The 282,009-nt window shown below is 45.2% G+C and overlaps 13 protein-coding genes, 1 long non-coding RNA gene and 1 pseudogene across 28 annotated transcripts; 4 read left to right on the top strand and 11 right to left on the bottom strand.

Moving 5' to 3' along the window:
* Positions 1 to 14,760, bottom strand: part of LOC110534541 — a 16,238-nt pseudogene extending 1,478 nt beyond the window's left edge.
* A 3,794-nt stretch (positions 14,761 to 18,554) lies between these two features.
* LOC110538978 (protein lin-28 homolog A-like) lies at positions 18,555 to 35,547 on the top strand. Of its 2 annotated transcripts, XM_036943349.1 has the most exons (5): positions 18,555 to 18,786; positions 19,062 to 19,098; positions 25,534 to 25,718; positions 29,536 to 29,729; positions 34,840 to 35,547. In XM_036943349.1, exons 2-5 carry the CDS (start codon positions 19,074 to 19,076, stop codon positions 35,195 to 35,197), a joined length of 762 nt encoding a protein of 253 aa, XP_036799244.1. In that variant the 5' UTR covers positions 18,555 to 18,786; positions 19,062 to 19,073; the 3' UTR covers positions 35,198 to 35,547. The 2 variants fall into 2 exon arrangements, with proteins under 2 accessions (XP_036799244.1, XP_036799248.1); XM_036943353.1 differs by lacking the exons at positions 18,555 to 18,786; positions 19,062 to 19,098 and adding an exon at positions 24,555 to 24,949.
* Positions 35,548 to 41,823: 6,276 nt separating this feature from the next.
* On the bottom strand, positions 41,824 to 48,856 carry LOC110538967 (blood vessel epicardial substance). Its single transcript, XM_021625937.2, has 8 exons — positions 48,642 to 48,856; positions 47,648 to 47,924; positions 46,526 to 46,650; positions 45,683 to 45,870; positions 45,387 to 45,495; positions 45,047 to 45,214; positions 44,153 to 44,294; positions 41,824 to 42,932 (listed from the first exon to the last, which is right to left on the bottom strand). The coding sequence occupies exons 2-8, from the start codon at positions 47,910 to 47,912 to the stop codon at positions 42,796 to 42,798; spliced, it is 1,134 nt and encodes a 377-aa protein (XP_021481612.1). The 5' UTR covers positions 47,913 to 47,924; positions 48,642 to 48,856; the 3' UTR covers positions 41,824 to 42,795.
* Positions 48,857 to 49,198: 342 nt separating this feature from the next.
* On the bottom strand, positions 49,199 to 51,453 carry LOC110538956 (popeye domain-containing protein 3). Its single transcript, XM_021625928.2, has 3 exons — positions 50,794 to 51,453; positions 50,592 to 50,700; positions 49,199 to 50,037 (listed from the first exon to the last, which is right to left on the bottom strand). The coding sequence occupies exons 1-3, from the start codon at positions 51,294 to 51,296 to the stop codon at positions 49,711 to 49,713; spliced, it is 939 nt and encodes a 312-aa protein (XP_021481603.2). The 5' UTR covers positions 51,297 to 51,453; the 3' UTR covers positions 49,199 to 49,710.
* An 11,523-nt stretch (positions 51,454 to 62,976) lies between these two features.
* Positions 62,977 to 71,545, bottom strand: LOC110538932 (syntaxin-12). 3 transcript variants are annotated; one of them, XM_021625904.2, is made up of 10 exons: positions 71,438 to 71,545; positions 70,297 to 70,451; positions 69,762 to 69,831; positions 67,764 to 67,857; positions 67,197 to 67,334; positions 66,971 to 67,017; positions 66,724 to 66,835; positions 66,218 to 66,290; positions 65,974 to 66,056; positions 62,977 to 63,759 (listed from the first exon to the last, which is right to left on the bottom strand). In XM_021625904.2, the coding sequence occupies exons 2-10, from the start codon at positions 70,394 to 70,396 to the stop codon at positions 63,667 to 63,669; spliced, it is 810 nt and encodes a 269-aa protein (XP_021481579.2). In that variant the 5' UTR covers positions 70,397 to 70,451; positions 71,438 to 71,545; the 3' UTR covers positions 62,977 to 63,666. The 3 variants fall into 3 exon arrangements, with proteins under 3 accessions (XP_021481579.2, XP_021481592.2, XP_021481586.2); XM_021625917.2 differs by having other exon boundaries at positions 66,971 to 67,014; XM_021625911.2 differs by having other exon boundaries at positions 70,297 to 70,433; positions 71,438 to 71,542.
* Positions 71,546 to 75,692: 4,147 nt separating this feature from the next.
* LOC110538915 (tRNA selenocysteine 1-associated protein 1) lies at positions 75,693 to 78,977 on the bottom strand. Of its 2 annotated transcripts, none has more exons than XM_021625890.2 (7): positions 78,818 to 78,977; positions 78,343 to 78,440; positions 78,067 to 78,166; positions 77,798 to 77,850; positions 77,376 to 77,535; positions 77,185 to 77,218; positions 75,693 to 76,959 (listed from the first exon to the last, which is right to left on the bottom strand). In XM_021625890.2, the coding sequence occupies exons 1-7, from the start codon at positions 78,839 to 78,841 to the stop codon at positions 76,814 to 76,816; spliced, it is 615 nt and encodes a 204-aa protein (XP_021481565.1). In that variant the 5' UTR covers positions 78,842 to 78,977; the 3' UTR covers positions 75,693 to 76,813. The 2 variants fall into 2 exon arrangements, with proteins under 2 accessions (XP_021481565.1, XP_021481571.1); XM_021625896.2 differs by lacking the exon at positions 78,818 to 78,977 and adding an exon at positions 78,606 to 78,788.
* A 64-nt stretch (positions 78,978 to 79,041) lies between these two features.
* LOC110538887 (mitochondrial folate transporter/carrier) lies at positions 79,042 to 88,516 on the top strand. 2 transcript variants are annotated; one of them, XR_005035978.1, is made up of 8 exons: positions 79,042 to 79,932; positions 80,180 to 80,330; positions 83,077 to 83,162; positions 83,851 to 84,005; positions 86,459 to 86,572; positions 86,802 to 86,947; positions 87,235 to 87,683; positions 87,958 to 88,516. XR_005035978.1 is itself a non-coding variant. In XM_021625867.2 (7 exons), exons 1-7 carry the CDS (start codon positions 79,743 to 79,745, stop codon positions 87,356 to 87,358), a joined length of 966 nt encoding a protein of 321 aa, XP_021481542.1. In that variant the 5' UTR covers positions 79,042 to 79,742; the 3' UTR covers positions 87,359 to 88,516. The 2 variants fall into 2 exon arrangements, 1 of the variants encoding a protein (XP_021481542.1); XM_021625867.2 differs by having other exon boundaries at positions 87,235 to 88,516.
* LOC110538900 (collagen triple helix repeat-containing protein 1) lies at positions 87,827 to 94,194 on the bottom strand. 2 transcript variants are annotated; one of them, XM_021625878.2, is made up of 5 exons: positions 93,881 to 94,194; positions 92,998 to 93,081; positions 89,948 to 90,166; positions 89,435 to 89,651; positions 87,827 to 88,870 (listed from the first exon to the last, which is right to left on the bottom strand). In XM_021625878.2, exons 1-5 carry the CDS (start codon positions 93,989 to 93,991, stop codon positions 88,728 to 88,730), a joined length of 774 nt encoding a protein of 257 aa, XP_021481553.2. In that variant the 5' UTR covers positions 93,992 to 94,194; the 3' UTR covers positions 87,827 to 88,727. The 2 variants fall into 2 exon arrangements, with proteins under 2 accessions (XP_021481553.2, XP_021481558.2); XM_021625883.2 differs by lacking the exon at positions 92,998 to 93,081 and having other exon boundaries at positions 93,881 to 94,187.
* A 1,110-nt stretch (positions 94,195 to 95,304) lies between these two features.
* On the bottom strand, positions 95,305 to 111,530 carry LOC110538870 (frizzled-6). Of its 3 annotated transcripts, XM_036943276.1 has the most exons (9): positions 111,363 to 111,530; positions 110,729 to 110,851; positions 108,747 to 109,135; positions 104,117 to 104,313; positions 103,409 to 103,817; positions 100,920 to 101,522; positions 98,114 to 98,262; positions 97,461 to 97,898; positions 95,305 to 97,364 (listed from the first exon to the last, which is right to left on the bottom strand). In XM_036943276.1, the coding sequence occupies exons 3-9, from the start codon at positions 108,927 to 108,929 to the stop codon at positions 97,208 to 97,210; spliced, it is 2,136 nt and encodes a 711-aa protein (XP_036799171.1). In that variant the 5' UTR covers positions 108,930 to 109,135; positions 110,729 to 110,851; positions 111,363 to 111,530; the 3' UTR covers positions 95,305 to 97,207. The 3 variants fall into 3 exon arrangements, with proteins under 3 accessions (XP_036799171.1, XP_021481532.1, XP_021481526.1); XM_021625857.2 differs by lacking the exon at positions 111,363 to 111,530 and having other exon boundaries at positions 108,747 to 109,058; positions 110,729 to 111,011; XM_021625851.2 differs by lacking the exon at positions 111,363 to 111,530 and having other exon boundaries at positions 110,729 to 110,996.
* A 3,816-nt stretch (positions 111,531 to 115,346) lies between these two features.
* LOC100301652 (titin-cap) lies at positions 115,347 to 116,134 on the top strand. The gene is given in 2 exon segments (NM_001160485.1): positions 115,347 to 115,498; positions 115,732 to 116,134. Coding segments are annotated over 2 exon segments (555 nt in total).
* An 11,323-nt stretch (positions 116,135 to 127,457) lies between these two features.
* On the top strand, positions 127,458 to 139,675 carry LOC110538859 (aldehyde dehydrogenase, mitochondrial-like). Of its 2 annotated transcripts, XR_005035966.1 has the most exons (14): positions 127,458 to 127,685; positions 127,996 to 128,100; positions 128,605 to 128,745; positions 131,347 to 131,426; positions 132,375 to 132,486; positions 132,797 to 132,925; positions 133,035 to 133,148; positions 133,289 to 133,391; positions 135,823 to 136,007; positions 136,211 to 136,375; positions 138,624 to 138,781; positions 138,922 to 139,036; positions 139,213 to 139,360; positions 139,569 to 139,675. XR_005035966.1 is itself a non-coding variant. In XM_036943239.1 (13 exons), the coding sequence occupies exons 1-13, from the start codon at positions 127,569 to 127,571 to the stop codon at positions 139,243 to 139,245; spliced, it is 1,557 nt and encodes a 518-aa protein (XP_036799134.1). In that variant the 5' UTR covers positions 127,458 to 127,568; the 3' UTR covers positions 139,246 to 139,675. The 2 variants fall into 2 exon arrangements, 1 of the variants encoding a protein (XP_036799134.1); XM_036943239.1 differs by having other exon boundaries at positions 139,213 to 139,675.
* A 101-nt stretch (positions 139,676 to 139,776) lies between these two features.
* On the bottom strand, positions 139,777 to 143,650 carry LOC110538847 (taste receptor type 1 member 1-like). Of its 2 annotated transcripts, XR_002475836.2 has the most exons (5): positions 142,886 to 143,650; positions 142,476 to 142,776; positions 141,536 to 142,282; positions 140,955 to 141,422; positions 139,777 to 140,802 (listed from the first exon to the last, which is right to left on the bottom strand). XR_002475836.2 is itself a non-coding variant. In XM_021625831.2 (4 exons), exons 1-4 carry the CDS (start codon positions 143,074 to 143,076, stop codon positions 141,132 to 141,134), a joined length of 1,530 nt encoding a protein of 509 aa, XP_021481506.2. In that variant the 5' UTR covers positions 143,077 to 143,650; the 3' UTR covers positions 139,777 to 141,131. The 2 variants fall into 2 exon arrangements, 1 of the variants encoding a protein (XP_021481506.2); XM_021625831.2 differs by having other exon boundaries at positions 139,777 to 141,422.
* A 3,921-nt stretch (positions 143,651 to 147,571) lies between these two features.
* Positions 147,572 to 150,480, bottom strand: LOC118938711. Its single transcript, XR_005035965.1, has 3 exons — positions 148,937 to 150,480; positions 148,107 to 148,818; positions 147,572 to 147,976 (listed from the first exon to the last, which is right to left on the bottom strand). It is a non-coding gene; the product is annotated as an uncharacterized LOC118938711 (long non-coding RNA).
* Positions 150,481 to 152,453: 1,973 nt separating this feature from the next.
* LOC110538803 (dual specificity tyrosine-phosphorylation-regulated kinase 1B) lies at positions 152,454 to 276,059 on the bottom strand. Of its 5 annotated transcripts, none has more exons than XM_036943224.1 (11): positions 275,304 to 276,059; positions 165,085 to 165,230; positions 162,866 to 162,985; positions 161,946 to 162,134; positions 160,661 to 160,808; positions 159,850 to 160,136; positions 158,473 to 158,619; positions 158,230 to 158,391; positions 156,679 to 156,997; positions 155,434 to 155,537; positions 152,454 to 155,292 (listed from the first exon to the last, which is right to left on the bottom strand). In XM_036943224.1, the coding sequence occupies exons 2-11, from the start codon at positions 165,145 to 165,147 to the stop codon at positions 154,531 to 154,533; spliced, it is 2,301 nt and encodes a 766-aa protein (XP_036799119.1). In that variant the 5' UTR covers positions 165,148 to 165,230; positions 275,304 to 276,059; the 3' UTR covers positions 152,454 to 154,530. The 5 variants fall into 5 exon arrangements, with proteins under 5 accessions (XP_036799119.1, XP_036799105.1, XP_036799108.1 ...); XM_036943210.1 differs by lacking the exon at positions 275,304 to 276,059 and adding an exon at positions 236,328 to 238,809; XM_036943213.1 differs by lacking the exon at positions 275,304 to 276,059 and adding an exon at positions 236,328 to 238,808 and having other exon boundaries at positions 156,694 to 156,997.
* A 1,299-nt stretch (positions 276,060 to 277,358) lies between these two features.
* Positions 277,359 to 281,215, bottom strand: LOC110538837 (rRNA 2'-O-methyltransferase fibrillarin). Its single transcript, XM_021625819.2, has 8 exons — positions 281,062 to 281,215; positions 279,998 to 280,132; positions 279,745 to 279,882; positions 279,309 to 279,574; positions 279,023 to 279,155; positions 278,822 to 278,934; positions 278,455 to 278,600; positions 277,359 to 277,821 (listed from the first exon to the last, which is right to left on the bottom strand). Exons 1-8 carry the CDS (start codon positions 281,069 to 281,071, stop codon positions 277,797 to 277,799), a joined length of 966 nt encoding a protein of 321 aa, XP_021481494.1. The 5' UTR covers positions 281,072 to 281,215; the 3' UTR covers positions 277,359 to 277,796.
* Positions 281,216 to 282,009: the final 794 nt, after the last annotated feature.

Genomic DNA, 282,009 nt, shown 5'->3' with positions numbered 1-282,009 from the left:
GCATCCCAGAAAGCAGCAGCAAGCAAGAGACAGGACAGGACAAGACAAGACAGGACAAGACAAGACAAGACCAGACAAGACCAGACCAGACCAGATCAGACCAGAGGTTAAATGGAGTAGTAGTCAGGACACATGTACAGTTGAAGTCAGAAGTTTACATACACTTAGGTTTGAGTCATTAAAACTTGTTTTTCAACCACTCCACAAATTTCTTAGTTTTGGCAAGTTGGTAAGGACATCTACTTTGTGTATGCCACAAGTAATTTTTCCAAGAATTGTTTACAGATAGATTATTTCACTTAAAATTCACGGTATCACAATTGCAGTGGGTCAGAAGTTTACATACACTAAGTTGACTGTGCCTTTAAACAGCTTGGAAAATTCCAGAAAATGATGTCATGGCTTTAGAAGCCTCTGATGACATCAGAATGGCATCAAACTTCTCAAATTACACTATTTGAGTCAATTGGAGGTGTACCTGTGGATGTATTTCAAGGCCTACCTTCAAACTCAGTGCTCTTTTTCTTGACATCATGGGAAAAAAAAAAAAAAATCAGCCAAGACCTCAGAAAAAGAAATGTACACCTCCACAAGTCTAGTTCATCCTTGGGAGCAATTTCCAAATGCCTGAAGGAACCACGTTCATCTGTACAAACAATAGTACGCAAGTATTAACACCATGGGACCACGCAGCCGTCATACCGCTCAGGAAGGAGACGCGTTTTGTCTCCAAGAGATTAACATGTGAAATGTGCAAATCAATCCCAGAACAACAGCAAAGGACCTTGTGAAGATGCTGGAGGAAACAGGTACAAAAGTATCTATATCCACAGCAAAACGAGTCCTATGTCGACATGACCTGAAAAGCCGCTCAGAAAGGAAGAAGCCACTGCTCCAAAACCGCCATAAAAAAGACAGACTACGGTTTGCAACTGCACATGGGGGCAAAGATTGTACTTTTTGGAGAAATGTCCTCTGGTCTGATGAAACAAAAAATGGAACTGTTTGGCCATAATGACCATCGTTATGTTTGGAGGAAAAGGGGGAGGCTTGCAAGCCGAAGAACACCATCTCAACCGTGAAGCACGGGGGTGGCAGCATCATGTTGTGGGGGTGCTTTGCTGCAGGAGGGACTGGTGCACTTCACAAAATAAATGGGATCATGAGGAAGGAAGATAATGTGGAAATATTGAAGCAACATTTCAAGACATCAGTCAGGAAGTTAAAGCATGTGCGAGCAAGGAGGCCTACAAACCTGACTGTGTTACACCAGCTCTGTCAGAGGAGGAATGGGCCAAAATTCACCCAACTTATTTTGGGAAGCTTGTGGAAGGCTACACAAAATGCTTGACCCAAGTTAAACAATTTAAAGGCGATGCTACCATATACTAATTGAGTGGATGTAAACTTCTGACCCACTGGGAATGTGATGAAAGAAATAAAACTTGAAATAAATCACTCTACACTATTATTCTGACATTTCACATTATTAAAATAAAGTGATGATCCTAACTGACCTAAGACAGGGAATTTTTACTAGGGATTAAATGTCAGGAATTGTGAAAAACTGAGTTGAAATGTATTTGACTAAGGTGTATGTAAACTTCCGACTTCAACTGTATCATATACAACAGACATGTACAACAGACATAACTTAATGCTTCTTCTGTTCAAAATCATGTTGACAAAGACACAAGGGTGTTTTTCTAACGCAACTGAACACAGGTGGTCCAGTGGTAAGCAGAGCTAAACTCTCCTCCCCACTGAGTCTGAGTGTTGTCAGCAGGCGAGCTGTGACCGTGTGACTGCACACACATGTCCAATAACACACGGTGGGCCAGATAATCACCATGGTACCCTATCGATCCAGGGACTAGTGAGGACATGGATTTTGCCGACACACACAGAAACAAATCTGATCTGAGCCGGGCGATGGCGAGAGGCCTCAAGGTAACCCCAACATCCCATTGACACCCCTGAGCCAGACAAGGCCAATCAATCCCTACATCAGACATCAGATCCCGCTAGGCAAGCAAGCGAGAGCAGAGAGCAGGGAAGGAGAATAAAAGATCATGTGTAAGAGGGGGTGAGAGCAGAGAAAGAGGTAAGGGGAAGAGAGTTGGGGACAGTGGACAGGAGGAGAGGAGAGGAAAAGAGAGAGAGGAGAGGTAAAGGAGAAGGGAGTTGAACACAGGCAAAAGGAGAAGAGAAGAAAAGGACACTAACCAATTCATATTCATCAAAGAGCTGGATGAGGGAGGGGGGAATGAAGGTGTGGAACCCGTGCAGGAAAGTATTTATCTGGGGTTGGATGGCTCGAGTCACCCTCAACTCTGTCAGCAACTGGACATACTCTGCCTGAGAGAGAGAGAAGAGAGCAGAGAGCAGAGAGAGAGAGAGGTTTATATAGGGAACATTCACTATGTAGAATATGATTGATCTTTGGGCAGCCATCTAAAGCGTCTCGTTTCACAGGCTTCTTCCTTACAGAATTTTACCACCTGCAGGCCACATGTGGTACTACACACTCAAATTCCAAATGAACTTTCTCAAACACAGGCAAGCACGCACATCATATACACATTACATATTAATCATATAAGGTCATAAGTGTTAGAGAATACAGGGAGCGCAGTCTACATCACAACTTCCTTCTGTTTGACCTGTCAATCATCTGCTATTCTCACCTAGTTGATGTTGAGAGCAACAAAACAAATGTTAGGAATTAAGAGTTTCAGATCCTCCTTCTGTGATCGGCTGGCTCACCTTGTTGTCCTGGGTGACTATGAAGCTAGTCCTGCCAGGTTTGAGTGACACCTCCTCCATGGCGCCAAACACGTCTGTTTCCACAGAGCAGGTTAGGTCCAGTCCCAGGATCCACTGCAGATTCTTGGCATACTCTGGATCGATGGACAACACATCCTGGTAGTTCACTGGGATGCCTGGACACACAGACAGCACCCATACTGTTACAACTCTGTAGCGTCACTGTAATATCCCCGTAAAAACACTAACAACTGTATTATAACCCAGTTACAAATGTAACAACCTGCTAAAGCAGAGGATACACCCTGGTAGTTCACACACACATGTCCGCACATTACATCATGTTAACAACCCATGGGAGAACGTGGGTGTGAGGTGTGTGTGTGTTACCGGGTATGTGTTTGTAGAAGGAGCGGGTGAAGTAGATGTTGACCAGCTGACGGTGGTAAAGAGCCAACCCCAGGATCTGACCCGCAAACCGGAAGTAGTTCAGATGATCAGGGTTCACTGACGAGTTACTGTTGGGCTGGAACGTGGTGCCTGTGACACACACACACATCATCTCATCAGCCAATCGAAAGGTGTCTCACCGTCCGCTGACTGGGTGAAGAGGCCATAGTCTGCATTGATGATCTCATTGGACAGGACGTCAAACCACTCCCTCACCACACCCTGGCCCTGGACACAAAGGTCACAGGTCAACTAAAGGTCTACTGATAAATGAGCATGGGCTGAAATGGGACCCTGTTTCCTGTATAGTGCACTAATAAAGTGTTGCTAGGACTAAGCACGGGTCATTTGAGATGGTACCCTATTCCCTTTCCATTTTGGGAACTATTCCATTGCGCTAGGCAAGTTCAATCAAGAGTTTCTAAACTAAAGTATTTTAAAAGAAAATAAATACTATTTGAACCTAGGTCAGATAGACACTGATAATACCCACCATTCCTTCCTCTCCATGGAATCGTACGCCGATGCCCTGTTTGAACTCCTCATTGGTCGATTTGGAGAACATCGCACGGCTACTGCTGAATATGGACTCTGAGAGAAAAGAGAAACATTGAGAAAGAGACACAAACTGATACATTGCTGGGTGGAGTGTAAGACATTTGGGGATGTAGGATGGTCAGTCTGGATTAGCAGGATGCCGTTCTCGTTGACAGGTTGATGGACCATGTCTGAGTCTGGCTGTCCTGCCAATAGGTGCTCATAGAACCACTCACAGCGCTCCTTGAAGGGCTGCGAGGGGAACAAACAATAACACTTCACTTACAGCCTGCAGGTATTGTGCATTATGATGCAGATATAATGTATTACAAGACTTCAAAGGCCTTATTATGTCTTATAATTATCCTAACTAAATACCAGCCACAGTACTTCCCAAAACTCATTATCTCTCTCTTCACTTTCAAATCTACGACGGTATCTAAACCAATGGTTCCAAAGCCTCAAGTGTTGAAATACAGTGTCTAAAGAATGCTTAGGGGGAAGAATGGCATTTATATTTGCATAATGTTTGAATGTCTTTGTTCTCTATGAGAGATGAGCTGGGGAGAGAGAGCGCAAGAGAGAGATAGAAATGAGAGAGAGAGAGATTTTCCCCTGGGGCTCCTGTGCATACTGAGAGGGAGATGTGGAGACGGAATAGTCTTCTTCAGGTTAAAATCTGTAATTAAAACGAGGGGCTCTTGTTCCCAGGTGGGATATAATCCAGAGGTAACGAGGCTTGGCACGCCATCCGCCGCTCAAATATGAATAGTGAGGAGTGAGAGTGGAACACCACACACAACTTAGAACAGGCACTTAAAATTTATCACGCTGTATAAAAGGAACTTACGAAAAGTGTTATCGCCATGGCAATAACGTTGTTAAATGATCCTGCCTGGAAGACACGGGTGTTTCAAAGTCACTCGCAACATAGTCCCCTGAGGGAGAACTACAGGGGGACATAAAGAGAGGCAGAGAGAGGGGAATATATAGAAAGAGAAAGGGAGGGGGAGAGAAAGCTGCTGTCATAGCATGCAAATAAGAGGCCATGGGAACGTTGTCTTGGCCCTTGTATGTCCTAGCTACAGCAGATACACAACCAGGAAGTTGACTGATAGACCAGCCAATCACAGGTCTCACCTGGCCTTTGATTATGTGCATGAAGCGGGACATTAGCTCCGGACATTCCAACAGGAAGTGGAAAAGATGATCTTTGGATTCCTGAGAGTGAGAGCGATAGGGATGGAGAAAGAGAGAGGAGAGAGAGAAATGGAGAGAGCGAGAGAAATGGAGAGAGAAAAACGCCAGGTTAAGTTAGAGAGATTGACAAGAAGTGTCTGGGTAAGATCCTGTCAAAGGACTCACCTGGTTATGAAACATTTGAGAACCTCGTCATGCTTGCAGACAAACTCTATGAAGCGAGGAGACGTCATTCTGGATGAGGAAAGACAAGGAAACACAGAGGGAGCAAGATAAAGAGGGAGGAGGGAGACAAAAAGAGAAGGTGAAGCAAGATAATAAGATGAACACACTCACTACATAACCAGGAGCTGTGTTTCAGAAGAACACAACACAGAGATAAGTCGTGCAGCATCTGTCTATTATAATGAGTGGATCTGATCCCTCTCCAAAACACAATAACCTGCATTATTGAAACAGTGTTTCCCTGACAGGGGAACAGCCAGCTATCAGCTAATGAAGAGCAGGCCTGGGAAGGAGAAACACAAAGACAAACACAGCCATCTTCTTCTACTACAGCAGCATAGGGCCAATAACAGTGGATCCTATTCAGCGTTCAATTAGGCGGAGTTTAATGATCTAATTAAAATGTAATTATCTAGCCAGGGGGCCAGGAAAGGTGTGTGTGTGTGTGGAGAGGAGACATTAAAGCTATATTATTTCCCAGGCCTACTCACACAGAGGGGATCTGAAGGAGGAAGTTACAAAGTATCTCTGTGAAACTAGGAGATTATGAGAGGAACACTGACTGTCATTTAGAGGCCAATATAGATCTGTAAAATCAGTGTTTCCATATCAACCTTTGGGTCCAGAAAGGGGGGTAGGGGCATGGAGGGTGGCAGCGACGGTGCAGACGGCAAGAGGGAGGCGGAGGCGACATCGTCAAGTTGTTTGAGGAGAAGAGAGGCGATCTCGCTCCGAGGATGAGGAGTTGGAAGGGCCCTTCCCCTTCTCTTCTCCAGCTCTGTGGAGATCAACACCAACCACTCATCTAGAGAGTGCCACAGCAACTCCAACGGGCTGGAGGAAATCAGAGAGAGAGAGGAAAGGGGGAGGCAAGGAAAGAGACTGAGTGAGTGAAGGAGAGGGAGCAAGTGAAGGGGAGAGAGGAGAGAGAGAGGGAAAAGAGGGATAGAGCGAGTGAGAGAGAGACAAACAGATGTTAAAAGAGAGAGAGAGAGAAATTGGGGAGAGAAAGAGAAAGAGGAAGAAAAAGAAAGAGGGGTAGATGCTGACAAACAAAAACACACACATACACACACACTCAAAGTCATGCACCAGGACAAGTCATGGATCAGGGGATCAATAGATGGTGAACAATCTCTCAATGCCTTCTTCTGATTCACACCATGTACTACATCTTTGTGTGTATCTGATTTCAGGTTCAGTACTAACCCCATACTGACCTTAAAGACCTGGCGGCGCTGCGTCTTGATCCCATTGTATCCCATGTCATTCCCATTGTTGGGAGAGGAAGGGCCCAGGCCGAAGACATGGCAGAAGATCCGGATGATTCTCAGCAGACTCTTCATCTGAGCGTCGTAGCTACTGGAGAGGAGACTGACGGTGAGTACGGAAGAGAAGAAACATTTACCCCTAAATGACTAGCTTTAAGGTAGTGGTGTTGCTGTTACACACGTATTTGCGTTGTAATGCCTGAATACACTTCCTTCAGAGAAATTAGTTAGAAACTAAAAAAAAGTGCACTTTCATATGCATTTGCCTCAGGTGTGGCTAGGAGCCTAGTCTAGCAGAGGGTTTATTACCTGAGGAGTTTGTGTCCATTAGTAATGGCCACCTCTTCTAGACTGGTCAGGATTATCTGGTAGTGACTGTCACACTGCTGGGAGACACGCTCTAGAATCTGCCTGAGCTCTCATATATACAGTGGGGCAAAAAAGTATTTAGTCAGCCACCAATTGTGCAAGTTCTCCCACTTAAAAAGATGAGAGGCGCCTGTAATTTTCATCATAGGTACACTTCAACTATGACTGACAAAATGGGGGGAAAAAATCCAGAAAATCACATTGTAGGATTTTTTATGAATTTATTTGCAAATTATGGTGGGAAATAAGTATTTGGTCACCTAAAAACAAGCAAGATTTCTGGCTCTCACAGACCTGTAACTTCTTCTTTAAGAGGCTCCTCTGTCCTCTACTCGTTACCTGTATTAATGGCACCTGTTTGAACTTGTTATCAGTATAAAAGACACCTGTCCACAACCTCAAACAGTCACACTCCAAACTCCACTATGGCCAAGACCAAAGAGCTTTCAAAGGACACCAGAAACAAAATTGTAGATCTGCACCAGGCTGGGAAGACTGAATCTGCAATAGGTAAGCAGCTTGGTTTGAAGAAATCAACTGTGGGAGCAATTATTAGGAAATGGAAGACATACAAGACCACTGATAATCTCCCTCGATCTGGGGCTCCACGCAAGATCTCACCCCGTGGGGTCAAAATGATCACAAGAACGGTGAGCAAAAATCCCAGAACCACACGGGGGGACCTAGTGAATGACCTGCAGAGAGCTGGGACCAAAGTAACAAAGCCTACCATCAGTAACACTCTACTCCGCCAGGGACTCCGCCAAATCCTGCAGTGCCAGACGTGTCCCCCTGCTTAAGCCAGTACATGTCCAGGCCCGTCTGAAGTTGGCTAGAGAGCATTTGGATGATCCAGAAGAAGATTGGGAGAATGTCATATGGTCAGATGAAACCAAAATATAACTTTTTGGTAAAAACTCAACTCGTCGTGTTTGGAGGACAAAGAATGCTGAGTTGCAACCAAAGAACACCATACCTACTGTGAAGCATGGAGGTGGAAACATCATGCTTTGGGGCTGTTTTTCTGCAAAGGGACCAGGACGACTGATCCGTGTAAAGGAAAGAATGAATGGGGCCATGTATCGTGAGATTTTGAGTGAAAACCTCCTTCCATCAGCAAGGACATTGAAGATGAAACGTGGCTGGGTCTTTCAGCATGACAATGATCCCAAACACACCGCCCGGGCAACGAAGGAGTGGCTTCGTAAGAAGCATTTCAAGGTCCTGGAGTGGCCTAACCAGTCTCCAGATCTCAACCCCATAGAAAATCTTTGGAGGGAGTTGAAAGTCTGTGTTGCCCAACAACAGCTCCAAAACATCACTGCTCTAGAGGAGATCTGCATGGAGGAATGGGCCAAAATACCATTGACAGTGTGTGAAAACCTTGTGAAGACTTACAGAAAACGTTTGACCTCTGTCATTGCCAACAAAGGGTATATAACAAAGTATTGAGATTAACTTTTGTTATTGACCAAATACTTATTTTCCACCAAAATTTGCAAATAAATTCATTAAAAATCCTACAATGTGATTTTCTGGATTTATTTTTGTCATTTTGTCTGTCATAGTTGAAGTGTACCTATGATGAAAATCACAGGCTTCTCTCATCTTTTTAAGTGGGAGAACTGCACAATTGGTGGCTGACTAAATACTTTTTTGCCCCACTGTATATATATATATATATATATTTGATACACTGCTCAAAAAAATAAAGGGAACACTAAAATAACACATCATAGATCTGAATGAATTAAATATTCTTATTAAATACTTTTTTCTTTACATAGTTGAATGTGCTTACAACAAAATCACAAAAAAATTATCAATGTAAATCAAATGTATCAACCCATGGAGGTCTGGATTTGGAGTCACACTCAAAATTAAAGTGGAAAACCACACTACAGGCTGATTCAACTTTGATGTAATGTCCTTAAAACAAGTCAAAATGAGGCTCAGTGGTGTGTGTGGCCTCCACGTGCCTGTATGACCTCCCTACAATGCCTGGGCATGCTCCTGATGAGGTGGCGGATGGTCTCCTGAGGGATCTCCTCCCAGACCTGGGCTAAAGCATCCGCCAACTCCTGGACAGTCTGTGGTGCAATGTGGCGTTGGTGGATGGAGCGAGACATGATGTCCCAGATGTGCTCAATTGGATTCAGGTCTGGGGAACGGGCGGGCCAGTCCATAGCATCAATGCCTTCCTCTTGCAGGAACTGCTGACACACTCCAGTCACATGAGGTCTAGCATTGTCTTGCATTAGGAGGAACCCAGGGCCAACCGCACCAGCATGCATATGGTCTCACAAGGGGTCTGAGGATCTCATCTCGGTACCTAATGGCAGTTAGGCTACCTCTGGCGAGCACATGGAGGGCTGTGCGGCCCCCCAAAGAAATGCCACCCCACTCCATGACTGACCCACCGCCAAACCGGTCATGCTGGAGGATGTTGCAGGCAGCAGAACGTTCTCCACTGCGTCTCCAGACTCTGTCACGTCTGTCACGTGCTCAGTGTGAACTTTCATCTGTGAAGAGCACAGGGCGCCAGTGGCGAATTTGCCAATCTTGGTGTTCTCTGGCAAATGCCAAACGTCCTGCACGGTGTTGGGCTGTAAGCACAACCCCCACCTGTGGACGCCGGGCCCTCATACCACCCTCATGGAGTCTGTTTCTGACCGTTTGAGCAGACACATGCACATTTGTGGCCTGTTGGAGGTCATTTTGCAGGGCTCTGGCAGTGCTCCTCCTTGCACAAAGGCGGAGGTAGCGGTCCTGCTGCTGGGTTGTTGCCCTCCTACGGCCTCCTCCACGTCTCCTGATGTACTGGCCTGTCTCCTGGTAGCGCCTCCATGCTCTGGACATTACGCTGACAGACACAGCAAACCTTCTTGCCACAGCTCGCATTGATGTGCCATCCTGGATGAGCTGCACTACCTGAGCCACCTCCGTCTCATGCTACCACTAGAGTGAAAGCACCGCCAGCATTCAAAAGTGACCAAAACATCAGCCAGGAAGCATAGGAACTGAGAAGTGGTCTGTGGTCCACACCTGCAGAACCACTCCTTTATTGGGGGTGTCTTGCTAATTGCCTATAATTTCCACCTGTTGTCTATTCCATTTGCACAACAGCATGTGAAATTTATTGTCAATCAGTGTTGCTTCCTAAGTGGACAGTTTGATTTCACAGAAGTGTGATTTACTTGGAGTTACATTGTGTTGTTTAAGTGTTCCCTTTATTTTTTTGAGCAGTGTATATATATATATATATATATATATATATAAAAATATAAATACACAGTTGAAGTCGGAAGTTTACATGGTTGGAGTCATTAAAACTTGTTTTTCAACCACTCCACACATTTCTTGTTAACAAACTATAGTTTTGGCAAGTTGGTAAGGACATCTACTTTGTGCATGACACAAGTCATTTTTCCAACAATTGTTTACAGACAGATTATTTCACTTATAATTCACTGTATCACAATTCTAGTGGGTCAGAAGTTTACATACACTAAGTTGACTGTGCCTTTAAACAGCTTGGAAAATTCCAGAAAATGATGTCATGGCTTTAGAGGCTTCTGATAAGCTACTTTACATCATTTGAGTCAATTGGGGGTGTACCTGTGGATGTATTTCAAGGCCTACCTTCACGCAGCCACACAGCCGTCATACCGCTCAGGAAGGTAATGCGTTCTGTCTCCTAGAGATGAATGTACTTTGGTGCAAAAAGTGCAAATCAATCCCAGAACAACAGCAAAGGACTTTGTGAAGATTCTGGAGGAAATAGGTACAAAAGTATCTGTATGCAACTGCACATGGGGACAAAGATCGTACTTTTTGGAGAAATGTCCTCTGGTCTGATGAAACAATAATAGAATTCTTTGGCCATAATGACCATCGTTATGTTTGGAGGAAAAGGGGGAGACTTGCAAGCCGAAGAACACCATCCCAACCGTGAAGCACGGGTGGCAGCATCATGTTGTGGGGGTGCTTTGCTGCAGGAGGAACTGATGCCCTTCACAAAATAGATGGCCTCATGAGAAAGGAACATTATGTGAATATATTGAAGCAACATCTCAAGACATCAGTCAGGAAGTTAAAGCTTGGTCGCAAATGGGTCTTCCAAATGGACAATGACCCCAAGCATACTTCCAAAGTTGTGGCAAAATGGCTTAAGGACAACAAAGTCAAGGTATTGGAGTGGCCATCATAAAGCCCTGATCTCAATCATATAGAAAATTTGTGGGCAGAACTGAAGAAGCGTGTGTGAGCAAGGAGGCCTACAAACCTGACTCAGTTACACCAGCTCTGTCAGGAGGAATGGGCCAAAATTCACCCAACTTATTGTGGGAAGCTTGTGGAAGGCTACATGAAACGTTTGACCCAAGTTAAACAATTTAAAGGCAATGCTACCAAATACTCATTGAGTGTATGTAAACTTCTGATCCACTGGGAATGTGATGAAAGAAATAAAAAGCTGAAATAAATCATTCTCTCTACTGTTATTCTGACATTTCACATTCTTAAAATAAAGTGGTGATCCTAACTGACCTAAGACATAGAATTTTTACTAGTATTAAATGTCAGGAATTGTGAAAAACTGAGTTAAATGTATTTGGCTAAGGTGTATGTAAACTTCCGACTTCAACTGTATCATCGTACCTACAAATGGTAAACTTAACTGTAACACTCTAGCCACTATGACTAAGGCTTACACACACAGAGTTCTAAAAAAATATATAACAAGGTTTAAACTCTATATAACAATACATAATGACATTTCAGAAGACAAGGGTTAACGTTAAGAGGTGGTGGTCAATAGACGACTGAAGTCAGGGTTGGAGATCTGAGAAGGGCTTGTACCAAATCAAGATGTCCAGTGTATTATTTCATTCACTAGACAGGTACATTAGCTGGTGAGCCAGGCACCAAATTTCAACTGATTTACATGCAGTCAGTTGACAGTAAAACAACATTTCATTTATCCACAGTTCTTTACAGACTAATTGTTCTAATCACAGTGCTTTTCAGATTGAGCCTCCTTAATGGGAACTGACTAATGTACAAGTGAAACATAATCAAAACAAAAGATCAGAGGATTATACGATCACTGCAGTCTCCAACCCTGCTCATCCTCTGTGTATGTGTGTCTCTCTGCATGTGTGTTTGTGTGTCTCTGCATGTGTGTGTGCCCCTGCATGTGCGTGCGTGTGTTTGAGTGTGGAGCTTAATACATAGCACTCAAAGGAAGGCTGGGGTGTCACTGTCATGTCCTGAATTAATAGGAACCTCATCATTCTCCATCTCTCTGAAGCTGAGGGATGAGTTTCCTCATGCCTATTCTTATCATCTGAATGAGACAGGCTGCATAGAGACCATCAGAGGACTGACAGGGATAGGAGTGTGCTACTGAAGTTTGGGACATAACTCTGGACAGCTGTCTGGCTGTGATCACTGTTCTTTGGTCTCTTCATATTCCATCCCCCAGCTTCCTCCTCTTCCAATACCTCCTCCTCCCATTAATAGCCTTGTACAATGCTGTGAAATATATGTTTACAGCCACACTGAATCAAAACAACACCTTTGCATTTCAATTGACGAACCAATGTGTTACAAAGAATAGTTCATACTCCATCTACAATTCTAAGTGGACAATAGGAAGAAGGATGAGAGGAAGTATTGCATCAGCATTCCTGTACTAGTGTACGTAGTGACCTGCAGGCGAAGTAGAGGGGTGTGGCCCCAGAGCAGTTTGGTCTGGTGATGTCCGCTCCACTGTCCAGCAGGCACTGCACCGTCTGATGATGTCATCGACCACACACATGCAAATGAGGAAGAGGGAGAGTGAGAAGAGAAACAAACCCATCATCAACACTACTGTCTGGTATTCATCATGTTATTCACCATGGAACTTATCATGAAGTTATGATTAATAAACTTTGAAACTTGATTATATAATAACACTGGCAAAGGTTCCAAATTAACACAATCCTTTTACGACTTCTGAGATATCAAAAGTGACACCTGTTCTGTACACTCACAGCCTTGTGTCTATGATGAACACTGAACATTTTATGGAAATGTTGGTACTTCCATACAGGTCTTGGTTGATATATGCGTGTTATCTACTCACAGTCTTGTGTCCATTCTGGCAGGCTACATGAAGGGTGGTCTGTCCCATGGCATTCTCTACATCCACGTTAGTCACATGCTGCACCAGGTCATGAAGCAGCTCAGTCCGCCCGTTCAGTCAACCAGTGGATCTAGAGGAGGAGAAGGAGGGGAGGAAGAGGATGAGGAAGAGGGATGTAGTAAAGCATAAACATAAGTAAACTGTATACACACCTTTTTATTGCGTTAATGGCATTTACTGTACGCAGTCTTGACCTGCGTTCACCATTTTTAATAGAACTACATCCCTGAGATATGACAGAATTTAACAGCAGTACTGGTCTGTCTATACACATGACTTCACAGTGATACTCACAGCTGTCAGTCCCTCATTGTTGCAAATGTTCACGTCTGCATTGTATTCTAGTAGTCTTCCCATACACCTTTTCTGTCTATAGGGAGGAAAGATGAGGAGGGGGATTCATTAAGCATCAGATATAATACGGTAAACATTATCACTGTCATCAACATCACTAAACCATGTTCACTGGGCTGGCAGGGATCTGTGATTGCAATGTAAAGGTGTATTCTGCCTCCCTACCAAAGGGGCAGCAGAGTACAATAGTGAACATGCAGTAATGTCTATGTCCAGTATCCTACCGGTTTCTGGCAGACAGGTGCAGATGTCCTGGTAGTTAGGGTTCGCTCCTCTCTTTAGCAGTAGGACCAGGCACTCCACTGATCCACAGCTACAACACAATAACCAACAAGTTCACAAGAACTGCAATACACAAATAGATGTAGCGTACACACAGACACAGAAAGACACACAACCACACAGAAAGACACACACCCACAGAGACCCACCAAGACACACAGAGACCCATCACACCAGATACCGAGTTTCATCAGAGACACCACTGTGATAAAAATATATGCTGGAGAGATTATGCTGTCTGGTTGGTTTCTAACAAAACCATGGAACAATTAGAACAATCAGTGATAAAAAATTAAACATTCCTTACTTGGTAGCAATGTGAAGTAGACTTCTCTTGACTCGTCCGAAAGTGTAGTTCACATCAAACTTGGAGTTGAGGAGTAATTCAGAAACCGACCTTCAAGTACAAGACAGACATGTCAGATAATTATCTACAGGGAACCAATGTCGACAACTTCCTCACCCACACACACACACGCTGGTCAGCCATAACCATTGGCATTAGTGTGTAGACTGCGGTTTCATTGTCTGTGAGGGGAGCAACAGGGAGAGGGTGTGTCATTGATAATTGTGGAATTAAAGAACAAAGATCTTCCTCTGCTAAAATCAGTACTCTTAGAGCGCTCTATGTAGAAGCTACTGACTCATACTTAGGGCCATCATAACTACTGATGTACAACCACTATCAGTGACAAAGTATGTATCAGTTGGTCTCACTAGATTCATATCATATTATTACTATTACATGGTTAGCATAATACGCTATCCAGCATACAGCCTGTAGACAGGGAAATGTCTAGTGCCCTCAAGGGTTGCTGGCTTCCGCCTTGTTGACAAACTGTAAAATGATACTGTAATTCCAACATTTAATGACTATATGTATTAGCATTAATATACAGTGTGCTATAGATATAGCTAAAGCCTCCTATTATGCTCTGTCGATTATTTGCGTCCTTTGGTCGATAGGCTATACCTTCCGGGAGATCGACGGTCCTGGCGCGACGCAGAAAGCGGGTCAGCCTGTTCAGCTGTACGTTTAGTTGCTCCATCACCCGTTCCATCATAGGTGTACCAACAACCGGGAACAAAACCGAGGGTACAAAGCCTCGAGCAAGATTATTTTGCCGCTAAAATGGTGCTTCTGGCTTCGATGTAATCCATCGAGCCGCCGAGAAACGTACATTAGGCTGCCCCTTTTTCTATCGCTACCCTCTTCATTCGTGAACATTGCATGTGTCAAGTCTCATTCTTCCTGTTTTCATTACGTCCGATGGCAATGCGGTCTGGGTACTGTAGTTTTCGGTGTTCAATATGTGTAGTTCATAGTATTGTATGACGGTTCATTGATTGATTGATTCATCGTCAAATGTGTATATCTCTTTATTGTTTAGTGACCTATGCTGTTAAAATGTTTGTTTTTTTGTCAGAATGTGTATTGTGTTTCAGAAAAAGAGAACTGACTAATGTGTAAAAAATCTAATTTGACAAAAAAGGCAAATAATTCATGTGTATAAGATATTATTATTGTAATGTTTTTAATTGTTCATTTTTTTTCATTTCATTAATTGGTATTGAATGGATGCAATGACACCTCTGCGTCACGCTACTTATGGTCATGTTCTCTTAAATTGTTTTGACTTGGATAAAACTTTCAGGTTTGATATGTCTTCAGAAAAAACATACGTTTCAAACGACCAACATGTAGTAAACCTCTCTAGCCTTCACACCTTTCTACCCCATATGATTCTGGTGACTTTTAATGTGTCTTTTTGCATTAAAAAAATATTTTTAGACTAGAATTGAAAACTTGAAGACATGAATAATGTGTGTGTCACGGGAGGTTGGTGGCACCTTAATTGGGGAGGACGGGCTCGTGGTAATGGCTGGAGTGGTTGAGTGGAATGGTATCAAATACGTCAAACACATGGTTTCCATGTGTTAGATGCCATTCCATTAGCTCAGTTCCAGACATTATTATGAGCCGTCTTCCCCTCAGCAGCCTTCACTGTGTGGGGAGCTAGAAACAGAACCTAAAGTTGAGGCATGCCTGAACAAAATGGCGACCATGCTTCAGCCTCCAGTGACTCTCAATAAAGGGCTTCCAAGCTATGGTGCCAGTCATGTGTAGCCCAACCACCTCATCAGCGAAAACACTAAGAATATCATGCATTTCATACCACCACACTTTGTTTGCATTGGAAATTCTGATTTGCATGCTTTTTCAATGTGTAAGCATAAGGACTGAGGCCAGAAATGTCTCAATGTAAATTATATGACAAGTGAAGTGTGGGAAACTTGAGAAAAAAAACATTGATTAATTGAAATATTTATTCATCATCATTACATTTTATATTTACCTTTGTGAGTTTTAAAAAAATGCACCAAGAGAAAGACATTATGAGTAGTATAATAAATCCAAAGATTAACCAAGTAGATTATACTAAAAGTTACAATAAATTATGAAAATCAACATTTGGATTGGACATAAAATTGACTCTGTTACTATTAATTTTAATTAGAGTAATACATTTTGAGCTAAAATGCCAGATATTATCAATTAGCAATAGTCAGCCATTAATTCATTTGTGTATTGATAACAACCTGTTGTTCAATTCCCATCACTGGAAATATTTTATTATAAAATAAAACAATAACAAAATCCTAAAAATTATAGGACCAAGTAAACAATTAAGGAATTAATTAATACAGGAAAGGATAGAAATTGTACATTTATTTCAGGCTGATCAAAATGAGCCCTGTATCTGAAAGAGAGAACATGTGTTGTATTTAGAAAGGCCTACATGTCCATTTTATGTCCAGGAGTTGAATTAAATTCCTTCTAGAAATTCTGAAATATTAATATTTTGTTAATATAATTGTTGACAACCAAAAAGGCACCAGAACTTGTTCTTGTTCTTTCTCTCTTTTACACCTTTGGCACTTACAACATCTTCACATGGAAATGTACCTTTTTTTCATGCAGAATTTCATGAATTTAGTCTTCAATAAATATTTGCAGTTAATTTGTGCATTTACTTTTTTTTTTTACATTTGTTTTATAAAAAGGGCTGTTCAAACGTGTAACATTCTTAGATGCTCTACATCATATTAGGCAAACATTTGAATACATTGTTGTCGTTTTTTATTGTCCGATTTTGTGATTCAGATGAATGAAATTAAGTTTTGTCTGCTTTAAATTGAGATGTGAAGCTTCTGTACGAACAATATATCTGTGAGGAGGATCAAAAAGGTCCGTTCCAATCGAAATACTTAGACTTTGTCCTAAAACTCTTAGTCTTGTAGGCTATCACTAATTGGAAATTTAAGTTTCATAAAAATAACGTGCGTGTTTAATTATTTTTTTAAATCTACTTTTAGATTCTTCTTCATCGATGCACGTTGCTTGATAGCTACCCAAACACTATAGGATAATCAAACAACTTTGATCTTAATCGAATCTCTTCTACAACAGGACTATCTATTTTAAAACATGTAGACTGTTCGATTGTGAATTGTATTGTAGTTATTGTATGGTTTACTATTCACATGATATATTTCACTACATTTATTACGGCTGCATCCTAGAGAGCCAATCCACAGCAACCACCAGATGACACAAGAGAGCAAAACCTTTCATGTAAATTCCACATTCGGAAATTAAATAGATACCCAGGCCTAACTATTGCTGTGAAGGTCTAAAATAGAAACTACACATCGAAAGAAACAATTACAGTCAACACACAGTTGAACAATATTGAAGTATCTAATTATGACAAAGGCTTTTTGGGGGGGAGAAAATAATATAAAATATATTGCTGCCTATTTCCAATAGGCTACACACTACACTACTGTACTAGGCTTTCTTTCAATGTAATGAAATTAACACTAGATGGTGCTACGCTGTTACCCATATCAACATAATTGAACTGAGTTCCTAGGGGCAACACTCACTGTTCCAATTTGGCGCTATTTGTACAGGCATCCAATCAGCCACGAAAGTAGCAGAACGTGAGGCTGCGCAGAGGCGCTTTGGCTGGACAGCGCAGCTGGTAGCTGCAAACAGTTTACCAATATCGATACAAACTACCCTCTCCATCTTTCCTCAGGAAGTATAGCCTATCCATCAGTTGCTATATTCTCGGCAATGGTGAACAATCGGTAAGCTAAATTGTTGCATATGTGTTCCCCACTTCTTCCTATAGCCTAATGTTCTGCAATTAATTAACCATAAACGTTAGGCAAGTATGCTTTGATTTTGGACCAGGCAACGCAGAGACTGGAGAGGGGGGGTCAAATGAGCCAAAGCCGAGATTATGTTACTATAATTAAAAATATTAGATTTGTTTCAAATTCTTCCGGGTTCTTATAGGCTTTTTAAAAAATGCCATTGGTTAGCACCAAACAGTTTGTTACCATGTGGACATTCTTGCCTAAATTCTATTGACATTCATTAGGCTATACTTTCTAAAAGGCTATATTCCGAAAATGGAGCTGGAGAGGCAATTGGAAAAACAGCTGCGAAACCAAAATTAGGCTATACTTTCTAAAAGGCTATATTCTGAAGATGGAGATGGAGAGGCAATAGGAAAAACAGCTGCGAAACCAAAGGCAGCACAGTATGAAGATAGGCTAAAATTGCTTCTCCAATAGAAATCCCCGATCACACTTGTAGGCGATGTCATGGCGACGTCTGCTTGCTAAGCGCATGCGTAGAAAGACGTCTAACGTTCGTCTCGCGCCAAACTGCGCATGTGCAAGTGCAACGGCACTTTTTCGATATAGGTTGTTTTTTATGAAAAATTAAAACCTGTCAGTTTCACGAGGTTGGAGTAATAACATATTCGTTTACTTAAAACGTTGGCTCGAATCTAGGTTGTATCTTTAGATTTCAGGAAAATTAACAACTAAGGAATAATTTTTTACTTCGTTCATTGACTCATTGGCCTGGTCTGTTTGATCTGTTTCGCAAGCGCTCCCGGTAGTCTCGCGATGTTGCACCTCTGGGTTTAGAAACTCTGTGGCGAAACTCTTCTGTCTCCAGTCGCTACGCTGAGATGTTAACCTTTGCCAGACCGCTACCTCCATAACTTGATTGAGGGTTTCAGACTCCGGGGACGAGATGGCGTCCATCCCTATTGAATTGTACAATATATATTTTTAAATAATGCATGGTTAATTTCCAAAGTTTACCCTTGGTGGAGTAATTTATTATATGCTATAGTTGATATGAATGGGAAACGGTGGAATCTGTATATTTACACATTTCATACATTTACTTTCAATTATCTTGGGCATTCAACAACTGGTTATGAAGATACACCCTCTTCAATGATGTCCTAAATGCATGTGTAGTCTAGACGCAAGACATTCGATGCATTCTGGGCCTATTTAATAAACATCCCTGCTCTTCTTCACAGATATCCAGGGGTATGACCTCGCAGGGGACAACCTCAAGTAAGTGCATCATGGTCACCATGCCTCAGATTATTCTGAAATAGGAAACTATTAAAATCATTATGCATGCGATACATTTTTATATGGGGAGTGTAACTCAATCCAGTCCAATAAAAGCTGCTTTGTGTGAGTGTGTTTGAGAGTAGTGTGTGTGTGTGTGTGTGTGTGTGTGTGTGTGTGTACGTGGGGACATTTTGTTGGTCCCCACAAGGTCAAATGCTATTTCTAGGGGGTTTAGGGTTAAGGTTAGAGTTAGTGTTAGGGTCATAATTAGGGTTAGGAGCTAGGGTTAGTTTTAGGGTTAGGAGCTAGGGTTAAGGTTAGGTTTTTGGGTTAGGGTTAAGGTTAGGGTTAGGGGTTAGAGAAAATAGGATTTTGAATGGGTCTGAATTGTATGTCCCCACAAGGTTAGCTGTGCAATAATATTTGTGTGTGTGTGTGCGACACATCTTTTGTAGAGTTCATCAGGCTGTTGATTGTGGCCTGTTGAATGTTGTCCCACTCCTCTTCAATGACAGTACGAAGTTGCTGGATTTTAGTGGGAGCTGGAACACACTGTCGTACATGTCGATCCAGAGCATTCCAAACATGCTCAATGGCTAACATGTCTGGTGAGTATGCAGGCCTTGGAAGAACTGGAGATTTTCAGCTTCCAGGAATTGTGTACATATCCTTGTGACATGGGGCCATGCAATATCATACTGAAACATGAGGTAATGGCGGCGGATTAATGGCACGTCAATGGGCCTCAGGATCTCGTCCCGCTATTTCTGTGCATTCAAATTGCCGTCGATAAAATGCAATAGTGTTTATTGTCCGCAGCTTGCCCATACCATAACCCCATCGCTCTGTTCACAACGCTGATATCAGCAAAACGCTCGCCCACACAGCGCCATACACTGTCTGCCATCTCCCCGGTACATTTGAAACTGGGATTCATCTGTGAAGAGCACACTTGTCCAGTGTGCTCAGTGAGCTTCCCTGAGGTTTCTGACAGTTTGTGCAGAAATGATTTGGTTGTGCAAACCCACAGTTTCATCAGCTGTCCAGGTGGCTGGTCTCATACTATCCCGCTGGTGAAGAAGCCAGATGTGGAGGTCCTGGGCTGGGGTGGTTAGACGTGGTCTGCGGTTGTGAGGCCAGTTGGATGTACTGCCTAATTCTCGAAAACAACATTAAATTCTATAGAAACAGCTCTGGTGGACATTCAACATTCCAATTGCACACTCACTCAAAGCTTGAGATAGAGGCATTGTGTTGTGTGAAAAAACTGCTCATTTTAGAGTGGCCTTTTATTGGCCTCAGTACAAGGTGCATCTATGTAATGACCATGCTGTTTAATCAGCTTCTTGATATGCAACACCTGTCAGGTGGATTAATTGTCTTTATTTTTTATTAGAGAAATGCTCACTAACAGGGCAGTAAACAAATTTGTGCCAAGAAATGGAGATAAATAAGCTGTTTGTGCCTATGGAACATTTCTGTGATATTTTATTTTAGCTCATAAAACATGGGACCAACATTTCACATGTTGGGTTTATATTTTTGTTCAGTATGTTTGAGACTTAGTTATTCAACCGTATGGCTTAAATAGATTCATTGTCCAATATTTAATTTCCCTTTAATGTGTTTCAACATAACGTTTTAAACTCCATAATCTGATATATTGGGCACAATTGTGTATATAAAAATGTGATGGACTAAGATATAACCTCATTGAGCTCAACAGTTTAGCAAAGCGGTAGCCTCAGAACGAACAATAGTTTACACATGCACCTAAATAAAAGTTCCACAATCTTAATTTGATTCCAATTGCGCATTTCTTGCGTTTATTTTAAATCGAATCGTTCATTCCCCAGTTTCACTATCTCGATCTGCTAAGGCATTGGAAGAGAACAACCCCTTAACGTCACCCTTGCCTCCCTTCCATCAATGCCCGGGCCCCTCCCAGCCACTTACTTTGCATGGGAAAAAAAATCCTGATTATCACCAAACATCATAAGTACCCCAATATCACTCCGAAAGGATCTCAGATTCTCGAAAGGGGTTGCAAGATTAGGTAATACAATCGACATTTGCGCAAAGACTATATGGATGTAGAGCCCATTTTACGAATGGTTTTTCCACAAAACTGTTCAAAAAAGAGACATTCGATCTAAATATATTGTGTACAATCCGATTCTGATATATTTACACTTTACATTGTAGTTTAAACAGTTCAATTGTAGTTTTCTACATGTCTTAGAGTTGTTAATATTAGTAGCAGCCTAATGATTTTTTGAACAATATGAACCTTGTTGGCACTCAAACGCTAGACTGCAAAAAAGTGCTCAATGGTAGAAAATGGAATGAAACCCAATGAACTCGATAAAATGAGAGAACGAGAGAGAGAGGTGACCGGTGACCTCGGCATTTCTGGTTGAAAATAACTGATAACTACCAATCACATTACCAATTATGCATGGATACTTTCACCTCATAACTGTGACTATACATGGTCTGATGATGTTTTACTCTCTGTCCTCACCTTTTATATCATACACACAACACATAACTCTGTTTCCAAATCCTCCCCAATCTTCCAAATAGGCGCTGATTCAGTTTGACGCATTTGTCCCCTCATTTATAATACCTGGGGAAATGCCTGCTTCGGTAACATCTGATACGGGTGTTGCCTGGTCATTCTGGCCCAATGTTCCACGCTGCGTTTGTGCTGAGCTCCAATTTCTCTCGTATTATGCATCTTCACAAACACAGTTTGAAGGCGGATTGAAGTGTGAGGTGGGGTCCATCAGAGGATTCCTGCAGTAGTGTGGGCGTGTTTACAATGTATTGGGAGTATTTCTCCCCCAATCCCCTTCATAAAGAATTCCCCTAACATTCGCCCTAGTCAATCTCTGTGTCTTGAACCCTCTGTCATGTTATTTATCCCATAGTCTAATTATCTATCGGGGAATCGTTTTTATTTCGGCAATTCGATGATAGTATTGACGAAAACCAGGTGTTAATACGCACGAATAGCCTTTATGTGGCCTGTTAAATGTGTACCATGCAAGGAACACAAACGCCTATCTGTGAGATATTTCTGCTAACCTGATCTTGATTGGTTTTGCTAAAATGATAACCTACGGTCGAGAACAGCACAGGAATGTCAGGTCATGCCTGTAAGATCTATGCGTTCATGTTTTGTTCTTAGTTTATTTTTACGCGGTAGATATATATTTAGGCATATCTGTTGTTGCCTCATACATGTCAACACAGATTAGCTTTTAAGTATTACGAATTTCCATATTTTGTGATAAATAGCCTAAACTCACTTTACCTGGTGAATTTCAAGTTTCAAAGTTTATTCGCCACGCGCACAGGATACAACAGGTGTAAAACAGTAGAGTGGTATTCTTACCTTGAGAACTCTTTCCCAACAACGCAGTGATAATAATAATAATAATAATAATAATATAGATAATAATACAAATTAAAAGTCAGTTGAGGGTAATTTTGGCTTGTCTTTGTGAGACAACTGTGATACCTGTGAAAATAGGTTTATTTTAATGCCCCAAGCATTGTGGCTGTGATGCTCGTAGATATATATTTTAGGAGTCTGACAAAGTAGTTAGGCTAATGACTTGTCCATCTCCGGAAAGACTGGACCCACCAGATTGATTAATGTCAGCCACCATGTTTCAAACCTAGATACAGAAACCCTATCTTAACTAGTTATTATTCTATCACATAAATCAACCCTGTGACTAGTCTACTCCCATAAACATATATGTGTGATATATCACAGTTGCAGAGACATTAATTTTGAAGAAGAAGCCTAATTCGGTGCAATAGTTACCTTGGAGTTAAATGTGATCACAGTTTTTATTGATAAATACAGTACCAGTCAAAAGTTTGGACACACCTAATCATTCAAGGGTTTTTCTTTATTTCTACTATTTTCTACATTTTAGAATAATAATGAAGACATCAAAATTATGAAATAACACATATGGACTCATGTAAACCCAAAAAGTGTTAAACAAATCAAAACATATTTTATATTTGACCATCACACCTCCTCCTCCATGCTTCATGGCGGGAACCACAAATGCAGAGATCATCTGTTCATTTACTCTGCGTCTCACAAAGACACAGCGGTTGGAACCAAAAATCTCAAATTTGGACTCATCAGACCAAAGGACAGATTTACACCCATCTAATTATTTGATTTATTTTTTCACCTTTATTTAACCATGTAGGCCAGTTGAGAACAAGTTCTCATTCACAACTGCGACCTGGCCAAGATAAAGCAAAGCAGTGCGATAAAAACAACAACTCAGAGTTACACATAAACAAACGTACAGTCAATAACACAATAGAAAAATCTATGTACAGTATGTGTTTCTTGGCCCAAGCAAGTCTCTTATTGTTATTGGTGTCCTTTAGTAGTGGTTTCTTTGCAGCAATTCGACCACGAAGGCCTGATTCACACAGTCTCCTCTGAACAGTTGATGTTGAGATGTGTCTGTTACTTGAACTCTGTGAAGCATTTATTTGGCCTGCAATTTCTGAGACTGGTACCTCTAATGAACGCATCCTCTGCAGCAGAGGTAACTCTGGGTCTTCCTTTCCTATGGCGGTACTCATGAGAGACAGTTTCATCATAGCACTTGATGGTTTTTGTGACTGCACTTGATTGACTGACCTTCATATCTTATAGTAATGATGGACTGTCGTTTCTCTTAGCTCATTTGAGCTGTTCTTGCCATAATATGGACTTGGTATTTTACCAAATAGGGTGATCTTCTGTATTCCACCCTTACCATGTCACAACACAACTTATTGGCTCAAATGCATTAAGAAGGAAAGAAATTCCACAAATTAATCAATTAGTTAATTGGAATGCATTCCAGGTGACTACCTCATGAAGCTGGTTGAGAGAATGCCATGACTGTGCAAAGCTGTCATCAAGGCAAAGGGTGGCTGCTTTGAAGAATATAAAATATTTTTTATTTGTCTAACACTTTTTGGGTTACTACATAATTCCATGTGTGTTATTTCATAGTTTTTATGTTTTCACTGTTATTCTACAAAGTAGAAAATAGTAAAAAAAAATTAAGAAAAACCCTTGAATGAGTAGGTGTGTCCAAACTTTTGACTGGTACTGTATATATCATGACTTGAGGATATGCCTATCTATGTATGTAACATAACCACGTTTACACACATACATGAGGGTAATCATTCAGTTTATTCTTGGCATGAAATGACAACTCAAGCATTTGCGTGCCAAATACTTATGTTTTGAAACTTCTAATGAATAAATAAACGTGGAATAGGCCTACACAAATATGTTGATGTTCGGTTTGTGGAACGACGATTGGTTATCTCTGTGCTCCGAATGAACTCTTTTGCCTGGATTCGAGGAAAAAAATGGCACTGCTATCTGGTATCCTTGGGACGTCCATACTCTAAACCCTACCCTAATCTTAACATCTACCTTTACTTTAACCCTAATCTTAACCATAACCCATACTAAACCCTATCCTTAACCACTACCGTAACCATTTTACATTTCAACTTCAAATGGTTAGGAACATCCTAAGGATCCCTGATTGCACGGACCGAACAAAATAGTCGCTAGAAAGCATGTAAATTGACAGAGTCACGTGAACAGAGCAAGAGAAATCCATAGAAGAATATGCTGAAAATCTATGGGGGAACGCACGTTGGATCATGCACGCAAAAGTATGGTCGCTCGAATCAGAATATTCGACTGACGCAGAGGAATAAACAATATCAAGACCAGCAGGGCTTATATCACCGAAGTTTGGAGCGGAAACTTGGCAGGGAAACATGGCCGAAGGTTATTCTATATTCTATGTATCTCTGCTTAGATTGTCTCTCTGGCGTCCCTCTTTCCTGGGAAAGGAGAGGGGACTGACTGTAGCCTCCGAGATGTTGTTGGGTATCTATTTCCAAGATGTTGTGTTATGTAGCCTACCGCCCACAGCGTTTGCTATATACTTCGAGTTTTTTTGTGCGCTTTTTGCTGAGGTTTATGGGTGAGGTTTACACCTGTCCTTTGCTTCAAATACAAAGTTATTTCACATTTGTTGTTAGAAAATTACAAGTGATGCAAGTGCAGATGAAAGTTCATAGTTGATATTTAAACACTTCAATATCCAAGTTGGAATAGCCTATGATGGCTATTTATCAGATAGCCAGCAAAGCAAATTCCATCTGTTGGCAAATCATGTAAATAAAGTTTTTTTTATGTTCTTTATGAGTTGGTTACCTGCTCTGGAAAATAAGTACTTTGCATATGAATTGTGTACAAGACAGAATACATTTTTAGAATTGGAATAATTTGCCCAAATAAGGTTTACTGAAACGAATGGGAAGTGATTTCATTGATGTTTTAACATTGTATTCTCAACTTGCTTTCAGGAGGGGTGGGCAAAGGTGGTGATAGAGGAGAGGAGCCAGGATCCTTGCAGGGTGGGCAGCAACAGTCCATGCACGGCGCAGGCCACTGCAAGTGGTTCAATGTGCGGATGGGCTTCGGATTTATATCCATGACTAGTCGTGGGGGAACTCCCGTAGATCCTCCTATGGATGTATTTGTTCACCAAGTAAGTTAAGTTGAACCATCTATGGATACAAATAATCAGCTGAGAGTCAAGCCGAACCCTCATGTCTACACGAGTTGGATACAAGTTCTCCCACTCCTATACGAGGTGAACACACAGTGCAGGCTATTGGATAGTTTGTATCTCTACCACATATCTCTGAGACACATGCACATTGTTGAGGGGCAGTGGTAACATTGTAACACCTAAGTTGTAGCATCCTCATGAATGAGCTTCTGTGTAGGATGTCTGTAGGACTACAGGAAATAATTAACATTCGGAAAATGATTGTTATAGTGAAATAGTTTTGCAATGCAAAAATGTGTGATTGATAGATGTTACTTGTCATGTTTTATAGACCCAGAAGACAGGGGGAAGGGCCTCTGTATAAGAGGGGGTTTTCTGAAGCCAAAGAAAAGACAGGGGGTGCATGGTAGTGGTCAGGTTAAACATGTGCTTAGAGGCCAACCTCAACCAGGTTTAGATGTTGGACATTATTTCACTCCTGTGTGGGCTTTGGCCTGTGTATGTTATAGCACTGCTTTCCTTCACCATCTCGTGCCATGTTGTTAGATTCTATTGACACTTTGCAGCCCAATTAGAGACAGAATTCCATCAAATCCACCCCAAAATTGCCACATTTTAGGTGTGCTCGATTTAGCTTGCCAAGTCCCCATCCTGTGTGGCTCAGTTGGTAGAGAATTTCACTTGCAATGCCAGAGTTGTGGGTTAGAGTCCCACAGGGGACAAGTGCGAAAACGTATGTAAGTTGCTCAGGATAAGAGCATGTGCTAAATGACTCAAATGTAAATGTGGTAGGATTTTCTTGGGCAGCATAGGTTTGGGGAGTGGTATGGTGGAAGATATAGTGTATGATGCGATGGGAGACCGGCTGGAGTGGATCCTTGATTATGACTGCCCATCAGTCCATCTCATCTCACTGTGTGTTTGGCAGGCTCCTCCTTCCTTCCAGGGCTAGGCTAATACCAGTCTTTGTTTGTTCCTCTTCCTGGTGTTTTTTTCCCCTCAAAGGGGAGAAAGAGAAAAAAAGCTACCTTCTTCTTACAGTGAGTCATCTATTGATAGAGGGACTGATTGTAGAGAAGACTGGTTTCTATGGCCAGCTGATGAAATGCCTATGACGACAGTGCAGCTAACTGCTAACCGACACTGTTGGAGCAATGCAGTTGCAGTATGTTATCTGTCTGTGCTTTTGACCACTGCTTCTGTTTGATGTTGAGTCACTGTCTCCACAGGCTTTTGAGACCACTGCAATGTATGATTTACTCACTCTTCAATTACAATTCAGATTCATTTTAACTGGGAAATATTTGGTGCATGAATCTGAGACTGATTTCTGGAAATGTTTTGCAAAGTTGCGTGGATTGATATACTGTAGGTTTCCTTGCATAGCTTGAATGTGACTAACAAATGACTAACAGGAAGCCTGTAGACAGGACTGTGGAGAGACCGCATATGGCTTTGTAGAATGACCTGAATAACTGCTTCAAGTGGGGGAACTTCTCTCTTTAAACTGGGAATTAGTTGTGATATGTTGACAATGAAACAGTTGAAGCTCAACAAACGCCTGTGGTATATTCAGGAGTTAAACTTGCTGAAGCCTGACCCAGCCTGAACTCTAGGGCTTTGTCATTTTTTTTCAACATGTATGTCCTCTCCAACCCTGTCATTCATATCACATTTCTCTCAATCAAGCCGTCCAGTGACAAAAGCTCCCTCCACTATTGGAAGAGCTAGTAAACAGACCATGTGCTGAAAAGAAAAGAAAAGCACTGTATATACCCGCACCCCTTCCTCTTTGTCATGTCCCTCCTTTCTCCTTGCTCACTTTTTCTGTCTTTCCCTTCTCTTCTATTCCCTTTTTCATTCCCACATCCCCCAACCGAAAACAGGCAAAATGGCTGCTGTGCTGGGTTGGTCTGTGGTAGCCCAGAGTTTAGGAGGCTCCAGCAGGGCTAACAGAGAGCTGGTCTGGGCTAACAGAGAGCTGGCCTGGGCTGAGGGCTGATGGCTCAAATATGTCGGGGGGGGGGGACGAGGTGTCTGGATCAGAGAATCCTGAACCTATGCTTTGACTTCTGTTGAAACACAAATCAGTGACTTAGAGTGACTCGTAGAAATATGGGCTAGATTAGTTTTGTTGGCCTCTGTAAAGACGAACTAGGGTTAAGTTTAGTTGCATGTTGTTTCATTAGGATTCATGGGTTATTTAGTTTTTATTTTATTCGTTGCTAGATTGAGTTATTAATTTTTAGGGGAGGGGGGTTTGTCGCTGCAGTCGTTCAGACATGCAATAATTTACATTACTGTAAACAACTTTCACAGAAATCAAATCATTTGTTTTAATCAGTGGTATTCCTTTTGTGTATTAGAAAAAGTTATTATGTATTGTGAACTGGGGGTAAATTGGCTTAATTAATGCTGTTGTTGAGGTAATAGTTACTGTAAATGTATTAATTAATTTAGTAAACATTTATTTTGGACAAGATCCATGAAAATGTAATTAGATGTAAAAGTTCATAAGAAACGTTGTTTAAGAAAAGGAATAAAGCTCTAATTGAGAGATTATTAGGATATTCTTGATATTTTCAAAATCTAAATTATCTGTGTTTAATTTGATAAAATATGAATAGTATTACCATTTATATACTATATATGCCTATTATTTACATGTTTATAATAAAATAATTGTAAAATTGTATTTGGTAATTGTGTTTTTCTTTGGATTAAATGTATTTAAAGAACTCATGAACCTTAATCAAGCAATTATTATTATTTGATACATTAATAGATCATACATACAATTATATTTCTAACAAATATGGAAAGGGAAGCAACTGTTTTAAAGTTTCACAAACAGTAAGATATGATTTTTTTTAATACATATTTTAAATACTGTAAAAAATATTTTTTTTGTATTTTATAATGGGACAATAGTGATGATAATAGCAGTAATTATAATAGATTTGTTATTACAAGATTATATACAACAAATGCATTTTTTTTACACCAAAATCATTTTTCACTTGCCATTAAATTGTTTTAGAAATATTTTGTGATCTATATTAGCAACTGAATGCCTAAGATTCCGATGATTGAGCTCATAGATCATCATGTAAGACTGAAACTGGACTTTTCTTACTAGCACTGGCTTTGCTGATAGCTGCTTTACTGAGGACAGTTTTACTCACTACGACTGTGACATGTGGTTGTCTCACCCAGCTATGTTAATATGAATGCATTAAGTGTAAGTTGCTCTGGATAAGAGCGTGTGCTAAAATGTAAAGAATGTAAATGTTACACCAACCATGCCTCGTTTTCTACTTGTTATTAACAATATCCTGCTCAAAGTACAGCTATTTGCTTTCCTGTGGCTCGGTGGGTCTGTGGCTCTGTGTAAAGATCTAAAATTCCCTCAAAGAAGTGGAGAGATTGTGCGTCTATTCTGAAAGTCTAGTGTTCTACTGTAGTGTGCTAAGGTCCATCTGAATCCTCTAGTATAGGAAGTGAACCAATGTGCTCAGTCCACAGCGACAGACCCAGGGAATGGCAGGGAGCAAGTGATTGTAGGGATCAGCCATTATGATGGAGTAGTCCTCAAGCACGTATTTGGATACTTAGTAGCAAATTATCAAATGTGATGTAGATGGATGAATCAAATTAATCTATCTGCTTGATTGAGACCTAGATGGAGAGGTGGGTTGATTTAGATTTACTGTGTGTGACTAGACCAGGAGATCCCTGTGTAACCTGTGTCTTCTTCTCCCTAACATGTCCTATCCTCCTCCTTCTGTCCCAGAGCAAGCTGCACATGGAGGGCTTTCGCAGCCTGCGGGAGGGAGAGCCACTAGAGTTTACTTTCCAGATGTCCCCCAGGGGCCTGGAGTCTGTACAAGTCACGGGCCTCGGGGGAGGCCCCTGCTTGGGCAGTGAGAGGAGACAGAAACCCAAGCCCCCAGCCCCGCAGCAGAGATGGAAGCCAAAAGGAGACCGGTGAGTGAACCATAGAAATAGAATTACTAGAACAGACTTTCCTTTCATGTTCTGTTATGAGTGAATATAGAGTGGGTAAGACTTGCTGCTGCAGGGAGGGAATTGAGACTAGCAACAGAACAGACAATGATGTTGGAAGGAACAGGGTAGTGCTGCGGTGATCATTAGTGGTGTGTGTGTTTGAATGTGCATACGTGTGTGTGCCTGTGTATGTGTGCATTGATGTAATCTATTTAGCAGTAGCTGCATATTCGTATTTACCTGTGTATGATTCAGAGGTTCTGTGTGGACTATACCTGCTGCATTATTTACATTATGTCAAAGGTCCACATTTGTAGAGGTTCTGTTACATGGTGTTCCTTTAGAGGTCAAATGTACGATGCGTTTAGTATAAATAATGAATGTGATTGTGCTGTACCTTTTCCTGTGTGGTGCTGCATTTCCACCCAAACTGTTATTCTATAGGGCTCCAGTTGCCATGGTTTTACGGCAATATTGTATGACGGAGGTCTAGTCGGTCTAAGTGCTGCTATTTCCGTGATGGTTGGTTTTGAGGCTCTGCTGCTGGCTGCTATTTGCTTTGAATACAGATTTGTCCTTAACCCCACTGACATAGATTGGTGATAGGAACGGCTGTTTCCCAACCAGATGCAATGTTGTAATGTAGAGCAAATATCACTTTAGACTGAAGAGGAATTGTCAGAAACAGGCTTTTTATTTTATACATACAGGATTGCCCTTTTATTCATCGTGTTAGGTGATGTTATATTGCATCATGTTGCGTTATGGTGGATACTAATTTTATGACCCGAGTTAGGCCTATGCTACATCAATGATCACATTTATTTAACAATATATACTTATTTTTTGTGTAGACATTTCATCCTAATTTCCCTCCCCAGTGTTATAATGTAAGAGGGATCTTTCTTCAAAGGCAGGAATAGAAATATGTTGAGGTCAGTGTGTTGACCAGAGCTGTAACAGAGCTGCTTGCTGGTTGGATCCAAATAGGCAGGTTAAAAACATTTGATAAACACTACATTCCCTTTAATAACATCCACCAGCTTTTATTTTTTATATTGGCTTATTACATTTTTCTATTTCATGGGTTGATGTATTACAGTGTTACACAGTTAAACTCTTGGCTCCCCGATCTTATAAACATTGACAATATTTGAACATTTTGGAATTTACAAATAAATTGTGCCAACACCTTTCTCTTCACTTGAGTTATTGGTTTACTTGAAAGTCAAACCTCAGCTGATTTGTTCTGTGCAAATATTAGAAATGATGCAAACATAAATGTTGTGGAAACTATGTAACCATGTGCCTATGTGGTTGATATGTTATAAAAACATTTACGACCAGCATGGCAGCTTGTCTTGTGAAAACTGGTTATTCACTCTTACCAGCTAGAATGGGAGTCTGTGGTGGTTGGGGAGTGGAGGAGGGGGTATTGGTAGGTAACCTCCCAAGCAAGCGAACTAGCCTGGATGTAACCTAAATTCCAATGCCCTTCCCCCTCTCCTCTCCTTCCCTCTCCCCCCTTGCATGTTCTAATTGAAGATGCCACCGTGAGGGACCCCCTGCAAGCCTCCAGCTCAGTCATGCGAAACTTCCATCTGAAAGAGTTAAAGCTGCAATATGTAACTTTTTGGGTGACCGGCCTGAAATGTAGCCGTATAACATCTGACTGGGTGACCGGCCTGAAAGGTAGCCTTATAACATCTGACTGGGTGACCGGCCTGAAATGTAGCCTTATAACATCTGACTGGGTGACCGGCCTGAAATGTAGCCGTATAACATCTGACTGGGTGACCGGCCTGAAATGTAGCCGTATAACATCTGACTGGGTGACCGGCCTGAAATGTAGCCTTATAACATCTGACTGGGTGACCGGCCTGAAATGTAGCCGTATAACATCTGACTGGGTGACCGGCCTGAAATGTAGCCGTATAACATCTGACTGGGTGACCGGCCTGAAATGTAGCCTTATAACATCTGACTGGGTGACCGGCCTGAAATGTAGCCTTATAACATCTGACTGGGTGACCGGCCTGAAATGTAGCCTTATAACATCTGACTGGGTGACCGGCCTGAAATGTAGCCGTATAACATCTGACTGGGTGACCGGCCTGAAATGTAGCCTTATAACATCTGACTGGGTGACCGGCCTGAAATGTAGCCGTATAACATCTGACTGGGTGACCGGCCTGAAATGTAGCCGTATAACATCTGACTGGGTGACCGGCCTGAAATGTAGCCGTATAACATCTGACTGGGTGACCGGCCTGAAATGTAGCCTTATAACATCTGACTGGGTGACCGGCCTGAAATGTAGCCGTATAACATCTGACTGGGTGACCGGCCTGAAATGTAGCCTTATAACATCTGACTGGGTGACCGGCCTGAAATGTAGCCGTATAACATCTGACTGGGTGACCGGCCTGAAATGTAGCCTTATAACATCTGACTGGGTGACCGGCCTGAAATGTAGCCGTATAACATCTGACTGGGTGACCGGCCTGAAATGTAGCCGTATAACATCTGACTGGGTGACCGGCCTGAAATGTAGCCTTATAACATCTGACTGGGTGACCGGCCTGAAATGTAGCCTTATAACATCTGACTGGGTGACCGGCCTGAAATGTAGCCTTATAACATCTGACTGGGTGACCGGCCTGAAATGTAGCCGTATAACATCTGACTGGGTGACCGGCCTGAAATGTAGCCTTATAACATCTGACTGGGTGACCGGCCTGAAATGTAGCCTTATAACATCTGACTGGGTGACCGGCCTGAAATGTAGCCGTATAACATCTGACTGGGTGACCGGCCTGAAATGTAGCCTTATAACATCTGACTGGGTGACCGGCCTGAAATGTAGCCTTATAACATCTGACTGGGTGACCGGCCTGAAATGTAGCCTTATAACATCTGACTGCAAGTTAATAATGTCTATTGCAAAGTAATTGGTATGATTTGCTCTTATATTAACCAGTTAATTGAATAGCTTCCTATTTGATTCAGTAAAAGAGACCATGTGACAGGCTGGAGTGACACGACTTAGTTCCCTGAATGGAACCCTGCTTTGTTTCGCCTTGTCATCAATGTTTCGCCTTGTCATTGTTTCCGCCCGTGAGCAGCTTGGTTATTTATTGCAGGCCTTAGGCCTGTTGTTGACATACTGCATTTCTATAGACATTTGTCAGTAAGCTATAAATATCAGCAAGTGTGCAAATGTGTTATTAAAGCGCATTTTAGCAGGGAAAATAATAAGCTGTTTATCTATTTATTTGGTTTGTCATCTCTTGATGAGAACACATATGAGAAGTATTGTATTTGTATTGGTCACTTTAACTGTTTTCTCTTAAAGGTTCAGTATTGGTGTTATTCTATGGTGTATTCTATGGTGCGTTCTATAGTGTATTCTATGGTGTATTCTATGCATATTCTATGGTGTATTCTATACATATTCTATGGTGTATTCTATGGTGTATTCTATACATATTCTATGGTGTATTCTATACATATTCTATGGTGTATTCTATGGTGTAATCTATACATATTCTATGGTGTATTCTATGGTGTATTCTATACATATTCTATGGTGTATTCTATGGTGTATTCTATACATATTCTATGGTGTATTCTATACATATTCTATACATATTCTATGGTGTATTCTATACATATTCTATGGTGTATTCTATGCATATTCTATGGTGTATTCTATGCGTATTCTATGGTGTATTCTATGCGTATTCTATAGTGTATTCTATGCATATTCTATGGTGTATTCTATACATATTCTATGGTGTAGTCTATGGTGTATTCTATGCATATTCTATGGTGTATTCTATACATATTCTATGGTGTATTCTATACATATTCTATGGTGTATTCTATGCACATTCTATGGTGTATTCTATGCACATTCTATGGTGTATTCTATACATATTCTATGGTGTATTCTATGCACATTCTATGGTGTATTCTATACATATTCTATGGTGTATTCTATGCATATTCTATGGTGTATTCTATGCATATTCTATGGTGTATTCTATACATATTCTATGGTGTATTCTATGCACATTCTATGGTGTATTCTATACATATTCTATGGTGTATTCTATGCACATTCTATGGTGTATTCTATGCACATTCTATGGTGTATTCTATACATATTCTATGGTGTATTCTATACATATTCTATGGTGTATTCTATACATATTCTATGGTGTATTCTATACATATTCTATGGTGTATTCTATGCACATTCTATGGTGTATTCTATACATATTCTATGGTGTATTCTATGCACATTCTATGGTGTATTCTATGCACATTCTATGGTGTATTCTATACATATTCTATGGTGTATTCTATACATATTCTATGGTGTATTCTATGCACATTCTATGGTGTATTCTATACATATTCTATGGTGTATTCTATGCATATTCTATGGTGTATTCTATACATATTCTATGGTGTATTCTATGCACATTCTATGGTGTATTCTATACATATTCTATGGTGTATTCTATGCACATTCTATGGTGTATTCTATGCACATTCTATGGTGTATTCTATACATATTCTATGGTGTATTCTATGGTGTATTCTATACATATTCTATGGTGTATTCTATACATATTCTATGGTGTATTCTATGCATATTCTATGGTGTATTCTATACATATTCTATGGTGTATTCTATACATATTCTATGGTGTATTCTATGCACATTCTATGGTGTATTCTATACATATTCTATGGTGTATTCTATGCACATTCTATGGTGTATTCTATGCACATTCTATGGTGTATTCTATGTGAAATGCTGCCATCTAAAGGATACATTTGGACCAACAGATTTTAGGTAAATATAATTAAACCAATCTAGTAAGCATGTTATAATTGTATTTGTACCATATTACATTCTAGAGAAAATGTAATGATATCCCATATAAGAAGTTCTAGGTTGTATTCTTTGAATACAGAATAAATACGCACTTTAAGCCCTGAAGTTGCTTGTTAAGCCCAAGAAATTGCTTGTTTGTGAATTGGAATGTGACAAGGATCTCATCTCTCTGTGTCTCAGATGCTATAACTGTGGAGGACTAGACCACCATGCCAAAGAGTGTAGCCTGCCGCCCCAGCCAAAGAAGTGCCACTACTGCCAGAGCGCGACGCACATGGTGGCCCACTGTCCTCACCGCCCCCCCGGCCCCTTGTCTCCCGGCCCTGCCACAGCCACTCAGGGAAGACGCACTACTGTGGACCAGTACCCCTCTACCTTCACCACCACCTCCTACAGCCCCAGTCCCAGGCAGGGAAACAGGCACTCCCAGCCCTCTCAGGACAGTTCCTCCCCCCTCAGCAAGTCTTCCAGCTCTCCGGAAGACCCGGCACAGATTCAGAGGAGATCTGGAGGACACCACAGGTTGAAACAATCCTGAAGCACATCCACCTTGGACGGATGCCACCTGTTAGTATTACCTCTGGTCCAATAAAACCACCTTCCTTCAGTCTGATCAGTCTCCTCCTCACACAGACTCATCCTGAGCTACATCCTGAGCAACCTCAAGCAGATCCACATGTCTAACCAAATGGACAGTAAAGTATCTATTTTACTTCCCCAATCCCTCCCAGACTCTCCCTCTACTAAACTGTGTACATCTTAGCTACCTCCTGGGCCAACTCAAACCATCTCCACATAGATAGACCTATACTCTTAGCTACCTCCTGGGCCAACTCAAACCATCTCCACATAGATAGACCTATACTCTTAGCTACCTCCTGGGCCAACTCAAACCATCTCCACATAGATAGACCTATACTCTTAGCTACGTCCTGGGCCAACTCAAACCATCTCCACATAGATAGACCTATACTCTCAGCTACCTCCTGGGCCAACTCAAACCATCTCCACATAGATAGACCTATACTCTCAGCTACCTCCTGGGCCAACTCAAACCATCTCCACATAGATAGACCTATACTCTTAGCTACCTCCTGGGCCAACTCAAACCATCTCCACATAGATAGACCTATACTCTTAGCTACCTCCTGGGCCAACTCAAACCATCTCCACATAGATAGACCTATACTCTTAGCTACCTCCTGGGCCAACTCAAACCATCTCCACATAGATAGACCTATACTCTCAGCTACCTCCTGGGCCAACTCAAACCATCTCCACATAGATAGACCTATACTCTTAGCTACCTCCTGGGCCAACTCAAACCATCTCCACATAGATAGACCTATACTCTTAGCTACCTCCTGGGCCAACTCAAACCATCTCCACATAGATAGACCTATACTCTCAGCTACCTCCTGGGCCAACTCAAACCATCTCCACATAGATAGACCTATACTCTCAGCTACCTCCTGGGCCAACTCAAACCATCTCCACATAGATAGACCTATACTCTTAGCTACCTCCTGGGCCAACTCAAACCATCTCCACATAGATAGACCTATACTCTCAGCTACCTCCTGGGCCAACTCAAACCATCTCCACATAGATAGACCTATACTCTCAGCTACCTCCTGGGCCAACTCAAACCATCTCCACATAGATAGACCTATACTCTCAGCTACCTCCTGGGCCAACTCAAACCATCTCCACATAGATAGACCTATACTCTCAGCTACCTCCTGGGCCAACTCAAACCATCTCCACATAGATAGACCTATACTCTCAGCTACCTCCTGGGCCAACTCAAACCATCTCCACATAGATAGACCTATACTCTCAGCTACCTCCTGGGCCAACTCAAACCATCTCCACATAGATAGACCTATACTCTCAGCTACCTCCTGGGCCAACTCAAACCATCTCCACATAGATAGACCTATACTCTCAGCTACCTCCTGGGCCAACTCAAACCATCTCCACATAGATAGACCTATACTCTTAGCTACCTCCTGGGCCAACTCAAACCATCTCCACATAGATAGACCTATACTCTCAGCTACCTCCTGGGCCAACTCAAACCATCTCCACATAGATAGACCTATACTCTTAGCTACCTCCTGGGCCAACTCAAACCATCTCCACATAGATAGACCTATACTCTTAGCTACCTCCTGGGCCAACTCAAACCATCTCCACATAGATAGACCTATACTCTCAGCTACCTCCTGGGCCAACTCAAACCATCTCCACATAGATAGACCTATACTCTCAGCTACCTCCTGGGCCAACTCAAACCATCTCCACATAGATAGACCTATACTCTCAGCTACCTCCTGGGCCAACTCAAACCATCTCCACATAGATAGACCTATACTCTTAGCTACCTCCTGGGCCAACTCAAACCATCTCCACATAGATAGACCTATACTCTCAGCTACCTCCTGGGCCAACTCAAACCATCTCCACATAGATAGACCTATACTCTCAGCTACCTCCTGGGCCAACTCAAACCATCTCCACATAGATAGACCTATACTCTCAGCTACCTCCTGGGCCAACTCAAACCATCTCCACATAGATAGACCTATACTCTCAGCTACCTCCTGGGCCAACTCAAACCATCTCCACATAGATAGACCTATACTCTTAGCTACCTCCTGGGCCAACTCAAACCATCTCCACATAGATAGACCTATACTCTTAGCTACCTCCTGGGCCAACTCAAACCATCTCCACATAGATAGACCTATACTCTTAGCTACCTCCTGGGCCAACTCAAACCATCTCCACATAGATAGACCTATACTCTCAGCTACCTCCTGGGCCAACTCAAACCATCTCCACATAGATAGACCTATACTCTCAGCTACCTCCTGGGCCAACTCAAACCATCTCCACATAGATAGACCTATACTCTTAGCTACCTCCTGGGCCAACTCAAACCATCTCCACATAGATAGACCTATACTCTCAGCTACCTCCTGGGCCAACTCAAACCATCTCCACATAGATAGACCTATACTCTTAGCTACCTCCTGGGCCAACTCAAACCATCTCCACATAGATAGACCTATACTCTTAGCTACCTCCTGGGCCAACTCAAACCATCTCCACATAGATAGACCTATACTCTTAGCTACCTCCTGGGCCAACTCAAACCATCTCCACATAGATAGACCTATACTCTTAGCTACCTCCTGGGCCAACTCAAACCATCTCCACATAGATAGACCTATACTCTCAGCTACCTCCTGGGCCAACTCAAACCATCTCCACATAGATAGACCTATACTCTCAGCTACCTCCTGGGCCAACTCAAACCATCTCCACATAGAGTGCCTTGCGAAAGTATTCGGCCCCCTTGAACTTTGCGACCTTTTGCCACATTTCAGGCTTCAAACATAAAGATATAAAACTGTATTTTTTTGTGAAGAATCAACAACAAGTGAAAATGTCAGTCTCTCGATGTGCAAAACTGATAGAGACATACCCCAAGCGACTTACAGCTGTAATCGCAGCAAAAGTTGGCGCTACAAAGTATTAACTTAAGGGGGCTGAATAATTTTGCACGCCCAATTTTTCAGTTTTTGATTTGTTAAAAAAGTTTGAAATATCCAATAAATGTCGTTCCACTTCATGATTGTGTCCCACTTGTTGTTGATTCTTCACAAAAAAATACATATCTTTATATATATTATTATTATAATTATTCAGCCCCCTTAAGTTAATACTTTGTAGCGCCACCTTTTGCTGCGATTACAGCTGTAAGTCGCTTGGGGTATGTCTCTATCAGTTTTGCACATCGAGAGACTGACATTTTCACTTGTTGTTGATTCTTCACAAAAAAATACAGTTTTATATCTTTATGTTTGAAGCCTGAAATGTGGCAAAAGGTCGCAAAGTTCAAGGGGGCCGAATACTTTCGCAAGGCACTGTAGATAGACCTATACTCTTAGCTACCTCCGGGGCCAGATTCAGCCTCATCTACCTCAGACTGGTAGGGATGGTCAGTCACCCTTGTGTATCCATCACTCAGTCAGGTTCATTGACATCTGCTCTACTATCAATTGCAATAAGAAGACAACTAGGAATGGGACTGACACACAAACAGCCAAAGCAATCTTGTTCTTTCTTTTTTGATAATTTACCTCATCTGAACCCTGGTGTCCCAAAGCTCAGTCTGTTCAAATTCACCTGGATTCGCAATTCACCTGGATTCGCCATTCACCTGGATTCACCATTCACCTGGATTCACCATTCACCTGGATTCACCTGGATTCAACATTCACCTGGATTCAACATTCACCTGGATTCACCATTCACCTGGATTCACCATTCACCTGGATTCACCATTCACCTGGATTCACCTGGATTCACCATTCACCTGGATTCACCATTCACCTGGATTCACCTGGATTCACCTGGATTCACCTGGATTCACCATTCACCTGGATTCACCATTCACCTGGATTCACCTGCATTCACCTGGATTCACCATTCACCTGGATTCACCATTCACCTGGATTCACCTGGATTCACCTGGATTCACCTGGATTCACCTGGATTCACCATTCACCTGGATTCACCATTCACCTGTTCCAACGGGAAGTATTTCTTAGATTTTCTTTCTTTATTTTGGAGAACTACACAGGGCGGTTCGAAGCCTTTGTTTTCTCTGTGCGTTTTTCATCAGACGGTAGCCAAAGACACTCAAACCCAATCATACCTCTTAGGCCCGGTTTGCCGGACAAAGATTAAACCTAGACTTAGACTAGTACGCCCTTTCAATGGAGCATCGTGATTGTCATTGAACGTGCTTTTTAGTCCATGACTAAACTAGATCTGTGCCTGGAAAACTGTTTCTAACTAAACCAATGCTAATATGATCATTTGTCTGTTCAGGGCAGTGAAGAAGTAGTATGCCTCCTCATGGTCTCATTCATCCTCATCAATAAGAATACTCAATGTAAATATTAAGATGTATGTTCAATACATTTATAAGGAGACATGGTTTATGTTTCTTTTAACTTTACCCACACCATATATCATGACCATACAGTACTCACTCTCTCCCACAGGGTACAGCTGCACTGACTGACTGTGAAAGGGAATTCTCAGTGTGTCAGCGGAGCAGTCACTTCTTAATGTGTGTTGACAAATCAAACTTAATCTAATCGAATGACCTTAGTAGGAAGTGTAAGATGACAAATAATCAATGGGGTGAAATGTTTGCCTTCAATCCTTTGACTGCGTGACTGAAGGGCATGATACTGCATGAAACAAAGCCCAGATATGTTCTGTAATGCAGCTATGAATTGAACGTCTAGGCTCTGCTATGTTTACTGACAGTGAATACGTGTTATACTCATAGATCGTATATATAATCAAACATTAGCACAAACCAAACTAGATCCCTGGAGGACTCAAATTGTATATTTTCTCACAGGAGAAAGAATGTTCTCAGGGAACTTACCAAAAAGTTTACTTTTCATTTTGAGTTGAATCATCATCATAGAAGTAAATGTGTTTTTGTTTTAAGCAAACCATGTGATATTGAGTTAGTGTTCGACTCTATAGCCTTATGTACTGATCTTAGTAACTACCTCTGAGTTCCAGGTATACATACTGTTATTATGTCCATGTTACATTGTAAATGGACATGGCCACATCTGTGTGAACCTGTGTGTTATTGTAAGTGCATACCACCATCTAGTGGTCAGTTCTGATATTCTGTTTACATTATGGTTTCTGTTTGTCTTAGCATTCGTTGGTCACACCACTTAGACAAAGGACCAAACTGAAATCCTACACACAGGCCTTATTCACAGAGTGTACAAAACATTAAGAACACCTTCCTAATATTGAGTTGCACCACCCTTTTATCCTCAGAACAGCCTCAGTTCAACGGGGCATGGACTGGTGTCGAAAGCCTTCCACAGGGATGCTGGCCCATGTTGACTCCAATGCTTCCCACAGTTTTGTCAAGTTGGCTGGATGTCCTTTGGGTGGTGGACCATTCTTGATACACATGGGAAACTGTTGAGCGGGAAAAACTCAACAGCGTTGTAGTTCTTGACACAGATGCACCTGGCACATACTACCATACTCCATTCAAAGGCACTTCAATCTGTTGTCTTGCCCATTCACCCTCTGAATGCCACACATACACCATCCATGTCTCATTTGTCTCAAGGCTTAAAAATCCTAATTTAAAATGGTCTCCCCCCCTTCATCTACACTGATTGAAGTGGATTTAACAAGTTAGATCAATACGGGATCATAGCTTTCATCTGGATTCACCTGGTCAGTCTGTCATGGAAAGAGCAGGGGTTCCTAATGTTTTGCACACTCAGTGTAATTGTGATTTGGTCATTATCCTTCTAAGTTATGAATTTCTCCTTGGATTGAAATAACGATGATTGTTTAAGAAATGTTCTGTACAGTCAGTGTATATCAACTCACTGCTGGACATATGGAACTGGGGTTTCTGCCAAAAAAAGGTATTATTTAGTCATATGTTTTGTTTATATGGCAACTCTTAACACCTCAGTGAAGTATGTGTTTTATCCTCTGTTATGTGTGATCCTCAGAGATTGATGGAACTACTGATATTGTTTTAACCTTTTATGGATCATATCATCTAATTGTGTGTATTCATTATCAATTCATAACAGATAAGCAACAGTGAATCGCTATCTCATGTTTCTGTAACGGGGTAGGGGTCCATTTCAATTCAGTCAGTTCAGGTTGGAAACTAAAATTCCAATTCCATTTGGAGAGCAATTAGGTAAAAATGGAATTTAAATTTCAGTTGACATCCTGAACTGCCTGAATGGAAATGGAATTGACCCCAACTATTCTGCAACATTTCTGTAATAGTTGAGACAGCCCTGTGGATGCTGACTGAACCAAAGCATTTATTGTGGAGATATATGCCCCAAAGACAACCCAGAAAGCTAAAAGCTTGTGTGTGTATGTATGTATGTATGTATGTATGTATTTTCAGTGTTGTGCTTGTATAAAACAATCAAGTGTTTGTCCATAGCAGAAGATTGTCTTAACATCTCGAAAGAGCACTGATATCTGTTGGATTGTTTTCCTGTTGGCCTGTCATTCATTAATTGTATTCAACGTCATTTTTGTTTGTTACACCAATCATGGTTTGTCTGGATATTCAAAAGGTTTATTTGACTGAAATAATAAAACCTGTTGCTTACATCTTCTTTTGGTCTGGTTGATCTTTCAGGGATGTGACAGTTTAAACCACGTGTCAAACTCATTCCACGAAGGGCCGAGTTTCTGTTTGGCTCCTCGTACTTGATTGATGAATTACGGTCACTAATTAGTAAAGAACTTCCCTCACCTGGTTGTCTAGATCTCATTTGAAAGGAAAAACCAAAACATGCCCTCCATGGAATGAGTTTGAACATTGACCTGGTTTAAACAGTGACAGGAGTTCAGAATGAGAAAAGAAACCGGTAGTACTCATGATAGCTCCTAGAGGGCGCTAGAGGATAAAAAGCAGAGGTCTACTGTTAATTTCTTTTTCAAGTGTTCCCTCTGAGTAATTAATATAAGGTAACGATCATGGCATAAAAGAGTGATCCCAAGCTTGTGTGCTTATAGCCGTGAAAAAAACAGCATAACAGCCTCAAATGGTTAGCAATGACCAGAAGATTTAACTTGTTAGATCTCTACATTCATCAACACACAACCGTGCAGAAGCTCAGTGCATAAATAAGAGAATTTATCACACAATGAGTCAAAGGTTTAAAAGAAACCTTCCTCAGAGGTTGTGCTTACACTAAAATGTTTTGGTTGTGACACGTAATACTTTTGTGAACTCTCACTGTGTAGGAATGAACTGCAAAGGCATTGTACAACATCCAATCAAACAGGATTTCAGAAGTACAACAGCGACAAACTCACAATAATACCAAACACTACAAGACAAAGTGAGATGCCAAAATGTGCAGTTCTGTTTTCTAGATACACGTAGATAGATATTTTGATCATGTAAAAGCCTTTTTCAAGCTATTGTTGTAAGTTATTCTACCATAACTAACCAGGGTCTGTATCAGATTACAATATAGGTGGGTGGTCAGCACTGTTGTTGTAGGATAATGTCACATCTTACACCTCTATGGCTGTCGAGTGGGTGTGGCGTTTCTTAACAGGAGAGTCTGGCTCAGACTCTGTAAAGACGTCATTTTCCAGTTGTTCTTCAATGGGCTTCATCGTTTTGGATGTGTTGGAGCCAGGGGATTTTTCTGGAAAGAAGGACACAACGATTAGGGTGGGAAAAGAGGTGTGTGTGTGTTTTTTTTAGGTAACCGTGTGTGTTTCCATATGGTGACAGACGAACACACCATAAAGGTGGCACAAACGAGGTTGTCATAGGTCACAAATTCCACAAGCCTTCATTCTGACTCATATGATAATGCTTTAACAACAAAACAGAATCACAACCACACATTTGACAGAATACACAGATAGGCCCTAATTTCACATAGTGTATGTTTGTGTTGGAGACAGGGGGAAGACAGTGTGAAGTTAAATCAACATGGTAAGAAAACAAAAGCACTCAATCCTTTTCCAGACATATCCCTCACATTTGCTATTCAATCCCTACATTTGAGATAGAAATAGCAACAGGATAATGTAGAAGCTGTTGGGGTTAAAGTGTGTCTTGTATGTCTAAATACTGACCATGTTCCAGTAGGAGCTGTACCACAGCACTATTACTACAGGATGGATGATATGAATGAATGATGTCCTACTCTTAAACACTGAACTTTGAAGATGTTAAAACGACAAACCAGGTTACCCGGGATCACTCGTTTTAGAACAGGCAACATAGTGCAGAGCTGTAGGGTTAAATATTTAGGGTTGGGTTTGAGGGAATGAACTAGCCTGAGTCCCAGATCTGTTTCAACTGTCTTGCCAACTCCTATGTCATTGTCACGTCAAATGATAGTTGACAAGACAGCACAAACAGATCTGGGACTCAGGCATTAGGAAGGTGAATTTGAGGGCTGTGGGGGGAGGTGTGATCTGAGAGAGTGGGTTGATTCACAGCTAGAGGAGGAGGAGGAGGGGGAGGAGGAGGGGACAGGAGAAACAATGTCAGAGAACAACTCTAACTAGAACACAACACTTAGTAAACAATGTTGTCAGATTGGAGCTAAACCCCTAATAAACAAGGATTTAGTGACTGTTAACATCACACTTCAGAGCGGATATGAGGGGTAAACGATGAAGACGGACTCAACCCAGAATACCTCATGGTTTGAGCAAATTAAGTGACTGTATAACAGCTACTATTGACCTGGCAAAGATTCACTGTGAGTCGAAACTTTGCCACTATTAAAAGGTGGCATTACAAGAATGATACTGTCAGTCTTTTTCAGACTCAATAGCTAATCAGGTTGTTAGACACTGACAGATGGGCCAATAGTATCACAGCTTGATGGGAGGTGGTGAGACTTACGATGTGAGGATTCACTGGAGCCTCCACGGTGGATCTGGTTCAGGATGTCACCGGTGTCACTGGTGCTGCCCATGCTGTTCCTCATCTGCATCATAGAGACCTGGGAGCACAGGCTGGGCTGACGCTCCATCTTCTTCGCTGCCTGTTCATGTAAACATAGCCATCGTTATTGTTATCGTCATCATTGTTATCATCGGTGTCACCACCACCATCATCATAATAACTTCTTACATAATCATTGTTATTTCAATCTAAGGAGACAATTCATCATTTAGGAAGGTTAATGACCAAATCACAATTACACTGTGTGTACAAAACATTAGGAACACCTGCTCTTTCCATGACATAGACTGACCATGTGAATCCAGATGAAAGTTATGATCCCTTATTGATGTCACTTGTTAACTCCACTTCAATCATTGTAGATGAAAGGGACATAGGTTAAAGAAGGACTTTTAAGACTTGAGACAGTTGAGACGTGGATTGTGTGTGTGTGCCAGTCAGAGGGTGAATGGATAAGACAAAATATTTAAGTGCCTTTGAACAGGGTATGGTGCCAGGTGCACCGGTTTGAGTGTGTCAAGAACTGCAATACTGCTGGGTTTTTCACACTCACAGTTGCCCATGTGTATCAAAAATGGTCCACCACCCAAAGGACATTCAGCCAACTTGACACAACTGTGGGAAGCATTGGAGTCAACATGGGCCAACATCCCTGTGGAACACTTTCGACACCTTGTAGAGTCCATGCCCTGATGAATTGAGGCTGTTCTGAAGGCAAAAGGGGGTGCAACTCAATATTAGGAAGGTGTTCCTAATGTTTGTACACTCAGTGTATGTTTTTAGACAATGCAAACTACAGTGTCTCAATTTCTGAACAGTGACTAAACCCACCTTGTCAGTGAGAGTGGGGTCGTTGAGCGAGTACAGCTTGTTGGTGATGTCTTTGCCAATGAGGTACCTGAACACCTCGTTCAGGAAGGAGTCAGACTCCAGGAAGTAGGTGAGCCTCTCTCTGGACCAACATAGGAACTTACAGTTCTCCTCCGCCATGATGGTCACCTGTAAATGAATCAACAAGTCACAGGTTGTCACGGTAACAAACCTGCCCTATCATGACCGAATCATGCCAACAGTACTTGTGTTGTTTGGTTTTACCCAGTATGGATACACTATGAACTGGAATATGGGTTAAATGATAAATTGGGTTATATAGGAACACCTATATATATACCTGGAATTTTTCTCCTCTGTTCATCTGGGTTGATCTGAACTCAGGGGAGTCGATGAAGGCATTGGTGTAGATGTTATGGAGGAAATGACCACGATATGACACCTTCATTCTGTCACACAAAAACGTATAGTCAACATGGATGACCATGGACGGATCAAATGCACACAGATGCACACAGATAGTGCTAAACCTTATTGATCATTATTATTATCATTAGTGATCATCATTCAGGGAAAACCTGGGGTGGAATGACATGGTAGATAGGTGACAGGGAGATGTCTCAGAGTGATACCTACTTTCCTTTAAGGAGGATACTGAGGCGCTCATCCACAGAGGTCTTGTCCTCGGCAGCATACACCTGTCCCTTCTTCAGGCTCTGGATGGTGCAGAATTGGCCCGTCAGTCTCTGGAACAGGGCCTCGCGCACGTGAAGAGGCTCAAACATCCGCTTGTACACTGACTTCAGCTCCCTGTCAATCTTAATCTGACAGAAGACACAGCACGGTTACAGCTCATTGTCTGTAGCTGGCAGAGGGGAATATAAAGCGTTATGATGGATGATTGACGTGACTTGAGCTAGGCTCCTGATTCAGGGTGGATAACCACAGGGCGTATCATAAAGGACCAGGCATGAAGTATATTTTAGAGTCTTTAATACAATGTCACCACAGCAGCCAACATAAAGCGAGGGCCACCTAGTTCCACTCATCCTTGATATTGAATTGATAGGACATAATTCACTCATGTATGTCATTCAGTGTTAGTAGGTGGAGGGAGGAGAGTAGGCATGGGAGTGAAGAGGACAGCAGTATAGATGTGTAGATAACTTCCTTCCTCGTTATGAGGAGAGGTGGTCAGGTATGTGAAGGCCCCCTACACACTGAAAGTCCCCTGGTGGCAGCAGTGCATTTGAAAGACCTGCATCTCATTTAGGTAGAGAGAGACAGAGTGGCCCCAACGCCAGGGGGATGTGACTGGCTGTCTCACCGCTGAGAGACACAATGGAAAACTCATCTCCAAAATTCCTCATCAAAATAACTGTTCCAGGCAACTTGTACCTACTCTAAGCTGTATGTATGTACGGTATATAAATGGACCACAGTCTGCCTCTAACTGGACTGTGTTGGGGCAGAACTCACAGGTCTGCGTTTGTAGACCAGGTAGAAGAAGTGCATGAAGTTGACCAGCAGGAAGACCACGTTCCACACCATGACATCCAGATTACACCGGTACAGCGTTGCCCAAGTGATGAACAGACAGCTTCCTGTCAGGGACAGGAACAGGAAGTAATAAAGCACACTTGAGTTGTTATTGGTTGAGTTTTATCCTCATATTGCCCTATAGCGGTACATTATTAAATTAGCTTGAGAAAACTCCAGTAGGCAGCTGTACTACCACCAACATAGTGGTCACATGATGTGATATCATTCCACTCTGCTCAGTCCCTTTCCCAGCTGTACTACCACCAACATAGTGGTCACATGATGTGATATCATTCCACTCTGCTCAGTCCCTTTCCCCAGCTGTACTACCACCAACATAGTGGTCACATGATGTGATATCATTCCACTCTGCTCAGTCCCTTTCCCCAGCTGTACTACCACCAACATAGTGGTCACATGATGTGATATCATTCCACTCTGCTCAGTCCCTTTCCCCAGCTGTACTACCACCAACATAGTGGTCACATGATGTGATATCATTCCACTCTGCTCAGTCCCTTTCCCCAGCTGTACTACCACCAACATAGTGGTCACATGATGTGATATCATTCCACTCTGCTCAGTCCCTTTCCCCAGCTGTACTACCACCAACATAGTGGTCACATGATGTGATATCATTCCACTCTGCTCAGTCCCTTTCCCCAGCTGTACTACCACCAACATAGTGGTCACATGATGTGATATCATTCCACTCTGCTCAGTCCCTTTCCCCAGCTGTACTACCACCAACATAGTGGTCATATGATGTGATATCCTTCCACTCTGCTCAGTCCCTTTCCCAGCTGTACTACCACAGCCACTCCCCCTTCTCCAGGAAGTGTGGACTCATTCACTCACTATAGTGTTTAGCATATTTCTAAAAGCAATTCAATGCATATGAATCCTTGAGGAGGAGTGAACGAGTGGATACTTTGGAGAGAAGGGAGAGATACTGTGGTGGTAGAGCTGGAAATTAAACTGAAAAGTGTGTAACGAAATCGTATCATAACCACCAAGTTGGACTGTAATCTGGGCCAGCAGAGGCCAGTATGGACCCACCTGTCATCAGCATGAGGCGCAGCAGGATCATGTGCAGGGTCAGGGTGGTGGGGATGACCAGGCCCAGGAGGAGAGACAGGTTCCCCAGGTGGAAGAGCAGGTGGTGGGCCTCCTCCCACTCCTCACAGGAGGTTATGTTGGGCTCCATGGTGGGCATCACCAGACCTCCACCTCCAGCCCCGGGTACAGACCCAGGGACTGCCGACCGCAGGGGGGCCAGGGTGGTGTAGAACAGGCTACTGGTCATCTCCGGAGAGGAAGACATCCTGATCCTCACCTAGAGAGAGGTGGGGAGGGTGTTGTGGTTGTTTATGTACTGTTTATGAATGGGGTATGTACATGTTATGAATATATTATGTTGGTACCTTTCAAGTTAAGTGTTACAGGATTGGTGGTAGAAACAGCAGATTTTTGCAGTTGAAATGTCAATTCACGCTGCTGCTGTTCTCATTGTACATCAATTTGTCACTATCACAATCGCAATATCCTCAGGTTTCAATAGATTGTCATAACAGATTACTGTATTTCCAAATGTTTTCTTTTATGTAGTAATGCATTAGAATAACTGTTTAGATGATTATAGGCCTACTGACACTGTCAAGTTCATATTTGATTCAGCAACTAACTGATGTAATAATGTAAATAGCCTGGGAATTCATCATACGGATCATACAGCACTGGAGTGATATTGAAAGGTTTCACGTTAACGTTGCAGCCACGCAAACAAATGTGTGGGAAAATACCAACCTCAACTGGGTTTTGAGCGGATCTGCCGACCAACGCGCAACAATATTTGACTGCCAGTCCCTCAGACATAGATTATGAAATGACATGGAAAATGTGCGAAATTAGTCGGCTACAATACGCTGCTTGTAGAAAATGAACGGGACCTATCGGCTGACGTTTTAAGAAATAGCGTAATTTGTTTGAACGTTAACTTTCCTTTCACCCCTCAGTCAGAGTAAAATAACAGAGAATGGGAGATGTAACTTACCAATCTGACAACAATCGATCAGGAATAGAATACAATGGACAAGTATTGAGGAGCTATAAATGTAAGGTCCTCGCGAGCTGGGGGACTGCACAATGTGATTCGCACATTCCAGCGTGCTGACAGGCATTGACTAAAATGGGCAAGAGGCGAGGGGACAGCAGTCAACACAACCCGCCGCTGCGCACCTGCAAAGTCCAGGCACGCCAACAGGGGGAGGTAAAACTTCCCTTTTTGAAAACTGAAAATATAGCCTAGCAGCCAGCAACTCCTTGGAAATATTATGAAGCCAGTCGAGTGAATCGTGTTATGTATTTCGAGGTGTTGGTAAACCTAATTGAACAGTGCTCCTTCACACTCCAGAGGTGACATGAGCTGCGTGATGAGGTTGACAAGAGCAGATATTAATGAGATCAGCACCAAGGTCAGCGCCATGATCAGCGCGAGAAAGTGATTGACACTCACCTGTTGACTGCTCCACAGAAATTCACGCTCTCCGAAGAAAATGTTGCAGGCCTAATGAAAGTTATTCGAGATACAAAACGTATAGGACCACATTGCATTGTTAATACTTTTTTATGATTAAACACAAATATTGACAAAAAAAACTCAGTAAGGCAATTGAATATACAGTCTCAATTTAAGACAGACAGGTAGTAAAGTACACTATAAAACATAAACAGGAATTCTGGGGGTAACATTTCACTGGTATTTTGATAACTGTTTAGTTACTTTGGAGAGAAGGGAGAGATACTGTGGTGGTAGAGCTGGAAATTAAACTGAAAAGTGTGTAATGAAATCGTATCATAACTACGGAGTTGGACTGTAATCTGGGCCAGCAACGCCCCCCCCCCCCCCCCCCCCCCACACACACACACACACACACACGCCTATTGCATGATGCCTGGCAAACCAAGTGGATGGTTACTTGATGTGCTACAATGTATTCTATGCTGATGCGTAAACTACATAGTTTATGCCATATCCATAGCCTAAGGACTTGAGGATAACAAACAGACAAAAATAACATCCATTAATGAAAAACAAACATTTAAAAGTTCCGTTCCAGTCACTAGTCAGTCTCTTCGGGTGCTGTTATAGTTATAGGGACACGGCCACGGTGGCCACGGTCATATTGCGCTGGGACTCGTAGGAACCCATCTGTCCGGTCTAATTCTGGCAACGGGGACACGTGACAGTAGGTGGGTAACCGGAGATCATATCGGAACCCGCGGCTGTCGAACGCCTTGTCGTTGAGGGAGTACAGCTTGTCCGCGATGTCATTCCGCACCACGAGCGCAAAGACCTTGGCGATGTAGCGGTGTTTGGCGAAGAGTAGGTACAGTTTCTTACGTCTCCAAGAAACGTATCTACAGCAATTATCTGCACGCAGGGTCACCTGGGAAAGAAAACACGAATGCTTATACACTGAGTATACCAAACATTAGGAACACCTTCTTAGTACTGAGTTGCACTCCCTACAGGGATGTTGGCCAATGTGGACTCCAATGCTTCCCACAGTTGTGTCAAGTTGGCTGGATGTCCTTTGAGTGGTGGACCATTATTGATACACACGGGAAACTGTTGCGCGTGAAAAACGCAGCAGCTTTCAGTTCTTGACACAACCCGGTGCGCCGGGCACCTACTACCATACCACCATTTCCAAGGCACTTCAATCTTCTATCTTTCCCATTCACCCGCTGAATACACCATTCATGTCTCAATTGTCTCAAGGCTTAAACATCATTCTTTAACCTGTCTCCTCCCCTTCATCTACACTGATTGAAGTGGATTTAACAAGTGACATCAATAAGGGATCATACAGTAGCTTTCACCTGGATTAATCTGGTCAGTCTATGTCATGGAAAGAGCGGTGTTCCTAATGTTTTGTATACTCAGTGTATATGCCAGACACAGCCACATTTTGCTTTATTCGATCAGTTTACTATTTACCTGGAAAACTCCCTCCTCTGACGGCCGGAGAGAGTCCCATTCAGGTGAATCGAGAAACTGGAAAGGATATATGTCATGTAAAAACTCTCCATTTACTGTCACACGAATTCTGTAAGAAAAAAAAGGTGGGACATTAGGCTATTTTATATGACATAACACCAAATACAATTGGATAAAATGTCAAAGTGAAGTTGAAATGCACCTGCCGGACAGAAGAACGGACAGCTTATCAATAGCAGTCTTGCCCTCCATGGCAAAACAGTGGTCTTTCTCTATAGTGTGGATGTCCCCTTCACAACAGGCGACTATCTTGCCGAAGTGGGTGAGCGACACCCCCAGCTTTTTGAACAGGTAGCTGTACAGATCTTGAAACTCCTTTTCGAAAGTAACGTTCCTCAGCCGGTAGGCGACGTGCACAACTTGAACCGCACATACCCCAAAGAGAGCGAAATTCCACAAAAAGGTGTCGGTGGTGCACGCGTCCGACCATGACCAAATGGTTGTGCAGAAGAAACCGAGCGTCAGAAAGGTAAACAAGTAGAGGAGCCCATAGAACCCGCTCCCTCCCATGAACCCCAAAACAAGGAAGATACTGGCGAGGTGGAAGATGGCACCCTCGGATCCCCCCTTCCATTCTTCGCATAGCGGGTGCACGACAGCCGCCGTCAAGTTTTCAGAAGGTGGGAAAAATTCTGGCGCTTCCATTGTCGCGCGTGTGGAGCACGTCACTTTTCAGAAAACTGAGAGGTGGTAGGAGAAAACGAATAAGTGAAACGTCACGGAGACTTCCACCCTAACATTTAATCGCCCTAAGTTTTGATTATATCACCTCTTAAAATATGACCTGGGTATCGGGACGGGGGTGGCTAAGTAACTCCTCCCCTTGGTCCTGACGTCCTACTGTTTAAAGCTCTATCCGGCTCATCCAAACCATATTTTCTATGCACATGACGTCTAGGATATATCCAATAATTGAAATGCGATATTGAGATGTACGGATATCAAATGACGTATTCATCAACTTACAGCCTAAGCAAATTACATTACACAACACCACCAAGTAGGCCTAACATGTTTACCTTTCAATGCAAATCTCTGATAATTCTCAAACTCACTAAACATATACTGTGATGATGGTGTTATGAAGTTGCCTGATCAAGAGAAGATTGTGATGATGAATCCAAGGTCTCTGACAGAAGGTGGTCTCCAATAACTCAGTAGGGCTGTAATCATTTTCCTCTACCTGTTTCTTGTTCTGCTATAGGTTTAAATGTGAGTAGGATGGACCCTGAGGGATGAAACAGCTCAATTCTAATGAGAGGTTGTGTGTGTGTTTGTGTGTATGTGTGTGTGTGTCTTTCCCACTCCTTGATCTCTGTCTTCAGACCAGTACATCATAAATCACAGTGGTAGACTAGCAGTGGGGAGGCAGCAGTGATCTATCTGGGCTAAAAGAACCCACTGCAGTTTCCCCTGGTGAGCTGCTGCCTACCTGACCAGACAGTCAAGGTGACATTGCGAATCACAGAGCTGCAGAGGACTGAAAACTCAGGAAGTGTGAAATATTTAGGACATGCTGCAATCACATGCAGAGACCCCCTGGGTCCAAATCCTTCAGTATGTCAGACAGACAGAGCTAGATACATCCTCTGTTTGTGTGAGTGCTCTTTCTCTCTCTCTCTCTCTCTCTCTCTCTCTCTCTCTCTCGCTCTCTCGCTCTCTCTCGCTCTCTCTTTCGCTCTCTCTCAGCCCTCCACCTCTGTCTCACTCAACCCCCCCCTCCCCCCCTCTCTCTCAAATTCGCTCTCTCTCAGCCCTCCACCTCTGTCTCACTCAGTCCCCCTCTCTCTCTCGCTCTCTGAGGAATTCTTGCCCTCTTTTCAAACTGAAGGTTACCACAGCTGTCTATGGGAGATGGGAAACATTAAGGGGCAGTCTGAAGGTATGTAGTGGTGGGAACGGACCCTGGCTTCAGCTGTTGTGCTAACTTGATGCTAGAAGTGGTTATCTCCCTTCCCACACTCCAGTCTAAGGTCAACATTGTGGTTGCACCATGGGCTGCTCAAAACACTAAACATACACACTCACCAACACACTACCCTGGTTATCAAACTCAATCTCATTATAAAAGAGGTGCAACTCACTTTAGGCGTTGGTACTTTTACAGTACCAATGTTCATATTGTAGAGCAAATATTGGAGCAGTGTTGATCCCCCAGGACACACTCCAGTCTGAAATTAACATAACTCGTACTTAAGCAGTACAACATTAGAGGTGTTGCTGTGCACCGGACCAATTCAAGCACTGTGTGTACGTGAGTGTGCAACTACATTTACACACAGGGAGAATGTGATGTAGATTGTGCCAGCTACCAGCAGCTATACAAAGACTATCAGAAACCCAACCCATCTATAAATAGGACTACACCCTTCACACACTAGTGTGTGTGTGTGTGTGTGTGTGTATATGTTCAGGTTTGACAAATGGTGGACCTTCTCCCTCATTAATTTAGAGAGAGATGGTGTTAATTGGGACATGGCATTAAACAACCTTGGCAGAGAGAGTGGAGAGAAGTATCTGTCCCTTAGGTCTTCATCTGTCCGAGAGAGAGAGAGAGAGAGAGAGAGAGAGAGAGAGAGAGAAAGAGAGAGGGAAGAGAGAGAAAGAGAGAGAGAGAGAGAGAGAGAGAGGTAGAGAGAGAAGAGAGAGAGAGCAGGTGGGTATGAAAAATGCCAATTAGTATGAGCATGTAGGGATATCTGGATGTCTGGTACTAGCTTTGGTTAGGAGAAAGTATGTCAGACAAATACACCCACCTCTACACACACTCCACACACACAGACACACACAAACAACACCGGTGAACTCAAACCGAGGCGTAATGAATCTCTTTCAGAGAATTCTCAGCACTGTCATTAGTGTTATTTTTAGAGACTCCCCAGATATAGGCCCTGGACCTTGGATTGACTGAGGAAACCACACACACTGTAGGCCGACTCTAATGACTCTACTCATGCAAAGATACACTGATGTATTTTGTCATGCGCGCACACACACACACACACACACACACACACACACACACACACACACACACACACACTCTATGATAGATAAGTCCGACAAGGGACAAGCTTGTGATAGTGTCCCATTACTCTCCATTAGATGCAGCCATTAACTACAAGCCCATAACTATTAGCCACAAACTCTCATACATATCACATACTCTGCTGTGTTCCTTCCTTCATCTGGGAGACTGGATGATGAACTAATTGATTTCCTCATTAACTGACAGGCGACATGGAGATTTGCTATGATAAACCCCTGTTTCCACGGAACTGATAGTTTCCCATTCCTGCAGACAAATGAGTCAGACTGTCCTGGGAGGCGCGCACACACACACACACACACACACACACACACACACACACACACACACACACACACACACACACACACACACACACACACAGTCCCAGGAGGCAGTCCAGCTCTACAAATGTAGTGTGACAGGCCTGCTGCACCGTGTTAGGGGAACACAGAGCTACAGGAAGGGGACAGAACTGGGGATATGTAAGGAGGGGTGGGGGGCAGGTAGATTTCAGGGGTAAGTAGAGAGGACAGACAGAAAGATGGACTGAGCTGAGCTGGGGTGTATGGTGAGAGGTGAGGGGTGGGGGTGAGTGGCAGATCAGAGAATGAAAGTGGTGTGGGTTTGTTTGTCTCTGAAAGCCTTATATTGCAACGAGGCTATAACAGTACTGGTTTACAATTATATTATGACACGTATTCTATGAAGGAAGAGAATATTGTGTTTAATTTAAATCATGAACACACGCTAGCATACACACTCTACACACACGTACATTGTAATATTGTTTTACGGTGGTATCATACATTTTGTATTGTAGATATGTAGTGGTGTAATAATGTTATATGATGTACTGTTTTATCTTTTGTTTAATGTGTGATGTAAGTGCATGAATGTGTTTGGAACCCAGGAAGAGTAGCTGCTGCCTTAGCAGGAACTAATGGGGATCCCTAATAAATACAAACACAAATGAAGTAATGTAACTACAGGTACCAGCAAAATATTGATAGGCTACCAGAGCCCAGATTTGACAGGAGGACTGACATTGTCCTGGGAGTGGAACTAAAGACATTTTAAATTGTCATTACCTCAAAAAGAGCCATGTATTAGCCTACTTTGATTTCCTGTTGCAGAGAGAATCTGTTGCATCTCGTATTGGAGAAGAGAAAACAGGCCATCCTCCTCCTCCTCGTTGTCTTCATCCTGTACGTGTCCATCAATGCAGAAGATCAGCCTCACCGATATGTGTCTGGGCCTATACAACACACACACACACACACACACAAACACACACACACACACACACACACACACACACACACACACACACACACACACACACACACACACACACACACACACACACACACACACACACGACAGGGAAAGGGAAAGGGAAAAAAAGGCCTCTGATAAAAGAGACCATGGAAAACGAGGTGCCTCTTTTCATTCCTCTCGTATAATGATAGAGACTCAGACGGGGGATTCTTATCTGGCCTTTTCTCTCTCTGTGCTCCAAAGACGTTCATTTATTCATTCTTTCTGATGAACAAGAGACTCTTCTATTTTTTGTGACTTAAAGAAAAGAGAAAAGGTGAGCGGTGTCTTCCAGTATGGCTCCTACACTCTTCGGGAAAAAAGGAGCTATCTAGAACCTAAAAGGGTTATTCCGCTGTCCCCATAGTAGAACCCATTGAATAACCCTTTTGGGTTCCATGTAGGATCCCATCCACAGAGGGTTCTACAAAATAGTTCTACGTGGAACCAAAAGGGTTCTCCCTGGATCGTAATAGTTATCCTATGGGGACAGCCAAAGAACCCTTTTGGAACCTTTTTTAAGTGTATATAAACACATAAACACATAAACACACACACACACACACACACACACACACACACTTTCCAGAGTTCAAGCTCCAGTCACACACATCACTCTGAATATGTCCCCAACATAAAGTACTGGCATTAAAAACATCCGAACTAGCTTCACAGAGTTGGTAGCTAGCTAGAGCCATTGGTTCTGCTTTGCTTCAAGTCAAACTCAGTAAACTCTCCATCTCTCCCACACACACACTCATGTGAACACATGTCCAGGAGCAGAGGAGAGAGTCTTCATTTCCTTGTCTTCTTCATTAGTCAGTGTACCTGTAGGCCCCACTCCAGTAATCAGGAAGCTGCTTGCATAGTCACAGCTAGGAGGACCAGGGAGGTGTGTGTGTCTAACACAAGAGGACTGACTCACTGCCTCTCTCTCCATTGTCTAAAAGTCTGTCCTCTCCTTGCCTCCTCTCCTTCATTGCACTGATTTGAAAGACCTGACCACGTGAAAGCCAGCCTAATGATGAGCGTCCACCATATTGTTTCCACCTAGCAAGTAATTCCCAATCAGTGTACTGTAGATGAAGGGGAGGAGGGGAGGGTGGTTTGATTGGGTTGGCGCCCCCCCTTGGGGTGTGCCGTGGCGGAGATCTTTGTGGGCTATACTCGGCCTTGTCTCAGGATGGTAAGTTGGTGGTTGAAGATATCCCTCTAATGTTGTGGCGGCTGTGCTTTGGCAAAGTGGATGGGGTTATATCCTTCCTGTTTGGCCCTGTTCGGGGGTATCATCGGATGGGGCCACAGTGTGTCCTGACCTCTCCAGTCTCAGCCTCCAGTATTTATGCTGCAGTAGTTTATGTGTCGGGGGGCTAGAGTCAGTTTTTTATATCTGGAGTACTTCTCCTGTCTTATCCGGTGTCCTGTGTGAATTTAAGTATGCTCTCTCTGATTCTCTCTTTCTCTCTTTCTTTCTCTCTCTCGGAGGACCTGAGCCCTAGGACCATGCCTCAGGACTACCTGGCCTGATGACTCCTTGCTGTCCCCAGTCCACCTGGCCGTGCTGCTGCTCCAGTTTCAACTGTTCTGCCTGCGGCTATGGAATCCTGACCTGTTCACCGGACGTGCTACCTGTCCCAGACCTATTATTTGACCATGCTGGTCATTTATGAACATTTGAACATCTTGGCCATGTTCTGTTATAATCTCCACCCGGCACAGCCAGAAGAGGACTGGCCACCCCTCATAGCCTGGTTCCTCTCTAGGTTTCTTCCTAGGTTTTGGCCTTTCTAGGGAGTTTTTCCTAGCCAAAGTGCTTCAACACCTGCATTGCTTGCTGTTTGGGGTTTTAGGCTGGGTTTCTGTACAGCACTTCGAGATATCAGCTGATGTACGAAGGGCTATATAAATACATTTAATTTCATTTGATTTGATTTGATTTGATAAGCCTTTGAGCCATTGTGCAAAAGTGGCCGGTAACAGAGACAGAGAGCGGGGGAGGAATGACAAATAATCTCTCAGTGATGAGGACCACTCATGGCACCTCAACAGCAGCACAGCTATCTCCTCCACTGTCTCCACGACAACCACTAGCTACAGTTGTCTTGACCTATGGGATGGATGTAACCGGGAGGATCTGGCTGTTTTGCTAAAGGGTTGGAAAATAACCACTGGAGTGGAGCTGTGCCAAAGGGGCCTCAAGAGGGCTGGTGGGGACCGAACCACACGCTCCGGGCCAGGTGGCTATATAGCACCAGGGAATGGAGGAGACCTTAGGGAAGGAGGTCCCCCTAAGTTGGTCAAGTCTGAACCTAGGAGTTTGGGCACTCGGAAAACATTCAGGGAGCAGATGGAGGAGAGGAGAAGGGCTATCTGAGATATGTCGAAAGTTTCATGGTTTGACGCAAGACCGGATTCCGAGGTGCTCCGTGATGAACCTGAAATAATTGAACAAGAGCAGTTAGTAAACAGGTTCATAATAGTCTTGGTGGAAGAGAGCATAGCTGGGAGTGGCTCGCCATCCCATCAGATACTGAAACAGGTCTCCCGCGTGTAGGAAGGGGCTCAGTTTTAGGTGAGTGTAAGAATTTCTGACAGAATGGGCTAAAATAGCCCCCACTCCAAGTGTTGTAGGTGAGGGATGCACTTGAGAGGATAGGAGCCAAGGGGTGAGATGTCAGCTAACCTCACCAGCATCAATGAGGGCAATTTCATCAAGAACGATATGGTTGGGAGCGCCCTGGAGGTACTAATGCAGTTGGTTTATGGTTTACCTATTGAGGAGATGCCCTATGGAACAAGACAAGGACCAGTGCTGTAAATGGGGAGTCTTTATGGTGTGACAAGCTGTGGACGTAGGATTAGAATGGGGAGTCTTTATGGTGTGACAAGCTGTGGACGTAGGATTAGAATGGGGAGTCTTTATGGTGTGACAAGCTGTGGACGTAGGATTAGAATGGGGAGTCTTTATGGTGTGACAAGCTGTGGACGTAGGATTAGAATGGGGAGTCTTTATGATGTGACAAGCTGTGGACGTAGGATTAGAATGGGGAGTCTTTATGGTGTGACAAGCTGTGGACGTAGGATTAGAATGGGGAGTCTTTATGGTGTGACAAGCTGTGGACGTAGGATTAGAATGGGGAGTCTTTATGGTGTGACAAGCTGTGGACGTAGGATTAGAATGGGGAGTCTTTATGGTGTGACAAGCTGTGGACGTAGGATTAGAATGGGGAGTCTTTATGGTGTGACAAGCTGTGGACGTAGGATTAGAATGGGGAGTCTTTATGGTGTGACAAGCTGTGGACGTAGGATTAGAATGGGGAGTCTTTATGGTGTGACAAGCTGTGGACGTAGGATTAGAATGGGGAGTCTTTATGGTGTGACAAGCTGTGGACGTAGGATTAGAATGGGGAGTCTTTATGGTGTGACAAGCTGTGGACGTAGGATTAGAATGGGGAGTCTTTATGGTGTGACAAGCTGTGGACGTAGGATTAGAATGGGGAGTCTTTATGGTGTGACAAGCTGTGGACGTAGGATTAGAATGGGGAGTCTTTATGGTGTGACAAGCTGTGGACGTAGGATTAGAATGGGGAGTCTTTATGGTGTGACAAGCTGTGGATGTAGGATTAGAATGGGGAGTCTTCATGGTGTGACAAGCTGTGGACGTAGGATTAGAATGGGGAGTCTTTATGGCATAAAGACTCCCCATTCTAATCCTACGTCCACAGCTTGTCACACCATAAAGACTCCCCATTCTAATCCTACGTCCACAGCTTGTCACACCATGAAGACTCCCCATTCTAATCCTACATCCACAGCTTGTCACACCATAAAGACTCCCCATTCTAATCCTACGTCCACAGCTTGTCACACCATAAAGACTCCCCATTCTAATCCTACGTCCACAGCTTGTCACACCATAAAGTTTAGGATTAGAATGGGGAGTCTTTATGGTGTGACAAACTGTGGACGTAGGATTAGAATGGTATGGAACCCTGAGGCCACTGTTGTGGGTGATAGAAGCACTGATAGTGGTGTATTTAGGAATACATCTGGTGGTGTGTGTGAACATGGGCAGCAAGAATGTGCATCAACAAGGCAGGTTGGGAACAGCTCGTAACAATGGGGTGTACCGCAGACAGGTGTGTATCTGTGGTGACAGATACTACTGGGCTGTGTGTAAGATCGCAGGGTGGCTGCTGGTGTTGGGATTGTTCACAGCATTAGACTGGATTATATTACAAATAAATGGACTGATTATGTTTAATAATGTACGGTATCCTCTATACAGAGCGAACAAGTCGGAGCTCCAACTTCGATGGGGGTGGAGGACACAAACATTCTGAACTCATGAGGGGTCGCTGTCGCTCGTGGGTTTATTTACATGCTAACAATGGCCGTTTTCTTCTGTAGGCCCACTGTGGAATATGCGGGATTGCCCATGGATGGATTACCTATGGTTGACCCCGGGGGAACCGCTATGTACCGACTGTGTGGAGAGGAGAGGTCTACAGTGTGGGGAGGTCTACAGTGTGGAGAGGAGAGGTCTACAGTGTGGAGAGGTCTACAGTGTGGAGAGGTCTACAGTGTGGAGAGGTCTACAGTGTGGAGAGGAGAGGTCTACAGTGTGGAGAGGTCTACAGTGTGGAGGGGTCTACAGTGTGGAGGGGTCTACAGTGTGGAGAGGTATACAGTGTGGAGAGGAGAGGTCTACAGTGTGGAGGGGTCTACAGTGTGTAGAGGTCTACAGTGTGGAGAGGTCTACAGTGTGGAGAGGAGAGGTCTACAGTGTGGAGAGGAGAGGTCTACAGTGTATATGTATATACTGTACCCTATATCAGCTACTGCATCTTTATGTAATACATGTATCACTAGCCACTTTAAACTATGCCACTTTTGTTTACATACTGTACCCTACATTACTCATCTCATATGTATATACTGTACTCGATACCATATACTGCATCTTGCCTATGCCGTTCTGTACCATCACTCATTCATACAGTACATCTTTATGTACATATTCTTTATCCCTTTACACTTGTGTGTATAAGGTAGTAGTTTTGGAATTGTTAGTTAGATTACTCGTTGGTTATTACTGCATTGTCGGAACTAGAAGCACAAGCATTTCGCTACACTCGCATTAACATCTGCTAACCAAGTGTATTTGACAAATACATTTGTTTTGATTTGATTTTGAACCCGGACCATTCACCTGGCCAATGGAAAGGTTATCTACCAGGAGAGAGAGTTAATCCATGGAGGGGGTGTCATGACCAGTGGGATGGATGTAACTCTCCCCCCTGCTGAGCTACAGTTAATTCTAGGACGGAGGGAGCATGAGGCCAGAAAAATAGAGATTCATCGTGGGGGAGGAAAAACAGTAAGGGGAAAGCTGGGCAGCGTCTCAGTCAGCCAAGGACTGCAGAGTAAGCATGGTCATTGCCAACATCAGCACCTTCGCTGCCGACACCAGCATCCAAGGGTGGAGCTTGGGGAAGAACCAGAAAGGGCAATGGAACATGAACTTCCTCCAACCCCTCCTTTGACGTCCTTCTGGAGATCGACAAGTGCAACAAAAAATGGGGCTTGGGGGTGGGTGAGTCCAATATGGACCAGACATAACCAGTTTTGAAGTAGGAGTTAAAGGGTATGTCAGTATATAAATCATTGTTTGAGGGATAGAATCTCTTTCCTTTTGGGGTATTTTGCTTAGAGGGGATTTGGATTATTTTGCTATTTTACTGCTGTTTTTAGATTTAGATCAACTTTTTGGAACAAGGCTAACTGACACAGCAACCAGGGTTGGGGAGTAACGGATTACATGTAATCCATTGCATGTAAGGGATTATAAATGTAGCTATTTGCGCCTAACAGATTGTAGGTGTTGTGGATTGCTGTTCACCAATCTAAATGTGTATTTGAACCCAATAATGGTTGAATTCAAGAAGTTTAAGCTGCCTATCAATCATTGTTTTTGAAGCCAGTGAACAGCCAGTGAAAAATGTGCTCTTGCAACAGCTGCATAGTGCAGATCCAAGCATATAGAATAAAAGTGTTTTTTTTATTGCTCAATCTAATTCATGGTGATAAAAAAAGGAATCCATAGGCCTAATGGACACATGCTCAAATTTGCACACTTTTTAGACTTAAAGGGGCAATCTGTAGTTGCTACATCCATTTTTGGATTTATCATGGATGGTCAGTCTTTGCATCCATAGGTATGTCTATTAATCTGAGAGTGGTTACATTTCTCCAGGCCCACCCCTCAGCTTTTTACCAAAACAGAGGCGGGGTGGCCGTTTAGTTATTTTTTCATCGCTGGATTTACCCTTTAAACAGCTGCATATTATCAAGATATCAAAGTGTCACCAACAAAAAGGTAAACAGTCCTATAGCAAATGCAGCATATGGCATTCATTTTTCACATGTAAACAGCACTTTTCAGTAGTGCTCAAAGCATGCCATTCCATGACTGCAGCATTTATTTTCAACTCGAATCAATGAGCCCAATCAGTCCTCCATGACAACAAAATCATAAACAACAGAGTAGGGCTGGCTCCTTAGTTTTGGGGTCATGCTCCGGTAAAACAATTTGGCTAATCTATATTTCCATTTTTTAATGTCATTTTCTAGAAGATCAAGAGGTTTAACATTTATTGGAATGACTGGAATTCGGATAGACATTGGTTTTTAATGTAAGCTATAATTTAATCATATGTAGTAGAAAGCGATGGGTTAGAGGAAGCCTACATAACCAACCCATAAAGTCAAATTTAAAATCCATATATGACCAGCTATGTAAACTTTAACATTGATTTATCCTGCAATAAAATGTTATTTAATTGGTAACATACATTTTTGTCTTCTTCTAAGGCCTCTTAAGAGGAAAGTAATCTAAAAGTAACCGGATGTAATCAGATTACGTCACTGAGTTTGGGTAATCCAAAAGTTAAGTTACTGATAATAATTTTGGACAGGTAACTAGTAACTGTAACGGATTACATTTAGAAAGTAACCTAACCAACCCTGACGGTAACTATACCTCTCATGGAACAGTAACTCCAGGTCCTCAGGTGAAGGGTTTGTTGCGTGCACCTGTAGGTGTAAAAAATATTTTCATAATGACAGTTGCCGAGTGGAGAAAGTATCTTAGGAGAGTCTGGGAAACTATTGGTCGTACAAGGGCACAAGGCGAGACCCAGATGCAGACACAGAGTCTTTGTTGTTTTTTATAACCCGAAAGGAGTAGGCAAGAGAATGGTCGTGGACAGGCAAAAGGTCAAAACCAGTTCTGAGTCCAAGGCAGAAGGGTCAGGCAGGCGGGTACCGAGTGCAGAAAAACAGGCAAGGGTCAAAACTGGGAAGACTAGAAAAAGAGAATAGAAAACAGGAGCACTGGAAGAACACGATGGTTGACTTGAAAACATACAAGACGAACTGGCACAGAGAGACAGGAAACACAGGGATAAATACGCTGGGGAAAATAAGTGACACCTGGACGGGGTGGAGACAATCACACCAACAGGTGAAATAGATCAGGGCGTGACAGGTCGCCCTATCTCCTGAGTTAGTTGTCTTGCTGAGTGGTTTTTAATACAGGTTTCTCCCACTCTGGCGATCATTGACTGTAAGGCTGGTGCCGCAGCTGGAATCAGCAGGGCACTTACATCGGGACAAGGCCTGTCAAGGCAACACCTGTAGGTAATAAACCTGAAGCAGGGGTAAACTAGGCTAGCTCACTAATCACAAGGGAGAGGTGTGAGTCGAGCATGACACAGTCTCCACAATAACCGCCATCACCGCTGCAAATCCCCATGACAGTACCATGGACAATGCTCCCTAATCTTGTGCATAGTTAGCAGGACAGTGTCTTATAAACATATAGTAAACATGTTTTTATTAAGGTACGTTAAGGTATGTTAACCAACCTACCACACATCATAAACACTACTGCAAAATTGCAAGACTACTACACGCTTTGGTATATCTTGACTTGTTTAATAGCTAAATAAAAGCATGGTAGACTACATGATGCTTGTGCACCTTACAACAGGCATAACAGCGCCATCTTGTGGAAAGTACATAGCCCTGCGTGACACAGTCAGGACTCGTTGCACAGTTGATTTTATTAATGAAAGTGAGCATAATAATAATAATCATCATCATCATCATCATTTTGTTTGTTGTTTGTGTGCTATCAAAGGAATCCTCCTTATCTCAACTACATCATGTCCTTGTGGTAATACTATAAGACATCTGGAAGAGAATCAGACATTTACAACATGAAGAGAATAGGGAGGCAGAAAATAAACCATATCAAACCGTACACATGGCATTTATATACATACAAACTTGTGCAGCATTGCATTAGATAAGACATATTCTAACACAGTAATGTATGTAATGATGACAGAGATGATTTGCATGGCTGACATGGAAGTAAGTGCAGGGCTGTGTTAGATCAGTTAGTATATCATATATACAGATAGGGAAGAGAATTTATACAATCTATTCCTTACGCCTCTATATCTTGCTTGAAAGCATGCACGCACACCGGCACGCACACCCGCACACACATTCACTCACTCAGACGCTCCATTGGAAGCCATTCTAGGCTGTCATTGCGATGTGCCATTAAAATCCTTCCCCGGTGCTCTTCCTGTCCTCTCATTTGATGGCCTGCCAGATGATGATAGCCAGGACGGTGACCACCAGAGACACCACCATGGCCAGCATACACATCCTCTTACGGGACTTCTTCTACAGGGGGAGGGAGCACAAACAGGCCGTGATTGGTGATTGGAAATAATCATTTGTTCTTAACTGATTCGCCTGGTTAAATGAAGGACGCTGATCATCGACAGATCATTCGGTCTTATCTACATATCAAACACGGCCCATGTTGTGATGGTGTTGTGTTGATACCTGGTAGTAGGGCTGACACAATAATCGTATAATTGTGTAACCGACAATTATGGACAATAACCAAAAATATTATCATAGTCGTCTTAAAACATTCATTTTAGGAGGGGGGATGAAACTGTATTTTCATTTACAAATAGTTCACCCAATAGCAGTTTTTCATTATTATATGAAGAGGGTAAAGTTATTTTACGAGCAGAACGGCACGCTTGGGAGGAAAAACTTCCTTTCCAAAAGCTCCAAATGGTCATTAGTTTTTGAGACCAAAGCTATTCATTAGGTATAAAAACCACATTAGGTATATTCTCCATTAGTCAGCACCTCTACAGTCGTGGACAAAAGTTTTGAGAATGACACAAATATTAATTTCCACAAAGTTTGCTGCTTCAGTGTCTTTAGATATTTTTGTCAGATGTTACTATGGAAAACTGAAGTATAATTACAAGCATTTCATAAGTGTCAAAGGCTTTTATTGACAATTACATGAAGTTGATGCAAAGACTCAATATTTGCAGTGTTGACCCTTCTTTTTCAAGACCTCTGCAATCCGCCCAGGCATGCTGTCAATTAACTTCTGGGCCACATCCTGACTGATGGCAGCCCATTCTTGCATAATCAATGCTTGTCAGAATTTGTGGGTTTGTGTTTCTCCACCCACCTCTTGAGGATTGACCACAAGTTCTCAATGGGATTAAGGTCTGGGGAGTTTCCTGGCCATGGACCCAAACTATCAATGTTTTGTTCCCTGAGCCACTTAGTTATCACTTTTGCCTTATGGCAAGGTGCTCCATCATGCTGGAAAAGGCGTTGTTCGTCACCAAACTGTTTCTGGATGGTTGGGAGAAGTTGCTCTCGGAGGATGTGTTGGTACCATTCTTTATTCATGGCTGTGTTCTTAGGAAAAATTGTGAGTGAGCCCACTCCCTTGGCTGAGAAGCAACCCCACACATGAATAGTCTCAGGATGATTTACTGTTGGCATGTCACAGGACTGATGGTAGCGTGCACCTTCTCCGAACAAGCTTCTCCGGATGCCCCAAACAATCGGAAAGGGGATTCATCAGAGATAATGACTTTACCCCAGTCCTCAGCAGTCCAATCCCTGTACCTTTTGCAGAATATCAGTCTGTCCCTGATGTTTTTCCTGGAGAGAAGTGGCTTCTTTGCTTCCCTTCACCAGGCTATACTACAAGAGTTTTCACCTCACTGTGCGTGCAGATGCACTCACTCCTGCCTGCTGCCATTCTTTGAGCAAGCTCTGTACTGGTGGTGCCCCACAGTACAAGCTCTGTACTGGTGGTGCAGCTGAATCAACTTTACGAGACGATCCTGGCACTTGCTGGACTTTCTTGGGCGCACTGAAGCCTTTTTCACAATAATTGAACCACTCACTCTCCTTGAAGTTCTTGATGATCCGATTATTGGTTGATTTAGGTGCAATCTTACTGGCAGCAATATCCTTGCCTGTGAAGTCCTTTTTGTGCAAAGCAATGATGACGGCACGTGTTTCCTTGCAGGTAACCATGGTTGACAGAGGAATAACAATGATTCCCAGCACCACCCTCCTTTTGAAGCTTCCAGTCTGTTATTCGAACTCAATCAGCATAACAGAGTGATCTCCAGCCTTCTCCTCGTCAACACTCACACCTGTGTTAACGAGAGAATCACTGACATGATGCCAGCTGGTCCTTTTGTGGCAGGGCTGAAATGCAGTGGAAATGTTTTGGGGGATTCAGTTCATTTGCATGACAAAGAGGGACTTTGCAATTCAATGCAATTCATCTGATCACACTCTTCATAACATTCTGGAGTATAAGCAAATTGCCATTATACAAACTGAGGCAGCAGACTTTGTGAAAATGAATATTTGTGTCATTCTCAAAACATTTGGCCACGACTGTACACTAAATCATTTTCTCTGGGTGTGTGCTAGCTCATGTTTTTTTATTAGACTAGTATTCATTAGGTATGCCATAGCTAGTTTTCAAAGATGCATTATAAGCTCAAACATTTTTCAATAATAGTGGTCATTCCATAATTGTCACAGCCCTACCTGGTAGTAGGCGGCCCTTTGGAGCTGTCCGGTCCCTCTGTCTACATGGACCTCTGCACTCTCCACGTTAGCCTCAATGCTGTCTGTGAAACAGAGAGGAGAGGAGACACAGTGAAGGACAGGGTCACAGGAGCCAGGACTGATACAGTATCAGATGGAGTTCTAAACCTTCACAGACAGCAACCTTCTGAACCAGCATGTTATAAAACCAGAGAGGGAGAAAATCCATGTCAAGTCTACTAACCGATCATCTCTCCCTGGTCGTGGATCATCACTGCCAGGTCCTTAAAGATCTGGTTTACATCCATGATGTCAGACTGGAGGGAGAGGAGAAAGGGAGAAAGTCACCACGAGGGTTAGTTAGGCTGAAGTCCAAATCGAACCCTACTCCCTAGCCCCTACCCCAGTCCTGTCAGATCTACAGGAGTGGCTATACTCGGGAATAGGGGCTAAAGGTCAGGCTATACTGGAGACAGTGGAGGCTGGTGGGAGGGGCTATAGGAGGACGGGCTCTGTGTAATGCATTAATTGCATATATTTGATGTGTTTGATATCGTTCCATTCATTCCATTCCAGCCATTACACAGAGCCCATCCTCCTATAGCCCCTCCCACCAGCCTCCACTGTCTAGAGAGTTTGGGCAAAGGGTTGATTTGGAGTTCAACAGTATGCTAAATGACTCAAATGTAAATGTAATATGGCTCTGTGATTCCTGTATGGAATGTGAGTGGAGCTGGTAGCTGTGAGTACCTCTAGCTGCCTGATGTTGGTCTCTCTCTCCTTGATGACCTCCAGGTCCTCCTCTGTGACCTCTGGCTCCTCCAGCTGCTGGGTCTGACTCTGACTCCAGTCATCATCATCTCTACACACTCACATCAAACATACACACGCACAAACCCACGGACACAGACACACACAAACACACAACTTTGTTACAACTTAACATTTTTATTCTAACAGTATATTTGATAGGATTCTACCTCCACTGTGTACCTACTTTTCAAATGTCACAAGTTGTTCATCGACGTTCCCCTCGTCTTCCTGCTGAAATAAAAACAAACCCATCATTGAAGCACTCTCATTCACATTGCATTATACTAATCAGTCATCATACTGTAATATGACAATGAAACTGTGTTTTATTTTGCATTTTTAATAATACTATTGGTGAGTGACTATGACAGGCGGCTAATTCTAGGCCTATGAGAAAGCAGGGTGTTTACCGTGAGGCGGGACCCGGCCCGGGCCCTGGCCACTGATTCCCTCTCCTTCTCGGCCGCCCGTCGCTGGACTGCCTGGAAGTTGTTGAGCGCTGCAGAGAAGTCATTCATCAGTCGGTCTTTCTGGATCTTCTGCTGTCTCTGGAAGGATCAATCACACAATACAGTAAAGTTGATTAGAGCAGAGTACAGCAAAGTAGAGAGGAGAATAGTACAGTAGAATGGAGCAGAGTAGAGTACAGTACAGTAGAATAGAGTAGAGCAGAGCAGAGTAGTGCAGAGCAGAATAGAATAGATTCAGTAGAATATACTGTATGGTGAGATGTCCTCACCAGAGTTAGATATGATTTACACATTTGGGTTGTTAGATAAGATGATATACTGTATCAGGAAATAGAACACAAGATTATCGACATACAGTTAGTTAAAATGTTAGCATTACTAGGACTTTGATGTAGCCTGGTCCCAGATATGCTTACACAAACAGATCTGGGACCAGTCCATAGATGCGGAATTCTTCCAAAGAACTATACAAAATATACAGTATCTATGCATATAACTTCCACTCACCTGTTCCGAGGGAGGGAGAGGCAGGGAGCCCAGATCTTTCAGGTGTCTGTTGGTCTCTTTGGCCAGCTGGTTGGTGTAGTGCTGTACCTGTTGGCTGTGAGTAGCACACACACACACACACACACACACACATTCATATATTTCATTAGTGATGTTCTTGTTGTCCCCATCAGTGGTGGAAAAGGCTAAGTGTTGAAGTAGTCAGTTAGTGTTAGTAGTTACTTAGTTACTGAATAGCAGTCAGTAGTAATAGTCAGCAGTAGTGTCAGTAGTACTGATTAGCAGTCAGTAGTAATAGTCAGCAGTAGTGTCAGTAGTACTGATTAGCAGTCAGTAGTAATAGTCAGCAGTAGTGTCAGTAGTACTGAACAGCAGTCAGTAGTAATAGTCAGCAGTAGTGTCAGTAGTACTGATTAGCAGTCAGTAGTAATAGTCAGCAGTAGTGTCAGTAGTACTGAACAGCAGTCAGTAGTAATAGTCAGCAGTAGTGTCAGTAGTACTGATTAGCAGTCAGTAGTAATAGTTAGCAGTAGTGTCAGTAGTACTGATTAGCAGTCAGTAGTAATAGTCAGCAGTAGTGTCAGTAGTACTGAATAGCAGTCAGTAGTAATAGTCAGCAGTAGTGTCAGTAGTACTGAATAGCAGTAGTACTGAATAGCAGTCAGTAGTAATAGTCAGCAGTAGTGTCAGTAGTACTGATTAGCAGTCAGTAGTAATAGTCAGCAGTAGTGTCAGTAGTACTGAATAGCAGTCAGTAGTAATAGTCAGCAGTAGTGTCAGTAGTACTGATTAGCAGTCAGTAGTAATAGTCAGCAGTAGTGTCAGTAGTACTGAATAGCAGTCAGTAGTAATAGTCAGCAGTAGTGTCAGTAGTACTGAATAGCAGTAGTACTGAATAGCAGTCAGTAGTAATAGTCAGCAGTAGTGTCAGTAGTACTGATTAGCAGTCAGTAGTAATAGTCAGCAGTAGTGTCAGTAGTACTGATTAGCAGTCAGTAGTAATAGTCAGCAGTAGTGTCAGTAGTACTGAATAGCAGTCAGTAGTAATAGTCAGCAGTAGTGTCAGTAGTACTGAACAGCAGTCAGTAGGAGTAGTCAGCAGTAGTGTCAGTAGTACTGAATAGCAGTCAGTAGTAATAGTCAGCAGTAGTGTCAGTAGTACTGAATAGCAGTCAGTAGGAGTAGTCAGCAGTAGTGTCAGTAGTACTGAATAGCAGTCAGTAGGAGTAGTCAGCAGTAGCGTCAGTAGTACTGAATAGCAGTCAGTAGTAATAGTCAGCAGTAGTGTCAGTAGTACTGAATAGTAGTCAATAGGAGTAGTCAGCAGTAGTGTCAGTAGTACTGAATAGCAGTAGTACTGAATAGCAGTCAGTAGTAATAGTCAGCAGTAGTGTCAGTAGTACTGAATAGCAGTCAGTAGTAATAGTCAGCAGTAGTGTCAGTAGTACTGAATAGCAGTAGTACTGAATAGCAGTCAGTAGTAATAGTCAGCAGTAGTGTCAGTAGTACTGAATAGCAGTCAGTAGTAATAGTCAGCAGTAGTGTCAGTAGTACTGAATAGCAGTCAGTAGTAATAGTCAGCAGTAGTGTCAGTAGTACTGAATAGCAGTCAGTAGTAATAGTCAGCAGTAGTGTCAGTAGTACTGAATAGCAGTCAGTAGTAATAGTCAGCAGTAGTGTCAGTAGTACTGAATAGCAGTAGTCCTGAATAGCAGTCAGTAGTAATAGTCAGCAGTAGTGTCAGTAGTACTGAATAGCAGTAGTACTGAATAGCAGTCAGTAGTAATAGTCAGCAGTAGTGTCAGTAGTACTGAATAGCAGTAGTACTGAATAGCAGTCAGTAGTAATAGTCAGCAGTAGTGTCAGTAGTACTGAATAGCAGTAGTACTGAATAGCAGTCAGTAGTAATAGTCAGCAGTAGTGTCAGTAGTACTGAATAGCAGTAGTACTGAATAGCAGTCAGTAGTAATAGTCAGCAGTAGTGTCAGTAGTACTCACAGTCTGTCCTGCAGCTCTGGGGTCTCTTGCCTCGTCCCCATCTGGTACAGCATGTTTTTGATCTGCCCAGCTGTATAGCAAAACAAACACTGTGAAGTGAGCTGAACTAAGAGAAGGGGGAACTGAGAAAGCAGGATAGAATAACTCTTCTCTCTCTTTATCTCTTTATCTCTTTATCTCTCTCTAAATAGAGCACTATATACTGTAGGCATACTCAGGCTATTCTTGTCTCAGAAGTTCATTTTTTTTAAACTTCAGACACCTCTGCCTAATATTAGTTAAATCAAGAGAGGAGATCAGAAGTAGGTGGAAGACACAAATAGACCCAAAACATCAAGCCTCCTAGACTTATTTGTGATAGTCAATTGTCCAAAGTGTGGGTGTCTGGTGTTAGGGTAGGTTATAGAATAGAATAGGCCTACTTTCTGGTGTTAGGGTAGGTGATATACCATATAGGGAAATGTGCATTGCAACATGTCACTCGCAGCAGTAGAACACTGGGTTCTGTCACTGTCTTGTTCATTTCACCACTCACTATTCTGTGTGATTTTCTGGATGTTGACACTGCATGTCTGGGTGAGGTTGCTGAAGTCTGGTGGCTGCGAGTGGTAGCTGTCTGCTCTCCCATATGACATCCTTGCTCCTGGCGTCTGTCACACTCCGTAGTGGGGACTGAATTGTTGGACACACCTGTCATACAGTCACATATAGCAGCCTTCATATATTCAAACAATCACCATTGTCAGAGTGCATATAATATCATCACTTGACGCTACATAAGACTAAGTAAGGATAGAAAGACAGAGATAGTTGTGGTTTATCCTCCATCCGACCACATTGGTGGGCTATAATATATCGACTACTTACAGTGCACATTGCCGCATAGGCTAGGCCACATTTCGTCATGAGCGCAGGTTGTTTACAATCGGAGCGAAGGTTCGGCAAGCACCCGAGCCGACTGTAGGCTGGCTATCCATGTGCACATGACAAAAATGCCATTCTATTCGGCGCTCTACTTCATTGTAATGGCCCAAATAACAGTAGCCTACTGTTGCAAAAAAATATCCCAGAAACGTTATTTAGCGGGTCAACCATGACCAAGATATGAGGTCACGTTATAATTTGAACTGATTATTAATTACACAATTCTGTGAGCTGCTCATTTCATGATTGTAGGCTATAGTATAGCCCAATTGAACATGAATTACTATTTAAGAATAGCCTCGGTCTAACGCTATTATTCAGCCATAACATCTGAAATATCAGCTAAAAACTATAAAGTGACAGCGACAAGCCTGCATTACATTAAAAAAAATATATGGAGAGCCCTCAGTCAGTCTGACATGCTCATATAGGCTATTGGTTTCAATGGGTTGTGTAGCATATAGGCCACTAGGCTAATTAAAATCGAAAGGCAGAAGACAAGTATTCAACTTAATTAAGAAAACAGCTACAGCTACACAGAAACAACTGTAACCAGTTCCATACTATGTGTTGAACGCTGTAGATACAACGTAGCCTACCTATCCAGTTGAATCACTGACAGTTATAGGCACTGGCAGTCGCAACGTAGCCTACTTTCTGGGTGGTTTTACCAGTGTAGACAATCAACATAAATCTGTTTTCTACTTACATATGTAAAATGGTTGATAAAATATTCTGATAAAAACCCTTACTTTTCAATGCGATTGCAGTATAATGCGTCGTTTCCCGTTTATGTCTCCGTATTATGAGATTTCATCTAAGACCGAGCCCATAATGTGACGTCACACGTTGGTTGTCGGTCACAGTAATTCAGTGTGCGATTGTGATGTGATTGTGTCTGATCATATTCTGAGGCAGCAGACAAAAACTCATACGCCGAAACAACATACTAGATCTGTACTAAATAAGTAAAATAGTAACCTCGGGTCAAGTGTATCCCTATTGAAAAGTAACTCATTTTATGAATTCAGATTTGTTTATGTTAGGTTATGGGCTACTTTCTCTGTTGATGACAGATTCGTATCTCTGATATGAGGGTTGGGAGATGATTGGAGTGCAGCTCAGTCTGCAGGTTCATTATTATCAGACCACTATGAGCAACATCCATCACTCAGTCCTAAAATCTAGGTCAACATAACTAACGATAGAATAACTAAGCCTTTTGGTTTAATAGAGACCAGCAGTAGTAGGCTGCCCTGTGCCTGTCCCATGACTTTCACACTGCTTCTTATAATGGATCCCAAAGGCTGCTGCACTGAGCTGCACTCACATGACCAGCCGGTGTCAGGCTCATTAGTAGGACATGAACAGATTGAGTGGGTAGGATTTTGGAACATGGTCTCAGAGCATTTTGTATTATTCTGTACGTAAATCGGTGACACTCCATTCAGTCAAAATGCAAGCGGAGATCTACCGCTGACTTTTTAAATCATGACTTAAAAAACATAAGCCTATGCAACATTAACCAATTAAAACAGTACTGTAGCAATGAGGTTTGTGCAGTAGGCTATAGGCCCAATACATCATCACTGCGTATTTTGCAATGCTGGAATTCAATCAATCAAATTTATTTTATATAGCCCTTCGTACATCAGCTGATATCTCAAAGTGCTGTACAGAAATCCAGCCTAAAACCCCAAACAGCAAGCAATGCAGGTGAAGAAGCACGGTGGCTAGGAAAAACTCCCTAGAAAGGCCAAAACCTAGGAAGAAACCTAGAGAGGAACCAGGCTATGTGGGGTGGCCAGTCCTCTTCTGGCTGTGCCGGGTGGAGATTATAACAAAACATGGTCAAGATGTTCAAATGTTCATAAATGACCAGCATGGTCGAATAATAATAAGGCAGAATAGTTGAAACTGGAGCAGCAGCACAGTCAGGTGGACTGGGGACAGCAAGGAGTCATCATGTCAGGTATTCCTGGGGCATGGTCCTAGGGCTCAGGTCCTCCGAGAGAGAGAAAGAAAGAGAGAATTAGAGAGAGCATATGTGGGATGGCCAGTCCTCTTCTGGCTGTGCCGGGTGGAGATTATAACAGAACATGGCCAAGATGTTCAAATGTTCATAAATGATCAGCATGGTCGAATAATAATAAGGCAGAACAGTTGAAACTGGAGCAGCAGCACAGCCAGGTGGACTGGGGACAGCAAGGAGTCATCATGTCAGGTAGTCCTGGGGCATGGTCCTAGGGCTCAGGTCCTCCGAGAGAGAGAAAGAGAGAAGGAGAGAATTAGAGAACGCACACTTAGATTCACACAGGACACCGAATAGGACAGGAGAAGTACTCCAGATAAACAAACTGACCCTAGCCCCCCGACACATAAACTACTGCAGCATAAATACTGGAGGCTGAGACAGGAGGGGTCAGGAGACACTGTGGCCCACTCCGAGGACACCCCCGGACAGGGCCAAACAGGAAGGATATAACCCCACCCACTTTGCCAAAGCACAGCCCCCACACCACTAGAGGGATATCTTCAACCACCAACTTACCATCCTGAGACAAGGCTGAGTATAGCCCACAAAGACCTCCGCCACGGCACAACTTAAGGGGGGGGGGGGGGGGGGGGGGGGGGGGGGGGGGGGCGCCAACCCAGACAGGATGACCACATCAGTGACTCAACCCACTCAGGTGACGCACCTCCTCCAGGGACGGCATGAGAGAGCCCCAGTAAAGCCAGTGACTCAGCCCCTGTAATAGGGTTAGAGGCAGAGAATCCCAGTGGAAAGAGGGGAACCGGCCAGGCAGAGACAGCAAGGGTGGTTCGTTGCTCCAGAGCCTTTCCGTTCACCCTCCCACTCCTGGGCCAGACTACACTCAATCATATGACCCACTGAAGAGATGAGTCTTCAGTAGAGACTTAAAGGTTGAGACCGAGTTTGCGTCTCTGACATGGGTAGGCAGACCGTTCCATAAAAATGGAGCTCTATAGGAGAAAGCCCTGCCTCCAGCTGTTTGCTTAAAAATTCTAGGGACAATTAGGAGGCCTGCGTCTTGTGACCGTAGCGTACGTGTAGGTATGTACGGCAGGACCAATTGGACCAATGTACGGAATTGCCCTGCCAATGTTGTTCTTCTCAGACCATTTTGGTGGGGGAAAAACAGGTAGATGATCAATTTGTTGTATTACTCGTGAAGCACCGCTAAGTGAGCATAATATACATTTATTTAACATTTTTATTGGACTGATGGCCTACATCTGACAGTCAGTCTGAGGGGAAGGACCAGCGGTGAGACTGCCTCTCATCCGACTCATTGTCCCTCTGTCCTCTGTCCTCCTTCCCCTCAGACTGACCATCAGATGAGAAAAGAGGACACAGTCTTCCAGCTGATGGCAAAACTCAAGTCACACTGCATTATTTCTGCCTCATGCACCAATTCATGGTGTTAATCCTTTGACCAGAGAAAGTGAAATATTCCTCGATATTAAAAAAGATAAGACGCTAATAATAACAACCCAAGTTTATCGGAACACTTTGCAAAACTCATTCATTGCAGCTGCAGTACTGTTTGTAGCGTTTGGAAGTAGGGCGAACGCACATTTAATGGCTTATAACGGTTTTGAACAAAGTGTTGACAGTGCTGAATAACAATTTAAACATGAACTTACACATAAAAACAGCAGCTCTTTGCTGTATTCGTCGTCTCTCTCTAGTCATGGTTGTAAAAGTTTTTAAATGTCAGTATCAACTTTGCTCTGCGTTCAATGCTTATTTTTTTCCAGTCTATGGCTCGATAAACTGTGCAGACACAGTAATTTGAGACATTTGATTGGCAAACTGTAGGCCTATAGATGCACTTGATTCGCTCTCTGGGCCTGCCGGGTAGGTAGAGTTCTGCCTTCAGACACATGAAATGGTTCAAAATGGGAACACTTTGCCTTCCCGGTGCTAGGGCTGTTGAATCAAGTGCACCTACCGCCAACAGCGTGAAACAAATACAAAAAATAGGAACACAAGGCTTTATCGTTGGCATTTTTACAGAAATGTTTGGTGATCGACTAGGAATGCCTTGTAGATTGACCGGTTGGTGACCACTGATTTAGTATATGTTACGTTTCATATGGTATGTATTAATTTGTTAATGTTCATCATCCATTTCGTATGTTACCAATTGAAAAACGTACAATGTGCTGCGAATTTGCAAAACATATGATATGTTACAAATTCCAATTTGTTGTGGCTAATGCTAATGTTAGCTAGCTCTAGGTGTTAAGGATAGGAGAAGGGTTAGCTAAAAGGATTAAGGATAGGAGAAGGGTTAGCTAAAAGGATTAAGGTTAGGGGAAGGGTTAGCTAACAAGCTAAGTAGTTGCTAATTTGCTAAAATGCTAAAGTTGTCCATGATGACATTTGAACATGCAACCTTTAGGTTGCTAGACGTTCACATTATCCACCCACCCATCCCGACCAACCTACTTTCATTTTTGCCATAAGAACCCTTCTATGTGAGCATACCAAACTAAACATAATATACTCATTTGAGTGTCCCGGATGTACGTATACTATGCTACATCTAGTCTATGAGAACAGTCTGCAACGATAGACACTCTCTGGGGCTGGGTGTGTGGAATGATTGAGGTAGCTGGATGCAACCTGAATGGCTCTGTTTCACTTCAGGATTCTGATTCCAGCCTATAATTGAGGAGGATTCTAGGATGGAATACCCCTCCCCCCCAATTAATTACTAGGCATCTGGTGAATTGAAACTAGTAAAAGATGGATTTTCATGTGCATGGAGCAAAAACATATATCATATTTTTTTGTGCTTCTCTACTCTGTTATTACAGGAGCAGGTTTTTAGTTAATCTTTTCATATAGAGTAACAGATTATTTTAGGGCCCTAAAGTTTGTTTCGGAATTAGGTTGTTCCACATTGTCAAACATAGCTACACTCCTGAAAAATAACAAATTAAAAGACAAAAAAATTCAATAAATTCACAACCAAATATGTTATATAATTAATTAAATGTATCAAAATTAGCTTTTAATACATGTCGGTCTCAGAGCATCAATGTCACATGTATTTATCTTCAAAAGCAAGACATATGAACACTGGTGATGTGAGCTTGTAGATACGGATATTCTTTGCTGTAGTCAGCATGTGGTCTCGGAGCTAATTAACACTGAACAAGCTGATCTGATACTGTATTTCTACTACAGTAATATGAGGTGATCCGTAGACTAGCCTTAAAGAATACCATCATATCCTGCTAAACAGGACATTCCATTTGACATTGATGAAACAGTTCCACTTTATAATAACTCTAATGAATAAGCATTCATAACCTACTTAAAGTATTTCATTATATGAAAACACGAAAAAGCATATATATTAATTTATGAAGCATTTGTAACGTATTATTCATGTAAGTTATTATAAAGTGCTACTGATGAATTGAGAATGAATACACGCACTTCCACATTGTCTTCTGTTGAAGAATATTTACACAAAGCAGAATCAACAATCCTGTCTGTACCACAGCTTTCAAATTATAACATGGAGGAGAAAGGTTTAAAACACCCACTACACAGTCTTCCACTCCACAATAAAAAGCAAGTGACCCTAGATAGATAATCAATAGGTTGAATGGGGTGTCGAATAGGGATTATATTTCAATCTTATTCTATTTTCCAGTGTGGACAATAAATATGACAAGGTAGCTATGTGAGGGAGGGAAAAGACATAGGCTAATACTCGCACTGCGGTCCTTTAAGATGATTACAAAGACATCAAGTACCGAAACAAGCCTGTTCATTGGGCAATCAATTAGAACAAAACCAGTGCCCAATAACCCAAAATAAATGAGTGGGGGTGAGCAATAAAAATTCAAACATGAGGGGAGCATCCTTTCAGTCACTGGAGCTGGGTTCACACAAATCATACACTGTGGTCTGTTCGCTTAGCCCATTGCAAGAGTACCATACACTGAAGACCAGCTACTCTTGGCAGGCAGGACGAGATGCCTTTACCCTTTGAACCTTCACACTGGGCTGTTCCAAACAATCCACATCGAGAGGTTGAGAGAGTCTGACTGTTGCTGTCTGTCGACCAGGGGGTCTGCTAGCTCTACTGTGCCATGGATGGTGCAACAGCAGTAGGACCAGGAGGCTCCAGGGCAGGCCAGTGGCAGTCTGTGAGGGCATCATACAGCTCCTCACTCTCCTCCATGTACTGCCTGTTGGCAGCCACCACATCCAATGCCACCATGGGGTCTGCAGGAGGCACACACACAAGGCACACAGTAAGAACACAGTCAAGCACACAGACAAAGGGGCACAGCCCGAGAGCCTTAAAGATCAGACAGACTGGACAGTTTGAAGGCTATACTCCAGGCCTGGGTTCAATACATTATGTCAAATAGTGTCAAATACTTAAGTTGCTTTTTTGAGAGAGAAATGAGAAAGAAAGAGAGAAATGAAAGAAAACAGAGCACTCACACTCCAGTCCATCATCTTCAGTCTCCCCATAACCCTAAAACAAAAAGAAAGGTCTTTACTCACAACAGCCATACCCTAACCCTAAGAACCACAGTTATTAACCTCTAACATCACATATTCAGTGGTCATTAGAATGGTACAGCTTATTTATATGTAAAGAGCAGTAGAGTAGAGGGGGTGGGAGAACACACCTGGTTACTATAGTCATAGTGGTTGTAGTTGTAACCTCCGTAGCTGCCCGTGTTCTGGTCATAGCCCCAGTTGGAGTAGTAGTCAGGGTACTGTTGGTAGTACTGGTTGTTGTTGTTGTACGAGTATGGCTGACTGTACCTGTTGTCTGAGTAACCACCTCTGTTTTTTACAGGAAAGAAAAATATCACGTTTATTCATAAAGGTTAATAAAAATCAATATGCTATTAATAATGAGTAATGAATTAAAAGTGTGGATTATTTGGGATATGTCCTACATCTGTGATGGGAGACAACAACTTGAACATACCAAACAAATGGAGTAAAAGCGTCTTCTTTCATCTACACACAACTACCTTTACTGTATGAAGGGAGGCTCTGTTAGTCCCTGGACAAAGTCAGTTCAGAGGCATGCAGTACATACCTGTTCTCTCCTTGTCTTCCGTACGTGGCACGGTTTAGTTTGAACCTCTTCGGCTGTAGAGAAGAGAGTGTTTTGTTCAGAATGGATTATTCCAGACGTTATTTATCTCTAATAAAGTTAATGGGTATATCAATAGTTCACCATATGCCCTATACTTATCCAATCCTCTCAGAGTGCCTGAAATAGGTGTAGTAGGTAGGGGCTATGGGTTGATTCGGGATTGGAAATCAATGTGGAATCATTAAGTGCTGTGTGTGGTGGCCCTGTACCGGTGTGGCTCCAGGGAGAGGCTTCCCGTTAACTTTCCTGAGACACCTCTCAGCAGTGGCCTCGTCCGCCAGCTCAACAAAGCAATAGCCTGCCGCACCCCTAGACAAGGTGGAGAAGGACCAAAACACATAGGTGTCGTGTTTGATGGTTGTGCAATTTATTGTTATTGAATAGTGATAGTAATACAGTAGCTACAAGACATCCCCAAAGACAAAAAAAAGTCTGCATCAGTCATAACCCTCCTATTGTAGTAGCCTAATGTTCTCCCGTCTTACCAGTTCATTTTGTTCCGGATGATTCTCACCCCCACCACAAGCTCTCCCATGGTGGCGAATGCACGAGAGATGAACTTCTCGTCCATATAAGGCTCTAACTACAGGGGATGAGAGAAAACACTAAGTTTAACAGAAAACCTATACTCTAGCTAGCTACTGTAAATTGCCTACACTCTGTACTCTACACTCTAGCTAGCTAGCTACATTCAACTGAACATAATCTCAAACATTCAGGGTCACTGACTTGGTGTGGTCTTTATCACCTGGAAATGACAGTCTTCACTGGACTGGAGGCTCTTTGGGGCTTGTCAGTGAGGGTGCATCTATTAGCTAACGAGCTAGTTGTTATCACGGTGGTAGCACTGAGGGGAGGTAACACTAGCTATCCTAAAGTGGGAGTCACACAAGAGCTAGGATATGCTAATGCTAGTTTTCTATGCATGCAAAGTTGTTATAATAACATATCAGGACTTACGTTACCCATCCATAAGCAACTCATTTTGTTTACAATTTTAGTTCACCAACGTAAACACAGCTTCATAACACAAGCTGCGATTGTTGCAAATCTGCAGAGTGCCATCTAGAGGATTTGTGGATGGTGGTTGGGGGTGTTCCTTTTACTGTTGCATTGTGGGATAGTAAAGTCCTCCACATTGCGTCACATTTCCTAAAACGTATTGGCGCTTTTGGTGCGTTCAAGACAACTGGGAATTCGAGAAAAAAAAACGTCAGTGATCTTAAGGTCGGAATGACCGAGTTCGAGAAGGAGGCCCGAGTTCCCGGAATGGAATTCCGAGTTGGATGACCGTTTTCTCAGGCGGAGTTCGTTTTTCCGAGTTCCCAGTTGTCATGAACGCACTGAAGTCGGAAGTCTGAGATTTCTGGGTTGGCTGTTGTTTGAACACTGCATCGTAAGAAAACTGGAAACGCGGGTAAATACGAGGTCAAATCATGAAGTCAGTGATATTCTGGTAGGAAATTTGGAGCCCTAGAAAGATGTCCGAGTTTCAGATTTGGAATTCCGAGTTGGATGACGTTAAAAACGATTTTCACAGTTGGAGCTATTTTTTTCCGAGTTCCCAATTATCTTGAACCCACGGAAGTCGGAGGTTTCCGAGGTCTGAGTACCAGTTGTTTTGAACTGGGCATATCTGCTGCGAACTAGTCATTGGGAAGGTCGTGCCAAACATAAATGTAGCTTTTACCACATGACAAAAACGTGGGTCACTAAAACGCCTTAAAATATGATGTGGTTACTTCAAGTATGTGCCTTTTGGATTCCGGGATTAGATTTTACAGTAGCGCGATAGCGTGCGCGTTCAGTTGAATAAAATCGGAAGCATCAAGTAACATTAGCTGACGTTAACTTCTAGCTAAATTCACAGAATAACTAGGTAAACATGAGTCCTGCTACAGGACTTCCTGCTTCTTCGGGATCCCCTGGAAGTAGCACACCTTTCTCCATAACAGGACATATCCAGCAAGTCTATAGCCATGTCAAAATAGAGAATTTGGTTGCAGGACTCAGTGGAGGAGTCGTGTCAACACTGGTGCTTCACCCTCTTGACCTAGTCAAAATCAGGTTTGCAGGTAACTTATGTCAATGTGTGGCTCTAAAACTCTTAGCTACAAGGTGTTTATTTGTCCTGACTAAAAAGTATTTTCAGCAGCTAGCTAACTTCTACCTTTGACAGGTGTAAGAACCTGAAAATTATGCAATCGGCACATGGTAATAACATAGAAGTAGCTTGCTACCTGGCTATAACTTGAATGGACAGTTGATGTTCTGTTGACTCTGACAGTGCATGTTTTCCCCTGCCTTGTCTTTTTCCTGCAGTGAGTGATGGACTGGACCTGAGACCTAAATATAATGGCATTATTCATTGTTTGAGAAATGTGTGGCAGCAGGAGGGGGTCCGAGGACTCTACCAAGGAGTCACCCCCAACATCTGGGGTGCTGGGGCATCATGGGGCCTCTACTTCTTCTTGTATGTATAACCAGAAGAAGTAAAACCGGTCTACTTTCTCAGGGATAATAACTTTACAATATGACGCTGGATGACATGACAGTCCATCAGCTGACATATATTTTAATTTCAATAGTCTATCCCAGTTTAATTTTTATTTTATTTGTACTTTTCTTCACCAGGTAAACTGCAGACATTTTTATTTAATTTTTTACAAAATCAAATTTTCTGCAATTCTACAAATATTTCCATTGAGCTGTCATAAAATGTTGAAGATTTGAAGCTAGTTTACAGCAATTCTACACAGTTTGGCATGGAGCTAAGAGACAATTCTGCAGTTTTAAAGCTAATTTCCAGCAATTCTATGCATTTTGCAATGCTTAATGCTGTGTTCTGCTGCTCAGACATTATAACAAAATCCCTGACTGTCTAGCTATTATTGGATTGTTAGTGCTCAAATATGGTATTATTTAAAATATATACAGTACCAGTCAAAAGCTTGGACACATCTACTTATCTTTACTTTTTACTATTTTCTACATTGTAGAATAATAGTGAAGACAATAACACATAACACAATAACACATATGGAATCATGTAGTAACCAAAAAAGTGTTAAACAAATATATTTTATATTTGAGATTCTTCAAAGTAGCCACATTTTGCCTTGATGACAGCTTTGCACACTCTTGGCATTCTCTCAACCAGCTTCATGAGGTAGTCACCTGGGATGCATTTAAATTAACAGGTGTGCCTTGTTAAAAGTTCCTTTGTGGAATCAAAAAATAAAAAATTGTCTTTCCTTACTGCATTTGAGCCAATCAGTTGTGTTGTGACAGGGGTGGTATACAGAGGATAGCCCTATTTGGTAAAAGACCAAGTCCATATTATGGCAAGAACAGCTCAAATAAGCAAAGAGAAATGACAGTCCATCATTACTTTAAGTCATGAAGGTCAGTCAATCTGGAAAATGTAAAGAACTTTGAAAGTTTCTTCAAGTGCAGTCGCAAAAACCATCAAGCGCTATGATGAAACTGGCTCTCGTGAGGACCGCCATAGAAAACCCAGAGTTACCTCTGCTGCAGAGGATAAGTTCATTAGAGTTAACTGCACCTCAAATTGCAGCCCAAATAAATGCTTCAGAGTTCAAGTAACAAACACATCTCAACATCAACTGTTCAGAGGAGACTGCGTGAATTAGGCCTTCGTGGTTGAATTGCTGCAAAGAAACCACTATTAAAGGACACCAATAAGAAGAAGAGACTTGCTTGAGCCAAGAAACACAAGCAATGGACATTAGACGGGTGGAAATCTGTCCTTTGGTCTGATGAGTCCAAATTTGAGATTTTTGGTTCCAACAGCGGTGTATTGGTGAGACGTAGAGTAGGTGAACGGATTATCTCTGCATGTGTGGCTGAAGCATGGAGGAGGAGGTGTGGGGGTGCTTCGCTGGTATTTAACATTCAAGGCGCACTTAAGCAGCATGGCTACCCAGCATTCTGTAGCGATATGCCATCCCATCTGGTTTTGGCTTAGTGGGACTATCATTTGTTTTTCGCTAGGACAATGACCAAAAACACACATCCAGGCTGTGTAAGGGCTGTTTGACCAAGAAGGAGAGTTGCATCAGACGACCTGGCCTTCACGATCACCCGACCTCAACCCAATTGAGATTGTTTGGGATGAGTTGGACCGCACAGTGAAGGAAACGCAGCCAACAAGTGCTCAGCATATGTGGGAACTCCTTCAAGACTGTTGGAAAAGCATTCCTCATGAAGCTGGTGGAGAGAGAATTTTAAAAAGTATTTTATTTAACTAGGCAAGTCAGTTAAGAACAAATTCTTATTTACAATGACGGCCTAGGAACAGTGGGTTAACTGCCTTGTTCAGGGGCAGAGCAACACATTTTTACCTTGTCAGCTCGGGGATTCGATCTAGCAACCTTTCGGTTACTGGCCCAACCACTAGGCTACCTGCCGCCCCAGAATGCCAAGAGTGTGCAAAGCTGTCATCAAGGCAAAGGGTGCCTACTTTGAAGAATCTCAAAATAAAATGAATGTTGATTTCCTTAACACTTTGTTGGTTATTACATTATTCCATATGTGTTATTTCATAGTTTTGATATATTCACTATTATTCTACAATGTAGAAAATAGTAAAAATAAAGAAAAACCCATGAATGAGTAGGTGTGTCCAAACTTTTGACTGGTACTGTATATATAGTTCAATATATTTTCTGCATGTTTTCTATCTGGTTTTGGTTGTTTATGTTGACACTGAAACAGTTTTCCTGTCCTGAAAATGACCACAGCCCGCCTAAGAATTTTCTATACAGAAAAAAACGAATTAGCTCCAATTACTGTTATTTCTTCAATTTTAAAGGGGTAGTTTGAGATTTTGGCAATGAAGCCATTTATCTACTTCCCCAGAGCGGGTTGAACAAAACAGCTAGCATGCTAACTGTTAGTGTAATCTTCAAGTCATTACGCTAACTCTAGTTGGCATTGGCTGGTGAAACTACCTCTAACTTCCATCATGCTGGACACGGAGACGTAAAAAATTGTATCCACGATGGTATTCTGTTGCAGCTAGGGCGTATGCCCTGCAGCCCAGTTTGAAATCCCCTGATCTATCCAATCAAATACGAACTCATAACTTAACAAGACTGTTGATAATAGCACTTTTAAATAGCAATGGTAGCTTAGGGATTTGTCTATTGAAGTGTCCAATTAATTTTCTGTACTGTCTGTGTTACCTTCCCCCACAGTTACAATGCCATCAAGGAGTACACTAAGGAAGGGCGTCAGTCTGAACTGAGTGCCACAGAACACCTGCTGTCAGCCGCCCAAGCAGGTTAGTACTGCTTTTGTCTAGACCCCAGGGACACACACACTGATGGTGGCGTGAGGTCAATACAATGTCTATAACCACAACTTGGAAGGTCAACACTGTTTGATCTATCTGCATAGGTCCAGTGTGGATCGGTCCATGCTTTCATTCCAATCAAACAGTTACACAGCTAAATAAACATAATATAGTCTGCTCCTCTAGTCCAGACTTTGATTAGTTGAATCAGGCGTGTGACTGACTGGTTGGAACAAAATATTTGACTCTTCTGACTCAGGAAAAAGTTCATATGTATACAGTTACTGGTCAATTTTCTGACCTTTTATTATTTTTTGGGCTATATACAGTCATGTGATTTGATTTACCCTAGCCTAATGATGTTAGAGAGCTCCGTGGAATAAACTAATGCACTGCACTCACTGCCAGACAATGGTAAAGGGAAGAAAGACACTGACTGCTCTGTGTCGTGTTCTACCAACCTCAAGTGACTTTACTTCAACTTAATGAGATAGGGATGTCTTCACCAGCTCCATGCTTCACAGGCTCCATGTAGTGTAGCGTAGAGCTTGTAGTTTGGTTTAATTCATGTTGTACACTTATGCAGCTGTGTGTGTGTGCGTGCGCGCGTGTGTGTGTGTGCGTGCGTGTGTGTGTGTGTGATAGCTCAGAAACTCACCTCTTCCTCTGTCTCCAGGTGTATTGACTCTCACCCTAACCAACCCTATCTGGGTGACTAAGACTCGCCTGGTGCTGCAGTATAACGCTGATCCCACCAGGAAACAGTATAAAGGGATGATGGATGCACTGGTGAAGATCTACCGGCATGAGGGGATACCTGGACTGTACAGGGTGAGGCTCAGTATAACCCAGGTTTTGTCATCTGTATGTATGATGGCTGTATCCTGAATAGAGCTTATTAGGACTCTTGTCTGCTTAGAAGTCAAGTCCAGGTCCAGTGAATGTGCAGGACATGTGAATGGTGTCATATGTAAACATGTTTTCTCCTAATGATCCCTCACAGTCTAAAATTAGGTAATGTACCATAAAACTTCAATTTAACGCTGTCTCAAATAGCCACCTGTCCTTTTTAATAGCCGGGCATCGGCAAACACTTCAGCAAATAAACGCCTGTTTCAAATCAACGCTGGGTCTAAATGAATTGTTTACGAGGTCACCATGGACAAAGCTCTGATCTTCCCACAGTCAACATTTTTTAAATGTATTCTGTCATTGTTGCCAGCCATGGTGCCACCAAAAAGAAAACACGAGATCAAATGGAGCTCTCTATGGAGCTGATGCGTGAAATTAGGGTGTATGATAGGCACGCTAGTCTTTGCAAGTCTGATCTACAATGAATTTGTTATTATAATGTTTATACTGGTCATACTGGTCACAATAAACAGTGTGGTAGTCCTTTCAACTTTTGATTGAGCAAAAGCTGTGTGGATTAAGGACATAGTCGCCTGGCTCAGATAGAAACCTGTCTCTAATAAGCACAGATTGTGTTCAGTGATTGAAGCTAATAGACACCACGGCTATTAAAGATGCAGAAATCTCTCTGACATTTATTGGTTGCTCAAATTCTAATAGTTCTAATAAGACTCCTGAACAGGTAATCAAATGGCTACCCGGACTGTTTGCATTGTGTTCCCCCCCAACCCCTCTTTTACGCTGCTGCTACTCTCTGTTTATCATATATGCATAGTCACTTTAACTATACAATCATGTACATACTACCTCAATTAGCCCGACCAACCAGAGCTCCCGCACATTGGCTACACGGACTATCTGCATTGTGTCCCGCCACCCGCCAACTCCTCTTTTACTCTACTGCTACTCTCTGTTCATCATATATGCATAGTCACTTTACCCATATCTACATGTACATACTACCTCAATCAGCCCAACTAACCGATGCCTGTATATAGCCTCGCTACTTTTATAGCCTCGCTCCTGTTATTTATCACTGTCTTTTTATGGTTGTTTGTATTTCTTTACTTACCTATTGTTCACCTAATACCTTTTCTGTTGTTGTTGAAATTACACTGTTGGTTAAAGCTTGTAAGTAAGCATTTCACTGTACGGTTGTATTTGGCCCACGTGACAAATAAACTTTGATTTGAGTTAGCCTGATTTAATTTAGTGTAGTGTAGAGAATCATTGTACCATCTAAGCCGCTGTGAAATAGCTTTTTCATACCCCAAAATATTGTATTTCTAGATGTTTGAAGCTGGTGTACAAAACCGAAAGTAGAAGACACAAAACAAAACTTAAGAACAAGAAGCATAGAAATAGCCACATAGAACAGATGTACCACTTCTTAGACTTGCTTTCAATGATTGACATACCTATAACTCAAATTTCTATGTGAATCTGGTCATTTGCTTTTATTGAAGTTTTACAGTATGTACTGTAGTTGCATACAATTTGATTGTATGTCTTATAGACTACCACTAGGGGGCAGTAGATCTATTTTACATTTGAGCAATTTAGCACACTCTTATCCAGAGGGACATACATTTAGTGCATTCATCTTAAGATAGCTAGGTGAGACAACAACATTTCAGTCAGTGGTGGAAAAAGTACCAAATTGTCATACTTCAGTAAAAGTAAAGATACATTAATAGGGAACAACTCAAGTGAAAGTCGCCCATTAAAATACTACTTGAGTAAAAGTTTAAGTATCTGGTTTTAAATATACTTAAGTATCAAAAGTAAATGTAATTGCTAAAATATACTTAAGTATAAAAAGCAAAAGTATCAGTCATTTCAAATTCCTTATATTAGGCAATCCAGACTGCACCAAACCAGTACAGCTACCCCAAAAACTACTGAAGTAGTATGTTAAAGTATTTTTACTTAACTACTTTACACAGCTGTTCACAGTCATAGTAATAAGTACATTTTTTTCTCAATAAAGTAGTTAGTAGTGTTAGTAGGAGTAGATTGTGCACAGGGCTGATCAATGTCAGTCCTCTAAGGCCAAAACACTTCTGGTTGTCATCCTCTACTTCTAATAAGGGACTAATTCAGACCTGGGACACCAGTTGAGTGCAATTAACTACCAGGTAGAAACAAAAACAGAGGCGTTTCGGACCTCCAGGACTGGAATTGAACAGCCTGGGTAGTCGATTGGATAAATTGTCTTTCAAGATATTAGTGTCTTTAAATCAGCTATAAGTATTTTTCAATATTATAAATACCATGATCATATCAATTGGATTTGGAAGATAATATATAACATTTCATTTCAAAGTGTATTTGTCAGGTACAGATAATGACCCCTGTGTTTAATCCTCCAGGGGTATGTTCCTGGTTTATTTGGCACGTCACACGGGGCATTGCAGTTCATGGCCTATGAGGAGTTGAAGAGAGACTACAACAAATACAAGAAAATGCCTTCAGAAGCTAAACTGGTGAGTGCAGACTGCAGAGTGAGGAAACATTAAGACTTCTATAACCACACCTAGTTTTAATGACTCAACCATATGGGGAATAAACCTTTTAAAGTACTTATAAAGAAAACCCACATCTAAGTGTTGCAGGATTTCTGGAAGAATTACCGTAATGCTTATGAAAGAAGTGACTCACAGGCATCGTTCCTCCAACCTCTCTGTCTTTCCCACTCTCTCTCCGTCTGACCAGAATGCATTGGAATACATCACAATGGCAGCTCTATCCAAAATATTTGCTGTGGCTACCACATACCCTTACCAGGTGGTGCGGGCTCGCCTGCAGGACCAGCATAATAAGTACAATGGAGTCCTGGATGTGGTCAGGAGGACATGGAGGTAGGCCAAGACCACACTGTTGGTTAACTGTACATACAGGGAAAACAGCTAGTTTTAGGTTAACTTGCCAAAACTTGGTATAATTGACTGTTAACTGGACATATAACCATGTTCATGGGTTAGGTAACATAACAGTGTGAAGCAACAAAGATCTGCAGCTTCAAACTCTAACCCTACAGAGAGCCATGAGAAAGCTTGCTAACGCCCATTCCAATGCTGCCATTTCAGTCTGTTTTTTTTTCTCCCACATAGTGACTACTGTGTTTCTTTTGGCCCCTCCTCCACAGGAATGAGGGAGCTGTAGGGTTCTATAAAGGCATGGTGCCCAACCTGATCCGTGTCACCCCAGCCTGCTGTATCACCTTCGTGGTCTATGAGAACGTGTCTCGCTTCCTGATGGGCCAGAAGTGAGGAGGACTAAAAAGACAGCCATGGAAGGACCACAAATAGGAAGGGACTCAGACAGTGTATGTGGTGCTAGATAAGATAAGCCATGAACTGAAGTCTCCAGAACTGTCACAGCAGGTAACTGGACAACTGGAGCAGACATGTCACCTGGATACACCTCTGGCAGCCGAGTCAAAACATGATGTTGACAATGCTGATAATTAAAGACTGGTCTCTGTCTCTTCCTTGGATGCATCAGAGAAGAACAGACCTCACTGGAGGTACTATACAGGACGTGGGTGTGAAACATCAAAGCAAAATGAACCATTTCAATGCTGCTGGCTGTGATGTGAGTACTGTGTGTGTGTGTTAAACGAGCATACCTGCTATTTTCAGGGTACAAATGTACGCCCAATGTGTTTTTATTTAATGTATTGGTGTCATACTGTAGTGCATATAATTATGTCATAGGAAATTATCACAGATGACTGATTGCACCGTTTTGAAATAATGTTAATTTCAGAAGTCTTAATCTGAAATATCAGTGTTGAATTGGCATTAGTTCATTTTCAGATAAAATGTTCTACTAAAGTTTAATGCTTTATGTTGCTTTTTCATTTCAGATCATTTTACATTTTGCTGTGTTCACTTGTCATTTCAAAACGATATGAACACATTCATTTTTTAATGAATTCACCTGGTCATGCATAAACCAATGTTCAACAAAACTTCTCTGATAGTAAAACATTTGTTAGCTTTTTGTAGCTTCAGATTACATTTAACAGCTGTCCTGTGTTCACTTTTCACTTGGAAAAAGAGATTAACACCTGCATTTCTTTATTCATTTACCTGGTAATGCATAAACCAATGTTCAAATGATGTTCTTCTCTGATAGGAAAACATTTGTTAGCTTTTTTTGCTTCAGATAAAATTTTAAAGCTGTGTCGTGTTAACTTGTCACTTGAAAAATATATCTACCCATGCATTTCTTTATGAATTCACCAATTTTCAAAAAACATATATCCGATAGGAAAACATGTTATAGTGTAATGAGTAACACAATGCATGATTCATATAATATATGACTTAATTGACAGTAATTCAAAATCTTGCCTTATTAAACAGGAATGGGACTAATGAGGAATACATCTAATTTCAGGTGGCCAATAAACTAGACCCTACCCAGGTGCTGTAGTACAAAACATTCAAGTGAACATCAGTGATATTGTAGTAGGATTTAGCCACAACTGAAGTTGTCTGATTGGCCAGAGGACATTGTCAAAGACTAGGAACCCATCCAGAAACTAAACTGATATGTAGTCAAAGGCTTCAGAAGGATTGTTAGGGGTTCTTTCTCTATGGGACCTGGTCCCATCACTTAATAAAGATGTCCTCATTTGGGCAGCTCCTCTATGAAGACCCTGGATACAGAGTTCCACCCTGTAGATGCGTCTCCTCTGGGGTAGTCAGCACAGGTCCCCACCCAGATAGCCACGTCCACCAGGCCTGCCCGGATCCCCTCACACAACCCTTCAACTGGGACAAGACAAGAAGAGGAGTTACTCTAACGACTGTTAACAAAGTGTTGTTTCTACAGTCATTAATGCATAGTTAAAAGGGTATAAGGGCAACTTAAGGCAAAGTGTCACTGAGAAAAGTACTAAGGTCATTGAGGTATATTTACAAAACAAGTTCCTGAGTTACATTGAACACACACACTGCCGTATGTGTGCCAATACGAGGGCTGTTAATGGCTTTGTTTTGGCTACACTGGTGAACTTGGCAGCTACAGAAAACTATGAAGTGGGCATGCATATGCAAAATGTCTTGCTTCACAGTAGAATTTAAACAGTAATAATAGAGATATTATTCATATTTTAAGGCTACAATAGATTTCACATTTGAGATATATAAGCAAAATAACACCACAAACAAATGGCTACCACTAGCTACAATAGCTCAGTTTAGCTCCGTTCCACTTACCGGATGAGCTATACATGTTGGTGGTATAATCTGTAACCAGATGAGGTTCTGTATATAGTGAGTGTTAGGTTGATTACCAGATGAGGTTCTGTATATAGTGAGTGTTAGGTTGATTACCTGATGAGGTTCTGTGTATGTTGATGGTAGAGTTGAGCTCAGGGCTGCCTTGGTCGAGGTAGATGATGAACTCAATGGGCAGAGGTCCTGTACACTCAGCTCCGTTGAAGGTGAAGTACCAACGCTGGCAGCAGGCTGTCTTACACTTCAGCCTCAGGGAGCCGCTGAAGAGCACACGCAGAGCACTGTCTGAACGCAGCTTGGTGAATGTACAGTCCTACAGGGGAGACATGAGAGGTGGAGACACTAGCATCCAATGATAGCATCTTCAATGTTTTATGTTTTGTATTCATGTCTCGTTTCAATTCAGTGTGAATAATACAATGTTGTTAACAGTAATTATACTGTTAGTACAGAGGCTTAAGAGCCAATTAAAATAACACGTTAACGAATGCTTTTCTCTAAACGAACACAATCAACCTTATTATGGATGATCAACATAGTAATAATGCTGATGTAACTGTATTACTCTGTGCCCCAGATCCTGTCTAATGAGCATTGCCTGTCACTTACAGCTATCTTGCCCAAGTCGATCCCATAGTTGAGTGAGTTCCAGGCACACTGCTTGTAGTTGGGTTTCCAGGGCTCCTCAAACACCTCACTCACACACTCTCCTTTCTCCCCCTTGATGCCATCGCGCCCCGGGATGCCAGGGGTCCCAGGGATGCCATTGGTGCCAGGGTTACCCTCCCTGCCAGGGGTGCCAGCCGGACCCTGGGGGCAGCTGTTGTACTGGAGAATGAGAGAGGGAGGGAGAGAGGAAGAGATGGAGGGAGAGAGAGAGAGACTGTTATAATGGGGAACAAGAAGGAGAAACGGACTGTTCTAATAACCACACTAATAACATACCACCTAGAGATAAGAAATACCAGGTTGTCATCTAAGCATCATATGAACTACATCAAATGTATGTGCCCACATTCATGACAATGAACATCTAGACCTGTAATGGATAATGGTGGACACAGATGTCAGTTTAATGTCTAGTTTTGATTTACAGTTGATTGAGTTGTCTAATGTGAATTCAATCTGAAATCAACAGAAATGTGAACCTTGTCATGAATTTAGGCTAAAAGTTGTGTGAAAAAAAGACAAACATTTATGAAATTCCTTTACGTTGGTGACTTTTTGCAAATCCAATCACATTGATTTTTGTTTGTTTAAATGATGTGGAAACAACACTGATTCAACCAGTTTGTGTCCAGGGGGACTTGACTCCCAATCACAAAAGTGCAAAAGAAGATGTCAAATGTCTGGGCCTTTTGTGACCTAAATACGTGAGTGATAGAGTGAATGAATCAGGAATTCAGAGTGTAAATATATGTTCCTGTGTTTGTGGTCAGTCAGTGACTTGAGACAGACAGACCAGCATGATTCAATGTCCAGTTCTGTTTTGTTTAAACAGATGCTCCCTCTTACTCACAGTGACTCAAACACATACAGACAGGCTGGCTGGCCAGAGTAACTATACCACACACAGAGAGAGAAACCATGCTTCTCTAACATGACTGCTTATCGTAACTCTCATACTTAGATATACTTGGTGAATCTGCAACTGAGTAAATGTAAATTGGGGGAAATCAGGAAGTATTTTTCTGTGCTGTTGTCTGATGTACTAGGCCTAGAGTCCAGTATTTAACATACAAACTTGTGATCCTCTTGTAATGTAGCCATGTTCTCAGATCAAGAACATTCACTCAAAGGATATAAACAAACATAGGAAAAAATTAGCCAGTGCTCAATGAAGTCATAAGTAACCGTTGAGAATCGTCTAGGAAAATGTCCGCGTTTTATTAGTCATGCAGCTGTGCTGTGCTAGGCTGTGCTGTGCTGTGCAAAGCCTGAGTCTTCTATAACAAAAAAGAAACCAAAGACAACTTCAGCTTATATTACAGTGAACTGGTTATGGTTAAGTTCATTGTTAGAACCTTCGTAGGAGCATCGTTATATCTCTGAGCTGTTTCCCAAAACCATCGTTATTAACGTTGCACTTGAAAACCCTGGAAATCTAACGCCTGCCTCAGACCGCTCATAGAACAGCTAAGCGTGCTGTAAAATGCTGTTTTGCCCTCACACGTCACTTTATACACAGAAGATCTCCGCTAAACATAGAATCAATGACATCTGTTTCTGTGAGCGTGATAACTTCAGAATAAAAATTCAAAGTTACCACTGTCTTTGCAAAGTAGCGATCTATAAAAATATGTTTCAAATGAGAGATGACCGCATTAAAATATAAACAGTAAGCTATAGGCCTATTTCAATCATATTGAAATACATTTCAAGTTTAATAAAAACGTGTTATATTTTGCTGTCTTTAATTCGTCTCAACATATTTTATGATGTGTAGCCTAACATGTGCACAATGATCTGCCAAATCAGTGATTTTGTGCAAATTTATCATTAGAATAATACCCCTCAAAATTTCCAGCCATAAGTAGTAATATCTCTCTAGGTCTAGGAACTGTTCCGTCGTCGGTATTGTGAAATCATTATAACTTTAATGGATTTTGATGGAGAAAGCTGATCCGAGAGCAGCGAGAGCAGCACTCGCTTTCTTTCGATCCTAACAGTATCAACATGTGCTCCAACGATACACTTAGCGACGATTCCCTCTGTATGGTGTTTAGGGAAACGCCTGGTATATCTTCGGCCGTTGTAGGAAAGATGCATCGTTAAAACACTCGCCTACATTCCATCGCTATTTGAAAACGAGACCCCGGTCTATTTTTGCCATTAAGTGGCAATGATAGAGTCACCTGGGGGTCTGCTCTGACTGGGGGAGTGATGTGTCTGGGTCCCACAGCTCACCAAACAAAGTACCAGGGTCATGCTGTTGAAATGACAGATTGTGACTAAGATAAACCAAGTATTCTCCTATAAAAGCACTTGAGCACAGGCATGGGATTTGAGATACATAATACAGTAGCCTATAAGTGACAATATGTAAATGCATCTGTGATTATACAAATATTTGAATGTGGTTATTATCCTTTATTAACATATGCCATTTAGCAGACACTTTTATCCATGCATTGTTACATATGGGTGGTCCAGGGACTCCAACCCACAATCCTGGCATTGCAAGCGCCGTGCTCTATCAACTGAGCCATACAAGACTGGATCCAATATCATTATAAGACAACAGTTGAGGGAATGAATGTCTCAGATGTTTATTAGGGTTTGATTTATTTCTGGAGAGAATTCAAAAGCCATGAAAGGAACCTCTGTTTCTGAAACGTGCTGAACAGACTGCAGTAGCCCGCTGTATGATATACAGCGTTTATACTTTACACAGACAAACATACTACTGCTGTGATAACGGAGAAAGTGACTGTTATTGCAACTATGGACTAACATTGGGAAATCCCCAACACACCACACACAGATCCAAACTTTTCAAACGAGCAGGACAAGAAGAAGACCTAAAATAGCGAAAAAAGTGATGTGTGCAGACTTCAAGCCAATGTGAGAGCATGCTGCTAAAGACACACAGAATACACAGTAACGTTACATTGGCAAGATAAAAAAGCTATATGCTCCTGAAAGGATGAGATTATTACCATGTTGTTCAAATAAGAGGTTCTTGAATCGGATTCAGCAGCGATTCTGGTGCAGTTTGGTTTGTCTGCATCGTTTCCAGTACACTAGACAGATAATAACAAGATGCTGTTCATCAAATCACATTACTCAGTTATTACCATCCAGTCCTTTACTGCTCGTCAGATGTTTAAACTAGGAGTACACCAAGGGACCCACCCACTATTTTACAGTAGGCTAAACCTACTGGGCAAAAACTGGTTGAAAATGTCGTTTCCATGTAGTTCCAACCCCAACTAAATCAACGTGAGGAGTTGAATCAACGTGGAAAACTCATTGGATTTGCAAAAAGTAATCAACATAATGGAATTTCGTATTTTTTTCCCCAAAAAAGTTTAACCGAAATCCAATGGTGACATTTTTGTGGATTTCACGTTGAATTCACGATAGTTGACAACTGAACCAAATGTAAATTCAAACTCGACGTTGAAATTACGTCTGTGCCCAGTGAACAATGAACCAGTCAGACCACTCATGACTTCTGTCTGGGTCTTTGTTATTCTTCTGCATGCTGGACCTTTGTCAACTTATTGTTTGCATCAGTTATGCCCAACATGCCATATAATATTGAAAGAACATTAGCGAGTGGCCACTGGTCAACGTGGCACCAATCATCCATAGCACATTCAAAATTATGATGGTAGGTATAGAACTGAAAATCACTAAAAAGCAAACATCTTTGAAAAAAACTTTTGATATTCTAAATGATGAAATAATGAAAGGAAATTGCAACAATTAAAGGCTTAAACATTGGTTAAATTAATCGGGATGAGATTCGGTAGTTGCGGCACTTTGAGGGATGTGTAGCTTTAACACACAATAGTTGATTTGAGATGTTTTTTTTACCTTTTCGTATTCAACATCCTTCCTGTCAAGTGCCTTTCTCAATTTCTCTGCTCCATTGAAAGGTAGAATCACGCAGGTGATGAGCAGCAGACGAGTTAGAGCTGATACCATCTTTTATTTTCCCAAAAGATCGAGAGACCACAGCACTTCCCTGCTGCTCTGCTGCGCGGTACTTCAAGTGAGTGTGGATGAGCGAAGTTTAGAGCGCGCCTATGCTCTGCCTATAAATGTGTTCTCACATAGCGTATGATTCATGAGTTTTTGTCACTAAACTTTGTCAAATGTCTGGACCTTCTCATATGTTGTCATGGGCGGGAAATAACATTTTATTTGAAAATATAAATTATCTTAATGTGAGCCTACTGCGTGTCAATTGGTCTGGAACTGGAACGTGTGTTAACCACGTGGTCACTTGTTCAAGACCCGTTTTAGGCTATTTGTTCCCCCTCAATTGCTTCACTATAACAAAGGGCTCCAGCGAATTTGGAACTTTTACTGTTGAAAAGCGATATCTCAAGTATAAATAACGTAAAGTGCACACACTAAAGGGAAGAAGAAAAACACTTTTGAGCAAAATAGTGTTTTTTTTAGACACAACTGCAAACTTCAAGGAGTTGGTGTGATGGGAATCGGTGATGTCATCGGCCTCCCACCTTGCTTGAGGAATAATACAGGAGCAATAAAGAACAAAAGAAGAAACGTCTTCAGCGTTATAGATTGAATAGAACCCAACATTTTGATTATGCTTCAGCTTGTTTACAGTTGTTGTGGGCTGCCCTGTGCCCCACCACTAATAACAGATTGGGGAAATGGAACTATGTACTTTCTCATCTATTGTAGACCCATATCATGGTATGGAATCAGTTATATGTGGGTATCCTAGTCTGTTATTTCATGAAATTGGGAATAATATAGCATACTCCTTGTGTCCTCTCGCCTCATCTCCTTCTCAAAACCCATTGGAGGAGAAGATCAGACGGGCGGGACCTCTTCTCGGTTTTGAGAAGGAGGCATATTTAATTGAGATGTTCCCTATGTATTTTTCCTGTGGGCTAGTTGATGATGATTATGTTGATGACTACAAACAAGTATAGCTTATGTCTATTGGTGCTTTCAAGACAACTAGGAACCCAGAAAAGAACAAGGTCAAATCATGACCTTGTTCAGCTATTTTCAGGTCAAAAAATCTGAGCTCTAGAAAGACAGAGTTTCTCGACTTGTAATTCCAAGTTGGATGAACGTTCAAAAATATTTTTCCCAGTCAGAGCTAGTTTTTTCCCATCTTGAACACACTGAAGTCAGAAGTCTGAGATTTCCAAGTTCCCAGTTGTTTTGAACGCGACAAATAACACAGACATGACAACATGGTTCAACGTCTGTATGGGCGATACAAAACCAGGCATCCATTCATGAGACAAATTACATTTCAGTTTATTCTATTCAATAATCTTTTATTAAAAGGAAATCAAATTGATACAAAATATATATCAAATAGTACATACAACATAACACTACAAAAGTTCACAAAAATGTATAGGGAATTTAAAATAAAAATGTTCTACAGCCTAACAAGTCTATATGCAATCAAGGATGAGTAGTGGTTATATTATTAATGTGTGAAGGAGTGGAAGCACGATAACACATTCCCTTTAGCTGGAACCTTTGTCTTCTGATAGCCACATACAATAGATTTGGACGAAGATCAAGGACAGGGTCAGATTAAAGAAAATAAAACAATACAGCATGGAGGGATTCAAATACTTATCAAATGATTGTGAGTATGTATGGATGGATAAATGGTTTTTATTAATAGTGTGCAAGACTTATTCCCAACAGGCCTTTCGGGAAAATGCTTGCAAGAAACATGTGTAGTCAAACACAGTTCATGGATTACCGGTAAGTATCATGCCAATTGAAATACTGAACAAAACACACACATTTGTCAAAAAATATCAACTCAACTAGGTACATGCATTGGATTGGATTTCGTCTCTGATTTTTCTACTGGTGTTTTCATATTGTATCATCAGTTATGTTAGGTATATATACTACTATATTTGGTTTAAAGATAATTGCGTAGCAGAAATATAAACTTCAAAAAAAATACATTCTATCACAGTACAAATTGTACAGTATCAATCCGTCTTTGCACTGGGTTCATCTTTAAGTGGTAACTCCTCTAGTGTAGTGAGATGTCCAACCACAACAACTTGTTGGTCAAGAGCCAGAAATATGCCTGGTTACTTTGTCCACATATTTCACTGGAGATGAATGCACACATGGAATGACTATGTCACACATGTAAAGCATCTGTAGGTAGACAGACAAAAAGTAGGTTATCTGAAGACCATGATTCAGTTCATGGGGCACATTCTTCAAGGAACTGTAGTATAAAAAAACACATGCTCCACTCAGATTTACAGGAAATGAAGTTTACGAGGAGAGTCAGCAAAATTGAAAAATGCTTATGTAACTATTTATAAAAATACTGAAAAACACTATAATGGAAATGGAATGAAAGCAGAGTAGCATACTGAGTGTATTGGTAGTGAGAACCTCCTGTCTACTGCAATTACTTTAATTACAGAACTGCTATGCTTGCTACTCATTGTTTCATGATGGAATTGTCTACATTCACATGACTTTGACCATTTGAATACAAAAATAAAATAGATTTAACCACCACAGCTAGATATCGTTGAAGTTCTGATTGTTTGGTGAAACCTTCACGATTTTCAGATTTTCAAGCGCTTAAACTCAGTGTAAAGACTAGTCCAGTGATAGAAAATAAAATAGTTTACATAAATATTGCCAGTGTATATTCTACACACTTTACATATCAATCTACCCTCAGAAAAGTACAGCTTTCATAAGTAAATAAACAATACGTAAAGTGACTGTTTTCCAGCAGGGAAATGCAACCATTGGTCTGAAGAGCTGCATGATTCTCTAACCTCATTCACCTTGATGTGGCCAGTGATCCAGTCAAGCTGACTGATGTACAGTAGCTACACCTGTTGGGTCGGTCACTGAAGGGAACTCTCTAAGGACCCTGGTGGCCCACCTAGTCTCTTCCTTCCTGTCTCTGTGGTCCTCTGAATTTTCTCGACTTCCTGCTGGTTTTCTCTTCTCCCTCTGGTACTTAATCGATCCACTAATATCACTGATTGTTCTGAGAGTGTACACATCTGGTATGGTATGACAGGCTAAATCAGTTGCTCATTTGAAAGGAAGAACAAAAACCAGCAGACACTCAGTCCAGCCCCTGAGGACCAGAGCTGCCTGTCTCTGTTGGTGTTAAGTATCATAGGACCCTGTTGATTGGGCTCAGCAGCTGCTGTCCTTCTCCTTTTTCTCCTCTGGTAACTGGCGAACCAGGTGAGGGACGGAGCCTTTCACACTGCCGCTGTGGGAGTTGCTTAAAGCCAGGTGCTGTCCACTGGGCATCTGTCTCGTCTCTGATAGTTCACTCCGGGGAGTCATCCTACAAGACAAATTTGTAAAAAACAACCTGTAAACAGTGGAGCGGACAAAACCTTTTGAAGTACGTATGTGTAGGTCAGAAAGTATCTGTCTTTACCTTCCCTCTGGGACTCTGTGGAAGCTCTCTGAGCGGCTGCTAACCTTGCTGGAGCTGCCCTTTTTACTACGTCTCTCTGCCCCCTCTCTCCCCCCAGACAGGGCCTGTCCACTGGGCTGCCTCTCCCTGTCCCTCTCCCCCAGCCTGGAGCCACGGGTGGAGCTGCCCCTCTCCAGCTTCTCCCTGGCAGAGGCATCAGATGAGCCCCTGGCCTCAGAGAAAGAAGCCTGGCCCCGGATGGCCTCATGGTTGCCCACTGCTGAGGTGCAGTGGTTGCCTGTGGCTGAGGCACCGGTGCTGGTGCCCATGGACTTGGAGATGACCTTGAGTTTGTGGGAGCCGGGGTTGTAGTGGTTCTTCTTGTGCTGGACACGGCTGTTGTGTTTGAGGAAGAACTCACAGGACTCCTGGAGAACTCTTCGACTCTCACTAATGGGGCTGGATAGAGAAATAGAATTAGAACACAGTAGAATTATATCGATCTGCAATCTGGGAATGTTGCATACTGTAAAAAAACAAGTTGCTTCCCAAATGGCACCCTATTCCTTATACAATGCACTACTTTTGCCTTAGGGTGCCATTTGGGATACAATCCATGGAATAATATGATTGTTTCAGCAGTTGAGAGACAGGGATTAGTGAAGTGTCCTTACTCTTTCTTCCTGGTCCTGTTGAAGAAGAAGGCCCATTCTGAGCAGGTCTTCTTGCTGCTGACCCAGAACACAGCTGAGATCCCAACCACCAGGGTCATCAGGTATTTAATTAGGAATAGGGACAGGTCTGGACGACCAGACTCTGTAGTCTGAAACAGACATTACAGTGTTATAAACCGGATGGCTTGAGCCCTGAATGCGGATTGGCTGAAAGCCGTAGTACATCACGGGTATGACATAAAAATACTTTTTACTGTTCTAATTACGTTGGTAACCAGTTTATAATAGCAATAAGGCACCTCTGCGGTTTGTGGTATATGGCCAACCCCTTAGCGGTGGAATATTAGACATATACTACCAGTCAAAAGATTTAGAACACCTATTCATTCAAGGGTTTTTCTTTATTTTTACTATTTTCTACATTGTAGAATAATAGTGAAGTCATCAAAACTATGAAATAACACATATGGAATAATGTAGTAACCAAAAAAAGTGTTAAACAAATCAAAATATATTTTAAATTTGAGATTCTTCAAATAGCCACCCTTTGCCTGGATAACTGCTTTGCACACTCTTGGAATTTTCTCAACCAGCTTCATGAGGTAGTCACCTGGAATGCATTTCAATTAACAGGTGTGCCTTGTTAAAAGTACATTTGTGGAATTTATTTCCTTCTTAATGCGTTTGAGCCAATCAGTTGTGTTGTGACAAGGTAGGGGTGGTATACAGAAGATAGACCTATTTCGTAAAATACCAAGTCCATATTATGGCAAGAACAGCTCAAATAAGCAAAATGAAACGACAGTCCATCAATACTTTAAGACATGAAGGTCAGTCAATACGGAAAATTGCAAGAACTTTGAAAGTTTCTTCAAGTGCAGTCGCAAAAAAACATCAAGCACTATGATGAAACTGGCTCTAATGAGGACCGCCACAGGAATGGAAGACCCAGAGTTACCTCTGCTTCAGAGGATAAGTACATTAGTTCCAGCCTCAGAAATTGCAGCCCAAATAAATGCTTCACAGAGTTCAAGTAACAGACAAATCTCAACATCAACTGTTCAGAGGAGACTGCGTGAATCAGGCCTTCATGTTTGAATTGTTGCAAAGAAACCACTACTAAAGGACACCAATAATAAGAAGAGACTTGTTTGGGCCAAGAAACACGAGCAATGGACATTAGACCGGTGGAAATATGTCCTTTGGTCTGGAGTCCAAATTGGAGATTTTTGGTTCCAACCTGCCATCTCTTTGTGAGACGCGGTGTGGGTGAACGGATGATCTCCGCATGTGTATTTCCCCACTGTAAAGCATGGAGGAGAAGGTGTTATGGTGTGGGGGTGCTTTGCTGGTGACACTGTCTGTGATTTATTTAGAATTCAAGGCACACTTAACCAGCATGGCTACCACAGCATTCTGCAGCGAATATGCCATCCCATCTGGTTTTGGCTTAATGGGACTATCATTTGTTTTTCAACAGGACAATGACCCAAAAACACTTCCAGGCTGTGTAAGGGCTATTTTACCAAGAAGGAGAGTGATGGAGTGCTGCATCAGATGACCTGGCCTCCACAATCCCCCAAATTCACCCAAATTGAGATGGTTTGGGATGAGTCGGACCGCAGAGTTAAGGAAAAGCAGCTAACTGTGGGAACTCCTTCAAGACTGTTGGAAAAGCATTCCAGGTGAAACTGGTTAAGAGAATGCCAAGAGTGTGCAAAGCTGTCATCAAAGCAAAGAATCTCAAATATAAAATATATTTTGATTTGTTTAACACTTTTTTGGTTACTACATGATTCCATACGTGTTATTTCATAGTTTTGATGTCTTTTTGATGTCGAAAATAGTAAAAATGAAGAAAAACCCTTGAATGAGTAGGTGTTCTAAAACTTTGGACTGGTAGTGTACATTTACATTTGAGTCATTTAGAAGATGCTCTTATCCAGAGAGACTTCCATTTATCTTAAGATAGCTAGGTGGAACAACCACATATCACAGTAAGTACACCTTTTCTCAATAAAGTAGCTATCAGCAAAGCTAGAAAGAAGGTGGGGGGGGTTCAAGAACAATTGTGTTCTTTCAGGATTATTTTATTATTATCCCTTTTGGGAGGGGGATTGTTTAAGATACTCTATGAAGAGGTAGGGTTTCAGGTGCTTTCGGAAGATGGGAAGGGACTCTGCTGTCAGGGGGAAGCTGGTTCCACCATTGGGGTGCCAGAACAAAGAAGAGCTTGGACTGGGCTGAGCAGGAGCTGACCAAGAGACCAGAGTTGGCAGAACAGAGTGCTCAGGTTGGGGTGTAGGGCTTGAGCATAGGTAGGGAGAGGCAGTGTTCCGAAGGCAAGCCCCATGGTCTTGTAGTGGATGCGAGCTTTGACTGGAAGCCAGTGGAGTGTGCTGAGGAGTGGAGTGACATGGGAGAACTTGGGAAAGTTGTAAAACCAGGTGGGCCGCAGCGTTCTCAATAAGTTGCAGGGGGTTGATGGCACAACAGTGAGTTGCAGTAGTCCAGACGGGAGAGGACAAGTGCCTGGATTAGGACCTGCGCCGCTTCCTGTGTGAGGTAGGGTCGTCCTCTACGGATGTTGTAGAGCACCACACCCCCTCGTGCCTTATTGCTTAATGACACCATTTCCATTTAAACGTCTGCCAAATATATTCATACATTTTACTGTGGCTGAAAGAAGGCATAAGAACAGCAATGATTTTTAACAACTATTAATTTTAGATTAATTTTGCAGTGGCATATCTTCATAGAGATATCAAATTATTATGAAAATGTTCTAGTGCTGAGCGTGTGTTACCTTGTGTGAGCAGGGAATGCTGTACTCCTGGCAACGGTCATTGATCCAGGTGTTTTCCCAGGTGGAGCGCTGGCTCTGTTCATAGATATAACACCCCTGCAGAGTGACCAGGGGCACCAGGTACAGACCACTGAACACTCCGATACGGATCATAAACTTCTTCAGCTTCTCCTGGTTCCTCTCATCGTGCTGGATCACCTGACGCACGTTGTTGAGCGACACGATCCCAGCCAGGAGCAGAGACAGCCCAACCACAACCCCGATACACAGTGGCGCCAGCACAAAGTACCGCAGCGCATCCAGATCATAGAGCCCCACAAAGCACACCCCGCTGATGTTATCTCCCTCCACCTTGTTGAGAGCCAGTAGCATGACAGTTAGTGCTCCAGGGACCCCCCAGGCGGCAGAGTGGAACCACACCGCCTTCTTCTCGATGGCCTCGCAGCTCCACTTGGGCCCGGCGGCCAGGAACCAGGTGATGGTGAGGATGACCCACCAGACGATGCCGGCCAGGGAGAAGAAGTAGAGTAGCATGAAGAGTAACGTACAGCCTTTACTCTGGGAGCCCAGCACCACCGTGTCCATGGCAGCCGGGTGCACCGCCTGGGATGAATTAATTAATAAATAGATTAACGAATGAATGATAACTTTTATGTCCCGTAGAGAAGTTTTCTAGGAAAAGAAGAAGTATACCTGGCATACATATAAACATCACAATATATGACTTCAGATATCGTCACAGGACATACATCACCAGACGTGGGCTGTGTCCCAAATGGCACCCTATTCCTTACATACAGTGCATTCGGAAAGTATTCATACACCTTCACCTTTTCCACTTTTTTTTTTACATTACAGCCTTATTCTAAAATGTATTCAAATTAATGTTTTTCCTCATCAATCTACACACAATACCCCATAATGACAAAGAGAAAACAGGTTGACATTTTTGCACATTTATTAAAAATTAAAAACAGAAATATGTTATTTACATAAATATTCAGACCCTTTGCTATGAGACTCGAAATTGAGGTCATGTGCATCCTGCTTCCATTGATCATCCTTGAGATGTTTCTACAACTTGATTGGAGTCCACCTGTGGTAGATTCAATTGATTGGACAGCCTTTCAAAAGGCACAGAACTGTCTAGATAAGGTCTCACAGTTGACAGTTCATGTCAGAGCAAAAACCAGGCCATGAGGTCAAAGGTATTGTCCATTGAGCTCCGAAACAGGAGGATTGTGTCGAGGCACAGATCTGGGGAAGGGTACCAAAACATTTACGCAGCATTGAAGGTCCCCAAGAACACTGTGGCCTCCATCATTCTTAAATGGAAGAAGTTTGGAACCACCCAGACTTTTCCTAGAGCTGGCCGCCCGGCCAAACTGAGCAATCAGGGGAGAAGGGCCTTGGTCAGAGAGTTGATCAAGAACCCGATAGTCACTCTGACAGAGCTTTAGAGTGCCTCTGTGGAGATGGGAGAACCTTCCAGAAGGACAAACATCTCTGCAGCCCTCCACCAATCAGGTCTTTATGATAGAGTGGCCAGACGGATGCCACTCCTCAGTAAAAGGCACATGGCAGCCCGCTTGGAATTTGCCAGAAGGGACCTAAAGGACTCTCACGACCATGACAAACAAGATTCTCTGGTTGGGTGAAACCAAGATTGACCTCTTTGACCTGAATGTCAAGCATCATGTCTGGAGGAAACCTGGCACCATCCCTACGGTGAAGCATGATGCTTTTCAGTGGTAGGGACTGTGAGACTAGTCAGGATCGAGGAAAGGATGAACGGAACAAAGTACAGAGAGATCCTTGATGAAAATCTGCTCCAGAGCGCTCAGGACCTCAGACTGGGGCAAAGGTTCACCTTCCAACGGGGCAAAGATTAACCTTCCAAGAGGACAATGACCCTAAGCACACAGTCAAGACAATGCAGGAGTGGCTTCGGGACAAGTCTCTGAATGTCTGTGAGTGGCCTAGCCCGATCGAAAATCTCTGGAGAGACCTGAAAATAGCTGTGCAGCGACACTCCCCATCCAACTTGACAGAGCTTGAGAGGTTCTGCAGAGAACAATGGGAGAAACTCCCCAAATATAGATGTGCCAAGCTTGTAGCGTCATACCCTAGTAGATTCAAGGCTGTAATCGCTGCCAAAGGTGCTTCAACAAAGTACTGAATCAAGGGTCTGAATACTTATGTAAATGTGATATTTATATTTTTTTAATACATTTGCAATTTTTTTTTACAAAAATTGTTTTTCTTCGTCATTATGGGGTACTGTGTGTAGATTGATGAGGGAAAAAAAACAATTAAATCAATTTTAGAATAAGGCTAAATGTGGAAAAAGTCAAGGGGTCTGAATACTTTCCGAATGCACTGTATTACAATAGTTTAGACCAGGGTCCATAGGGCTCTGGGTGAACTGGTCAAAAGTAGTGCACAATACAGGGGATTGGTTGCCATTTCAGACACAGACATAAACAGACCTTGTTGCAGGATGCATTGTTCCCCAGCAGGAAGCCGATGAAGTAGATGAGCGACACGAAGCTGTAGCACACGGCGTAGAAGATGATTGGCCGTTCGGGGTAGCGGAAGCGTTTGACATCGATGAGGAAGGTGAGGAAGGTGAAGAGCGTGGCGCAGAGGCAGACGATGGAGCACACCCCGATGAAGGTCTTGGCGAACTCGATCTCATGGGGCTTGAAGTACATGTTGGAGCAAGGGGGAGCGCAGTCCCTGGCACCCAGGAACGTGGATCCCTGGCCGGGACGAGTCTTCAGCTGAAGGGGGCACCAGAAGCCCATGTCCCTCTTGGCAGACAGAGAGGTCTTGGGTGTGGTCAGTCTGGTTGGTGGCAGGGCTGAGCCATCAGGAGAGTAGAGGCAATACTCCAACCTAGAGGAGAAAAAGTAGGGTAAAGAGTCAAAACCATAACTAAATGAATACCATTTCAAAACGTAGTGCTGATAAATGTAATAACTGGTCAACTGTCTGTTTTCAAGCAGTTTATAAACGTTTTCTATTTGGTCACCTGAAAAAGGTCAGGCATGTGCCTTTTCATCTATACAACTTGGCACAGTACAACACGCCTATGTATGTAACTGATGTTGTGGTTCAGTGAACCTCGCCCACGTTGATGAGTAACCTGGCCTGAGACCTGGAGAATTGAGTTCAACTCGGTCAGTCACATTTACCTGTCGCACTGCAGCTCCGGAGGCCAGGTGATGCCGAAGGTGCCGATGTCCTTCCTGCAGTCTGACCTCACTTTCTCACACAGGTCACGACATGGCTGGATCACTTTGGTGTCCTCAGTGCATGCTGGGATAAAGGCCTGACACAGGAAGTGATGTACGTCTGGAGAGCAGCGCAGATTGACCAACGGCATGAAGGGCTAAGGAGACAGGAGGGAGGGAAGGGGAGAGGGGGAGCGAGAGAGAAAGAGAGAGGGAGAAAGGGAGAGAAAGAGGAAGAAAGAGGGAGAATGAGGGAGCGAAAGGGAGATCAACAGCGAGAGCGAAATATAAAAATCTGAATGTATCTATGTCTATGGTTCAAGAACATACAGTAAATGCTAGGGTTACAAAATTCCAGTATATTTTCCTCAATTCAAAGGTTTTCCAGAAGTCCTGGTTGTAGTTTCTGGATTTCTGTCTTTCTGTCCTAATTCTAGGAATCTTCCAACCAGGATTTTGGGAAAACCTGTGAAAGTGACCTGAATTTTGCTACCCTAGTAAATACTAGCACTGTAGCTGTACCTATAAGAATGGAGCTGAACAAATGGTCAGACATGTTTTTAATCCAACAACCAATATTGATTTCAACTAGATTCATCTAGACATCACAACAGTTTGTAATTAAAAGTCAGTCAACGTGAGGTTAATACTGTCACCCACGGCCACAATACAGTCCATGCAGTTCCCTTGCAATGGGCAGATCCAGAAATAGAATAGTTTTATTTTCCTGTACACGTGACTTGGTTGCAAAAGATTAAAAGGCTACAGTACATAAGAGGCTGTAATGTGGATGGTGCCACACAAAGGATTCCTTTCACAGGCTGACTCATTTTCTTTCGTTTCAACAGATTTGAGTAGGGGGGGGCATCAGGAAATGACTCTGGGACTATTTGGAAATAAGGAGAGGGATGTTGACTGGAATGGACAGAACTGTTGGGCTTCTGCTCAGTATCCATTCCATCACACTAAAGCTGCAGCTCTGATCTAACAACAGTTCGAGTTCACAGTGATTTCTACCAAAGCATGAATGGTTATATGTGGCATTGTTGAGTCACGCTAAACAGAGTTTATCCAAATAAACAGATCTTGTCGAAGTAACGACCATATCACAAAATCTTAAGATACCATCTGTAACGAATGCCACAAATAATTCAACAAAACAAGTATAACTGGATCATTCAAAGACTACAGACTGTATCATGTGGCCATCTTAATCTAAGGGCCACTTGGTTTGGATCAGATACACCATATTATCAAACAGTCCTGTTCAGTTTACAAATGCAGTTATGCAGAAAGAACTATGACTGTTGGAGGCAGTGAATCCAGCCGATGTTTACACTGTATAAGCAACATTTCCCCATCAGCACAGGACCAATCTAACAACCACACTATTCAACGTTCTCTCCCTGACGGTTTCCCCAGCTCCAGGCTGGCTGCAGCCCAGATCTAGACGGGGGCTGGGGAACTGGCTCTCCGACTGTATGAGTCCTTGTTTCACTTCTTTGGAGGTCCCAAACTCCATCTCAAAGAGCTCTTCTTAGTCCACAATCTGCCGTTTCTTGTATTTTTCTGTGGAACCACTGTAAATAGTTAGACATTTATTATGTATTGGAATTGGGGCCTCTGTATGTCCTCATTCAAAAATAATGATCCCTCTACTGTGGATTTCCACTCAAGGTCCCTCAACTATGGATAACAATGACTCAATGAACCTTTTACTGCAGTGGGCTAAATCAGGGTCACACAGAATGTTTCTTGGTAAGGCCTTAAACAAATCTACTTTGAAACAAAAGTATACACCTCACACACATGGTTATGGGCTTTAAAAAACGAAAACACCTGTACCATGTCAGATATAGAGTTGAAATGTATTCAATTTAAATGTTGCATCCCAATATGACACTTTATATACATCACAGAAAACTGAAATATAACAAAAACTTTGACATAGAAACACCGGATTTCCTTCAGTTAAAAAAATATATGTTTATTAATTATTAAATTATGAAAATATGAACAACATTTCACCCATAAGGCTACTAGACGGCGATTTGGTCATTTGACTGCAGGAAAGGGCTACCTACGCAATATGGCATCCTAACTTCAAAATGCAATGGTTGAGTTTGTAATGTATACTAAAAACATATACTAGTTTTCACTCTATTTAGGTCTATTTCCTTACAGGTGCTGAAAGTGTTACCACTAAGCTGCCAAATACTAGAGGAATATTGGCACATTGATATCGTAACAGGAACAATGCCCCTAAAGGAAAGGGATAGTCCTCAACCCGGAAAATCCTATCAAATAATACTGAACAGAAGAGCAACAGGAGAGTCAACTTCATAACAATACCTAGATCCCATTATGGCACACTTTCCAACAGGCCATTTGGTCAGATTGTCTGTCAGCAGTAGGTACTGCATGCATCTATTACTTTAGATACCAAACACTGACATTTTTAAGTGAAGTGAAGGAGTGAAAGACAAAGAAAGGAAGAGAGGGGGGGTAGAAATAGAGAGAGTACAGTGTAGAAGGAATGCTGGCTAGTCTTTGTGTGAGGTAGGTGTGTCTCCCTCCCCTTCCTCTCCTAAATCAAAGGACGCCCCACACGACAAAGTACCCAGAGTTCCCTGTGGCTCCCTGAGGTTGTCCTGAAATAAGAGGAGCACCTCAGCTCAGCCTGATAGACATCACACAAAGAGTCCTCCAGCATATCACTGTCTGCCCCACACTGATTTAAATAGAGTACAGGCTTAACTGAATTAACCATAAAGATGGAATGCAATATGACATTTTATGAAATAGTTTGAGGAATGGCCTTGTCTCTGAGAGAAGATCATCAAAGCCAGATGATGTGATGGCAGCTTGCCAAAGGATACTGACCATACCGTTACGCTTGTTTACAATGAGGTTGGAACTCAATCATGGTCACATGAAAACACTGTGGAGCCGGCGTGAGATACGGGTCGGAAAACGTACCTCAATGCAGGGATAGGATATACAATTGTAGTCAAAATTGGACCTTTATCCACACTGTTCCATCAAGAAGATTGAAATACTGCTACTTTTCCTGGAAAACTGCCATTTTTTGTCTTCATGCTAGCTACCAGTAGCCACAGCAGCTATTATAGAATGAACAACAAAAGGAGCTGTTTGGCTGACACTGCCATTCCAAAATGGCTGCGGTGACTACTGCTAGCTAGCATGAGGTCGAAAAGGAAAGTTTTTTGGGAAAACTAGCAGTATTTCAATCTTCTTGATGCATCAGTGTGGATAAAGGTAACATTTGGAGTACAATTTCAAAGCAAAAGAGAACATTCACACGGTAGTGACTCCTCTATTGAAGTTGAGGTATATCCCATCCCTGCATTGAGGTATCTTTTCCAACCCATATCTCACGCCGACACCATGATGTCTTAATGTAACCATGATTGCGTTCTGACCTATGTGCTGCTCTTTGTAAAAAAAAACATAACAGTAGGGTCTCTTTTGGCAATGATGGCAGGTAGCCGGGACTGCTGACATCGGAACCCCCCCACTGGGGGAAAAGAGTTCCAATGACGGTCCTTAAGGATATTATAGCTGGTGGTGGTGGGGAGGTGGATGGCTGTCGAAAACTGTTGCTGAAAAACAGCAAGTGAGAGAACGAGGGTAAGTTGACATATAAATACCTCCCTAGATTTACACCCATTGGTTGAGAGAGAGGAAGGTGATAATTGCAAAAGTGAGTCCATAGGTTAAACAGCAAGCATGAGGAATGTGCATTATTGTGCTGTGTTTATAGGCTATTAGGTAAATGACATTCCACACATGGCTAATAGGAAAGAGAAGAAACAAGATGCTATGCTGACGATGATACGTTTGTACTCACTCCCAATATGCCTGTGGAATAGGAAACAAAAGCGAATTATGTTATGCTTACTGGATGAAGTTAAACAAGCATTCAGTCTTCTGATTGAACTTTCGTAATCTGCATTACATTTAACTGAACCCTGCAGCTACAGTGAGAGAGGATGGAAGACCTTTGAGAATGCTAATACACACAAGCTTCAATACTCAGCTATCAAATCAAACTTTATTTGTCACATGCATCAAATACAACAAGTGTAGACCTTACCGTGAAACGCTTACTTACAAGCCCTTAACCAACAGTGCAGTTCAAGAAGTTAAGAAAATATTTATCCATTAAAAGACTGCATTTCCTCTACATCTTAGCAAGTTCATAGAGAATGGTTTGAAAATAGTTATTTTAATACACAATTATCCTTTTGCACCTGTTGGATTCATGGCACACATTTAGAGGTTTAAAAAGGCTTTTGTAGGTTGTAATTTCCATTTTGACATTTTAGACTTGATTTTCCCTTACGAAAAATGTATCAAACCCTACAAATTTGTCCATTAATTATTATCGACATAATAAATAATTCACATTTCCTGTTGCTGCAGGATTATTTTGGGATATTTTTCCTGCTGTAGCAAATTGGCTCAAATGAAGATCCTACATCTGTAACAAACTGCAAAGTCATTTTTCCCTCTATGCTCCAAGTCTGATGGGAAATCTAAGGGTTTTATCACAGTGAGAAACACTCACCTCCATCCTGCTGGCTGCTATGTCCTGGTCATAGTGCTCCATCATGTTGGGGAAGAAGGTCATGTTGTAGAGCATCCCCAGGCAGCGATGCACCTTGATGGGTTCACAGGTAAACAGACTGTGGGCGTGGCAGCTCCTCGCCCCTATCAGTGCCAGGCACACCCAGACCAGCCTAGGTATCATTATGGTGGCAGCCAGTTGCTAGGCAAAATGATTTGTGTATAAACAGCTCTATTTGGTTCAGTGGAGGGATAACTTTATGTTGGAGGCCGGATCACTCTTCATCCACATTCCTCTAGGCTTGCTGGGGTCCTATCCATGGAGACAAAAGGAGTAACGACAGGTAAAACATTCCCCATCAGCACGGTGGCACGTTCGGAAATCCCAAGCTTTAAAAAAGAACAGAGTATAATTTATCTGGTGTGTTTTGAAGGGCTAGTATGAAGTTTGGTTCCAAAGCATTAAAGGTCCAATGCAGCAGTTTATCTCAATATCAAAATGTTTCTGGTTAACAATGAAGTACCTTATTGTGATTGTTTTCAAATAAAGTGGTCCCCCAAAAATTATTAGCTTCTTAGCGAAGATATTTGCTAGGACTGTCTGGGAGTGGTCTCAGTGGGGAGGGGAAAACTGAAAACTAGCTGTTATTGGCAGAGAGGTTTGGAACTATCTTTCTTATTGGTCTATTAACTGGTGATATCACCAGGCAGGCCAAAACTCCATCCCATGAAAACAGGCTGAAATTTCAGTCGGTGTTTTCAAACAGCCCTTACACTAAAAGGGCATTATCATAATTTTCACAATCTCACAGTATTATTCCAACCTCATTATGTGGAAATATGTATGAAACACAGGAAAATCACGTTATCTCACTGCATTTGGCCTTTAACGTCAATATTTTTAAAATTACTGATAAACTTGTAAATAAGAATAAGAGAATAAATAAGAATTTGTTCTTAACTGACTTGCCTAGTTAAATAAAGGGTACACACAGATAATTCATATTGATCTGAGTGGATTATTGCTAGTGAGAAATACATCTGTCCAGTCTCTTCTGCAGTGGGGAAAAGATTATGTGGTGGAATTGCACACTGAATTGCAGACTAATTTAATAACAACATCAGCTTGTTGATACATGCTTGAAGCTTGGTATGTAACAATGTCTGATTGGAGCATGCCATGCCATCTAATCTCACACAGGTAATCATTCACAGAAAGCACTGTCTGGAATGCATGCAGTTTGCATTCAATAAGTGTATAATTTGCTGTACCTCAGAACATAAATCACTTATTTCACTTTTTAATCTGCTGCAATAGCCATTTGCACTTTGTATGGTTGTTTATTTGTTGTTTTATTTAGTTTACATGTGTTTGAGCTGTGGAGAGAATTGCTTTAGAAATAAACAAATCAATCAAAACTGATGTAATGATTATTATTATGACTTCACCAAACAATCGAATGTTATGCTACTGTGTCGATTGGCATATAGCGAACCATACGAACCCCTTCATGAGGGTTCGTATGGTTTCCATTATGTTCAGTAGCTTAGAATAGTTAATTCAGCAAAAAAACATATTCGATTCCCAAATTAGGCTACTAACAAAAATAGTACTGAGAAAGGGCTATTGAATAGTAAAATGTTTTGACTTGGTCACAAATCACTTACACTCCGGTCAACTTTTTTTTTTTTTAAACACAGATTTTTCATTTTTAATGTAAAAAACAACTACTTCAGAATAAAACATATTATCAAAGGTTTAAGAAAATTACTCTGCAGTTACATGGAATACTTAGAATAGGTATATTTCCTTCCTATGTGTTTACCCCAAATGGGAATTCGGAAACTCCATTTGTCCCCCATACCTTCGGGAAGTGCGACTAGTAAATATCCCTGTCTCAATGCCTTGGAAAGGGCCTCGATAAGTTTAAAATGTAACATTTGTTTAGACGAGGACAGAAAAGTTACATCAATTACACTTACCCTTTCGTTGTTCGTTTTTCCTAAATAAAGGACATCATTCCATTGCAATCCTTTCGGATTTTGCGACGTTTCCAACGACTTTCAACTATTCTCCGCCTTCTTTCTTTCAGCTCCACATCCTGTCTGTCTCCGTATTCGATACAACACCCATATACAGTAATTATCCGGGGAAATATTGGCCGTTGTTATATGCAGGTGCTGTTATCAAGCGTAGACAGTGTAGCCAAAAACATTATGTATTTTATAATGGTACTATTCCTAGATGGATAGTCCTCGATCTCAGATAATACATGCATCATAACGCTGTATCAACTTTGTACAATTAAATGATGACTTTTCTTACATTATTATATTTTTCACTGTAAGGGGAGAATTCAAGTTGTACATTAAAGACACAAAATTCACGTAAAAAGGCTACAGATGAAATGTCACAAAGAAATGCTGATCATGGCTGTATTATGTGATTGATTGGGTTCACCAGCAGATGGCAGGAATGGTTCTACGAAGCATAGGCCTACAGTGTATCATATTGTAGCCAATTTTGGGGGAAAAAATCGGTTACAAAAATCTAAATGTCGTTGGAGGGTCACATGTTATCACAATAATTGCGTACAATCTCGGCTGCATTCTATACCTCCTAATTTTGGTCAAAGGTGCTGCCCATTCACTTTTTCCTGAAATGGGGGGGATTGGGTCTTGCAGCATAGCACTAGACTTGCCTTCAGCAAATAAATATTTACTAGAAAACCTTTTACTTGAAAAACACTTATATTCACGCTGTCCCATCAGCAGCTGTTTCTTTCATCCAAGCAGCCTCCATCATGTATCCCTAAGTGGACAACATTAAAGACGCCTGGCTACCGGAAGTCCTTACTCCGTCGAAACGCTACGCCACGCCCACTGACGTTGGTTTGTAGGAACAATGGAGCTGAATAATTCAGTTTGTCATCAGGCAAACATTAAAGTGATGCTCCAGAACTTTTGGATCATTTCAGCCAGTAGTTTTGAATGCGGTGCTCACAAGACAAAAATGGTCTACGTGTTTTTGTTATACTATGGAATCCAATGGTGTACTTTCTCATTCGTTTCATAAGATATGTTACATTTTTGCAATTCGTATAAAATGTTATGAATCCAATTCGTACAATGTTACAAATGTGTTGTGCATAAGATCCCGAACTGCATCGTTAACTTAATCACACATGTATTTCACTCTTCTGATTATCCCACTGGATCTTGTCTTGGAGTATGTCCTGTTTTCTCCATCTATGTCCACCAACCCTATCAAGTTTCTTCACCATTGAGACCTAATTGAAATGTCTTAATGAGCGATATCATAAAATTAAAGATATAGTAAGTCAAGGCAGAAGCTAGCAGATTCATTACTTACCAACAACAGCTGCAAATTCCAATAAAACATCATCAAGTTTTGAAGTTTACTTTCCTTGCTTTGTCTAACAACACTATCATGAATCTAGCAAATAATGTTTGTGGGTCAGCGTGCTGTATTTCTTTTTGTTTCATAGCACAAATGTTTAATGGCACGTTTCTCACATTGGCTTTCGCCACGAAGGGAGCAGTCCACCTGCCCCCCAAGTGCAGGGGGTTGCCTAGCAACACCGGCCTCTGGGAGTCAGTCTGGAAAGCACCATACATTCCCATGATTTGTGAATCAGTTTGAATCAGTTCAGACCGAACAGCCAATGCCACAGCCGACAGCTAAAATGACTTTCTGCTAATAGGGTGAAGTATCTAACAAAATAGCTACATTATTGCTTTCACTAATCATAAACTATTTACATATAATAGACATTTCAGTACATTTGTGGACAAAATTCTTACTTAGCCTATTCAACCTTGAATTAGTCTTGATACCATACCTGGAGGGTGATGCATCATATTTTATATGTTATAAAGTTATTTAAAAAAATATTATCTGAGGAAAGGAAACAGATAACCAATATTTTAGATTCAATCAGAAGTAACATTTTGCTCTCTTGTTGTTTGAAATTAACCTTTGCTCATTTACTTTCAGTGCCATGATAACTCTGCATCATACATATTTTCCTTGGGAACTGATGGATTCAACAGAACAGGCTGTTCTCATTGGGATGAATCCAAGTTAACTGTCATTGCCCAATACCAGCTTACTAAGTTTCAGTCTCACGGCTAGAGGGTAATGCCAAAGAACCCACGCCATAGCCTGTGACAGCTTGTTCATTTAATTTTCCATGTGAAGTTGGGCTGAAGAATTGCTGATGTATTTGAAGTACTAAGCTTTATGACACCAATGTAGCTTCCTGGAGCAATGCATGATAACAGCTGCAGCACCTGTTGCTGACAATGGCATGTGGCACTGAATTATGACATAATCAACTTTGGCTGTGCTGTTCCTGAATCATCGACAGTACATTTTCAAAGCTGGAAAGAGGGAAAGTTGGTATGAGGTATGCAGAGAATGTCAGTTCAGGGAGGCATCGTCAATCTTCCATCACTGCATCAATCATTGCTCACATGCCTACCCGCTGAACTCATGGCATGAAGCTGTTTCATCATAGTGCCCTTTTCAGTGGGACAGAAAGTGAATAGCGCAGAGGCTTGCTGGGACATAGCTTCAGAAAGTGGCTGGGGCTGGGGAATAGCTGCCGAGGTTGACAGCCAAGGTGTCTGTTTCTGAGGCTGTGTTGATCTGGCAATGACTCTGAAACCTGACCATGCACCTTACAGAATGACCCCAAATAATTTCCCCAGCGGGAACTTGATGTTCCTCAATCTTAAAGAGGCCGTTATACTGTCTCATAGACTCATCAGCCATGATTTATCAATGTATACTCAAAAATATATATATGCAACATGTAAAGTGTTGGTCCCATGTTTCATGAGCTGAAATAAAAAATATGCACAAAAAGCATATTTTTCTCAAAATCTGTGCACAAATTTGTTTACATCCCTGTATTTCTCCTTTGTCAATATAATCCATCCACCTGACATGTGTGGCATGTCAAGAAGCTGATTAAAAAGTATGATCATTACATAGGTGCACCTTGTCGTGGGGACAATAAAAGGCCACAAAATATGTGCAGTTTTGTCACACAACACAATGCCACAGATATCTCAAGTTTTGAGGGGCAATTGGCATGCTGACTGCAGGAATATCTACCAAAGCGGTTTCCAGAAAATGTCATGTTAATTTCTCTACCATAAGCCACCTCCAACGTCGGTTTAGAGAATTTGGCAGTACGTCCAACCGGCCTCACAACCACAGACCACCCCTGCCCAGTTATGTGAAATCCATAGACTAGGGCCTAATTTATTTATTTAAATTGACTGATTTCCCCATATGAGCTGTACCTGTATATTTTTGTTCATTGTAGTTTGATTGGTGTTTGTATTCCTCCCTAAAACTATGATTAGAAGAAAATGATCACATCTAAATAGTCAGTTCTTAGTTTCGATGATTAATCTACCATGTTGTTATTAAAATGGTGTAAAGTAAAGATCACATTTAACAGAAAGGCACTGTATACACAACAACTTGCTTGTGAGACCCACAGTTGGTCTATGACAAATGTAGCATAATGTTTGTAACATATTGTTTGTCTAAAGTGATGATTGGTGATCAATAAAGATACATAAACTTGTACAATTCTGTTTTCTTTAGAAAAGGATCTAGATGGCATGTATGGCATCGCTAAAAAGGCCTTGATGTTGAAAATATCTTAAATATATTTTTTACTACTCAAATCTGGTCAAATCTGTTCAGTGACAAAATCAGTATTGTTAAAGGACAATGTAAAGAGAGGTCCATCTATTGCAAAACTTCCAGATAGCATGCTAGCATTTCCAGGATCTATACCTCTACATCATCACATGGAATTATTGTACCGATATAACTACAGGGCAACCCTTACTGAGGAATACCTGGGTAATCTGTCCACTAATACATGCACTGATGATGAAAACTTTGACGCATGATACAAGAACAATGGACTCCGAACATTACTCTAAGTCTCCACCTAGGTTTATTTATACAACTGTACAATTCTTTGGGGGAAAAAATAGATGATGAATGAATGTTAAATACATTCAGATGAAGGTGAAAATGTTCCCTGTACTTTGGTTCTGACATTTGGGTGAAAGATGAAATACAATGTATACTATGTGCGCAATTCTGCCACCAGAGGTCATATTACATTGAGCAATATCCTGAAGCATTTACCCTATGAGGTATCTGAGAAGTCTGAGGAGCATGACTGACCTTTAACCTCTTTGTGTGGTTTGGACTGGCTAATACAACGCTAATACAACTCTGAATGAAATTAAAGTGGTGTTCGTCACTCTTTCCACTGGTCGCCTTCCTCACAGGACAGCTGTAAACCAACCTGAAACGCCAACCAACCTGAGCCAACCATGGTGACAGCATTGGCAATGGTATGATGTAGTAGGGTAAAAATAGAACCTTAACATTATAAGAGGCTCTGGAGAACCACAGTACAACACACAACCTCACACACAGACCAACTGTCCTTCATCTCCATCCAAAATCAAGTCCCAGAGAAGCCTATAGATTAGCACATCTAACAGGTAGTCAGTCAACTCTCTCATCTCTGTCTCCACTATGCTCTACACACACAAGATTAACAGTCTAAACAGTGGGGATGTGTATCTGGTAAATGCCCACTGCGATGTAAAGGAGAAGGACCAGGAGAAGAAGGAGTCCTACCAGGCCACTTGGTTGGACTTGGTGATGGAAACAAGACCAGAACAACAGTATGTATATTAGCATGATAGAGAGTTTCATCAAATTTTGCTTTTAATCACTGTTCCAGCCGAGTGCTGGTGGTCATGTTCAATGTGTGCCACAAATTCATTATCATCATTCACTAAATGAACACATTTTCACAAATATTATATTGGTCTTACAAATAATGTGTCTAAGAACAGCAACAACAGCAGGACACTTTCAAACTGCTCTTTAAAAAAATGCTATTGCTTGATTCCAGGACCACATTGTTTGAAAACGACTCCTCGAGAAAGGAGACCTACAAGCAGAAACAGGTGGCTCATTTCTTGGTCCAGAGAAACCCCAGTCAGAGGATCAAGATGGGCACAAGGGGTGGAATGCTGAAGGAGTACCAGCTGCCATACAAGAACGCCATCCGTGTGCCCATCTTCACTCCCAGCACAGCCGTCCCACCCAAAGACCTGTACAGATCACCTTCTCCATCAGAGTACAAGTCTATCATGGAATTTGAGACGATCGCCAAAGGAGTATGTTCAGATAAACAGGAGATTTTCGAAATCACTAAGGACTTACCTAAGGTCTCCCAACCTATCCGTGTTAACTTCAGGGCATCTAGTCTTATATCCCCAACACGTGAGTTTTCACACTCCTTCAGGGGTTGAAAGGGAAGAATGAATGTAGGACGTTGAAGGTAAAATGTAAAATCAGAGGAAATGATATCAGCAATGTGTAAATGGAAAAAGGGAAAGTTGAAGGGAATTATTAATTTATTTATAAACTAGACTTTTAATTTTAACATACTTCTCGCTGTGAAAATTATGTTGAGGGAGCTGTTAACGTGTGGAAAGGATAAAGTGAATTTGAATGGAACAGTGCATGACACCATTTTCTGGGTCAGTATCATAGACATCATGGTCAGTATATTCAACCTAGGAAAGTTTTTTATTGGCAAACCTCTTAAGGTATTTTCATGGACATTAGCTGGTGCTGCTATACAAGGAAACAGAAGGTAATGTCGCCATCTAGGGGTGAAGCATCAGCATGGAGATGTATATGCCTTTCTTATACTATATGTAACTTTTTGACTGGTGTATTGTGATGTGATCTGTAATGTAATAAATAAATCAAATAATAAAAATGAATCCAAACAAAGGATTTATTTATGGGATCTCATCCCCCACCCATTCAGTATGTATTTTCACAGGTGTGTTTATTTTATTTCATTCACATACAGACTTGCTCATGGTGGACATCAGTAATACAATTCTAAAGGTTCTGTATAATAGAGCCCCACAGTGGAGGTGTTGTAACACCCATAAAACCTAGCGGTCAAACAGGGAAATGGTTCTAATCGTTTTTCCACCATTTTTCCCATAGGGAAATAAGGGCTGTGTTTCATGTAGGCTTATCCTGCCTGGCAAGACGTTTTGAAAACAATGTAAATATCCCTCGGACAAGTTAACTTTTATCAATATATTCGGCATTATTTACTCTCAGTTTCGAAAATGCTAATTATCATCAAAGTAGACATCATGCAAGACTGTAAATCCCTGCAAGCTTCTGCATATCTAGCTGACACCTTTTCTAACAGGTATTGTGCCAATTTAAAACTTGCACAAGACAGTTCACAGGATTGTCAATTTAAAGAAATGTAGCCAATTTATTATTTACTACATTTAGCTAACATTAGATAGTTAATCTAGAGATTACTACCTCAGGGTATGCCTACACAATACACAGCCCTTATTTTAAGTGTTTCAAAAATCCCTATGGGAAAAATGAACGGTGGAAAAACGATTGGAACCATTTCCCTGTTTGACCGCTAGGTTTTATTGGTATTATGACTCATACTGTGGTACTCTATACTAATTCATTTCTGTGGTAATGATGTATTTGATGATGCAGTTAAACATCTACGCCACCAGGTGGCATAGTGAACATACAGTTACTACAGCAAAACAACTTGGTGTCACACAGTATACACTGAGTGTACAAAACATTATGAACATCTGCTCTTTCCATGACAGACTGACCAGGTGAATCGAGGTGACAGCTATGATCCCTTATTGATGTCAGTTGAAAAATCCACTTCAATAGATGAAAGGGAGGAAACAAGTTAAATAAGGATTTTTAAGCCTTGATACAATTGAGACATGGATTGTGTGTGTCATTCAGAGGGTGAAAGGGCAAGAAAAAATATTTAAGTGCCTTTGAACTGGGTATGGTAGTACACTGCTGGATTTTTCACGCTCAACAGTTTCCTGTGTGTATCAAGAATGGTCCACCACCCAAAGGACATCCAGCCAACTTGACACAACTGTGGGAAGCATTGGAGTCAACATGGGCCAGCATCCCCGTGGAACGCTTTCAACACCTTGTAGAGTCCATGCCTTGACGAATTGAGGCTGTTCTGAGGGCAAAAGGGGGTGTAACTCAATATTAGAAAGGTGTTCCTAATGTTTGTACACTCAGTCCACTCTGCAGAATACTGCTGACCAAATCCAATCAAATCAATCAAATATCATTTTATATGTCACAAGAAGAATAAAATGCAAAAGAATGAAGCTATAGACAGGGAGTACCAGAAACATAACACTGTGCATGGGTACGAGGTATTTGCATGTATGTACATAAAGGCAGGGTAAAGTGACTAGGCATCACAGTAGCAGAAGCTGAATGATCTCTAGAGGTCCCGTCCACGGTCCTCCAAGTTCAAGTTCAGTTCCAGTTCCACACCTCTGTCCCACCTTCCCACATTGGAACATTGGGCACCCCGGGCTACTGCTTCAGCCTAGAACCAGCACCCTTGTCTGAGGTGGGGGGAAATGACTTGTTCCTGGCGGTAGATACAGCAGATAGAGGATTACCATGCCTCAAGGATTACCATACCTACCCGAATGTAGTGCTAAGGTTTATTAAATATTGGCAGGGGGGCTGTTTTGAAGCCACCACGCAGCCATTTCGATGCTATAAAATGTATTTATTCATGTCTGTATTTGTTTTTGACAAGTATATTCTATTACAGACACCATAATGCATACTTTTATATTATATTAAGTGAATTGAACCTGAAAATTAAAAATAAAAATATAAACAAATATTCCTGATAGCATTTTTGTTTTACAAATGTTACTGTCCCCACTAGAACAAAGAAATACTTAAATACATGTCATTTTGTCCGTGAAACATTTAAACAAAACATAGTACAATTCCATTAATTCCTATGGAGGACTGCTCCTTCTGGGGAGTACCAATATGGCAGCCAGTAGCTTCAAAGCCTCTCATTGGCCATGACATGGAATTAGCATTCCAGGGTTTATACACATCGTTGTCTATCTCACAGCCACACAATGACTCTCAACAGAACTTTGCAAGTTTTTTTCAGGAAGCTGATAAAGCATGGGCAGACACACCTGTCTTATCTATCCTTATCTAACTCACTTTATTGGGCTGGCAGGCCAGATCCTGTTTCTTGGGTAAATATTTGTCTCTTTTGAACAGTCTGACATTATACACCACTATTATAAAGGCACTGCCTCTGAAATATGGGTGCACAGTTCTCTAGTCATGGTTCATATTCACTAATCACTAATTGTCACTATTGTGAAGGGTTGCGCTGATCGAATCTGGTATCAGGATAAATATGACACTGAGTCACCGATTTTATGCTATGTATTTTTTATTAGCTAAGTAATAGGTGGTAAATGCAATTTTCGTATATACGGGCTCTCTGTCACACCTCGCAGGGCAAACAGAGAACTGGCCAACACCCTAAATATATCTTCTTTAAATACTCTGACAGTAGTAGTTCCTGCTTCCGAGCTGGCCTGTCAGAATAGAGATCAAGTGTGGTTTAAACTTACTCAACCTATGTTGATTGTTGGCGCGCTAACTGGTCCCAGCCCCCGGGCGCTCCCATTGGTTCCCATAGTTGTTGCTGGGCAGAATATCTATGCGCTCATACCCTAAATACCGTTATCTCACATCTGGTTCTTGTTACTGCTAAGTTTGAGTTCTAAAAAAAGACAGTCTGTTTGACTGCCTACATGCTGTACGTGTCTCCCACAACTCATGATAGCTGCGTATACCTCAAGGCCAGCCACAGCCTTTCTGCTAGTCACATCATATGTTGCAAAATGTTGCTTTTAACATACACAGACACCCTCATGATAGGCAAAGCATATTTTCAATCCTCACACTATTCACTAATTGTCTCAAACGTTTATTGAAAACAAATAGGCATACATTTGCACAATGAGCACTATTTGTCTCTCAAATACATACACTACCATTCAAAAGTTTGTGGTCACTTAGAAATGTTCTTGTTTTTTAAAGAAAAGCTATTTTTTTGTCCATGAAAATAGCATCAAATTGATCACAAATACAGTGTAGACATTGTTAGTGTTGTAAATGACTATTGTAGGTGGAAACAGCAGATTTTTAATGGAATATCTACAAAGGCATACAGAGGCCCATTATCAGCAACCATCACTCCTGTGTTCCAATGGCACGTTGTGTTAGCTAATCCAAATAATACCCGCAAAACACCAGTCTCAACGTCAACAGTGAAGAGGTGACTCCGGGATGCTGCTCTTCTGGGCAGAGTTGTAAAGAAAAAGACATATCTCAGGCTGGCCAATAAAAATAAAAGATTAATATGGGCAAAAGAACACAGACACTGGACAGAGGAACTCTGCTGAGAAGACCAGCATCCTGGAGTTACCTCTTCACTGTTGACGTTGAGACTGGTATTTTGCAGGTACTATTTAATCAAGCTGCCAGTTGAGGACTTGTGAGGCGTCTGATTCTTTAAACTCGACACTAATGTACTTGTCCTCTTGCTCAGTTGTGCATCAGGGCCTCCCACACCTCTTTCTATTCTGGTTAGAGACAGTTTGCGCTGTTCTGTGAAGGGAGTAGTACACAGCTTAGTACACAAGATCTTCAGTTTCTTGTCAATTTCTCTCATGGAATAGCCTTCCTTTCTCAGAACAAGAATAGAATGATGAGTTTCAGAAGAAAGTTCTTTGTTTCTAGCCATTTTGAGCCTGTAATCGAACCCACAAATGCTGATGAGAGTTGCTCATCAAGTTTGCGGACGACACAACAGTGGTAGGCTTGATTACCAACAACGACGAGACGGCCTACAGGGAGGAGGTGAGGGCCCTCGGAGTGTGGTGTCAGGAAAATAACCTCACACTCAACGTCAACAAAACTAAGGAGATGATTGTGGACTTCAGGAAACAGCAGAGGGAACACCCCCCTATCCACATCGATGGAACAGTAGTGGAGAGGGTAGCAAGTTTGAAGTTCCTCGGCATACACATCACAGACAAACTGAATTGGTCCACTCACACAGACAGCATTGTGAAGAAGGCGCAGCAGCGCCTCTTCAACCTCAGGAGGCTGAAGAAATTCGGCTTGTCACCAAAAGCACTCACAAACTTCTACAGATGCACAATCAAGAGCATCCTGTCAGGCTGTATCACCGCCTGGTACGGCAACTGCTCAACCGTAAGGCTCTCCAGAGGGTAGTGAGGTCTGCACAACGTATCACCGGGGGCAAACTACCTGCCCTCCAGGACACCTACACCACCCGATGTCACAGGAAGGCCATAAAGATCATCAAGGACATCAACCACCCGAGCCACTGCCTGTTTACCCCACTATCATCCAGAAGGCGAGGTCAGTACAGGTGCATCAAAGCTGGGACCGAGAGACTGAAAAACAGCTTCTATCTCAAGGCCATCAGACTGTTAAACAGCCACCACTAACACTGAGTGGCTGCTGCCAACACACTGACACTGACTCAACTCCAGACACTTTAATAATGGGAATTGATGGGAAATTATGTAAATATATCACTAGCCACTTTAAACAATGCTACCTTATATAATGTTACTTACCCTACATTATTCATCTCATATGCATACGGATATACTTTACTCTATATCATCGACTGTATCCTTATGTAATACATGTATCACTAGCCACTTTAACTATGCCACTTTGTTTACATACTCATCTCATATGTACATAATGTACTCGATACCATCTACTGTATCTTGCCTATGCTGCTCTGTACCATCACTCATTCATATATCCTTATGTACATATTCTTTATCCCCTTACACTGTGTACAAGACAGTAGTTTTGGAATTGTTAGTTAGATTACTTGTTATTACTGCATTGTCGGAACTAGAAGCACAAGCATTTCGCTACACTCGCATTAACATCTGCTAACCATGTGTATGTGACAAATAACATTTGATTGATTGATTGATTGATTTGATGCTCCAGATACTCAACTAGTCTAAAGACGGACAGTTTTATTTCTTCTTTAATCAGAACTACAGTTTTCAGCTGTGCTAACATACTTGCAAAAGGGTTTTCTAATGATCAATTAGCCTTTTAAAATGATAAACTTGGATTAGCTAACACAACGTGCCTGTCATGCCCTGACCTTGGTTATCTTTGTTTTCTTTATTATTTTCATTAGGTCAGGGTGTGAGGAGGGTGGTATGTGTGTTTTTGTCATGTCTAGGGTTTTTGTATTCTATGGGGTTTTGGTATGTCTAGGTATATGTAGGTCTATGGTGGCCTGAATTGGTTCCCAATCAGAGACGGCTGTTTATCGTTGTCTCTGCGGGCTAGAATGGGCATCCAGCCAGGACGTATTGAGCCAGCTCTATGTTCTGGATCTCCAATGCGTCTCCACGGTCCAGTGTATCCTGTGCCTCCTCTCCGCACTCGCCCTAAGGTGCATGTCACCAGCCCAGTACCGCCAGCACCAGGCTTCCAGTGAGCCTCCAGGGTCCAGTACGGCGTGTTCCTGCTCCTCGCACTCGCCCTGAGGTGCGTGTCCCCAGCCCGGTACCACGAATGCCGGCACCACGCACCAGGCCTACAGTGCGCCTCAGCAGTCCGGAGCGTCCAGCGACGGGCCACAGTCCGGAGCGTCCGGCGACGGGCCACAGTCCGGAGCGACGGGCCACAGTCCGGAGCGACGGGCCACAGTCCGGAGCGACGGGCCACAGTCCGGAGCGTCCGGCGACGGTACCCAGTCCGGAGCGACGGGCCACAGTCCGGAGCGTCCGGCGACGGTACCCAGTCCGGAGCGTCCGGCGACGGGCCATTCAGCGAGGGTCCCCAGCCCGGGGCCTACGGCGACGGGCCATTCAGCGAGGGTCCAAAGCCCGAGGCCTGGATGGTGGTAGGTTGTGTGTGTGACATTTAAAAAATACTAAACCCTCCCCTTGACTGAAATTGAAAAAGCATGACCCTCTCCCATTTTCCTCCAATGAACTATTCTGTAAATTCTGATCCATCCCCAACCTGCCCATTGTTCTCGTGACAGCTAAGCCAGGTGTAACCCAAAGGCCAGCAGATGGCGATATTGAGTTGTTTCATTTTACCATCCAAAGGGAATGCATGCAGCCGGCTACACATGTATCCCCTGTGGATCGCTTCATACATTAAACATTCATCATTCAGGCTGCAAAGTTGTCGATTTCCTCCTTAACTCGATTTAATGGAAAGAAAGGGAGAAAAAAAACTGGGAAAATAAGCATACTTTCTTTATGAAACATAATTTTCCACTACCATGCTAGAGCGGCTAATGCTTCTTCAAGATGTTGCGCCAGCCTTCAGCCAGGGGTAAACAACAGACCGCTGCAACCTGATTGGCTAAACGCCATTTGCAACATCTGGGACTAACAGTCCTAGGAATTATAGCCACTCTAGTATGGTGGAGGAACAACTCAATATCACCATTTTCCGGCCTTTGGACTATGGACGATGTAGGTGATCGGCTACTTTTCTGTAGAATGAGCAGTGGTGGGAAAAAGTACCCAATTGTCATACTTTAGTCAAAGTAAAGATGCATGCATAGAAAATGACTCAATTAAAAGTGAAAGTCACCCAGTAAAGGGTGATTCTGCATCTTCAGGCACCTTGGCCCAGCAATTTTTAACAAATTAAAATGTTTTGAAACACCATTTTACCTGTATTATAATCGTCTTTGATTTGTCTAGAAATAATATCTGATCATGGCTGCGCTCGTACTATTCAGGAATGTATATATTTTCGTAATTTTTCTCAGACAGCCATAGACAAATGTCCTTTCCATCACATCATTAAACATCCATTTTAGTTGAAAATGCAATATCATACAAACACATTTCTTATACATTTGTACATTAACTTGCATTGAATATTATTTTTATTTTGTTATATTTTTAAGTTTTTCCTAAAGTAAATAATTCAACACAATGCCTGAATGTATAAAGTTGCCTTTGTGACAGCTGAAAATATTTATTTCTCATAAAATAAGATATTTCCACCCAACCTTTTTGTGAGATGATAACAACCATATGATGATAACAACCATATGATTTCCCTATCTAAAACAAATCAATAAATGTAAATTATACACAATATACTAATTTACCTAAACAATATGGGTGTGGTGGAAATGACATTATGTAAAAAATAAACTTGTGAAAATAATATTTTATTGCAAACATTTTGAACAACAACCATTGTAGAACATGGTTGAAAAAGTAAGATTCCAAAAGTGGGCAGCTTAAGGAAGTAGGTCAGTGGTTTTGAGAGATAAGCCCAGATTGCAGAGGGGTCATCTGCACAGAAGAGTTCAGTGAGCAAAATGAAACGGTATCATTTGTGGTATGTCCAACACAGGTGTGGAGGGTCACCTGCATGTGAGAATAACTAAAGTGAACTGCTTGGATTTCACGGGTGTATTTATGCAGGTAGTTCTCTCAGTGGCAAACTTTGGTTTTAGAAGTGGGGGGGGGGGGGATAATTATTATAATTTGTTTTATCCAGTTGGATAAACAATCCAAAAAGCATACCCGACCTCTCAGAGGAGTCTGCATGGTCCTAAAGCACACCATTGCCTCATTTTGTATCACATTCAAATGATAAAACGGGAGGGGACAAAAATGCTATTTCAGAACCCCCCCCCCGTCCCCGTCCCCCTTCCCCAGTGATAGTTGTGCCCCTGAGTTCTCTGCAAAATCAATATGCACGATGATCTCCTCTTTCCGCAGATTATCTTTTAATTCTCTCAGTTTGGAGTATTGGTGTCGAAAGTTGTACATGTGTTTCCCCAACTTCTCTTTCAATCATTTGGAGAAGTCCTCCAGTAGAATATGTAGTGTGCCTCACACCTTTTCTTAAACTGTCAAATGTACAGTGAACTTTCCCATGTTTCCCTCTTTGTTTTTCCTTCTCTCTCTCTCCAGCTCTTCAGATATTTAAGCTCTTTGGCTTGGCAAAGGGAGAACTGTGTACATGCAGTCTTTCTTCAGGTTCTCACAGCAGAAAGACTCATTAGGGTTCTCATTGTTGTTGCAGCTTATCACTTTGTGATACTGTAGTTTGTCCGCCATGAACTGGAGGTTGGCGTGGGTTTTGCAGAGGCATGTGTCCCTATCTTGGACTGTTGGCTTGACAACCCAAAAAGGACGTCTTTTGCAGAATTCACAGTAGGAAATTGGAATTTCTGAATATTCCCTCAAACTTCTGATAAAGGTTCTGAATTGTGCCATTCAAGAAGCGCTTCTGCTTTTTCTTCTTGTTCCTCGTTAGTGTGTCCTTTTTCCCTGTTGTTGCTCTGCTGTTGTCATCACGTTCATAGAATCTAGTGATTTTTCTCTTCTGTGGCTGTGCTAATTCTGTTACACAGATTTTTCCTGGAGTATTGAAGACTTGATGGCCTGTTTTCATTTGCCCTCATTGCTTTTGCTGAAAAGCAAAAATCTCTGTTTGCGGCTTTGACCAGGCCATACTTTCTCAGGATGTTGCCCATGAGCATTGTTGAAGCCACTTGTTTGACCTTGGCACTGCACTTTTTTTTAATACTTTTGTGTTAACTCTACAAGGATGGTATTTTGAAACAAAAAAATCATTCTCAAGTTCTTCTGAGTTCCCTTCATTTTCTGTTTTATCTTTGGGAAATCGTGTCTCTCCATTTTGTTCATCAGTCGATCATACTTTTTTTGCATTTCTCAGCTTTCCGTAAAGCATTATCAAGTTTGACATTTGTCATACTAAGATCTCTGTATGCTTTTGAGCGACCTCTTCCAACCTTTTTCCTTCCAGCAAGTATTCAACTTCTCATTCCTGTTGCAGACCATGAGGAAGGGGTATCAGGGCAGGTGAGTTAGGGGCAGGTATGTTAGCCTCATGTTCTGGCTGCAAGTCATCTGGTGACTGAGGTGGTGTGTTGCCTGATAGGTAGGTATCCATTGCAACTGTTCTCTTTAAAGTCTGTCTTCTATTCCATTGGTTACATTTCCATTGCCTTCTCTTGTTTCTTTGTTCTCGCTTTGTAAACTCAGAGATAGATTTCACTTCTCCCTTCTCTTTTTTTTCTCCAGTATCTCCCTGTCTTTTTGCAGATGTCCCTGGTATCTTATAGGATCATTTTTTTTTTCTTTCTATGTCTGTGACCTCTGTGCTGTTTTATGTGGCATCTTCTAAAAATAAAGACAAATACTACTTCATTTTCAACTTGTGCACCCCTTGGAGCATTTTCTAGATTAAAATAATTTCAAACATGATTAAATAAGCCTAAAGTAAAAAATGTAAAAGTAAAGTAAAAACGAATAAGATAATGGATTTGTCTCATTTCCACCACTTTCTGTAATTTTCACCACACTTAAGTTTGGAAATGACTGTGATGGAAATTACACTTCTACAGTTTCTGGGGGAAATTAACAGACTGCTTAGCATGCTTTGGTTAGTATTACAGCTAGCATGTCATTTACACTAAATACATAAAATATCAAATTAAAGAATAACAAATTAAAGAAATTAAAGCCTGTTTGGAAATGACTGACAATTAAAATATTCTCTGCACAAGCAATATTTACCTCGATTTTTCTTCAACTTCTGGACATCACATCTGGAACAACTGTCCACTGCAGCCATGTGGTTCAGTGTCACAATATGTTTCCATGGTAACTAAATTAACATTCTCTTGAAAAAACGTTATTAATGAGGAATTTGTCCTCAGTGGTGGAAATGACACCACTCCTAAAGGACAGGTCTATTTTGTGTAAAAACAAACAATATAAAGGGCATACTCACAAATATTAATATAGATTTTATTTAATTTACTCTTTCTGTAGTACATAACATTATATAATGTGTAATTATTAATGTTTTCTCATAGAAAGACATAGTAGAAGCTTAAAAGTCTGGGTCAGGGACAAGGGCAAAATAGTGAAATTGAAGCATAAAATGCATCTGAAAAGTAGCTAGAATACTTGATAGAGAGATGTTTAAAAAATGATGGGGTGATTCCAGTGTGAACTTAACATACAAGTATTTGTTTTATTTTGATAAAATCCCTAAAATTGACCAGAGGACATGGTAGTGCCCATAGTTGCATGATCACCCTAAAATTCTACCTGAGTAAAATCATAAAGGTATTTGGTTTTAAATATACAGTACTTAAGTATACACAAGGAAATGTAATTTCTAAAATATACTTAAGTATCAAAAGTTAAAGAAAAAGTATAAATAATTACAAATTCCTTATATTAAGCAAACCAGACAGCACAATATTTTTTACATTTATGGATAGCCATGGGCACACTCCTAGACTACTTAAGTACTTTACACCACTGGGAATGAGGGTGTGCATATAACCTGTCTGCTTGTTTTTGCTCATGGTTTCTTGTGTTGAAAATGTGCCCTCATTTACAATATTGCTTTGTTAATGTTTCCCTTAATAGTTTACTCTCCATTATGTTGGATGTTGGGGAGGCTGTTGCAAAGATGAAGTGAAATATTGTAACAAAATGTGTTTTTGACGTCTGATTTGCTATTTTTATTTCATTTATGTTATGTTTTACCCCACTGTTTCCCTCTTTATGAACTTGAACGGTATTGATGCAGGCGCTATAGCCTACATTTCACTTTGAAAAAGTAATCTAAGGAAGGCTCTACTGCGCATGCTCTTGGGGGCGGGTGACAGATGACGATCGACTTCACTGTACAATACTTTGTGAAAGCCCGCTCTCCGCTCTCCCTGGTTGACAAACACATTTGTGTTGAAGAAGAACCATGCTTCGAGTTGTGTTATCCCGAACTTTTCCTCGGATCTCTGGCATTTCCAATTGTCAGTATTCGGCGGCCGCCATCCCGGTTCCAAGCGCACAGCCCGAAGTCCATTATAACAAGGTAAGCGATAAGCATTGACCTGTTGAATGACCTGTTGAGTAGCTATTATCATTTTTGCACATGCATGTGTTTCTGTTGAATTGTTTTGTAGAAATGTATAAAGAGACTTCTAAACCATTGTAATATTAGGTCAGAGACAGTGTCTTACAGTACTGCACAAATAAAAACTGAAGGGACGTAATGGGATGCAACTGGACAATAGTGTTTATACTGGCTCCCAATTTATTTTCAGTCTATTGGATCAAAGAGTTGTGATAACATATGTAATCTAAACATAGAGCCTAATCAAAGCTCCTCTGTCTCATTACAGCTGTTCATCAATAACGAGTGGCAGGATGCCATCAGCAAGAGGTCCTTCCCCACCATCAACCCAGCCACAGGAGAGGTCATCTGTCAGGTGGCTGAGGCAGACAAGGTCAGTGGCTGGAACTGCCTTGAAACCTGGCCCTGTTCTGTCTAATTACAAGACTTACATTCTCGATTCCTTGGAGTAATCACTGATCTAATATAATTGGATAGGTGAAAGCAGGTGTTCCACTAGCCTACATAGCTTGGACCTATTCAGTCATAATGACTATCTCAATGGAGGAAGGAAGATGGCATTTTTCAAAGCATTTGAACAGGCATTTGTTTCTGTATTCAACAACACTACATCCTTGGCATGCTAAGACAACAACAAGTTGCCTGAAGCAGAAACATGACAATTAGGTGTGGTAGGAGGACGAGAGGGTAAAATAAACATGGAAAAAGTTAACTGTAACAACAGGTGTAATTAGAGCACAATCTTGCAGCAGTGTGCATTGTTTTCCTTTCTGTTTTCCATTTTTTTAATTATATAATCTAATATTTCTGATTTGGTTTGCTTGTCTTTTCATCTCCCTCTGTTTTCCATCGGTGGCCTCCTTCTCCCTCTTTCTAGGCAGATGTGGACAAGGCTGTGAAGGCTGCCAGGGAGGCCTTCCGGTTTGGGTCACCATGGCGACGCATGGACGCGTCGGACCGCGGGCTGCTCCTGAGCCGGCTGGCAGACGCAATCGAGAGGGACACAGCCTACCTAGCGGTCAGTGACGCCGTCCCATTACTGCTGGTCAATGGAAATGATTAACCTGAAGTGGTGTTATGAGCGGCTAATTAGATGCACAACATTCCTGGTCTGGCACCCATGCCAAAGAAAGCAGTTGTTTGGGTTGTATTAGAGTTTACTTGTGTGGCACAGTGCTTTGTCTGATGACAAATGTTACCTTCCAGTGTTGGAAACGTTTTACTCAGAAATATTATCTTCAAAAAAAGTATGTTCAGATAGATTTATTTGGCTTGTAAAACAGCAGTGCCATATTTTGCAGAGTCACTGTTAGTCCTGTATTCCACAGGTTGCTGACCTGAGCAGCTCCCACGCTGAAGTCACATGGCAGAGATAGAGACGCAGGGTCACGGCTAGGTCACATGATCAACACTGAGAAACCGCTGAGGAAGTGGAGTAAAATAATTCCTTAGTGCTGCTCTTACTAGACATACACAAAACATATTTGTTGGTGTTGTTTGGTGAAAGTAATAGTGGCTATAGTCGTGAAAGGGTTTTCTCTGGGCTTGTTTTGATAGAAGAATGAACAGCTTCAGCATAGGAAGCTGCCCTACTTTGCCTGGTAAATGAGGCCCTGCTAAAATCAGATTTCCTTTTGTTTACGCAAGGGATTGGTTCTTGGAGAGAGAAACAAGCTTCTTAGTGTGTGTGTGGTGTATTACAAGAGAGTAGGATTGTTAGTACAGTATTTAGATTGGACTTGATTAACTACTGTCAGATTGGCTTATCAGGGGTGCAAGGTCCATCAGGACTGGAAATAGCAATGATTCTGTCCACTGAACCGGCTCTACCTACATGTTAAATATGGATATGGTGTGTATTTGAGAGGGATTATGTCCAGAGCCAAGCCAGTGACTCATCAGTACTTGTAAGACTGGCCAATCTGTTTAAGTAAGTTCAGTCCGATGTCTTCAACATGAACTGTATGTGGCTGTAAATGTTGTATCTAGATACGTTTTGTCGTGTGTGTGTTACGTTGACCACATATACCCTTTTGTTCCCATTTGCCAAGACAAATAAATGGTGCGTGGACGACCATAATCTTTGATTCACTCTGTTGGCGATGAGCCAATGAATTCCCCGGGTTTTGTCTTGCTTTGGATTCTAATGTGACCTAACTAAAGTGAGGGTTACTGGTGTAACTGGACTCTGAACTGATTAACACCCTGTAGCAGTAAATAGTCCCTGTAATTTGATATGACAATGTTATAGTAAAACATCTGTTTAGCCCATTAGCAGCATGTTACAGAGCCTACCTCTAAATACATACTGTATGCTTCTGTGTACAACACTGGATATCTATTAGCTCTTTCTAGGAAGGTATTGCCATTTTTTAAATTAACATTTCTTAGGGGGTAGATCAGCTTTATTATTGCAGATGGCTTCCAGCAATGTAATTGTCTGCATTGTATCCAATCCCCCATATATTTTTTTGTAAAAAACAACATATATATATATATATATACACACACACACACTAACGTTCAAAAGTTTGGGGTCACTTAGAAATGTTTTTGTTTTTGTCCATTAAAATAACATCAAATTGATCAGAAATACAGTGTAGACATTGCTAATGTTGTAAATGACTATTGTAGCTGGAAACGGCTGATTTTTTTTTAAATGGATGATCTACTTAGGCATACAGAGGCCCATTATCAGCAACCATCACTCCTGTGTTCTAATGGCACGTTGTGTTAGCTAATCCAAGTTTATCATTTTAAAAGGCTAAATGTCATTTGAAAACCCTCTTGTAATTATGTTAGCACAGCTGAAAACTGCTGTGCTGATTTAAAGGAGAAATGAAACTGGCCTTCTTTAGACTAGTTGAGTATCTGGAGCATCAGCATTTGTGGGTTCGATTACAGGCTCAAAATGGTCAGAAACAAAGAACTTTCTTCTGAAACTTGTCAGTCTATTCTTGTTCTTAGAAATGAAGGCTATTCTATGCTAGAAATTGCCAAGAAATTGAAGATCTCGTACAACGCTGTGTACTACTCCTTTCACAGAACAGCACAAACTAGCACTAACCAGAATAGAAAGAGGAGTGGGAGGCCCCGGTGCACAACTGAGCAAGATGACAAGTACATTAGAGTGTCTAGTTTGAGAAACAGACGCCTCACAAGTCCTCAACTGGCAGCTTCATTAAATAGTACCCGCAAAACACCAGTCTCAACGTCAACAGTTAAGAGGTGACTCCAGAATGCTGTTCCTCTGTCCAGTGTCTGTGTTCTTTTGCCCATCTTAATATTTTATTTTTAATGGCCAGTCTGAGATATGGCTTTTTCTTTGCAACTCTGCCTAGAAGGCCAGCATCCCGGAGTCGCCTCTTCACTGTTGATGTTGAGACTGGTGTTTTGCGGCTACTATTTAATGATGCTGCTATCTAGATCCTCTGAGGCTGTGGAGGGATCCAAATTGTGGACTTAAAAGAAAACATGAATCATCCGTGTACAATGACACCTTTGTTTGACAATGTTACGTAATACAGAATACAGCCTTGGTACTATCTGTCCTCAATCAAACTTCATCAGTTAGGCCATGGCGGAACTCTGTTGACACTTTGACCTTATTTTGCCATAGGAACTGGAGACCCTGGACAATGGGAAGCCCTATGCCGTATCCTACAGTGTGGACGTGCCCATGGTGGTCAAGTGCCTCAGGTCAGTCACAGTAATATACATTGCAGTGTGTATGTGTGAGAGCAGTGAAATGCACGCATGCATTTTATCCTTGGGGGATCAGGCTTTCAGCTTGACTGCCCCCAGCCTCTGGAAGGCCCCTTCCGGATCAGCTGAAGGCACCACAGACTCTGGGCTCCTTTAAAACAGGCCTAAAAACCTTTCTCTTTAGGAAGGCCTTCTGTTGATAGCTGTGCTCCTTGGTGACCTTGTCCCTTGTAGTGTCAGCTGTGTTCTTTGTGTCAGTTGCCTTCTAACATTCTATTTTTATTTTATGCACTTTGATATTATTCTGTATATTGAAAAGGGCTTTACAAATGTAATACATTATTATTATTATTACTTTCTGCAATCCAAAATGTATGAGTTGTCATGAATCTTAAGTGCCAAATGTGGCGTTATGCTATATGGCTGAATGTTTATGTTACATTTCAAGTATGTGTGAAGTTGTAGGGCGAAGCAGAGACAGAATGGTGGGAAAGAGAGGGGGAGAAAGAGGGTGAGACTGACTGTGAATTAGTTCTTAAAAGAATGTGACTGCAGACTGCCAAACCTCCCTTATTTGATTGGCTGGCACACAGCACCCTGACCTAGACTGCTTACTGTATACTCACTGTGGATCCAATCACTATCTCAATCTACTGTCTGCTTGTTTACCTTTTAATGGATTGGAAATAGACTCATTTACAGTTTCCTTCTTAGAAAAAATACACATTTCCTTCTACTCTTGATATCTAAAACTATAGTTGCTGCAGATCTATTTCATAATAAACATTGATACTTGGTAGCCCTACTGAGTCTAGTGTCCTGGTACTTACTGAATATGGAATGTAGTGAGTACACCTCCCAAATCCCTTTTGATGTATCTGAAAGGTGTAATATTTTTTGAGGATTCTTGAGTCCAAGTGTTTACTGTCTGTGTGTGCACAGGTACTGTGCGGGCTGGGCAGATAAGTGGGAGGGGAAGACCATTCCCATCGATGGAGACTTCTTCTGCTACACCCGTCATGAGCCCATCGGTGTGTGTGGCCAGATCATCCCGGTGAGTGAAGGAACTGTTCAGGGGTTAGCGATGGACCTTGATGAATCTTAAGCTGTTCAGGGGTTAGAGATGGACCTCCCTTGATGAATCTTAAGCAACATTCTCAATATACTTTCTCCAATATGTAATTTAAGGCGACACCCTGCCTCCAAACCTGGTAGAGCTGCAAGGCTGTGTTGTATAAATATAGTGGCAGCCTGGACTTTAATGTGTTGAGTGCCTGCATGGATTTATGTCTGTGTACTTTGCACACGTTTGACATGGTCTGTCTTCACTCTACCGTTCACTGTCTTCCTCTATCTTCCCTCAGTGGAACTTCCCTCTGCTGATGCAGGCATGGAAGCTGGGGCCAGCTCTGGCTACAGGCAACACTGTGGTGATGAAGGTGGCTGAGCAGACCCCCCTCACTGCCCTGTATGTGGCCAGTCTCATCAAGGAGGTTGGTACACTAATACACACACACACACACACACACACACACACACACACCCTCCTTACCACATTCCTTAAGCTCTCTCTCTCTATCTCCTCTCTCCCTCTCCTCTCAGGTTGGTTTCCCTCCAGGTGTGGTGAACATCCTGCCTGGTATGGGTCCATCTGCTGGTTCTGCCATCGCCTCCCACATGGATGTGGATAAGGTGGCTTTCACAGGATCTACTGAGGTAAGACAGACCGCCCATACCTCAGGCATCTCAAAGAACTGAGTCACTGCTTTCAAAGGGCCAATGTGTTTTGGTGTATTAGTGTGTGTATGAGAATGAATCCTGTACTGTCTAAGCAGCTCCATGCTCTATGTGTCCAGGTAGGTCACCTGATCCAGCAGGCATCTGGCTCCAGCAACCTGAAGAAGGTCACTCTGGAGCTGGGAGGAAAGAGCCCCAACATAATCATGTCTGATGCCAACAGTGAGTACGGCTCAAGGCGACTTTACTTTTGGGATGGGCATCCAGTTAGAAATATGTCAAAAATGGGAACACTTCATTTGGATAGGCTGCTACAAATTATTTAGCAATATCTTAAGCAAAGTGTGGTGTCCGTTTTATTTATGAAGTACCAATTGCAGCAGGCAGCTGCTACTTTTACAACAAAGGACATCTACCACAGGAGGCTGGGGGGATGAGTTATAGGAGTACAGGCTCATTGTAATGACTGTAATGGAATCAATGGAACGGAGTCAAACGTGGTTTCCATATGTTTGACGTGTTTGATACCGTTCTGTTTATTCCATTCCAGCATTACAATGAGCCCGTCCTCCTATAGTACCTCCCACCAGCCTCCTTCATTCCAGCATTACAATGAGCCTGTCCTCCTATAGTACCTCCCACCAGCCTCCTTCATTCCAGCATTACAATGAGCCCGTCCTCCTATAGTACCTCCCACCAGCCTCCTTCATTCCAGCATTACAATGAGCCTGTCCTCCTATAGTACCTCCCACCAGCCTTCTTCATTCCAGCATTACAATGAGCCTGTCCTCCTATAGTACCTCCCACCAGCCTTCTTCATTCCAGCATTACAATGAGCCTGTCTTCCTATAGTACCTCCCACCAGCCTTCTTCATTCCAGCATTACAATGAGCCTGTCCTCCTATAGTACCTCCCACCAGCCTCCTTCATTCCAGCATTACAATGAGCCCGTCCTCCTATAGTACCTCCCACCAGCCTCCTTCATTCCAGCATTACAATGAGCCCGTCCTCCTATAGTACCTCCCACCAGCCTCCTTCATTCCAGCATTACAATGAGCCTGTCCTCCTATAGTACCTCCCACCAGCCTTCTTCATTCCAACATTACAATGAGCCTGTCCTCCTATAGTACCTCCCACCAGCCTTCTTCATTCCAGCATTACAATGAGCCTGTCCTCCTATAGTACCTCCCACCAGCCTTCTTCATTCCAACATTACAATGAGCCTGTCCTCCTATAGTACCTCCCACCAGCCTTCTTCATTCCAACATTACAATGAGCCTGTCTTCCTATAGTACCTCCCACCAGCCTTCTTCATTCCAGCATTACAATGAGCCTGTCCTCCTATAGTACCTCCCACCAGCCTCCTTCATTCCAGCATTACAATGAGCCCGTCCTCCTATAGTACCTCCCACCAGCCTCCTTCATTCCAGCATTACAATGAGCCCGTCCTCCTATAGTACCTCCCACCAGCCTCCTTCATTCCAGCATTACAATGAGCCTGTCCTCCTATAGTACCTCCCACCAGCCTCCTTCATTCCAGCATTACAATGAGCCCGTCCTCCTATAGTACCTCCCACCAGCCTCCTTCATTCCAGCATTACAATGAGCCTGTCCTCCTATAGTACCTCCCACCAGCCTCCTTCATTCCAGCATTACAATGAGCCCGTCTTCCTATAGTACCTCCCACCAGCCTCCTTCATTCCAGCATTACAATGAGCCCGTCCTCCTATAGTACCTCCCACCAGCCTCCTTCATTCCAGCATTACAATGAGCCTGTCCTCCTATAGTACCTCCCACCAGCCTCCTTCATTCCAGCATTACAATGAGCCCGTCCTCCTATAGTACCTCCCACCAGCCTCCTTCATTCCAGCATTACAATGAGCCCGTCCTCCTATAGTACCTCCCACCAGCCTTCTTCATTCCAGCATTACAATGAGCCTGTCCTCCTATAGTACCTCCCACCAGCCTCCTTCATTCCAGCATTACAATGAGCCCGTCCTCCTATAGTACCTCCCACCAGCCTTCTTCATTCCAGCATTACAATGAGCCTGTCCTCCTATAGTACCTCCCACCAGCCTCCTTCATTCCAGCATTACAATGAGCCCGTCTTCCTATAGTACCTCCCACCAGCCTCCTTCATTCCAGCATTACAATGAGCCCGTCCTCCTATAGTACCTCCCACCAGCCTCCTCTGAAATCTACTAAGGCGTGTGCATGTTTGCCTGTGTGTCTTTATTTGTTTGATTGCGATTGCTGTGTCTGACTTAGCTGATATGTTTTGACTTGAGGTTATACACCTTCCGCTTCAAGTCGAAACTTTGCTCAGCTATAATTTTTGCACCGCAGTGACAAATGCAGGATAGGGCTAGAAAACATACCTCAGTCCAGGGATGGAAGATGTCACAGTACTCCTAATTATCCCATTATCCGACATGGAAAACCGAGAAGATTGAAATACTGCTAGTTTTTTAAACTGCCTTTTTCGTCAGCATGCTAGGCTAGCTAATGCTAAAGCAGCCCATTGGATTCCACAACACTTCTGGCAGCTACTCACCCCAAGGCCAGGTGTCAATTTCATGGAGGCCAATGCTGCAAAACGTCAAGTGGAAACATATTGGCTATGTATGACTGTGTTCTCTCTCTCTTTCTGCAGTGGCGGAGGCGGTGGAACAGTCCCACTTTGCCCTGTTCTTTAACCAGGGCCAGTGCTGCTGTGCCGGCTCCCGTACATACGTGCAGGACACCATCTATGATGAGTTTATGGAGCGCAGTGTGGAGCGGGCCAAGAGCAGGGTGGTGGGAGACCCCTTCAACATGAAGACTGAGCAGGGACCGCAGGTTAGAAATACTGCATGGTGCACACGCCCAGACGAGTAGAGTAGGAGTTGAAGACACGCCCAGACGAGTAGAGTATGCATACATTCTTGCATGCATGCATACATATACACAAGCACATGTAGTCTGGTTTGGTTTATAGCTCTCTCAATAACACATTAATAAGGCACCCACTTACGAGCACTGTAAAACGGTTCCCTATCTAGGTGGATGAGGAACAGTTCAAGAAGATTCTGGGCTACATCAGCAGTGGGAAGCGTGAGGGGGCCAAGCTGATGTGCGGGGGAGGAGTGGCTGCAGACCGTGGCTACTTCATCCAACCAACCATCTTTGGAGATGTCCAGGACGGCATGACCATCGCCCGTGAGGAGGTACAGCATGGCATTGTCATTATTAACAACTCACTCTGTCAAGATTCACCATTTTGGCTCCTGGGGCTGCCTTGGCATGAAAATGGAAAGAAAAGCCTGTATATTTTGGTTGTCTAAAGTATATTTGTGTGGCTATTCTGAAGCTAGAATCCTTAGTTGCTACATTCATTTTAGAACTTGTAAATTAATGATATACAGTTGAAGTCGGAAGTTTACATACACCTTAGCCAAATACATTTAAACTCAGTTCTTCACAATTCCTGATATTTAATACTAGTTAAAAATCCCTGTCTTTGGTCAGTTAGGATCACCAATTTATTTTAAGAATGTGAAATGTCAGAATAATAGTAGAGAATTATTTCAGCTTTTATTTTCTTTCATCACATTCCCAGTGGGTCAGAAGTTTACATACACTCAATTAGTATTTGGTAGCATTGTCTTTAAATGGTTTAACTTGGGTCAAACGTTTCGGGTAGTCTTCCACAAGCTTCCCACAATAAATTGGGTGACTTTTGGCCCCTACTTCATGACAGAGCTGGTGTAACTGAGTCAGGTTTGTAGGCCTCCTTGCTCGCACTCGCTTTTTCAGTTCTGCCCACAAATGTTCTATGGGATTGAGGTCAGGGCTTTGTGATGGCCATTCCAATACCTTGACTTTGTTGTCCTTAAGCCATTTTGCCACAACTTTGGAAGTATGCTTGGGGTCATTGTCCATTTGGAAGACCCATTTGCGACCAAGCTTTAACTTCCTGACTGATGTCTTGAGATGTTGCTTGAATATATCCACATAATTTTCCTCCCTCATGCTGCCATCTCTATTTTGTGAAGTGCACCAGTCCCTCCTGCAGCAAAGCACCACCACAACATGACGCTGCCACCCCCGTGCTTCACGGTTTGGATGGTGTTCTTCTTCGGCTTGCAAGCCTCCCCCTTTTTCCTCCAAACATAATGATGGTCACTTTGGCCAAACATAACGATGGTCATTATGACCAGTTCTATTTTTGTTTCATCAGACCGGAGGACATTTTTCCAAAAAGTACGATCTTTGTCCCCATGTGCAGTTACAAACCGGAGTCTGGCTTTTTTTATGGCGGTTTTGGAGCAGTGGCTTCTTCCTTGCTGAGTGGCCTTTCAGGTTTATGTTGATATAGAACTCGTTTTACTGTGGATATAGATACTTTTGTACCTGTTTCCTCCAGCATCTTCACAAGGTCCTTTGCTGTTGTTCTGGGATTGATTTTCACTTTTCACACAAAAGTACAGTCATCTCTAGGACACAGAACGCATCTCCTTCCTGAGCAGTATGACAGCTGCATAGTCCCATGTTGTTTATACTCGCATACTATTGTTTGTACAGATGAACGTGGTTCCTTCAGGCATTTGGAAATTGCTCCCAAGGATGAACCAAACTTGTGGAGGTCTACAATTGTTTTTCTGATTTCTTTTGATTTTCCCATGATGTCAAGCGAAGAGGCACTGAGTTTGAAGGTAGGCCTTGAAATACATCCACAGGTACACCTCCAATTGACTCAAATGATGTCAATTAGCTTATCAGAAGCCTCTAAAGCCATCATTTTCTGGAATTTTCCAAGCTGTTTAAAGGCACAGTCAACTTAGTGTATGTAAACTTCTGACCCACTGGAATTGTGATACAGTGAATTATAAATTAAATAATATGAAGAAACAATTGTTGGGAAAATTACTTGTGTCATGCACAAAGTAGATGTCCTTACCAACTTGCCAAAACTATAGTTTGTTAACAAGAAATGTGTTGAGTGGTTGAAAAATTTGTTTTAATGTCTCCAACCTAAGTGTATGTAAACTTCCCGAATTGAACTGTATACCCATTAATTAAACGTATAAATGCCTCATGAGCTTAGTCCATACCCCAACAGAACCTACAATATAAGCTTGTTTTACTCCAGTTTTTGTAAACAACAAATGTAAACAAACAATGTATAGCCTCAAAACATGGTTAAAACTATACATGGGATATCATGGATGGTCAGTTCTTGCATCCATAGCACTGTCTATGAATTTGAGTGGTTACATTTTTTTCCATCCCTTAGCTTTTTAGCTAAACTGTGGCGAGGGAACACTTTTGTTTCAATGAAGTATTCTAGCTCTAAGGAAAGTAGCCAGACAAGCTCGTACATGTGTAACATGTTCTCTTCAGAGAACAGATCTCTTTTGATTAGATTCTTTAAATTAATTTATCCTCTATAACACTGCCTTTGTCTGTGTTCAGATCTTTGGGCCGGTGATGCAGATCCTGAAGTTTAAGACTCTGGAGGAGGTGGTTGAGAGAGCCAACGACACAAAGTACGGCCTGGCAGCTGCTGTCTTCACCAAAGACATCGACAAGGCCCACTACATCTCTAGCGGAATTCGCGCTGGCACTGTCTGGTACGCTGATTTTCTAGCTTACTTTATTTTACATTATGTCTATCAAATTATCAATTTCTTTCCGTTGTATAAAGGTCCAGAAGTTGGCCCATTATAATACGATAATTGTGTATGTGGTTTGTCCATTTCTTTCTCCTAAGGATTAACTGCTATAATGTGTTTGGAGCACAAGCCCCCTTCGGTGGCTACAAATATTCTGGTAACGGTCGTGAGCTGGGAGAGTATGGCCTGGACAACTACACTGAAGTGAAAACGGTAAGGACCCCATCACTACCACAATACTGTAGGAGAAAATGTTCAGGCCACATACGTAAATGTATAGACGCTGTTGCCACACGTAATAAACAGCAACATCTCACAAGCAGCTGTATCTATGTTCACAAAATGTGTTCATGTCAAAGCTTCAAAACATATTTTATTCTTTACCTCAGGTAACAATCAAGGTCCCTCAGAAAAACTCGTAAAGACGTCAGAACTCTGCCTCCAATCAAGGAAACTAACTGACCATAGGGAAGGCTCTATGGAACTAAATCAGCCTTTATTGTGTTTATCACAGAGTCCTCAGTTATTCAGTTGGACTTTAGTGTTACTTAGCCTCTGTACTCATCTCTAACTTCATGTAAAGAATTTCCAAACAAGATGAGAAAACAATTACAGGCATGGTGCTGTTAGTTTACACCCAGCTTGTTGTACAGCCTTGTCAAACTTCAACAGCTTATTTTAAGCACTTCATAGAGCATGCCATAATATTTCATAATACTTATTTCAGTCATTATGTTCATCCTGTTTTAATATGGTGAATCCCTGCTACAATGCAGAGTAGTTTTGTACTCTTGTAGAGTGAAAGTGTGAACTTTGAAAGGATTTTGGATAATAAATGCACTTGATACTCGCTATTACTTGTTTTTAACATAGTCTCATCTGATTGGACACAAACAATCATTTAGAAAGTGTTTTATTAATCGGAAAACAATTCAAATGCTTTTATGGAGGAAAACAGTATGGGATTAAAAAATATAGATATTGACTGAAAAGAAACATCACAGAACTAACTGGCAGTTCTAGTGCCACACAACAATATGTCTCAACATATGTACATTATCTAGGTTGAAGTGTGTAACTCTGGATTGCAGTTTGAAAATAGGCTGCTGTATTACGCTCAGGTGTAATGATAATGATATAGCATTTAGGGAAGAAGTAACCAAAGAGTATACCATACAGACTGCACAGCACAGAGAAAGGATTGACGGAGAGTGTGTGCTTTCCTTTGGTAGACAGGTGCACCGTCAGAGAGATGACCCAAGAGATGAAGAAGATAAGCAAGCTGAAAGTGATAGATTTACCCTCGTTGTAGTTTTTGGGCAGGTCAGTTCCCATGTAGGCAAAACTAAAGCATGCAATACCCAGCAAAACGGCAAACAGTACTATCACATAAAAGATGGGGATGACTCCATATGTGCAATCCAAAATTACCTCGCTATACAATGTTATCTGATTGGGCTTGGGTCCTTCAATGGCTATCCACAAAATGCACAGAAACAGCATTATGACAGTGGTTGTGATAATAGTGATCCACTGACCACCATGCTTGACCCAGAAATCATACGCTTTGGGCAGTTTGGCGGCCATTTTGAAGATACAGACAATCTGGAAGGAGCGAACAGCGAGACAGGACAGGCAGGCCACATAGAAGACTACAAACACAGAATTGCGTAAGGTGCAGATGGCCTCTGTGGGTTTGCCGATGTAGAGGAAGACGCTGATGGAGGACATGGACAAGCAACACAACATGAAGAAGCAGAGCCTCCCACCGGCTGACTTTACCACAGGGGTGTCATTCTTACAAAGGAACAGAACCAAGATGGCCATTGAGATGAGGATGATGGAGCTGGCCTGGAACATCAGAAAAATGGCCAACGAAGCATCAGAATGCAGATACTCTATAGAGCGCTTAGTGCATGAGGTACTGCCATTCCTGGCCCACTCATCCTTTTGGCATGCTATGCAGCTGTAGGGATCGGCTGTTTGGGAGAGGAAGGGAAGAGAACGTCTGGGTGACAGATTGTAATATGTGTACAGATAACAATCATTCTTATCATAGGTGTTCTTTCTGACCTCTTGACCTGTCCAGGAAAAACTCCAGGCAAAAACAGAAAGTCATGTTGCTCAGTACCTGTGTGGTTGATGTACTTTCCATCAGAGCAGATCTCACACTCAAAACAGCAGGTGTGGAAGCCAGTTTGAACTCTTCTGGAGCCAGATTTACACTCACTAGAACACTGCAGAACTGGAGCCTGCAAGAAGTAGGAACAGCTTAAAATATCACTGTGGAAAAGACCAGCATCAGTTATCAATCCTTTGAATACCACGCAGTGTTTTGATGGTGTATAATGTATACTTGCATGTTTTTGAACAATGTAGTACAAACCTCTGTGCCCTCAAACCAATGTATGAGAGTTTCATTAATATGGAAGCTTGGTGTGGGGTTGGTAAGGTATGAGCCAATGTCCACATTAGAACATGTTTTATTTTTGCAGTCCCAGTGTACAATGTCGTAATGAGCCGGTGGGTCCCCGTTCTCATCAAACTCTATACTTTGATTGTCCAATTTGAATTTGACCTGTTTTAGTGCCTCAGTGACCTGGGAATGCAACACAAAATGGTCAAATAAAAGATAATGTCAATTAATAATCATATTTTTGGTGATGTGGTTGACCATAAGGCTTCATGTTATAGGAGATGCAGCTCACTTACCATGTAAGGATAAGCAATGATTTCTGAGTTGGCACAGTTCCCCGTCCCACACCGCAAAACATTGTGGAGTGCATGAGCCACAGCATACACTGCAGAGTAGATGACAAAGCTGTATGTCGGGTCCTCCCCAATAATTGTCTGGGCACTGGTGGAGTTGCAGTCAGAGCAAATCTGACCACATCTTTCCTTCAAGTCCATGTCAGTGCATGCATTCTCATGTCTGGATTTTACTGTGTTGTTAATGAACTCATCAAATCCTCTCAGGTCCTTGTGCCTCTGTACAGTGACACCTAAGACCGTCCCTATCCTCTCAATCTGACTCTTCTTGATCAACTCTTGGTTCATGGACCATGTCTCACTAGCGATCCATATCTTCTCCTTCACTCTGAGATCTATGGCCTTTTGGATGAAAGGAATGACAAACTCCACATTGGCAAAGACTACAATAACCTGGACATTGAACATGGCTATGTTGTTGAATAGACGCCCTATTAAGGATTGGTTTTGGGGAATGGTGTCTTGGTACGCCAAACAGATGTTAGCTGGTCTAATCTTATCCTGAAAAACTGTCAAGGCATCTCTGCTGTAGTCATTGTCACCACCGATGAAAGCCACCCAGTTCCAGTTAAATTGTTGGAGTATACGGACTATAGACTCCACCTGATATTTGTCGCTGGGAATAGTTCGGAAAAAGGAGGGAAATCTGTTTTTTGAGCTCAGTTGGACACTTGTTGCCCCATGAGTCACCTGTTGAAGTAAAACACAAAACGATAATGCTTTGGTGAGAACAAGGATTGTCTTATTTGAACAAGCATTACAGTGTAGGTACATTTATTTTGCAGTGTTCTACAGAACCATTCCTGAAGAGTACAAACACAAGGCAGCTACTGTATAAATAGCACCATCATGAGGTTATATTGTGCCATAAAATACTACTTACCATTGGAATCATCTCAGACATGTACAGAGGGGCGACACTGATGGTTTGGCTGCTTCCAAACGGGCCAGTGACTGAGATGACTTTAGGTCTGTAGTTTGTACCGTTCCACACGGGGATGGCTCCTCTTCCCTTTTGGGTCAGAAATTCCAGAGCAGCCCCATAACTGAGCAAGTCAGAGCAGTAGTCAAAAATCTCATAGCCCAGGCTGACACCAGGCAACAGCAATGTGGAGTTGTTGATCTCTTCAATAGCAAACCTCATGACTTGAATCTGCTGGTAGCTTGCTGAGGAAAATTTAAACCTGGGATGTAGAAGGTTGCATAGTTTTACTGTCCATGTGGGCAACAAAAAAGGTTTGACATTTACAGTATTTTTTTTTCCCCCAGTGGTGAAAGCAGACTTGGCCTTACCTATGACATTGAAGCACCTCAGGTTTTCTGTTTTCAGTGTCAGTCGCTGGACCAGTCCCTCCATACTTCTCATGCAGCTGGAATAGTCCCCCCACAATGTAGTCTCCATCCAGGCTCAGTCGTGGTAAAGAGGAGCATGTGTCACTTTGTTTCACCAGGTGAAATGACACCATCACCACAAGAAACAACATTGTAGGTTTCTAAGTAAGAGAGAGTTGTTAGAGCCGAGGCTGAAATGCTCTCCATCTACTGAGGTGACTGATACCAATCATCTCACTCTGTTTTACATGTTGCGTTACTTCCTTGTTCGTGTTCCATGCCCCAGATACCTGATAACCACATCCACCTATCCATGGTTAGGCTATTATGGAAAAATGTCTTGAGGTTTATGAAAATATCTTTCACATATCCCTTTATACAAAATAATTAGACATTTCCACCAGAGGAGGCTGGTGGGGGAGCTATAGGAGGACGGGCACATTAATGGATGGAATGGAATAAACAGTAGCGGTGCGTGGGTAAAATCACTGGGGAAGCCAAGACAGAATAAAAAGCCATATTACAACCTGTTTCGTGATAATTGCATTGTGCTCTATAATCTGTGCTCTATAACCTGTTAGTTCATATGCCTTGCGACTGTGATATATATGCCTAAGGCCGAGACAATAAGAAGACACAGTGGCAAAATAAATTCAACCACACCTTTGTTTCATCACAAAACCAGAAAGCAACCTCTGTCTCAACCTCTGTCTGGTGCAGTCCACAAAGCATATTGCATGTAACAATCCGTTACATGACCTACAGCATGGTCAAGCAAGTTACTGATTCTGACATTTTAGGACCACTAAACAACTATTGATTTAGAACCATGGTGAGTTACCGCAAGTCGCATAGGAAACATGAGCTGCCTCCACTATACCTGCACCTTTTCACCTTCAACATTATCAAATCACCTCTGCTTTGTCTAATACAGTGACAGCTAAAAGATACCAAAAACAATTTAGTCCAATCAACATAAGCTGCGCGTTCGTGCAAATAGAAGAAACATGTTGACTCACCCTACTTGTAGAGAAACGCCAATGCCATCCTCCTCTCATGTTGATGAAACGGTTTTTCACTCTGTCATACAGTACACACTTTCATGTTTTGATGTCCTAGGCTACCCTGGCTAAAATGCTTGCTCGCTAGCCTAATTTCCTTTTATGGGCAATGTTAGCTAGTTAACATTAGCCTTCTACAACTAGCTACACATTGAACTTCCATCCTCTCTGGCCAGGGGCACAATGTATGAATTTATGGTTGGATCAGAATCGCCATTATAATCATTGGCCAGTACGGAGAATGAATTAAAACCACAAGTCCAAATCCCTATCATCCATGGCTAATTTAGGAAAGGGACAATTTTATATAGCTAGCTAGCCACCAGAGGACAACAATACAATGAGATGCACAATGAGTTTTGATCAATGTTTGCTCTCGATGCAATGTGACTGGAGTGAAGCCAAATCCAAACGGGCTTCCCTTGACACTTTTTATGTGTGCGCCAGGACCACTCACAGTTGAGCTCTATACTGATTGGCTATTATTTTATTCAAAAGGCTTGCCTTGCATTCAATGCTACTGGCACCATCAATTGCATACTCTTTTGGACCAGACAGCATCAGATAGATGGCCTACCCATACAGAGACAGACAGTGCTGTTTAGCTCGCTCGGATGCGTTCTCCGGTGAGATTTGGGGAATTTTGGGGGGGAACCTGGCTTTCCTTTGCATCCATGAATACACACCACTGGGAATACATGGAATGGTTTCGAACATGGAAACAACCTTTGACTTTGTTCAATGTACTGTATTTCACAATGAGCCCGTCCCTCTATAGGTCCTCCCACCAGCCTCCTGATTTTCAATCAGTTTTTAAACCCAGAGGCACATCATTGTGAGACTTACGGGAATGCTTGCGAAACAGACAAAGCAGAACAGGATGGGGTTTGGTGTTTGAGAAGTCAATGAGAAGTGAACAATTCTTCCTTAGTTCATTTTCTCAAAATCTAAAGACACAATCTAGATCTGAACCAATGTCTTAAGTAGTTGAACATGTTATTACGCCAACCTCATGAAAGTGACAAGATTTCCTTTTTTGTCAAAAACAACATATCTAATGAGTGCATTTGACGTGACGGCCTGCACATGTGCAGTTCAGCGCAAGACGACAGTTACACCTCGATCACACCGACTGCGTCATTGCATTTTGGTCCACCAGAATTATATCCATTTCCAATGGAACGCTGCGTTTGCCTTGCAGCATTGCATTGTAGAGGCATTTGCAGGGCGTTCTGTGTGGTGCATATGTTGGATTTATCGAACGTATGAGTCAAACTGTATGCTTAGACGGTTTGACAGAAATGGTAGAAGGTGAATGTTGAACTTTTGTTGCACAAATATCCAGATGATGCTGCGTACCATTTTAAGCTGTCGGCGTGATCGAATAAGACCTGATGACGAGTTTCTGTACATGAGCTTAGCTAGCACACTTCGCCATAACATTGCCTACAAGCGTCATCTCGGATTTCTATAGGAGAAGTAGGCCAACTATGCTGAAAGAGTAAAGTGTGTGTGTGTGTGTGTGAGAGAGAGCAAGTTCTCCCACACTGTACTATGCAATTTACATATGCTCATCATCATTTGCATCTGAAAGGCACTGTTCATTCACCACTTTTTGCCATCCCCACATTATAGCTTGAAACAGAGTTTTACATCAGTCCTGCCTAGGGTTGCATGTAGTGACCAAGGTGGCTCCGATAGACATGGCAGCTCTGTTTCTAGCTCCAAATGTTAGATGGGACCAATACAATTTCAATGGGAGGGTATATTACTGGTAACCTTCAAAGTTTACCAGTAAACTACCAGAATTTGGGTAATTTCAAGTTTCTTTGGAATTTTAATCACAGGACTTCTAGTGGCCTTTTTGGGTACTTCTGATTATCACAGGTCTCTCTGGCCCTCTGTGTGGCCTTATCACATGTAAATAGATAAGATAACATGATTTAAAAATTAAAATAGAATGACAAGCTGTAAAACATTTTCCTCAATATAAACGTTCATGTTTTTGCACCCAATTGGTGGCAGTTGTGAAAGACAATCAAGTTGGAAGAGTTGCAGAATTTATTGAAAATAATAATAATACTATGAAAGCATTTAAAAAAGTTATTCAAGTATAAAATGACCAATGTTACCATAGATTACATGTTAATTACCAAAATTACAGAATGTTCCAGGAACTTTGGTAAATTACCAGTGGCTTTGCAACCCTAGTTCTGCAGTCTTGTGTGTAAAATAGTTATGGCATTCTGTTTAAATCTTCAATATACAGTGCCTCGCAAAAGTATTCATCCCCCTTAGCATTTTTCCTATTTTGTTGCAGTACAACCTGTAATTTAAATGAATTTTTATTTGGATTTCATGTAATGGACATACACAAAATAGTCCAAATTGGTAAAGTGAAATGAAAAAAAAAATTGCTTGTTTCAAAAAAATTCTACAACAAAAAATACAGAAAACTGGTGGTGCATATGTATTCACACCTTTGCTATGAAGCCCCTAAATAAGATCTGGTGCAAACAATTACCTTCAGAAGTCACATAATTATTTAATGAAGTCCACCTGTGTGCAATCAAAGTGTCACATGACCAGTCACGTGATCTCTATACATACACACCTGTTCTGAAAGGCCCCAGAGTCTGCAACACCACCAAGTGGCACCATGAAGACCAAGGAGCTCTCCGAACAGGTCAGGGACAAAGTTGTGGAGAAGTACAGATCAGGGTTGGGTTATAAAAAAAAAATCTGAAACTTTGAACATCCTACAGAGCACCATTAAATCCATTATAAACAAATGGAAAGAATATGGTACCACAACAAATCTGCCAAAACTCACAGACCAGGTAAAGGAGGGCATTAATCTGAGGCAACAAAGAGACCAAAGATTACCCTGAAGGAGCTGCAGAGCTCCACAGCGGAGATTGGAGTATCTGTCCATAGGACCGTTTTAAGACGTACACTCCACAGAGCTGGGCTTCACAGAAGAGTGGCCAAAAAAAAGCCATTGCTTAAAGAAAAAAATAAGCACACACATTTGGTGTTCACAAAAAGGCATGTGGGAGACTCCCCAAACATATGGAAGAAGGTACTCTGATGAGAATAAAATTGAGGTTTTTACCATCAAGGAAAACGCTGTATGGCGCAAACACAACACCTCTCATCACCCAGAGAACATCATCCCCATCACACTGTGGGGATGTTTTTCCATTGGCAGGGACTGGGAAACTGGTCAGAATTTAAGGAATGATGGATGGTGCTAAATAGAGAGAAATTCTTGAGGGATACCTGTTTCAGTCTTCCAGAGATTTGAGACTAACGGGGGTTCACCTTCCAGCTGGACAAGGACCTTAAGCATACTGCTAAAGCAACACTTGAGTGGTTTAAGGGGAAACATTTAAATGCCTCAGAATGGCCTAGTCACAGCCCAGACCTCAATCCAATTGAGAATCTGTGGTATGACTTAAAAATTGCTGTACACCAGCAGAACCCCATCCAACTTGAAGGAGCTGGAGCAGTTTTGCCATGAAGAATAGGCAAAAAGCCCAGTGGCTAGGTGTGCCAAGCCTATGGGGGGGTGGGGGGGGGGGGGGGGGGTGGGGGGGATAGATAATAGTTATGGAACCTCAAGTTTCCTGTTTTGTCTAATTTCTTGTTTGTTTCACAAATATTTTGCATCTTCAAAGTGGTAGGCATGTTGTGTAAATCAAATGATACAATAACCCCCCCCAAAGAAAATCAATTTTAATTCCAGGTTGTAAGGCAACAAAATAGAAAAAATGCCAAGGGGGTGAATACTTTCACAAGCCACTGTACACCCACACAAAAATAAATCCCTCAAATGTCCAGCTTCCATAAAAACATTCAGAGCTTATAACAAGAGTAATTTAATATTCAATCCTACAAGGACACTTAGGTGTAATTCTTATCAAATATTTAAGTTAATTTATGTCAATGTTCCAATAGGGACAGAAGTTTCCAGCACAGCAAGCTTGTCCTGAAAAGAAGAAATAGGTCAATTTTAAAATGGCTGGTATGACAAACACTTGAAATGATTGCAACTGAAACTGACATTGAAACTCAAGTAGGCGGCATTGAAACATTGACTAGACTATATGAAAACTAACCTTTGTGGATGGTTTCCAAAACCTCCCCAGCTCCTCTAGGGCTGGTCCTTGGTAATCTTCTCTCCACTCGGCAGGCTTCATTTACCCCTGCAGAAACGCTGCTGCTTCGTCCACCAAAGCCATCTGTCCAACCGCCACTCTCTCAACCTTTGATCCTTCTATGCCAGCAACCTGCTCCTTAACTTTCTTTGACACCTTAGCATTTGAGGTGACAACACGCAACATGTTCCACTGAGCTACCTCCTTAACCACAGTATTCTCCTCAGGAATATTGCCAATCTTTACCTCCACCTCTGTACCCTCAGGTATCTCCTCCTCGGGTACATGTTCCAAAGTTACACTTGCTGTCACTTGGCCTGTGCCATTCTCTTCAGCCTCCACCTCCTTCTCAGCCCTGTTTGTCCCCAATCGGCTCCTCCACACCCCCTTCTTTTCTGGCTACCACCCCCTCTCTCACTTCTATCCCTTACTGCACCCCTCTACCTTATTCATAACAGCAACTGATATGTTTTTCTCCTCCTCCCAAGGAGTGACTGCCAAACTTCACCTTCTCCTCCTCTTTATAAGTGACTACCAAGGTCTCCTCCACCCTTTCCTCGCTGTTTGGCTGTCTCTCCTCAGCCTGAATGGGTAAACTCTTCTCCCTGTCCTCCAACTCTCCAGGGTTGACTGGTGATCAGGCTTTTCACTGAAGGATACTTCAAGGCTGGCCCTGGTTACATCAGGGAGAACCACAGGTTACAGATCAGCATACATTGTATTGACTAATTCATCTAAGATGAATTAAAGAGAAAAAAGGTGGTCCAACATTAACTGTGTTGTATACTTACAAAACTCTGGCAAGTCACAGACAGAATCACAGTTGGAGCACACAGAGTGAGGGCCATACAGCTCCTCCCACCTAACAAGACATAACTACCAGGGGTGTAATCATTCGTCCAAAACGTTTTGCAACGGAGATTTCAGTTTGGAGTAAACGAGTTTCTATTGGACAAATTCAGGTAGGTCTCTCCCTGTTTCGTTAGCTTCCGTTTGGTTTCGAGTGAATAAACCTCTACTTAACCAGTGCAAAAAACAATGCATGACAACTAAATGACTTAATGATTTTATTATTATCAGCGTCCTACACACTGATCATGACCACCGTCTATGTAACTTGTGACGTAATTATTGAGCGAATGATTGATTGACAGTGGCGTAAAGTAAAAAATACTTTTAAGTACAACTTTTTGGGGATACCTGTACTTTACTATTTATATTGACAACTTTTTATTTTACTACAGATATTCCGGAGAAAAAAAACCGCTTTACTCCCATACATGTTCCCGGACACCCAAAAGTACTCGTTACATTTAGAGAGCTTAACAGGACAGAAAATGTTCCAATTCACAGACTTATCAAGAGATTACGCGGTCATCACCACTGTCTCTGATTTTCCAGGCTTACTAAACAAAAATGCTTTGTTTGTAAATTATGTCAGTGTGCCCCTGGCTATCCAGAAATAAAATAGTGCCGTCTGGTTGGCATAATACAAGGAATTTGAAAAGGTTTATCATTTACTTTTGATACTTAAGTATATTAAAAATAAAATACTTACTCAAGTAGTATTTTACTGGGTGACTTACTTTTACTTGAGTATTAAGGTATCTTTACATTTAATCAAGTATGACAATTGGGTACTTTTCCCAGCACTGGATATAGAAATAGATCAGATTGGTCGAGGTTACTGTTGAGACTCTAAAAAGACAGTTAACCTTCCCACTGTGCTATTGTACGTGATTTGGCGCTGCGCTCTCAAGTGGATTTCATGACAGTCATAGTACAGTGCAGGTAGAGGCGCTGTGGAACAGAGTACGGATTATATAAATCACTATTCACTACCGTTGTGGAAACATTTGTTTACCATAAAATCACATATCACTGCCATGGTTAGGCTTTGGGGGAACAGGAACGCATCCAGTGAAACGCAGGACATTTGACTCTCGGGAGAAGAACAGAGACTGACTGCCTTTCCGCTTGCTGTCCACCATACATCTAAAACACATACACGCGGATATACCCACCACTAGAATAGATACAAATGCTATAGCTACATCAGTGTGTGAGAACTTAAGTGTCTGATTACCCAAAGTTGTGAATTACTTCATGGCGGGGTGTGGTATGTGGGTCCTTGGATGTCGTAACAAAGCAGGAATCAACAAACACACCCATCTCTGGGGACAAAAGCTGCATAAGCTTTGAAGTACATTGGCTCCCCAAGCATGTAGCTCTCTTCTGACGACAATTGTTCCCATCTCTCTAGATGTTGAGAACAATATTTTCCCCTCATTCTCTGCACCTTAAAATCAACTTGCCAACTCTTGTAATGGGTCATGTTTACTTACCATTGCATGCAGTGAGCCTAAAGATGCGTTTGCCATTCATACTCTTCAAGAGAGTGCGGTCATGCACCTCGGGTACATAACCAACTTTGTAGGAGTAGTGGAATCTTAAGGAAATAGATGGTAAACGGCAACAAAAAAAAAACTAATTCACACAGTAGTAAGACTGAAGTATAAATGTCTACTGTAGGCTAATCTATTGGGCACTATACCGGTTATATATGCACTGAATGGGGAGGTTGAGAGGTATGGCTCTTATCAATGGCCCTTGTGATTCTGGAGAAAAATTAAGTGAGCTGGAGTACACCAGCTGGCCATTCATGGTCTGGAAGTCATTAACAGAATAAAGAGTACATATTTTAGGGTCAGTTTAAGAGTGTGCTCCAAATGGATAGTGAGGGCAAAATGTATCCCAACACATCTTACCGTTTGAGTACTGCCACCGTCATTCAGGTCATAATGGAAGTAAAAGAAAAGTGGGGTGCCCAGGAAGAGCATAGAGGCCAGACACCTAAACCTGAGCTGACCTCTGTTGATGCGCCCGGAAATCCCGCACCACATCTCCACTCCACGCGGATTACGCACGGGAGAGAAGTGGTTGCGCTCTGGACTATTTTGTGGCGGAAGCAATAGGTTGGTCAAGATACTGGGGAAACGTATTTTCCCGGTGACTGGTCTGAACAAGTCCCTATCGACGACGGGAACCGCCGAGTGCTGGAACATGGGAAGGAAGTAGTATGGTGGTTCTGACCGAGGGGCACCGATGGCATCGTCTTCCCCTATCCGAGGCCTGATCACCTCACGCACTGGTACATTGCCCGGGAGGTGCCACTCCGCAAATTGGTAGTCTTGATGCTCTTGACCACCCCATCTGTCAACGTTAAAATCAGCTTCCGCTGATACTTGTGTGAATGGAAAGGCAGAAAAAAATCCATACAAATAGACAAAACATCCACGCAACTTGTGCAATGTTCAACGTGACCAAAGCCGCAGAAGAAAACAAATCCGTTGTCCAGAGTGCCACGTGGACACACTATTGTTAGCAAACTAGTGACCATTCAAATATTGTTGTAGGCGCTTGATAATTGCGCTCACCTGGTTTTGGCGCAACAATTACGCACTTGGCACACACGGCGACGTTCGTGCATGTAGGCTACTGGGCGTAGGTGATCAATTAATGATTCACTTCATATTTGCGATGATATATGAAAACGTATTATGCATAGCCTACAATGTTGTTACAATGTAAACTTTTGAGTATGTAATTCACTTATCTTTCCACCAGATGCCAGTATAAACTGTGCTCTCAATTTTACTCAGTGACTTGTGTGAATACAACACTCGGCCTTCACCTTGTTATATTCATATTCAATAACTATCAACTAGGAAGAGCGCAATTGTGTTGATGAACATGAGTCAAACGGTCCTAAATTGGTTCTAATTGCATGTCGTTTTATGGTATAGGTGACCCCACAGACAACCTTTTGAACTAAACAGCTTTTACCATTGACAATAGAATAGATAAATGGAGGATTGTGCTAATGTAAGCTGCGACCAAAGATACAGCTAGGGGCATAGAGTAGGCCTTCAGGGTAACAATAACCTGTCTTTAACACTTCCAGTAGCACGTGTTCATCAATCGTCACCTCTAGGAAGACACTGGTTCAAATACAGTGGAGACACTGTTCTCAGTGTACCCATTTGATTGTAAACCACCAATCAATGTATCTAGCTATAATGCTATGTTTACACTTACACTTTACTCAGAGCTGCCTGCTACTGTATATTGGCAACAAAATATTGTCACAAGAGTGCAAGACTATCCAATTGACAAGACTGATTCCTAATAAGTTAATTAGTAGCAACACCAACTTTGTGGTTCTTCATAGACATCATCCCCACCACACCCAACCAACACCAGTTACTCAGGTACAGAAAGAAAAGAATGAAATAACTTGAGGTCAAACGCAAATCTCAGATTTATTATGCCATGTCAGTGATCACTTAGCTTGCCACATCAACAGTTTGTCTTTGTGGTAGGCCTGCTACTGTATGCACATTGCTCAGATGAGGGTCTGTCGACAAAGCTGAAAAAAGCAGAAAGCTGTGATTTGCATTTGACCTTTGTGTGCAAAAGTATACTCTTTATTCTTATATATCCAACTTTATTCTTACCCAGTTTCCCCCATTCAGGCCCCGCCCAGTGGCTGACTTAAACTAAGTCAGTGTTTTAATACCACCTTTAACTGTTACATTTAGTCAATGCCCAACTTTCACCAGCAGGAAGAAGGCAACCAAACAAAAAACAGAAGAAAACAGGTTCATTTTTACCTTTTCTTTTTCTTGTTAAATAGTAATAAATACATGAGATGCAGTGGTTTATTTTTTCCATTTTTTTCTGAAGCAGGAGGGTTAAAAAGTTTCATTTTTATTTATTTATCTGTCTGTCTGTTTGTTTTCTTTAGCAGCAATCCGAACATGGTTGAAAGTGGAGATAGCAGCCGAGAGAGAAGTAGTTCACTTTTTTTTGACTTGATGGCAAACAGCACTCACAGAGTGTCGTGAAGGAGGGAGGGAAGGGGAGAACAAAAGACAGGAGTAAGAAAAGAGGCCAGAGAAGTCAGTCACGGGGGCTGTAGGGGTAAGGAGGGCATGAAAGTGTCCCCTCATAAGTATGTACTCCTCCCTCCTGCTATATATTGCCCCCCTCCCCCCTCCCTTCCAACAGAAAAATGGGGCAGAGGAGAAGAGAGCGAGACAGAGAGAGCAAGCAAGATTTGGCTTAGCATATCCAGTTACTCCAACCCAAAATGTGTTACGTTTCTGTAGTTTATGGTCCAAAACAAAATTGAGTAAGAAAAGACAGAGAGAAAGACAGAGAAAGAGGGTGAAAGAGTCTGGTTAGATGTTGAAGTAGAAGGCAGACATTTTTTTTTTTTAAACAACAGGGAAGCATTTTGGTTTTCCTTGTGGCAAAATGTTTTGTTGTTTTTCATTCTTGAATCACTTCCTCCTTTTGTGTAGAAGTTCTGTTCCCCCTCTCCTCTTGAAAGCGTCTCACTTCGTCAAATGTTTCAGCCTCCTCATCGTATAGTTTCTCACTGTGTGGTGACTACGGTTTTTGTCATTTGCTTCATTTCATTTCTATGATCTGTTTCGTAGTTTCAGATATATAAGCCAGTGTCAAGCGAGAGAAGATTGGAAACATAAAACAAATAAATGTAACAAAAGTGTGTGTGTGTGTGTTTCGGGGGTGAGATATACTGAACTGAAAAACAAACTAAAAAAGACCCTAGTTTGTTTGTTTCTCCGTGTATGCACAAGTGTTTACTGTCCGTCAGCGGGAAAAAAAACCTGTATAAATTAAAATGAATAAATAAACCACCTCTCAATTTAGCGCTCTTCCGATCTCCCCGCTTACCCTCCTCCTCATGTAGTGATGTTTAATAAATAAAACATGTACAATTAAACCTAGACTTCAGAAAAACTAAACAAAAACAAAGAAAATAAAAAAGATTGAAAAAAAATAGCATAAGGGTACTCTCTCGTGCCTCCCTCTTCTAAACCAACAATTACCACTTTTCAAACCATTCATTTACCTTTGCGGTCTTCATTCCAAAAAACAACCCAAACAACAAAAATCTCGCTGCAAATCTTTCCTTAAATCACATAAAATCAAATAATATAATATTAATAACAATAAAAACAAACTTATCTGAAACTTTCCATTCCAACTACTGAGCCCCGTTTCTTTCCTTCAACAAAATAAAAACAAAGAAACTGAAAAAAGGATAAAAATGGTTTCAAAGCCTTCCCTCTCTTACTCTCCCTCTCTTACTCTCCCTCTCTTACTCTCCCTCAACCTTCTCCCATGCAAAAACAAAACAAAACTCCTTTGATATTTCACAAGGTTGTCTCTGTAACTGTATGTGTGGCCGTATTTGTTCCAAACTCAAGAGTGTATACTGTGTATGTATGCGTGTTGAAATTGTAATGTTGTCGTTGTTAAAATTGTATGGCTTTTGGAATTTGTTCAAGATTTATCAAGAGTTGGCCGTGTTCTGACCACCGCCTCCTCCACTGCCGCACACACCCATCATGGTGGACTCCTCAGAGTCCGGCCTCCCCCCACCGCCCCCTACTCCCCTGGGTGGGGGCCCCCCGGTGAGCATCCCGCCCCCGACCACGCTACCCTGGGGAGGGTTGTTATTGTTGTTACTTCCCGGGTAGCATGGGGGGATGTATCCAAGCCCGGAGGCAGCGACCAAGCTGTCCTGAGAGGCTGGGGGCTGGGCCAACTGTTGCTGAGAGCCGGCGGGGGGCGGCTGGGGGGCCATGACCGTCCTAGTCCGAAAGGCAGAGAGGCCCAGGTGGAGGTTGGAGGAGCCGTACTGGCTGGAGTCCAAGCTGGATGGGGGCGGCATGATGGAAGACTGACCCAGATGGTGGTGGTGTGTGAGGCTGAGCTCGATGCTGTCCGGCATCTGTGGGGAGGAGATGGGCATCAGGGGCTGGCCCTGCTGGCCCTGTGAAGCCTGGCCCTGGGGCTGGTTCCCCTGCCCAGTCTGCCGCAGGCCCCGCCCGTTGCCGTGGTGACTGCCGTAGATGGGGTGCGGGTGGTGTGGTTCCATCATGCCCCCGACGCCACCGCCTCCCAGGAAGTGGCGCGAGTGCTGGGTGGCCGCCGGCTTGTGCAGCAGCAGCTGGGGGTATGGGGGATCGCCAACGCTACTGCCGCTGTTGGACAGGGGACCCATGCCCCCCTCTCCCCCCGGCCAGAGGCGCAGCTGCTGCTGAGATGGAGCCTTGGCAGTGGGGGGAGAGAGAGGTCATCGTTAGAAACAGAAAACGCAGCATCTACAGTACATCATGTATAGAGGAAGAACATGTTGTTCCATGTGATGAGATCTGAGACATCAGAGTGAGGTCAGATTTAAACCGCTCACCTGTGGACTCTGCATCTCATAGTCTGAGTGAGTAACTGCACTGTTGTAGTACCGGTTACTGTACCGGTAATTCCGGTTGTCATTGGAAGAACCGCTAGATCCACCTGGACAGAGGGAGTAGGGGAGGAGAGACGGAGTAGGGGAGGAGAGACGGAGTAGGGGAGGAGAGACGGAATAGGGGAGGAGAGACGGAATAGGGGAGGAGAGACGGAATAGGGGAGGAGAGACGGAGTAGGGGAGGAGAGACGGAATAGGGGAGGAGAGACGGAGTAGGGGAGGAGAGACGGAGTAGGGGAGGAGAGACGGAGTAGGGGAGGAGAGACGGAATAGGGGAGGAGAGACGGAATAGGGGAGGAGAGACGGAATAGGGGAGGAGAGACGGAGTAGGGGAGGAGAGACGGAATAGGGGAGGAGAGACGGAGTAGGGGAGGAGAGACGGAGTAGGGGAGGAGAGACGGAGTAGGGGAGGAGAGACGGAATAGGGGAGGAGAGACGGAGTAGGGGAGGAGAGACAGAGTAGGGGAGGAGAGACAGAGTAGGGGAGGAGAGACGGAGTAGGGGAGGAGAGATGGAGTAGGGGAGGAGAAGGGGAAAAGACACTCGGTCAGTCAGAATACACAATAGTTGTGTTACGTCATCATACTGACAGTCCATCACTGCTGGGACCATAACCTGTTGCTGAGCTGCTGAACATGGTGCTGTAGCTAAGATGACTAGCTGTTGCCATGGTGAATGGGAGCTGTAGCTGTGGCAGAGGAGAGGCCGCTGAGGCTGAGCTGTTGCTATGGTGACGGTGTGCTGCAGGCTGTAGGGACTGAGCTGCGGCTGAAGTGACTAGGAGCTTGTTTCTATGGAGACTGTGTAGCTGTTGCAGAGAGTGAGGGGCTGTAGGGGCTGGCTGAGATGTAACATTGAACCACCATCACTATGACGCAGTAGACTGCAGTGTTCCCCCGAAGACTATGTAGGTGGGAGGGATCTCCCAGACAAGATCCTTTACAGTACTGTACTAACCAACATGGCTTCAACGGACTTTGAATAGCTCTCAATCTAAGGAATCTTGGTGTTTTTCACAAACATAGGAGATAATTATCTGGGGGGAAACACTGCAGTAGGAATATGGGATCAAATAGGCTGCCAATGCTTAGTTTGCTCTATTGAGGTTTGACCTCTGCAGTGGTTTCTGCTAGATGTTTCCCCATGCAGTGGACTGTGACTTATGGTAAGGGTATACTGTATACTAACTGCTGTGTCCCGTACCGGAGCTGGAGACGGAGCTGGTGGTGGAGGTGGAGTGGCTGTGGTCCATGGCCGGGCTGGTGGAGGTGGAACTGCTGGTGTTGGTGCCCTCGTCCGTCGTCTTCTTGAAGAAGTTGTGCTGCAGCGCATAGAAGGGCGTGATGCGCGTTTTGGGGTCGTAGTCCAGCATGCGCAGGATCAAGTCCTTGAACTTCAGGTAATCGCAGGGAGCGTGCCCCTGCTCTCCGCCCCGCCTCCCGCCAGGACCCCCGGTCTCCACCCCCAGGATCTCATGGAGCCGCCGCGTCGCAGGAGGCTTGTACTCCTGAAGAGGGGGATAGAGGGAGTGAGGGAAGGGGGAGAACAGAGAATATGGATGTGGGGAGGTGCAGAGAAACACTTGAGTTCTCATTTTCTTTGAGGCAGTTTTAGTGACGTTTAGTTATTATTATGGTTGAATTTCACACATGCAAGCATGCCTGCTGTTATGACGGTGAAATGGTTGATGGTCAGTAGAATGCATATTATGAATGGATAGACTCACTATTAGGCCTACGTTATTTACATAACACCAAGCCAGTGATGAGAAGCTGGAATAAAGCTGGAATGTTGAAACCAACATGTATCCTTACATGGTCTCTGGTCTAACTAAAGACCATCAGTTCCTAGTCCTACAACTAACAATACGTTTTCTTATCCTGCACTATATCATTCACTTAACCCCTAATCATCTAGTGAAAATACATGCCAACACCCATAGGTGTAAACCCGTGCTCACACACCCACACAGGTGTGCCTGCCTCTGGGGTGAGATGGCTGATCCCCCACCATCTCCAATCCCTTTTGGACAAAGTTAATTAACCTCTGATTCAAACTTTTCTCCCCCTCTTTCTCTCACCTCCAACGTAACCCAGGCCTCTCCCTTTGTTCAACCTCCACCTTCCACCTGCCTCCGCTGCTCCTTCACCTCATCCCTCTATCTTATTAAGGGCTATGTAATGCTTCTGATACACAGAATAATGGAACGATAAGGACCACCTTTTTAGACGATTAGGGAAAGTTAATGACGAGGGGTTGTATGGTTTAGATGATGATGACTGGACAGGAAGATGCTGAGGACTCAGATCTCCTTCCTAAGAGTGGGAGTTTAGGTTGGAAAGGAGAAAAGGGGGAAAATACCGCTTCTGCACAAATGACTTTCCAAAATCAAGCTAACCCTCATCCACCTCGGTTTTCTACCCATCTCTCTTTATCTACAGGTAAATGGTTAATACAAGTAGGAAGTTCGTAGAGATGCTACCTCTAACCTCTGACACCAGGGTCAAATTCTTTCCATCCCCCTAGTAGTTACGTTTAGGTTTGGAGGTAAGAGCAAGGTAATCTGATCCAAGATTTATGGGGTGACAGGAGAACTATTGCGTTGTGAGTGACAGGAGAACTTGAACCTACTGCGTTGTGAGTGACAGGAGAACTTGAACCTACTGCGTTGTGAGTGACAGGAGGGATGTGGTTCGGAGATGAGATGAGAAGATTAAGTAAGAGCAGAGTTTTACTCACGGAGGCCGAGGGGTAAAGTACCTTCTTTATGTCCTTGTTCTTCTTGACGGTCCACAGACCGTCGGACAGCTTGTCAAAGTACTTCCGTGCTTTGGGAGCCTGATCCAGCATGTGGTTGGGAGGGACCCCCAGCACCTCCACTATCTTATTCATCTGATCCACCTGGAGAGAGAGAAACAACAGGACAGGTCAGGGACAGATTCGGCATCGACACCCAATGCTGTGTGTGTTCTCACAGCCTACCTCGTTGGAGCCGCTGAAGAGGGGTTCTCCCGTGTGCATCTCCACCAGGATGCAGCCCAGGGACCACATGTCAATGGCCAGGTCGTAGGGCATGCCCAGCAACACCTCCGGAGATCTGTAGAACCGACTCTGGATGTACTGGTAGATCTGTGGTGGGGGAGAGGATGGAGGAGAGGATGGAGGGACAGAATGAGGTGATGTAAGAAACAAAAAGAGGTGGAGAGGGAGAGAAGAAGGTAGGTAGAAGGGGCGAGAGGACAGAGGAGGGATGGACAGGTAGGGGTGAAGTAAAGAAATCAAATATATGACCAAAGAAGAGAGCGAGATAGAAAGACGAGGGGAGAAAATGTGATGAGAAAAGATAGAGGTATTAGCTCCAGTATGTTGGTTACAGCAGAACAGAGCTGTGGCCCTTTAATAACATTTCTAATCTAAATTAGAGCACACTCACTGGTGGAGGGAGACAGGATGGTGGTGGAAGTGGTGCAGTGACACCGTTTATCCACACGGGGGCAGGCCAAGCTGAGTAGAAATATCTAAACTGGGTGCAGCAGAGCCGCTGGGATTCTATACTTGAGCACTGTAGTGAGGCCCATTTCCTCATCTTCCCAAGAGTCCTCAAAGACGTGCCGTGAATGCCAGTTCTTATTCAACCTGGCAACGGCCTCCCTCCATAGCTTCCCTCTCCATGTCTATTTACCCTCTGCAGAAAACTGAGCTCATTCTCTTTTGAAAAGGAGACCGAATCATCATCTGTGGGCTATTCTCTCCCTCATCCATCCATCGGTCTACCCCACCCTTCTCTTCTCCCTCTTCCTGAGATATCCAGAGGCATTAGCAGACAAATAATACAATGTTTTAGAAAAGGTTAATATACAATGAACATTTATCTGGTTTACAAAATGCTGTCTCTTATTAATTCTACCTCTACCATTTCCTACCTTCCCCGGCGTCTCTCTCTGTCTATCCCCCCAACAGCTCCCTCCTCTCTCCCTGCCCCAATTTTCTTCTCTACCCAACCTCCCCCCCAGCATCTAGAGGGGATATAGCGTGCATTAAGGTCCTACTATATAAACCACAGTCGACTGCTGATGTATGCATTGGTTTAAGTCGATCTTAAATATAACACACAGGAGCATGCAGATGCAGAAGGATCCATTGGGAGTGGTGAACTGCAATACACTGATTTCAGGAGTGGACTGTGTATATTGATGTGCTTGGTAAGGTGTAGTCCTCCCTCCCCTTGCTTCTCCCTCTCTCCTAGCCCAATGGTGTTCTTTCCTCAACACCCCTCCCCTGACCCCCACCCAGCACATGCATTGGGTTCATTATGGTCTTCTATATCTTTGTGCTTGGTTAGTCAGCTAGTCTCCTCACCCTCTGGCCTAGTTGACAGGAGCTGCCGAAGTCAACGATCTTGATGGCGCTGCGCTTGGGGTTGCACAGCAGGATGTTCTCGGGTTTGAGGTCGCAGTGGATGATGCTGAGCTCGGGCGTGGCCAGGAACAGCAGCGCCGTGCACAGCTGCTGGGCAAACTTTCTGGTCAGGTTGAGAGAGACGCCGCGGAAGTTGGTGTTGCGCAGGAGGTCGTACAGGTTGTAGGAGAGAAGCTCGAACACCAGGCACAGGTGGTTCCGGAACATGAAGTGCCTCTTCAGGTGGACTAGAGGGGGAGAGGAGGGAAGAGGGGGAGAGGAGAGAAGAGGGGGGAGGTTAGTAGGGGAAACAGTATATTGCAGTAACCTATCTGGGTGCTCTGCTCTACATGGGTAGTGGTTGAGGTGACTTCCAGAGTGACAGTGTGCCCTTTGAGTGGAGAGCAAGGTGCGTTGACCACATGGAAAACAGCTCGGCCATATAAACGCCATCTATTATTATATTATTGTGTGTCAATCACCTCGCTCAGCGCTATAGGAGCTTAGTGAGGTAGAGGTGATTCTGTGAGGTTTATCATTGCGAAGGCTACTGGATTGATATGTATGTAGCATGAAATGTATACATAGGGAGATATGAGAAGTATGGCATTGGTCTATATTTCAATTGAGATGTTAAATGTGGAGCAGATTGCATGTGACAAGTGAGGCACAGTCAAAGAGGCACAGTATGAACTCATTTTAGTAGATGGTATACAATGCAATAGTGTTAGATCATAAGTGGGGGCTTAAGGCAGAGTGTGTGTGTCCTCACCTATGTAGTACTTCATCTCGGTGTCGTGTTTGTTCATGAGCTCCAGCAGTCGCAGCTCTATCTGGGCCTGGTTCAGGAAGGCTTTCTTGTTCTTGATGATCTTGATGGCCACCCACTCCTGCTCGTGGTGGTCATATGCTTTCACCACCTGCGGGATGCAAAAGGTCACAGGTCAGACAGGCAGCCATGTTGTTTGTAGTATATGCAGGTGGTAGGGGCCAAGGGAAAGCTCCTTCACCAAACAAAATACAGTCATTATCCCTCTCCTCTTTCCTCTGGCCCACAAGAGCAATGACCCGTTTATTCTCCTCACGTCTGTAGACATACTTCATTCATCCCATGTAACTCTTCACCTTAAACTTGTTAAAGTTTCTCCTCTCTTTTCTTCCATCCTCTTCTTTCTCCCTCCTCCCCCCTGACCTATCCTCCCCCTAACCCCTGACCTATCCTCCCCGACCTATCCTTCCCCCTGACCTATCCTCCCCCCTACCCCCTGACCTATCCTCCTCCTACCCCCTGACCTATCCTCCCCCTACCCCCTGACCTATCCTTCCCCCTACCCCTTGACCTATCCCCCCCTACCCTATTCTCCCCCTACCCCCTGACCTATTCTCCCCCTACCCCCTGACCTATTCTCCCCCTACCCCCTGACCTATTCTTCCCCTACCCCCTGACCTATTCTCCCCCTACCCCGACCTATTCTCCCCCTACCCCCTGACCTATCCTCCCCCTACCCCCTGACCTATCCTTCCCCCTACCCCTTGACCTATCCCCCCCTACCCTATCCTCCCACTACCCCCTGACCTATTCTCCCCCTACCCCCTGACCTATCCTCCCCCTACCCCCTGACCTATCCTCCCCGACCTATCCTTCCCCCTGACCTATCATCCCCCCTACCCCCTGACCTATCCTCCCCCAACCCCCTGACCTATCCTCCCCTGACCTATCCTCCCCCTACCCCCGACCTATCCTTCCCCCTACCCATCCTCCCCTTACCCACGACCTATCCTTCCCCCTACCCCCTGACCTATCCACCCCTTACCCTATCCACCCCTACCCCCTGACCCATCCTTCCCCCTGACCTATCCTTCCCTATCCTCCCCCCACCCTCTGACCTATCCTCCCCCTATCCTCCCCCGTACCCAATGACCTATCCTTCCCCCTACCCCCTGACCTATCCTCCCCCTATCCTCCCCCGTACCCCATGACCTATCCTCCCCCCTATCCTCACCTATACCCTCTCTCCACTAACCTGTCCTCCCCTGTACCTTCTCTGTCCACTGACCTGCCCGAAGGAGCCCTTGCCGATGAGCGAGTCAATCTCGTAGCGGTCCAGCCACTTCTCCCCGTTCTTGACGATGTAGTCGTAGTTGTCGTCATCGTAGCCATCGTTGTACACCTTCCGCTCCTTCTTAGTGCTCGTGTCCTCCGGGGGCACCTGCTGGGCACGCCGCTTCTTCTTCGTGTAGTACACCTGGACACGGAGGAGAGGAGATGGCGAGAGTAAGGGCCGGGTGGGAAAAGAAAAAGAGGGGTAAATCACTGATATTTCTCATTTTGCCACACTACTGTTTGGCTAGATCTCGGAGGACCAAACCAATGATCAAACTGATATCCTTCACTTGTACATCAGTTTATGCTAATGCAGTTACATATACCTAGGGTTGAAAAACTGGTAACTTTCCAACTGGGATTTCTGGAAAACCAGGGACATTTGGGAAAGCAACCAGAATCTAATGTTTATACCAGGGGTGTAAAACAAATTTTGCCCTGGAGGCCTCATTCGGTCTTCATCGAGGTCCGGAGGGTGGCACTTAAAATTGCTTATACTTCCTCGCTGTCAATATTTGCAAAAAAAATGTCTGATGTTCCCTGACCTGCTAGCTTTCATTTTGGTGCTAAGTGAGCTGGACAGTCAAGAAACTGTATGAATGTAAGTCCATTATCAATTCTACACAGTTTTGATTTTGTTTTAGTTATTTAGTCATTTGAAAGTATATTGAAAGCCTCCCCCCAACAAAAATAATAAAAAACACAAATAAAAACATTTTTATTTTACTCAAAGCACCCGTGAGCCGGATTGGACCCTCGCGGGCCGGATCCCAGCAGGTAAGCTGTGAGGTGACGTTTCCTGGAGATTATGACTCCTGCAGCCGCAGAGTCCTGTAGGACCTGATGGCTGGCTGACACACACACTCCACTCACCTCATTGATGTGCTTGTAAGTCTTGATCAGATCGACAGAGAGTTTTCTCAGCGGGGCGCTGGCGGGATCTCTAAAACTTGGGGGGATCCTCCTCTGCAGTATGGTCGCATCAGACAGCACCTGGAGGGGACAGGTGGTAAGGGGAGCCCCAAAACTGTCCAAGACATCCCTGCAGTATTCTAACTAGCGGTTATAAGAACTAATGTAAGTAAAGGTACAATACAATGAGTGGAAGGAGTAATTTCCAATGAAATAACTGGGCATGTTTGAGTTAACCTATGTATACAGGCAACACTGTTGCCTAGCCACAGAACAATCTATCAGTGATGGTGGTTGTAGTTGCTTGTCAATAGAGTACAGTACCAGTCAAAATTTTAGAACACCTACTCATTCAAGGGTTATTCTTTATTTTTACTATTTTCTACATTGTAGAATAATGGTGAAGATATCAGAACTATGAAATAACACATACGGAATCATGTAACCAAAAAAAGTGTTCAGGAAATCAAAATATATTTTATATTTGAGATTCTTCAAAGTAACCACCCTTTGCCATGATGACAGCTTTGCACACTCTTGGCATTCCCTCAACCAGCTTCATGAGGTAGTCACATGGAATGCATTTTAATAAGGCACATCTGTTAATTAACTGAAAGTTAATTTGTGGAATTTCCTTCCTTCTTTAATGTGTTTGAGCCAATCAGTTGTGTTGTGACAAGGTAGGGGTGGTATACAGAAGATAGCCCTATTTGGTAAAAGACCAAGTCCATATCATGGCAAGATCAGCTCAAATAAGCAAAGAGAAACAACAGTCCACCATTACTTTAAGACATGAAGGTCAGTTAATGTGGAACATTTAAAGAACTTTGAAAGTTTCTTCAAGTGCAGTCGCAAAAACCATCAAACGCTATGATGGAACTGTCTCCCATGAGGACCACCACAGGAAAGGAAGCCCCAGAGTTACCCCTGCTGCAGAGGATAAGTTCATCAGAGTTAACTGCACCTTAGATTGCAGCCCAAATAAATGCTACACAGAGTTCAAGTAACAGACACATCTCAACATCAACTGTTCAGAGGAAACTGCGTGAATCAGGCCTTCATGGTTGAATTGCTGCAAAGAAACCACTATTAAAGGACACCAATAAGAAGAACTATGCTTGGGCCAAGAAACACGAGCAATGGACATTAGACCAGTGGAAATCTGTCTTTTGGTCTGATGAGTCCAAATTTTAGATTTTTGGTGCCAACTGCCGTGTCTTTGTGAGACTCAAAGTAGATGAACGGATGACCTCTGCATGTGTGGTTCCGCCAGTGAAGCATGGAGGAGGTGGCGTGATGTTGCTTTGCTGGTGACACTGTTGGTGATTTATTTAGAATTCAAGGCACACTTAACCAGCATGTCTACCACAGCATTCTTCAGCGATACGCCATCCCATCTGGTTTGGGCTTAGTGGAACTATAATTTGTTTTTCAACAGGACAATGACCCAAAACTCACCTCCTGGCTGCGTAAGGGTTATTTGACCAAGAAGGAGAGTGAGGGTGCTGCATCAGATGACCTGGCCTCCACAATCATCCGACCTCAACCCAATTGAGATGGTTTGGGATGAGTTGGACCGCAGAGTGAAGGAAAAGAAGCCAACAAGTGATCAGCATTCCTCATTAATCTGGTTGAGAGAATGCCAAGTGTGCAAAGCTGTCATTAAAGCAAAGGGTGGCTACTTTGAAGAATCTCAAATATATTTTGATTTGTTTAACACTTTTTTGGTTATTACATGATTCCATATGTGTTATTTCATAGTTTTGATGTCTTCACTATTATTCTGCAATGTTGAAAATAGTAAAAAATAAAGAAAAACCCTTGAATGAGTAGGCGTGTCCAAAATTTTGACTGGTACTGTACGTGATACTGACGTGTTTGAGGTTGTGGATGTATAGTACAATCCAACAGGTTGGTCAGCCTATCATTATGCCCATTCAGTATGTGATGCTAATACCTACGTTCACATGATGAGTTGTGGGTGTGTATAGCGTCAGTATAAGGGTGTGTGTGTATAGCGCCAGGTTGTGTGTGCATAGCATCAGGGTGTATGGTGTGTGTATAGCATCAGGGTGTGTGTGTGTGTATATAGCGTCAGTATAAGGTCAGTTCCTAAACAGAGTATTATTCTAAACAGAGCGTTAGAGGAGTGTCCTGTGAGGGCGTTAGCCGCTGGGTACCTGCTGCTGTTCAGCCATGGAGTGGATGTTGCTGAAGGAGGGGTGGCTGTGCTGGCTCGACATGGTTGGCTCAGCGGGGGAGAAGCCCAAGGCGGCAGGCTGGCAGAGGGTAGAGGAGGGGGGCTTGCATCCTGAGCTGCTTCCACCTTCACAGGATAGACGTTGAGATGGAGGGAAGGGGGAGAAAGGACGAGAGAGGGGGAGATGATTTTATAAAAAAAATACATTGACATTAAGCTTCCTAACTCATCATACATACACTGGCACTGCCGTGGGTGTGGGCACGAGCACTGCACTGCAGAGGAAAAGCACACATGTGCTCTCTCACACACCCTTCTTGGCTGTTCTTTGAAGTCACACACATACACCCTATCAAGGATGTAGAGCAAGAGGGTGGGGTGGCTACTTAGTAGGGTACCACTCCACAGGGCAATTTAGCTCCCTGCCAGAAAGACCACACAAATAATGGTGGAGTGAAATATCTCTATGCAAGAGGGTGTCCTGTTTCAGTAGAAAAAGCATTAGCGCAGGTCAACCTGACAAACCCGGTGTGTGCGTGTGCGTGTGTGTGTGACATAGAGAGAGATAAGACCTTTGTGGAGGTCAGTAGTCCACATTGTCACACCTCAAAACCAGGAGGGTATTTCCAAGCAGAACTCTTTCGCTCCAACTCCTGCTTTTATATGAAAAGAGAAAGGAGAGGTGGCTTCTTACAAGATATAGAAGATGAAACTTAACCCAACCATTTTTGTTGCTGAATGTTGTGAGCATTAAAATCTTCTGATTCTGTCAAGGTAGCTAGCAAAGATGGACAACGTGGGTTAGAGCGTCAATGGGACAAACCACTGTGTGACAAGACTGTTGCATCATCCTACAAAAAAATGACGAGTCACTGTTTAGTGTGCTGCTTTGCTTCGTCATTAAGTTCCACCAGACTGTTTTTTCTGTCAGAATCCCAGGTTCAACTTGACTGAGATTCTCTGCAGTCTTGAGACTTTGCTTTGCCTGCAGTTTGACTGCAGTCGAGCTAAAATCATGGCTGGAACACAGCAGGCTTGGTAAGAGCAGTCGAGGGTGGTATTGACAGTGCCGCACGCTCAAGCCTGATTTCCACCAAAGCCAAGACCACAGCAGTTTGGACCGCTGGCTCCGGGTAAACCTTGGCCTCTGCAGAATCTTGAACTCACTCACTTAGCTAGAGGTGGGCTGGTCGCTTGTACAAAAACAGAAAACCTCCACCAGAGGCTCAGCAAACCAGCCTGGAAACTCATTCCACTGGCATTCAACATAGGAGTCAGACCACGCTTTGACCTAGTTGTGGATGGTGGAAGGTTTACAACAAGATGTCCATCCTGGTTGTTCTAAGTTAAAGTTTGAATCAAATTTAAGTTCAGACCAGGGTTTCCGTTAGCCTGTAATATGGCTTTTTAGCCAATAAAAAAAATAAAGAAAAGCTGATGAATAAAATTGGTGCCGGCCAAAACATTGCAAAATAATGCTTTTTAGCCAATTCATTGATGGAAATACACTTGACTGGTCATGCTTATCGGTCTATTAGGTTCATTTGCATAATTCTGTGGAATTCAATTTAGCGCATATACAGTACATTCGTTATGTATCATATTTACCACACGTACAGCATAAAAATACAGAGCGGAAAATCTGAAAACATATACTTAATGGTTGGAAACATCAACGTTTTACTACCTATGAGGCATGTCTTACTTCAAAGTAGCCTAGTGTTATATAAGTATTCATACACATAGCTCATATAAACAAAGACATTCCGTCGTAAGAACACATACACCCCCTCTATTGGTCGGATGCTCAGGATAAGGCTCTGCTGTGCACCAATGGGGCTTCTGCTCTGGCTAGAGCAAGGCCCGCCTCCAACCCTCCGACCAGTCAAGAAGACCGAAACGACAAGACTCCACCTACTTTATTCTATGTATAAAAATGAATGTAACCGTTGTATAGGCCTCTTTTTCACCTGGCTCCTTGCCGAGTTATGTGAACTAGGTCCGTGCACGTAAAACTGTCTTTTGTTACAACTGAAATCCACTCTGTCCAGCGTCCGTGATTTGGTCTCAACTCTCCAGTATTGTTTACACTAACAAAACTTGGTAGCAGAGTTTGGTTATTCTTGAATTCGATCTATTATAAGTTAGCGTGAGAGGACGAGACTGATCACGGCTAAAAAAATCAGACGGAAGAGTGACTTCCCCAGCCATTCATCTTGCCTCAGGAAATCTGATCGGAGCGCTCTATATAAGGTGAGCAGAGCCCGTTATATCGAAATCTGCATATTGTATTATAGCCTAAACCAAATTTTGATCAGAAAGTACTGGGCGTGAGTATGAATCGGTGCCCAAATTTTTTACATAAGAACCTAAGACATTGATTAAAGATATCTTGTTTTGTAAAAAATATATATATATATATATATATATTCTTATTAATGGGCCTATACTCAGTTATTTTAATAGGAATGTGTGAATTGTGATTGACCAATGTGTTAAATTCCTCCAGGGACCCTATTTGTTCTGAAATCTGCATAAAAAACTGTCCTAATTATATATGTATTGGGTTGTGTATAGAGGTGACGTTAAATAGTGGCTGTGTTTTAACACGTAAAGGACACAATTATGGATGTTGGAAATTCAATGAGAATTTCATACGAATGAATGAATTATAGATGAACCGAATCTGCAAGTAAAAATGTCCTATTTTGATACGTTCTGTACTATCGAATAAGGTCTTGTGGAGGTGTGGTTATAGTTGAATGATAGATGAACCGAATCTGCAAGTAAAAATGTCCTATTTTGATACGTTCTGTACTATCGAATAAGGTCTTGTGGAGGTGTGGTTATAGATGAACCGGATCTGCAAGTAAAATCTCCTGTTGATACATATAACATCGAATAGGTCTTGTGGAGGTGTGGTTGGATTGAATGAATCTGCATGAAAAATGCCCTATTAAAAAAGCTGTGTATTATTTAATAGGTTTTGTAAGAGGTGTAGTCGAGTAGATACAGGATATGTAAGTTTGGCGTTCCACAAGACAGAGATCGGGAATGAGGTGGCTATTGCACATCAAACAATAAACATAATATGAACCAGAGTTGACATTCCATGATTTGGAGATGGGGGAAATTAAATTGAAAGAAACGTTTGTCGCGGAGTAGGTTGGGATACGTAACTGGGCTATTAGGCACACGTGCTGATAGACAAAGCCACCTTAGTATCGAATGGCCGTGCAACTTTGATTGACAGCAGCCGGGCTGGAATACTGATTTTCGTTTTTTTCATTCCTGTTGATATTGCCTAAAGTTTAAAATTATTCTGACAATTGCTATAGAATCGCTGGAATTTACTGATATAAGTTTATAAAGGAACTTACTGAATTGTTTCTAGAAAGTATTTAAATAAGCCGCCGAGCTTAGTACAGACTTTGTTTGACAGACGCTAAAAGCTACACACTGATTTTTGGGTTTTTCTATTCTATCCATATTTCCTAAAGATATATAATTATTCTGACAATTGCTATAGAATCGCTCGAATTTACTGATATAAGTTCATAAAGGAATTTACCGAATTGTTTACAGAAAGTATTTAAATAATTCACTGAACAACTCTTAGTTGTCTAGAAATTCTATCTATATTTCCTAAAGAGCTAGAATTACTCTGAAAATTGTTATAGAACCGCATATATTCACTGATATATTGTTCCAAAAGGAAATCGCCGAATCATTTTTAGAAAATACCTAAACGAATCGCTGAACAAATTCAAATAAAATACCGGAGAAACAGACAAGTGGCGGGCGTCACATACTGATAACCCCCTTTGTATGCGAGGGTGTGGGTAGAAGAGATAAGCCATTGCCAGTACAGCAGTACATCTAAGCATACAACGATAGAAATAAACACCACATAGTAAGGATTGAATATACCTAAATAACGCATTATACACATTATCAGACGAACTGGATAAAATGTCTGCAGCTACCATGCCCAAACTAAAATTCAATGAATATTTAGATCAGAGTATGATTGATAGAGCGGGAGGTAAAGAACAGTATGGGAAAGTGGAGAAAGTGTGGAAAGGATTACGGATAAGATGGACACAAGCAGGTTATTTTAGCGGAGGACCACCTACAGGGGGGAAACTCCAAGATATGCAGACAGAATTAGAGGACGCAGTAGAGCATGCAAAAGCGAGTGAGGCGGAGAGAAACAAGATACACAGGTTCAAAAAAGTAGGTACAAGAGAGAGAGAGAGCGGAGGGGGAGCTCAAGATAGGTACATGGGCCATACAGGAGAGTAGGAGGGTACTACCAAAAAACACACCAGACATGATGTGCGTGGCTATTGTGGCGTTGGGGGATGTTAAAGCTCCGCCTGAGAACTTGCCCACGGCTCCCCCTGTGGCCGTTTCTCCCTCACTATATCCACAATTGACAATGGAGGCAGTTCAGCCCCCGCCATACTCAAAGGGACAAAATCACCGGAGCCCGTCACACAACCCATTCCTGCCCAGGGCACCTCCCACAATACAGGCTCCAGTTCTGAGAATAGACCAAGGGGAGTTAAAAGGGGAAATTACCCTGGGGATAACGGCTGGCCATATGGTATGTGAACAGTTCGAAACTGGGATTCCAGGAGCAGGAGACCTCCCCCAGGAACGGAGGCCGCAATGCTCCTCTGTGAACTCTCTCACCTCTGAAACCAGAGGACACCTACAAACAAGATTAGATTCAAACCACTTCTATCAGACGGATAGGGAGGACTGTCATCAGAACATGGATATCGAAAACGAAGAAGAAATTGACATGGTGCTCACCCCAGCTCCGATGGGAGCTCCAAACGTGACTAAGATGCAGGAGCTGCTGAAATCATCAATAGCTTGAGCTAAGGAACTCAGGGAGCTAATAGCTAACCAAGATAACAACAGAAAGGGAGCCTACCGTGTGGAAGGCATAATGAGAGGAACAGTAACCAAAGTTACCGAATCAATGGGGTCCGAAACACTCCGTCGGTCCTCCAGAATTGCTGACAGAAGAGAGCGAGAGCAGGAGATGGCAGGACAGTACCCCCTGCGACCGACACCAGGTGATGCACACACTGTGGAGTACCAGCCCTGGAAAATGACTGATTTAACAACACTGATGGGACAGATGCCTAGCCTACATGGAGGAGCTTCAGCGTGGCTACTTCAACTGCAGACACTTACGTCAGGCCTGCAACTCTGCCTAGGAGACATGAAAGCACTTCTAGCAAGAGCCACCGACAACGGAACCATGGAGGCCCTCATGACAGCAGCTGACCTTGGATGGCGGGACCCAACACTGCCCATAGATCACTTCCGTACCAGATTATGGGAAGTTCTACGGAGAGCATACCCTACAGAAAGAAACCATGCCACCTTATCCTCCTTCACAATCAACCCAGGTGAGCAACCTGCAGCATACCTGGACAGGGCTAAGACCACATGGAGATCGGTCCACGAAGAACCATTCGATCACACTGATACCACACTCAGCATGTGGAAGGAAATGGTGGTCAACGGGTGTCCTGGAGATGTTAAAACCAAACTCAGAGGAACGGTAGGGTTGATTGCACTTCCTCTGACCCAATTCAATACCCATGTGCACCACCATGTGACCCAGCACAACAAGGAAAGAGGGGGTGCTGAGAGCCAGGTGCAGTCCCTCCAGGTACAACTCCTGAAACTCCAATTGAAGGAAGCACAACAAGGAGAAAAACCTAAGAAACAGATGGTGGCGGAAGAAACGAAGGAGCCGGGAACCAAAACAGACATCTCCCAAATAGTGGCCCAGACTGTCTCTCAGATGATCCAACAGCAGGCAGCCTCACTCACGGCCACTAGGGGGGCCCAACCACCCCAATACCCTCCCCCACAGCAGTATATCCTGCAACAACAACACCCAGTATGGGCTCGACGGGGTCCCTACACTGGACAACACAGAGGGGGAAACTACCAGTGTTTTAACTGCGGAATTCCCGGTCATTTTGCCAGAGATTGCATGAAACCACTCTCCCCGCAGCAACAGCAATGGAGAGCAAGAGGAAGTGGGGGAAACCCACCTCTGCAACATCAGCAACCAGGACCCACACCCATGCATCAGCAACAGCCAGCATACAACCACCCAGAATCTAGCCACATGCAGCAGGAGCAGCAAGACACCTGATCACCCAGTAAGAATGAGGATGCCACTCCTGCCGATGACCACACTGTCTGAAGCCCAAGAAGTGTACTGGCTAAAATGCCTACCCACAGGGCCTGCCACCCCTCACATCCAGTTTAAGTTCAACCAACTGAAAGCTCAAATCTACACTCTGCACCCATATAAGACTCCCCAAGCTGAGATCCATTGCACACTCAATGCAACAGAAACTGATGACTGCCTCTACACTGCAGACTGGGACGAAGACATGATGCACCTGACCCCACCTATCAGGTGTTGTACCATTGGGTGTGGCCCAGAGGGGGTGGCAGCACCGGTCATCCTACGATCAAGGAACCTCCATGCACAAACAGATCTATCAGCGGCAGCAGCTCTGACTGCACCTGACTACAAGAACAAGTTCCATTTGGATGTTTCTGAAAGGGAAGGATTCACCTCATCCGTCCTATTCCAGAAACAAGAGGGGGAGAGAAGGGTCTTGATGTACTACTCTTCAAACTTGACCACATTGAGGTAGGACAGTCAACATGCTCCAGATACGTTGCTGCAGTAGCAAAAGCTATTGAAAAAACAGCTCACCTCGTGATGTCACCCTTCAATCAGCCATCATCCCTCAACCAGCATCGGCCAAATTAGCTGAAATCATCGGATTGACGCAGGTCCTCATCAGAGGAAAAGGAAAGACTGAATATCTATACAGACTCAGCCCATGCCCATGAAGCAGGCCACACTGATGGACCCAGAACTTTTATGAGAAACACATGGCCCCACACACGAAGGCAAACTAAAGACCCTCCAAAAAGGCCTCGCACATCTGGTGGCACCCTCACATAAAAAATATGACTGACTTATTTTATGACGATGATTTATTTTGTGACGAATGCAATGGTTGTGACAGACACAACCCAAAGAAACCATATCGAACACCAATGGGCTCATACTTAATACCTAATGCATGTTTTCAGGATATTAGTATAGACTACACCGACATGGGCCCCGAAAATTTATCTAAAGGCAAACTCTATCTCCTAGTCATAGTAGATAGGTTCTCCAAATGGGTAGAGGCAATACTAACAAAAGGGGAGGATGCTAGGTCAGTCTTTGAGTGGCTACAAACCAAACTAATACCCAGGTATGGCATCCCAAGACAAATCAAATTTGACAAATGGCTTACATTTAACAAACACCTGAGACAGGTGGAAGAAAGATTTGGCATAACCCACAGATTTGGATCTGTGTACAGGCCCCAATCCCAAAATCTGGTGGAACGTCAAACCAAAAGCAAAAGCTAAGATAGCTAAAGTATGTGCCTCATGGGATAATGACTGGTAGAGTCATGCATGGTCCACCAAGGGAGGGAGGTCATATGCCCGCCCTTGATGTACAACAAATTGTAATGTCTAATTATGTGAAAAAACTGACGGATCTCTCTGCAGCACTCTCTACCCAGGTTCACAAGGTCCAGGAGGGGGAGCTGCCGGGGGACACGCCACTACTGAAGGTAAAGGTTGGTGACGGGGTGAGGGTTACAGTCCACAAGAGAAAGTGGCTGGAACCCAGGTGGACTGGACCGTACGAAGTGAAGGAGGTTACTTCACACTCAGTCCAGGTCAAAGGTAAATCAGGCACACCTTGGCACCGCCTTACACATTGCACCCCAGCCCCAATTCCTTCTAGAACACTGACTGAAGTCAGAGCTGATTTGAGCGGCCTAAATTCGATTCCAAATGAAGACACTCCTTCCTCAGGTGATGCGGCATCAAACTCCGCCTCCCCTGAGAAGGGAACCTCGCCCAGTTAGAGGGAAATTTCTCCCTCTCTGGGTGAGGCTGGGGATATCTGGTCCCTTATTTGTGATATTCCTACTGATATTTGGAGTAACCCTAGGACTTTCACATGGTTAATTGAACAACTATTTCACCCTGCCACATCACGTACACCAACCCCTACACATGTCCCTAACTCCTTTCCTGATATCACTCCCTCCAATCACTCCCGTCCCAAACGTAGCACTACACCTACAGACCCACCATGCAAACCAGACAAGGTTAGGAGCACCACCTTATGTATACCCACGATTGCAACCGCCACCTTTCTGCTATAGTTTTCACGTCTAATAGACGTGAAGAGAGGGATTTGTTATACAAGTATTCATACACATAGCTCATATAAACAAAGACATTCCGTCGTAAGAACACATACACCCAGCCACAAGACTGACCCCCTCTATTGGTCGGATGCTCAGGATAAGGCTCTGCTGTGCACCAATGGGGCTTCTGCTCTGGCTAGAGCAAGGCCCGCCTCCAACCCTCCGACCAGTCAAGAAGACCGAAACGACAAGACTCCACCTACTTTATTCTATGTATAAAAATGAATGTAACCGTTGTATAGGCCTCTTTTTCACCTGGCTCCTTGCCGAGTTATGTGAACTAGGTCCGTGCACGTAAAACTGCGGGACAAGATATCTCTGACTCATTAAAACTGTCTTTTGTTACAACTGAAATCCACTCTGTCCAGCATCCGTGATTTGGTCTCAACTCTCCAGTATTGTTTACACTAACACTATCCAAAATTAGACCATATTCCAGGGAATTATTTTAAATCAACTTTTCTTACACTGTCCAGTAGCCAAAGGCACAATACTAGTCACATTTGCAACCAGTGCTAGTTGTTGCATATTAGATTTCCCTCTTTCTTAAATTTCGAACAGATTTTTCCATCTCTGTCACATGAAAACACTCGTATGTGCTTTACGCTTTTGCTAACAGTCTTTCCTGCGAATTGCATTATGGAACCAACATTCGCGCGTAGCCTACTACCATGTGTGCTTTGCTGCGCTTATAATGTGAAATAATATTTTATCAACATTTTAAGCTAAACGTTCTGATCGGTTGCATCAGACTCATTTTCATGTAGCCTAGGTATACTGGTTGTATGAATTTGGGATATATTGTTCCACAACTGTCCCAGAGTCTGTTTGGAATGGGCCATTTCTTTCTCGACAAGCTGACCGATAAACTTTTCCACCATGGGGATAGTAGATTGACAGGCTAGTGATGTTGCTGTTCGTTACTCTTCTTGTTCTTGTTGGAAAAGTAAACGTGCAGTTATTCTAACATCTTCAAAGTGCACGTCAGAATCCAGTAAGAAGGACGCACATCGTTGCATCCTCGACTTGCATGTTCTGTTAATATGAATGACCATCGTGTAAAATGTGATTTCTGTCATTCTGAGGACTGTGGGTGGACTCCCTGATCAGGTTACGCACCCAATACATGTGGGTCTGGTAAATCTCTCAACTGTCTGGTCAATTAAAAATGCTGCCGGTCAAATGTCAAGACAGGGAAATGATGTCCCTTAACTTATAGTCTGTCCGTCCCCAACTCTGTTCTTCCCTCCAGATGTGAGGAAGATTAAACAGAGTACATGGTGCTCCAATGACCTTACACTACTCAACAGCACCAACAGCATGTCCTGTTCAACGGTTTGGTTACTTTTAGTGCAAACCCTTTCAACACATCTTACAGTGCAATGTCCTAAATTGCTGATGAAAATCTCAACCACTGTGCTAGAGTCCTGCAAAACCAACACATTCATTGCACGTCTCCAGTAAAGTGCAGAAAAAAATCATATGAAAAGGGGTTAATGAAATTGATGAGATATTTCACAGCCAATGCTTTTATCACTGACTTTTAAAATGACGAGTAACGGGGGTGAAATTTATCAACGACACATTACAACTTGAAATAGCCCGCCGGTCAATGGCCGTAGTTTAAACAATGTGCAAAACAGCACGTCTGAGCGCCATCAATCCTGAGGGGTGACTGCACGCATTCCCTCCTATTATAGGATGAGTCCCAACACCGGCATCAGGAGCGGGCTGAGAGGGAAGGAGGAAGCATTACATACGTGACTCATCTCAAACTGCTTTCTGTCTCAGCACAGATACAGAGAGAAACACTCAGACACAAATATTTATAATATTTCTTATTGTTGTTGAATTGTCAAGAAGGAACCTGCAAGTAAACAATTAGTTGAACAGTGTATGCCATGTGTATCCTGTACATACGACTAATAAACCCTGAAACACACACAGCATGTTTATATGTACACTAATAATTCAATATTAAACTGATTATGTCAGTAGGCAGATCATTTACTGAGCAATCCTTTTCATTATTAGGACATGTGAACACCGACATTCCAGAGGTGTCTTTGATCTGCACATGTGCTAGCACCAGCAGGGCAAGCCTCCCTCTGTAGCCCGAGTGAAGTGTGTTTTAGAAGTCGTTTTCACATACAAACTTTGTCCGAATTCGGAATGAAAAATTCTCACTGTGGTAGAACATTTATTTCCAGGAAGCCTGATCTCTGGTGTGTCCATGTAAACAGGATTATTTGGGAAATCCTTCTTCTTGCAAAGCATGTAAATGTTTTAATCAAACTATTATATTAATCTGACTATCCACAATAATCACATTATTGTGAGCAGGTAACCACACTCACACCAGACCTGTATCCAGAGCTTACAGTGTTACAGTTAATCAGCCTTTCAGATCAATACGACCACGTTCTACAGCAAAGACTGTTTATTAAATCTCCAGCAGCATTGGCCATGCATTGTGAGAGGTTAACAATACAAAATGGTCAACAGCTGCACCTGCAATGTTGTGGTTTTATGCTACAGTAATGACTGGAATCAGTGGAATCAGAATTGCAAAGCAGTAGAAAACCGGTCTACAAAAAAACAGAAGAGAAATTTCAGAACGCACGGAAACTGCTGTTGTTATGAGAGGCCTTGTTCTGCCCTGGCCTCAGTTGGGAGGGATATGACGATAGTTATGAGGGCTATCTGCCGAGCACTGAGAAATGTCACACTGTGCCTTTAAATGCTGAAGTGAACACATTGAGAACTTCCTGAGTGTGACACCCCCTTCCTCTCTAGCTGCTCATTGGCTGCTAGTATCCAAGGGCTGGGCAGCGAGGTCTCTATAAATAAACCTGGTAGCTTGTGCTGTATCAGCAACCCTTCCCACAATGCTGCTCTCGCCCTCCCTCTTCCTCCTCTATTTCGCTCTGCATGTTACCTCTCTCTCCCTCTGTCTCCCAGTCTCTCTCGCTCTCTTGCTCTCCCAGTCTCTCCTGCTCTCTCAGTCTCTCGCTCTCTCAGTCCCTCTCGCTCTCTCAGTCTCTCTCGCTCTCTCAGTCTCTCTCGCTCTCTCAGTCTCTCTCGCTCTCTCAGTCCCTCTCGCTCTCTCAGTCCCTCTCGCTCTCTCAGTCTCTCTCGCTCTCTCAGTCTCTCTCGCTCTCTCAGTCTCTCTCGCTCTCTGTCTCCCAGTCTCTCTCGCTCTGTCTCCCAGTCTCTTTCACTCTCCCAGTCTCTTTCGCTCTCCCAGTCTCTCTCGCTCTCCCAGTCTCTCTCGCTCTCACAGTCTCTCTCGCTCTCACAGTCTCTCTCGCTCTCCCAGTCTCTCTCGCTCTCCCAGTCTCTCTCGCTCTCAGTCTCACAGTCTCTCTCGCTCTCAGTCTCACAGTCTCTCTCGCTCTCAGTCTCACAGTCTCTCTCGCTCTGTCTCCCAGTCTCTCTCACTCTGTCTCCCCGTCTCTCTCGCTCTGTCTCCCAGTCTCTCTCGCTCTGTCTCCCAGTCTCTCTCACTCTGGCTCCCAGTCTCTCTCGCTCTGGCTCCCAGTCTCTCTCGCTCTGTCTCCCAGTCTCTCTCGCTCTCTCTCGCTCTGTCTCCCAGTCTCTTTCACTCTCCCAGTCTCTTTCGCTCTCCCAGTCTCTCTCGCTCTCCCAGTCTCTCTCGCTCTCACAGTCTCTCTCGCTCTCCCAGTCTCTCTCGCTCTCCCAGTCTCTCTCGCTCTCCCAGTCTCTCTCGCTCTCAGTCTCCCAGTCTCTCTCGCTCTCAGTCTCCCAGTCTCTCTCGCTCTCAGTCTCACAGTCTCTCTCGCTCTGGCTCCCAGTCTCTCTCGCTCTGGCTCCCAGTCTCTCTCGCTCTGGCTCCCAGTCTCTCTCACTCTGGCTCCCAGTCTCTCTCGCTCTGGCTCCCAGTCTCTCTCGCTCTGGCTCCCAGTCTCTCTCGCTCTGGCTCCTAGTCTCTCTCTCTCTCTCAGTCTCTCTCGCTCTCTCAGTCTCCCGGTCTCTCTCGCTCTCAGTCTCCCGGTCTCTCTCGCTCTCAGTCTCCCGGTCTCTCTCGCTCTCAGTCTCCCGGTCTCTCTCGCTCTCAGTCTCTCTCGCTCTCAGTCTCCCGGTCTCTCTCGCTCTCAGTCTCCCGGTCTCTCTCGCTCTCAGTCTCCCGGTCTCTCTCGCTCTCAGTCTCCCGGTCTCTCTCGCTCTGTCTCCCAGTCTCTCTCGCTCTCAGTCTCCCAGTCTCTCTCGCTCTCAGTCTCCCAGTCTCTCTCGCTCTCAGTCTCCCAGTCTCTCTCGCTCTCAGTCTCCCAGTCTCTCTCGCTCAGTCTCCCAGTCTCTCTCGCTCTGTCTCCCAGTCTCTCGCTCTGTCTCCCAGTCTCTCTCGCTCAGTCTCCCAGTCTCTCTCGCTCAGTCTCCCAGTCTCTCTCGCTCAGTCTCCCAGTCTCTCTCGCTCTCAGTCTCCCAGTCTCTCTCGCTCTCAGTCTCCCAGTCTCTCTCGCTCAGTCTCCCAGTCTTGTGCTGTATCAGCAACCCTTCCCACAATGCCGCTCTCGCCTTCCCTCTTCCTCCTCTATTTCGCTCTGCATGTTACCTCTCTCTCCCTCTGTCTCCCATTCTCTCTCGCTCTCTCAGTCCCTCTCGCTCTCTCAGTCTCTCTCGCTCTCTGTCCCTCTCAGTCTCTCTCGCTCTCTCAGTCTCCCAGTCTCTCTCGCTCTGTCTCCCAGTCTCTTTCGCTCTCCCAGTCTCTCTCGCTCTCACAGTCTCTCTCGCTCTCACAGTCTCTCTCGCTCTCACAGTCTCTCTCGCTCTCACAGTCTCTCTCGCTCTCACAGTCTCTCTCGCTCTCACAGTCTCTCTCGCTCTCACAGTCTCTCTCGCTCTCAGTATCCCAGTCTCTCTCGCTCTCAGTCTCCCAGTCTCTCTCGCTCTCAGTCTCCCAGTCTCTCTCGCTCGCTCTCAGTCTCCCAGTCTCTCTCGCTCTCAGTCTCCCAGTCTCTTTCTCTCAGTCTCCCAGTCTCTCTCGCTCTGTCTCCCAGTCTCTCTCGCTCTGTCTCCCAGTCTCTCTCGCTCTCAGTCTATATCGCTCCAAGTCTCAATCGCTCCCAGTCTCTCTCAGTCTCTCTCGCTCTCTCAGTCTCTCTCAGTCTCTCTCGCTCTCTCAGTCTCCCGGTCTCTCTCGCTCTCTCAGTCTCCCGGTCTCTCTCGCTCTCAGTCTCCCGGTCTCTCTCGCTCTCAGTCTCCCGGTCTCTCTCGCTCTCAGTCTCCCGGTCTCTCTCGCTCTCAGTCTCCCGGTCTCTCTCGCTCTCAGTCTCCCGGTCTCTCTCGCTCTCAGTCTCCCGGTCTCTCTCGCTCTCAGTCTCCCGGTCTCTCTCGCTCTCAGTCTCCCGGTCTCTCTCGCTCTCCCAGTCTCCCGGTCTCTCTCGCTCTCAGTATCCCAGTCTCTCTCGCTCTCAGTCTCCCAGTCTCTCTCGCTCTCAGTCTCCCAGTCTCTCTCGCTCGCTCTCAGTCTCCCAGTCTCTCTCGCTCTCAGTCTCCCAGTCTCTTTCTCTCAGTCTCCCAGTCTCTCTCGCTCTGTCTCCCAGTCTCTCTCGCTCTGTCTCCCAGTCTCTCTCGCTCTCAGTCTATATCGCTCCAAGTCTCAATCGCTCCCAGTCTCTCTCAGTCTCTCTCGCTCTCTCAGTCTCTCTCAGTCTCTCTCGCTCTCTCAGTCTCCCGGTCTCTCTCGCTCTCTCAGTCTCCCGGTCTCTCTCGCTCTCAGTCTCCCGGTCTCTCTCGCTCTCAGTCTCCCGGTCTCTCTCGCTCTCAGTCTCCCGGTCTCTCTCGCTCTCAGTCTCCCGGTCTCTCTCGCTCTCAGTCTCCCGGTCTCTCTCGCTCTCAGTCTCCCGGTCTCTCTCGCTCTCAGTCTCCCGGTCTCTCTCGCTCTCAGTCTCCCGGTCTCTCTCGCTCTCCCAGTCTCCCGGTCTCTCTCGCTCTCAGTCTCCCGGACTCTCTCGCTCTCAGTCTCCCGGTCTCTCTCGCTCTCCCAGTCTCCCGGTCTCTCTCGCTCTGTCTCCCAGTCTCTCTCGCTCTGTCTCCCAGTCTCTCTCGCTCTGTCTCCCAGTATCTCTCGCTCTGTCTCCCAGTCTCTCTCGCTCTGTCTCCCAGTCTCTCTCGCTCTGTCTCCCAGTCTCTCTCGCTCTGTCTCCCAGTCTCTCTCGCTCTCAGTCTCTCTCGCTCTCAGTCTCTCTCGCTCTCAGTCTCCCAGTCTCTCTCGCTCTCAGTCTCCCAGTCTCTCTCGCTCTCAGTCTCCCAGTCTCTCTCGCTCTCAGTCTCCCAGTCTCTCTCGCTCTCAGTCTCCCAGTCTCTCTCGCTCAGTCTCCCAGTCTCTCTCGCTCTGTCTCCCAGTCTCTCTCGCTCTGTCTCCCAGTCTCTCTCGCTCAGTCTCCCAGTCTCTCTCGCTCTCAGTCTCCCAGTCTCTCTCGCTCTCAGTCTCCCAGTCTCTCTCGCTCTCAGTCTCCCAGTCTCTCTCGCTCTCAGTCTCCCAGTCTTGTGCTGTATCAGCAACCCTTCCCACAATGCCGCTCTCGCCTTCCCTCTTCCTCCTCTATTTCGCTCTGCATGTTACCTCTCTCTCCCTCTGTCTCCCATTCTCTCTCGCTCTCTCAGTCTCTCTCGCTCTCTGTCCCTCTCGCTCTCTCAGTCTCTCTCGCTCTATCAGTCTCTCTCGCTCTCTCAGTCTCCCAGTCTCTCACTGTCTGTCTCCCAGTCTCTCTCGCTCTCTCTCGCTCTGTCTCCCAGTCTCTCTCGCTCTCACAGTCTCTCTCGCTCTCACAGTCTCTCTCGCTCTCACAGTCTCCCTCGCTCTCACAGTCTCTCTCGCTCTCAGTATCCCAGTCTCTCTCGCTCTCAGTCTCACAGTCTCTCTCGCTCTCAGTCTCCCAGGCTCTCTCGCTCTCAGTCTCCCAGTCTCTCTCGCTCTCAGTCTCCCGGTCTCTCTCGCTCTCAGTCTCCCGGTCTCTCTCGCTCTCAGTCTCCCGGTCTCTCTCGCTCTCAGTCTCTCTCGCTCTCAGTCTCCCGGTCTCTCTCGCTCTCAGTCTCCCGGTCTCTCTCGCTCTCAGTCTCCCGGTCTCTCTCGCTCTCAGTCTCCCGGTCTCTCTCGCTCTCCCAGTCTCCCGGTCTCTCTCGCTCTGTCTCCCAGTCTCTCTCGCTCTGTCTCCCAGTCTCTCTCGCTCTGTCTCCCAGTCTCTCTCGCTCTGTCTCCCAGTCTCTCTCGCTCTGTCTCCCAGTCTCTCTCGCTCTGTCTCCCAGTCTCTCTCGCTCTGTCTCCCAGTCTCTCTCGCTCTGTCTCCCAGTCTCTCTCGCTCTGTCTCCCAGTCTCTCTCGCTCTGTCTCCCAGTCTCTCTCGCTCTCAGTCTCCCAGTCTCTCTCGCTCTCAGTCTCCCAGTCTCTCTCGCTCTCAGTCTCCCAGTCTCTCTCGCTCTCAGTCTCCCAGTCTCTCTCGCTCAGTCTCCCAGTCTCTCTCGCTCTGTCTCCCAGTCTCTCGCTCTGTCTCCCAGTCTCTCTCGCTCAGTCTCCCAGTCTCTCTCGCTCTCAGTCTCCCAGTCTCTCTCGCTCTCAGTCTCCCAGTCTCTCTCGCTCTCAGTCTCCCAGTCTTGTGCTGTATCAGCAACCCTTCCCACAATGCCGCTCTCGCCTTCCCTCTTCCTCCTCTATTTCGCTCTGCATGTTACCTCTCTCTCCCTCTGTCTCCCATTCTCTCTCGCTCTCTCAGTCTCTCTCGCTCTCTGTCCCTCTCGCTCTCTCAGTCTCTCTCGCTCTATCAGTCTCTCTCGCTCTCTCAGTCTCTCTCGCTCTATCAGTCTCTCTCGCTCTCTCAGTCTCCTAGTCTCTCTCACTCTCTGTCTCCCAGTCTCTCTCGCTCTCTCTCGCTCTGTCTCCCAGTCTCTCTCGCTCTCACAGTCTCTCTCGCTCTCACAGTCTCCCTCGCTCTCAGTCTCTCTCGCTCTCAGTATCCCAGTCTCTCTCGCTCTCAGTCTCACAGTCTCTCTCGCTCTCAGTCTCCCAGGCTCTCTCGCTCTCAGTCTCCCAGTCTCTCTCGCTCTCAGTCTCCCAGTCTCTCTCGCTCTCAGTCTCACAGTCTCTTTCGCTCTGTCTCCCAGTCTCTCTCGCTCTGTCTCCCAGTCTCTCTCGCTCTGTCTCCCAGTCTCTCTCGCTCTCTCTCGCTCTGTCTCCCAGTCTCTTTCACTCTCCCAGTCTCTTTCGCTCTCCCAGTCTCTTTCGCTCTCCCAGTCTCTCTCGCTCTCCCAGTCTCTCTCGCTCTCACAGTCTCTCTCGCTCTCCCAGTCTCTCTCGCTCTCCCAGTCTCTCTCGCTCTCAGTCTCCCAGTCTCTCTCGCTCTCAGTCTCCCAGTCTCTCTCGCTCTCAGTCTCACAGTCTCTCTCGCTCTGGCTCCCAGTCTCTCTCGCTCTGGCTCCCAGTCTCTCTCGCTCTGGCTCCCAGTCTCTCTCACTCTGGCTCCCAGTCTCTCTCGCTCTGGCTCCCAGTCTCTCTCGCTCTGGCTCCCAGTCTCTCTCGCTCTGGCTCCTAGTCTCTCTCTCTCTCGCTCTCTCAGTCTCTCTCGCTCTCTCAGTCTCCCGGTCTCTCTCGCTCTCAGTCTCCCGGTCTCTCTCGCTCTCAGTCTCTCTCGCTCTCAGTCTCCCGGTCTCTCTCGCTCTCAGTCTCCCGGTCTCTCTCGCTCTCAGTCTCCCGGTCTCTCTCGCTCTCAGTCTCCCGGTCTCTCTCGCTCTGTCTCCCAGTCTCTCTCGCTCTCAGTCTCCCAGTCTCTCTCGCTCTCAGTCTCCCAGTCTCTCTCGCTCTCAGTCTCCCAGTCTCTCTCGCTCAGTCTCCCAGTCTCTCTCGCTCTGTCTCCCAGTCTCTCGCTCTGTCTCCCAGTCTCTCTCGCTCAGTCTCCCAGTCTCTCTCGCTCAGTCTCCCAGTCTCTCTCGCTCAGTCTCCCAGTCTCTCTCGCTCTCAGTCTCCCAGTCTCTCTCGCTCTCAGTCTCCCAGTCTCTCTCGCTCAGTCTCCCAGTCTTGTGCTGTATCAGCAACCCTTCCCACAATGCCACTCTCGCCTTCCCTCTTCCTCCTCTATTTCGCTCTGCATGTTACCTCTCTCTCCCTCTGTCTCCCATTCTCTCTCGCTCTCTCAGTCCCTCTCGCTCTCTCAGTCTCTCTCGCTCTCTGTCCCTCTCAGTCTCTCTCGCTCTCTCAGTCTCCCAGTCTCTCTCGCTCTGTCTCCCAGTCTCTTTCGCTCTCCCAGTCTCTCTCGCTCTCACAGTCTCTCTCGCTCTCACAGTCTCTCTCGCTCTCACAGTCTCTCTCGCTCTCACAGTCTCTCTCGCTCTCACAGTCTCTCTCGCTCTCACAGTCTCTCTCGCTCTCACAGTCTCTCTCGCTCTCAGTATCCCAGTCTCTCTCGCTCTCAGTCTCCCAGTCTCTCTCGCTCTCAGTCTCCCAGTCTCTCTCGCTCTCAGTCTCCCAGTCTCTCTCGCTCGCTCTCAGTCTCCCAGTCTCTCTCGCTCTCAGTCTCCCAGTCTCTTTCTCTCAGTCTCCCAGTCTCTCTCGCTCTGTCTCCCAGTCTCTCTCGCTCTGTCTCCCAGTCTCTCTCGCTCTCAGTCTATATCGCTCCAAGTCTCAATCGCTCCCAGTCTCTCTCAGTCTCTCTCGCTCTCTCAGTCTCTCTCGCTCTCTCAGTCTCCCGGTCTCTCTCGCTCTCTCAGTCTCCCGGTCTCTCTCGCTCTCAGTCTCCCGGTCTCTCTCGCTCTCAGTCTCCCGGTCTCTCTCGCTCTCAGTCTCCCGGTCTCTCTCGCTCTCAGTCTCCCGGTCTCTCTCGCTCTCAGTCTCCCGGTCTCTCTCGCTCTCAGTCTCCCGGTCTCTCTCGCTCTCAGTCTCCCGGTCTCTCTCGCTCTCAGTCTCCCGGTCTCTCTCGCTCTCCCAGTCTCCCGGTCTCTCTCGCTCTCAGTCTCCCGGACTCTCTCGCTCTCAGTCTCCCGGTCTCTCTCGCTCTCCCAGTCTCCCGGTCTCTCTCGCTCTGTCTCCCAGTCTCTCTCGCTCTGTCTCCCAGTCTCTCTCGCTCTGTCTCCCAGTATCTCTCGCTCTGTCTCCCAGTCTCTCTCGCTCTGTCTCCCAGTCTCTCTCGCTCTGTCTCCCAGTCTCTCTCGCTCTGTCTCCCAGTCTCTCTCGCTCTCAGTCTCTCTCGCTCTCAGTCTCTCTCGCTCTCAGTCTCCCAGTCTCTCTCGCTCTCAGTCTCCCAGTCTCTCTCGCTCTCAGTCTCCCAGTCTCTCTCGCTCTCAGTCTCCCAGTCTCTCTCGCTCAGTCTCCCAGTCTCTCTCGCTCTGTCTCCCAGTCTCTCTCGCTCTGTCTCCCAGTCTCTCTCGCTCAGTCTCCCAGTCTCTCTCGCTCTCAGTCTCCCAGTCTCTCTCGCTCTCAGTCTCCCAGTCTCTCTCGCTCTCAGTCTCCCAGTCTCTCTCGCTCTCAGTCTCCCAGTCTTGTGCTGTATCAGCAACCCTTCCCACAATGCCGCTCTCGCCTTCCCTCTTCCTCCTCTATTTCGCTCTGCATGTTACCTCTCTCTCCCTCTGTCTCCCATTCTCTCTCGCTCTCTCAGTCTCTCTCGCTCTCTGTCCCTCTCGCTCTCTCAGTCTCTCTCGCTCTATCAGTCTCTCTCGCTCTCTCAGTCTCCCAGTCTCTCACTGTCTGTCTCCCAGTCTCTCTCGCTCTCTCTCGCTCTGTCTCCCAGTCTCTTTCGCTCTCCCAGTCTCTCTCGCTCTCACAGTCTCTCTCGCTCTCACAGTCTCCCTCGCTCTCACAGTCTCTCTCGCTCTCAGTATCCCAGTCTCTCTCGCTCTCAGTCTCACAGTCTCTCTCGCTCTCAGTCTCCCAGGCTCTCTCGCTCTCAGTCTCCCAGTCTCTCTCGCTCTCAGTCTCCCGGTCTCTCTCGCTCTCAGTCTCCCGGTCTCTCTCGCTCTCAGTCTCCCGGTCTCTCTCGCTCTCAGTCTCTCTCGCTCTCAGTCTCCCGGTCTCTCTCGCTCTCAGTCTCCCGGTCTCTCTCGCTCTCAGTCTCCCGGTCTCTCTCGCTCTCAGTCTCCCGGTCTCTCTCGCTCTCAGTCTCCCGGTCTCTCTCGCTCTCCCAGTCTCCCGGTCTCTCTCGCTCTGTCTCCCAGTCTCTCTCGCTCTGTCTCCCAGTCTCTCTCGCTCTGTCTCCCAGTCTCTCTCGCTCTGTCTCCCAGTCTCTCTCGCTCTGTCTCCCAGTCTCTCTCGCTCTGTCTCCCAGTCTCTCTCGCTCTGTCTCCCAGTCTCTCTCGCTCTGTCTCCCAGTCTCTCTCGCTCTGTCTCCCAGTCTCTCTCGCTCTGTCTCCCAGTCTCTCTCGCTCTCAGTCTCCCAGTCTCTCTCGCTCTCAGTCTCCCAGTCTCTCTCGCTCTCAGTCTCCCAGTCTCTCTCGCTCTCAGTCTCCCAGTCTCTCTCGCTCAGTCTCCCAGTCTCTCTCGCTCTGTCTCCCAGTCTCTCGCTCTGTCTCCCAGTCTCTCTCGCTCAGTCTCCCAGTCTCTCTCGCTCTCAGTCTCCCAGTCTCTCTCGCTCTCAGTCTCCCAGTCTTGTGCTGTATCAGCAACCCTTCCCACAATGCCGCTCTCGCCTTCCCTCTTCCTCCTCTATTTCGCTCTGCATGTTACCTCTCTCTCCCTCTGTCTCCCATTCTCTCTCGCTCTCTGTCCCTCTCGCTCTCTCAGTCTCTCTCGCTCTATCAGTCTCTCTCGCTCTCTCAGTCTCTCTCGCTCTATCAGTCTCTCTCGCTCTCTCAGTCTCCTAGTCTCTCTCACTCTCTGTCTCCCAGTCTCTCTCGCTCTCTCTCGCTCTGTCTCCCAGTCTCTCTCGCTCTCACAGTCTCTCTCGCTCTCACAGTCTCCCTCGCTCTCAGTCTCTCTCGCTCTCAGTATCCCAGTCTCTCTCGCTCTCAGTCTCACAGTCTCTCTCGCTCTCAGTCTCCCAGGCTCTCTCGCTCTCAGTCTCCCAGTCTCTCTCGCTCTCAGTCTCCCAGTCTCTCTCGCTCTCAGTCTCACAGTCTCTTTCGCTCTGTCTCCCAGTCTCTCTCGCTCTGTCTCCCAGTCTCTCTCGCTCTGTCTCCTAGTCTCTCTCGCTCTGTCTCCCAGTCTCACTCGCTCAGTCTCCCAGTCTCTCTCGCTCTGTCTCCCAGTCTCTCTCGCTCAGTCTATATCGCTCCCAGTCTCAATCGCTCCCAGTCTCTCTCGCTCTCTCAGTCTCTCTCGCTCTCTGTCTCTCTCGGTCTCTCTCGCTCTCAGTCTCCCGGTCTCTCTCGCTCTCAGTCTCCCGGTCTCTCTCGCTCTCAGTCTCCCGGTCTCTCTCGCTCTCAGTCTCCCGGTCTCTCTCGCTCTCAGTCTCCCGGTCTCTCTCGCTCTGTCTCCCAGTCTCACTCGCTCAGTCTCCCAGTCTCTCTCGCTCTGTCTCCCAGTCTCTCTCGCTCTCAGTCTATATCGCTCCCAGTCTCAATCGCTCCCAGTCTCTCTCGCTCTCTCAGTCTCTCTCGCTCTCTGTCTCTCTCGGTCTCTCTCGCTCTGTCTCCCGGTCTCTCTCGCTCTGTCTCCCGGTCTCTCTCGCTCTGTCTCCCAGTCTCTCTCGCTCTGTCTCCCAGTCTCTCTCGCTCTGTCTCCCAGTCTCTCTCGCTCTGTCTCTCAGTCTATATCGCTCCCAGTCTCAATCGCTCCCAGTCTCTCTCGCTCTCTCAGTCTCTCTCGCTCTCTCAGTCTCTCCCGGTCTCTCTCGCTCTGTCTCCCGGTCTCTCTCGCTTTCACAGTCTCCCGGTCTCTCTCGCTCTCCCAGTCTCTCTCGCTCTGTCTCCCAGTCGCTCTCGCTCTGTCTCCCAGTCGCTCTCGCTCTGTCTCCCAGTCGCTCTCGCTCTGTCTCCCAGTCTCTCTCGCTCTGTCTCCCAGTCTCTCTCGCTCTGTCTCCCAGTCTCTCTCGCTCTCAGTCTCCCAGTCTCTCTCGCTCTGTCTCCCAGACTCTCTCGCTCTGTCTCCCAGTCTCTCTCGCTCAGTCTCCCAGTCTCTCTCGCTCTCAGTCTCCCAGTCTCTCTCGCTCTCAGTCTCCCAGTCTCTCTCGCTCTCAGTCTCCCAGTCTCTCTCGCTCTCAGTCTCCCAGTCTCTCTCGCTCTCAGTCTCCCAGTCTCTCTCGCTCTCAGTCTCCCAGTCTCTCTCGCTCTCAGTCTTCCAGTCTCTCTCGCTCTCAGTCTCTCTCGCTCTCAGTCTCCCAGTCTCTCTCGCTCTCAGTCTCCCAGTCTCTCTCGCTCTCAGTCTCCCAGTCTCTCTCGCTCTCAGTCTCCCAGTCTCTCTCGCTCTCAGTCTCCCAGTCTCTCTCGCTCTCAGTCTCCCAGTCTCTCTCGCTCTCTGTCTCTCTCGCTCTCTCAGTCTCTCTCGCTCTCTCTCGCTCTCTCAGTCTCTCTCGCTCTCTCAGTCTCTCTCGCTCTCTGTCTCTCTCGCTCTCAGTCTCTCTCGCTCTCAGTCTCTCTCGCTCTCAGTCTCTCTTGCTCTCTCTCGCTCTCTCAGTCTCTCTCGCTCTCTCAGTCTCTCTCGCTCTCAGTCTCTCTCGCTCTCAGTCTCTCTCGCTCTCAGTCTCTCTCGCTCTCAGTCTCTCTCGCTCTCAGTCTCTCTCGCTCTCTCAGTCTCTCTCGCTCTCTCAGTCCCTCTCGCTCTCTGTCTCTCTCGCTCTCTGTCCCTCTCGCTCTCTCAGTCTCTCTCGCTCTCTGTCTCTCTCGCTCTGTCTCCCAGTCTCTCTCGCTCTGTCTCCCAGTCTCTCTCTCGCTCTGTCTCCCAGTCTCTTTCGCTCTCCCAGTCTCTCTCGCTCTCACAGTCTCTCTCGCTCTCACAGTCTCTCTCGCTCTCACAGTCTCTCTCGCTCTCACAGTCTCTCTCGCTCTCACAGTCTCTCTCGCTCTCAGTATCCCAGTCTCTCTCGCTCTCAGTCTCCCAGTCTCTCTCGCTCTCAGTCTCCCAGTCTCTCTCGCTCTCAGTCTCCCAGTCTCTCTCGCTCTCAGTCTCCCAGTCTCTCTAGCTCTGTCTCCCAGTCTCTCTCGCTCTGTCTCCCGCTCTGTCTCCCAGTCTCTCTCGCTCTCACAGTCTCTTTCGCTCTGTCTCCCAGTCTCTCTCGCTCTGTCTCCCAGTCTCTCTCGCTCTGTCTCCCAGTCTCTCTCGCTCTGTCTCCCAGTCTCTCTCGCTCTGTCTCCCAGTCTCTCTCGCTCTGTCTCCCAGTCTCTCTCGCTCTGTCTCCCAGTCTCTCTCGCTCTGTCTCCCAGTCTCTCTCGCTCTGTCTCCCGGTCTCTCTCGCTTTCACAGTCTCCCGGTCTCTCTCGCTCTCCCAGTCTCTCTCGCTCTGTCTCCCAGTCGCTCTCGCTCTGTCTCCCAGTCGCTCTCGCTCTGTCTCCCAGTCGCTCTGTCTCCCAGTCTCTCTCGTTCTGTCTCCCAGTCTCTCTCGCTCTGTCTCCCAGTCTCTCTCGCTCTCAGTCTCCCAGTCTCTCTCGCTCTGTCTCCCAGACTCTCTCGCTCTGTCTCCCAGTCTCTCTCGCTCAGTCTCCCAGTCTCTCTCGCTCTCAGTCTCCCAGTCTCTCTCGCTCTCAGTCTCCCAGTCTCTCTCGCTCTCAGTCTCCCAGTCTCTCTCGCTCTCAGTCTCCCAGTCTCTCTCGCTCTCAGTCTCCCAGTCTCTCTCGCTCTCAGTCTTCCAGTCTCTCTCGCTCTGTCTCCCCGTCTCTCTCGCTCTGTCTCCCCGTCTCTCTCGCTCTGTCTCCCAGTCTCTCTCGCTCTGTCTCCCAGTCTCTCTCGCTCTGTCTCCTAGTCTCTCTCGCTCTGTCTCCCAGTCTCTCTCGCTCTGTCTCCCAGTCTCTCTCGCTCTGTCTCCCAGTCTCTCTCGCTCTGTCTCCCAGTCTCTCTCGCTCTCAGTCTCCCAGTCTCTCTCGCTCTCCCAGTCTCTCTCGCTCTCAGTCTCCCAGTCTCTCTCGCTCTCAGTCTCCCAGTCTCTCTCGCTCTCAGTCTCCCAGTCTCTCTCGCATTCAGTCTCCCAGTCTCTCTCGCTCTGTCTCCCAGTCTCTCTCGCTCTGTCTCCCAGTCTCTCTCGCTCTGTCTCCCAGTCTCTCTCAGTCTCCCAGTCTCTCTCGCTCTCAGTCTCACAGTCTCTCTCGCTCTCAGTCTCCCAGTCTCTCTCGCTCTCTCAGTCTCTCTCGCTCTCTCAGTCTCTCTCGCTCTCTCAGTCTCTCTCGCTCTCTCTCGCTCTCTCGCTCTCTCTCGCTCTCTGTCTCTCTCGCTCTCTCTCGCTCTCTGTCTCTCTCGCTCTCTGTCTCTCTCGCTCTCAGTCGCTCTCGCTCTCAGTCTCTCTCGCTCTCAGTCTCTCTCGCTCTCAGTCTCTCTCGCTCTCTCAGTCTCTCTCGCTCTCTCAGTCTCTCTCGCTCTCTCAGTCCCTCTCGCTCTCTCAGTCTCTCTCGCTCTCTGTCCCTCTCGCTCTCTCAGTCTCTCTCGCTCTCTGTCTCTCTCGCTCTCTCAGTCTCCCAGTCTCTCTCACTCTCTGTCTCCCAGTCTCTCTCGCTCTCTCGCTCTGTCTCCCAGTCTCTTTCGCTCTCCCAGTCTCTCTCGCTCTCACAGTCTCTCTCGCTCTCAGTCTCTCTCGCTCTCACAGTCTCTCTCGCTCTCACAGTCTCTCTCGCTCTCAGTCTCCCAGTCTCTCTCGCTCTCAGTCTCCCAGTCTCTCTCGCTCTCAGTCTCCCAGTCTCTCTCGCTCTCAGTCTCCCAGTCTCTCTCGCTCTCAGTCTCCCAGTCTCCCAGTCTCTCTCGCTCTCAGTCTCCCAGTCTCTCTCGCTCTGTCTCCCAGTCTCTCTCGCTCTGTCTCCCAGTCTCTCTCGCTCTGTCTCCCAGTCTCTCTCGCTCTCAGTCTCTCTCGCTCTCACAGTCTCTCTCGCTCTCACAGTCTCTCTCGCTCTCAGTCTCCCAGTCTCTCTCGCTCTCAGTCTCCCAGTCTCTCTCGCTCTCAGTCTCCCAGTCTCTCTCGCTCTCAGTCTCCCAGTCTCTCTCGCTCTCAGTCTCCCAGTCTCTCTCGCTCTGTCTCCCCGTCTCTCTCGCTCTGTCTCCCAGTCTCTCTCGCTCTGTCTCCCGCTCTGTCTCCCAGTCTCTCTCGCTCTGTCTCCTAGTCTCTCTCGCTCTGTCTCCCAGTCTCTCTCGCTCAGTCTCCCAGTCTCTCTCGCTCTGTCTCCCAGTCTCTCTCGCTCTGTCTCCCAGTCTCTCTCGCTCTCGGTCTATATCGCTCCCAGTCTCAATCGCTCCCAGTCTCCCAGTCTCTCTCGCTCTCTCAGTCTCTCTCGCTCTCTCTCGCTCTCTGTCTCTCTCGCTCTCAGTCTCTCTCGCTCTCTCTCGCTCTCAGTCTCTCTCGCTCTCAGTCTCTCTCGCTCTCAGTCTCTCTCGCTCTCAGTCTCTCTCGCTCTCAGTCTCTCTCGCTCTCAGTCTCTCTCGCTCTCAGTCTCTCTCGCTCTCAGTCTCTCTCGCTCTCTCAGTCTCTCTCGCTCTCTCAGTCTCTCTCGCTCTCTCAGTCTCTCTCGCTCTCTCAGTCCCTCTCGCTCTCTCAGTCTCTCTCGCTCTCTGTCCCTCTCGCTCTCTCAGTCTCTCTCGCTCTCTGTCCCTCTCGCTCTCTCAGTCTCCCAGTCTCTCTCGCTCTGTCTCCCAGTCTCTTTCGCTCTCCCAGTCTCTCTCGCTCTCACAGTCTCTCTCGCTCTCACAGTCTCTCTCGCTCTCACAGTCTCTCTCGCTCTCACAGTCTCTCTCGCTCTCACAGTCTCTCTCGCTCTCAGTATCCCAGTCTCTCTCGCTCTCAGTCTCCCAGTCTCTCTCGCTCTCAGTCTCCCAGTCTCTCTCGCTCTCAGTCTCCCAGTCTCTCTCGCTCTCAGTCTCCCAGTCTCTCTCGCTCTCAGTCTCACAGTCTCTTTCGCTCTGTCTCCCAGTCTCTCTCGCTCTGTCTCCCAGTCTCTCTCGCTCTGTCTCCCAGTCTCTCTCGTTCTGTCTCCCAGTCTCTCTCGCTCTGTCTCCCAGTCTCTCTCGCTCTGTCTCCCAGTCTCTCTCGCTCTGTCTCCCAGTCTCTCTCGCTCTCAGTCTCCCAGTCTCTCTCGCTCTCAGTCTCCCAGTCTCTCTCGCTCTCAGTATCCCAGTCTCTCTCGCTCTCAGTCTCCCAGTCTCTCTCGCTCTCAGTCTCACAGTCTCTTTCGCTCTGTCTCCCAGTCTCTCTCGCTCTGTCTCCCAGTCTCTCTCGCTCTGTCTCCCAGTCTCTCTCGCTCTGTCTCCCAGTCTCTCTCGTTCTGTCTCCCAGTCTCTCTCGCTCTGTCTCCCAGTCTCTCTCGCTCTGTCTCCCAGTCTCTCTCGCTCTGTCTCCCAGTCTCTCTCGCTCTCAGTCTCCCAGTCTCTCTCGCTCTCAGTCTCCCAGTCTCTCTCGCTCTCAGTATCCCAGTCTCTCTCGCTCTCAGTCTCCCAGTCTCTCTCGCTCTCAGTCTCTCTCGCTCTCAGTATCCCAGTCTCTCTCGCTCTCAGTCTCCCAGTCTCTCTCGCTCTCAGTCTCCCAGTCTCTCTCGCTCTCAGTCTCCCAGTCTCTCTCGCTCTCAGTCTCCCAGTCTCTCTCGCTCTCAGTCTCCCAGTCTCTCTCGCTCTCAGTCTCTCTCGCTCTCAGTCTCTCTCGCTCTCTCAGTCTCTCTCGCTCTCAGTCTCTCTCGCTCTCAGTCTCTCTCGCTCTCAGTCTCTCTTGCTCTCTCTCGCTCTCTCAGTCTCTCTCGCTCTCTGTCTCTCTCGCTCTCAGTCTCTCTCGCTCTCAGTCTCTCTCGCTCTCAGTCTCTCTCGCTCTCAGTCTCTCTCGCTCTCTCAGTCCCTCTCGCTCTCTCAGTCCCTCTCGCTCTCTCAGTCCCTCTCGCTCTCTCAGTCCCTCTCGCTCTCTCAGTCCCTCTCGCTCTCTCAGTCTCTCTCAGTCTCCCAGTCTCTCTCGCTCTGTCTCCCAGTCTCTCTCGCTCTGTCTCCCGCTCTGTCTCCCAGTCTCTCTCGCTCTCACAGTCTCTCTCTCGCTCTGTCTCCGTCTCTTTCGCTCTCCCAGTCTCTCTCGCTCTCACAGTCTCTCTCGCTCTCACAGTCTCTCTCGCTCTCACAGTCTCTCTCGCTCTCAGTATCCCAGTCTCTCTCGCTCTCAGTCTCCCAGTCTCTCTCGCTCTCAGTATCCCAGTCTCTCTCGCTCTCAGTCTCCCAGTCTCTCTCGCTCTCAGTCTCTCTCGCTCTCAGTATCCCAGTCTCTCTCGCTCTCAGTCTCCCAGTCTCTCTCGCTCTCAGTCTCCCAGTCTCTCTCGCTCTCAGTCTCCCAGTCTCTCTCGCTCTCAGTCTCCCAGTCTCTCTCGCTCTCAGTCTCCCAGTCTCTCTCGCTCTCAGTCTCTCTCGCTCTCAGTCTCTCTCGCTCTCTCAGTCTCTCTCGCTCTCAGTCTCTCTCGCTCTCAGTCTCTCTCGCTCTCAGTCTCTCTTGCTCTCTCTCGCTCTCTCTGTCTCTCTCGCTCTCTGTCTCTCTCGCTCTCAGTCTCTTTCGCTCTCAGTCTCTCTCGCTCTCAGTCTCTCTCGCTCTCAGTCTCTCTCGCTCTCTCAGTCCCTCTCGCTCTCTCAGTCCCTCTCGCTCTCTCAGTCCCTCTCGCTCTCTCAGTCCCTCTCGCTCTCTCAGTCTCTCTCAGTCTCCCAGTCTCTCTCGCTCTGTCTCCCAGTCTCTCTCGCTCTGTCTCCCGCTCTGTCTCCCAGTCTCTCTCGCTCTCACAGTCTCTCTCTCGCTCTGTCTCCGTCTCTTTCGCTCTCCCAGTCTCTCTCGCTCTCACAGTCTCTCTCGCTCTCACAGTCTCTCTCGCTCTCACAGTCTCTCTCGCTCTCAGTATCCCAGTCTCTCTCGCTCTCAGTCTCCCAGTCTCTCTCGCTCTCAGTCTCCCAGTCTCTCTCGCTCTCAGTCTCCCAGTCTCTCTCGCTCTGTCTCCCAGTCTCTCTCGCTCTGTCTCCCGCTCTGTCTCCCAGTCTCTCTCACTCTCACAGTCTCTTTCGCCCAGTCTCTCTCACTCTCTGTCTCCCAGTCTCTCTCGCTCTGTCTCCCAGTCTCTTTCGCTCTCCCAGTCTATCTCGCTCTCACAGTCTCTCTCGCTCTCACAGTCAGTCTCCCAGTCAGTCCCTCTCAGTTTCCCAGTCTCTCTCAGTCTCCCAGTCTCCCAGTCTCTCGCTCTCAGTCTCCCAGTCTCTCTCTCAGTCTCCCAGTCTCTCGCTCTCAGTCTCCCAGTCTCTCGCTCTCAGTCTCTCTCGCTCTCAGTCTCCCAGTCTCTCTCGCTCTGTCTCCCAGTCTCTCTCGCTCTGTCTCCCAGTCTCTCTCGCTCTGTCTCCCAGTCTCTCTCGCTCTGTCTCCCAGTCTCTCTCGCTCTGTCTCCCAGTCTCTCTCGCTCTGTCTCCCAGTCTCTCTCGCTATGTCTCCCAGTCTCTCTCGCTCTGTCTCCCAGTCTCTCTCGCTCTGTCTCCCAGTCTCTCTCGCTCTGTCTCCCAGTCTCTCTCGCTCTGTCTCCCAGTCTCTCTCGCGCTCTCTCAGTCTCTCTCGCTCTCTCAGTCTCTCTCGCTCTCTCAGTCTCTCTCGCTCTCTCAGTCTCTCTCGCTCTCTCAGTCTCTCTCGCTCTCTCAGTCTCTCTCGCTCTCTCAGTCTCTCTCGCTCTCTCAGTTCCCGCTCTGTCTCTCTCGCTCTCTGTCTCTCTCGCTCTGTCTCCCAGTCTCTCTCGCTCTCAGTCTCCCAGTCTCTCTCGCTCTCTCAGTCTCTCTCGCTCACTCAGTCTCTCTCGCTCACTCAGTCTCTCTCGCTCACTCAGTCTCTCTCGCTCACTCAGTCTCTCTCGCTCACTCAGTCTCTCTCGCTCACTCAGTCTCTCTCGCTCACTCAGTCTCTCTCGCTCACTCAGTCTCTCTCGCTCACTCAGTCTCTCTCGCTCACTCAGTCTCTCTCTCCCTCTCAGTCTCTCTCCCTCTCAGTCTCTCTCCCTCTCAGTCTCTCTCCCTCTCAGTCTCTCTCCCTCTCAGTCTCTCTCCCTCTCAGTCTCTCTCGCTGTCTCTCTCCCTCAGTCTCCCTCTGTCTCTCTCCCTCTCTCTCGCTCTCTCTCAGTCTCTCTCGCTCTCTCTGTCTCTCTCGCTCTCTCTCAGTCTCTCTCGCTCTCTCAGTCTCTCAGTCTCTCTCGCTCTCTCAGTCTCTCTCGCTCTCTCAGTCTCCCAGTCTCTCTCAGTCTCCCAGTCTCTCTCAGTCTCCAAGTCTCTCGCTCTCAGTCTCCCAGTCTCTCTCGCTCTCAGTCTCCCAGTCTCTCTCAGTCTCCCAGTCTCTCTCAGTCTCCCAGTCTCACTCAGTCTCCCAGTCTCTTTCGCTCTCTCAGTCTCCCAGTCTCTCTCAGTCTCCCGGTCTCTCTCAGTCTCCCAGTCTATCCCAGTCTCTCTCAGTCTCCCAGTCTCTCGCTCTCAGTCTCCCAGTCTCTCGCTCTCAGTCTCCCAGTCTCTCGCTCTCAGTCTCCCAGTCTCTCTCGCTCTCAGTTTCCCAGTCTCTCTCGCTCTCAGTCTCCCAGTCTCTCTCGCTTTCAGTCTCCCAGTCTCTCTAGCTCTCTCAGTCTCTCTCGCTCTGTCTCCCAGTCTCTCTCGCTCTGTCTCCCAGTCTCTCTCGCTCTGTCTCCCAGTCTCTCTCGCTCTGTCTCCCAGTCTCTCTCGCTCTGTCTCCCAGTCTCTCTCGCTCTGTCTCCCAGTCTCTCTCGCTCTGTCTCCCAGTCTCTCTCGCTCTGTCTCCCAGTCTCTCTCGCTCTGTCTCCCAGTCTCTCTCGCTCTCTCTCAGTCTCTCTCGCTCTCTGTCTCTCTCGCTCTCTCAGTTCCCAGTCTCTCTCGCTCTGTCTCTCTCGCTCTCTCAGTCTCTCTCGCTCTCTCAGTCTCTCTCGCTCTGTCTCCCAGTCTCTCTCGCTCTCAGTCTCCCAGTCTCTCTCGCTCTCTCAGTCTCTCTCGCTCACTCAGTCTCTCTCGCTCACTCAGTCTCTCTCGCTCACTCAGTCTCTCTCGCTCACTCAGTCTCTCTCGCTCACTCAGTCTCTCTCGCTCACTCAGTCTCTCTCCCTCTCAGTCTCTCTCTCCCTCTCAGTCTCTCTCCCTCTCAGTCTCTCTCCGTCTCAGTCTCTCTCGCTGTCTCTCTCCCTCAGTCTCCCTCTGTCTCTCTCCCTCAGTCTCTCTCCCTCTCAGTCTCTCTCCCTCTCAGTCTCCCAGTCTCTCTCCCTCTCTCTCAGTCTCTCTCGCTCTCTCTCAGTCTCTCTCGCTCTCTCTCAGTCTCTCTCGCTCTCTCTCAGTCTCTCTCGCTCTCTCAGTCTCTCTCGCTCTCTCAGTCTCTCTCGCTCTCTCAGTCTCCCAGTCTCTCTCAGTCTCCCAGTCTCTCGCTCTCAGTCTCCCAGTCTCTCGCTCTCAGTCTCCCAGTCTCTCGCTCTCAGTCTCCCAGTCTCTCTCGCTCTCAGTCTCCCAGTCTCTCTCAGTCTCCCAGTCTCTCTCAGTCTCCCAGTCTCTCTCAGTCTCCCAGTCTCTCTCAGTCTCCCAGTCTCTCTCAGTCTCCCAGTCTCTCTCGCTCTCTCAGTCTCTCTCGCTCTCTCAGTCTCTCTCAGTCTCCCGGTCTCTCTCAGTCTCCCAGTCTATCCCAGTCTCTCTCAGTCTCCCAGTCTCTCGCTCTCAGTCTCCCAGTCTCTCGCTCTCAGTCTCCCAGTCTCTCGCTCTCAGTCTCCCAGTCTCTCGCTCTCAGTCTCCCAGTCTCTCTCGCTCTCAGTTTCCCAGTCTCTCTTGCTCTCAGTCTCCCAGTCTCTCTCGCTTTCAGTCTCCCAGTCTCTCTCAGTCTCCCAGTCTCTCTCGCTCTCTCAGTCTCCCAGTCTCTCTCAGTCTCCCGGTCTCTCTCAGTCTCCCAGTCTATCCCAGTCTCGCTCTGTCTCCCAGTCTCTCTCGCTCTCAGTCTCCCAGTCTCTCTCGCTCTCTCAGTCTCTCTCGCTCACTCAGTCTCTCTCGCTCACTCAGTCTCTCTCGCTCACTCAGTCTCTCTCGCTCACTCAGTCTCTCTCGCTCACTCAGTCTCTCTCGCTCACTCAGTCTCTCTCGCTCACTCAGTCTCTCTCGCTCACTCAGTCTCTCTCGCTCACTCAGTCTCTCTCGCTCACTCAGTCTCTCTCGCTCACTCAGTCTCTCTCGCTCACTCAGTCTCTCTCGCTCACTCAGTCTCTCTCTCCCTCTCAGTCTCTCTCCCTCTCAGTCTCTCTCCCTCTCAGTCTCTCTCCCTCTCAGTCTCTCTCCCTCTCAGTCTCTCTCCCTCTCAGTCTCTCTCCCTCTCAGTCTCTCTCGCTGTCTCTCTCCCTCAGTCTCCCTCTGTCTCTCTCAGTCTCTCTCGCTCTCTCTCAGTCTCTCTCGCTCTCTCTGTCTCTCTCGCTCTCTCTCAGTCTCTCTCGCTCTCTCAGTCTCTCAGTCTCTCTCGCTCTCTCAGTCTCTCTCGCTCTCTCAGTCTCCCAGTCTCTCTCAGTCTCCCAGTCTCTCTCAGTCTCCAAGTCTCTCGCTCTCAGTCTCCCAGTCTCTCTCGCTCTCAGTCTCCCAGTCTCTCTCAGTCTCCCAGTCTCTCTCAGTCTCCCAGTCTCACTCAGTCTCCCAGTCTCTTTCGCTCTCTCAGTCTCCCAGTCTCTCTCAGTCTCCCGGTCTCTCTCAGTCTCCCAGTCTATCCCAGTCTCTCTCAGTCTCCCAGTCTCTCGCTCTCAGTCTCCCAGTCTCTCGCTCTCAGTCTCCCAGTCTCTCGCTCTCAGTCTCCCAGTCTCTCTCGCTCTCAGTTTCCCAGTCTCTCTCGCTCTCAGTCTCCCAGTCTCTCTCGCTTTCAGTCTCCCAGTCTCTCTAGCTCTCTCAGTCTCTCTCGCTCTGTCTCCCAGTCTCTCTCGCTCTGTCTCCCAGTCTCTCTCGCTCTGTCTCCCAGTCTCTCTCGCTCTGTCTCCCAGTCTCTCTCGCTCTGTCTCCCAGTCTCTCTCGCTCTGTCTCCCAGTCTCTCTCGCTCTGTCTCCCAGTCTCTCTCGCTCTGTCTCCCAGTCTCTCTCGCTCTGTCTCCCAGTCTCTCTCGCTCTCTCTCAGTCTCTCTCGCTCTCTCGCTCTCTCAGTCTCTCTCGCTCTCTGTCTCTCTCGCTCTCTCAGTCTCTCTCGCTCTCTCAGTCTCTCTCGCTCTCTCAGTTCCCAGTCTCTCTCGCTCTGTCTCTCTCGCTCTCTCAGTCTCTCTCGCTCTGTCTCCCAGTCTCTCTCGCTCTCAGTCTCCCAGTCTCTCTCGCTCTCTCAGTCTCTCTCGCTCACTCAGTCTCTCTCGCTCACTCAGTCTCTCTCGCTCACTCAGTCTCTCTCGCTCACTCAGTCTCTCTCGCTCACTCAGTCTCTCTCGCTCACTCAGTCTCTCTCGCTCACTCAGTCTCTCTCGCTCACTCAGTCTCTCTCGCTCACTCAGTCTCTCTCCCTCTCAGTCTCTCTCTCCCTCTCAGTCTCTCTCTCCCTCTCAGTCTCTCTCCCTCTCAGTCTCTCTCCGTCTCAGTCTCTCTCGCTGTCTCTCTCCCTCAGTCTCCCTCTGTCTCTCTCCCTCAGTCTCTCTCCCTCTCAGTCTCTCTCCCTCTCAGTCTCCCAGTCTCTCTCCCTCTCTCTCAGTCTCTCTCGCTCTCTCTCAGTCTCTCTCGCTCTCTCTCAGTCTCTCTCGCTCTCTCTCAGTCTCTCTCGCTCTCTCAGTCTCTCTCGCTCTCTCAGTCTCTCTCGCTCTCTCAGTCTCTCTCGCTCTCTCAGTCTCCCAGTCTCTCTCAGTCTCCCAGTCTCTCGCTCTCAGTCTCCCAGTCTCTCGCTCTCAGTCTCCCAGTCTCTCGCTCTCAGTCTCCCAGTCTCTCTCGCTCTCAGTCTCCCAGTCTCTCTCAGTCTCCCAGTCTCTCTCAGTCTCCCAGTCTCTCTCAGTCTCCCAGTCTCTCTCAGTCTCCCAGTCTCTCTCAGTCTCCCAGTCTCTCTCGCTCTCTCAGTCTCTCTCGCTCTCTCAGTCTCTCTCAGTCTCCCAGTCTATCCCAGTCTCTCTCAGTCTCCCAGTCTCTCGCTCTCAGTCTCCCAGTCTCTCGCTCTCAGTCTCCCAGTCTCTCGCTCTCAGTCTCCCAGTCTCTCGCTCTCAGTCTCCCAGTCTCTCGCTCTCAGTCTCCCAGTCTCTCGCTCTCAGTCTCCCAGTCTCTCTCGCTCTCAGTTTCCCAGTCTCTCTTGCTCTCAGTCTCCCAGTCTCTCTCGCTTTCAGTCTCCCAGTCTCTCTCAGTCTCCCAGTCTCTCTCGCTCTCTCAGTCTCCCAGTCTCTCTCAGTCTCCCGGTCTCTCTCAGTCTCCCAGTCTATCCCAGTCTCTCTCAGTCTCCCAGTCTCTCGCTCTCAGTTTCCCAGTCTCTCTTGCTCTCAGTCTCCCAGTCTCTCTCGCTTTCAGTCTCCCAGTCTCTCTCAGTCTCCCAGTCTCTCTCGCTCTCTCAGTCTCCCAGTCTCTCTCAGTCTCCCGGTCTCTCTCAGTCTCCCAGTCTATCCCAGTCTCTCTCAGTCTCCCAGTCTCTCGCTCTCAGTCTCCCAGTCTCTCGCTCTCAGTCTCCCAGTCTCTCTCGCTCTCAGTTTCCCAGTCTCTCTCGCTCTCAGTCTCCCAGTCTCTCTCGCTTTCAGTCTCCCAGTCTCTCTCGCTCTCTGTCTCTCTCGCTCTCTCAGTCTCTCTCGCTCTGTCTCCCAGTCTCTCTCGCTCTGTCTCCCAGTCTCTCTCGCTCTGTCTCCCAGTCTCTCTCGCTCTGTCTCCCAGTCTCTCTCGCTCTGTCTCCCAGTCTCTCTCGCTCTGTCTCCCAGTCTCTCTCGCTCTGTCTCCCAGTCTCTCTCGCTCTCTCTCAGTCTCTCTCGCTCTCTCAGTCTCTCTCGCTCTCTCAGTCTCTCTCGCTCTCTCAGTCTCTCTCGCTCTCTCAGTTCCCAGTCTCTCTCGCTCTGTCTCTCTCGCTCTCTCAGTCTCTCTCGCTCTCTCAGTCTCTCTCGCTCTGTCTCCCAGTCTCTCTCGCTCTGTCTCCCAGTCTCTCTCGCTCTGTCTCCCAGTCTCTCTCGCTCTGTCTCCCAGTCTCTCTCGCTCTGTCTCCCAGTCTCTCTCGCTCTCTCTCAGTCTCTCTCGCTCTCTCGCTCTCTCAGTCTCTCTCGCTCTCTCAGTCTCTCTCGCTCTCTCAGTCTCTCTCGCTCTCTCAGTTCCCAGTCTCTCTCGCTCTGTCTCTCTCGCTCTCTCAGTCTCTCTCGCTCTGTCTCCCAGTCTCTCTCGCTCACTCAGTCTCTCTCGCTCACTCAGTCTCTCTCGCTCACTCAGTCTCTCTCGCTCACTCAGTCTCTCTCGCTCACTCAGTCTCTCTCGCTCACTCAGTCTCTCTCGCTCACTCAGTCTCTCTCGCTCACTCAGTCTCTCTCGCTCACTCAGTCTCTCTCGCTCACTCAGTCTCTCTCCCACACTCAGTCTCTCTCGCTCACTCAGTCTCTCTCGCTCACAGTCTCTCTCTCCCTCTCAGTCTCTCTCTCCCTCTCAGTCTCTCTCTCCCTCTCAGTCTCTCTCTCCCTCTCAGTCTCTCTCTCCCTCTCAGTCTCTCTCTCCCTCTCAGTCTTTCTCCCTCTCAGTCTCTCTCCCTCTCAGTCTCTCTCCGTCTCAGTCTCTCTCGCTGTCTCTCTCCCTCAGTCTCCCTCTGTCTCTCTCCCTCAGTCTCTCTCCCTCTCAGTCTCTCTCCCTCCCAGTCTCCCAGTCTCTCTCCCTCTCTCTCAGTCTCTCTCGCTCTCTCTCAGTCTCTCTCGCTCTCTCTCAGTCTCTCTCGCTCTCTCTGTCTCTCTCGCTCTCTCAGTCTCTCTCAGTCTCTCAGTCTCTCTCGCTCTCTCAGTCTCTCTCGCTCTCTCAGTCTCCCAGTCTCTCTCAGTCTCCCAGTCTCTCTCAGTCTCCCAGTCTCTCGCTCTCAGTCTCCCAGTCTCTCTCAGTCTCCCAGTCTCTCTCAGTCTCCCAGTCTCTCTCAGTCTCCCAGTCTCTCTCAGTCTCCCAGTCTCTCTCGCTCTCTCAGTCTCCCAGTCTCTCTCAGTCTCCCAGTCTATCCCAGTCTCTCTCAGTCTCCCAGTCTCTCGCTCTCAGTCTCCCAGTCTCTCGCTCTCAGTCTCCCAGTCTCTCGCTCTCAGTCTCCCAGTCTCTCGCTCTCAGTCTCCCAGTCTCTCTCGCTCTCAGTTTCCCAGTCTCTCTCGCTCTCAGTCTCCCAGTCTCTCTCGCTTTCAGTCTCCCAGTCTCTCTCGCTCTCTGTCTCTCTCGCTCTCTGTCTCTCTCGCTCGCAGTCTCTCTCGCTCGCAGTCTCTCTCGCTCGCAGTCTCTCTCGCTCTCTCAGTCTCTCTCGCTCTGTCTCCCAGTCTCTCTCGCTCTCTGTCTCTCTCGCTCTCTCAGTCTCTCTCGCTCTCTCAGTCTCTCTCGCTCTCTCAGTCTCTCTCGCTCTCTCAGTCTCTCTCGCTCTCTCAGTCTCTCTCGCTCTCTCAGTCTCTCTCGCTCTCTCAGTCTCTCTCGCTCTCTCAGTCTCTCTCGCTCTCTCAGTCTCTCTCGCTCTCCCAGTCTCTCTCGCTCTCCCAGTCTCTCTCGCTCTCCCAGTCTCTCTCAGTCTCTCTCAGTCTCCCAGTCTCTCTGTCTCCCAGTCTCTCTCAGTCTCCCAGTCTCTCTCAGTCTCCCAGTCTCTCTCAGTCTCCCAGTCTCTCTGTCTCCCAGTCTCTCGCTCTCAGTCTCCCAGTCTCTCGCTCTCAGTCTCCCAGTCTCTCGCTCTCAGTCTCCCAGTCTCTCGCTCTCAGTCTCCCAGTCTCTCGCTCTCAGTCTCCCAGTCTCTCGCTCTCAGTCTCTCGCTCTCAGTCTCCCAGTCTCTCGCTCTCCGTCTCCCAGTCTCTCGCTCTCCGTCTCCCAGTCTCTCGCTCTCCGTCTCCCAGTCTCTCGCTCTCCGTCTCCCAGTCTCTCGCTCTCCGTCTCCCAGTCTCTCTCGCTCTCAGTTTCCCAGTCTCTCTCGCTCTCAGTCTCCCAGTCTCTCTCGCTCTCAGTCTCCCAGTCTCTCTCGCTCTCAGTCTCTCTCGCTCTGTCTCCCAGTCTCTCTCGCTCTGTCTCCCAGTCTCTCTCGCTCTGTCTCCCAGTCTCTCTCGCTCTGTCTCCCAGTCTCTCTCGCTCTGTCTCCCAGTCTCTCTCGCTCTGTCTCCCAGTCTCTCTCGCTCTGTCTCCCAGTCTCTCTCGCTCTCAGTCTCCCAGTCTCTCTCGCTCTGTCTCCCAGTCTCTCTCGCTCTGTCTCCCAGTCTCTCTCGCTCTGTCTCCCAGTCTCTCTCGCTCTGTCTCCCAGTCTCTCTCGCTCTGTCTCCCAGTCTCTCTCGCTCTGTCTCCCAGTCTCTCTCGCTCTCTCAGTCTCTCTCGCTCTCTCAGTCTCTCTCGCTCTCTCAGTCTCTCTCGCTCTCTCAGTCTCTCTCGCTCTCTCAGTCTCTCTCGCTCTCTCAGTCTCTCTCGCTCTCTCAGTTCCCAGTGTCTCTCGCTCTGTCTCTCTCGCTCTCTCAGTCTCTCTCGCTCTGTCTCCCAGTCTCTCTCGCTCTCAGTCTCCCAGTCTCTCTCGCTCTCTCAGTCTCTCTCGCTCACTCAGTCTCTCTCGCTCACTCAGTCTCTCTCGCTCACTCAGTCGCTCTCGCTCACTCAGTCTCTCTCGCTCACTCAGTCTCTCTCGCTCACTCAGTCTCTCTCGCTCACTCAGTCTCTCTCTCCCTCTCAGTCTCTCTCCCTCTCAGTCTCTCTCCCTCTCAGTCTCCCAGTCTCTCTCAGTCTCCCAGTCTCTCTCAGTCTCCCAGTCTCGCTCAGTCTCCCAGTCTCTCTCAGTCTCCCAGTCTCTCTCGCTCTCTCAGTCTCCCAGTCTCTCTCAGTCTCCCGGTCTCTCTCAGTCTCCCAGTCTATCCCAGTCTCTCTCAGTCTCTCGCTCTCAGTCTCCCAGTCTCTCGCTCTCAGTCTCCCAGTCTCTCGCTCTCAGTCTCCCAGTCTCTCTCGCTCTCAGTTTCCCAGTCTCTCTCGCTCTCAGTCTCCCAGTCTCTCTCGCTTTCAGTCTCCCAGTCTCTCTCGCTCTCTGTCTCTCTCGCTCGCAGTCTCTCTCGCTCTCTCAGTCTCTCTCGCTCTGTCTCCCAGTCTCTCTCGCTCTCTGTCTCTCTCGCTCTCTCAGTCTCTCTCGCTCTCTCAGTCTCTCTCGCTCTCTCAGTCTCTCTCGCTCTCTCAGTCTGTCTCGCTCTCTCAGTCTCTCTCGCTCTCCCAGTCTCTCTCGCTCTCCCAGTCTCTCTCGCTCTCCCAGTCTCTCTCGCTCTCCCAGTCTCTCTCAGTCTCTCTCAGTCTCCCAGTCTCTCTGTCTCCCAGTCTCAGTCTCTCTGTCTCCCAGTCTCTCGTTCTCAGTCTCCCAGTCTCTCGCTCTCAGTCTCCCAGTCTCTCGCTCTCAGTCTCCCAGTCTCTCGCTCTCAGTCTCCCAGTCTCTCGCTCTCAGTCTCCCAGTCTCTCGCTCTCAGTCTCCCAGTCTCTCGCTCTCAGTCTCTCGCTCTCAGTCTCCCAGTCTCTCGCTCTCCGTCTCCCAGTCTCTCTCGCTCTCAGTCTCCCAGTCTCTCGCTCTCCGTCTCCCAGTCTCTCTCGCTCTCAGTCTCCCAGTCTCTCGCTCTCAGTCTCCCAGTCTCTCTCGCTCTCAGTCTCCCAGTCTCTCTCGCTCTCAGTCTCCCAGTCTCTCTCGCTCTCAGTCTCTCTCGCTCTGTCTCCCAGTCTCTCTCGCTCTCTCAGTCTCTCTCGTTTTCTCAGTCTCTCTCGCTCTCTGTCTCTCTCGCTCTCTCAGTCTCTCTCGCTCTCTCAGTCTCTCTCGCTCTCTCAGTCTCCCAGTCTCTCTCAGTCTCCCAGTCTCTCTCAGTCTCCCAGTCTCTCTCAGTCTCCCAGTCTCTCTCAGTCTCCCAGTCTCTCGCTCTCAGTCTCCCAGTCTCTCTCAGTCTCCCAGTCTCTCTCAGTCTCCCAGTCTCTCTCAGTCTCCCAGTCTCTCTCGCTCTCTCAGTCTCCCGGTCTCTCTCAGTCTCCCGGTCTCTCTCAGTCTCCCAGTCTATCCCAGTCTCTCTCAGTCTCCCAGTCTCTCGCTCTCAGTCTCCCAGTCTCTCGCTCTCAGTCTCCCAGTCTCTCGCTCTCAGTCTCCCAGTCTCTCGCTCTCAGTCTCCCAGTCTCTCGCTCTCAGTCTCCCAGTCTCCCAGTCTCTCGCTCTCAGTCTCCCAGTCTCTCGCTCTCAGTCTCCCAGTCTCTCTCGCTCTCAGTTTCCCAGTCTCTCTCGCTCTCAGTCTCCCAGTCTCTCTCGCTTTCAGTCTCCCAGTCTCTCTCGCTCTCTGTCTCTCTCGCTCGCAGTCTCTCTCGCTCTCTCAGTCTCTCTCGCTCTGTCTCCCAGTCTCTCTCGCTCTCTGTCTCTCTCGCTCGCAGTCTCTCTCGCTCTCTCAGTCTCTCTCGCTCTGTCTCCCAGTCTCTCTCGCTCTCTGTCTCTCTCGCTCGCAGTCTCTCTCGCTCTCTCAGTCTCTCTCGCTCAGTCTCCCAGTCTCTCGCTCTCAGTCTCCCAGTCTCTCGCTCTCAGTCTCCCAGTCTCTCGCTCTCAGTCTCCCAGTCTCTCGCTCTCAGTCTCCCAGTCTCTCGCTCTCAGTCTCTCGCTCTCAGTCTCCCAGTCTCTCGCTCTCAGTCTCCCAGTCTCTCGCTCTCCGTCTCCCAGTCTCTCTCGCTCTCAGTCTCCCAGTCTCTCGCTCTCAGTCTCCCAGTCTCTCTCGCTCTCAGTCTCCCAGTCTCTCTCGCTCTCAGTCTCCCAGTCTCTCTCGCTCTGAGTCTCCCAGTCTCTCTCGCTCTCAGTCTCTCTCGCTCTGTCTCCCAGTCTCTCTCGCTCTCTCAGTCTCTCTCGTTTTCTCAGTCTCTCTCGCTCTCTGTCTCTCTCGCTCTCTCAGTCTCTCTCGCTCTCTCAGTCTCTCTCGCTCTCTCAGTCTCTCTCGCTCTCTCAGTCTCCCAGTCTCTCTCAGTCTCCCAGTCTCTCTCAGTCTCCCAGTCTCTCTCAGTCTCCCAGTCTCTCGCTCTCAGTCTCCCAGTCTCTCTCAGTCTCAGTCTCCCAGTCTCTCTCAGTCTCCCAGTCTCTCTCAGTCTCCCAGTCTCTCTCAGTCTCCCAGTCTCTCTCAGTCTCCCAGTCTCTCTCGCTCTCTCAGTCTCCCGGTCTCTCTCAGTCTCCCGGTCTCTCTCAGTCTCCCAGTCTATCCCAGTCTCTCTCAGTCTCCCAGTCTATCCCAGTCTCTCTCAGTCTCCCAGTCTCTCGCTCTCAGTCTCCCAGTCTCTCGCTCTCAGTCTCCCAGTCTCTCGCTCTCAGTCTCCCAGTCTCTCGCTCTCAGTCTCCCAGTCTCCCAGTCTCTCGCTCTCAGTCTCCCAGTCTCTCTCGCTCTCAGTTTCCCAGTCTCTCTCGCTTTCAGTCTCCCAGTCTCTCTCGCTCTCTGTCTCTCTCGCTCGCAGTCTCTCTCGCTCGCAGTCTCTCTCGCTCGCAGTCTCTCTCGCTCTCTCAGTCTCTCTCGCTCTCTCAGTCTCTCTCGCTCTCTCAGTCTCTCTCGCTCTCCCAGTCTCTCTCGCTCTCCCAGTCTCTCTCGCTCTCCCAGTCTCTCTCGCTCTCCCAGTCTCTCTCGCTCTCCCAGTCTCTCTCAGTCTCCCAGTCTCTCTCAGTCTCCCAGTCTCTCTCAGTCTCCCAGTCTCTCTCAGTCTCCCAGTCTCTCTCAGTCTCCCAGTCTCTCTCAGTCTCCCAGTCTCTCTGTCTCCCAGTCTCTCGCTCTCAGTCTCCCAGTCTCTCGCTCTCAGTCTCCCAGTCTCTCGCTCTCAGTCTCCCAGTCTCTCGCTCTCAGTCTCCCAGTCTCTCGCTCTCAGTCTCTCGCTCTCAGTCTCCCAGTCTCTCGCTCTCAGTCTCCCAGTCTCTCGCTCTCAGTCTCCCAGTCTCTCGCTCTCAGTCTCCCAGTCTCTCGCTCTCCGTCTCCCAGTCTCTCTCGCTCTCAGTCTCCCAGTCTCTCGCTCTCAGTCTCCCAGTCTCTCTCGCTCTCAGTCTCTCTCGCTCTCAGTCTCCCAGTCTCTCTCGCTCTCAGTCTCTCTCGCTCTGTCTCCCAGTCTCTCTCGCTCTCTCAGTCTCTCTCGCTCTCTGTCTCTCTCGCTCTCTCAGTCTCTCTCGCTCTCTCAGTCTCTCTCGCTCTCTCAGTCTCTCTCGCTCTCTCAGTCTCTCTCGCTCTCTCAGTCTCTCTCGCTCTCTCAGTCTCTCTCGCTCTCCCAGTCTCTCTCGCTCTCCCAGTCTCTCTCGCTCTCCCAGTCTCTCTCGCTCTCCCAGTCTCTCTCGCTCTCCCAGTCTCTCTCAGGCTCCCAGTCTCTCTCAGTCTCCCAGTCTCTCTCAGTCTCCCAGTCTCTCTCAGTCTCCCAGTCTCTCTCAGTCTCCCACTCTCCCAGTCTCCCAGTCTCTCACTCTCCCAGTCTCCCAGTCAGTCTCTCTCAGTCTCTCTCAGTTTCCCAGTCTCTCTCAGTCTCCCAGTCTCCCAGTCTCTCGCTCTCAGTCTCCCAGTCTCTCGCTCTCAGTCTCCCAGTCTCTCGCTCTCAGTCTCCCAGTCTCTCGCTCTCAGTCTCTCTCGCTCTCAGTCTCCCAGTCTCTCTCGCTCTGTCTCCCAGTCTCTCTCGCTCTGTCTCCCAGTCTCTCTCGCTCTGTCTCCCAGTCTCTCTCGCTCTGTCTCCCAGTCAATCTCGCTCTGTCTCCCAGTCTCTCTCGCTCTGTCTCCCAGTCTCTCTCGCTCTGTCTCCCAGTCTCTCTCAGTCTCTCTCGCTCCCAGTCTCTCTCGCTCCCAGTCTCTCTCGCTCCCAGTCTCTCTCGCTCCCAGTCTCTCTCGCTCCCAGTCTCTCTCTCTCTCGCTCCCAGTCTCTCTCTCTCGCTCCCAGTCTCTCTCTCTCGCTCCCAGTCTCTCTCTCTCGCTCCCAGTCTCTCTCGCTCGCTCCCAGTCTCTCTCTCTCGCTCCCAGTCTCTCTCGCTCGCTCCCAGTCTCTCTCGCTCGCTCCCAGTCTCTCTCGCTCCCAGTCTCTCTCGCTCCCAGTCTCGCTCTCTGTCTCTCGCTCCCAGTCTCGCTCTCCCTCTCTCTCTCTCTCCCTCTCTCTCTCGCTCCCAGTCTCTCTCTCCCTCTCTCGCTCGCTCCCAGTCTCTCTCTCGCTCCCAGTCTCTCTCTCTCTCTCTCTCTCGCTCCCAGTCTCTCTCTCTCTCTCTCTCGCTCCCAGTGTCTCTCTCTCTCTCTCGCTCCCAGTCTCTCTCGCTCCCAGTCTCTCTCGCTCCCAGTCTCTCTCTCTCTCGCTACCAGTCTCTCTCTCTCGCTCCCAGTCTCTCTCTCTCGCTCCCAGTCTCTCTCTCTCGCTCCCAGTCTCTCTCTCTCGCTCCCAGTCTCTCTCGCTCGCTCCCAGTCTCTCTCTCTCGCTCCCAGTCTCTCTCGCTCGCTCCCAGTCTCTCTCGCTCCCAGTCTCGCTCTCTGTCTCTCGCTCCCAGTCTCGCTCTCCCAGTCTCTCTCTCCCAGTCTCTCTCTCTCGCTCTCTCGCTCCCAGTCTCCCTCTCTCGCTCCCAGTCTCTCTCTCTCTCTCGCTCCCAGTCTCTCTCTCTCGCTCCCAGTCTCTCTCTCTCTCTCTCGCTCCCAGTCTCTCTCTCTCTCGCTCCCAGTCTCTCTCTCTCGCTCCCAGTCTCTGTCTCGCGCTCCCAGTCTCTCTCTCGCTCCTAGTCTCTCTCTCTCGCTCCCAGTCTCTCTCTCTCGCTCCCAGTCTCTCTCTCTCGCTCCCAGTCTCTCTCTCTCGCTCCCAGTCTCTCTCTCTCGCTCCCAGTCTCTCTCTCTCTCTCTCTCTCGCTCCCAGTCTCTCTCCCTCTCTCGCTCGCTCCCAGTCTCTCTCTCTCTCTCGCTCCCAGTCTCTCTCTCGCTCCCAGTCTCTCTCTCTCTCTCTCGCTCCCAGTCTCTCTCTCTCTCTCGCTCCCAGTCTCTCTCGCTCCCAGACTCTCTCTCTCCCAGTCTCTCTCTCTCGCTCCCAGTCTCTCTCTCTCTCTCTCGCTCCCAGTCTCTCTCTCTCTCTCTCGCTCCCAGTCTCGCTCCCAGTCTCTCTCTCTCGCTCCCAGTCTCTCTCTCCCTCTCTCTCTCGCTCCCAGTCTCTCTCTCCCTCTCTCTCTCGCTCCCAGTCTCTCTCTCCCTCTCTCTCTCGCTCCCAGTGTCTCTCTCGCTCTCTCTCTCGCTCCCAGTCTCTCTCTCCCTCTCTCTCTCGCTCCGTCTCTCTCGCTCCCAGTCTCTCTCTCTCTCGCTCCCAGTCTCTCTCTCTCTCTCTCGCTCCCAGTCTCTCTCTCTCTCGCTCCCAGTCTCTCTCTCTCTCGCTCCCAGTCTCTCTCTCTCGCTCCGTCTCTCTCTCTCGCTCCCAGTCTCTCTCTCTCGCTTCCAGTCTCTCTCGCTTGCGCCCAGTCTCTCTCTCTTGCGCCCAGTCTCTCTCTCTCGCTCCCAGTCTCTCTCGCTCGCTCCCAGTCTCTCTCGCTCGCTCCCAGTCTCTCTCGCTCGCTCCCAGTCTGTCTCGCTCGCTCCCAGTCTCGCTCTCTGTCTCTCTCTCCCAGTCTCTCTCTCTCGCTCCCAGTCTCCCTCTCTCGCTCCCAGTCTCTCTCTCTCTCGCTCCCAGTCTCTCTCTCTCTCTCTTGCTCCCAGACGCTCTCTCTCTCTCGCTCCCAGTCTCTCTCTCGCTCCCAGTCTCTCTCTCTCGCTCCCAGTCTCTCTCTCTCTCCCGCTCCCAGTCTCTCTCTCGCTCCCAGTCTCTCTCTCTCGCTCCCAGTCTCTCTCTCTCGCTCCCAGTCTCTCTCCCTCTCTCTCGCTCCCAGTCTCTCTCCCTCTCGCTCGCTCCCAGTCTCTCTCTCTCTCGCTCCCAGTCTCTCTCTCTCTCGCTCCCAGTCTCTCTCTCTCTCGCTCCCAGTCTCTCTCTCTCTCGCTCCCAGTCTCTCTCTCTCTCTCTCGCTCCCAGTCTCTCTCTCGCTCCCAGTCTCTCTCTCTCTCTCTCGCTCCCAGTCTCTCTCTCTCTCGCTCCCAGTCTCTCTCTCTCTCGCTCCCAGTCTCTCTCGCTCCCAGTCTCGCTCTCCCTCTCTCCCAGTCTTTCTCTCCCTCTCTCGCTCCCAGTCTCTCTCTCTCTCGCTCCCAGTCTCTCTCACTCCCAGTCTCTCTCTCCCAGTCTCTCTCTCCCTCTCTCGCTCGCTCCCAGTCTCTCTCTCCCTCTCTCGCTCGCTCCCAGTCTCTCTCTCTCTCTCGCTCCCAGTCTCTCTCTCTCTCTCGCTCCCAGTCTCTCTCTCTCGCTCCCAGTCTCTCTCTCTCTCTCGCTCCCAGTCTCTCTCGCTCCCAGTCTCTCTCGCTCCCAGTCTCTCTCTCTCTCGCTCCCAGTCTCTCAAATTCAAATTCAAGCTGCTTTATTGGCATGAAAAACATTGTGTCAATATTGCCAAAGCAACAATGTATACAATATACATTGTAACAAAATTGTAAATGATAGCAAATAATAATATAAAATGGTAGTAAATAATAATACAAAAATAAATACAATAAAATGGTAACAGTCTACAGTAAACATTAATAATTATAGTAATAACAATAATAGTAATAATAAGTAAGTTACTGTTTACTATGCAGATGTTATTATTCAGTGTCCCTCAGGCTATGGCAGGAAAATACATATTTGGCTGCAAGAGGAGCCATTGCTCCTTCGCCCATGAGTATTCTTAGTTTTTCCTCTGGGTTCAATTTGTAAAAATTTGGAATATATGTAGTAATTTCTGTGAATAATGAATCTCTTTGTGAGGAATATTTATCACAGTAAAGGAGAAAGTGCATCTCTGTCTCTACCTCCCCTGTCATGCAGTGACCACATACACGCTCCTCTTTGGGTAGCCATGTCTTTTTATGTCTGCCGGTTTCTATTGCCAATCGGTGGTCACTCAGCCTGTACTTGGTAAGGATCTGTCTCTGCTCTCTCTCTCTCTCTCGCTCCCAGTCTCTCTCTCTCGCTCCCAGTCTCTCTCTCCCTCTCTCTCTCGCTCCCAGACTCTTTCTCCCTCTCTCTCTCGCTCCCAGTCTCTCTCTCGCTCCCAGTCTCTCTCTCCCTCTCTCTCTCGCTCCCAGTCTCTCTCTCTCTCTCTCTCTCTCTCGCTCCCAGTCTCTCTCTCGCTCCCAGTGTCTCTCTCTCGCGCTCCCAGTCTCTCTCGCTCCCAGTCTCTCTCTCTCTCGCTCCCAGTCTCTCTCTCTCTCTCTCGCTCCCAGTCTCTCTCTCTCTCTCTCGCTCCCAGTCTCTCTCTCTCGCTCCCAGTCTCTCTCTCTCGCTCCCAGTCTCTCTCTCTCGCTCCCAGTCTCTCTCTCTCGCTCCCAGTCTCTCTCGCTTGCTCCCAGTCTCTCTCTCTCGCTCCCAGTCTCTCTCTCTCGCTCCCAGTCTCTCTCTCTCGCTCCCAGTCTCTCTCGCTTGCTCCCAGTCTCTCTCTCTCGCTCCCAGTCTCTCTCTCTCGCTCCCAGTCTCTCTCGCTCGCTCCCAGTCTCTCTCGCTTGCTCCCAGTCTCTCTCTCTCGCTCCCAGTCTCTCTCTCTCGCTCCCAGTCTCTCTCGCTCGCTCCCAGTCTCCCTCGCTCGCTCCCAGTCTCCCTCGCTCGCTCCCAGTCTGTCTCTCTCGCTCCCAGTCTCGCTCTCTCGCTCCCAGTCTCGCTCTCTGTCTCTCGCTCCCAGTCTCGCTCTCCCAGTCTCTCTCTCCCAGTCTCTCTCTCTCGCTCTCTCGCTCCCAGTCTCCCTCCCAGTCTCTCTCTCTCTCTCGCTCCCAGTCTCTCTCTCTCTCTCTCGCTCCCAGTCGCTCTCTCTCTCTCTCGCTCCCAGTAGCTCTCTCGCTCCCAGTCTCTCTCTCGCTCCCAGTCTCTCTCTCTCGCTCCCAGTCTCTCTCTCTCGCTCCCAGTCTCTCTCTCTCGCTCCCAGTCTCTCTCTCTCTCTCTCTCGCTCCCAGTCTCTCTCCCTCTCTCTCGCTCCCAGTCTCTCTCCCTCTCGCTCGCTCCCAGTCTCTCTCTCTCTCGCTCCCAGTCTCTCTCTCGCTCCCAGTCTCTCTCTCTCTCTCTCTCTCGCTCCCAGTCTCTCTCTCTCTCTCGCTCCCAGTCTCTCTCGCTCCCAGTCTCTCTCTCTCCCAGTCTCTCTCTCTCGCTCCCAGTCTCTCTCTCTCTCTCTCTCTCGCTTCCAGTCTCTCTCTCTCTCTCTCGCTCCCAGTCTCTCTCTCTCTCTCTCGCTCCCAGTCTCTCTCTCTCTCTCTCGCTCCCAGTCTCTCTCTCTCTCTCGCTCCCAGTCTCTCTCTCTCTCTCGCTCCCAGTCTCTCTCTCTCTCTCGCTCCCAGTCTCTCTCTCGCTCCTAGTCTCTCTCTCTCGCTCCCAGTCTCTCTCTCTCGCTCCCAGTCTCTCTCTCTCCCAGTCTCTCGCTCGCTCCCAGTCTCTCTCTCCCTCTCTCTCTCGCTCCGTCTCTCTCTCCCTCTCTCTCTTCCTCCCAGTCTCTCTCTCGCTCCCAGTCTCTCTCTCTCTCTCTCTCTCTCGCTCCCAGTCTCTCTCTCGCTCCCAGTCTCTCTCTCTCTCTCGCTCCCAGTGTCTCTCTCTCGCGCTCCCAGTCTCTCTCGCTCCCAGTCTCTCTCTCTCTCGCTCCCAGTCTCTCTCTCTCTCTCTCGCTCCCAGTCTCTCTCTCTCGCTCCCAGTCTCTCTCTCTCGCTCCCAGTCTCTCTCGCTTGCTCCCAGTCTCTCTCTCTCGCTCCCAGTCTCTCTCGCTCGCTCCCAGTCTCCCTCGCTCGCTCCCAGTCTCCCTCGCTCGCTCCCAGTCTGTCTCTCTCGCTCCCAGTCTCGCTCTCTCGCTCCCAGTCTCGCTGTCTGTCTCTCGCTCCCAGTCTCGCTCTCCCAGTCTCTCTCTCCCAGTCTCTCTCTCTCGCTCTCTCGCTCCCAGTCTCCCTCTCTCGCTCCCAGTCTCTCTCTCTCTCTCGCTCCCAGTCTCTCTCTCTCTCTCTCGCTCCCAGTCGCTCTCTCTCTCTCTCGCTCCCAGTCGCTCTCTCGCTCCCAGTCTCTCTCTCGCTCCCAGTCTCTCTCTCTCGCTCCCAGTCTCTCTCTCTCTCGCTCCCAGTCTCTCTCCCTCTCTCTCGCTCCCAGTCTCTCTCCCTCTCGCTCGCTCCCAGTCTCTCTCTCTCTCGCTCCCAGTCTCTCTCTCTCTCTCTCTCGCTCCCAGTCTCTCTCTCTCTCTCGCTCCCAGTCTCTCTCTCTCTCTCTCGCTCCCAGTCTCTCTCGCTCCCAGTCTCTCTCTCTCCCAGTCTCTCTCTCTCTCTCTCGCTCCCAGTCTCTCTCTCGCTTCCAGTCTCTCTCTCTCTCTCTCGCTCCCAGTCTCTCTCTCTCTCTCGCTCCCAGTCTCTCTCTCTCTCTCGCTCCCAGTCTCTCTCTCGCTCCCAGTCTCTCTCTCTCTCTCGCTCCCAGTCTCTCTCTCGCTCCTAGTCTCTCTCTCTCGCTCCCAGTCTCTCTCTCTCGCTCCCAGTCTCTCTCTCTCCCAGTCTCTCGCTCGCTCCCAGTCTCTCTCTCTCGCTCGCTCCCAGTCTCTCTCTCTCGCTCGCTCCCAGTCTCTCTCTCTCGCTCGCTCCCAGTCTCTCTCTCGCTCCCAGTCTCTCTCTCTCTCTCGCTCCCAGTCTCTCTCTCTCTCTCGCTCCCAGTCTCTCTCGCTCCCAGTCTCTATCGCTCCCAGTCTCTCTCTCTCGCTCCCAGTCTCTCTCTCCCTCTCTCTCTCGCTCCCAGTCTCTCTCCCTCTGTCTCGCTCCCAGTCTCTCTCTCTCGCTCCCAGTCTCTCTCTCCCTCTCTCTCTCGCTCCCAGTCTCTCTCCCTCTCTCTCTCGCTCCCAGTCTCTCTCTCCCTCTCTCTCTCGCTCCCAGTCTCTCTCTCCCTCTCTCGCTCGCTCCCAGTCTCTCTCTCGCTCCCAGTCTCTCTCTCTCTCTCTCTCGCTCCCAGTGTCTCTCTCTCTCTCTCGCTCCCAGTGTCTCTCTCTCTCTCTCGCTCCCAGTCTCTCTCTCTCTCGCTCCCAGTCTCTCTCTCTCTCTCGCTCCCAGTCTCTCTCTCTCGCTCCCAGTCTCTCTCGCTTGCTCCCAGTCTCTCTCGCTTGCTCCCAGTCTCTCTCTCTCGCTCCCAGTCTCTCTCGCTCGCTCCCAGTCTCTCTCTCTCGCTCCCAGTCTCTCTCTCTCGCTCCCAGTCTCTCTCGCTCGCTCCCAGTCTCTCTCGCTCCCAGTCTCGCTCTCTGTCTCTCGCTCCCAGTCTCGCTCTCCCAGTCTCGCTCTCCCAGTCTCTCTCTCCCAGTCTCTCTCTCTCGCTCTCTCCCAGTCTCCCTCTCTCACTCCCAGTCTCTCTCTCTCTCTCGCTCCCAGTCTCTCTCTCTCTCTCTCTCGCTCCCAGTCTCTCTCTCTCTCGCTCCCAGTCTCTCTCTCGCTCCTAGTCTCTCTCTCTCGCTCCCAGTCTCTCTCTCTCGCTCCCAGTCTCTCTCTCTCTCGCTCCCAGTCTCTCTCTCTCTCTCTCGCTCGCTCCCAGTCTCTCTCTCTCTCTCGCTCCCAGTCTCTCTCTCGCTCCCAGTCTCTCTCTCTCTCGCTCCCAGTCTCTCTCTCTCTCTCGCTCCCAGTCTCTCTCTCTCTCTCGCTCCCAGTCTCTCTCGCTCCCAGTCTCTCTCTCTCCCAGTCTCTCTCTCTCGCTCCCAGTCTCTCTCTCTCTCTCTCGCTCCCAGTCTCTCTCTCGCTCCCAGTCTCTCTCTCTCTCTCTCTCGCTCCCAGTCTCTCTCTCTCTCACTCCCAGTCTCTCTCTCCCTCTCTCTCTCGCTCCCAGTCTCTCTCCCTCTCTCTCTCGCTCCCAGTCTCTCTCTCCCTCTCTCGCTCGCTCCCAGTCTCTCTCTCGCTCCCAGTCTCTCTCTCCCTCTCTCGCTCGCTCCCAGTCTCTCTCTCGCTCCCAGTCTCTCTCTCTCGCTCCCAGTCTCTCTCTCTCTCTCTCTCGCTCCCAGTCGCTCTCTCTCTCTCTCGCTCCCAGTCGCTCTCTCTCTCTCTCGCTCCCAGTCTCTCTCGCTCCCAGTCTCTCTCTCTCTCTCTCGCTCCCAGTCTCTCTCTCTCGCTCCCAGTCTCTCTCTCCCTCTCTCTCTCGCTCCCAGTCTCTCTCTCCCTCTCTCTCTCGCTCCCAGTCTTTCTCTCCCTCTCTCTCTCGCTCCCAGTCTCTCTCTCCCTCTCTCTCTCGCTCCCAGTCTCTCTCTCGCTCCCAGTCTCTCTCTCTCCCTCGCTCCCAGTGTCTCTCTCTCTCTCTCGCGCTCCCAGTCTCTCTCGCTCCCAGTCTCTCTCTCGCTCCCAGTCTCTCTCTCTCTCTCGCTCCCAGTGTCTCTCTCTCTCGCGCTCCCAGTCTCTCTCGCTCCCAGTCTCTCTCGCTCCCAGTCTCTCTCTCTCTCGCTCCCAGTCTCTCTCTCTCGCTCCCAGTCTCTCTCTCTCGCTCCCAGTCTCTCTCTCTCGCTCCCAGTCTCTCTCGCTTGCTCCCAGTCTCTCTCTCTCGCTCCCAGTCTCTCTCTCTCGCTCCCAGTCTCTCTCTCTCGCTCCCAGTCTCTCTCGCTCGCTCCCAGTCTCTCTCGCTCGCTCCCAGTCTGTCTCTCTCGCTCCCAGTCTCGCTCTCTGTCTCTCGCTCCCAGTCTCGCTCTCCCAGTCTCTCTCTCCCAGTCTCTCTCTCTCTCTCTCGCTCCCAGTCTCCCTCTCTCGCTCCCAGTCTCTCTCTCTCGCTCCCAGTCTCTCTCTCTCTCTCTCTCGCTCCCAGTCGCTCTCTCTCTCTCGCTCCCAGTCTCTCTCTCTCTCTCTCGCTCCCAGTCTCTCTCTCTCTCTCTCTCTCACAGTCTCTCTCTCTAGCTCCCAGTCTCTCTCTCCCTCTCTCTCTCGCTCCCAGTCTCTCTCTCGCTCCCAGTCTCTCTCTCTCTCTCGCTCCCAGTCTCTCTCGCTCCCAGTCTCTCTCTCTCCCAGTCTCTCTCTCGCTCCCAGTCTCTCTCTCTCTCTCTCGCTCCCAGTCTCTCTCTCTCGCTCCCAGTCTCTCTCGCTCCCAGTCTCGCTCTCCCTCTCTCCCAGTCTTTCTCTCCCTCTCTCGCTCCCAGTCTCTCTCTCTCTCGCTCCCAGTCTCTCACTCCCAGTCTCTCTCTCCCTCTCTCTCTCGCTCCCAGTCTCTCTCCCTCTCTCTCTCGCTCCCAGTCTCTCTCTCCCTCTCTCCCTCTCTCTCTCGCTCCCAGTCTCTCTCCCACTCTCGCTCGCTCCCAGTCTCTCTCGCTCCCAGTCTCTCTCTCTCTCTCGCTCCCAGTCTCTCTCTCTCTCTCTCGCTCCCAGTCTCTCTCGCTCCCAGTCTCTCTCGCTCCCAGTCTCTCTCTCTCTCTCGCTCCCAGTCTCTCTCTCTCGCTCCCAGTCCCTCTCGCTCCCAGTCTCGCTCTCTGTCTCTCGCACCCAGTCTCGCGCTCCCAGTCTCTCTCTCTCGCTCCCAGTCTCTCTCTCGCTCCCAGTCTCTCTCTCGCTCCCAGGCTCTCTCTCTCGCTCCCAGTCTCTCTCTCTCGCTCGCTCCCAGTCTCTCTCGCTCCCAGTCTGTCTCTCGCTCCCTCGCTCCCAGTCTCTCTCGCTCCCAGTCCCTCTCTCTCGCTCCCAGTCTCTCTCTCGCTCCCAGTCTCTCTCTCTCCCCCCCAAGTCTCTTTCTCTCCCAGTCCCTCTCTCTCGCTCCCAGTCTCTCTCGCTCCCAGTCTCTCTCTCTCTCGCTCCCAGTCTCTCTCTCTCTCGCTCCCAGTCTCTCTCTCTCGCTCCCAGTCTCTCTCTCTTGCTCCCAGTCTCTCTCTCTCGCTCCCAGTCTCTCTCTCTCGCTCCCAGTCTCTCTCGCTTGCTCCCAGTCTCTCTCGCTTGCTCCCAGTCTCTCTCTCTCGCTCCCAGTCTCTCTCTCTCGCTCCCAGTCTCTCTCGCTCGCTCCCAGTCTCTCTCGCTCGCTCCCAGTCTCTCTCGCTCGCTCCCAGTCTCTCTCGCTCCCAGTCTCTCTCTCGCTCCCAGTCTCTCTCTCTCTCTCTCGCTCCCAGTCTCTCTCTCTCGCTCGCTCCCAGTCTCTCTCGCTCCCAGTCTGTCTCTCGCTCCCTCGCTCCCAGTCTCTCTCGCTCCCAGTCCCTCTCTCTCGCTCCCAGTCTCTCTCTCGCTCCCAGTCTCTCTCTCTCTCGCTCCCAGTCTCTCTCTCTCTCTCTCTCGCTCCCAGTCTCTCTCTCTCGCTCGCTCCCAGTCTCTCTCGCTCCCAGTCTGTCTCTCGCTCCCTCGCTCCCAGTCTCTCTCGCTCCCAGTCCCTCTCTCTCGCTCCCAGTCTCTCTCTCGCTCCCAGTCTCTCTCTCGCTCCCAGTCTCTCTCTCTCTCTCTCGCTCCCAGTCCCTCTCTCTCGCTCCCAGTCTCTCTCTCGCTCCCAGTCTCTCTCTCTCGCTCCCAGTCTCTCTCTCTCGCTCCCAGTCTCTCTCTCGCTCCCAGTCTCTCTCTCTCGCTCCCAGTCTCTCTCTCTCGCTCCCAGTCTCTCTCGCTCGCTCCCAGTCTCTCTCTCTCGCTCGCTCCCAGTCTCTCTCGCTCGCTCCCAGTCTCTCTCGCTCGCTCCCAGTCTCTCTCTCGCTCCCAGTCTCTCTCTCGCTCCCAGTCTGTCTCTCGCTCCCTCGCTCCCAGTCTCTCTCGCTCCCAGTCCCTCTCGCTCCCAGTCCCTCTCTCTCGCTCCCAGTCTCTCTCTCTCGCTCCCAGTCTCTCTCCCCCCCCCAGTCTGTCCCCCCCAAGTCCCCCCCCCCCCAAGTCTCTTTCTCTCCCAGTCCCTCTCTCTCGCTCCCAGTCTCTCTCGCTCCCAGTCTCTCTCTCTCTCGCTCCCAGTCTCTCTCTCTCTCTCTCTCTCTCGCTCCCAGTCTCTCTCTCTTGCTCCCAGTCCCTCTCTCTCGCTCCCAGTCTCTCTCGCTCCCAGTCTCTCTCTCTCTCGCTCCCAGTCTCTCTCTCTCTCGCTCCCAGTCTCTCTCTCTCGCTCCCAGTCTCTCTCTCTCGTTCCCAGTCTCTCTCTCTCGCTCCCAGTCTCTCTCTCTCGCTCCCAGTCTCTCTCTCTCGCTCCCAGTCTCTCTCTCTCGCTCCCAGTCTCTCTCTCTCGCTCCCAGTCTCTCTCGCTCGCTCCCAGTCTCTCTCTCTCTCTCTCGCTCCCAGTCTCTCTCTCTTGCTCCCAGTCTCTCTCTCTCGCTCCCAGTCTCTCTCTCTCGCTCCCAGTCTCTCTCGCTCGCTCCCAGTCTCTCTCGCTCGCTCCCAGTCTCTCTCGCTCGCTCCCAGTCTCTCTCTCTCGCTCCCAGTCTCTCTCGCTCGCTCCCAGTCTGTCTCTCTCGCTCCCAGTCTGTCTCTCTCGCTCCCAGTCTCGCTCTCTGTCTCTCGCTCCCAGTCTCGCTCTCCCAGTCTCTCTCTCTCGCTCTCTCGCTCCCAGTCTCCCTCTCTCGCTCCCAGTCTCTCTCTCTCGCTCCCAGTCTCTCACTCTCGCTCCCAGTCTCTCTCTCTCTCTCGCTCCCAGTCTCTCTCTCGCTCCCAGTCTCTCTCTCTCGCTCCCAGTCTCTCTCTCTCGCTCCCAGTCTCTCTCTCTCGCTCCCAGTCTCTCTCTCTCGCTCCCAGTCTCTCTCTCTCGCTCCCAGTCTCTCTCTCTCGCTCCCAGTCTCTCTCTCTCGCTCCCAGTCTCTCTCTCTCTCGCTCCCAGTCTCTCTCTCTCTCTCGCTCCCAGTCTCTCTCTCTCTCTCGCTCCCAGTCTCTCTCTCTCGCTCCCAGTCTCTCTCTCTCGCTCCCAGTCTCTCTCGCTCGCTCCCAGTCTCTCTCGCTCGCTCCCAGTCTCTCTCGCTCGCTCCCAGTCTCTCTCGCTCGCTCCCAGTCTCTCTCTCTCGCTCCCAGTCTCTCTCGCTCGCAGTCTCTCTCGCTCGCTCCCAGTCTCTCTCGCTCGCTCCCAGTCTCTCTCGCTCCCAGTCTCTCTCTCGCTCCCAGTCTCTCTCTCGCTCCCAGTCTCTGTCTCGCTCCCAGTCTCTCTCTCTCTCTCTCGCTCCCAGTCTCTCTCTCTCGCTCGCTCCCAGTCTCTCTCGCTCCCAGTCTGTCTCTCGCTCCCTCGCTCCCAGTCTCTCTCGCTCCCAGTCCCTCTCTCTCGCTCCCAGTCTCTCTCTCGCTCCCAGTCTCTCTCTCTCTCTCTCGCTCCCAGTCTCTCTCTCTCTCTCTCGCTCCCAGTCTCTCTCTCTCTCTCTCGCTCCCAGTCCCTCTCTCTCGCTCCCAGTCTCTCTCTCGCTCCCAGTCTCTCTCTCTCGCTCCCAGTCTCTCTCGCTCGCTCCCAGTCTCTCTCTCTCGCTCGCTCCCAGTCTCTCTCGCTCGCTCCCAGTCTCTCTCGCTCGCTCCCAGTCTCTCTCGCTCGCTCCCAGTCTCTCTCTCGCTCCCAGTCTCTCTCTCGCTCCCAGTCTCTCTCTCGCTCCCAGTCTCTCTCGCTCCCAGTCTGTCTCTCGCTCCCTCGCTCCCAGTCTCTCTCGCTCCCAGTCCCTCTCTCTCGCTCCCAGTCTCTCTCTCTCGCTCCCAGTCTCTCTCTCTCGCTCCCAGTCTCTCTCCCCCCCCCAGTCTGTCCCCCCCAAGTCCCCCCCCCCCCCAAGTCTCTTTCTCTCCCAGTCCCTCTCTCTCGCTCCCAGTCTCTCTCGCTCCCAGTCTCTCTCTCTCTCTCTCGCTCCCAGTCTCTCTCTCTCGCTCCCAGTCTCTCTCTCTCGCTCCCAGTCTCTCTCTCTCGCTCCCAGTCTCTCTCGCTCGCTCCCAGTCTCTCTCGCTCGCTCCCAGTCTCTCTCTCTCGCTCCCAGTCTCTCTCTCTCGCTCCCAGTCTCGCTCGCTCCCAGTCTCTCTCGCTCCCAGTCTCTCTCTCTCTCTCGCTCCCAGTCTCTCTCGCTCGCTCCCAGTCTCTCTCGCTCGCTCCCAGTCTCTCTCGCTCGCTCCCAGTCTCTCTCTCTCGCTCCCAGTCTCTCTCGCTCGCTCCCAGTCTCTCTCGCTCGCTCCCAGTCTCTCTCGCTCCCAGTCTCTCTCTCGCTCCCAGTCTCTCTCTCGCTCCCAGTCTCTCTCTCTCTCTCTCGCTCCCAGTCTCTCTCTCTCGCTCGCTCCCAGTCTCTCTCGCTCCCAGTCTGTCTCTCGCTCCCTCGCTCCCAGTCTCTCTCGCTCCCAGTCTCTCTCTCTCCCCCCCAAGTCTCTTTCTCTCCCAGTCCCTCTCTCTCGCTCCCAGTCTCTCTCGCTCCCAGTCTCTCTCTCTCTCGCTCCCAGTCTCTCTCTCTCTCGCTCCCAGTCTCTCTCTCTCGCTCCCAGTCTCTCTCTCTTGCTCCCAGTCTCTCTCTCTCGCTCCCAGTCTCTCTCTCTCGCTCCCAGTCTCTCTCTCTCGCTCCCAGTCTCTCTCGCTTGCTCCCAGTCTCTCTCGCTTGCTCCCAGTCTCTCTCTCTCGCTCCCAGTCTCTCTCTCTCGCTCCCAGTCTCTCTCGCTCGCTCCCAGTCTCTCTCGCTCGCTCCCAGTCTCTCTCGCTCGCTCCCAGTCTCTCTCGCTCCCAGTCTCTCTCTCGCTCCCAGTCTCTCTCTCTCTCTCTCGCTCCCAGTCTCTCTCTCTCGCTCGCTCCCAGTCTCTCTCGCTCCCAGTCTGTCTCTCGCTCCCTCGCTCCCAGTCTCTCTCGCTCCCAGTCCCTCTCTCTCGCTCCCAGTCTCTCTCTCGCTCCCAGTCTCTCTCTCTCTCGCTCCCAGTCTCTCTCTCTCTCTCTCTCGCTCCCAGTCTCTCTCTCTCGCTCGCTCCCAGTCTCTCTCGCTCCCAGTCTGTCTCTCGCTCCCTCGCTCCCAGTCTCTCTCGCTCCCAGTCCCTCTCTCTCGCTCCCAGTCTCTCTCTCGCTCCCAGTCTCTCTCTCGCTCCCAGTCTCTCTCTCTCTCTCTCGCTCCCAGTCCCTCTCTCTCGCTCCCAGTCTCTCTCTCGCTCCCAGTCTCTCTCTCTCGCTCCCAGTCTCTCTCTCTCGCTCCCAGTCTCTCTCTCTCGCTCCCAGTCTCTCTCGCTCGCTCCCAGTCTCTCTCGCTCGCTCCCAGTCTCTCTCTCTCGCTCGCTCCCAGTCTCTCTCGCTCGCTCCCAGTCTCTCTCGCTCGCTCCCAGTCTCTCTCTCGCTCCCAGTCTCTCTCTCGCTCCCAGTCTCTCTCTCGCTCCCAGTCTCTCTCTCTCTCTCTCGCTCCCAGTCTCTCTCGCTCCCAGTCTGTCTCTCGCTCCCTCGCTCCCAGTCTCTCTCGCTCCCAGTCCCTCTCGCTCCCAGTCCCTCTCTCTCGCTCCCAGTCTCTCTCTCTCGCTCCCAGTCTCTCTCCCCCCCCCAGTCTGTCCCCCCCAAGTCCCCCCCCCCCCCCCAAGTCTCTTTCTCTCCCAGTCCCTCTCTCTCGCTCCCAGTCTCTCTCGCTCCCAGTCTCTCTCTCTCTCGCTCCCAGTCTCTCTCTCTCTCTCTCTCTCGCTCCCAGTCTCTCTCTCTTGCTCCCAGTCCCTCTCTCTCGCTCCCAGTCTCTCTCTCGCTCCCAGTCTCTCTCTCTCGCTCCCAGTCTCTCTCCCCCACCCAGTCTCTCCCCCCCAAGTCTCTTTCTCTCCCAGTCCCTCTCTCTCGCTCCCAGTCTCTCTCGCTCCCAGTCTCTCTCTCTCTCGCTCCCAGTCTCTCTCTCTCTCGCTCCCAGTCTCTCTCTCTCGTTCCCAGTCTCTCTCTCTCGCTCCCAGTATCTCTCTCTCGCTCCCAGTCTCTCTCTCTCGCTCCCAGTCTCTCTCTCTCGCTCCCAGTCTCTCTCTCTCGCTCCCAGTCTCTCTCGCTCCCTCCCAGTCTCTCTCTCTCTCTCTCGCTCCCAGTCTCTCTCTCTTGCTCCCAGTCTCTCTCTCTCGCTCCCAGTCTCTCTCTCTCGCTCCCAGTCTCTCTCGCTCGCTCCCAGTCTCTCTCGCTCGCTCCCAGTCTCTCTCGCTCGCTCCCAGTCTCTCTCTCTCGCTCCCAGTCTCTCTCGCTCGCTCCCAGTCTGTCTCTCTCGCTCCCAGTCTGTCTCTCTCGCTCCCAGTCTCGCTCTCTGTCTCTCGCTCCCAGTCTCGCTCTCCCAGTCTCTCTCTCTCGCTCTCTCGCTCCCAGTCTCCCTCTCTCGCTCCCAGTCTCTCTCTCTCGCTCCCAGTCTCTCACTCTCGCTCCCAGTCTCTCTCTCTCTCTCACTCCCAGTCTCTCTCTCGCTCCCAGTCTCTCTCTCTCGCTCCCAGTCTCTCTCTCTCGCTCCCAGTCTCTCTCTCTCGCTCCCAGTCTCTCTCTCTCGCTCCCAGTCTCTCTCTCTCGCTCCCAGTCTCTCTCTCTCGCTCCCAGTCTCTCTCTCTCTCGCTCCCAGTCTCTCTCTCTCTCTCGCTCCCAGTCTCTCTCTCTCTCTCTCGCTCCCAGTCTCTCTCTCTCTCTCTCGCTCCCAGTCTCTCTCTCTCTCTCGCTCCCAGTCTCTCTCTCTCGCTCCCAGTCTCTCTCGCTCGCTCCCAGTCTCTCTCGCTCGCTCCCAGTCTCTCTCGCTCGCTCCCAGTCTCTCTCTCTCGCTCGCAGTCTCTCTCGCTCGCTCCCAGTCTCTCTCGCTCGCTCCCAGTCTCTCTCGCTCCCAGTCTCTCTCTCGCTCCCAGTCTCTCTCTCGCTCCCAGTCTCTCTCTCGCTCCCAGTCTCTCTCTCTCTCTCTCTCGCTCCCGTCTCTCTCTCTCGCTCGCTCCCAGTCTCTCTCGCTCCCAGTCTGTCTCTCGCTCCCTCGCTCCCAGTCTCTCTCGCTCCCAGTCCCTCTCTCTCGCTCCCAGTCTCTCTCTCGCTCCCAGTCTCTCTCTCTCTCTCTCGCTCCCAGTCTCTCTCTCTCTCTCTCGCTCCCAGTCTCTCTCTCTCTCTCTCGCTCCCAGTCCCTCTCTCTCGCTCCCAGTCTCTCTCTCGCTCCCAGTCTCTCTCTCTCGCTCCCAGTCTCTCTCTCTCGCTCCCAGTCTCTCTCTCTCGCTCGCTCCCAGTCTCTCTCGCTCGCTCCCAGTCTCTCTCGCTCGCTCCCAGTCTCTCTCGCTCGCTCCCAGTCTCTCTCTCGCTCCCAGTCTCTCTCTCGCTCCCAGTCTCTCTCTCTCTCTCTCGCTCCCAGTCTCTCTCGCTCCCAGTCTGTCTCTCGCTCCCTCGCTCCCAGTCTCTCTCGCTCCCAGTCCCTCTCTCTCGCTCCCAGTCTCTCTCTCTCGCTCCCAGTCTCTCTCTCTCGCTCCCAGTCTCTCTCCCCCCCCCCACTCTGTCCCCCCCAAGTCCCCCCCCCCCCCCAAGTCTCTTTCTCTCCCAGTCCCTCTCTCTCGCTCCCAGTCTCTCTCGCTCCCAGTCTCTCTCTCTCTCTCTCGCTCCCAGTCTCTCTCTCTCTCTCTCGCTCCCAGTCTCTCTCTCTCGCTCCCAGTCTCTCTCTCTCGCTCCCAGTCTCTCTCGCTCGCTCCCAGTCTCTCTCTCTCGCTCCCAGTCTCTCTCTCTCGCTCCCAGTCTCGCTCGCTCCCAGTCTCTCTCGCTCGCTCCCAGTCTGTCTCTCTCGCTCCCAGTCTGTCTCTCTCGCTCCCAGTCTCTCTCTCTCTCTCGCTCCCAGTCTCTCTCTCTCGCTCCCAGTCTCTCTCGCTCGCTCCCAGTCTCTCTCGCTCGCTCCCAGTCTCTCTCGCTCGCTCCCAGTCTCTCTCTCTCGCTCCCAGTCTCTCTCGCTCGCTCCCAGTCTCTCTCGCTCGCTCCCAGTCTCTCTCGCTCCCAGTCTCTCTCTCGCTCCCAGTCTCTCTCTCGCTCCCAGTCTCTCTCTCTCTCTCTCGCTCCCAGTCTCTCTCTCTCGCTCGCTCCCAGTCTCTCTCGCTCCCAGTCTGTCTCTCGCTCCCTCGCTCCCAGTCTCTCTCGCTCCCAGTCCCTCTCTCTCGCTCCCAGTCTCTCTCTCGCTCCCAGTCTGTCTCTCTCGCTCCCAGTCTCTCTCGCTCGCTCCCAGTCTGTCTCTCTCGCTCCCAGTCTGTCTCTCTCGCTCCCAGTCTCGCTCTCTGTCTCTCGCTCCCAGTCTCGCTCTCCCAGTCTCTCTCTCCCAGTCGCTCTCTCTCGCTCTCTCGCTCCCAGTCTCCCTCTCTCGCTCCCAGTCTCTCTCTCTCGCTCCCAGTCTCTCTCTCTCTCGCTCCCAGTCTCTCTCTCTCTCTCGCTCCCAGTCTCTCTCTCTCTCTCGCTCCCAGTCTCTCTCTCTCTCTCGCTCCCAGTCTCTCTCTCTCTCTCGCTCCCAGTCTCTCTCTCTCGCTCCCAGTCTCTCTCTCTCGCTCCCAGTCTCTCTCTCTCTCGCTCCCAGTCTCTCTCTCTCTCTCGCTCCCAGTCTCTCTCTCTCTCTCTCTCTCGCTCCCAGTCTCTCTCTCTCTCTCTCTCGCTCCCAGTCTCTCTCTCTCTCGCTCCCAGTCTCTCTCTCTCTCTCTCTCGCTCCCAGTCTCTCTCTCTCTCTCTCGCTCACAGTCTCTCTCTCTAGCTCCCAGTCTCTCGCTCCCAGTCTCTCTCTCCCTCTCTCGCTCGTTCCCAGTCTCTCTCTCCCTCTCTCGCTCGCTCCCAGTCTCTCTCTCTCTCGCTCCCAGTCTCTCTCGCTCCCAGTCTCTCTCTCTCCCAGTCTCTCTCTCGCTCCCAGTCTCTCTCTCGCTCCCAGTCTCTCTCTCTCTCGCTCCCAGTCTCTCTCTCTCTCGCTCCCAGTCTCTCTCTCTCTCTCTCGCTCCGTCTCTCTCGCTCTCCCTCTCTCCCAGTCTCTCTCCCTATCTCGCTCCCAGTCTCTCTCTCTCTCTCTCGCTCCCAGTCTCTCTCTCCCTCTCTCTCTCGCTCCCAGTCTCTCTCCCTCTCTCTCTCGCTCCCAGTCTCTCTCCCTCTCTCTCTCGCTCCCAGTCTCTCTCTCCCTCTCTCTCTCGCTCCCAGTCTCTCTCTCCCTCTCGCTCCCAGTCTCTCTCTCGCTCCCAGTCTCTCTCTCGCTCTCTCGCTCGCTCCCAGTCTCTCTCTCGCTCCCAGTCTCTCTCTCTCTCTCTCTCGCTCCCAGTCTCTCTCGCTCCCATTCTCTCTCGCTCCCAGTCTCTCTCTCTCTCTCGCTCCCAGTCTCTCTCGCTCCCAGTCTCTCTCTCTCGCTCCCAGTCTCGCTCTCTGTCTCTCGCTCCCAGTCTCTCTCTCTCTCTCGCTCCCAGTCTCTCTCTCTCTCTCTCTCTCGCTCCCAGTCTCTCTCTCTCGCTCGCTCCCAGTCTCTCTCGCTCCCAGTCTGTCTCGCTCCCAGTCCCTCTCTCTCGCTCCCAGTCTCTCTCTCACTCCCAGTCTCTCTCGCCCCCATTCTCTCTCGCTCCCAGTCTCTCTCTCTCTCTCGCTCCCAGTCTCTCTCTCTCGCTCCCAGTCAAATTCAAGCTGCTTTATTGGCATGAAAAACATTGTGTCAATATTGCCAAAGCAACAATGTATACAATATACATTGTAACAAAATTGTAAATGATAGCAAATAATAATATAAAATGGTAGTAAATAATAATACAAAAATAAATACAATAAAATGGTAACAGTCTACAGTAAACATTAATAACAGTCTCTCTCTCTCTCCCAGTCTCTCTCTCTCGCTCCCAGTCTCTCTCTCTCGCTCCCAGTCTCGCTCTCTGTCTCTCGCTCCCAGTCTCGCTCTCTGTCTCTCGCTCCCAGTCTCGCTCTCCCAGTCTCTCTCTCCCAGTCTCTCTCTCCCAGTCTCTCTCTCTCGCTCCCAGTCTCCCTCTCTCGCTCCCAGTCTCTCTCTCTCGCTCCCAGTCTCTCTCTCTCGCTCCCAGTCTCTCTCTCTCGCTCCCAGTCTCTCTCTCTCTCTCGCTCCCAGTCTCTCTCTCTCGCTCCCAGTCTCTCTCTCTCGCTCCCAGTCTCTCTCTCTCTCTCGCTCCCAGTCTCTCTCTCTCTCTCGCTCCCAGTCTCTCTCTCTCTCTCGCTCCCAGTCTCTCTCTCTCTCTCTCTCTCGCTCCCAGTCTCTCTCTCTCTCTCTCTCGCTCCCAGTCTCTCTCTCTCTCTCTCTCGCTCCCAGTCTCTCTCTCTCTCTCTCTCGCTCCCAGTCTCTCTCTCTCTCTCTCGCTCCCAGTCTCTCTCTCTCTCTCTCGCTCACAGTCTCTCTCTCTAGCTCCCAGTCTCTCGCTCCCAGTCTCTCTCTCCCTCTCTCGCTCGCTCCCAGTCTCTCTCTCCCTCTCTCGCTCGCTCCCAGTCTCTCTCTCTCTCTCGCTCCCAGTCTCTCTCTCTCTCTCGCTCCCAGTCTCTCTCGCTCCCAGTCTCTCTCTCTCCCAGTCTCTCTCTCGCTCCCAGTCTCTCTCTCTCTCTCTCGCTCCCAGTCTCTCTCTCGCTCCCAGTCTCTCTCTCTCTCGCTCCCAGTCTCTCTCTCTCTCGCTCCCAGTCTCTCTCTCTCTCTCTCGCTCCGTCTCTCTCGCTCCCAGTCTCGCTCTCCCTCTCTCCCAGTCTCTCTCCCTCTCTCGCTCCCAGTCTCTCTCTCTCTCTCTCGCTCCCAGTCTCTCTCTCCCTCTCTCTCTCGCTCCCAGTCTCTCTCCCTCTCTCTCTCGCTCCCAGTCTCTCTCCCTCTCTCTCTCGCTCCCAGTCTCTCTCTCCCTCTCTCTCTCGCTCCCAGTCTCTCTCTCTCCCTCTCTCTCTCGCTCCCAGTCTCTCTCTCCCTCTCTCGCTCGCTCCCAGTCTCTCTCTCGCTCCCAGTCTCTCTCTCTCTCTCTCTCGCTCCCAGTCTCTCTCGCTCCCATTCTCTCTCGCTCCCAGTCTCTCTCTCTCTCTCGCTCCCAGTCTCTCTCGCTCCCAGTCTCTCTCTCTCGCTCCCAGTCTCGCTCTCTGTCTCTCGCTCCCAGTCTCTCTCTCTCTCTCGCTCCCAGTCTCTCTCTCTCTCTCGCTCCCAGTCTCTCTCTCTCTCTCTCTCTCGCTCCCAGTCTCTCTCTCTCGCTCGCTCCCAGTCTCTCTCGCTCCCAGTCTGTCTCGCTCCCAGTCCCTCTCTCTCGCTCCCAGTCTCTCTCTCACTCCCAGTCTCTCTCTCTCGCTCCCAGTCTCTCTCGCTCCCATTCTCTCTCGCTCCCAGTCTCTCTCTCTCTCTCGCTCCCAGTCTCTCTCTCTCGCTCCCAGTCTCTCTCTCTCGCTCCCAGTCTCTCTCTCTCGCTCCCAGTCTCGCTCTCTGTCTCTCGCTCCCAGTCTCGCTCTCTCGCTCCCAGTCTCGCTCTCTCGCTCCCAGTCTCTCTCTCTCTCTCTCGCTCCCAGTCTCTCTCTCTCTCTCTCGCTCCCAGTCTCTCTCTCGCTCCCAGTCTCTCTCTCTCTCTCTCGCTCCCAGTCTCTCTCTCTCGCTCGCTCCCAGTCTCTCTCGCTCCCAGTCTCTCTCTCTCGCTCCCAGTCTCTCTCTCGCTCCCAGTCTCTCTCTCTCGCTCCCAGTCTCTCTCCCCCCCCCCCCCCAGTCTCTCGCTCCCAGTCTCTCTCCCCCCCCCCAGTCTCTCCCCCCCAAGTCTCTTTCTCCCCCAGTCTCTCTCACCCAACCGGCCAAAGCACTCACACAAATGTTGTCTCTAATGGGGCTGGATATTAATAACATATAGTAGGTAAGGGCACACAGACAAACACACAGGTGTACTGCACAGGGTAGAATTCATCCTCACTTATGCAAGTGTCATATCGGACTGGGTTAAATATATACATACTGAAGTAATCATTTACACCAATTAACCGTGCATGGACCATGAGGTATCCCACCACACCTCTCTACCCCTGACCAAATACAGCTGCCAATCAGGGTGTCACCATAGCAACAGACTAGCCCACTCCCTGTCTCCAAGGAACATGAATTAAATGGGGTGGGGAGTGTAAGGCCAACAGCTGAACCCACCGTCCCTTGCCCCTCCCTGGCCCTGTCGATCCCCCTTATACCCTGTTAGGGTAACGGGAGCAGTGGTGCCACCAAGCCAAAGTTGGACACAGGGCAAAAGGTGTGTGGGGGGGGGGGGCAAGCTAGGGAATGATGGAAGGAAGGGATAGAGTGGAGGTAAAGAGTCAGGTCTATATGCTCCCATTCAGGCAACGACACTGTGGATGCCTGGCTGGTACACTGACACACTAACAACACGCATTAACACACTCACCGCCACAACACGGGCAAGGAGGACCACCGTCATCTCTCCACTGCCCGGTCAGGATCTCCAAGCTCTCATACAGGCACACCTGACAGAGCCAGGTAACAGGCAGGTAACCCAGTACCGTTAGAGCTCCCTCTGTGAATGGTAAAATCACCTTGAACTTTGAAGACTGCAACTCATTCACAATGCTGCCAACAAGTTACTTCAGTGAACAACAGTAAATAGAACACTTTCCCTTCTGTCATGCTGACGACAGCCAGACTACTTTCCTGACTGATCTTGTCCATTGTCAGTGGTCACAAGAGAAGGCACCACCGTCTATAGAAAGTTCCAAAAGCTAAATCTTCTTCTAGAAATGTCTCTGAGCTGACCTCGTGCAGGGCGAGGGAGAGTGGCAGGGGAAGCTAAGCCCATGCCCTCTTGGTGCCGACTGTGACTGGGCCAGGTCAGGTCACTGAGGACACTCATTCTCCTCTCTCCCTCCATCTCTCCCGGCGTGGCCGGCTCGCTGGCACTGAGGGACAGGCACAGCTGAGACACAGATACTGCGCACTCTGACACTGCGCTTTTCAGGCCCAGACTGTGAAGGGGGGGGGGGGGGGGGGGGGGGGGGGTGAGAGCAAGACTGGCTGCATGCACATCATGAATATGCCATTCCATCTGTCAAGTTCCATGTCATAACGTACCTGTGTGTCCCTCCACATGCCATCTCTAGGCTCTGGACCCTCACTGTACTGACCCGGACCATTAGCTACTTCTCAAAGGTCAAATGTCACACTCTTCCTTCCACATGCCGGGCAACAATCCAATCAGGACACAGCGGTAATGTCCGCTTCCAGCCTGCACTGCCCGACATGATTGCTGCATCAGATCATTGTCATGACATGACTGGCTTGTACATCTGGTCATTGTCAATCACTGGACTGAAAATACAACCACCTTTGCTTCAGATACAATCCAACAGGATGAAGACAGGCCGGAGGGAAGTACCTAACATCATATGACCGATCACAGTAGTTTGATAAAGGAGGAAGTTCTGGGCATTCACTGGAAGTGTGAGCCATCCTATGGAGTGGACTGACTGCCGATTAGGCTTATAAACTGAGTCCAGGTCAGGAAAAACTCCCTTGTCCTCCTGGTAACAATCTCCACCTGCCAATGCCCAGACACCAGCTAAACCTCCTCATATCACTGGCCTGCTCACAGCGCCGGCCGGCCGGCGGGCAGCAACAGAGTGCTTTATTTATTTGAGAGCAGCTCAAATAATTCTCCTCTACCCCAGCACCTCGGCTATGCCCCCAATGAACTTTAGACAGTCAGCCCCCCAAAGCTGAGTCAGACTGAAAGCAATAAATAACACCCATCTGGGTCGACCTCTCATCAAATAGTGACACTGGTAAATTGAGCGCTCACACAGTCCATACAAATATAACTAAATCCTCTCCCAAATGCAATGGGAGAAGAGGGCCGACGACAGCCCTGGTACAGGACGATTTGTGGCCGTGGTACTTTCTGGCCTCTGGCTCGACAACTTCTACTACAGAGAGAGCTAATACGGATGAGGATGTGCTTAGTACCCCGCGTTTGATGTATTTTTTAAATTATGTTTATCTTCCTGTGGGTCAATCCAAATGCCCATCTTATCTTGTCAGCAACGACTGAAGCTAATCTGCTGCCTGAAACCCTTGATGGCACACAGGGTGGCACAACAGTAGGTATCAAACACACACACACACACACAACGTCATGGAAGCCTTCCCATGCCTCTTGGGTCAGGTGGCCATGTTTGTTATTGTTTCCAAAAACTTTGCGACCTACAGTCGCTCACCTACACCACTCCCCCTTTCTCAATAAGTTTCAACTGTGACCCAAAGGACCTTAGGTTCTCACCCCCTTTTGAGAAGGGCATGTTCACATCTTAGAACTAGAGGTCAACCGATTATGATTTTTCAACGCCGATACCGATTATTGGAGGACCAAAAAAGCCGATACCGATTAATCAGCCGATTTTTTAAACATTTTTTATTTGTAATAATGACAACTACAACAATACTGAATTAACACTTATTTTAACTTAATATAAAACATCAATAAAATCATTTTAGCCTCAAATAAATAATGAAACATGTTCAATTTGGTTTAAATAATGCAAAAACAAAGTGTTGGAGAAGAAAGTAATATGTGCCATGTAAAAAAGCTAGCGTTTAAGTTCCTTGCTCAGAACATATGAAAGTTGGTGGTTCCTTTTAACATGAGACTTCAATATTCCAAGGTAAGAGGTTTTAGGTTGTAGTTAACCAGTTATGCATTAGGGGGCGCTATTAACATTTTTGGATGAAAAACGTTCCCGTTTTAAACAAGATATTTTGTCACGAAAAGATGCTTGACTACGCATGTAATTGACAGTTTTGGTAAGAAAACACTGACGTTTCCAAAACTGCAAAGATATTGTCTGTGAGTGCCACAGAACTGATGTTACAGGCGAAACCCAGATAAAAATCCAACCAGGAAGTGCCGCATTTTTTTAAACCGCCTCATGCCAATGACTCCTTATTTGGCTGTGAATGAGCTACGAATGAGCTTACGTTTTCCACATATTCCCCAAGGTGTCTACAGCATTGTGACGTCTTTGTACGCATTTCCATTGAAGAATAGCCGTAAGGGACCATATATAGCAAGTGGTCACATGGTGTCTCCCGCAGAAAATATTGCGTAAAATACTGAGGTAGCCATTTTTCCAATCGCTTCTTATGAGAAACCAATTGCCTCGACGGATATATTATCGAATATATATGTTAAAAGCACCTTGAGGATGGATCCTAAACAACGTTTGCCGTGTTTCTGTCGATATTATGGAGTTCATTTTGAAAAAAGGTTTGGCGTTTCCGGTCAATTTCTCAGCCAAGCATGATGAACAAACGGGAGCTATTTCACCTACAAAAATAATATTTTGGGAAAAAAGGAACATTTGCTATCTAACTGGGAGTCTCCTGAGTGAAAGCATCAGAAGTCCTTCAAAGGTAAATGATTTAATTTGGTTGCTTTTCTTATTTTCGTGAAAATGTTGCCTGCTGCCAGCAGAGCCTAGCATAGCATTATGCCATGATAAACTTACACAAATGCTTGTCTAGCGTTGGCTGTAACGCATATTTAAAAAAAAACTGAGATGACAGTGTTGTTAACAAAAGGCTAAGCTTGTGTTTGAATTTATTTATTTAATTAATTTAATTTGCGATTTTCATGAATAGGAAGTGTTTCTAGGGGTATTTATGTCCGCTGCGTTATGCTAATTCATTTGAGGCTATGATTACGATCCCGGATTGCTCGTCGCAAGAGGTTTTACTATAGTATTTATAGGACTATTTCTTTCTATACCATTTGTATTTCATATACCTTTGACTATTGGATGTTCTTATAGGCACTATAGTATTGCCAGTGTAACAGTATAGCTTCCGTCCCCCTCCTCGCCCCTACCTGGGCTCAAACCAGGAACACATCGACAACAGCCACACTCGAAGCACCGTTACCCATCGCTCCACAAAAGCCGCGGCCCTTGCAACGCAAGGGGAATAACTACTCCAAATCTAAAAGCGAGTGATGTTTGAAACAGTATTAGCGCACACCCAGCTAACTAGCTAGCCATTTCACATTGGTTACACCAGCCATTAGGCTGATAGGCTTGAAGTCATAAACAGCGCTGTGCTTGCGAAGAGCTGCTGGCAAAAACACACGAAAGTGCTGTTTGAATGAATGATTACGGGCCTGCTGCTGCTCAGTCAGACTGCTCTATCAAATCAGACTTAATTATAACATAATAACACACAGAAATACGAGCCTTTGGTCGGGTTTATAAGCGCGGAAATCAACTCTGCCGCACGAGCATGCTTTTTCGGCACAGTCGATAGCGCGCCGGACCTCGGACTAGAAGGTCGAGGGTTCGAGACCTGCTCCTTGCCAGTTTCATTACAATATGATCGAATCCGGAAACTATAATTTCGAAAACAAAACGTTTATTATTTCAGTGAAATACGGAACTGTTCGGTATTTTATCTAACGGGTGTCATCCCTAAGTCTAAATATTCTTGTTACATTGCACAACCTTCAATGTATGTCATAATTACGTAACATTCTGGCAAATTAGTTCGCAATGAGCCAGGTAGCCCAAACTGTTGCAGTTACCCTGACTCTGCGTGCAATGAATGCAAGAGAAATGACAATTTCACCTGGTTAATATTGCCTGTTAAACTGGATTAGTAGTTATAACTAGTGATTATGATTGATTGTTTTTTATACATTTAATGCTAGCTAGCAATTTACCTTGGCTTCTACTGCGTTCGCGTAACAGGCAGGCTACTCGTGGAGTGCAATGGTTAGAGCGTTGGACTAGTTAACTGTGCGGTTGCAAGATTGGAGCCCCTGAGCTGACAAGGTGAAAATCTGTCGTTCTGCCCCTGAACAAGGCAGTTAACCCACAGTTCCTAGGCAGTCGTTGAAAATAAGAATGTGTTCTTAACTGACTTGCCTAGTTAAATAAAAGGTATAAAAAAATATTTTTGTTATTTTAAATAATCGGAAATCAGCGCCCAAAAATATCGATTTCCCGATTGTTATGAAAACTTGAAATCGGCCCTAATTAAATCGGCCATTCAGATTAAATCGGTCGACCTCTACTTAGGACGGCTGCAGGTTCTCCTCAGCTCTGGACTAAGTCATTAGACTGACCAGCTCTAATCGATCTCAGAGTGATCAAGCTCCTTTGGTGGGCAGCCTGGGCATGTCAGCTCCTGTAGAGGCAGCAGCTATCTATCTAGTCCTGCCTACCAACAGGAGAGGTCAGTCTGATTCTTCAGGTGGAGGAAGCAGAGAGGGAAGTCACAACTCACCACTGAGGTGTGAACTTGCATACAGCTTCACAAACTGCCTATTTTACTTATGAAAGAACAAGAGAAAGACAGAGAGAAGGAGAGAGTCAGAGAAAGAGGAATTGAGAGAGTGAGAGAAGCAGGGGAGAGTTTGAGAGTTTGCTTGCTAAATGTTTTATGTGCTTTCCGTGATGGAAGTGGCTGCGTCAGCGTGGATACTGTGAGTTATGCACAGCAGGGGGGCGGTGGGGGGGTTGTTTGTCTGCCAGAAGATGTTGGATGTCTGGACCACCGCTTGGTCACGCAGATGCAGGCTACAAGCACACTGAGCTCTGCTTCTGCTGCACAATAAATGTTTTCCTTTCAAACTTGTGTCATCAAAGGGGGTGTTGGGGAGGGGAGGTTGAGAGGAGGTTGAAGGGGTGGTAAACTAACACAATGTATAACTTAAAATTAAACCAAATTGTTTGCACTCATGACTATTGGTTTCAATTACATTTTCAGCCAGCTTAAAAGCAAATACTTAATCAATTTATTGTACCAAATCAACCTGCAAGGTTGCTAGCCAACTAGCCTGCTAACATTAGCCCTACCAGACTGCTAATGTTACCTTAGCACTACGAGTCAGCCAGTTGCAATTAATAACAACTAGCTTATAGCTACATTAAAGTAAACCAAAGTTTTAGAAATACATAACGCCATCTAACCAGTTATCAAATAATGTTAGCTATATGCAGTTATCTTAGCCAGCAAGCTAACTAGACAGCTAATGTTAGAGAACATGCCTAAAAAGTTGACAAAACAAAAAGGAGAACAGACAAGCCCACTGCACGAAGGCACTAGAGCCTGCCGTGTCCATGGCCGTACGTGCCCCATCTACTTCTTGTTCACGTCACACTTCCTGTGATTGGTGGATTGTAGGTCACCACCGCCAACACATGGTCTGGAATTGAATTACATGCTAGCATGGCAAGTGGCTAACGTTAGCCAGCTTAAGATGGCTACTGAGCAAGCATACAAACTCAATAGCACAGCATATACTCCAAATGACTGAGAAATAGTGCATTGTGGGAACTTTAGAAGTTATCCAGGAATAAGGTCATAAATATGTAATAACCCAAAAACATAACTATGTTTGTACTTGTAAGTAATCAGATCATGACGCCAACTAAGTAAAACCTCATGCTTCCTACCCTTTTAACGTTTTTAAACTAGTGTGAAGCGAAACCCCAACACAAACACTTAGGCTACGTACTCGCCTCGCTAACAATCTCTAGTCCACACATCCCTATTGCTTCATCACCACAGTCTAAAAGTTACAGCCACAGAAAAGGACAAACTTACTTTCCCCCTTAGCTAGTCTGAGGGAGATAGAGGGGTGAAGCCTGAAGGGCTATTTTGACAGACTTGGGAGCGTTGCAGAGAGGTCCCCCCTATCCCTGTATACCAGCTAAGCTACAACAACAAGGATACTCAATCCAGACTGATTTATTGGACGGTGCATTTGTTTGCTTCCACATGAATCACATTCCACAGAGTGGGACAACCTCAAGGGACAGCAGTTTATAGAGCACCACTCCACCACCACATCCTCTACACCAGAGGAGGCTGGTGGGAGGAGCTATAGGAGGACAGGCTCATTGTAACAGGCACCTGCCACTAACTGTAACCACACCAAACACAACACAGTCCAACAGGCAATACTGTCTGGGGATCTTGTTTAAAACACAGCAATCAAGAGCATTGATTGCATCACTTCAGTCACATTCTTGGAGGGGGGAATGAATGATAACTTCAGTATCTTGTTTACTGGAAAGTCAGAAAGATAAACATAACTCAACCACAGTAAGCAAGGGGACGAGACGTTTCACCTTTAGACGATAAATTAGTGCAGGAAACAAACAAGATGAAGGGGGGGAAAGGAGCAAAGTGCAGCGGTGGGGACGTGGTGTTTGTGTGACTGCTTCAGATACCGCTGCTTTCAGTCTCACAGTCCAAACTCCACTAACGGAGGGCCTAACCTGAGATTTGTTTTCTTTCCCCAGCTCTGATATGGCCCTTGTGTTCGTTGTGTGTTCTTCTACTTCAGGAAAAGAAGCTCCCACCATGCCTTTACCTTTGGCCTTAGGCCTAACTATTATCATATCTTCAACATTTCCAGACAGAAAATAAATGAACCAGACAGAAAGTCACTCTTTCTCAAGCATGTTACATTTCTCTCCGGCATCTTTCAGACAGTTAAATAAAATGTTATTTGTCACATGTTTCGTAAACAACAGGTGTAAACTAACAGTGAAATGCTTACCCAGTTACTCAAATCAGTAACCTACACACGGCCGCTCAGCCTGCACCACACTGTGAGGACGGAAATAGGCAGCAGAGAAAGAGAGTTGGATACTCAGATAAAAATAACTTAAATTAAAGGGGGAAATAGCTGAAAAGTCACCCAGATCTGTGGGCATAAAGACTGCACTTTCTATTCCTGTCTCACAGAGTCTGATACCTCAAAGTCCAGAGAGGAGCTTTGAGTTACAATTGACAACTACAGCCATGTGTTGATTTACAATTAGCCTGCTAAATTGCTGTTACTAGGAAGTGATAATGGCAGCATTGAAAAGTTATGCACTCAGCTGTAAACTTGGACTCGAAGTGTCACCATCTCCCTACCCCCTTCCAATATAGATAGCAATATTAGGAGTGAGCCCGAGGTCTGGCCAATGAGAAATACTTATGGTTGAGGGGAGCCGGGGCGGGGCGACTAGATAACTTTCCAACTGCCAAAACGTTCTGGCCACCAACTTAGGTAATCACCAAGTCAAGTTATTTCAGTGCATGATCATTTTTCTTTCTGATCAAGCAGAGACCTTGTTTAATATCTACTAGACTTCTAGCAACCATGCTACGACAGACAACAGTAGGTGAGCTAAGTTTCAACGTAACCCCCAGACACCGTGCCCACTTCAGTGGCGGCTCACTGTGTCATGAGAGGGAGTCTCTCAGCAGGGGGATGGGACGACAGGCCAGCGAGGGACACAGACAGCCCTTTCCTGAGCTAAGCTGCAATCCAATTTAAGGCTTATGGGGAGAACCTGCATTAAACTACTGTACACTAAGCAGTCTACAAGGTGAATCCCGTCAGCTATTCAACAAGTGTTCTCCTCGTGCTTCACTTTTCAACCCAACCTCTCCTGGCCTCTCAGCCACATGCCGATAACTCGCTTAAGTTTTATGGGAAACTCCTGAGATAAACGGCACCTTGGAAAGCTGTGACCTTAAAATAAGTGCTACAATGTCAAGCGCACAGCCATGGAAAAAGTGCATGACTGACTGACTGACCGACCACTGGCGGTGTCAGAGGTGGCTCCCTGCTACCATGCAGGACCAGCTGGTCAGACTGGGATCAGTGTGGGTGGTGGCTGGTGTGGTCGTCCTCGTAGAAGCTTTAGATTGCTTGCTTGCTTGAAAACTTTCTTAAAAATGGGCCAATTAAGTAATTTATATCTAAAGAGCATTAAGTGGATAAATGATTGACGGATAATTTAATTCCCTTCTTGAGCCAATGCCGGAACTGGGGAAGAATGGAAAACCCCTATACAAATAAATAATAAAATGAAAGGATAAACCAATAAACTCCAAACTCAGTATTCATTCATGCCTTCATCTACCCCCATCCCCAACACTCCCTCCACTTCCATCTTTATTCTTCCGTCCATTGAATCGGCATCACCATCTCCACAAGCTGCTTCCTGTACTAAACACAGACCTGGCTATTCACTGCCTGAATGTCACCACACTAAGGTATTTTTGTCATTAATAAAACAGGCTACATCCTCTGTAATAACACAACAATAAGCCTGGTGTTCAAAAGTAGTTCAAACCCCTGCACCTGTAGGTCCAGGTGTTGCTTTTGATTGACCTGTATTGAACCAGCAGGTCCAGACAGTGAGAATCTATCTACAACAGTCAGATACTGTGAAACGTGACAGAGCATAAGATGTGCAATTCCCCAGGGGCAGGGATTCCGTGAAGCATTTGACTTATACAGAAACAACAATCTGTCATGATACTCATAAAATAAACTGTGAATTGCCCAAATGTCAAATATTATGTAACCCTATGGAACTTTAAGGGAATCTCCACAACAGAGGTGATAGAAACGTAATCTAAGAATTAAAAATATGCATCAGACCCCAAGAAAAGGATAGGTGCAGAAGGGCCCCATCACAGGCTTTGAGGTTTAACACTCAGATCAATAAAGTTGTTTTGCAACCACACGCACGGACTGTGGAACTCCCAGCTTCGCTAGGATTTCCCAGCTGCCGGGCTGTCATGGTAAAACACGCTCTAGTGTGAACCACACGACTCGTACAAGTAGAGCACAGCTGTGCAGAACATAAAAGGCATGTGTCCATCCATGGAAACACTGGGACCAAAAGATCAATGGACTGCAGTAGTAAAGCCTGGGCAACAGTAACCTTGAAAGGGAATGAATTTATTCCCACAATTGTTTGAACAAGTGACTGGAGACAATTGTGGGAAAGGAGAAGGGGAGACGGGGTTGGCAGGGGTCTCCTAGGTGGAACTCCTCTAGGTGGGGATTGCTTGAGTTTTTGTGATGAGTATTCCTGGGAATCCCAGGCCCTACTAAAATAAACCTAAAACAACTTAAAATGAGAGCATAAAAGTTTAACACAGCTATTATTGAAGTAGTGGTTTTGTCCAACCCGAGGTCCAAAATGAAGTCAGAACAATATGAACAGGTTGAGTCTGTAATTACATCATTGTTATGCCAGTGACAAAACATTACAATATTTGTATTAGTTCAATTCTACTACATTAAAACACGTGTACGCTAATCCACCGAAGTGCTCTACAACAATGATGAAAACTGTACTTGATGCATCCATGCGAACAGTAGTAGGACACCGACCAATGGAGCTCTGCAGCTTCAAGTTTAATCCTCCTACTCTTATGGAAATAATGGATAGGCCTTTCCCCCATTCTCTCATTACGTCATCACTATAATGCTTGATTCTTTTTGGTTTTTTACAGTTACGATGGCACGCAGTTTTGAGATTGTTCATGACTTTTGGAGGAGGATAAGCGCCACAGTGTAATCAACACCACAGATTGTAGAAACTATGCATGAACAATGCACAAGTCAAAACTGTGCATAAACAACGCTCAAGTCAAAGAGACCAAACTGCTTCAGCTCACAACACCGAACATTTACAAGCATTGAACCAACCAAGAGAAACCAGGAAGTTGTGCCATAGGCAGACACTTCTTGATTCAACTCATGCTATGATGAACATCGGTCTCATCAGTTTGTGTCATACAGGATGAACGTGTAAGGATACACAATACTCCTATCTCAACTAAGAGCATTGAGGATAACACATGGTACAAAAGCTCCATGACAACATCCCACAGAGGTGGTGAACCTTTTTGAAGAGAGGAGGGGGTCTCACAGAGAACTACACAGGTGAAGCAATAGTGACATACTTTACTACTTATAATTCCACACTCATCATTCAAGTATGACAAATAACTATTTTTGCTTAGAATGATCCACTAAAAGTTTACAACACATGTGATTAGTGAGAGCGAGAGTGTGAGTGAGTGTTTATGTGCATCTGTATGTTCAAGTAAGAGTGTGTATACTCATTCACAAACCAACAATATTGGTACTAACTTTTTGTCGGTTTCCGGAGAAGGTGTGACTGAGTTGGTAAGTAGCGACTTTGCTCTGGGTTGTTGATCCAGGATTCGGTCGGCAGATTTGCGACCATTCTGTTAGAAGGCTGTGGCTTCTCCTCCACTGACGAAGTGATCACCATCGGAAACTCTTGTGTGTTGGGCCGCTGTATCCCAGAAATCAAGTCAAAGTTTATAATTTGGGGATTCCAAAATTACTTTGGAAAACTATGAGGATGCATCAAGTGTAGAGTGAAGGGGTAATCCTCGTCTCAGAAATCTTCAGAAATCTCTGCAATTCAGCAATATACATCCAACGACAATATAACTCAAGTTTGAACCGGAAAGGCAGGTATATATATATATATATAAGGGTTTCACACAAAAATATTTATTTGTCAACAATTCAATCCTGAAGTGGTGGAGACATTAGGAACCAACGGAACTAAAAAGGCACCATTAACTTGTTTCCCAAAAAGTTTCACGTCGTCTTTCCTCTGTATTCTTTATTACTATGTTTCTCTAAGGCAATGAACTGGGTTTCAGGCAACAATGCTTATTTCTGACGTAAAAATATAATATAATTATTTAAACTACATATTCTTATATAATTCATAGCTATTTCTTATTTAATATATATATATTATATATATAATATATATATATTATATATAAAAATATGCTTCTCTGTGTATATGGGGAAGAAAATATTTGGTTACTCAAGTTTGCTTCTTATAAGTGCGGAGTTTCATGCATTGTTCCTTGTTGAATTTATTTTTTAATTCCAGTCAAAGATGCAAAGAAGATAGTCAGATAGTAGACAAGGGTGAGATGTATATCTGGGAGATTGACTGAGACGGGACCCCCACTCGGATTTCCAGTTTTGATAATTCAGCAGCTGACAATGGAACCAGAGCTAAAGCTGGAAGTGTTGTTGGGCTGAGGGTGGGGGTCTCAATTTCCAACTACCACCATTTACCCCATCACTCTCCCTAAAAATAGCCTTTGCCTCTTAGATTCTGTGTAAGTATCCTATTGTGAACTAATCACTCAAAAAAATAAGCAGGTGAAAGCAATCCAAAACATCTGTGCTGTTTTCTTTCCCAGACTTCAACCTGGTGGTTTAATCCAGTGACAACAGGTCCAGTTCAGAGAGATAAATCATCCACAGTAAAAGCTTTTTGTCTTTGTCTCCTCCACCAGATGCACAAACATGAAAATCTACCCTTCCCCCTTGAAGGAACTAGCGAAGTCCACAGTTAACTGGTGCCCTTTAAGCCTGCCAGGTCGAGAGGTGGGAGGAGAGGGACACGGAACTAAAAACACGAGTAACAACCTTTAGCTTGTGAAAAATGTTATCGTGTGCAGGAAGAAGAAATAAACATGTGCATGCAAAAATAAATACGACAAAGCAAAGTGTTCATGTGCAAGTAAGTGTATTCCAAGGCACAACAAAAGTAAAACCGTTTTCAGTGTCAGTTTCTTGCGCTCTATTCCAAAGTCTCTGATCTAGGTAGAGTCAATGCGCCTCTCTTGATAATAAAAAAAGAGAAGTGAATCTTCAATTTTGATTTGCCAGAGACGCGTCCACATACGCAGCAAAAATGTATCCTTCTCTCTCGCCAGTTCACTTGGGTGGCAAAGGCTGGTTGTTAACTACAGAATGTCAAATACTTGAATATAATATTTTACATATTCAATAAATCCGGTCCGCACTCTCCCATATATATATTTTTTTTATTTTAAATTGATGTATCTCGTCTGACAAGACATTGGCGATAGTACAATATTCCGGTTTTGGAGTCTCTTCGTCAGTTTTGATACAAAAACTGTAGCGAATGCTCAACAAAAAATAAAGTGGGTTCCCGGAAGTGAGTCGTGATCCCCGCGAAAGTAAAATAAAAACGTGCATTTAAAACAAAACCCAATACTCCGTAGTTCCAAATGAACAAAAGCAATATACTTTTCAACACTGTCACCTCCCTCTCACACCGTCTTCTACGCAGTCGTTCGCTGCCAGTCAGTTCGGCGCTTCCGTATGTGTCTCGGTGCGCTCTCCTCACGCTACTGTTGCCTTTGATACCTCCAGGTCAAACAATGAACTATATTTTCATTCATTCTCGCAGGATATTCACCTCTGTTCTTCCCGGGTAGCATTAACTCATATTCGCCCCTCTCCCGTTATTACTCCCTGTGCTGGCTACCCTTTCTGGACCGCTCCGGATCCACACCCTGCGATGCGGATTGTTCCAACAGCTATTCGAGCGCAGGGGGGCTGTGGAGATACAATCCGATAGCAGCTGGGTTGACGCAGCTCCACGCACATTAATGTTTAAAACGTTCAAATTAGCAGGGCTACCTATTCACAGTACAGCAAGGAGACATTACGCATAGTTTTATTTCTCTGTTGATGTGAAATTACACGCGGGGTACTTGAAATATTGTAACACACACAACTACATGATGGCAACCCTGAGACTTTTCGCATACCCCCTTTTCGAGAGTAGTTGCGCCACAAAGTTGCTCCTCTCCATTTATAGTAACAGGCAGATATATATACACATTACATATATATACTGTACATACACACACACACACACACACACATACATATGACAAGGACTACATTGATGGGGCGACACTAGGTGCACGTGCCCAAATAAAAGCCCTTACCACTATTCACACAATATCTGAAAATGACAACCGCAACAATATTCCTTAACGAGATACTAGTATACATGCTGTGGGAAAAATCTGTCAACTCGTCTCAATCTATAACCAAAGTTCGAGTCCGATGGCGCATAAGGAAAATATGCAAGTGAGTTATATCTAACTAATAACTAAGGTATTGGATAAAGTCAAACAAGTTACATTAGAACCAGTAATGTAATCAGTAAAGCAAGCATTTTGTGACACTATATTTGAGTCAACTTGAAGCTGTAGCTTATTTATGACTATCTTTCAGAAATGTATTACAAGTCATGATAATGACAAAAGTTGCTTCCTGTTCCTCAGGTTTATTCAGAAAATAATTACTAAGACAGCTATTTGTTTGCTGTCCTTCACCATGTCTATTTATACAAGCTTAATTTAGTTCTACCAGTCCTTGAGAATGATTTCACAATTTTCTGTGCTAAAGCACGCACACTGGCAAAACCCTTCCCCTTCTCTTATTGCTTTCCACCGCCACTACTCTCCGCTTTCCCTGACGCGCCTTCCTCGATCGTGAGCTCAACACTCCCCACCCCCAGTGTGCGCGTTCGCAGGCTCTGTTGCTATCCGACGCCGCGGCAGCTCGAGCGTGATTGGTCAGACGACGTCCCTTCAGCTGCTTGAATTGGTCAAATTGGATATGTGGGCGGAGATAGAAAATGAGGCTGCCCTGTCCCCTTGTCTCCTCGTCGTCGCCAAATGCATCGCGGAGGCAGAAAGACGTGCCCGCGGAAACAGTTAAAGACCTCAGGTAGACAGATAAGGGAAGGGGGAAAGACCACTAGAAATGCGACCAAAGGGGTAGCTCATGAAGTCATGCAAAAAAGATCGATATAGAAAAGTTCGAACAATACTTTAAACTTCCCATAAATAGCATGCATAACTTGATAGAGCACAAAAACACAGAAAACGAGAGGACATCTGCCAGGTGTCCATTCACATCTAGTTAAAATATTATGTCCAGTAAATTAAAAACAAAACTTGCCTGCAAGTCACACAAACTAGGCTAACGTAAGCAAAACAGGCAATTACATGATCCAGTATATCTGAAAACACTGACAATGTGATCAAACTGAGTTACTTTTTTGGGAAAATATACTTTGTTTCTTCTTCAGATCAAATACAGGAAGAAACTATTTTACACCCGTATGACACCAATAAATGGCAATGGGGTAAATTATTATCTATATGACATAACAGACGACTTCAAAAATGTACATGTATCTCAATCCACTAAAACACAAAGGGCAGGTTAAGTAATGTTGTGATAATTTAGCCTTGGTATTTTGAAAGCTCTGAAAATAATTCCCTGTGACGTGTGGAACCGAAACAACATTGTCTGTTCTCAAGGAGATTGAATGTTGTGAATCCCTGCATGTTCATGTTGGGTATTCGTTTCCATATTCTCCCCCAAAAGAACAGCAACTGAAGAGATGGGAGGGGATGTACAAAATTAGGTTAACCATGCCGTCATTCATCCTCCACGGTAGCCAGTGAATGTGCGTGTTCCCCCTTCAGAAAAACTTTAACTTCACTTCACTGCAGACAGCTACTGTCGTCATGCAAGGATTGGGATAGATTTCAGCACACAATTTAATCAAACTGCGAGCTGGAGATATTTGCAATAGCTATGCAGCACTGTGTCACTTCCATAAGAGAGCACTGTTGATGCAAAAACTAAACCCCAATTACAGGTTATAGGTTAGGGATGTTACTGAGGTGGTGGGTGACATGGGAAGGGGGATGTGGGTGCTCACACCCAAAATAAATGTACAATTTGCATGCAGGACAAGAACTTTAGAATTACTTTCGCAATAGCACCCGGGGTTGCTCTGCTGTTGCACTGTGTATACATTTGCTATGTTCTGGTAAAACAGGCAATTTAAAAGTAGCAGGGTATTGCTATATTTCTCAATTATGAATGTCCTCTAGACCACAAATTAGGATGTCAACTGTCACCAACAACAATGATTCAATGTTCTGAACATAACAACCTGTGTTACCAGAAACATACAAATGAAAAAAATAACAATAGGTAGCCTAAACAATACATTTAATATCTAATAGAATGAATAACAATTATGTCCCCAAATGTATGTGTAAACTGCTTACAACTTAATTCCAAAATGCCAGGGACTTTGACCATCTTTAATCGGATCTGGAGACTGACACCACAGCCTCTCTCCATCTTTGTTCCAAAATATGACACACCAAATATGAATAGCAACATCCTAACGTTATACTAAACTTGGTTGAGCAATTAGCCAGCAAATTCAGTCCCTCTTTCCACTTAGCCCCGAACAGAGGCACAGCATGGCACATACAGTCCAAACCGAACTGGTGCAGCCTCCTTGTGTCATAACACTATTTTGATTGTATACGCACAAATGTATAGATAAATGTGTACGTGTATTATGTGAGCTGACTCTCCAAAGGGAGTGTGACTCGGTTCCAATAAATCACGTTTGCAAAGCTCCCAGACACCCGAGATTAAAAACGCAAGGCGAAGACTCCGGGACTCACGTGCCTTGCAGCAAAATTCCACCCGGCAACTACACACTGTACCATGGTAACAGCCCTGCCATTGGTCCCGTGTGCGTTTTGAAATGACCAATGGGAGGGCCGGCAGCGGGTGATGCGTGTTGCTAGGTAAACATGATGCAGTGGGAAGATACGGTAGTCGAACTCTACAGAAGAAGCTAGCGAGCGCCAGAGGAACGGAGGGGTAACACAGCAGCGAATTACAATTACACCGCGGGGAGGTTGCCGGGGTTGCGTTTCAGCTCAGCTAAAGTCTGGGAAGATGTTTTATAAGGTGTGTGTGTATACTGTTGAACTAACTGTCATTTAATTTCTGCGATAAGTAGACCCAGAGACAAGCACTGATTTCACCCATCTTAATCATCACTCATTCCCACCCAGCGCAGGGATGATGGAATCCTTACCAACAACGAATCACATGCTTCTCTGCTGTATTTTCAACCTCCCTATCTACAGGCAGAATATCCAAATATATATCATAGCTCTCATTGCCGACCAGTGAAATCCTGACAACTAAATAAGGTTACATGGCTCCTTGTGACGCCAAGGTATCTACATTTTTAAAATAGGCACCAACCTTTTTTACTACCCTTTGACATCCCATGCCAGTCCCTTTTGGGATGGAATATAATACAATTAGCCAATAATACTATTCACTTTGTAAAACATGGAAAATTATGCAATAGAAAGTGATGTCAAATGCTTGATTTATTAAAGTTATCTGGAACTTGCAGTATGTTACATCAAGCTGCAACTGTTAAAAGTAACACACTGACAAGAAACTGATATTTTAATCAGTAACTTTGACTTGAGTGAAACAATGTAAAACAAAATATACATCTATGCCTCATCCTCTGTTACAACATGCCCCTCTGATCATCACAACAACTTAAGGACCTCGGGGAGGAATGGGAAATGTGGCAGAATTCCTGGTCATGCCTAGAAGTGATCCAGCTTTTGTGAAATTAACATCAGAGTTGACTTTTCGTAGCATGTTAGGAGAATTAGGTTAAGGTTAGGAAAAGGTTTAGGGCTAGCTAAAATGCAAAAAAAGTATACTTTTGACATTAATTTGACAAAAGCTGGATCCCTTCTAGCCATGACCCATAATTCCATCCGGCAACTACAGGCGTTTACAAAACAGGCGCAAGGCATGTCATAGGTGATGAGCATGAAGCATGTGTTATGTTTCCCAGTGGGCTATATAGTGTACAGGAAAGGTTGGAGTTACATGTGACAAAAATGGCCTAATGTTGCTACTGCCACTAGAGTTCTGCCAAGAACCGCAAGAGCAGGCAGAGTCAAGTTGAACACTGAAAGAAGTTTGAGGCGCTTCGTCCATAAATAGGACCCGGGAGGTCCCTGCAAGGACAGGTGCAGGAGTGTAGCAAAGGGGAGGCAAATACTCGGGCCGTGCCGGGAATACTGGACAAACAGATTGTTCAATCTAGATAATATTAGTGTCATAAAGTTATGACATTTGTTTTATAGCAGGGGTAAATTAAAAAAATGTTTGCTTCCTTGCGAGTAACCATGCAGATTTACAAATGAAATTCAACACAAAGAATTTCATAAAGTCGCACAATCTTTTATGTTATGTTTTTGTTATGTGATGCTTAGAAATGATAACTGTTGAATAGAAAAGAGGAAATAACTTTTTTGTATGATCACATAAAAAAAAAGGATAATCTTTCAAGTCAAACATATCCTTCAATGTCTGCTAATGACACCTAGAGGTCTCCATTCTCCTGTATGAAACCGCTGAACATAACTGAGGTATAAATGTGTTCTGCTTAGTTACCATCATTTCCATTTCAATTCTAATAAATTCAGGAAGCAGTCTACAACAAATTATAATTTTCATCACAATTTAATTCATTAATGATACTTCTCTATAACTTTCCAATATTTTAATTCCCAAATTTCTTTTGGCTCTATATATATATATATATATATATATATTTTTTTGCCAGAAACTTGTAACCTGTTCTCAAGCAGGTGCAGGTCCACCCTCATTTGTGTGCATTACTGTATCTGTATTAAAGGGGGAGGGATAATGGTACAGAGAAATGGCTTACACGGCATCACTATGCACGTGTCTTTGCGCTTATGCCTGACCCTTTTCTGGAGCGAGACAGAGAATCCCCACCCTTAATCCCTGATGAGGCTCCCCATCCCCCCTGCTCGACCTTTCACCTGAAAAGCACACATTCATTGACAGACCAGACCAGACCAGACAGACAGACAGGACAGACAGGGCTAGTCACACGTCCCACAGAGACCCAAAAGCATTAGACAGGATCCTCATCTATTGTACATAACACAATGTTGTTTTGGCATGCATGTAGACATTTCCAATGTTGCACTATGTCATGGTTTACAATGCCAGGATTAAGGGTTATTTTTTCTTAAGGGGTCAGGGAGAGTTTATGTTGAGATCAGGTTTCTGTTTGGGATATACCCATAAGAGGCAATGGCACGGTTCTAGTTGTGACAGTCTGTCTGTGTGCAAAACAATACCCTGCTGCTCTTCCATTTAAATTAACAGCATACATTTCAGATACAAGTAAAGGCAGAAAATAACAAAATATTTTTTAATCAACTGATGGTAGTAAGAGGAATTGGAACTGAGGCTTTGTGACAGCACCAGGCTGACTTTAGGACCAGGATAAACATCCAGAGAAGTAGATTAACAGGTGTGATGCAGGTCAAACATTGTTACATTTGAGGAGGGTCTGGTGGTCCCTCCTTTGCTGCCCCCAGTGGCTAACCATAGTTATTACAACAAACCACTGGCTGGGCACGGCCAGAGGAAGAGTGATGTCTTTTCTGACTAGCACCAAGCAACTGCACTGTGTTCTAGGGGAGAAACTCACTCCAGTGCAAAGTGCAATTAAATACTACGTGGATGTGGCTAGGATCACATCACACAATGCTTTTTTAAATGTAGGACAACATTTTCTAGATTCCGTGTCAAGTATAGAGAAACTCCTTTTTACCATCAGCTCCTGCTTCAACATGAACTTATAACTCCTACAATAGCTGCAGTTTATACTGTCAGGATGGATTTGGAGAGGGATAGGCAGGCAGACACATTTCACAGTCACCATTAACATTATTAGAAATGGCTCCGGCAGTATGACTTGCCAAAAGACAAACCCATTACAAAATCTATTGGAAAACAGAACACATAGCGCCACAGCCAGGACTAGACCTTGTACTGACTAGCTAACTGAAATAGCATCACAACAATAATTTGCAGATTTTCTGGAAACAGGCTGAAGTTATTTATAGCCTACAGTTTGGAGAGTCAAATCTACCTGCTCTCCATCCTAGATTCATTACAATATCTATGCATAATGATGAAGAAACAGTGACATAACATTGACTGAAATTAATAAATTGTAGCCTAAGTACCGGTCGGTTGTAGACACGGACTCAATTCTGATAGTGGAGTGAGGACATTATATATTGTAGTCTGTGGTCTCCCAAAACCCCCAGCTGAACACCACACGGTTAGCTGTTATCAATGAACAGCTGTGGCAGTTTTCTTTATATAAATCTAAACATCTGCCTTAAAGAGATACTGAGAGATTCTGGCATTTATCTGGAGTTCTAAAATGTTTGTCTCTGCGTGCAGTATGAAGGAAGTTTCGCAAGCCAATGCTAACTAGCGTTAGCACAATTACCTTAAGTCTACAGGTACGGTAGCATTGCTACAAAATAAAGTACAGTAAGGAAAAACAGACAGACAAGGACAGCTGCAGCGACTATTCAAATGTCGAAACAAGAGACATAAAAATAATAAGACACTCAATTTGCCATCCAGCAAGCAACCGATCCAGTTTAAAAGCTGCAATATATAACCTTTTGGGCAACCTGACCAAATTGACATAGAAATTGTGCTTGTTTAATTATTTGTTCCTTTTTTTGTTTGTTTTTACTCATCTATTTTACATTTTTCTTCTTAACTTCTTAAAGCATTGCTGGTCAAGAGCTTGTAAGTAAGCATTTCACTGTAAGGTCTACCTACACCTGTTGTATTCGGCGAATGTGACAAATAACATTTGATTTTTTATGTGAGTTATAGATCTGTCACTCATTGAAAGCAAGTCTAAGAAGCAGTAGATCTGTTCTATGTGGGGTATTTCTATGCTTACCGTTTTTAAGTTGAGTTTTTGCGTCTTTTACTTTTGGTTTTGTACACCAGCTTCAAACAGCTGAAAATACAATATTTTTGGTTATTAAAAATATATTTCACAGTGGTTTAGATGGTACAATGATTCTCTACACTTGTTTGGGTCACAAACTGAAATTAGGCAAACTATTAGAATTTTAGCGACCAGGAAATAGCAGTGCTATTTCTGCATATTGCACCTTTAAACTGATGACAAAAATGCACTGGAGGGCCTCCGCCCTCCAATCACCCCAAGGTCTCAAATGTGGTGGTCTTTTCCTCACGGGAGCCCAACACTCTGCAGCAGCATTTCATTAGAGTCTTCCTCTCATGTCCAGTGTTTCACACCAGGCACATCTGAGTATTGAATAATGTTTCATTAACTTCAGGTACATGGGTTAACAGGCCACTGTGGGTTAATTGACATGGATCTGTCACAGATGTGGCCTCTTCCTGCAGAGGGAGGGCTTGTGGAGGATGTAGTCAAATACAAATCCAATCAATACTACTTATCACATTCGTTGGGTAATAATTGCTTCACTTGGAAGGATCCAGCGCTGCATCGGCACTAGGATACAAGGTTGCCCTGTAACTGACACAGCACCGGACATAGGACTACTTACACAGACAAAATATATGTTTATAAATAGCTACACAATTTAATTCCAACTGACACCTTAGGAGTAAAAGAAAGTCCCCAAGAGAAAATCTGACTGTAATTTAAAGGATCATGCTTGACAGTCCGTCGATAACAAGGACCGCGTTACTCGTGTGGTTTGCCTCACAAAAGCATGTTTGGCTCTGTGTTATGAGTTAAGAGTGCTGTCATCAAGTTTATCTGAAGAGTTCTGACTTCAGTGACTCGGCTAGCAGTTGTGAAAAAACTTTGCGAAATGTGTTACAGCACAAAGAGCACCGGAGTTGAAAACCCTAAAAACAGAAGGTAGCTGATGTTGGCTTAAGGGTAAAACAGGCTTTTATTAGGGGAACCTGCACCTACCATTCATTCTATTCAAATCCACAGTGGTAGAGCTGTAGCCTGCAAAGTACCTAAAATAACAATTTCCCATCTACTTTTAAAGTCCCCTCCCAGTCTTCACTGTAAAATATATATATATTCCTCCCCCTCTTGGTCGCTGTTCCTTTCCTATTCACCCTATACTGCACATATGATGTGATTAAGCTTCTGTTAAGCCAGCCATAATCTCTAGAAGCTCTGGCTACTTAATTCTTGCTGTGCCAGTTTAGAGCTGGCATGGTGGCTGGCAAAGGGTATGTGCAGGCATGCAGGCACACAGACAGTCACTTTGGCTGTCATTGTTGAAGCTGGGAACAGTCTCACACTCCCACAGAGACAACAGGGCCTTTCACTTACAAGCATACACACACACACAAACACACGTATGTGAGCACAAATGGCCTGTCCATGGGAGTACACGGTCTGCAGCACAAGCAAAGGTGTAGAAGGGCAAGATGTCAAAAGGGACAAAAGACGTAAATATTCACAATCATTAACACAGATGGATAGCCATTGCCTAGAGTCTACTGGGCAGACAGACAAGCTAGCTAATTAATTTATTTGAATGACACGTTTAATCCAAAGCCACTTACAATTTGTGGAACCCATTTCTGTAGTAGGGGTTTATCTCTAGGGCAATCCAGGTAAAGTGCTGGGTGTTACCTTGGGGCAGACCAACCGGAGGGGGCACATCCACCACCCCCTTTCCCCACCCATCACGCCACGCACCTGGAAATTCCAAAACGCTTCTTCCTGACACTCCCACATAACTCTACCTCTTAGGGCCCTGCTCCAATAGTTGGACAATGTTTCCTCATCCCTAGGAGGTAATCACAGATCTATGTGTGATTGGATAAGAGAGAGCTTTGACCACTCCATACCATCTCAGATCTGTGTTTACTTCAAGGAAGGGATTAAGGAATGGTGCTCTTTGTCCGTAGTCCAACTGGGTCTGAGTGGTCTGGCTGATCTACTGGTCACTCCTGTGTCCAAACAAGGGATCTTTGTGGCAGGTGGGTGGGCTGGGCAGCTCGGAATGGTGGCACGTTTTGGACCCTGCCACTGTTTGCCAGTGTCATATGGATGCATTCGGGTATGTGGGCACATGGAGGTGTGTGCAGGGGGTGGACATATGTCAAGGTGGGTTGGCATGTGTCTGCTTGTCATGGGCTCAGCGCATGCATGGATATGGGCTCAGTATGCTCAAGGGTAATGTGGCGCCTCAGGTGTCTGGACATCTTTATGGTATGGATAATTGTTTGTGTGGGTGGATCTCTATGGCGGTGTTCACACATCAAGCCCAATTCTGATATTTTTTTCACGAATTGGTCTTTCCACCAATCTAATCAGCTCTGAAAAAGAGCTGAGGTGAAAAGATTTGATGTGATTGGTCAAAAGACAATTAGTGGAAAAAAATATAATAATTGGTCTGCCTGTATAAATGCAGCCTAAGTGTTTGAAGGGACGCAATTATGAATATGTGACTTGGTCTCTGCTCTCTACCCTAGTGTTGCACGAACAGTATACGAAACTTCTGTATACTAAAACGCTTTGCCCCCAGAACAGCCACAACTCAAACGGGGCATGGACTCCACAAAAGTGTCAAAAGCCTTCCACAGGTTTGCTGGCCCATGTGGACTCCAATGCTTCCCACAGTTGTGTCAAGTTGGCTGGATGTTGTTTGGGTGGTGGACCATTGTTGATACACAGAGCAAACTGTTGAATGTGAAAAACCCATCAGGGTTGCAGTTCTTGACACAAACAGGTTCACCTGACACCATACCCCGTTCAAAGGCACTTACATATTTTGTTCTGCTCATTCACCCTCTGAATGGCACTAAAAAGCCCACTCTCAAGTCCTAAACATCCTTCTTTAACCCGTCTCCTCCCCTTCATCTACACTGACTGAAGTAGATTTAACAAGTGACGTCAATAAGAGATCATAGCTTCCAGCTGGATTCACATGGTCAGTTTGTAATGGAAAGAGCAGGTGTCCTTAATGTTTTGTACACTCAGTGTAGAACAGCTTGTTGTGTTGTGGTCATAGATATAATCCACAGAGGGATTTTGGAAACTCTAACCCTGGCACTTTGTGCGTCGGACTGTGTGCACCCGACTTGAATGGGAACCTCCATCTATGAATGATATTTTTATGGTTGGTTGCAGCTGTCAGTTTGCCTTTCACAAATTTCAAAATACAGTTGCGAGAAAAACATAGGACTACAGTTTGTAAAGCAAATGCCTGCTGCTGAAAAGAGAAGACTAATCTGTCTGTAGAAGCAAACCATTTTTTTCTCAACTTTTGAGCGAGTCGGAGCGAATAGCACTGTTTTTCAAAGTAGCTTACCTTGAGATATTGGCACGAGTGCATCGGCCATCTCCGGTGAGTAGTCTATGCTTCATCTTCATCATTGGGTGTGTCAGTGTCACTGGAAAGTTTATTTTGTAGCCTAATGAATAATTCAATGCATGCACACACTACTATTGAATATGCATTCACCTGTATTGTGGATAGGCCTAGACTACAGCTTGATTTACCCAGTTTATCAATAGAGATTTACCATTCAAATAAGTGATTACCATTATGTAAAACAATGCAAATGTACTGATATTGAACACACCCAACGATTGAATAAAGCAGTAGCTGAGTTTGTCTGGATCAAGTGCTATTCTGTGACTTTGGATAATATGCCTTTTTATGCTGTGGTATCGTTTTGGTATTGAGTAATGTGATACCTGGTATCGAAGTCAAAAACACTACTCTACCCCGCATTGATGTTGTCAGATTTATGAATTGTAATTAGTGATGCACCAATATGACATTTGTCCGATACCAATATTTTCCTTGCCAAAAGAAAACCGATACTAAAAATTTTAGCACCCTTTTAAGCATTCTAGTCGCAGTAATTGCTACTGTAAATTGGACAGTGCAGTTATATTAACAAGAATTTAAGCTTTCAGCCGATATGTACCGACATTTGTTGTCGGTCAAGGCGCTGCATGATTTACAACTAGCCCATTGACGGGATGGCGATCCCTGTTAAGCATTCTAGTCCAGTTAAATAGTTACACACACACGGACGCAGCGCTCTCAAGCACTGCATCTCAGTGCAAGAGGCATCACTACAGTCCCTGGTTCGAATCCAGGCTGTATCACATCCAGCCGTGATTGGGAGTCCCATAGGGCGGGGCACAATTGTCCCAGCATCGTCTGGACCGTCATTGTAAATAAGAATTTGCTCTTAACTGACTTGCTTAGTTAAATAAAGGTTACACACACACTGAACAAAAAGTTATTTTGTTGGCATTTACGCATGTCCCCATTACCAGTAAAACATAATCAAAACCTATTTCTTTCACTTACTTGCTGTGCTGTTTCGTTGTTCATTTGTTCAGTCATTTCATTCTCAACCAGGATTTCTATGGAACACCATTTGGGTCTTTGCGTGTCAAAAAAGAGACATGTCAAATAACACTATTTGATGTGTCAAATAACATGACAATCTGTTTCAGTAGCTATAGTTAGCTAACTATATAGCTAGCTAACTATATAGCTAGGTGTCATCATCTAAAATAACCCTAACTTATAAGACAGTCCTTAATTGATTAATGGTGAACCTAGCCACAATGAGGATTAGCCACAATAGTGGACTTTGCAGGTTAGCCTTCAAAATAAAAGTATGGCATAATTCTACTCTTTATTAATTTGCATCACTGTCAAAAACATACTTTTATTATGAAGGCAAACCGCAAATTCTACTATTGTGCCTAATCCTTATTGTGGCTAGCTTCACAACACATAACCTGGTCCGGTCGAGCCTCACTAGCCAGATGAAGCTAGCTGGCTGCTTATAACATTAGCTTTGTGCAACAGGGTTAAGTAGCTTGCTAGCTATGTATTTTCATGAACTGAAGTTCAATTTCAAGAGATGAACAAGTGGCAACCTAGCTAATACTTACTCAAAAGGATTCCGAAAATCATTGCTAAGAATAATGAAAATGACTGCAGTTTCTACTGATCATTGTTTTCAGGCTGGTTGTATTGGGGCTAGCTAGGTAACAAGCTAAAGCTAGCTACCCCAGAAGTTCCGGTTGAACAAATTATGCATTATTACCAACACGGTATTGTAAACACATCAGTCGTGGCCAGTGTTTGCTTGTTTGCAGACTTTTTTGTACAGATTTGACAGTGCTACTGTTTCTTTTTTGACAGACAGATATATTTCTAGCTAATAATCATCCGATTCCGATATGTTCACCGATATATCGTGCATCCCTAATTGTAATAGGGTCGTTCCACCTCAAAAAAGACAAGAAAGAGGGTTTTGACACCCACCATCTCAGATTGTGCTGAAATTGTGTCTGTAATTAGGAAACCGATAAGATCAGCATTCCTGAAACATTTCACCCAAATTGGCCATTTTAATTCATAGGATTAATATCTTCAATAAATATAGTACCGAACATTTGATTTGGACCATAATATTCCTAATAATGAGTAAGACATGAGGAATCCAATAAAACGAACAAAAGCCACTTGCGGACCCCTCCACACCAATTCCAACCTAACAACCAGTTCTCTACAATTCCAGAACAATCTGGGATGGTGGGTGTCATGGCTTGATTTCTTCCAGTGTAATGGCTTGCTGAAATGACATGGAAAAAAGACATGTCTTTACTGCTATTTTTTTTTGTCAAACGTATGCAATGATATACAGTACCAGTCAAAAGTTTGGACACACCTACTCATTCAAGGGTTTTCTTTCTTTTTTTTTACATTGTAGAATAATGGTGAAGACATCAGAACTATGAAATAACACATATGGAATCATTGGGGCGGCAGGTTGCTTAGTGGTTAGAGCATTGGATTTGTAACCAAAAGGTTGCTAGATCAAATCCCCGAGCTGACAAGGTAAAAAAAAAAAAAAATATATATATATATATATATATACATATATATACATACATATATATACACACACGTCGTTCTGCCCCTGAACAAGGCAGTTAACCCACTGTTCCATTACAGGTGAAGCTGGTTGAGAGAATGCCAAGAGTGTGCAAAGCTGTCATCAAGGCAAAGGGTGGCTACTTTGAAAAATCTGAATTATATTTTGATTTGTTTAACACTTTTTTGGTTACTACATGATTCCGTATGTGTTATGTCATAGTTCTACAACGTAGAAAATTGTAGAAATTAAGAAAAACCCTTGAATGAATCGGTGTGTCCAAACCTTTGACTGGTACTCTATATGTATTCACTAGATGACTGACAGAGGTTGTTCTGAAGTCACCGTCCGCCATATTGATACTACTCATTAGGAACAGACTCCATAGGAATTTATGGGAATTTACACTATTTCAATGGAATGTTTCAAGGACAAAAATACATGCATTGAAGTATTTATTTGTTGTAGTGGGGACAGCAACATACAAACTCAAAAAATGTATTGAAATGTGGTTAATATTATATATAATTCCGTAAGAACAGCAGTTAAATGGTACACATTTATCACCACCTTATCAATGCTTAATAACATCAACAATAGGTTATTGCTTTGTAAGCTAGCTAGCATACCATTAGCCATTAACTAACTAGCTAATGCAATTTAGTTCAACCACGGACACTTGATTACATGCTTTACTATGGTTACACAGGACCACAAGCTGTCAGGAGAAGTCTCTCAAAATAGACCTACAATTACATTTTCTACACAAATAATTTCAATACTTACATTTGAAAGGTCTTCCCATATCCCTTGAATTGGGGCTGGCTGCATCCATATGCCGTACATCGTGGTATTTTTCAAAAGTTGGGTATTTTAATAATGTGGAGATATCGTTTTTCCTCGATTCACTCCCATTACTCAAAGCCTCAAAAGGAGGAGTATGAATATGGCGGTTGGGTGGCTTCAAAGGCTCTTATTGGCCAAGACATAGCGTCTGCTATCCAGGGATTATATACGTCATTGGTCAAATGTTTGACTAGGCCATATGTCACACAGGTTCACACACGTCATAGGCTCTTCAACCCTCTCCTAAGCCCCTGTTACTTTGTCCCTGAAAAAAATTGGTATCCTCTCCTCGTATCCGTTCCATCGAAAACGTTTTCTGAAGGATGAGGTGAAACCAATGACTCATTAAAGCCCATTACTGTAGCCTGATGCTTTTATTTCAGGGATCACAAAGGCTGTGCTGCAAGCAGGCTACTTACCAGTTAGGGGACAAAGGCCCTGGGTTGGCCTGAAAGGGATCAGGGTAATGTTTTGTTCCTCGACTGGGTCTTCTAAGAACCCACAGAAAGACGCAGATACATGTGTCAACCTGGGTGTGGAAAGGTGGCCACCATGATCACGTCTGTGTTTGAGAGCATCATGATGAAATAATAGAGGCCGGCTCCATCCGTGGTTGTCTCTGTGTGGCATGTTTTCAGTGTAAAGCTTCTCTTCTCTTCCCCCAGTGCTGACCCACTTTCTGCTCCCTGTGAGGAGAGTGACCCAGCCAGCATCGTCCCCGATACAGATCCTATACGCGCTCCGCACTGCTCACAGTGTACATCCTATCCTATAGCCATCCTACGCCACAGCAAACAGCCCTTATAGACACACATTGCCACCCTGTTCCATAAGTCAAATTACATCACAGTGATGCCTTCAGCACCTGAAGAGCCAGGCTGTGAGAGGGAGAAACAGAGACAGAGAGAGGGCGAGGCAGAGAGAAAGAGAAAGACAGAGCGAGACAGAGAGAGAAACTGCAGACTTGTCAATGGTCACTGACACATCCCCACCACCACCCACTAGATCTAAAGTGAAGCGCCAGGAACAGCACAGTCACCATCAGCGACAGCCCATTTAGAGCTATTGAGGAATAAGCAGGTGTCACACTAAATAGCTTCCCCCACTATTACAACTAGAATGTGAAACACCATCTTTACTATGTAGATTACGACACTTCTGCTAACAATACAGTCCTCTTTTGGGGGGAAATGAGCAACGCTACTTTACATGCGAGGGGATGGCCTCAATGATTTACCTTTACAGTGATGTAAGACCCCTCAGTTCAGGAATCCGTTCACCTCAGAAAAGTCACAATACCACACCACGCACAATACCACACCACGCACAACGGCACTGTAAACGTCCTGCTAAGAGAAGTAACATAACATATACCGGTAGACCATTCAATGCTTTCAAAATCCCTCATGCCAAGATAAATGGGATGCGAAATTTTCCTGAGTCCTGACACTGACATTTTTCCAGCGTCAAGACTCAGAAATCAATCCATTCTACTTCTCTCTTCTCTCCATAAGAGGGCTGGGAGGCAGCCCTAGCAACAGCACTACCCCCCTGCTGTCCACCACTGTAGCATTAGTGTCCCAACATCATGCAGGCAGGGAGCTGCAGACTGGAGGGGGAGAGGGGAGGGATGAGTTGCATAAGTCAAACATGAGGAAGGGTGAGTAGGGATGTTAGGGGGATGGGTAAAAGACAGAGTGAGGGGTATAGAGAGTAGAGCCTGGTCTTACCCCAGCCTGGTGAACTGAAGCCTGAACCCAGGCTCGGTCCTACATCACAGAAATGTATTAAGCCCGAACCCGGGGAAAAGGCCTTATTTGTAGAACTGCATAATAATTTAAAACTGGTGTTGAAAACAATGCAGCGGAGGCGGGAAGCAGCTGTGTGAGGAGAGGAAACAGCCCTCATCTCAGAAAAGCGAGAGAGGAAAACTCACCGTAGTTATGAGCAACTGAATGACGGAAAATATTGGAATCAAGTCGGCTAATGCAATTGAAGGCAATGCATGTATCAAACTGTTGCTTATAGTGAAACTCCCAAAAGTCATATCCAACCATTACACAAAATGTAAAGTAATAGCAGTGTGTGGTCAACAAGATGATCATTTCAGCACCGTTTTGATTGGGACAGTGCCATCACGCTGCTTTGAGACAAGCGTGGGGACTCGTCTTGATAAATCAATATCAGACTTTTCTTTTCACTGAATCTTTGGATATCTGGGAAAATGTTAGCTAAATTGAGGTGTGCTCATGATCATCTTTATTCTAGTTTGCTCATATTGGCCTATCACTGATCAGAACATTTTGATAGCATTTTATGTAGGGATGCACCGATATTACATTTTTGCGATCTGCGATCTTGACATAAGGTGCTGCATGATTTATAACTAGCCCACAACTGCTCAACTTGAACTTGTTTAGTAGTTGGAAGTGTGCGCTTCATATTTTTCTGTGTTTGTTCTGTGTAGCGCTGTATTTTTTTGTGGCCTCATTACGTCATCTACCTACGTTATATAGGTATGCACGTCATCTACCTACGTTATATAGGTATGCATGTCATCTACCTACGTTATATAGGTATGCACGTCATCTACCTACGTTATATAGGTATGCACGTCATCTACCTACGTTATATAGGTATGCATGTCATCTACCTACGTTATATAGGTATGCACGTCATCTACCTACGTTATATAGGTATGCACGTCATCTACCTACGTAATATAGGTATGCACGTCATCTACCTACGTTATATAGTCAGCTTTGTCAGCTTTGACATCAGTTTTGCACATCAGCATTAAACTAGACATCGGGCCGATGTTGGCATTTTTAGCTAATATCTATCGGCTGATTCCGAAATGCTCACCGATATATCGTGCAGCCTTAATTGTATGTAGCTTAACAAGTAGATTTTGTTCTTCACTCGCGTAGTAGCAGCCTGTCCAACTCCCAACCAAAAGCCTGTGCCTGATAATCACTCAAATGTGATTTGGTTTAACTAATTGATCTCTACATGGCTGGGCAAACAAGTGGAGGTGGTAGCTCATTTATTCATTTGGCCATCTATCACTGATCAGAAAAATGTAGTATTCAATTATGTAGCATAAATCAAGTGTATTAACCATTTTCTTTTGAAAAGGAAATAAAAGAGCTTTTAATAATTAAACAATAAATAAATAAATAAATAGATTTTCTGCCAAACATGAATGCATGTTTTATTACAAAATAACTGCATGAAGCCTATGCCTGATTAGGAAAACATTTTGATCTGTTTTGGGTCCAATTTCAATAGTTTACCAGGTCCAGCAAGGCACAGTAGCAGGGAAGTCATAGGGTGTAATTTCTTAGGATGTATCGGTGTTAACACATGACATTGGAATATGGATTTCTCCTAATTCTGGGATGCACTGCCAGTCGTGGTCTTGTGGATCATCATTCTCCCGAGTACACTCCAGCATATTCGTAATGCAATTTGAAACATTGAAATCCCCAGAAAAATGTGCTTCATCATGGCCACAAATTTCTCTAGTCCAGACAATATTGGAATCCTGGTGCCGCTAGTGGCTGCAGCTGCTGAGAGAGCGCAGTAGTAAAAGGTATGCAGACAGAGTTATTATTTAAATGTTTTATTTTACACAGCACCCGAAACCCGGCGGGCCGAATCAATTCTCAAAATTTGAGGCTGAATGAAAACTAAGAGAGAGGGGTGGAGAAACAGAGCTGAGGGTGGAATAAGAAAGGAAGAGGCAGAAAGGTGGAGGGAGGTAGGAGCGAGAGCAAGCTGAAGAAGGTAGGGGAGAAAGGAAAAGAGGGTGAGTGAGATGAGGTAGATATAGAGAATGGGATAGAAGGGCACAAGTGGAGACGTTAACCAGTTAGAATAAGAGGTAAGGTAACTAACTCCCTTGGAATGAAGAGGGTTCACTCTTGTGGAGTTTGCCCTTAAACCTGTGTCAGTGAAACACCCTGTTGTGGGAGATGTGAATGGACAATATTCACAACAAGCAAGCTACTGTGTGGATGGATACTAAGCAACAGCTTTAAAGTGATAGTAACAAACAAGTAGGCCTACTACCTATAGTCAAACGGACCACCAGATACCCCTTCCTCTCTCGTAAACTTTCCCCATAGACACTGTGATAGCGGTACACAGACGGTGCCTCGAGGGTCATCTCTGATGAAAGATGTGTTTGTTGCATGCTGAAAGGAGGACACACTGGATTTGGGAGCTTTAACTCTAGCTATAACTTATGGTCTCATTATTCAGACGGCTGGTCAAAAGAGATATCATGGATTTTCTCTAATATTCAACATCTAGATTGCAAGGACCTTGGCATTTACACACAGTGCATTAGGAAAGTATTCAGACACCTTCACTTTTCCACAATTTGTTACGTTACAGCCTTATTCTAAAATGTATTAAATTAATTATTTTCCTCACCAATATACACACACACACACACTACCCCAATGACAAAGAAAAAAATATTTTTTCGTTATTTTAATTTGGAAATATATATATAAAACAAAATATAACGGAAATATTCTATATACATAAGTAATCAGACTCCCTTTACTCAGTACTTTGTTGAAGCACCTTTGGCAGCGATTATAGCCTCAAGTCTTCTTGGGTATGACGCTACAAGCTTGGCACACCTGTATTTGGGGAGTGTCTCTGCAGATCCTTTCAAGCTCTGTGAGGTTGGATGGGGAGCGTCACTGCACAGCTATTTTAAGGTCTCTCCAGAGATGTTAGATCGGGTTCAAGTTCGGGCTCTGGTTGGGCCACTCAGATACTTGTCCCGAAGTCATTCCTGCATTGTCTTGACTGTGAGCTTAGGGTCATTGTCATGTTAGAAAGTGAACCTTCGCTCCAGTCTGAGGTCCAGAGCGCTCTGGAGCAGGTTTTGATCAAGGATCTCTCTGTACTTAGCTCTGTTCATTTTTCCCCTCAACCCTGACTAGTCTCCCTGTCACTGAAAAAAACATCCCCAAAGTATGGTGCTGCCACCACCATGCTTCACCATAAGGATGGTATTGGCCAGGTAATGAGCAATGCCTGGTTTCCTCCAGAAGTGACGCTTGGCATTCAGGCCAAAGAGTTCAACCTTGGTTTCATCAGACCAGAGAATCTTGTTTCTCATTGTTTGAGAGTCCTTTAGGTGCCTTTTGCCTTCCGTCTGGCCACTCTACCATAAAGGCCTGATTGGTGGAGTGCTGCAGAGATGGTTGTCCTTCTGTCAGAGTGACCATCGGGTTCTTGGTCACCTCCCTGACCAAGGCCCTTCTCCCCCGATTGCTCAGTGTGGTCGGGTGGCCAGCTCTAGGAAGAGTCTTGGTTGTTCCAAACTTCTTCCATTTAAGAATGATGGAGGCCACTGTGTTCTTGGGGACCTACAACGCTACAGAAAGCTTTTGGTACCCTTCCCCAGATCTGTGCCTCGACACAAGCCGCTACAGACAATTCCATCAACCTCATGGCTTGGTTTTTGCTCTGATATGGCTTGGTTTTTGCACTGTCAACTGCGGGATATTATATAGACAGATGTGTGACTTTCCAAATCATGTCCAATCAATTGAATTTACCACAGGTGGACTCCAATCAAGTTGAAGAAACATCAAGGATGATCAAGGGAAATGGGATGCACATGAGCTCAATTTCGAGTCTCATAGCAAAGGGTCTGAACACTTATGTAAATAAGATATTTCTGTTTTTAATTGTTCATAAATTTGCAAACATTTCTAAATACCTGTTTTCGCTTTGTCATTTTGGGGTATTGTATGTAGATTGATGAACATTTTTATGTAATCCATTTTAGAGCAAGGCTGTAACGTGACAAAATGTGGAAAAAATTAACGAGTCTGAATACTTTCCGAATGCACTGTAAGAGTACAAGAGCAATATGTGAACCTGCGGGGATAAGAGGTCACAATCCTGTCATTCATACAGCAACCTATCATTAAAAAATACAGTACAGTGTATTCCACAAGTGCAAAGTCATCCACAGCAGCAATACATTCCAGGTTAACCTTCAAAGTAAAGAAGTTATAGCTCAATTCAGTCAAATCTGCAATAGTGTATTTAGCCTACACATTAGCTTTTTTGTAGATGGGAATTCACGGTAACAGAATTACGCTTTGACTCAGATTTCTCATTTTAAATTGTATGTTAAACAAAAAAAATGACACTTCAAAGTTTAACACACCATGCAACTATGCACAAGGACTACTTTGAACAAACAAGAATCTCAAAAACACGTTTACTATATTTTTTAATGCTTCTTATTTTTGTGTGACCGTGTTTTCCAAAATCTCAGAATTAAGAACCAATAATATCTGCAGAAAGAATGGGTGTCAGCTATGACATCTTGAGTTTGAAAAATATATATTTTGGTTACTGAACGACAGTAGGTAAAATGGATTTACATCATGGGTCCCTGACCTGTAATATTCAGAACTGCATAATTATGGATATGAATATCATTCTCTTCATGGCAGGAGTTGCATTAGAGTTCAGAAATAAGCATTTTCAAAATGCAGACCATAAAAACCATCTATGTTTATATTGAAAGTCAGTGTTTTTGTTTTTTGTTGCTTCAGAGTGATCAGGGGCGTGTTTTCCTATAATTTTCCTTAATAGAAATTCATTAGTTCAAAACATTCCGTAGAAAATTGCTTCATTTTCATCAGATGACAACAGAAGTGCAACGCTATTAGGCTGGCAGCCACACAAGTAAACAAGCTTACAATGAAAAAGCAAGGTTTCTTTTGCAAAAACTATCCATTGCCATAATATTTATAATGTTTATCATAGAAAGAATGTAGCCAGCAACATTTCCTAATGTTTTGTTTGAAGTTAATCTAGCATTTTACTGGAGAAAAGATGCTACACACCAGCTAGAGCGTTGTCTACTGGTTGAATGCCGTGAATTCTCATCCGAGCGGAGAAGTGCAACTGAAGCACAAAATTAGCCTGATGCAGAGCAAAAAAATTACAAGAAGAAGCATATTAGATCTGCGTTTACAAAACGCAACAAGATATTTCTTATGCGTTTAAAAATATATATATTCTGCGTGTTAACGCGACCCCTGCATGGTGATGTATCCTGAACAGGTGCACAAAGGTAGAAATAAGCAATATCCTTCTTTTGCATATTATTGTAATGAGCTCCACCCCTAAAGAAGGCCACATACGTTTTGTCCGGACCAGACCAAATCTGAAACAATCATAGACATGCTTCCCAAGTTTGGCCATTACAGTACAGCAAAGTGGAGCACACTAGAGTACAGTACCGTAGAGTTTATAGTAGTGTGCGCTACTGTACTGAGCTCTACAGTAGTGTACTTTTCTTTACTGTTTTCTACTGTGCTGTACTGTCCAAACTCAGATTTGGTCTGGCCAGGGCGGACTGACCAAATTTCAACTACTTTTCAACATCCATGGACTTCCGGTATTTGTCGGTGATGAGTGGGTGAGGATGCTTGTTACAGTAGATGGAAACAGGGTAGGTGTCAGTAAGGGCTAGGAGAAGTGACAACTGGAGAGACAGAGAGAGAGACAAGAGACAGAGAGTGAGGGAAGGATTGTCCAGACTGTTTTCACAGTCTTGCTTTGACCACCAGACAACAGAAAGACAAAATAACTGTTCTTAGCTGAATAACAGCATGCCAGTGGAAGGGAGAACAGTAGCAGGTGACCCAACTGGGGATTATGACTACAATTTCGTAACAGAGTTAAGAGTTTTAGTAACATAATTCAAAAACAAACTTGATATCAGTAAAAACACTAACTAATCTACCATTACTTGTTACTTTGTGAACTTTCATTATCCTCCCTCACGAGGGAGAGGAATTAGAAAATATCATACACAGATGTGTGTTTTTGATAACGGAATTACAAGGAACAAGGCAATGTTTCTTAAATTTACAGAAGGTAAATCATTTCTCCAAATTGAAATATAAGTGTTGATATTAATGAGTTAAATAATGGTTAACCAGGTGAAATTGTCATTTCTCTTGCGTTCATTGCACGCAAAGTCAGGGTATATGCAACAGTTTGGGGTGCCTGGCTCATTGTGAACTAATTTGCCAGAATTAAACGTAATTATGACATACATTGAAGGTTGTGCAATGTAACAAGAATATTTAGACTTAGGGATGCCACCCGTTAGATAAAATACCAAACAGTTCCGTATTTCACTGAAATAATAAACGTTTTGTTTTCGAAATGATAGTTTCCGGATTCGATCATATTAATGACCAAAGGCTCGTATTTCTGTTTGTTATAATTATAAAATAAAGTCTGATTTGATAGAGCAGTCTGACTGAGCAGCAGCAGGCCCGTAATCATTCATTCAAACAGCACTTTCGTGTGTTTTTGCCAGCAGCTCTTCGCAAGCACAGCGCTGTTTATGACTTCAAGCCTATCAGCCTAATGGCTGGTCTAAACAATGTGAAATGGCTAGCTAGTTAGCTGGGTGTGCGCTAATACTGTTTCAAACGTCACTCGCTTTTAGATTTGGAGTAGTTATTCCCCTTGCGCTGCAAGGGCCGTGGCTTTTGTGGAGCTATGGGTAATGATGCTTTGAGTGTGGCTGTTGTCAATGTGTTCCTGGTTCGAGCCCAGGTAGGGGCGAGGAGGGGGGCGGAAGCTATACTGCTACACTGGCAAAACTATAGTGCCTATAAGAACCTCCAATAGTCAAAGGTATATGAAATACAAATGGTATAGAGAGAAATAGTCCTATAAATACTATATTAACTACAACCTAAAACCTCTTACCTTGGAATATTGAAGTCTCATGTTAAAAGGAACCACCAACTTTCATATGTTCTCATGTTCTGAGCAAGGAACTTAAACGTTAGCTTTTTTACATGGCACACATTTTTACATGGCACATATTACTTTCTTCTCCAACACTTTGTTTTTGCATTATGAACATGTTTCATTATTTATTTGATGCTAAATTGATTTTATTGATGTTTTATATTAAGTTAAAATAAGTGTTAATTCAGTATTGTTGTAATTGTCATTATTACAAATAAAATATAAAAAAATAAATAAAATAATAGAAATCGGCCTATTAAATCGGTATCGGCTTTTTGGGTCCTCCAATAATCGGTATCGGCGTTGAAAAATCATAATCGGTCGACCTCTAGTGCAGGGAGAGTAGTTTGTTAACAAACAATGTAAACATTTCTATGGGTGGTTTGATTGAATTCCAAGCCTTGGTCACATGGACATTTATGAAAGCTACAGTAGAACAGTCATGAACCAATCCATCAGTCAGGTTTTGTGTCTCTGTACGCTCCACCATCTATAAAAGCTCATCAAATATAAAATATGCATAATGAAGAGATGTTTTTATTCATAGGATGATCATCTAGTACAGTACAGGCATGGATCACAGCTTGCTGAAGTAATGAAGTAGTAAGGTCTATTTAAGAGCTGCTGTCCCTCTTCCCTCCCCCACACTAACAAACAGTGGCTACCTACACTTTCTTATCTTGACATGTATTGTTGTCGTCTTTCTCCCTCTTTCTTTCTCCTTGTAAACCCCATTCCACTTAACTTGATTAATCTCCTTATTTATTTTCTTCCTCTGTTACCTTGCTTTTCAGTGTCTCTGTCTCCTTCTCCATCAGCTCCCTCTCAGCTGAGTTAAGAGGTCAGCAGGCTGCCGAGGAAAAAAGCAGCACCAAGGAGAGCAGCCGCTCACTGCAAACACACTCACACAGAAACATGCATTTTTCTCACACACACACACCCCTCTCACAACATTCTGCATCTTCCTGGTGCATCAATAACATATTCACTAGGCTTGGGCGGTATCCAGATTGTCATACACTACATGACCAAAAGTATGTGGACACCTGCTTGTTGAAAATCATGGGAATGAATATGGAGTTGGTCCCCCCCTTTGCTGCTAAAACAGCCTCCACTCTTCTAGGAAGGATTTCCACTAGATGTTGGAACATTGCTGCAGGGACTTGCTTCCATTCAGCCACAAGAGAATTTGGGTGATTAGGCCTGGTTCGCAGTCGGCGTTCCAATTCATCCCAGGATGGTAGTTAGCCTAGTGGTTAGATCATTGGGCCAGTAACTGAAAGGTTCAAATCCCAGACCAAACAAGGTGCAGGGGGGGAACTATGTTGATGTGCCTTTGAGAAAGGCACTTAACTCTAATTGCTCCTGTAAGTTGCTGTGGATAACACCGTCAGCTAAAAATAAAAATTCCTAACTGTGGGGTTGAGGCCAGGCTCTGAGCAAGCCAGTAAAGTTATTCCACACTGATCTCGACAAACCATTTCTGTATGGACCTCGCTTTGTGCACAGGGGCATTGTCATGCTGAAACAGGAAAGGGCCTTCCCCAAATTGTTGCTGGATGCACAGAATCATCTAGAATGGTCATTGCATGCTATACCATTAAGATTTCCCTTCACTGGAACTAAGGGGTCTAGCCCGGACCATGAAAAAAACTGCCCCACGCCCTTAATCCTCCTCCACCAAACTCTACATATGGCACTATGCATTGGGGCAGGTAGCGTTCTCCTGGCATCCACCAAACTTTGATTCTTCCGTCGGACTGCCACATGGTGAAGCGTGATTCATCCCTCCAGAGAACAAGTTTCCACTGCTCCAGAGTCCAATGGCGGCTAGCTTTACACCACTCTAGCCGACACTTGGTATAGCGCATTGTGATTTTAGATTTCTGTGGGGCTGCACAGCCATAGAAAACCATTTCATGAAGATCCCGACGAACAGTTATTATGCTGACGTTGTATCCAGAGGCAGTTTGAAACTCTATATTCAGTGTTGCAACTGAGGACAGACGATTTTTTACAAACTATGCGCTTAAGAACTCGGTCCCGTTCTGTGTGCTTTTGTGGTCTACCACTTCGCGGCTGAGCCTCTGTTGCTCCGAGACATTTCCACTTCACAATAACAGCACTTACAGTTGACCTGGGCAGCTCTAGCAGGGCAGAAATTTGACCAACTGAACTTTTGGAAATGTGGCATCCTTTGATGGTTCCACGTTGAAAGTCACTAAGCTCTTCAGTACAGGCCATCCTACTGCCAATGTTTGTCTATGGAGATTGCATGGTTGTGTGCTCTATTTTATACACCTGTCAGCAATGGGTGTGGCTGAAATAGCCAAATCCACTAATTTGAAGGGGTGTCCACATACTTCTGCATATATAGTGTACCTTCATACTGACCTTTTGCCATATTCAGTAATGCCGGCACTGAACCCAAAGGACGCTGTTTTCAAACCCCACTGATAGCATTGCTAACCTTCGGATTACAGACTAACAAGTACAGTTGAAGTCGGAAGTTTACATACACCTTAGCCAAATACATTTAAACTAAATTTTTCACAATTCAATTCATCCTATTACAAATTCCCTGTCTTAGGTCAGTTAGGATCACCACTTTATTTTAAGAATGTGAAATGTCAGAATAATAGTAGAGAGAATGATTTATTTCAGCTTTTATTTCTTTCATCACATTCCCAGTGGGTCAGAAGTTTATATACACTTAATTAGTATTTGGTAGCATTGCCATTAAATTGTTTAACTTGGGTCAAACATACCGTTTAGCCTTCCACAAGCTTCCCACAATAAGGTAGGTGAATTTTCGCCCATTCCTCCTGACAGCGCTGGTGTAACTGAGTCAGGTTTGTAGGCCTCCTTGCTCACACACGCTTTTTCAGGTCCCTTGATGTTTGTACTTGTGTACTGATGAATGTGGTACCATCAGGCATTTGGAAATTGTGCCCAAAGATGAACCAGACTTGTGGAGGTATACAATTTGTTTTCTGAGGTCTTGGCTGATTTATTTTGATTTTCCCATGATGTCAAGCAAAGAGGCACTGAGTTTGAAGATAGGCCTTGAAATACATCCACAGGTACATCTCCAATTGACTCAAAATATGTCAATTAGCCTATCAGAAGTTTCTAAAGCCATTTTCTGGAATTTTCCAAGCTGTTTAAAGGCATAGTCAACATAGTGCATGTAATCTTCTGACCCACTGGAATTGTGATACAATGAATTATATGTGAAATAATCTGTCTGTAAACAATTGTTGGGAAAATTACTTGTGTCATGCACAAAGTAGATGTCCTAACCGACTTGCCAAAACCACAGCATTAGCTAGCATCAAACTTGTCTTAAAATAATCAATCAATCATAATCACTAGTTAACTACACATGGTTGATGATATTACTAGTTTATCTAGCATGTCCTGCGTTGCATATAATCGATGTGGTGCGTATCGTTGCTCCAATGTGTACCTAACCATAAACATCAATGCCTTTCTTAAAATCAATACACAGAAGTATATATTTTTAAACCTACATATTTAGCTAAAAGAAATCCAGGTTAGCAGGCAATATTAACCAGGTGAAATTGTGTCACTTCTCTTGCGTTCATTGCACGCAGAGTCAGTGTATATGCAACAGTTTGGGCGGCCTAATTTGCCAGAATTTTACGCAATTATGACATAACATTGAAGGTTGACTTATGGATGCCACCCGTTATATGAAATATGTAACGGTTCCGTATTTCACTGAAAGAATAAACGTCTTGTTTTCGAGCTGATAGTTTCCGGATTCGACAATATTAATGACCTAAGGCTCGTATTTCTGTGTGTTATTATGTTATAATTAAGTCTATAATTTGATAGAGCAGTCTGACTGAGCGATGGTAGGCAGCAGCAGGCTCGTAAGCATTCATTTAAACAGCACTTTCCTGTGTTTTGCCAGCAGCTGTTTATGACTTCAAGCCTATCAACTCCCGAGATTAGGCTGGTGTAACCGCGATTTGAACTGGCTAGCTAGTTAGCGGGGTGCGCGCTAATAGCGTTTCAAACGTCACTCGCTCTGAGACTTCGAGTGGTTGTTCCCCTTGCTCTGCATGGGTAACGTTGCTTCAAGGGTGGCTGTTGTTGTTGTGTTCCTGGTTCGAGCCCAGGTAGGAGCGAGGAAGCTATACTGTTACACTGGCAATACTAAAGTGCCTATAAGAACATCCAATAGTCAAAGGTTAATGAAATACAAATGGTATAGAGGGAAATAGTCCTATAATTCCTATAATAACTACAACCTAAAACTTATTACCTGGGAATATTGAAGACTCATGTTAAAAGGAACCACCAGCTTTCATATGTTCTCATGTTCTGAGCAAGGAATTTAAACATTAGCTTTCTTACATGGCACATATTGCACTTTTACTTTCTTCTCCAACACTTTGTTTTTGCATTATTTTAACCAAATTTAACATGTTTCATTATTTATTTGAGGCTAAAATGATTTTATTGATGTATTATATTAAGTTCAAATAAAAGTGTTCATTCAGTATTGTTTTAAAAATCGTCCGATTAATCGGTATCGGCTTTTTTGGTCCTCCAATAATCGGTATCGACGTTGAAAAATCATAATCGGTCGACATCTAGTTGAAAAACTAGTTTTCATGACTCCAACCTAAGTGTATGTAAACTTCCGACTTCAACTGTACATGTAAAATCCCATAGAGAATGCTAGTGAGCGCATTGTGAACATTTTGTACAGGTTCTGACCTAAACTCTACAAGTATACAAGTAACAAAAAATTGATAGTCACAGTTTGCTGAAGGCACAATTCAAATATTAGCCAGAATCCAGAAGGGGATTCTCTGCTGTTACCAAGTAAATACTTGATTTTGGAAGAAGCTAACTAGCTACTAAATAGCAAAATAAATGCACAACTGCAGAGCATTTAGCACATTTTAGACAGTTAGCTAAGTCGTTACAAGATACCTGGCTGGTAAACATTTAGTTGTGATTTCCATACTGTAATTAGATCACCTGGCGCATGCTACACAACAGTGAGTGACTCACAAGGTTTCAGTCTCTAGTTGTTGTGTGCTTGTAAACAAACACCAGGTGAAACGTGCCTGGGGACTACCATATTCTTCATAATAACGTGACAGGTGAAATGAAGAACGCAATGTTCTTTCTCTCCTAATGTATTGCACAAGTTGACTACAGGTATTCATAAAAAAAACTAATAAAATAGTTAACGGTATTTACGGTAATGAAAAACCATCCCGTGGCTTTTTCAGCAACATGGAAGTAGACCACAGAGCCACTGACAAAGATGGTTACAATATAACTAAACAAGCACTCTTTACGGACTGAAAGGTGTCATGCTTAGGGCCCTACTCAGGAGGTCACATTCATTTTTCTTAGCCAGGAGGACACATGTACTGGCCCTAGTCATAGTGATGTTACAAGTTTTCTACCCATAAACTGATCAACATTCAAAGTTAATACTAACCTAAAAACTAACCAGCCAGTTGGGAGGGAGCTGTGCTACAGAACAACTAGCATCTGTGGTTGTCCACAAGATCCAATGATTACAGAGTCCACCTTACACTTAGAGTGATTATGGACTACTCTGGCAACAACATAAAAGTCTGCCCCCCTCAGAGTGACAGTGAGATGTTGACTGTGATGAGTGGAGTTGCTCTCTCAAGTCTTCCATCCTGGTTAGTAGGAACCAAATGTGTGCAGGCTTTTGTTCCAGACGAGTACTAACACATTAAAATAAAAAAAGGTTATGGTGATAGAATCAGGTGTGTTAGTGCTGGGCTTAAGCAAAAGCCTGCCCTTCACATTCTGTGAGTCTTCAGACCCAGGGTTGAACAACATTTAATTTCTCCAGTCCACTACCTCTTTCCAGTAAAGATAAATGGACAGACTAGAGCCCCAGACCAGCCAGGCTCAGCCCAGCAGTGACTCACCCCAAGGAGGGCACACACCCAGGGCCCTGTCCACCACACCGTCAGCTCTCCAACAGGCCCAGCACTGTTCAGAAAAGCCACTGTGCCTACCACTACACAAACAAGGGCAGGGGAACATGGCGTCATGCTTAATAAACCACTCATAACACACACTTAATCAACCACCCCAATGACCCCATGTACGCCCATATATAGTGTAAATACACCTACATACTGGAAATGACCCAGGGCCTCCTCAAGAGACAACTTTCTGATATTGTGGAGGGAAGCAGTGACCTGTGGGAGGGTAGTAAGCTTTTTGGAATTTATTCAGGATTCATGAAGACAGTCAACAGATCTACAACAATCCACAGTAGAGGGACTACATACAGTTCTCACAGAGCTATAATATGAATCAAAACTGTTCATTACGGGACAAGTTTAGGATAACAAACACTAACCATTTCACCTTATATCCCTGGCTGGCAGGTCACCTGTATGATGATGGCTGATCATCATACAAGTGATGATCTCCATCCCCCAATCAAGAGCAAGGCTGAGCACTCCTCCACCTGTCAGCCAGTGGTGAAGGAGGCAGTGTTGCCTTTCATTAGTCATTTATGAGCCATTCGAAGAACTGAGAGAAAAGTGCATTAAAGGGGACAGGAAACTAACAGGGGCAGGGCAAGGAAGTGAGAATTAGCCTGGCAAGGTCCTTTCTGGAAGTTACTAATTAAAAACACTGATCTGGGGTCAGGTGTCCTATACCTCGAACTGCACAAACACCAAACTGATCAGTAAACAGTTTGTCTCCATCGAAACCCAAGACCTACACCTTCGGTACAGATGAATGATAGAGGATGGCGGACAGACAGGAAGGGAGATATGTGAATGAATGACATACAAAAGCAGCTCTGCATTTTAAGGTTAAGCTGATCCTAGATCTGTGCCTAAAGTAGGGCCCTATAAAATCTGTTATATTTTTTGCTTAAATCACACCAGGAAACATCTTTTGAGGTCTGGGAAAAGTTTGCAGAAATGTTAATTTAATTCCAGTGCACACCTAGATTGAGGCTGTTTAGCGTGTTTTTGTAGCGCACATGTGAAAAACAAATACCCACTCGATTGATGCAAATAATCATGATCTTATTCTGCCAGGTATGCATAGGCTACTTTGTAGTTAACATTTAATTGAGTGGGAAAACCTTTCAAATCTACGAGAAGACTTTTCATTAGCATCGTCGCTAACGGCTACACAACGTGGCGCGTACAGCACATACTAGAGGTCGACCGAATAATCGGCATGGCCGATTAATTAGGGACGATTGAGTTTTCATAACAATCGGTAATCAGCATTTTTGGATGCCGATTATGGACGATTACATTGCACTCCACGAGGAGACTCCACGCGAGTGCAGTAAGGAGCCAAGGTAAGTTGCTAACTAGCATTAAACTTATAAAAAACAATCAATCAAAACATAATTACTAGTTTACTACACATGGTTGATGATATTACTAGTTTAACTAGCTTGTCCTGCGTTGCAAATAATCAATGCGGTGCCTGTTAATTTATCATCAAATCACAGCTTACTTTGCGAAACGGATGATGATTTAATAAGCGCATTCTCGAAAAAAAGCACTGTCGTTGCACCAATGTACCATGAACATCAATGCCTTTCTTAAAATCAATACACAAGTATATATTTTTAAACTTACATATTAGTTAAAATAAATTCATGTTAGCAGCCAATATAAACTAGGGAAATTGTGTCACTTCTCTTGCGTTCTGTGAAAACAGAGTCAGGGTATATGCAGCAGTTTGGGCCGCCTGGCTCGTTGCGAGCTGTGTGAAGACCATTTCTTGCAAACAAAGACAGTAATGAATTTGCCAGAATTTTACATAATTATGATATAACATTGTAGCACTGTAACAACAATATTTAGACTCATGGATGCCACCTGTTCGATAAAATACGGAACGGTTCCGTATTTCACTGAAAGAATAAATGTTTTGTTTTAGAAATTATAGTTTCCGGATTTGACCATATTAATCAAATCAAATGTATTATTAATGCCTATGGTAGAAAGAGAAATAGTCCTATAATTTCTATAATAACTACAACCTAAAACTTCTTAACTGGGAATAATGAAGACTCATGTTAAAAGGAACCACCAGCTTTCATATGTTCTCATGTTCTCAGCAAGGAACTTAAACATTAGCTTTTTTACATGGCACACATTGCACTTTTACTTACTTCTCCAACACTGGCTCGGCTATTTTTGTTCCTTCAATAATTGGTATCGGTATCGGCATTGAAAAATCATAAATCGGTCGACATCTAGCACATACACAGACGGGGAATTCTTGTTGCCTCTTCAGAAAGTTGCAGGAAATACGAATCACTATTGCATTCTGTTTACGTCTTATGATAAACTTGAGCTAAATAATTAATTTAATACATTTAGTGACTCCCTACTAAGTTCAATAAATGTCGAAGTCATGTCAGAAAAATATTTTTCCTGGGGGGGTGATGTAATATTGAGAACCCGGAAAGCCAGCCTATTCCCTATAATTTAAACTCCAACAGAAATATAGAAATTTCAAATTAAACCAATGACTTTTGGTTTTAATTACATTTTCAACAAATTTACAAGCAAATACTGTATGAGTTTATTGTTACAAATCAACTTGTAAGGTTGCTAGTAGAGGTCGACCGATTAATTAGGGCCGATTTCCAGTTTTCATAACAATCGGAAATCGGTATTTTGGGCGCCGATTTATTTATTTATTTATATATATATCTTTATTTAAATAGGCAAGTCAGTTAAGAACACATTCTTATTTTCAATGACAGCCTAGGAACGGTGGGTTAACTGCCTTGTTCAGGGGCAGAACAACAGATTTTCACCTTCTCAGCTCGGGGGATCCAATTTTGCAACCTTACAGTTAACTGGTCCAACGCAATAACGACCTGCCTCTCTCTCGCTGCACTCCACAAGGAGAGACTGCCTGTTACGCAAATGCAATAAGCCAAGGTAAGTTGCTAGCTAGCATTAAACTTATCTTATAAAAAACAATCCATCATAATCACTAGTTAACTACACATGGTTGATGATATTACTAGATATTATCTAGCGTGTCCTGCGCTGCATATAATCTGACTGAGCATACAAGCATCTAAGTATCGGACTGAGCAGTGGTAGGCAGAAGCAGGCGCGTAAACATTCATTCAAACAGCACTTTCGCGTGTTTTGCCAGAAGCACTTCGTTGTGCATCAAGCATTGCTCTGTTTATGACTTCAAGCATATCAACTCCCGAGATGAGGCTGGTGTAACCGAAGTGAAATGGCTAGCTAGTTAGCTCTAGCTAGTTAGCGCGTGCTAATAGCGTTTTAAACGTCACTCGCTCTGAGCCTTCTAGTAGTTGTCCCCCTTGCTCTGCATGGGTAACGCTGCTTCAATGGTGGCTGTTGTTGTTGTGTTGTTGGTTCGAGTCCAGGGAGGAGCGAGGAGAGGGACGGAAGCTATACTGTTACACTATACTGCTGTACTGTTGCAATACTAAAGTGCCTATAGGAACATCCAATAGTCAAAGGTTAATGAAATACAAACGGTATAGAGGAAAATAGTCCTATAATTCCTATAATGACTACAACCTAAAACGTCTTACCTGGGAATATTGAAGACTCATGTTAAAAGGAACCACCAGCTTTCATATGTTCTCATGTTCTAAGCAAGGAACTGAAACGTTAGCTTTCTTACATAGCACATATTGCACTTTGACTTTCTTCTCCAACACTTTGTTTTTGCATTATTTTAACCAAATTGAACAGCACCAATGTGTAGGAGGAAACACCGTACACCTAGCGACCTGGTCAGCGGCCCACCACAGGAGTCGCTAGTGCGCGATGAAACAAGACTATCCCTGCCGGCCAAACCCTCCCTAACCCCGGACGACGCTGAGCAAATTGTGCGTCGCCCCATGAGCCTCCAGATCGCGGCCGGCTGCCTGGGCTCGAACCCAGAATCTCTGGTGGCACAGCCTCAGACTACTGCGCCACCTGGGTGGCCCCGCTGGGATTTAATTCTGACTTGGTGGGTATCATCCACAACCCTCACCTCACCAACCCTCACCTCACCAACCCTCACCTCACTTCTTGAAATATACCTTGATTCACATCTGTTCAAGAAAAAAGGTATCCTGAAAAGGAGGATATGGGTTAAATGGAAGGAGAGAAGGGGGGAGAGCGAGGAAATGTTGTGGGTTTCTTGTAGCTTGCCTGGTTGCTCCTGGCAACAGCAAGGGGAGAAATTGGAACTGTGGGATTACAGTAGTGTCCTTCAGTTTTTAATATGCTGGGCTTTCTCCAATAGTTATCATTCAAAACTAGATGAAAAAAATAAAATAGTTATGGTCATGCTAATCACTGTAGTTAATACATATAATGAATCAAAGAGGAATCAACTTATGTAATTATGGTCACTACGCTCACTTACTTAAATGACTGATGACAAATGTGCATGCGATGCCATTGATCGAATCCATTCCAAGTGTTCCTCCATTGTAAATTGATCTAACCATGCAGATTTTACTGACTGACCTAGCATACGGAATGTCCTTTGCCTTCTCTCACATTCAACATTTTCCAGTTTCCATAACATTACGTTAGACGATCTGACAGTTATAAACACAATTCTAAGAACACAAAGCTTATCAGATGTTGAATTGGCTGAAGAAGTAGAGGTTTAGTAGCCAACTCTGTGGTTACACTGTGCAGGAAGCCCAGTCTTGAAACGCAAACTTCACTGAGACACGCCAGTCAAGGTGGGGTGGTAATGAGCCAAAGGTGCAAGCAGAGACCTCATATAGTCTGTGACCAAGAGAGCATTAGTGAACGTACTGGTACACTCACCAGTGTGTCCCTCAGATTTTATCTTCAGGCCCCAAAATCAGTATCCAGTGGCACCTAAAAACAACATTTTCTATAAAAACTAATCTAAGACAAGATACATGGCAACATATCTAGGCTGAGGTGAGGGTGATGTTAGGGGAAACACTGCAGGTGGGCAACTTGAGTACTGATGAGGTAGTGAAGTTGCTGTGCATCAGGAAATGGGTTCATTCAGAGCCAGATCAAAATCAAATGTACTTTTAGAGGACTGGAGAAGTGGGTGGGGTTGTCCTCTCAAGAGAGAGATGGAGACACTGAGGGCAAAGTCACATTGGGACTGCTGGACAGGAATAGAATAGGGAGGGGAAGGGGCGTATTGGGCAGGTTTAATAGGGGACCGACAGGCTGCAGTTCAATCAATCCCGGTCCGAGTAGCGTTCCAGGCCCTACCCACTTGCAAACTTTCATTCTACTATAAACTCCCTGGAGCTGCTTCCTTCCAGTCCCTCTCTAACACACTTTAAGGGCTTGTGCTCAAAGGGGACTGCCTCGAAAAGTGTGGGCTATGGACTGTGCCTTCTCGGTAACATGCAAGACACTGCTTGCGCTGTATATCAAGTTTGCCACAGTGTAAACGCTAGGCGCGGGAGGTGGGGGCGGGGGACTGTGAACTTGTGTGCGAGTGGGTGTCCCCTGCAACCCCTCCCTAAGCTATCAAACTCAGGAGTAAATCAATAGATGAATGGGGAAGGCCCCCTCAAGTGGTCTCTCCAAAGACAAACAAGCGATCTGTTGCCTCACCAGGGCCAGGTTCACCAGAAAAGGAGCATGGGAAGGGAGTGGGGGTGACAAACTGGTACCTGGGTTGAAGTTACTAGATTCAAGTAAGAGTCCGAATTACGGACAGCCACCCCCATCATCATCATCATGATCGCTAGTAGGCTTCATGACACACACACACACTGACTTGCACCTGCAAACACCAGCACAAACTTTTCACACATGCTCACCAGTAAAACAGTGGTATGCCCTTTGACTGGACCAAGTGCTCATGAGCTCTAATACATATTTGCAACATGACTGGAAAGTCATCCTTCTAGGTGAGCATCTCATCATCCCGGAATCACACTCCCACAAACACCCAGCTTGACTGACACAAAACAGCACCTCTTCACACAGTCAGTATTTTGGTGACCAGTCAACACCAACTTGCTGCACTTCACAGTCGTGTCAAGGTTCGGTACAATGAAGATAGTCAGTGAGTCCATTCACAGCAGTGTGTCACTCTGCTACCGGTACCAAAAGAAATCTCGAACAGAGCTTTTCTCTCACCCCAAATTGAGAGGGAAAGAGAACTAGAGGGGGGGGGGGGGGGGGGGGGGGGCTGTACAGGCCTACAACATGAAGCTATGTTATGGAGGGATGTAATGCACACTCAAGTTGGTCTTTCAATATATTGGCAAGAGAATGTATCACAACTGTGTATTCAGCAAAGCTGTTGGCAAAATAAATGGGTCCTTGTCACATGCAGTCAAATGTTCATAATATGGTTCAGAATGCTAAACCACAATAAATTACAAATGACCAATTCCATGGAAATCATCTATACAACTTGGGAATACAACATTTACTGAGAATCATCCATTTTAATGATCCAAATGTATGAGGACATGCAACACTTCAATAAAGAATCATGACTCGGTAGCTTAGAGACAATGTCAAACGGCACCCAACCTTTCACCTAAAAACCAACGAGGGAATGATTTTTCTGGTTAGGGTTAACAAACATATGATGGACGTGGATGAGGGATACATTCATTAAGATCAAAATACATCAAATTCTGATGTGTACAAATCATAACGACATATGCATTAACGTGTAATAACGGTTTCACTTCGGTGCAGTGGTAACAGTAAGAGAATGAAGCCAACATGGTAAGGACAGAGGAAAGTGAATCCATTTTGAACCGGCATTTCTACTTCAGCACCACAGCAAGGGGCTTGCTCATAATGCTACATGGAAATCAAGGGTGTCGGCACCGAGATTTATCCAGGGTATGACTTTGCGACAAAGGTTATTCAAAATATTCACCAACAAATACACAATAACAGACTGCTTTTCACAGTCTTAGGTGGCAATTTCATCAGAAACTGCATGTCCCTCCCAATTCACACGCGTGTGAACGTATGAAGATCCTAGGGTTGTAATGTCATCCTTCATACCGAAAAACAATATATATATATAATTATGACATTCTTTAATGTATCATTTTTTTCTGAATCACCAACCACAGCCTTCATCAGAGATTACAATACCCTTCCACGCTGTCTTGCTGTGAATTCTAAAATGCATTTTGCAGCAATGCAGTGGCTTTTGGACATTCTCTTTAAAATATTTGCATTGGCTAGTTAAAGGAAACACTGCAGATAAAATTAGTCAGGAGTGATTTAGAATATGGCATCCGTAATTTCTCAATTTTACCACAAGTAGGAACAGTGGCTGTGATGCATTGAAAAGGGAGGATATCCCAGTCATACATCAAATCGTAATAAGTCCATGATGAGGCATGCTCATGGACAGCTTACATGGCCAACACTGCCCATACAAAATATTGAGACTACTGGGCAGGGTGACTTTTGATAATCCTACTTCATTCCTACTGAGAATGTGATTTCTAAAAGATGGAAAAGGATAGTCTGAACTAGCCTCGGATACATTGTAGCTGTCTATGGCAGTGTTCCATCATGGCGAATCACAACCAACTACATTGCAAGGCATCAATCACTACGGGGGAAATGTAGCTACTTGCTCAATTGTCCACAAAGTGTACGAATCGATAAATAATGTTACAAGCCAAATGAATGTCCTGTACAATTAACTAGAACCATAGTGATTGAAATGGCATATTGATGCTGAGGGTTGGAGGACATGGGAGGGTACGGAAGGTGCTGTTTGTATGGATGTCAGTTTATCATCATGGTCTTCTTCAAACACATGACGACTGATGACAAAAAACGGCATCTTCACAACAAATGAGTTAAAACCCAGTGAGTGAATAAACCAAGCTTATCTTACCTCAGGCGGTGGTTCGTTTCCAGCTTCCCGGAGCAGCCATTATCAGTATTCCTCTCTCCCTCCGTCCTAGCCTCCACCACAGGTACCGGGCAGAATAAAAAACCGGTAAACCAATCCCCCCCACCCCCAAACTGTCACCCCTCTGATGGGTGAGATATCCTAATAACGAGAGGGTAGTGTCGTTTATTGCAATAAATCCCCGTCAAATATCGGGTCTTCAGTGAGTTTAGTCTCCAAAACGCAGTCCAGCAAGAGCGCAGGATGAAACCGGAGGTTCGGCGCGGTCCGCCCAGCGCAAACTAGCTAGTTAATTGAGCAGTTCACAGGTAACAGATGTGGTACCGCTTGGGTAGCATGGCGATGGCTAGGTTGTCATCCAAAATAGACATTATCTCTCCATTGATTCTTTCGTGGCCGCTGTTTCACTTAAGAAACCATGTAACGTTAGCAAACGAATAACGTTCGGTTTATCGTAGCTGCTGAGTCTGGGAGGCTAGCTAACGTTAGCTGGCTAACTAACTAGCTAGCTTTCACTGTAACTGTTAGTACTAATATCCAACTACGTGTTGCATGTTGTGGTGAACGGGGGGGTGAGTAGTGTTTAAATAAAAAATAAACGATTAAAATAAAAGTGGGGTATTTGTTGCACCGCTATAACTAGCGATGTGCATTCGCAAGGGACCCCCCCTCTCTGGCCGTTAAACTCGATCACACCACCGACAGCACTAGCTATCGCTTAGACAAGGGTCTGCACGAAAAGCGCGCCCTCGACACGAAGCTCGTCCCCGCCTGTCTGAGCTGCATTCCCCCTACAAAATGGCCGCCAAAATAAACCTGTAACAGCCAAACTATCTACTACCCGTGGTGTGAAATTAAATAGCACATGGATAGCCTGTTCATAATCTAACGCAGCGGTAATACATTTTTATGTAAACTGCCTCGGTATTTAAAAGGGCAACATTAGGTTTTAGGGTGAGTTAGCCACGGCAGGTACCAAGCCAACGTTGCTAGCTACCCGTAACATAGCTAGCAAGCTCGTGCATGTTTCCTGAACAGCAGCAAACCTTGACGTATTCACCAATACGGTAAGCACCATAGCGAACAAACTAGCTAAATGAGTACAGTTAGAGTCACGGACACGCTGATAGATACGTTTAGCTATATAAATGATCGTAATACTGGTAAATTATAAATAGTAATTAATTGAAACATTCTGTGCTTGAAACTTGAATGACTGTTAGCAAATTTTCTTGAGGGACTATCATACTACCAGCACCTAACTAGTTATCAGTGAATCATAATATCCCAACAACTAAACACCAATGATGTTCAAATTACCCGCCTCATTCGCGCGTTGACGAAAACCACTGACCAATCTGTATGGTCGTTCACTCAAAATGGCGGCGGTCACCGCTGGGATAAATTATTTTGTCGCACGAGCTGACAATCGGTGTGTAGGTTGTTTTAGTACTACAATAGCAGCTAGTCACCACTTTTAGAAACCGTCATTTGGTAACGGTGAATACAATTGTCATTACTCAAAAGCGCGTTCACATTAAAATAACCCATAGCAAACTACACAGAAAAACGCTACATGCAACAATTTTACTGAGTTCATAAAATTATTTCAGACCTCATCTATGGATTTCACATGACTGTGCAGCCCATATGCAACGGGAGCCAGGCCCAGCTAATCAGAATGTGCTTCCCCAACAAAAGGGCTTTATTGCAGACAAATGCTCCTCCCCTCAGCCCATCCCGCAGGTGAAGAAGCCAGGTGTGGAGATCCTGGGTACTGGTCGGAGGTTGAGGCTAGACACTTAAATTGGTGGCTTATGGTTGAGAAATGACCATTCAATACCCTGGCAACAGCTCTGGAGGACATTCCTGCAGTCAGCATGCCAATTGCACGTATATTTGTTTGGTATAGTTCTGAGTGACCATAATTTATTTCATGATAACACATTGTTCCTCTGACCAGGTCTTAAAGTGCAGAACTAAATCAAATATACAATCACATACTGTTTCAATAAAAAAAGTCAAGGTACACATAGGTAGGTAGGTGTAAGCCATAGTCTTGTTTTAACATCAAGGAAAAACAATTGTCTTTGACTTCAATGATAAACAGAAATAGTTGCTCTTTAAAAAGCATAAGATTACATATGTAAATATTAAACAAAACCCTAAAAAAGTTAAATCAACATATCAAGCTTTCCCTCTGTACAGTACTTTACATGGCACTACAGAGTTAATTAGCAAGTGATTTCCACCCCAACACCCTCTCCCCAGACACAAAAACAGTTAGGTACGTCTAAAGCGACAGACAAGCAACTGTCCGAGCTCTGGAGACAGCAACACTAAAATGGTCAGTTCGGATATGGGTGTAAGCATGTGGGGGTCCAATCAGTGCCCCGGTGCTGGGCACCCCCCCCCCCTCATGGCAGAGGTGGGTCCACAGAAAAAGTCACTATGCCACAGCTGGTAAGGGCCAGTTCACTTCTTATTCTTGGGGGCAGGCCTGTAAGAAGGAAAATTTGATAAATTGTTATTAAAGACGAAATACATTCTGCAGGGTAAAAGCTTTTAAACGAATTTGATGCCAAAACAAGATTTATAGAGATGAATTTATGCACCAAATCCAGGCAAAATAGTTAAATATACATCAGGGGTCATGTTAAAATTCAGAAATCTGAATTTACAAAATGTAGACCATAAACAAATCTGCATTTTAAACCATTTCACTTGCATTTTATATTTAAAGCAAGTTGATTTGCTTCAATAGTGACCAGGGGCGTGCAACAAGTTTTCCATCGCAGAAATTAGTGCAACACATTCATCAGACAACAGAAATGCAATGCTATTTGGCTAATAGCCACAAGTAAATGTGCTTACAACGAAAAAGCAAGCTATTTTATTAATGTTTACCACAGGAAATGTAGCTTGCTACATTATTTCTAAGGTTTTGCTTGAAGTTTAGAACGCCATCTGAATATGTACCGTTCGTCATCCGAGTGGAAAAGTGCAACAGAAGCTAAATTTGCGTTAGCAGAAAATTGCAATAAGCAACATTTTAGATCTACAAAATGCAGCCAGATACTATATTTTTCCATTAACGTGACCCATGTACATTTATAAACAAGCATTTCCTCACCTGTAGATTCCTACTACGATGGCGTGATCTCTCTCATAAGGCTCCAGTGTCAGCTGCTCCTGGGGCTTCATGTTTTCTGAGCCCATCTTCTTCACCTCCGCAGCAAACACAGCCTCTGGTGCTGCCGTTGAGTCAATGCAGTTTGCCTGGAGGGAGATAAAACAAACGTACTTTAATCCCACTGTACCTGAAGCACTGGCCCTCAGTAACAGTAATCTAGGTTGCTCCTAAACCCAAAAGCTTTGCAGCTCAATGCACATGTTCAATGTCTGATATTTTAGATTACATGCTTAATTAAGAAGAGTATTCCAAAAGATGGCACCACTAACTCTGAATAACAGCTTTTTGCACAGTCTCAATGTTTTACCTTGATTGAGATGACAAAGTGCCCTCCGTTCTTGAGGAAGTTGTGGGCGTTGAGTGCAACAATTCTGGTCTGATCAGGCTGGGCCACATCAGCGAAGATGACATCTACCATGCCTGCACAAAGCGGGTACAGCCAGAGTTAGTAAAACATACATAAACCACCAGAGTATTTTGGCATCAGTGTATGATTTTGATGACTTACCAACAAGCATGCGGTATTTGTGTGGATGCCGGGCGTCCTCAATGATGGGAATGATATTGGTTCTCTTTTTGGCAACGTTGAGTAGATCACGCCCTGACCTGTGAGAGAACTCTACAGCATACACAAGACCCTCCTACAAAACAGAAGACAAGTCATTACATGTACAGGGGTCAAAGGAATGAAGGTCCACACTTCATTGTGATAGTTAATTGTTCTAAACAAGACCATTATCGAGTAGCCCAACTAAACCAGTGAGTTCTGATTATGTGGAAAAAAATATACTCACAGGTCCAACGATGTCTGATACGTGGGACACTGTCGTCCCTGATGCAGCTCCCAGGTACATGACCTTCGAGCCAGGTTTGATGTGGATCTGGTCAACTCCTCCCAAGATGGCTGCTGCCAGCTTTGACCGGAAAGGGTTCCACGCTCTGTACTCAATCTTCGTTTCTCCTTCCTCGACATTCATCCTTTTTTCTCCATACACAGACTCTCCAATTACCATGTTCTTTGTCACCAGGGCATCCTCCTTACCACGGCAGATGAACACACCTGAAGGCAGAAAAAAAAGAGACGCATGAAATTACAACACTCCAATATATTAGGAACATGACAGTTAAGAAATTGTGTAGTGGGTGCTGCTGAAAAATAAACAATAGTGCAACTACAGGCCTCTGCTGGAGACAGCTTGTATTGCACAGCTCCCCAACTTTTCCACTCACCTTCATGTCTATGAGGCTCCACTGTGACTTTCCGGCCTGCGCCGAAGCCCCCGCGTCCACCTCTACCCCTGGGGGTGCCACGACCACCTCCACGGCCTCTGAAGCCACCCTCGCCACTTGGAGACCTAAATCCACCTCCTGTAACAGGAAAATAACACTTAATGTCCAGTTCTTGCCCAAATTAACCACGTGTGGAACACAACTTTCATCCAACCAAAAAATGTCAAATAAAACCTAGCTATGTTTGACTTACCACCACCTCTTCCTCTGAACCCTCCCCGTCCCCCTCTATCTCCAAAACCTCCCCGTCCACCACCTCTGTCTCCAAAGCTTCCTCTTCCTCGGAAGCCTCCTCTGCCTCCTCGATCACCACCCCGGGGGCTGAATCCTAAAAGGAAGATGAAAGATTAACATTCAAATGTGTATGGCACATGACATGTTGCCAGGGCCTGGTGCAAACAACCGCATGAGAGGTGCTTCAGATTTATGCTGCATGCTACAGTATAGATTACTTATAGAATCATAGATCCCAACAACTAATGCATGCTTATTTGTCTTACAGCCATGATAACTTAAATAAATACATTTGAATTTCACCACCTGTGACGAATTGATACCCTAATAGCGGATTAAAGGGGTACAGCAAAGAACTTGGAAATGGAACCGGATATTCAATATTTTTGTATGTCTCGGTGTTAGTTTGCCATCTAACTAGAAGACTGCATTTGAGCTCGAGTGGTAAACCAAAGATAGTGGGTAAACAGCATGACATGGCCGTCCATGAATCTAGCTAATGCAATGGGTTAGTTATTTAATGACCTGGATACCAATGCTAGCATGTTGAGTACCAATACCGTTAAAAAAGATTTGTCTGGGCACTCAAATAAACCCAAAACACGTTCATGCAATATAACAAGAATGCGTGCGTTGTGTGCGAACAATAACTACCTAGACTGCTCGCTAGCTACTTAGCTAACGTTAGTGCGTATGAACACGTGCTTAGTTTTCGTGCCATGCGGGCTTCACCATTGCGGAAAATGTGCATTAAATCACAGCAGATGCAAATACAATCCAAACACTTTAATATGAATAATTTCACCTAATGATCAAACACACACGTCCTACTTGTAACTATCGTTAGCTATATGCACTATATACTTGTCCAAGTTGTGCGAGAGAAACCATAGCTAACGTTACTGCTCGCAACACCAGGAAGATTAAACAACTTGACATTAACATTTGGGCTTCATAATAGTAGACTTTGACCCGCATTTCGATTATGTATCCCCGTTTACTCAATTGATCAAATAAATTTACCTGGTGGCATATTTTGTCGATTGCTGTGCTCTCAATCTAAAACAGCTCGAATTTGCTTAACCGGTTTTCTCTTCTACCTTCTTGTGAAGACTCAGCAGAAACTACGTAATAAAGTGACCATGTGTCATAAGACTCCTCCTTCCCATGATACACCACGGCCTGGACGCTTGGGATTTTGTCGCCACCTAGCTGGGACGTCCATAAATACACCCCAGTCGTTTTTGCTCATCTTTATCAAGGGTGTCAATCATTTCGGACTTTCTTTTCTTGAGCCGAACACTGTAGAGGTAAAAAAATATATATATACTGCCTACAGTCAGTCAGTCCTGACGGATCATAAAGTCATATGGCTGACTAAGAATGTGCAGTAATGATGATACGAAATACTCTGGTGGTTATTGGAAATTGAATAACTGCATGATGATTTAAAACATCTGTTTAATGGAAATGTAACTACCTCTAATGGAGAATATGGGAAATATTCGGAACGGCTGAAATTTAAAATCCACTCAGCCTGTATTACTTATGGAAAATTGCTTGGTTTAAGGAGATGTAAGGTAGCTGAGCTCTATAAGAAGCTTGATCTTAATGAGAAAGCTCAATTGAAGGAGTCACAATTTACACAATTCACAATACCGTAAGTCACAATTTTATCTTTGATTGTCTTAAGCATTTGAAGTTTGGTAATTTTTTGTTGTTGGTGCTATTAGAACTCTGTATAATGGTGGCAGTAGCTGTATCAAACTGTCATGGAACATCCTCAATGTTTAACATTTACAAAGGAATACAACAAAGTTGTCCAGTCTCACCTTTTTTATTAGTTTCTCAAACATTCTGCTCATTAGTTTATCAAAGTCTATTTGAAGGCATGACATTCTAGTTGAGAGAGATCAAGATATCCCCAAATGGCAGATGACACCTCACTTTTGTTTGAAAAATGTGTCAAAC

The sequence above is a fragment of the Oncorhynchus mykiss genome, chromosome 2 (assembly GCF_013265735.2).
Source record: "Oncorhynchus mykiss isolate Arlee chromosome 2, USDA_OmykA_1.1, whole genome shotgun sequence".
Taxonomy (NCBI): Eukaryota; Metazoa; Chordata; class Actinopteri; order Salmoniformes; family Salmonidae; genus Oncorhynchus; species Oncorhynchus mykiss.
Note: the sequence above shows the minus strand (reverse complement) of the source record. Positions and strands in the feature narration are given on the sequence as shown.

What these genes read in the sequence shown, in the direction of transcription:
- LOC110538978 (XM_036943349.1), top strand. Translation starts at nt 19,074, where the DNA reads ATGACCTCGCAGGGGACAACCTCAA. An exon ending in CTCGCAGGGGACAACCTCAA is followed by an intron (nt 19,099 to 25,533) that starts GTAAGTGCATCA and finishes ACTTGCTTTCAG; the next exon opens with GAGGGGTGGGCAAAGGTGGT. An exon ending in TGGAAGCCAAAAGGAGACCG is followed by an intron (nt 29,730 to 34,839) that starts GTGAGTGAACCA and finishes TCTGTGTCTCAG; the next exon opens with ATGCTATAACTGTGGAGGAC.
- LOC110538967 (XM_021625937.2), bottom strand. Translation starts at nt 47,912, where the DNA reads ATGTCTTCCTCTCCGGAGATGACCAGTAGCCTGTTCTACACCACCCTG. An exon ending in ACAGAGGAGAAAAATTCCAG is followed by an intron (nt 45,215 to 45,386) that starts GTATATATATAG and finishes ATTCATTTACAG; the next exon opens with GTGACCATCATGGCGGAGGA. An exon ending in ACCCCACTCTCACTGACAAG is followed by an intron (nt 44,295 to 45,046) that starts GTGGGTTTAGTC and finishes TTACATGAACAG; the next exon opens with GCAGCGAAGAAGATGGAGCG.
- LOC110538956 (XM_021625928.2), bottom strand. Translation starts at nt 51,296, where the DNA reads ATGGAAGCGCCAGAATTTTTCCCACCTTCTGAAAACTTGACGGCGGCT. An exon ending in TCCGTTCTTCTGTCCGGCAG is followed by an intron (nt 50,701 to 50,793) that starts GTGCATTTCAAC and finishes TTTTTCTTACAG; the next exon opens with AATTCGTGTGACAGTAAATG. An exon ending in CAGAGGAGGGAGTTTTCCAG is followed by an intron (nt 50,038 to 50,591) that starts GTAAATAGTAAA and finishes TTTCTTTCCCAG; the next exon opens with GTGACCCTGCGTGCAGATAA.
- LOC110538932 (XM_021625904.2), bottom strand. Translation starts at nt 70,396, where the DNA reads ATGTCATATGGGAGAGCAGACAGCTACCACTCGCAGCCACCAGACTTC. An exon ending in GGGCCGGGTCCCGCCTCACG is followed by an intron (nt 67,018 to 67,196) that starts GTAAACACCCTG and finishes TTTTTATTTCAG; the next exon opens with CAGGAAGACGAGGGGAACGT. An exon ending in AAAGGGCCGCCTACTACCAG is followed by an intron (nt 63,760 to 65,973) that starts GTAGGGCTGTGA and finishes CTCCCCCTGTAG; the next exon opens with AAGAAGTCCCGTAAGAGGAT.
- LOC110538915 (XM_021625890.2), bottom strand. Translation starts at nt 78,841, where the DNA reads ATGAGTTGCTTATGGATGGGTAAC. An exon ending in GGAAGACAAGGAGAGAACAG is followed by an intron (nt 77,536 to 77,797) that starts GTATGTACTGCA and finishes TGTAAAAAACAG; the next exon opens with AGGTGGTTACTCAGACAACA. An exon ending in ACTATGACTATAGTAACCAG is followed by an intron (nt 77,219 to 77,375) that starts GTGTGTTCTCCC and finishes TTTTTGTTTTAG; the next exon opens with GGTTATGGGGAGACTGAAGA.
- LOC110538887 (XM_021625867.2), top strand. Translation starts at nt 79,743, where the DNA reads ATGAGTCCTGCTACAGGACTTCCTGCTTCTTCGGGATCCCCTGGAAGT. An exon ending in TGGGGCCTCTACTTCTTCTT is followed by an intron (nt 80,331 to 83,076) that starts GTATGTATAACC and finishes CTTCCCCCACAG; the next exon opens with TTACAATGCCATCAAGGAGT. An exon ending in GCTGTCAGCCGCCCAAGCAG is followed by an intron (nt 83,163 to 83,850) that starts GTTAGTACTGCT and finishes CTCTGTCTCCAG; the next exon opens with GTGTATTGACTCTCACCCTA.
- LOC110538900 (XM_021625878.2), bottom strand. Translation starts at nt 93,991, where the DNA reads ATGGTATCAGCTCTAACTCGTCTGCTGCTCATCACCTGCGTGATTCTA. An exon ending in AGGATGTTGAATACGAAAAG is followed by an intron (nt 93,082 to 93,880) that starts GTAAAAAAAACA and finishes TTATCTGTCTAG; the next exon opens with TGTACTGGAAACGATGCAGA. An exon ending in CATACACAGAACCTCATCAG is followed by an intron (nt 88,871 to 89,434) that starts GTAATCAACCTA and finishes GTCTTGTCCCAG; the next exon opens with TTGAAGGGTTGTGTGAGGGG.
- LOC110538870 (XM_036943276.1), bottom strand. Translation starts at nt 108,929, where the DNA reads ATGATACCTAGGCTGGTCTGGGTGTGCCTGGCACTGATAGGGGCGAGG. An exon ending in TAGCAGCCAGCAGGATGGAG is followed by an intron (nt 104,314 to 108,746) that starts GTGAGTGTTTCT and finishes CTGTCTCCTTAG; the next exon opens with CCCTTCATGCCGTTGGTCAA. An exon ending in ACAATGCATCCTGCAACAAG is followed by an intron (nt 101,523 to 103,408) that starts GTCTGTTTATGT and finishes AATTCATCCCAG; the next exon opens with GCGGTGCACCCGGCTGCCAT.
- LOC110538859 (XM_036943239.1), top strand. Translation starts at nt 127,569, where the DNA reads ATGCTTCGAGTTGTGTTATCCCGAACTTTTCCTCGGATCTCTGGCATT. An exon ending in ATGGTGGTCAAGTGCCTCAG is followed by an intron (nt 131,427 to 132,374) that starts GTCAGTCACAGT and finishes GTGTGTGCACAG; the next exon opens with GTACTGTGCGGGCTGGGCAG. An exon ending in CTTTCACAGGATCTACTGAG is followed by an intron (nt 133,149 to 133,288) that starts GTAAGACAGACC and finishes CTATGTGTCCAG; the next exon opens with GTAGGTCACCTGATCCAGCA.
- LOC110538847 (XM_021625831.2), bottom strand. Translation starts at nt 143,076, where the DNA reads ATGTTGTTTCTTGTGGTGATGGTGTCATTTCACCTGGTGAAACAAAGT. An exon ending in GAGGTGCTTCAATGTCATAG is followed by an intron (nt 142,777 to 142,885) that starts GTAAGGCCAAGT and finishes TCTACATCCCAG; the next exon opens with GTTTAAATTTTCCTCAGCAA. An exon ending in TGTCTGAGATGATTCCAATG is followed by an intron (nt 142,283 to 142,475) that starts GTAAGTAGTATT and finishes TTACTTCAACAG; the next exon opens with GTGACTCATGGGGCAACAAG.
- LOC110538803 (XM_036943210.1), bottom strand. Translation starts at nt 236,472, where the DNA reads ATGGTGATCACTTCGTCAGTGGAGGAGAAGCCACAGCCTTCTAACAGA. An exon ending in CGAGATGAAGTACTACATAG is followed by an intron (nt 160,137 to 160,660) that starts GTGAGGACACAC and finishes CTCCCCCTCTAG; the next exon opens with TCCACCTGAAGAGGCACTTC. An exon ending in ATGAGATGCAGAGTCCACAG is followed by an intron (nt 155,293 to 155,433) that starts GTGAGCGGTTTA and finishes CCCACTGCCAAG; the next exon opens with GCTCCATCTCAGCAGCAGCT.
- LOC110538837 (XM_021625819.2), bottom strand. An exon ending in GGAGCCTCATAGACATGAAG is followed by an intron (nt 279,575 to 279,744) that starts GTGAGTGGAAAA and finishes TTCTGCCTTCAG; the next exon opens with GTGTGTTCATCTGCCGTGGT. An exon ending in CAAATACCGCATGCTTGTTG is followed by an intron (nt 278,935 to 279,022) that starts GTAAGTCATCAA and finishes CGCTTTGTGCAG; the next exon opens with GCATGGTAGATGTCATCTTC.